This window comes from Streptopelia decaocto, assembly GCF_964273445.1.
Source record: "Streptopelia decaocto genome assembly, chromosome: 2".
In the NCBI taxonomy this organism is placed as follows: Eukaryota; Metazoa; Chordata; class Aves; order Columbiformes; family Columbidae; genus Streptopelia; species Streptopelia decaocto.
Window position 1 is genome coordinate 28,614,229 of NC_138655.1, and position 233,715 is coordinate 28,847,943.

At 40.3% G+C, this 233,715-nt stretch overlaps 3 protein-coding genes across 3 annotated transcripts; all 3 read right to left on the minus strand.

Moving 5' to 3' along the window:
- Nucleotides 1-16,858: 16,858 nt before the first annotated feature.
- Nucleotides 16,859-160,343, minus strand: LOC309437038 (carbonic anhydrase 3-like). Its single transcript, XM_082046896.1, has 8 exons — nt 160,276-160,343; nt 159,530-159,727; nt 152,724-152,842; nt 151,805-151,897; nt 150,819-150,884; nt 149,627-149,782; nt 144,657-145,826; nt 16,859-16,878 (listed from the first exon to the last, which is right to left on the minus strand). Exons 1-7 carry the CDS (start codon nt 160,319-160,321, stop codon nt 145,707-145,709), a joined length of 798 nt encoding a protein of 265 aa, XP_081903022.1. The 5' UTR covers nt 160,322-160,343; the 3' UTR covers nt 16,859-16,878; nt 144,657-145,706.
- On the minus strand, nt 72,304-89,601 carry LOC309437037 (carbonic anhydrase 2). The gene is made up of 7 exons (XM_082046895.1): nt 89,409-89,601; nt 88,666-88,863; nt 79,070-79,188; nt 77,506-77,598; nt 76,683-76,745; nt 75,522-75,677; nt 72,304-73,171 (listed from the first exon to the last, which is right to left on the minus strand). The coding sequence occupies exons 1-7, from the start codon at nt 89,440-89,442 to the stop codon at nt 73,052-73,054; spliced, it is 783 nt and encodes a 260-aa protein (XP_081903021.1). The 5' UTR covers nt 89,443-89,601; the 3' UTR covers nt 72,304-73,051.
- A 20,286-nt stretch (nt 160,344-180,629) lies between the features above and the next one.
- Nucleotides 180,630-192,236, minus strand: LOC309436795 (carbonic anhydrase 3-like; the record flags this gene model as incomplete). Its single annotated transcript, XM_082046278.1, has 7 exons — nt 180,630-180,749; nt 181,924-182,079; nt 184,519-184,584; nt 186,449-186,541; nt 188,251-188,369; nt 191,938-192,135; nt 192,200-192,236. 7 exons carry the CDS (start codon nt 192,234-192,236, stop codon nt 180,630-180,632), a joined length of 789 nt encoding a protein of 262 aa, XP_081902404.1.
- Between the last annotated feature and the right edge of the window lie 41,479 nt (nt 192,237-233,715).

The following is a 233,715-nucleotide window of genomic DNA, read 5'->3' on the forward strand; positions in this document are numbered from 1 at the left end:
TCCTTTTAAGTAGACTTCAGTTTTCATTCATAGCTGCAATTCCTTCAACTCTTGAAAAGAAGCATAAGAGAGAACTCAAACATGGATATCCTGCATCTGCATGTAGGAGAAACACTACTGCAGTGAGAAAATCCATATATTGTGATGTTTAAAGTCATATTCATTCTATACTTTTGGAAATGGCTACACATTTTAATTTATTTTTAACCCCTGGTGTAGCATCTTAGTGAACTTTCTTTGGAGCAGCGAAAGACCTGTAAATATATTCCCCTCTTTTTGCCTTGTTATGGGAGTGCCCTGTGGATAGAATAGAAAGTCAGTTTGAGCCAACAACACAGATGAGGCAAGCCAAAGCCTCGCCACTTGATAGCTGTTTAACCAGATATATCTTTTTTAGGCAGGAATTGGTCTTTATTCATGAGAAGCTATAAGCATGCCAGTCCTGTAATTTTCCTCAAAAAAACTGTTGGCAGAACAAAGGGCAGGAAAGAACTGTAAACAGGGGCGTGGGACTAAAGATCCAGTTATAGTAATATAGAGACCAGAAAGTAAAATTAGCTTTAATTATGGGGACATCTTGAGAAATAGATATTTTTTCTTGGATTTTTGTTCGGGTTTTCTTTGTTTGTTTGTTTGGGGTTTTTTTGGGGGGCAGGGGTTCTTTGGGTTTGTTTTGGTCCATTTTGGTTTCGTTGTTTGTTTTTTGTTGTTTGTTTAATCTAGAATGTCATGTATTTTAAATTCATGTTTATCACTGTCATTCAAAATGCAGATCTACCTACTTAAAAGGCAGTTTTATACTGAAACCTTTCTTTATACCTAAAGTTAGATAAAGCTGTGTGTCTAAGATGATACAAATGAGAGCTCCTCTCAGAGTTCCAAAAATTGCATTTTTTTACAATGCATGTTGTCAAAACGATGGTTCCCTTAATTATGTACCCCCAAGTATTTCTTTAGCCCTCATAGATTTTTGCTTAGTATAAAATTTGTTGGAGTTTTTTGCATAAGTGGTTCATAACATAACATAATGACATGTAATATAGGTTTCATCACTGCAATAGATTTTTATTAAGGGCCAAATTTGTATGTTAATCATTCTGGTGAAATAATGTTTAAATCAAATGATGTAATTGAAAAAAGGGTAGAAAATGACACACACAACTAACTGGCCAAATAAGGAAACTGACCCAGCTGAGGTGGGAAACTTAAGAAGCTCTTACCCAGACCAGTTCCCCAAAGAGTAAAATGACAATAGGCAGAGTTACCATTCTCATTGTGTTCACAGCAATTTTCCTTGTGTTTCATTGATCTAGTGCCTTTGTCTTTTAACTAGCTTCCCCAGGAAAAAAAAAGAAAAAAAAAAAAAAAGGCAAACAAAAAAAACAACCGAGCAACAACAACAACAACCAAAAAAACAACAGCAACAAAAAAACCCACCATATTCTGAGAGACTGAGCACAGAAATGTAAGGGGTGACTGAGTCTGCTATAAACCAGCACACATCAGGGGCTGGGCAGGATGACAAAACCAGAATTGTTGCATTTAGTGTTTTAAAGTAATAAATAGTTTAGCTAATGTCAGTATTTAGATCTGAAATACCTTGTAGTTTAACTTCCCCTCAGTGAGAAGCAGAGGCAACTTCAGACACACATCCAAGTCGCATATATGTATTTGTATTACATGCCTACAGAAATGTAAGAAGCTATGAATTTAATCTACATGAGAACTGACTGGAGTTCTTTATGGACATAAGATCATATCTAGCCATGTGTCAGCAGGTAAAATTAGATCAGTTGTATTCACTGTCTGGCAGCCACACACTTTTGGCAAATGTATGTATGTACACATTGTACATGCTTAACTTTGAAAGCCGAATATCAGTCATACATATTTGCTTCCAAGGAAAAGTGAGCTTTACCCAACATCAAATTATGTACATGTGAAAAAGATCCCTCAAATATTCAATGTTGTTTTAACTCTCATGCCTGGATTCAGTCCATCTAATTTTAGGTACTTAGTTAAGAGTTGAGTGCAGATTCCAGCTGGCGCAGGCTCCCTGGTCGGCACAGCTTGGACACCCTTATTCGTCTGCTGTGACATGACCTCTCTGAAGCTGATGGCAAAATTCCAGTATTCCTTCTCCATACCAAAGAGAATGGGGGATATTCTGGTAAAATCACTGGGAATTTTGCTCTTGACATAGGTGATGTTAGAATTTCACTTGGGGTCCCCAAGGAACAGTGGGTTATAGGATCTGGCTTTGTGGTTTGGCTCATTGGCATGTCTAGATAGGTCAGTCTCCTTCTGAGAGTTGCTAACACAGAAACACAGGATAAAGCACGTAGGAAGGAAGGTCAGCAGGTCTTCAGTGCAGCCTCCCACTCAGGCAGGACTAGATCTGAGCTCAAACCAGGCTGCTCAGGGCTGACCTGTTGGCGTTTGGAAACCTCCAAGGATGCAGCCAACGCAGCCTCCTTGAGCAACCTGGAACCCCACCCAACTGTCTCCAGTGGAAAAGGGTCTCCGTATCTCCAGTCTGAGCCTCTTTTCTTTCAACTTCTGCCCATAGTCTCATCTCCTCCCACCATGCACTGCTGTGAAGAGCCTGGCTTCAGCTTCTCAGTCACTTGTCCCTTCCCTGAAAGTGTCGGGGGCTGCTGTGAGCCCCCACCCAAGCCATCTCTTCTCCAGGTTGAATAAGCCCAGCTCCTGCAGCCTCTCATCACAGGGCAACTGTTTTGGCCCTTAACATCTTGGGGACCCTCTGCTCAACTGCTTCAGTTTATCAATGTCTTTCTTGTCTCTGGGTCCAAAACTGGCACAGTCTAATGAGAGCTGACTTCTAAGAAACTGAAATCTAGTCAAGGATGCTACAATGTAAGTGAAGGAATAAATTTTTGTCTGATCCATTATGTTGATAAATCCATGTTTGAAATCACCTCTTGAATTTCAAATTTATCTAATAAAAATATTTTAAATGTATCAGACTGACAGTCTAAATGGTATTATAACATGACAATCAACAACTGTATTTTTAAACAGTCAGTATTTTACTGCATGACTACTGCAAAACCACACAATAAATTCTATGGAGATGTCTTGGTATATTATCTCTGTGTAAATAGTAGACAGATTTACAATTAAAATGTCTATGCTTTGCATTTTGAAGTCATAAACCTGCTGCACTGGGAAATCTTGAAAGTTTTGCACTGTGGCCATAATTTAGTTTACTATCAGCACAAAAAACCTTTTCTGAAGATACTTTTATCTAAAGATCATAAAACATGTAATTTCTGAACTAGTGTGTACTACTGTGAAATATGCACGCTTTCATACATGTACAGTTTCAGCCTTACAACCTGCAACTGAGACAGGCAGAATTATTATTCCATTTCAACAAGGGCAAAGATTAAAGTCATTATTTCATTGATTTTATTTCCAGAATAAATGCAACTAGTTTTCAGATTAAATTAAGAGTCCATTTAAATAATGATAGAAATGGATTTTAAAGACTTTTTTCAATTATATAAACAGCACTGGGAACCAGCAAATCCTGTCCCATCCCATACCTGCAAAAGCCTTTTTGCTTCCCATCATCTTTGGGTTACTCTCCCATAGAGGAACTTCAGTTCACAGTTTATAGCATAACAACATAGTGGCAAACTAGTTAGGTTTGATGAAGCAGTGTGAACATTTTGTCATGGTCTGCCCACATACATTCAACATCGTTTGAAGATTTGTAAATTCTCTGTTGCTGGTAGTGCTTCTTGTCTATTCATTGCTTTACGTGTTTACCCTGTGAGGCAGAAAATTACACACAGGAAGAATAATCCTGGGAATTCCAGAGTTAGAATGCATTAATTTTTTTAACTTTTCATCTCTATTTCTCAGACTGACAAGCTGCTAAGTGACTAGCTACAGATGACATTTTTTCACCTGTCCATTTAAGTATATTGCTAAGTCTGATACATATAAATATATTGCTAAGTCTGTTATATATATTTGTCTGTGGTTTGGTTTTGCTTTGTTTTCTTTTCAGTGAAAGGAGACAATGGTGACATTAGAAGACTGGGAGACAAAAATTCTCTCTGCACACAATATGAAATAGACAAGGGTAGCTGCATCTTTTTGACTGTGTTGCTTAATCCTGAACTGCGAGAACATTACCTGGTAGTTCAGCATCTTTTCTCTTTGCTTTTGGAATTGTTGGGAGATCTCTTTCTGACTTTTGACTGCTGTTACTGATTTCAGGTGCAGCAAGAGCAGCACAGATATTGAACTGTGAAACAAAAATCCCAAATAGTCAGGACTGAGTCACACTGGTGGAAACAGAAAACTGCTTCTGTCCATCTTGTGAAGATGTTTTCTTAGTCTCCAGATGCATATGAACAGTAGCTACACTGATAGCCCTCATCATTTTCCATCTTTGTAAATTAGTGTCATCAGTAGTGTAACATAGGTGTCTGCGGCTCAAGTGTGAAACCCACAGATTTCCATAAACACAGCAAGCAGAAAACACAGCTTTTTGCAGCCTCTAGCACTAGTGGGTACAGGACAAAAATAGGTGAGAGGACTGGGAGGGACAAAGTAAAAATGTGGTCACAGGTGATCAGTTTTCTTCTGAAGATGTCACAGCACATCTATTCCACACCTCTTGCTATCTCTCATAAATCACAAAATCCTCTTAACTTCTTTTCACAAGCTTTTGACTTGAAGCATAGAACTCTAGAGTACCAGTTGTATTGGGATGAGGCAAGTGAGATCTTGGGCATGGTAAAAATGCCTAAAATATGAATCATTCACATGTTATGAAGACAGGCTTCACTTACTGTCCTCTAAAATGAATATGGGAAAAATTACTTCCTGGCTCCTTGATTTATTGTCTTGTTTAACATTGAACATGTGGAAAATGACTGTTCTAGCCCACAGTACATCACATCCCTGCCACTGTCTCCACAGACCCCAAATTGATCATATTTTGGATGGCATTGCTTTCGTCTGCATATTCTGTGTTGCTCACCTCCAGGACCAGAAGATTTGAAATGGGTGTGATTCATTCAAGAATGTGTCCATACAAAGATTTTACACCATTAGATTTTTACTTGCAAGACCTACAGGTTACTTGTAAAATAAATCTATGATTCAGCAGCCATGTGGATAACCAACATGAATCTACCTGTTGGTAAGATGAAGAGAAATTTACAGTCTCCTGAAGTACTCCCTCTTCTTTCCAGCATATACCCTGTCTTAGTTCTGATTTTCCTTCCTTTTCTATCCCTGAGTTTGGAAGGTTTTTAAGACTTATTTTCAAAATACAGGTGAGTGTGTCTCTTAAGGCACAGATAGATACATAAAAATTCAGTAAATGTGATCGAAGCCAGGAGCAATCACAGTGCAGAAAAATTGCCTTTTAAATTTAATGTTAGTTTTCCATGGGAAGTAGTATAATTTACAGTCAGTCATTATTCAGATGTATGCATAAGATATAAAAGAGGAAATGGTTGATTGTAGCAGCCCTAAACTTCCCTTCTTCAAGCGTGTGATTTTCTATCCCTACATCATATGATACAAGGTTGATCTTACAGCTCATCTTGCTGAAAACTTGTTTTGAAATCTTCCATCAAACCAAGGTGGAATGAGATGTAAACTCCTTCAGCAAATTAACAATTTGAATGCAGTACTTTTAAATCTCCAATACTGCCAACAATACATTTTCCTGTAGTGCTTAGTTTTCATCTGCATTGCTCCTTTAACAGAAGAGTTCAGCCTTCCTAACAGAACTTTTAAAAACAACAACACAAAAAAGAAAACAAACAAACAAAACAAAACAAAAGACCGCACACCTGAAAATGCCAATGATACTTCTTGGCTGCATCTACTCTTATTAAATTCAATAACTAGTGTATCCTAATCAGAGTCACTGTCACTAATTGTGACAGTACCTGGTAAACCAGAAATTTTTCTCATGGGACAGATATAACTATGCAAAAGTGCAAAACTATAAACATTTTAATAGATATGATGGAAGCATTCTTTTAGCAGAAGCATTAAGAAACATAAGTACCTATGAGTGCTGTAAAAAATCTCTGCCAAATTTTGAAAGTTCAAGGCCATGGGAAAATAATATGGCTCTGCTGTTAAATTCACTTCTCATTTGTTTTGTATATCTCCCACATCAGCAATCCTTCAGTCTGTCATCTCTGAAAAGCTGTGTTGTGCTTTATCTTAGCAAACACTATGTTTACCCTCATAATCATGCCTTCTTTTCCTCTCAACTCTATTGTTTTAGTCTCATCATTTGTTAATTTAATAAATTAATTTACTTGAGTTAAAAGTACCTGTTCCAGCCTCAGGCTGCTAGTGGTTTTCTTTGAATTAATACATTGTGTAAAGCATGAATGTCACCAGCCTTCCAAGTATCAGTTCATTTAACTTGGATTTGTTCCAAATTCAAAAGTATGCTGCTTATTTCTTCATTTCCTACAAAAAGAAAGACATGTCCTCAGTCACGAACTATACCAATTTCCTTTCTCCCTCTAGTAGGTCTGTTTATCTCTTAGAAGTTAAACCAACCTGAGGAACGATGTCATAGTTACCATTTCACAGCAGAAAGGTTTGTTGCGCTGGCACAGGTCCTTCCATCCCTGCTCTTTATGCTGGCTGTCTGAGAGCTGACATTGTCTGGTTTTTTAAATGTTACCACTAAGATGTTACAAAGGCAATGTGTTTTCTCAGACAGGTTTCTTTTTATTTTTTAATATTTTTTTCTTTTTTTTCTTTTTTTCTTTTTTTTTTTTTTTTTTCTGGAGTAGCACCAAAGAGAGAGGAATGTTTTTTACCCGAAAACTATTGCTTTCATACTTATTCATTTCAGCATCTTGCTCAAGCTCAACAGCTCCAGGGAGTTACTCTTCCTCTTCAAACCTGCCCTCTCCAGTTCCCCAGCTCCTCTTTAAAGTCACTTCACCATTTCTAATAAGTAGGTTTATATTCCCGGTTTTCTATGTCAAGAAAATGCACCCAAATGGCTAAAATGTACTTTCATGTCTTTCAAAAAACAGTACCCTCCCTGGTCTGTGACTGTCATATAAGCATACACATGCTCTTGAGTAAAGCAGCATCCCACTCCCTGAGTCACAAAACTTCCCTGAAATCTAATCATTCTTCCTGTATCATTTTGCCTTCTTACCCTGCATACAGTACTTATTTGCACAGACTAAGTGTAGTCAGATGTGTAGGTTTTCAAGGTCTGTTTTTACAAAGGATACAATGAATCATGGTCTACAGACCATGAACAATTCACACAGCAATCAGCACTTCTGTGTTCTGTCGGAAACTGTTGGATTGCCTTGTTCTAGGTGTTACTGCCTGGTTTTTAGCTTACTGTTGTGAAAAGATAACAAAACTCCTTGTAAAAAATGCTGTTGTAGGGTTGTTATTTGCCTGTAAGACTGAATGTTGTATTTGATACTAAAAAATTATCCCTCTGTTTGGATGTGCTCCGCACTATGGAAGCTGAGTATCCCTGGTTTATGCAAAACTGTCTTGGATGCATTACATATAGTCACCTCCAACAGCAAATACTGAAGAAGATTGTCAAACTCTGCATCCTATTAGAAAAGACCTTACAATTTATTTGAACCCAGAGTGTACCAAAACCTCTGAGTTTTCTTGAGGTTGCAGGTCAGCGGACAGGGTCCTTATGCTGTGGATGTGTGAACAGACTTAAGTGCAAGGCAAGTTAATGTCCAGAAACCTTTCCTGAGCTCCATCACTATCCTGACAGCAGTATTGATGTGGACACAGACTAAACAGCTTTACAAAGCCTTCTTGAGTAGACAGTTCCTTCCTTTGTGGCTTGTTATAAAGGAAGAACCACAGGAAACTTCTTCACCAGCAGCCTCCTACTTTGCTCCTTTGTGGACTGGCAAATTCAGATATTCAAATTCAAATCCCTCATAAATTTCAAATGAGCTTTCCAGATCTATTGCATTTTTATTTTTCCAGTCTGTTTTGTTTTCCAACTGGAGCATTTTACCAGTCTGCTTTTGGAATACTCAATGGTAAACCCACAGAAAAATGTAGAGTTAAAAGTGGAAATAGTCAACAATGTGTATTAACAGGCAGAACCTGGATAAATGCAGATTGATTCTCAAATAACTTATTAACCAGCATTTGATCCAGTCTGTGAAACATTTACTTTCCTTGACAAGGATTTATTGATGTGGATAGAAGTCAAGGCAGATCCAAAATACAGGTCTTGAACAAACTTGTTCTTCACCACAATTCTTTCTGAATACTTGCAAAAAAGAAAGGGGTTTATAATTCATTCTCCTTATTTATTTGAGCATGCCAGATTAGGGACATATTTTGTCAACCATGGTGTTTTACATCTCATATCATGGATATCCCTGATGAAGTCACTTGAATTTCTTGAATGTTAATACATCTACTCTACTGTGAATCTTCACAGCATGAATCCACAAAATTAATCTTTCATAGCTTTTTTTTTCTTAGTAGAACACAACTGTTGGAAAAATACAGGAAAATGGTTGCAATTGGCAAAAAAAACCCACAGCTTAATAATTATAATGAATATTCACAGCAGTTTGTTTGGATTACTTGGTCTACAGTAGATATTCCGTATGCTTCTCTTTTGTAAAGATCATAATACCTTAAAAGGGTGCAGATACTAGGTTAGATTTCATACGGTGTAAACAGGCATAACTCCATTACATACCTATATTAGAGTAACATGTATATTCATATGGGGTGGAGGCCAAGGGGCAAGTGAATATGTAATTATATATATGTAAATAACTTTTTCACACAGATTGTATGGAGCTAACAGAAGAGAATCACTTAATAAAACACAGAAAATAAATTTTAAACAAAATCTGAAGAAAAAGTAAGGTAATTGGTCTCCAATCATTGTACAAGTGATAGTTTTATTTTACTTCTCTCACCGAGTCTTTCCATTCTTATGTCCGTGTGTTCTTTTGTTAACAAACCCCAGAAGTTTCACAGCTGCTACAAACCAATGTTGCTACAACAACAAAAACCTAGCAAGTAACACAGAAGAATTCCCAAATGTTTTACTCACCCTCACACATATAATACATCACCAATTAAATGTAGCTGCTTACTGATAAGTAACCTGGCAACTTTTTATCAACATCCAACAATGTACAATGGTTTAGCATGGGATATGGAAGATTCTTTCATCAGGCAGAAATTCTACAGAAAGTTCAATTTCCCAAGGTAAAATTTCAGCACTGTGTTTTAAAAGCTTATTCTTATAAAATTCTCGAGTTTCAAGAACATCATAGTGTATTAAATAAGCAAATGCTCATACTTTGGTGCTTACTGAAGCAAGATGCCACTGTGCGATCACTCCCACCACATTCTGACAAGTCTTCCATCCAAGTACTGCTGAGCTGGTGGAATCTAACTTAAGAGCTGGTTTCGAGCTATACATGGAAGGGCAAATAATGAATTTAGTTTTCTGTTGTGGAAAGAAATATTCAGAAAAACAGAATTATTCTTCCTAGTCTTCCCTGGTTTAGTGCAGAACTTCCATTCTGTTATCAGTATAGAGTACTTCAGGATAGCTTCATACAAACTTAGTGTTGTTGAAAGCAAAACCCTGTAGTCTACAGGGGTCATTAACAGCAATGAGACAGGTATGGTAGACAGAAGTAATTGAAGCAATTAATATGAAAGGAAATAAATAATTCAGGGGAAGCGATGACAGAAGGCACCTAACTGGGCACTTTTATCTAAATCAGTGTGACTTAAGAATCAGCTTTCAAACTCTGGCAAATATAGAGCTTTCTCATTACCAGTCAGGCATTTCATGTTTCTCAGCTACCCAGTGAAAGCAAGAACATGCACTTATTTTTCACCCCCAAATATTTACTTGCAGTCTTATTTAAAATTGCTTACATCACTTGTACATGCAGGGGCAGGGTGAGGGGGATGGACATGCATGTGGGGGTGCATGTCCATACACTTCCGTGCTTAACCAAGGACGATTAACCTGTTGGTCAGTTGCTACCAAATATGTCAGAGGAGTAGACATGTCTTAAAAAAAGAATACTCTTGAAAGTTTCAGGAAAAGAGGTTGCTCATGTAGAGGAGAGCCCTCCCTGTAAGGAAAGAAAACTCTGCTGTTGCTTGAGAAGTTGCTTTTCATAGTGGGCTTCAAGGACAAATAATGATTCAGAGAAAACCCACAAGAACTTGCTGCGATTTAAACAGGCACACAGTGAGAGAATAGGGAAATTCAGATAGTATGGCTTTTCAATGAGAAGGAGACAACTCTGACTCACAATCACTTTGGCTGTTCACCTCATGTAATTGTAGTGGCCCAAAAGGTGGCCTCCAATTCAACTGCTCACATTTTCTCCGCAGTTAACAGAGTGGGAAGAGTCCTGAAACAACCTCTTTCTCTTTGGTCAGCCCCAGTTTAGGTGTCTAAGACTGATTAAATGAACTGCGTATGTCTTTTCACAAGTTAGGAAAGGAGGTTACACAATTTATTCAATTTAGATGCCCAGCTTTTAAAGAACAAAGTTTGGGAGAGACTGGATGAGTTCCACACTTGGTGCTTAGACAAGAAAATCCTTGATCAGTGTTTCACCCCATATGGCAAAATTCACTGACCTAGGCTAATAAATCTGAAAAAACTGGAAATGAACTGCAGTTGATTAAGTTCCTTAACACCTGGAAGAGATTCCTGAGGCCCATGGTGAGTTTCCCGTGAGCTGGAGAAGTGTGTATATTTTTTTCTGAAAGACAAGTTTTATTTCAGTTGGAAGCTACAGCTTGGGTTTAAGCTGCTAGCTCAAGGTGAGAAATATTACATGAAATCTACAGCTATATTGTGTGATAAGTCACTCAAAATGGGCCAACATGAGTGTTTGGGCAAACCACCAGTTATTACATTAATTATTTTAATAGAAATAGTAACGCAGGTAGAAACACTCTGAGTGCTGACAAACCTCACCTAAAGTAGCAAGGCGTGGATAGCCCAGAAAGCTGCATCCCGAGCACATGTCTGTAATATGTCAAGAAGGAGGGAAATAAGCAATGACCAAAAGGGCAAATCCAAAAGGAAGAAAACAACACAAAACAAAACAAAACAAAACAAAACAAAACAACAACCAAACCAAACCAAACCAAACAAAACAAAACAAAACCAAAACCACAACCAACCAAACAAAAAACCCACTAACGTTCTGTTTGAATTTACTTATCAAAATTTGCTTTGTAGAGCTAAGGCAGCAAAAGTAAACACACGCCTACATACCTAGCCAGAGTTCAGTCAGTAGCAACTCTGCGGCATTGTCTCCTATCAGAAGCATAACATGCTTTGTTTCTAATAATTTTTAATAACAGCCAAGTGGACAAATTCCAAATTGACAAGTACCTCACCACATGTTGCAACCATCACAGGTTGCCCCCTTGGGGCTTCAATAGAGATGTTGCATGTAGTTGTTAGACACTGTTAAAAGGCAAACACAAAATCATTTGAAGTACAAGATGGCTGCAAAGGAAATTAAGGTTGGTGTCTTACGTAATGCCTCACATTAGATATGATTCACACACAGTTGGCTTTATGTAGACTTATTCATCTCCAGTTAAGGGCTTGTTTTGCAAGTCATCAGTGTAAAATTCTGTGAAAAGAAAACCAGATTTTCAGTAACCTATTGTAATTTTTAGACAGACTTTTTTCTTATTGGTTCTTATTCTCCATCCCCAGTGGATTTAAAATACGCTTCTTTGTTGAATTCCTTCCTGTTTCTCTCTCTTAGACTTACATACGCGTGTTACTAAGGCAGTATTTGTGAACGCTGCTGGCCCTGGACAGCTTCCATTTCATTGAAGGCTTATGAAGACCCTAGGAAAACATATTAAAAAGTAATTTTCTTTTTATAACTCCTTTTCTTACTCACTTTCTTTTAAAAAACAGCTTTTCTTTAGGAAGCAGTATTAATCAAAACCAGCTATTTTACCTCTACTTACAGCAGCAGATTGATGAAAGGTGTGGAGTTGGCAAATATTGCATGACTCAGTCTGTTATCTCTATCACGCTCCTAAATAACAATAGATTGACCTTAAGGCACATTACAGGGCACAGTGAAAATCAGGCAGAACAATAGGAAGGAAAGAAGGAGAGGAGAAAACAGCAAATCCTTTGAAATGGGGAGCCCTTTTCCTGCCCCTCTTCCAGTTTAGCTGTGTTTGTCCAGAGGGACAGCTGAAGACCACGGCTCCCCTGTGGAGACACCTGCACTTCCTTCTCCCTGTGACACAAATATGAAAAGTTGGGGGTTTTTAGATAGTATTAGTGGATCTTTAAGTACACTTCTTAAAGTGGCCAAAGGACAGCATCACTTTGGAGTCAGAATGCAGATCAGATTAAACCTGTTTGTTATTACAGCCAAACTGAAGTTTTGATGACAACTCACTTTTTTTTGTCTGTTTGGTGCTGGTGGGAAGGGGCAAGACTGGTACTGCTGACCCCAGAGAAACAGGATGATCTCTACACAATTTCCATCCTCTAGCAAGGTCCTGTTAAAAATGGGGGATTTGCAGCTATTCTCCATACATCATTTGCCTTCTCAGTATTTGCCCAGGACAGTCTCTCTCTCCAAAAGAGCCTGTGACACCTGTCCAGGAGATGGAGCCAATCCCACTGCTCAAGTTCATAGTCTACAGGAGTTTCAAATTATGTTTTACCAGGAGACTGAGGAACCAAAATTTTCTCATTAAACACTGAGTGGTGAGACCTTTGAGCATATGGTCACATAACATGAGCACTGCGCAGTTCACCTCTTCCTGCCCACATCTTCAGAAGCCTGAGAGGAATAGAAAGCTGTGGTGAAGGGTTTGTAATAATATCTACTGTTTGTCTATGGCCTGAAGCTTACTTTTGTTTGTATCTTTTGCCTCTCTGTGGCCTGAAGCTCAAAGAAGATCTTCTGAGGTCCTCTGTCTCCAAAGTCCCTGCTGGGGCAGCTCTGCTCCATTCCAACCTGCCCAAATAACACCTGTTAGATTTGAAAATCAAATATATTTAATTTTAGCCTTAATAGTATTAATGTAAATTATTATATTTGCTATTTAAAATATCTAAGGAGATTATATGGCTGATATTGATTAATGGTGTCTCACAAGGCTTGGGGATCTTTGAACACAGAATCTTACTCAGATTTTGATGAAGGCTGCACCTTCTTACCATGTAAACAGCACTTCAAATTCACACTTCTTTCAAGGGAAGGAGCATTACATGGTTGTGTAGCTTTTTAAAGCTGGATAGATTAGATATGATTAGATATCATAATGGCATAATACTATCCACAAACTTGTTTATTCAGCAGGAATGACACCAAGCTCAGCTTCTACTTGATTAAAGCATGACCTAAAGCCTGAGAAGTCTTCATTCTTGAGGAAGATGCTGTTGCATTTCCTGCTTTTTTAGAGGTAATCCCCTCCATTTGACATAGGCCTTTTAAAATGGATGCACAGGAAGCTCTTGAAGCAAACTGTCAGTAGGAGTTAAGATAGACAAAATGCAAGAAAACATAGGTATATATGTAGTATGTAATAAATTTTGACTCGATCTTGTAAATAACAAGAATTTATTTAGAATCCGGCAATAAGCAAAGACAGCGCTGGGTGCGGCCTAGAGACCTCAGTCTCTCTCTCTCAGCCCGCGCACACCGCTAATTCAGTTCTCTGGGTTTTTAAAGTCCATCTCTGGTCCATAGTTTCCGGTGTAACTTTCCAACTCACGGTGTGCCTTTTCAATCATGTGAGGTTGACTGCTGTGTAGCCAGTTTCAGTCGCATTACTTTGGTTACTTATTAGGTAGATACATCCAGCAGAACAAAGACTTCTCAGAACTCAAACAAACATCTCCTGATTAGGTAATTACATCAAGCAGGACAAAGCAAGTAAACATACAAACAAACATCTCCTTGTCAGGTAAATACATCAAGCAGGACAAAGCAAGTAAGCATACAAAAAAACTCAAACAAACATCTCCAGGAGCTTTAATGAACAAACATTTCTCGGAACTGCTTGTTACATAGTATAAACACATAGAAAAAAAATGTAACTATCACAGGAACAACTGTTGAGTCAGCTGTATTTGTGCAATTAAAACAAAACAAAAGGCATTACTTTCCTAGTTATTGAAGGTAATTTATTAAAAAATAACTTTATTTCTAAAGAACAGCTAAATACAAAGTAGATGAAAGACTTAAGGCCTGTTTAATAAGCTCAAAAAGGTAGCAAGGCATTGCTTTTCATAAGGACTTGGCTGAGGTGTTCAAATGAAAAGAAGCATCGGTTCAGCTCTACAGACACTAAACTGTTTCTTCTTTTATAAATTTAAAGCACCAGTCTGACTAAAATATGACTCTGAGAGTAAGATAGTCTCATGATTTGCTCAACTTGTTCTTTTGTGTCTCCTTCTGTTAGCAGAGTGAGCAATAAGACTTCACTCAGCTTTCAATTCGATGCCAATGACAAGGAAAGGAGACAGAGCATGTTTGGGAGCATGAAAGCTGACTTGCAAACTTGTAGGGATGTGGAAAATTCCAAAAGCTACTATTACCATGTAGATTAACTGCTTTGAATAATCTTAAAATTCCTCTGTAAAATGTAAAACGGGGATCTACCCTTTCCTTAATATGAAACAACCGTTCATTAAGCAAGCCTGTAGAAAAGCATCCTTTAAGTACTATTCCAGCAGCTAACTTAATTTCATTTAGACCCCACCTAAGAATATAATGGTTTTTCCTTAAAGCTGGATGGATTAACATAGCCCTGTGTTTATGATAAAAACACAAGCATACACACACGTAGTCTATGCAGATAGCTCATGCAGTTGCAGCAAGGGACACAACTTAGCCACACGCTGGGTACCAACAGCCCATACTCACGTTGGAGACAGTGAACCACCTTTAAAACAGTACAGAACACTTAGCTTGTACTTAGCCTTGCAGCCCCCAGTCAGCCTTATCACTCATATCAGTTAACTTCGCTTCCTTAGACTGCTAAAATGTAAGGCATTTATATGGTAATATCTGAACTTAAGAGAGTTAAAAATGCTCATGCAATCCTTACATCCATGTAAATGAGTAAGATATTGGACGATGATCTATGTGAGTGTGCAAATCTTGCTTTCTTTAATAGTATCTACAGTTCTGTTGATGACAATAGCAGTTTTCATTTAACTAAGTGCTTTACTGGACTGAAATCAAATGTAATTGCTGCTTTCCTTTAATCCCTATGTGTCGCGGGGGTGTACATCTGCCACACTATTGTGATCTCAAGTAGTGTCACAAGCCAGTTACTCATGAAGTTTCCCAATATTTCTGTGAAAACTCATGATAAACTGATAAATCTTATGATTTTTTTTTTATAAAGGTACAATTAGATAACAGTAAACTTCGAAAAGATACAACAAATTTTACATGGAAACAAATTTCACTGTTAAGCATAGGGTAGTTCGCTTAAATTCATTTTGAAGGACTTCTTAGTGCAACTTTAACTAAAAATGATGAGGGGATAGACATAAGTGACTTTTTGCTGGAAATTATTGTTACAGTCAAGCTGAATTTAACAGATCTGTGACTTAAAGCTATTTTGAATTCTTGCTTTCATGAAATTTCCAGTTTTGCTCATCACATGTTTGATAAATATACAGAAGATAGCAGGTAAGAAAGTCTCTGCAGCTCAAGTGTTTAGCTTTCCAATGTAGGATGTGTCTATCATTCACTGAGATTTTTTCTCATCCATACAATGCACAGGTGCAACTTTAGCTGCAAAAGCTGCTTTACTGAATACAAAGGAGAAACTCAGACACATAAAAGTAGTGTATGTCTACATGACTGGTGTTTTTACCACCAGAACTGAAGCCTTGCAGAAATTTTTAATAACAGGCTAATTACCTTGTGGAAAATATTTCAGAGAGTAGATTTTCAGAACTGACATTCAGAAGTATTACCTTACTAAATCCAGGAAAAGCCAACTTTTTAACACTTTCCCAATTCCAAATCTAAAAAAAATGATATGATCTTATGAAACTTACTTCAGATGTATATTAAAATTAGTTCTTTCATGTAAAAAGAGCAATATATAAGTCAGACCAATACCTAAAAAGCAATACTTGTGCAAAGATCTTTTAGAAGGGACTGTCAAGTGCTCAAGATTTTCTTTGGAGACCTTAAATTAGACATCAAACGTGAATTGCACCTTTCTAAAAGTTTTGAATTCTTTCACGTAATTGATTTTGCAATGCTCAAATACAGTTTCAGAAACAATTACAAAAGCCCATTAACAGCGGTTACACAACAATATAGCTTCATTACGGCCTGTAAAGTATTCTTCCAAACACCCATTTGGATGCAAATCCTGTCTTTGTGTGTTTGAGCACAGTGGTGTGCAGGCAACTGGGGTCATTACAGCCTTGGTCACTTGGATCACTTGGTCACTTGGATGGATCAGTGAACTCTGTGAATATTGCATATACCAGCAGTGAGGTGTGGTAGTGAGGTGTGAGTTTTATGACAATAAATAAACAATTTATATTAGAGGAAATAAACATTTATTCAGGAAGTACCAATGTTTCTGTAAAAAGTATGGATCATATGGTTACAGAAGAAGGCTGTTATTACAAAAATTGAAATTCAGCCCAAGATCTCAGAAGAGTTGCTGTACCTTGTCTTCTTGGAAAAGATCTATCTTTTTACTTGGTCATCATTCAAAAACACCTACTTAACAGTCAAAGTGGAGTTCACAGGGCAAACAAAGCTTTACAGGGAAACACGGTATAGTCAGCAGTTTGGGGTCTTTAATGACATGCTGGATGATGCCTGAAGCTTGAACACTGTCAGTGGCAGCTACTGACATAATGGAGAAGACAGCTGAGGTGAGGGGACATATTAATACCCTTCAACTTTGGCTAGGTAAGCTAGCCAAAATGACTCCCTGAAGAACCACTGAAGAGCTAGGAGCTCTTCTAAATAGGATTTACATCAGGAACTTTATTTACATTCCCTGCATCACTTTCTGGAGGAATCTCTCCATTGCTTACAGAGAATGTTTAAAGAGACAAACTAGTTAACTTGTTTATCTGAATTCAGTATCCTTTCCACCTCCGCACCACCCTCTTGAAGCAGGCACCCCTGCACCTTTTTCCCTACTGTGCAAATTAAGTGCAGCACTCAAGTTGGTGTGCAAATTGCTAATATGATCCTTAGCTCAGTACACCTTTGCCCTACAAAATGAATACTACAGAGATTTACAGGGTGGAAAGCACTGTTTGTAAGTAGCTAGTCCTAATCATACAGATTTATAGAGTGACTCATTATCATAAGGAAGCCTCCTAAGTAAGTGTTTCCCCTCCTACATTTACAGTTAACTTATCAATGATTAGGTAAATAGAAGTAATATCTTGGTGTGGCACCATAGTTACCATTATCTGTATAGCTTCACCACAGTGCACTGTCATACTACTTGGACGCTGGTTCATGAGCGCAAAAATGATGCACAGGATTGGGAGGAGCTATAATGATTGCACGAACAATTTCCTGATAAAACAACATTGCATGACATGGAGAAGAAATCCATTTAGACATTAGACAAGTTAGGATTACGTGAAACAATAGCAGTGGTACAAACACCAGGTGTTGTCTCCTGCCAGTTTCTACCTGATCTTGTAAGACAGTGATAATTCTGAGTACAGCAGAAACTCTGAGATGCTTGATGTGATATGGCCATTCCTTCAAGATCTCCAAATTATTTCGTTAGCACATTATTCCCTAGTTGGCATATGAGTAGATAAAGAGCAGTAAAGGATCAAGAGAAAGAGTACTTGGCAGTCTGGGTGAGATGGAGGAAAAAGGTGGAACAGCTGGATAATTAGGAAGAGCTGTAGCTATACTAATAACCAAAATTTTGATGTAGTGAGCAGCAGAGAATAAAATGTCTCAGAAAGGGAGCCATCATAGCCATATTTATATTCACAACTATTGACATTATAAGAATTCATGAAAATATTAGGTAACATAGGTTGGTTTTGGTTTACTTTGATTTTTGGGCTGGATGCTAACATTTAAATGCAGCACTGGATAAGAATCATAGGAAGCAAAGTCAAATTAGATATTGTTGGTGCAGAGACACCAGAGGAAATAACTGGGGAACCAGTTATATAAATGGCTCATCAGGTAGCAACTTACAAGGAAACATGAATAAGTTTGGAGGCAAGGACAACAGGATTTTTGTCATACTCCCTGTTGAACTTGCTGAAAACAAAGACCATGTACATTAACTTTTGCAATTTAGAGAAACATCTACCTCTTCTGGGAAACTAATGAATCCTGCAGATTTTTGTGATTTCCTGGTGTGCATTATGTTTGATTTCACTTCCCCTCAGGAAGTGACTCCTCTACCTAGTTGATGGTATCGGCTCTCAGAGGGGCCTTTTGCTTCCTCTCCATGATGAAGGCTCAGAGGCCTTCATCTCTGCTCTGCTGCTGGGACTCACTGGCCACCATATTCCTCAATGACAACTGATGAACTGAATTAGCTGTGACATAGCTTTGGAGACCCTTAAAGACTTTTTTTTTAAGTTCCCAAATTAATCTACAGTAAAGTCAGAAGAATTTACTGGGCATTTTAGAAGTTGTTTGGCTATTTAGGCACCGCATGGTCAGACCAGATTATGCTGCCTTTCTCCATAGCTTGGAAAAGAAAGAAAATATGCTCAGAATCAGTACCTCCCTGCTAACATTTATTCCTCTTAGTGCATTCACTTCTTTGTGATGTTGTGAATTGCGGTCAATAACTGAACCTTTTAAGAAACTACAATGGTTAATAACAGATATGTGCAGACGCAGATGGTTATCCAGGAGTATGTCAACACAGATTCATGCTTGCATTTGGTTTCAGAAACATTACCTAGCTTCATGTGCCTAGTTAAACATTTCTGTTATGCTCAGCCTCTAAACAAGAACTATGGCATCATCTTAAATTGCTCTTCACTAGCTCCTTGCAGATCACCAGAACTAGAAGTGATTTGTTGAGAAGCACAAGCACCTGTTTCTCACTCACTGTGATCTTAAAAGAAGCACAAGATGGGGGCCTTTCTTTATCCAAAATCCACCAATGAAATTGTCTTAGCAGCAAGCTATTATTGCAAAACTGAGCACATCTTTTCTGATCCTGATCTTGGTTGCACTAATAATCAGCTGACATGACAACAGACGAGCAGGTAACCATGTCTGATGGTGTTGCTTGTGGCCAACTGCCATTTTCAAAGGATATATCTTTCTTCTTTACTTTTCTGCTGATAAGGTCAAATCCAAAGGCAGTTGCCAACCTTGGTGTAGGACTTTCTTTTGCCATGAGTTTTGTTTAGACAGACACCCATCAGGGAGTTAAGGGTAGTGCCTATAACAAGAATTCCCAATCTCATATTAGCTATCCCTTGTTAATGTTAACATGGGGTTTCATGCTGACCCTAGTTACTCTATAAATATGAATCAGCTCTCCATGCCTAAAGAGCAGGCAACATCGTTCCATAGAGACTTTCTAATTAAATACAAGGTTTCTGGAAAGCCAAGGTATCTCGGTCCATGGCAATTTCTTCTTATTCTTGACATAATTAGGCTGAGCACAACCTTTGCTGTGAACCCTGAAATTCAGCAAGACCAGGTACTCATTCTGTATGTGGAGGCTGTAGCCTCTTCTTTCCTGATAAACTTGGTGGGCTCTATCGCCATTTCATCCTTTTAAGTCACCCTCATTCTAGGTGTTCATTTCTATTTCAGGCTTGAAATAATTATATCTTGCATTTGTGAAGTACATCTAATTGAGGAGAGGACGGAATACTCAAAATAATATATTGTAGAATAGGGAGTTTCAGTCTACTGTCTGGAAATTTCTGAGTTCTGTGGACTATTCCTTAGGAAGTCTTTAAAAGCAAGAAAAGAAAATTCCCATATGCTATGGCAGGTATGCGAACACTTCTGCAACTAACATCTTTGTGTGGATCCATATCTCTATCAGAAATACGTAGGAGCTCACAAATCAAAAGACTTTGTAAAATATCATAATAGAAGCTACAAAATGTGATTACTACTAGGGTTCAATCAGTAGGTTTTCTGCTCCAGTGAATAAACTCAGAGCAAAAATCTGTTTGTTCTCCTTAAACAGCTTGTTGGATGATGTAGACCAGAGTTTGTAAACTATGGTATGTCTCAGAGTAGTTGATATCATGGCCCATACATGTTTAAGATCACAAAATATCACAAAATACTGTAATTTCTGATGACCTTTTTAATAATGTATATTCAGATGCAAAGGAATAATTACTTTTAGTGATTTTTGCAATATTGTTATGATCAGTTATCACCAAGACATTTCTTCCTGCATCATCCTTGAACTGTTTAATATTCAGCTGTTTCATACTGATCATTTAATATTCATGTAATGTTCAGCTGTTTAATATTCACTGTAAACCTTTATCAGATGTATATAATAGTAAAAATTTAAAGCAGGGTAGGAAGCACTGAATACCATACTGTTTTGGTAAATGAGTGGGAGAAGGAAAAAGAGAAACATAGCTAATATTCTTCCGTGACATCAATGACACCAAAACAGGTGCCAGCTGGATATAACTTCAAAGCAGAACAGTTCCTCTGAGCGTGGCATTGTATTTTTACATACTTATTTTGTACATCATCTAAGCAGCAATCAAACTGAGAAGAATTTTCTAAGCTACCATGTTTCTAATTGTTTTTGTGTTGAAAATCTGCTTTCAGGAATGATATCTGGATTTAGGGGCTTGAGGTATGTGAAGTCAAAGGGAACTTTTTTTTTAGTCTAGCTCATACCTTGACTAAAATAAACATTTCTTTCCGCAGAATACATCAGTTAGAAAAAAACAAAACAGCAACCCAAAGGCCTATTCTGTAGCAAACACAGTAAAAACTAGCCAAGAATCCAGTAGTTCAATAAATAAATGTAGGGAATTAGAGAAAAGGCAGAGGTCAAGATAAGAGAAACAATGTGTTGGTATGAGGAGAGGGTCCGGTGTCTCTCTGACACCCACGTGGAATCACTTCCCATAAAGCAGAAAGTTCTCAGCCATGGTTTCCCAACAAAGGTGGAAGAGCTTGTTTGGGTGGCTCATTGGCTACACGGTGCCACAGTGCTGTTGGAGCTGAGGAAGGAAGGTGGAACCTGCCAGGCCTGAGTGTGGGTCAAAGAGTCAGAGAAATAAAGCACGTGGGAAAGGAAGCAGGACCAAAGGAAGCAGGAACAGGCAGGGGGGCCCTGTTTACTCTTTCAAATGACTGAAAACACTCAGCACATGCCACTGAGAATATGATTCTATTTTATTTAAGGGAATATTTGTTTGGGTGAAGATTAAACTAAGAAATTTCAGATCTATGGGAACAGGGTCCTGTGATGCATTTTTATGCATTGGGCAGGACTGTTTCTCTGAAACAATACTGGAGGTCTGAAAAGATGACAGGAAGTACAGTTACATAAATATTGTATTTTTTAATGCAATTTACAATTCCATGGAGTCATGCACTTATAATCCCTCATTCAAAAAGATTCAATCAAGTAGCCATAAATATTTTGTTTTCTGATTTTAAGATTCTCCTGCCAATTCTTCAAAGCTGAAACAGTTTAAAGGGCCATTTGTGAGCTCCACTGAGCTACATGCAATATCACTCAGAAAGACATACCTCGGGCTTTATCACTGCTTTCCATACACAACTTCTCCTTATACAGGGAAGAAACCTTTGTCTGCAAGTGCAGTAGCTGCTAATGACATCTAATGAGGATCAAAGCAAAAATTAGTTCTTTCCCATGTAATTTTTTCCAATGCTGGAAGAAAAGACCGTCTTGTTTGTGGTTTTTATTAAGAACACATAAATACATATTTTTAGAATAGATACTTTCTGCCTTCTTCTGACCCATTGCAGTGCTCAGACAAAGAGTTCTGTGTTCAGACAAACTTTTACTGTCCATCTGGGCAGAAAGCTTCAGAGAATTTCACGTGTCTCTCATGTCTTAATGTCTGATTTTAGTCAGCAAATGAATAAATAAATTAACATCAAGATGGGAGACATTTTTTGTTTACTTAGTTTGGAGCATGTTGGCAAGTGAATGCTTGTTATGATTTATCTGATACAATTAATATTAACAGTGTTAAGCTACAAAAAGTATGTCCTTTAGGATAATTTCAGATTTTTTTAATGGTAATGTGCACCTTTTTTTTTTTTTTAATATTAGTGAAGGAAGGCAGGACTAAGCATAAGTCATAAAGGGAGGGGAAAAAAAAAGAGTGAGCCAAGTTTTCGAAAGCAATTCTTGATGGTAAATGCTCAGCTTGTGATCGCTGATTACTGAATTTCAGGACTGAAAATGCAGAATCCTCAAATCACTAGCTGCTCTATTTCTGGGTACTGTTTCCTGCTATATCTGTGTTACCAAAGACAAATTACACAGGACAAGATCCAGAGAGAAACCCTAAACCCCATCCCTAGCAGGCCGCTGCAGGGCGTCAGCAGAAAGCGTGTTATTTGCCTTTGCAGCAGTCAGCGAGGAGAGCTGACAGCAGGAGGAACGTGCAGACCAGGAGATTAATGCTGATGAGTTTATGTTCATTAAGAGCTGTGCAGGATCTTTCTGAACCCCTTGTCATCCCGTAGGCACATAATTCTGGCTAAATATCCTCTTCAAAACTCTCCACTGAGCACAGCCACCGAACTCCCACTGCTTTCAGCTGGATTTGGTGCATCTGATCCGGGCATCAGTTCCCTTTTTTTTCCTGAACACAAGAGGGTACATAATTTAGCTAAGTGACCTCAAAGAGTTACTCACTGGTAGCACAGTATAGGGAAAGGGGTGACTTGTGTCCTGCCTGCTTTGCTATAGGGCTTATATGTTTGAGTAAGGGGCTGGCACCCCTTCTTGGAGTGCTCCTCCATGAGGAGAAAGTCCTGCTGATTACCCCAAGCAGTGAGCTGTGCAGTAGCAGTTAAACTCTGCAATATTTGCTGTGGTTTTGTATAGAAAATACTTATATTGCTTTTTTTTCTAAATTTTTAATGAAACACCTACACAACTTTGGCTGGTAATGCCTGAAAGAAACATTCTGCTTGCAGAAACATTGGCATGTACATCATGTAATATTATTCTTTTTTTTTTCGTTGCTAAAAGCAATTACTAACAGAAATTTTGCATTTGAAGAGTTTGTCTGTGCATGCTGTTTATATCTGAAGTTGTAATACTCAGATTTTGACTGAGGTCCATAAAGATCATAATCCTGTTTTATTAACACAGATCCCTGGAGTTCAGACTCTAACTCTGTTGTTGCTTGTGCAAAAACCAATTAGATGAGATGAGACTCCAAAAACAAGTGGAGAACAAGCAGTAGGAGCTGCTAATCTGTTAGAATCCAAATATTGTACCTTGTTATACAGGATTATGAAGTTGTGGTGGTTTATGTTGTATGTACTACACTGTTGAATTTCTGGGACTGCAGGCCGAGTTTACCTTTGCATTGAACTTTGTCTTGATGTGTTCAGGGAACCCAAACTGTTGTTGTCCAGGCTGGCTTTAGGCTCATATATATGGCCGTAACTGCCTGGGACACCAGAGCATCAGGCCTTATCCAATGGTGTCCATCCTAAGGATGGTGCTCCTGTGCTAGGCTTGAGGGCCTAGCAAACCCATGGCTCTCTCAGCTTGCTTTGAAGGCTTTGCCTTGCTGAGCTGTACATACCTCACAGCAGCTATATCTGCTTTTATATTTAACTCCATGATTTTTTTTGGACTATGCATTGCAATTCTTAACACCTCACGAACAAGAGCTGCTGTAGGACTTGGTTTGAAGCATGTGTCAGAAGAACATACTGGTCAGGTTTGGATTCCTGCAGGAAAGTGATCTCAGTCAAGTAACATATTGCCAGAGACATCTGTCTTTCTGTTTATACCTCATCCGTGCCTGTTCCGGCCAGGGACCTGTTGGGCACACTGCTCTGTTCTGCTAGTCAGTGTATTTAGAGAGCCTTTAAGGTGACATTTTAATGCCTATAATGAGATTTTAGGTGCAGAAACAGCTTTGTTGCACAGAACACCTCCTCTTGGTTCCCTCCCATGGAAATTTTATGTTTTGTTCTTCACTGCTTTCTGTAATGTAGTCTGAAAAGAAATGACTCATTTGTACTGTTGAGTAATAAACTATTGAAGACAAAATACAAGCAAAAATGGATAGCACTTTTGATACTGTGAATGCAGAAAATGTGCAAATTAAAATATTGTAGTGTTGTATAAGAGCTCAGCAAATTAATCTCATCTGTTTGTTATTTAAAAGATTAATCCATTTAAAAGAGAAACTTTGAAACTTAGAATGAGAAACACCCATTTTTCAGAGTAACTTTTTTGCTCCAACAACAATACTAAACTGTGTGGTGTCTTCACTTCCCAGGATATTTTATTCTATGGTGTACATACCATTATTGGCAGGTATATGAGAGACAATTTCCTTCTTTCCTACCCATGTTTTTCTGTTTGGTGGTTCCTCTTCGAGGATGTCCTCTGGGTCCTTTATCCGCACTCTCCATTTGCACATGAATTGGTGCTAATCACATACACCAGTGACTGGCATTTTTTGGTTGCTGGAATACATTTTTTCCACTACAGAAGCGGCTGCTGCTGCTGGTACACTGTAAACTGCACAACCAGTGTGTGAACCTATAGCCCGGGGTGACCTTATAGTCTCAGACTATAGGAAACGAGTTCTTCAGGAATGTGATGCTATCTCTGAGCCTGAGGACTTTCACAAACATTGCCTAGTAAAAAGACAGTGATGCAAAATGGTGGGAGAGCAAATCTGCAGCTGAACTCAAAGTAATGACTTACAAACTATGAATATCCACTGAACCTGAGAGCAAAAATACAGTTCTCAGTCATCAGTTTTTCTGTAGCAATGTCAAGTAGGTTTTTGATAAATAAAAAATGCATGGCATAAAAGAATTGAGTCTTATGAAACAGTAAACAACCTTGAAAACTTTTCTTTTATCTGTCATTTCTAAAGTCCTGAGGCAGGCTGTTAAAGCTTCTAGAAATATTAATGTTGAATCTCTGTAAAGTGGGTGTAATTGCTATGCAAGGAAACAGAACATTGATTCAGGCAACACAAGGTCAAAAGCCTTTAAAAAAGGGATTATTTTCTTTCTTTCATTTAAGCAGACAAGGACATGATTTAATCAACACTCTGACATGGATGCCTTATCCAAACCAAAAAATTATTGTATTTCATGTTGAAACACAACAAAAGGAATGTGTCAGTTCTTAATTAAAATTTTACTTCCTTCTGTTGTTTTTTTTTTTTTTAATAATCCCATGTCTAGTACAGGAGAGCACAACCTGTGTGAGGTCTCTGCTACTCCAAGATTAAGCTGCTGCCTCTGGGACAAAGATAGGAATCATCAGGTGGCACATGTGGGAGGCTCAGACCACCCCTTTTCATGCAGGCACATTTACAGGTGCCAGACAAGAAACAGAAGAGTGGTTCAGCTGGCAAAAACAACTAAGCAGTCTCAAGACTTTCACTTTGGGCTGTCTGCAGGAGGGTCTGAGTCAAAAATCAAGCAAAGTCAATAGGGCTTTGCATATTCCTTCAGCAAGAATTCAAGCAAGTATTAAGGCATTTCCTTGAACTTTTCTTAGCAGATGCCCTGTTTTGGGGCAATATGGGGACGATCCTGGGTTTTCTCTGTGATGCAGGTGTGAGGAGCACTACAGACCAAAGCACTCTCTCTCTGGTACAGGCTGTCTGCAGTTCTCAGTGCTCTGTGAGGCTGGAAATGAGTCTATATGTTTTGGTAGCCTAAGTAGGTTAGGATGGCATGGTGTAAAATTAAAAAGAATTTCTGACTATTTGACTCAGCTACATTTGCTGTTTAGATAAAGTAAACAAAGGCCATGTGACAATGTGGAAATTATGACCCCAGTACTTTTTTGCCTCACCATTAGGACACTCTAGAATTTTTAAGGATGCATGATACCCTGCATGTTTCAGGTCACACTCCTGCATGCTGAAATAGCAGTAACCAAAGTGATAATTTGTTCCATCTCAAGACAGAGACAGCTGCTTCAAAGATGTTAACACAACAGTTTTTTTCCTTCTTGCAGCATCCCCCTGTTCATGTCTCCTTTGCTTTTATATTTCAACAGTCACACCACAGGTTGTCCATGGAGCTGAAATTAACTTCATTTTGTCCACTTCCTGATATCACAGTATGTGGAGTGTTAGAAAAGATAAGGAATGGGAAGGTTTCTGTACTGGCCTATAAATAAAATGTTTGTGTGTTAGGACAGGATAGGTTTTTGGCCATGGTACAATAAAATTATACAGACTAGCCCCAGCAGACTGTGTTATCATGGATGTGCAGTGCCACGGAAGTAGCTTAACTCCTCAGAAGGAACAGATGAGCAATAGTCTTGCAAAAAAATGTAAAGTTTGTGAAATAAGATGTTAAATATGCTCTATATCTCTGTAGCCCATTAGATGTAGCATATGCACATGTGCATACATGCACACATTCCATCCCACGGTTCAAAGCAGGTCACTCCTTCTAACAGAATTATTAAATCCTATATCTTAAAAAACTGTAATTTCAGTTTCTCCTGTTGTTTTCCAAAACACTGGCTTTCTTACTTAATTCTCCCACCGATATGAGCAAGACTTGCAAATTTAGAACCCTTTTTATATATTTTTCACTGACCTTGCACCCAAGTAAGGTGAAGCTTTTGTTATTTTGAACTGGATTCTCACGTAGAGCAATATAGAGGAGGAAGGACACATCTACATTTATACATTATACACAACATATGCTTTGTTACAACCCTCTTCTAATCCTTTACACCAGTCAGCAAATGAAAACTCCATAACATATGAGCAACTACAATAATGCAGATGAAGGCATTAATGATCTTCTGTATTTATTCAACATTCAAGAAGTCATGAACTCGAGCCTGCTGAGCAACATGGCTTTAGTTTCTACCTAAGGGATCTCATCAGGGCAGAAGGTAAATTAAAGAATATTGGCTTTTTCCCAGCCAAGAACCCCTTTTAGCAAATGGAGTATTTTTGTTTATGGTAAAAGGTACAAGGAACATCTGTCGTTGTTAAATTGGCTTTAATTAAATATAATTCAAATGCACGCTGAACTAACTGACCTGACCAAAAGAAGAAATAAGACACATAATAGACCACCCCCTGCTCAGTGTTATTGATCCAGCAGTGTGGACAATACATAGTTATCTAACGTAGCACCTCATGTGCTCAGACCTATGAATTCATTCACACAGGGTAATTAATTTGGTCATAGAAAAAGCTTGTAGAATTAATAAATGACTCCTTCTTTCTTTTTATTCAGTTAAATACTACCAGCACTACCCTTTGTGCACAGATAAGTGCTACTTGACTTGAAATGTAAAGAAATACCATCTCGCAGCTGCTTGTACCCAGGCAGTTTGCCATTAAGGGGAGCATGCCAAAGCAAAGCTTTCAGTGTACGGCAGCAGGAGCTTGTTGCAGTGCAAGTGAGGAATATGTAGAAGCCCAGTTGAATGTCAGTGTGTTCAGTGTTACCACCAGCATAAGGGTAGGACCTAGACATTTGCTTCACGGTGCACAAGATGTTGTGCAATGTAGAGTAAAAAATTCTAACAGTTCACTTCAGGGAATTTGTAATGGGCTTAAACTGCACAACAATTACATAACCACAGGCCTTGAATGGATTTTTTAAAAGCGTACCCTCCCCTCTAGTTACCAGGATTTAATTATTAAACCTGAGTTTCATTAACATGACAATTCCCATCATTTCTACTGTGCCTCTAAACTTGCTAACATTTGTTAACTACCAGAATGAAGCCTGATACTGTAATAAAGAGCTGGCAGCAAACATAACAGGGTAAAATACTATTTTTTTCATGTTGGTAAAATTCATTAAAAAAAAGGGCACATTTTTAAAGAGGGGAGACACAGATATCAGTAACAACAGACAGATTCCATTTATACAACCAAACGTTTACTATAAGCTGCAACCAATAACCTGTATCTGACTGCTCTTTTAACAGTGATGATTTAAATATTGACACTGAAGCACCAACAGTTCCCACAGAAATTACTTTTTAAAAAATATTTTTGTTTATAAATGCCAGAGTACCTGGCTAAGAGGATATCCTCTGTCCAAATAATAGATAGTCTCTAAATATTTGCCTGTCTCTAAAAGAAACACAGTATCTGTCAGCATAGAAGATTCATTTCCACTAAATACAATATGCTTTTGAAAATCTTTGTAATGGCAAATAGTTTCCCAAAACATCACAGTTGTCAATAATGCTGTACATATCATCATTTCTCTCAGTAATGAAATACTGAACTTACCCACTTAGTTCTTTTGTCTGTATATTTGTCAGCATAAGGAGGCTTTTGTTTTTAACATGTGGCTGAGTACTTTGTAGTCCATATGATGTTATGTACAGTATTATTTCTAATAATGATAATGCTTTCATCTGTCAGGCACGTGGCTTTATCAATGCCATTGCAAAACAGACAATGTCACTGCTATCCCTGGGAAAGTAATGGAACGACTTATCCTTGGTGCCATCTCAAGGCATATCAAGGATAAGAGGGTCATTAGGGGCAGTCAACATGGCTTCACCAAGGGGAAGTCATGCTTGACCAACCTCATTGACTTTTATGAAGATATAATGAGGTGGATAGATGATGGCAGGGCGGTGGATGTGGTCAACCTTGACTTCGGTAAAGCATTTGACACAGTCTTCCACAGCATTCTCATAGCTAAACTGAGGAAGTGTGGTCTGGACGATCGGGTAGTTAGGTGGACTACGAACTGGCTGAAGGAAAGAAGCCAGAGAGTCATGGTCAATGGGGCAGAGTCTGGTTGGAGGCCTGTATCTAGTGGAGTGTCTCGAGGGTTGGTGCTGGAGCCAGTACTGTTCAATATATTCATCAATGACTTGGATGAGGGACTAGAGTGTACTATCAGCAAGTTTGCTGATGACACCAAGCTGGGAGGAGTGGCTGACACACCAGAAGGCTGTGCTGCCATCCAGCGAGACCTGGACAGGCTAGAGAGCTGGGCTGGGAAAAATTTAATGAAATATAACAAGGGCAAATGTAGAGTATTGCATCTGGGCAGGAACAACCCCAGGTTCCAGTATAAGTTGGGGAATGATCCATTAGAGAGCAGTGTAAGGGAGAGGGACCTGGGGATCCTGGTGGACAGCAGGATGACCATGAGCCAGCACTGTGCCCTTGTGGCCAGGAAGGCCAATGGCATCCTGGGGTGTATTAGAAGGGGAGTGGTTAGTAGGTCGAGAGAGGTTCTCCTTCCCTTCTACTCTGCCCTGCTGAGACCACACCTGGAATATTGTGTCCAGTTCTGGGCCCCTCAGTTCCAGAAGAACAGGGAACTGCTGGAGAGAGTCCAGCGTAGGGCAACAAAGATGATTAAGGGAGTGGAGCCTCTCCCTTATGAGGAAAGGCTGAGGGAGCTGGGTCTCTTTAGTTTGGAGAAGAGGAGACTGAGGGGTGACCTTATTAATGTTTATAAATATACAAAGGGTGAGTGTCACGAGGATGGAGCCAGGCTCTTCTCGGTGACAAATAATGGTAGGACAAGGGGTAATGGGTTTAAACTGGAACATAAGAGGTTCCACTTAAACTTGAGAAGAAACTTCTTCTCAGTGAGGTTAACAGAGCACTGGAACAGGCTGCCCAAGGAGGTTGTGGAGTCTCCTACTCTGGAGACATTCAAAACCTGCCTGGACACATTCCTGTGTAGCCTCATCTGGGTGTTCCTGCTCTGGCAGGGGGATTGGACTAGACGATTTTTCGAGGTCCCTTCCAATCCCTAGCATTCTATGATGATCCTTCTTTCCCTGATACTTCATACAATGCTGTGTTTCTGGTAACCAAGGTAGTTTTAAGCTGTGGAACATTTGAAAAGCTTCGGAAATTGTAGCTTTCTTGCTTAAAGCATAACATTAAAAGTTCTGTCATGCACGAACTGTAATGCATTGTTACAGTCCTTAATATAATGTTGTGTCTCATGTTATGCACTAGAAATTAGACTTTACATTTCCCTTTCAGTTGCAAGTTTCACTGCTACCTGTGCACATGTTCTGAGTAACATTTCTATTTTTCCATGACTGTAGATTATTTCATGTCTGTAAGAGTAGCAAACTGTGCTGGTGTGTCAAATGAGCAAAACAGATAATGGTCCTAATCACATAACGACATTAAGTAAAAACATTACTATATATTTATTTGCATTCATTATTAAAAGAAAAATCAATTATCCTATTAATTTTATTATTCAGCTGATAAGAAAGCAAAGTCAGACAGATCAGGTACAAGTGAGAGGGGTATACACAAACATGCCAGCTTCTATTTGTTCTTGTAGCCAGAGCTGAGCTCCACAAACCATGGGGAGCACCCCGCCACCACTGATTCCCTGCACTGGCCAACAGCAGTGGCTGGGGGGGAGGAGGCCTGGCAAACTGAGAGATTTGAGCTCTTTTGCACTGTGAGCTCCAGATGCCCTTTGGAAATGATGGGCCCCTGCCTGAATTCACCATTTGACCACAAAGTACAGGTTGAATCAGTAGAGAGGAGATCTGTCCATTGGGGTCATGACCGTGCAAGAAGAGCCAGCTTCCTCCAGCCTTTCTTACAGGTCTTCAGTTCCTTGTGTACCATTTACCCTCTCATCCTCATTAGCCAGTTTGGTTCATACAGAGTGTAAGCTTTCTGAGGCAGACAACTCCCTGTCTGTATGAAGTGCCTACCATGATACAACCTTGGGTTGCTCATTACTTGGGTTGCTAGACACAGCAGCAGTAATAAGAGCAGCAACCTGTTACTGGACATGTATAACAGTATTAACTGAGAGAGAAGACATCCTGCAGCGTGTGCACTGAGAAAGACACAGCAGCAAGAAGGTCTTCAATTTTGTTGAAGGAAGGTGTGTGTACTCTGTTGATATTCTTCTCTGATATTCCAAACTGTACTCATTCGTCAGTATGCAGGTCTTCTGCTTGTAGAGAACAGCTGAATGAAAGGCATTTATTCTTTTAATCTTTTTGCTGCTAACGTGCAGAAATTAGGGTTCTCATGTACATATTTTGCGTGGCAGAAGAGATAAGAACCTGCAGATAAAGTTCAAAACGTCAGTGCAATGAGGTTTGACTTGTCCTCCATTTCAGTAAGGGACTTATCAAGAACAGGGAGGAGTAAAGAGTGCAGCTGGCTTTCCAGATAATGTTCTTAACCTTACAGGACCTTTCAAAATATATTGCAAACATGCCAAGGATTATTTCTTTCTTATATTTACTTCATTATTTATTGTGGCAGAGAGGGGACGGTACCAGAAACCTACATGCTCTTCTATTTAGAACTATTAACAAAAATGAGGAGGTTAAAAGGGTTCAGCTACGTCTGACCTCTGTATATCAGGAGTTCTTCCCATTGCAAACCAGTCACAATGGTGTCTCCATATCTTTCTGACTGCAGAGACTGCTCCATTTCCTGTGACAATAATCTGCTGCAATGGGGCAGAAAAAAACAAACCTCAAAGAGGTGCTTCCATCCTATCACTTATCTTTCTCCCTCGAGTTGACGTAATTTCTCTGGAGAGCATGGAGATTGCAGCTGGGTTCCTGAGAACAGTCGTGCTAGAAAGCAGGAGACTCCTTGCCCCCATTAACTTTTGTTATTACCCAGTTGGTCTGGCCCTCAGGGTACAGAGTCTCACAAATACCTTTTTGTGTGTGAGGAGCTCAGTTTTCTGCTGACACTATGCTGAAAAATGCTCCAAAGCAACACTGCAAAACACACATGTTTTAAGGCTTAATGGCAACACTGTCCTATCTAAAAGCCAAACCCAAATCAATGTCAGCATTGCCTTAGTCAGAAGTGGGTAAGAGTGCAACACTGAGTAGGTGTTGGAATAACTTCTTTTGTTTCGCAATTAAATAGTTGACTTGTCCTTTTGAAGTTACAGGAGACAGTTATTTTTCTAAAAATTGTATCAACATTTGTGGCTATATTTAGAACAAGAATCACTTCTTGAAAAGGTGAATCTTCACTTTGCATAGCAACTGTATTTTAAGTCAACTGACTATGTGCTTATCACTGGCATGTTTCCACATCATAATAGTACCTATTATGCCAGTGACCGAAAGACTAGGAATACATCAGGGAAGTTTATAACATGAAATTGCTCATACCTTAATAATTGTCTAGGGAGTTACAATGAAAAATAGAGGTTCCTGCACAAAGTTTGAGTTCCTCTCCAGAAACCAACATGCTCCTGGTGTGCCTTTTGCATATACAACCAAGTTATACAGACTTTAGAAAGAGAATCATAACTGTAAGCAAGACTGAAAAAAAAATATATCCATCACAGCCTTTTCCTTTTAGTGACTTCTGGATAATTTCTTTCCAGTCAAGTTGACATTTAATTTTTAAATAGCATTTTGTTCAAATTCACCAAGGTATGAAATAGTTGTCTTGCAAGGAATAGAGATAGCTTAGCACATACTGTCAATGGAGCAACAAGAGTTTCTGTTATAAAAATTTGTCTTTATATTATTTGGATGTTGACATCTCTTGTGCGATTTCAGACTTCTTACTTAACTAGATTCTCAGAAACTTATCATGTTGACTCACTACTGGAAAATGCTAACAGCTCTTACACCTTCACTCTGATATTGGGTTTACATGGCAATTGACTCCGCCTCTATATCAACTGTGTGGTTAATTAAATGTTAGTGTTTCAGCAGTAGTGAGGTTAAACTGGGAAAACTGTGTAAAGTTTTGAGCTCTCCAGTACAAGACAGAGATGGACAAACTGTACATACAGTTCAGCATGGATCCACTAAGATTAGGGGAGGGGCACAAATGCTTGCTAGGAAAAATTAAGAGACCTGGATTTGTTCAATATGGAAAAGAGAAGGCTAAGCGGAGATCTAGTTGTCTTCAGTGATTAATGGGGAGTTACAGAAAAGAGAGCCAGACTCTTCTCAGAGGTGCACAGGGAAAGGAGGGAAGGCAATGGTCTCAGGCTGCAGCAAGGGAAATTCTGGTTGAATATAAAGAAAAAAGTCCCTATGAGTGTTGTGACTCGCTGGAATAGATTGTTCAAAGAGGCTGTAGAACCTCCACTCTTGGAGATTTTCAAGTCATGATTGGACATAGCCCTGAACAACATGGTCTAGTGATGATTTAGTCCCACTTTGTGCAAGAGGTTGCCTGAGATCTGTGATTCTAATACCTACATGGGTGAAACACTCTCTTCTTACACTGTCAGCTTCCTAGAGATGCTTCATGAGACTTCCAGTATCTTTCAAATCTTGTTTATAATGAGAAGTCACTAAAGCAGTGTATGGAGGAATGTCCTTCTTTACCCCAGCCCAGCCCAAAACTCATTCAAAATAGTACCTACATAGCTCCAAGCTCCCTTCCATCAGATAGCAACTGAATGTCTCATGATCTACCTCTGTTAAACGGAGTCACTGGAAGTGTAACGCTATGTCAAGCAGAAATCTGATCCAGCTCAAGAACAAGAAAAGAAGCCAAACAGTGCTGGCTTTCTAAGTACTAGCTGTGCAAAATATGACTCATGTAGTGAATGCTTTTGCCATCAGTTTATGTAACACAATTTTTAAATTTTTTCCATGGCTCAGAAAACATCTCAGCCTTACCTTAAGCACACACGCTTACATATATGCATGTATGCATACATATGTTTATTCATACTTATGTGTGTGTATATAGATACATTCATATATCTGCCCATACATGAAGTACACACATAGAGAGATATAGTGTGAGAGTACATTCCTGTGGTGCTAAGCTTTACAGAATGTCTGGAAATGGTAGCCTGAATTCAGCCTGAATTCCCTTTATCTGCCATCCTGGAAAATCACCCTTTCTGAAATTCTATAGTCTGATAAATAAGGATCATAGTCTTCTGGCAGTAAAAATGAACCTTAGCAGGAATTGTCTAATCTGTTCTCATAACACAAGCCAAATGTGGGCACAGGTCTTGCAAATCACCATTTCTATTGGTGGTAGAATACATAGACCTCCAGCCTGAGTGTAGAGATTGCATATGAATAATGTCTTGCATGAGACTGAGTTTAATTACATTACTCTGCCTATGAAAAATGTGCAGTTTGGCCCTGTAGTGAACTTGCTTCCCATCACTGACTATGCTTTGGGCATTTTTGCATTGTGAACAGTATGAGTCTTAAGCCTCATTAATTTCATTATTAGCGTTGCTGGTTTTATGCACTTAAAACCCCCGAGTGGGTGCTAGAAGAGAGTTCTCAGGTAGTGTGTGCAACTTTCCCCCACTCTAAAGCTAGAAGCCTGTCTGATCCCCCAAGGAAGCATGATGTCTTTCTTTTGATGTGGTCTATGCAGCATGGTAGTCATTCAAGAGTGTTAAAAATGAAAATTATCTCTTTTAGAAATCCATTGGTCTCATCTTAGTTAACTGTCTACATTTTTTTTTCTTTTTCATGGGGTAAATCCTGGCATCTCTTCTGCCCTTTTCATGGGAATAGAGAATGTGATCTGCAGGAAAAACATTCCTATCAAGGTTTCTCAGGTAATGTCTGATTTGTTACATTTTTCTCTACATTTACGTTTTGAACCACTGGATTTTTTTTATTTTTACTTGTGTTTCTTAAGTTTGCTCACAGCACATTTTCTGTATATTCACAGCTTCTTGCCTCCATTTCAGAAAAAAAAAAAAAATCCCAATTATGACTACTGTTTCCTAGTGGCAGTATACAATGAAGTATAGAGTAACAGTCACAGCAAATACAGCAGTCAGATCTCCAGTGCACATTTAGATCACAGAATCGACTGGGTTGGAAAAGACCTCAGAGATCATCGAGTCCAACCCTTGGTCCAGCTCTAGTCCGTTTACTAGATCATGGCACTAAGTGCCATGGTACTTTCAAGCTAATGCTCTGAAATGTGAATGTGCTGTCATAACACTTGCTCCTCTTGGAACCGCATCCCAGCCAAGGAGCACAACTCTCTCCTCTAACTCCAGGCACACAGAAGTGCCACGTGGGACCCTGAGCCATCTTGGTTCACCCTGTACAGCTGCAATCACTGCTGAGAAAACCTTTCTACTCTGCTTTCTACCATCACTTTGCACATCAGAAAGCAGAGTCTGTATCCCCTTTAGCAGAGGAACTAGGACTACACTCAGCTGGCAGTCAATAGGGGAAAAAAACCCTCTCTTTTAGCTCAGTCCAAAACAGCCGACCCTTGGCAGTCTGTGTAAAATGTATTTCTATCCTGATTTATCAATAGCCACTGGGCTATTTCGCTGCTTGGTGAGATACCAGTGTGTAGGGTGAGGATGCTCTGTTTTAATATACTGGTATCTGAATCTGCTGTCAGGAACCATGGTGAACTCTACCCTAGTTCCACAAACCCTATGAACCTCCTGGGTTTCCTGCAAAAGGCTAAACAGAGATGAAGTGGAGGAACAGTAAGTGTGATCACCACGATATTTGGCAGAAACTTCAGTGAGGTTTGAGCTAAACTGATAGCGTTCCCAGAATAAGAACTCATCTGTAAGTTACAGTAGGTGCCTTCAGCACAGGACAGCTGCACCGAAGGAAACTAAAGACAGTATTTCCTTTCTTCTGGACATAAGAATCTGTGATTATTGCCTTCCTGTGCACTGGCAAAAAAAGGAAGATACTAAACACTTTGATGTTAGTGAAGTTCTACAGTTCTACAGGATCAGGAAGAAAATGAAAATATTCAACTGAAGCAACACACAGCATTTCCATCACCAACAATGAAACAGACAATGAATTTCCAGCTGGTGAGAAAGTGTGTGCTGTAAATTACCTAACATAGACAGCAGGCACTGTTTCATTTTCCCCTGAGAAAGTGTCTGAGACCAGAAAGAGCCCAGAAGGAACTGCAGGCCACTAGACTTGCCCCAGCATGGGATGGAAGTTTGGAAGTTTGGATGATCTTCCAGCTGTATCACTCCAATTGTAGGCAGTATTTGGTCAGCCTAGGAATTACCTAAAGCTAATCAGCTGAAGCCCTTAGGAAATAGTCTTCAGTGAAGCAGCTTGCCTTGAGTTCATCAGCAAAAGACAGATCTGGCTGCCAGCAAGATGTTATGGTGACTGGATCCTGTTTTCTGGATTCTGCTGTTGTACTTAGTACACCAAATGGTACAGTTCAGAGTAGCACTAGGAAAGAAACATAAAAGGCTTTTTTTTGTTGCTTACTAAATTCCAGTTATGAAATTAAGTTGAAATTTGTTTATAGGAATTACACCAAATTGAAAAAAAATCATTACTGGAAAGCGTTGTAGATTATTAGACAGAACAGACTGCAACAACAATCAAACAACTCACTTTCCCAGGAATTAACCTCTGTTGTGATTACACTAGCATGAGAAATTTTGTGCTATAGTGCTGACCAACAAAGAAAAGTTTCCATCATGCTGTAATACCGCTGTATTGTCAGATTGCTAAAGATGCCTATGAAATATTTTTTATAGTCATGAAACTGTTAATCACTTGATGATGAAATACTTGAAACATTAGTCTCAGCTGAATTTAAAACATCTCTGAGCCTCTTTTCAGACCTCAGTGTTCCTAGGGTTAAGTGAGCTATGCACTTTAATTACACTCTAATTTTAATATAGCCCAACCCATTAAAACACTGGCATTTCATTAATTCAGCCAGCAAGTCTTGACTCCTTGTGAATATACCATATCACATGTAGGACTTTAGTACAACAGTTAGGTCTCCATCTGCACAGCCATAAGTAAAGAGTATAGAAATCTCTTGGTAGAGATCACTAACCTGTTCTTCAGGTACTTGTATGTTACTGTTCCTGTGTTGTCCGTGACTCTTGCCACTCCACAGATAAATCAGCAAGAACATCTCAGTGATACAGAATTAGCCCCAGATACCAACTGGGACTGATGAAAACCAACTTTCATTTTAATGTGTTTTGAATTGAGATTTTATCTTGTAGTGCTCTAATGTTATCTGCTGATATTTTTAGTCTGATTTCCTAGAGAGCATCCATAATAATGACTAGTACAGGGTTAGATTTTTTTTTTCATTACAAATGGGATTGTTATCGCTATGAAACTTTAAGGCAACTCCCAGTGACTTGGATGAGCCTTCCAACACGTACCCAGAGGAAATGAAGCTTTTTTGTTGGGTGGTTCTTGTACTCATGTCTTTCATCTTAATCTTCAAAGGCCTTCATTAACTCCATCTAGATTTCATAAAGAACATCTCTCCTTCCTCTCTGTGAGGTTTATTTGTAAGAGTTCTACTCCTTAGAAGTTCCAAACCCACTAAACTTAAGCATTTAACATGTGAAAACATAAAACAAAATTTTCTCAGCTACTTCCTCACATCTCTTCAGCAGGAGTAGATAGAAGTGGCCACAAACCAGCCCACATTGAGGCCAAAATGTCAACTACATTTTTGCAATTGCTTACATACACACCCACAAGAATAAAAATGATGATACATACATACAGGAAATGTTTGTGGGGAGGTGGGGAACAGAAAGTGGCAGCAGAGAAGGGGAGGACTGGAGGAATAAGGCCACAACTGCTGTGCAAGATAATCATCAGTCTCACATGTGCTTCTGAGTGTTCCCTGTGGTCAATACAAAAACCCAACAATGAAGAATGATTCCAAAAAGTGGAAGATCCTTGGAGAAAATAAGCACGGTGAGCAGATGGGGAAAAGCTACAAACATCTTGTGGGAGAGAACTTGGACCCTAACCCAAAACCCAGACCGCACAGCCTCTCACAGTTGCAATATTTATTGAAAGGTGCTAGCATAGTGGATGAAGACTGTAACATAAGATTGCAGAACAAAATGACAGCTTTTTTTTGGTATGAAAAATACCTATTTTACAGCACATTTTTTTTTTTTATGGGAGTTTAAAGGTCATTTCTTCTGCATCTAAGCTCCTTCTGCCTTTTAAAGTAGCTAAAAATAGAGCCTAAGAATCCCCAGTTGATACCCATAGGTGTCAAATTCATACACTGAGTGCACAAACTGAGAAACCAGGTGGGTATTTGCATGTGCAGGTTTCATGTTATAAATATTTGTGTGGATCTCCTAACCCAGTGTGTGTACATACTGTACAATGCAAGACCCTTCAATTTGAGGCACACGCAATGAAAAATAAAGGTCAAAGTCAGTGTTTCAGAAATACTGAGGAAAATAATGCAATGCCAGATACTGGATACCTACACTTCATTTGTATTATGCATGAGTTCCTATCACAACATCTCTGCTATAAGAGCACTACATGCACAGCTAATATAATAAACCCCAATTATTTGTATAGTATACATTCTTTAGAGCTTTTCTGAAGTCGGGGTACTATGGAAGATGCTGTAAATTCTTATCTTTTTTTTTTTTTCTATCTTCTTAGAGCTTGTGTCTGCCTATACACTAATCATTTTTGTCTGGTAGGTGTGTTAGTACATCTCGTCTGTCACCAGATAAAATGCTAATGCCAGTGTATTATCTACTCAAAATGTGAAACCAAAGGAAGACTGGTGAAAAAGATCCTAAGTCTAGGAAAAAAAAAAATACACCAAAAACTTGTTCTCTAAAATGAGGCCTAATGATAAGAAAAAAACACAAGCTCACACAAATGGGTTAGTTCCCAGCAAAGACTCATGTTCCCTTCCCACAGTGCTGCAGGTATCCCATGACAAGGTGGAATTGTAAAGACACTTCAAATGTCCAAGTCATACTCACCTGCTGCCTTTGCTTCTTGAATTCTTCACTTCTTTGTCACCAGCTGCTTCTGCATTCTACAGGCTCTGGTTTAAAGTACAGAAGGTGAGAAAAGTTTCTTTTCCCAAGGGAATCAACAGTCACTTCAGGTACTACCCAGCCTAGTCTGACAGGGGTGAGCTGTGGAAGCAGAGGCCACAGAAGGACCCAATCCCAGTGGGGTTCTTGGCAAAGTCCACACTGCATCAGGTGTGGATGGAGGGTCCCTCCTTTCCCCTGCTCTGCAGGTGATTCTGTTCTTGCTTTTTGAGCAGTATTTCCAAGAGGTGTTGGACCACCACCAACTCTCCAGCTGAGATAATTTCAATGTGTCTTTATTTTTTTTTTAACCAAAATGTGAGTTTAGACTCATTGTTCTTTGCTCCGTATTTTCATCAATTCTTGCATATTTTTGAGCAGCCTTTCTGAACATTTGATTTGCTTGCTACCTGGTATGCTAGGCCTTGTGCTCCAGGTAGGGTAAGTTGTGTTTTTCCTTTGTTCAAGCATCTGGTAATGTCAAGTCTGAGAATGAGACAGCAGCTTTGCATTGTCCATTCTTTAACCCTCTAATCAGGACAGTTTAATTTTATTTCTAAACACAGAAAAAAGCAAAGTAACTTACATAGAAACTCCACTGGTTTTGTGTTAAATTTGATGTTTTCATGAGAAAAATTAGCAAGTCAGGCTTTGAACAAAGGATTTACCATTGCATGATGTTATACCCAGGAAGTTTTTTAGGCAATATCTGCATAATACTATGCTTCAAAAAATCAATATTTACACTTTATACAGTTCTAAAAGTATCCTGTTTACTTCTACAGTGCTAATATAATTTTGTCTGGGAAATTAACCTGATATCTAGCATTAAAGTTTAATAGATAAGCAAATCCAGATGTTCCCCCTATTTTGTCCTTTGCTGTTCTTCAAGTAGTTTAAAGGTTTCACATTGTGTAACTTAAAAAGCATCTCTTTATTTTTTTCTGACAAAGAAGATGAAGCATTTCATCTGAGAGCTAAATCTAAAAGCTGTAGTGAGTGTATTTAGGATAGAACAAAATGGAAGGAGTACAAGTAAAACCACTTGGGTGAAACCTTAGCCCCACTGAATCCTGTGGCAAGATCCCCATTGATTTCCTAGAGCCAAGACCTTGCATAGCAATCACAACACAAAGACAGCTGACACCACACAATTTTTAGAGGGGGACAAAAGATTAAAAACTCAATATTCAGGCTACAGTCAAGTTTAGATTCAGCTGAACTCTGAGCTGACATCCAGCACATGGTTTATTCAGCAGAGGAAAATGATAGATGTGACAGAATTTAAGTGTGGTGTGAAGAACAGTAAAAATATAGCCTCTTTTTAAACAAAAAAGCCAGTCTTTCTCTTTAATTTGATGTGTAAAAAACCTCTCTATAATCTTCACAGGCTATAAGAGTTCAAGGATGACCTTCTAGTCTGGTCAGTTGTAAAGTAATCTTCTGAAATACTTACCGTGCCATAAGGATACCAACAATGGGAATGGGAGGGAACTGAGGGGAAAGAATAGGGCAAAAACAGCCTAGGCAAAAAGCAGCAGGGAAGACCAGAGTTCATTTCAGACAATCCTAGTGAATCTTTTTGTATTTGCTTCCATAATGCTACAGTTCTTAATATCCCAGAAATAACAAAAAAAACCCAAACACCTGTCTTATATGCTTTCTAAGGTGCTACAACAGAATAAAGAAATAGTAAATTGTTTTGATACAAAGTGCCCTGGACATAATACGTAGCTTAAAGAATAAGGAAGGATGCAAATCCTTCAGAGCAGAAAGTGCTTTACAGTTCCAGCTGATATGAATAACAAAGGTCTATTGACTTCAGTATTGTGGTCTGTGATCTTGAATAAGTATCTCATTGTCTTCTGGAGGGGATCTGATGCATCTGGAGCAGCAGCGCCTCATTTTCTGCTCTGCAGAACACTGGCTTTTTGAGCATCTTGACAATGAAATAGGGAAAACTGCCTGGACAATGTAGGTAAACATTATAGAGAAAATTATTTTCTTAAATTAAAAACGACCTCCCAATGAAAAAGGTTTTGTGCAAAAATGATGTCGTGGTTAAGGTATTTTTTATTTATACACATAATTTCATGGCAAAATTACTAATACTTACACATTTCCAGGGGAATATTGAGATTTAAAATAATACTTTTAAAAACTATTCAATGGGAGAAGTGGATAGATTTTCTATAAATGTATCACCAAAAAAAAAAAAGAGGAAAAGTCAGTTGTGTAGAATAGAAATGATACTGAAGTTTCAAAATTAATTTCAGTTCCCTGTAAGTGAAACATTACATGCTGGTGAGGGCATGTTCATTAAGGCCTGATCCTCATGGAACTTAATAATACACCTATTAACTTTAAGGGCATAACCAATTCCACTGCAATCACAGTTAAAATTAAACCTGTGCCTTGCTGCTTGGCTGAATTGGGGCCTAGAGGAGCCGCCAGTCATCACCTGAGGAGGAGGGCAGCGGCTCAGCCTATGGCCAAGGTGCCCGAATGTCAGACAAGGTCTTTGGGCAGGGAGGAGGAGGAGGCCGGTTGGCTTCCAGCCCAAAGGGAAAAAGGAAAATAAATGTCCATAGCACTTCCGTGACAGTGAGGGCTGGGGACAGTGGGAATTAGGTGGATTCGTACATAGTGCAGGAGCAATAAAGAGCACAGAGGGTTCCTCGGAGTGTTGGAATTAACCTTCAGGTCTGATGTTCATGTAGTCTTCAAATCACACTGAGCTTGGTGTTTTGGGGGAAACAGTTGCCGAAAGAAAATATAAAATTTTTCAATGAGAAATAATATTTTTCTGACATTTTCTGTAAAATTGTCAGCATAATTTTAAAGCATTTTTTAAAATGCCTGCAAGTACCAGTGAAAAGGTGTTTTACCTGGGGAGTTACATGTCAGCTTTATGCTACAAACGCAGTTCCTATTCCTTCAGGATTTAAAGAAGATAAATGAATTTGGACCTATTAGCAACACCATTGCTGAATATTTATTTGTGTATGGAAAGATAATCACATGTATGAATGCTTGTGGTATTGGGCACTTAAAAAATCCTAACCATAAAAAACAGGAGAAAGGGTGTTTCAGATCTAATTCTACAAGGGTGACAAACATTTCATGGCATGTGTCAAAGGCTGACTTTTGATAGCTTTAAACAAAAACAATTTCCAGGAGTCAATCCTTTTATTCCTTTGTATTTTTCTTAAATGAAATGGGCTGCACTTCTCTTCCAACACACTAATTGTCATTAGCCTCAGAAATCACTTTGCAATTAATGAAAGTCTGAATTCTTCATGTTTGCTGAGCAAAACCCTAATACAAACAAATGCTTATTGCAAGCTCATTCCACGGTAATTAATAGTGCTAGTTTAATTTATTCTTTTTTAATATCTGACATACATCTGTAACAGGCAACTTTCTGTTCTCAAACTTGTCCACTGGAAACTCAACAGTCAGCATTGGTCTAAAGCAAATTAAAAGCAATCTGAAGTAACTATTTTACTGAAGCAGCCAAAAGCAAAAGTCATGGTCTTTCTTTAGATTTTGGGCAGATAGAAAGCTCACTAGGTTTCTCAGGCCATTTACATTTCTGAAGCTCAAAAGTTAAACCAGAAGGAGAGAAATATCTTCCTGCCAGAACACAGATCAGAGAGGTTGCCTGCAGCAGCAAAATATTCAGTAGGTGTTTTCATGAATGGTCATGAAGAGGGAGGAACAAATGTGCTACAGTTTCCCCTGGGTAACTCAATAATCCTCCAGGGAAGCGATGTTGCTGTAATCCTGCAGTGCATGAGTCAGCATTACAGTGCGTGGGAGAATTGTTCTCTTTTTTACAGCTCAGGATATAAATTGGACAATTTGCAAAAAAAAAAAAAAAAGTTTACAGATTTACAAGGGCAAACTTCTGAAGAATTTTCTTTAAACTTTCCATCACCATTGGCAGCCCTTTTGTGTTCAGTTAGAGGCTTAAATATATAAACATACCATAAATATGAACATGGCATTGCAACTTCTGATGTGCATCAGGTACGGGAAAGGGAAATACAATTTAATTCTTCTGCTCTGTACTGAGAGGGCAAAAAAGATTAATTTTAAGAGGTCACAGCCCCAAGCCTGACAGTGTTCAAGAAGAGACCGGACAACACTCTCAGACACATGATGTGAACTGTGGGGCTGTCATATGCAGGGACAGGAGTTGGACTCGATGATTCTTGTGGGTCCCTTCCAACTCAGGACATTCTATGATTCTATGACTTTAATTCCATCTATTTAGTTCCCAGAGCTTTCCTCAAATGTATGGTATAAACACCATCCCTGAGAGCACTCGCAATTCCTTGCCTTTTCCCTGCTGCTCTAGGCATGCACAGAGTCATGGATCACTGCGCCCAAGTGACCCAATAGTGTGTTTTACCCACAGGGAGCACCATCCTAAGTTTGCATGTGAAGAAAACAACATAAATAAGCTATCTGAATTATTCTCCATATATCAGCTAATCTGTGGCAGATCTGGACATTATCTTTGACTTCTGAATCCTAATTCTGTGGTCATTAACCAAGGCAGTTTCCATCCAACCTGTTTGGTGCACAGTATCTGCTAACTGTTCCCTGTGCCAGAGTAGCTATGGGAAATATCCTGGGAATTGTGACAGGGCTTCTTGCTATGTGTTGCGTCTCATTATTGCTATTGATGGCTCATTAAAATTCTAGTAGGATATGTATCCCAACCTCACATTGACATCCTCATCCATATTGCTACACTAAGGCATTCTGTCCATCACTATAATATGTATGCAGTTGGTAACTATTCTGATTAGCTATATGTGCATATGGGTTTAGTCACAACGTAAAGCTGCCTCTGTCTATATAGTAAGGGTTAATTCTATTAGTGTTACTTACCTAAAAAGAAAGGGCTTTGAGAAGAAAATCTTGAGTTTGTTCTTTTTTTTTTTTTTTCTGGAAAATTGCATTAAATGAAATCAGAATTAGCCTTGTGAACAGCCACGAGGATTCAGCCAAAAAGCTATTCCACTTTCTGTCGTTCACTTCTGGTTTATAATTTACAAGATGCCATCACGTAAACCACTCGAGACTTACAAATACAGTGTCCTCACATTACACAGATTGGCTTGTACTCTCTTCCCTTTTAAAAAAATTATTTCAATTTAATTTGCAAACCTTTCTTCTACAAAAAGCAGGCTTTTGTGTTTTTAAGAAATGCCCATCCATGTGCACATGTCTGATTGAGGATTCTATGAAGCAATAGCTTCAAGGATAAGCAAATAAAGGATTCATTATTGGTAGAGCCTAATAAATTTTGTTCAAGTGTTTTTTTTTCTAGTCCTAGAAAAATGTTTCCTGCATGTTGTGCTGTCTTTGCCTTTATCATGATTTGAAATATGCCAGAAGAATACAGCATACACAGGCTACATATTACATGAAAACCTATTATACCACTGTCAATGAGAATGACAACCTGCAAAGAAATTGATTCTGATAACGCTGTTTAATAGCAGCAATGGCAGTGGACTTCCTAGATGCTCAAAATTTGTGACTAAAATTTTTTTGAAAATTTGGCTTTGGAGAAAATGAAAAATTTCCTGTGGAATTAATGTTCTTAGTGGCAGTAGGAAGTTTTCTGTAGGAAATTCTAAAGATTTGATCTTCAAACCTTTCCCTTACCGTCCTCCTTTGTCACCTTTGGTTTTCAAAGCAGCAGTGAAAATTATATCTTGAAAATGTGCAAAAGGGAGATTTCTTCTGAAAGGTGAATTTAGTAAGTATTACTTCGTTTCAAAGTTTCCCCATGAGCTAAGAAGAACTGAAGACACAGAGCCTATCAAAACATCCCATGGGCACAAACTGGGATTTTAGATAAGGTGTAGTTCCTCTTTGGGCTACACAGTGGTTTGAGTGAGGCCAGTCATGAGTCAACTAGTCAGCATATCAACAGCGTATCAGCTGCTGAGAAAGTTCCGATCATTAAGTACTGACCTCGGGAGTTTCAGTGAAGATATTGTTGTTTACTAGAATTGCTCAGTGTTCTGTGCACTGGACATCATGTCTAATGACACTCAGGATTTGTAATAATTTTACTTGCATGGGTGAGCCTTCGCTTTTCTTTAGCAGTTGAGGAATCAGAGAGTTACATAAAGGTAAACCACTATTGCAATATAAATAGAAACATATAATGTGCTTCTGTAAATAATTTTGTCTATCAGATATTGCAAGTGGCTGCTGTCATGTAATATAGAGCTTTGACAACCACCGTAGCCCAGTCTTTTTCCCTGGATTCACTTCTCATTCCAGAACTGTGAACCTGTTCCAGAACTGTGAACCTGTTCTGAGTGTGAGGCTCAATGATTCTTCTATTTTGGGATCACATCTACCATCCATTCTTGTATTTCTACATTCCTGCTGCCCAATCATAGGGATTGTCATCTGGATATGGATACAAAGGTGTATCTGCCACAACCATTGAATTCATACTCATGGATTAGATTATTTGTTTCTCCTCTTTTTGTTTGTACATTAACTAGCACTGACACTCCACCAACCTTCAGACTCACTTTAGTTGTGTTTAGAAAATCTCGTCTGTCAGGATTTGAACTGAAAGAAAACTGCCAGATAAATGGAAAATCTCATTTCAGATTAAAGAATAAAAATATTGAAACCAAAGAAAGAAATAGCACTGAGAGTTATTTTTGTGTTTTATTAGCACCATCTTCACAGTCCACACTCTCATGTGGCTATTTAATTTGTTACTACAATAAATGTGACTATTTGAGTGTTCAAATAGATACGCTTAATGCAAGTTCTGACTATTTTATTTGGTATCAGTATACCATTATAAATAACTTGTATACAAATTATCATACTCTACTTAAGTTATCATTAGGCAGAGCTGTGGTCTCCCAGTGTCAGTACTGAAATGAAAAAGATGAAACTTATTCCTCCATATCTATCAGGAAAGCAAAATCTAAAGGCCTTTTTAGTTCTATTACAGTATTAGGTATTTTATGGTAAGGAGCTATAGGTCCGGATTCTCTTCTGGTTTAAAACAAGAGGCTGAAATTAATGAATTTGCTTTACTCTAGATTGGCCAATGTTACAGCCACAGTTCTTAAGGAAATGCACTGTAGGCCTTGCTATCATCTTATTTTTCATCCAGTTCTTAACAAGTGAGATATTACTTCATTTCCCAGGCTTGCATCTTACTATGATACTCTTTTTGCTTTACAACACCGCAGAAGACAACATAAGTTGAACCTACAAGTCTCTATTAGTATGTGCTGTGTGGCAGAAAAAAATTTTGCAAAACTACATAGAGGCTAATTTAAGGTTGCAATATTTACAGGCAGAAGATGGTCTGCCCAGCAGATGAACCATGTTGCCCCAGCCTGCCTGACCTTTTCCCATGTTTCATCTGTACTTTCCAGGGCTGCTCAGAGCCCTGTTCCTTGGGTTGGAGTGGGCAACTCACAGGGACATGTCTCCTCCACTCACTCCTTTTTACTTCTTTCTAGGACACCAGGAGGTATAAAACATTCACACAACCTGTTTTCTACCCTTCGGCTATTAGTGCAAAGACAAGCTGCCCCCTCCGACCTGTTTTCTGGGTGGACCAGGACATCTGATCCACCAGCCATGGCGGAAGAAGGACAAAGCAGCAAGGAAAGCAGGGTGTCCAAGCACCCAATCTGCTGAGTCTGGGCAGCTGAAGCTGCTCTGGGTCCCATGCTTTGGTTCTTCCCACTTGACAGCCCTTCCCTGCATGTCCTGGCAGGATTGATTTGCAGGGGTTTCGTAGGATGAGCGGGCTGGGGATGGCAGGAGGGGACTGTGTGAGGTGGTGGGAAAGAGCAGCAGGGACTGGAGCAGCCAGTGGTGAGGGTGCTGCAGGCTGGTGGAGGAACGACATGCGAAGAACAAACCCCTCATGAACAGAAGCTTGCATAGTCACTAAGCCTTGTGCTTTTTCCCTTAAATTATCTTTTCCTTTTTATCCTGGATCATGTTTATCAGAAGCTTTTTTCTTTAAATTAGTTTTTGTCTGAGAAATTAAAGACAGAGAGTCAGACAGTGTTTAACTCCATGTGTTATACTGAGCTACCACAGGGGATGTCCCATTTTTCACACAACAGCAACACATTCTTCACGTCTTCCTAAGCTTTATTTTAAATTTTGTTGTTTCCTTGCTGTGAAAAGATATTGCTATAACAAGACTATATTGCAGTGGGAAATGGAACAGGGTTATATGGAGGAGATTTTTATTCAATCACAGTGAGGTATACAGACACAGAAAACAAAATTCTGTCAAAAGATAAATCCCATTCATAAAGCCTACAGTACATTGTTAGACTTGCATCACACAGGAGCTATGAAAGACCTACAGAACCACATAACAATTTCTTACAAAATAGTGAGATAGTGAGAAATCTATTTTTGATTTCTATCTGAATAATGATTTTAAAATATATCACATTCATTGGTTACCTATAAGATGGCCTCATGAACCACAGAGCATGGCTGTTAATAACATCAGGATATATAACTATATAAACAGTAACGCTAGAATTTCTGTGTAGTACACTTTTAACTGCATAAGGTTCCTCCTATTTGTAGACAGCCAGTATTTATCGAGCAGAGAACAAAATGGCTAAGGAATCTTGAAAACACACTCAAAACATATAGAACATGTGTATTTCAATCAGTTCTTAATTATTTTGTTCTCTCTCTCTTTCTGTTTGTCTCCTAACAGAAAATACAGGTAATGCAGACAAGTTTCAGACTGCACTCTTTCATTCTTCCTTTTGATTGCATAGGTTTCCTAGATTCACAGAGACATTTCTAACCTTTTATTTTTACTCTTACAAAAAAAAATCTTTTACATAAAAATTGAATCTTATTTTATCATTCGAATTCTCAGATTTACTTTGTTTCTTCTGCTATGCTTTTATAATCCCACTGCAATTAAGAAAGATTGGAGACTGAAGAACACATAACAAATTCTATTATTAAAAATTCACGTGTTGAAGCTACAAGTTTGGTCCAATTGAATATTTATGTAATAAAGAAAGATGAAGAAGAATAAATATTATTTATGGTTTAAAAAGGATGTGAACCTTATTTTCTTTATCTTTAGTCACGTGACCTCAGATATACTTCTTACTGAGAATTTCAGCATCAGTACAGTTGTTCCAAGATTACAGACTGTCATATAGTAACTTGTCTTTTGCTGTTGTTTTTTTCTTTTTGCAATCATTTATTCTTAGCCATTAAATATTCTCCCATATATTGAAAACATTACTAGTGTCAGAATACTTCTTAATTACAAAACTGAATATTGCAGGATTTTCAGCTATTAATGCATTGTTATTTTAAATGTGTTTTAATTGTAACATTTTTAAACTTAATGCTTTTACTATTGACACCGTGTTTTTATTGCAATCGTTTGGAAATCTCAGTGTATATACGTTCATGATGACTAATTCTGTATCAGTGCAGATTCTGGAAGCAGAAATGGGTTCTTCTTGGAACCTCTGAGTTAGTGAATGTCTAAAATATATATATATATTTTTTTTTTTAAGGGGTTTTCATTTGAGAAGGTGACTAATGATCTCCTGTGGGACTATATATTGGAACAATTTCCTTAAACTTATGCAAAGCAAGAGGACACGAGTTGATGACTCTGGTATCATTTTTTTTTTTTTAATATATATAGATAAACAAGTTGCAAGTATCATTCCACCTTAATAAAAGTTTTGCAACTATAAAATATACCTTTTGATTTTCATAATACTTAATGCTGAGTAATTTCCAGCACAGTGGGGAGCTCCATTCTTAAGAGGGAAGAACAAATCTGTTTTACAAAGAAAAATTAAGAACATGCATACATGCTGTATACTTACAATAGTTTCTGGTTTTCCTTAGACTAAAAAGTTAAATAATTAAAATATTTATTTACTGGCTAATTAATCAAACAATGTAACAAGAACACAAGATGTATTTCAGAAGGTTAGATTTTGGAGTTTTCCTTTAGTTATAGGATACCAGGAAAAAAATGGAGTTGCAGTAGATCACAGACTAAAGATGAGTAAAAAAAGATCTCACACTGTAGCTAAGCAGGCAAGTCTTACCCTAGGTTGCATTCACAATAGCTGGCAATGATGTGGGAGGCAATTATTCCTTCCACTTGATCCCAGTAAGACAGGAAACATTTTTTTTCCCTTCTGTTGCTATAAAATGTTATTGTAAGTAAGATGATTATAAATTGTTCTTCAGGACCAATAGGGGTAAGAACAAGCTTAAATTAGCTTTAACTTCCCCAAAAGTTATCTCACTAAGTATAAGAGAAAGCTTCTCTTTGGCTGTTAAAGGATGGAAAATGTTCTCCTATGGAAATTGTGGAGCCTCCTTCACTGGAGGTTTTTAGGATGGGTTAGACAAACAGCTGTCAGAAATGATCTTAGTGTAGACCATTGACCAGTCTCAATCCAAAGGACCGGAGCAGCAGGTCTTCCGAGGTTTTGTATTTCTGCTCTTCTAAGGAATCTTTAATATCTGATTGAGTTTACCGCCAGCTGGATCTCTTCTTGTTACACTTCCCGTTGCATAAACTTCTTTCGTGCTGTACAAACTTCATGTTTATAATGCTGTGAGTGTTCAGGGATTCATTTAACTTCCTGTTATTAAAGTAACCTTCTCACTGCTGCATTTCTGGGGACAAATTTCCAGTGCCCCTCTCTAATTGCATTTACTTAGTAGCTAAGCTGTTTGTAAACATGCATCCTGCATGTTTGCCTGCAAAACATAAATCTGGAAGGAGTGACTAGTAATCTTCAAACTGATCTAAACACCTGGGAAATGGATATCTTGTAAATTTTGTGGTTACAACAGAAGACTGACTTTATCTCAGCTCAGACTTGCAAAGGTGTTTTTCAAAGTAATCAGCAACTTGGAGCCCTGATATGCAGTCCAAGTGCTGACTCCTGCCTCCCTCCTACTGCCAGAACCAGCAGCTTTCCGCTGCCAGATATCCCATCTCTGCCTTTGGCAGCAGGATCAAAAGCATTGTGCTATTTTCAGAGTTTCTCCTGTAATACAATCATGACATAGAGCATGAAACTGCTAGTTAAACTCCTCAAGGCATTTGGGGAAAGGTCCTTGGAATAGTCAGTGTTGCTATAGATTTGTTAGTGTGTCTCCTCCTCTGAGTGATGCCTGCAAGCCCTCTATGATCTGATCTATCAAGCTGCCTCGCAGCATGGTAGGGACAGCCCCACACATCCTCCTTATCTCATAACACGTGTCTTACGTCCGAGGTGGACATAATGGCAGCTCGGAGCAATCTATGGTAATTCCATGCAGAGATGACACCTGGGACACTCTCCCTTGCCATCTGCATGCAAACCCTGGCACGTCATTGCAATGAGAAAACTATGGTCACGAGAGGACTTAAGACTCAGTCTGAAAAGTACAAAATAAATTAACTAGGACTTCAACTTCTCTTTGCTTCTCTCATCATCAAAATGCAACATTTTGCTTTGTCTTATTTTAGAGTTCTCCAAATCCATAATCCCTTATATGCTCATTAGCAAAGTCTCTAAATTTCCCCTTTGAGTATGCTGGAAATACCTCATTTTTAACAATACCGAATTCTCAGGAACCAGTTGATGCACAGTGCCCTGAAGCTTGGTGGAAGACGTGCTCTCCATCTCTCTTGCCCAAGTGACAAGCATTTTCAGTGCCCATCTATCAGATAAGGCCCTGCACAAAATATAAAAGTTGGTGCTACAGTACCTCAGACGTCTAATGACCTTTGTTTGAGCCCTCTCAGAAGGAGGAACAAGGCCAAGAATAAACTTTCTAAGAGAGTACCTAATAGCAGGCTGGAGTCAAGTTCTCTTAACTTCCACTTTCTAAGGAATAATTAAATATTCATTAGACCACAGGCAGGAAAGAAAAAGGAGATTAACATTAAGTGGCTAAGGCTCTTGGGTAGAAGAAAGCCTTAGGTTTCTTGTGGAACAGAGTACTACTTTTCAAATATTTAAATTTAGAATTGGAGGAGAGAGCAGAAAGTGAGATTCTTCACTTCTCCCAGATGAGAATCACAAGAAAGAAGTGAGCTATAGTGACATGCTCACTCTTGTCTTTTTTCTAGGGCACAATGAATATTTAACAAGTTACAAGGATGGAGAAAGCTTCTACAAGAGAGACTGAGAACAACCTTCCCTTTCCCATCCCAGAGCAGCATCAGCTCCAGTGGTTTGGGACTGTAAAATATAGGTTCAAGTACCCTGTATCACAGGAATTAATCTATTCTAGTTGAACTTTTTTTTTGCATAAATGCTCAGATAAGTCCGCCTATGGAAAGGTCATGCTTTGTGAGAAGGACAAGTAGAGGGGCAGTCAAGGGAAGCTGGTTGGTTTGAAATCAATACGCGAGTAGTGGACTCCCCACAGGCTAGGAACGTGCTATAAATCTTATTAGCTTCTGTTGTCTGATGTGTTTCTGTTGCCTGATGTGTTTCTGTTGTTTCATGTGCCTTCTGCTTAGCTCGCTGGCTTTGCATTATTGCGTGCAATACATTTGAAACAACGTATACAATCAGCTACTTAGCTCAGGGCTAAGGTATCCTGATAGTCGGGCCCTTTAATAGTGAGTTAAAACTTCCTTGTGAGCCTAGCTTTGGATTTCACATTTTCAGTCTCCACTCCTGACAGTATTTCAGGAAGGCAAGCCGGAAGAAATGTTGCTATTTTATATTGTTGCTAAGATGTCAAGGTTTCTGGACATCTTCCAGAGGTGAGTGTTAGCTCAGTGGGTCAGTCGCCAAGAAAACTCTGCTTCTTGTACATACAGGTTTTACTATTGTGATTCATGGTGTCATTTCAATGGATGTAGCCATCACAAAAGATTATGACCAGACTTGCACTGCCCTTCAGGTAACATGAATCCAGGGAGCTGAAATCTTGAATGGGAACTGGTATTTAAAAACTAATCAAATAATATTTCGGCACCAATTAAATTCCCCGGTGAGCCCTCTCAGTAGATGTTATTTGCAACTGAATGGCTAAGCGATCTGAAGCCATTAAAGCTGTTGGTTTCAAGGTGATGTATAGAAGGTTTTCCTCAAGAGTCACAAAATTATGTGGCTACAAATGGGCCACAAGTCTGCATGGGAAAGGACTTTGCACATGAAAGGAACTTTTTCCTAGGCATGCTCTTGGAGCATTCAGACATGGAGCTAAGCATTTTCAGTGTTTATTCAGCTTTCAGAGGAAGAGGAGACAAACAGGTCCTTGTCCAAACAAAAAGAAAAAAAAAAAAAAAAGGAAGAAAATATTTGTTTAAAAAAGACTCATTTAGAAAATGATCTTCAACAAAGCATTTCAGCTCTTCAGAACTATCTGAAATTGAATGATTCAGTTCCATTTGAAAATATTGTATCAAAGAGAATAATATTATTTTTAATTGCTCCTCAGCTGTGCAGTTTGTGACTCTGCCCCAGAGCTGACGAAACAGTCGGCATCAGCAGCGTGAATCATCCGTGCTGTGTACAGACAGCCCAGTTTGGCAAACTGCAAACAGTCATCTCCTGGGACGCTGCTCCAGTTTGCACGTTCATCCCTACTGGAGGCCCTGACTAAAATAAGGAACACCACATCTGCAATGTGCATTTATTCTGCTATCTGGCAAAATAAGGGTACATTAATACAAAATATTCTTTGAGGAGTGGAAGGCAGGATGTTTGGGGAATGAGGATATCTGAAGAAGAATCTTTTAAACTTTCTGAAGGCTGGTGAAGAGCACGAGGCAGAAGTGTGGTCAGCAGAGGAATTTGAATGGAAACTTGTTGGACTCCTTGCAGGAAACACAAAAGGGTTTATATATTTGGAGTCAAAGGTTAAGTCAAGGGTAAACCCAGTATAGTGGAGTTTGTTCCTTACTTCCAGTTTGGGTAGTTTACTCACTTCTCACGTAGACTAAATAAGAAAGTTTATCCACGTTTCATTTTCTATTACTTAGTCGTTTGCAGTCACTAACCTTTCATTGTTTCTTTCTTAAGGAGACTTAATTTGTCCCAGGACTAGAAGCTAACATTCTAGGAATTTTGTAATTTGAAATATGCCATCTACTAAGTGAAGTAACTGTAGTGGAAAAAAATGTCATGTTTTCTAAGAGACTGTTGAGCAGCATGTGGCTAAATCTGGCAAAGAACTGAATGCTTGCATTTTCCATTGATGTCAGCTCTCAGGATACCATCTAACGAATGGGAAGCTGTCTGTAGAAGTATTGCAGACTAGCAGTGAGTCGGTAGATTTAAAACACATTAAGAAATTAATGACATAAGGGAACATGTAGCCTGAAAGGATTATGTTTTAAAAGTGTCTTGATACTCTGCTACGTATTCAGAGTCACTTGGCAAAGTGCATTGGGTGTTTTTGCAATGTTTGTAACCAAAAAGCTCTGCTACATCAATCCTACAACCCCAGATTATTTAAATTGTTCTGATAGGCAGGTAGTTTTGAGGTTATTTTTCTCTTTAAAAGTCTTAATAAATGGATAATCAGCATGAGCACATCTCTAGTAACTCTTCTGTGACTTAGATTACCTGATATAGAGAGGTGGAATGACATTAATTCTGTTGCTTACAAGGGTGTCTCATTGAATCAGTCTGTTCCCTTCTTGACAGGCTGCTTTCTATGTATTATCCCCTATAACTGAACACACACTGGACTTCAAACTGTCAGTTCTATCTGAAATTATGTGAAATCTCTGTTATCTGGAATCCGTTTACTCACTAAGTGAAAGTTGCCTTGAAATGCTCTGAATGTCTTCGATTCCCTCAAATGTGCTTTTGATTCCATAATTCAGTGATTATTGCATGTAATAACATAGAGGGAAATACACAAGATGAAAGTGTTAATGGTGGCTCACGAGGGACAGTTTCCAGCAGCACTTTGATCAAAAAAAATGAAGTCAGTTCCATTTAAGACCAGGAATAAATCGTGGAGCTCTTTTTAGCTATTCCAGGTTGTGACTCTCTGTGCAAAGTGATGTTGACTCTTAAGATATCTTTCTGCTTCACCCAGCAATAGAACTAGCCCAGGAACTAAAGAGCATCAGGATGCAGGGAACTCTCAGCTATGAAAAAATCTCTTAATTTATGGAACTTTTTAAAATAATAAACTGAAGCACCAGGCTTCTGGTTTCCCTTAATTTCTTCTCCAATGGAAAATTACCACAGAAAATGTATCCATTTTTCATTTCATTGTAGGTTGACAAAAATGTGCTGACTCACTGCTTTGCCCTGGTACTAATTTTCTTTCATCCTATAGAGTGCTGAGATCTTTCATTCCCCCAAGGAAGGATTCTGGATCAGCTTGGATGACGTGTTCTCATGGCAATATTCAAATATGAGATTATTATGTGATATGTCCTTACATGTTCTTAGAGCTCACTAACTCATATGATACTCTGCTTTCCTGTGGAAAAACCAGCCTATAATCTTCCTTTCCCTTGTTTTGTGGGAGACTCTGAGAAGTCAGTTGAGATATGTGCAAAGGGTGTGGGCCGTTTAGGTCAAATGCAAGGATGAGGTAGGACGTTTCGTAACTTGTGCATTGCTGTGTGGGTGTAAATTGCACTGGATGGCTAGATCCTCTGAGTTTCTGGTAGTCACTGTCCCAAACAAAATCCAGGTAATTCATGGCGGTGTCTAGAGAAAAGCAGCCACTGTCTTTCTGGTCTCTTCCCTCTGTCAAGGGTGGACATGTGCTGGCTAGGCCCCTGAAATCAGAAAATTTTCAGATTCACTGAAACCTTCTGGCTTTATGTCAGAACAGGAGGGAGAAAAGGCGCCCAGAGTTTGGCTGCACGTGTGAGTACATCTCTTGTTTCCCCATGAGGTGCATCCACCAAGGCCTTCCTGTTCCCAGACATGCACACATTTAACAAACCTCCAGCACCTTCACCTGCAAAACCAGAACATAACTCTGCCTCTTGTGTGTTACTAACAGGAATCCTCCATTTCATTCTTCCCTAAATTTCAAATGTTAGGGTTATTCTGCCCCACAAGAGCCAGATGGGGAGGTAATTGTCCTTACCCATTGCAGAGCAAATGTAACTGCTTTCTTTATCTCTTCGTACCGCAAAGGTGAAAGGAGAATGCCCAAGCCATAAAGCCTTTGCTTGTCCTTCTGATTTCCTCAAAAAGGGAAGCTAGCCTTGTAATCAAGTTCTACAAATTACATATTTTCACCTTTGCACCATTTCATTGCTTAAAAAAGTGGTAATTGTATCTGTGTTTTCGGGGGGAAAACATAATTCAAAGCAAAGAACATATATGTTGAAGACATATTTAGATTTAAGTGGTCTAATCTAAACATTTCTTTAAGAAATATTCCATTCTTTGACTGTGATTTCAGTCTTCTGGATGGTCTGTATAGGAGATAATACACAATGCAGCTGATTGTATAGATTATCACCAGACTCTTGAACTCCAGAGGATCTCTGTCACTGGACTGACAACTAAAGAGTTTCAACAAGAAAACTTTTTTCAGGAGAATGTTATACAGAGATCTCACGAGACCTTATCCAATAGAATATCCCTGTGTTGTCAATAAGCTTTGGCCCAAGAATTATTATCCAACATAACACGGGAAACCCTTTTCAGTGTTTTTGCACCATTAGCCCCCAGCAGTTGCATTGAAATAGGTCTCTTAATAAACACTCTTAACTGCTTCATGCAGTTTGGTGACACTAATCTAATGTATATTTATTTTATATCACCTGTATTCTATGACTTTTTCTTCTGCAGGGGAAAAAAAAATAAAAATCATAGTACATTTTAAAAATACTTTTTAATCTTATTTCTTAGGTTCACTTCTAAGTTGCACTGAATACAGAAATTATCAAAGTATTTCTTTGTTTGTAAAATGTCCATGGGGATATTCACAGTGAATGTAACATGAAGGCGACATCACAAGGTTGTTATTCTGGTGAAAGAATCAACCTGGGGTGCTAAGTACATATCAGGGGAAAAAAAATCTGTTTAGAAGTGATTGTAAAACTGTCTTTTACAATAGATTTTTTTTTTTTCAATTTCTACTGCAGAAGAAATAACATATCTCTGGTATTGCTTGTGGAAAAGTTGTTGCCATGAAACTATGCAGGCCAAGTAGAAAAAAAAAAAATCTCCGTGGCTTGACTTGAGTTACAGAGCTACACAAGGAAAAAGAACATACAAGGCACATTTCTGCCCTCTGTATCACCAGAGCTTGTATGTTGTCCTGTGGGGACAACCCACACAGGAAAGGGGCTTCTTAAAAATGTTGCTTACAGTTGCTTACAGCAGAAAAGTGGTAGATCCTTGACTGAAGTCATCCCCATTTCCCCTGGCTAAAGTAGCTACTATACATTGGCAGTAGCTGGCCTGGACAAAAACTCTCCTCAGTTGGGTCTGCACAGAGAGGCTAGAGAGCAAATGTACTCCAAGGTGGATATTCTTAGTGTGCACCTGGTGCCCTTCCTCATCCTATTGGGAAGTCCACCAGCCTCCTACGGGTTAGGCAGAGCCGACAGGTTGGTTTATTACTCGCTTTGAAGGTGAACTTTCTGGCCATTAGAAACATGTTTTTGGAAGAGTGTGACCGGCTGTGAGGTCAGATAAATTGGGAGAGTTCTTCTGGTTTAGACAGGATGCCTTGAGGCTGGGTTGGTCACACGGGGGTCAGGGGTGGGGGCGGGGAGCAATTAGGGGACATGTGAATTCACCTCCTCTGTCACTTCTCAGTGAACTACCTCCAGATTAGAGGCTTTCCTCAAGGAAACTGATAAACAAAGTGGATTTATTTTCTTAATCGAGTGTATTTGTTCTTTTTCTGAAAAATAAACCTTTGGTTTTGTCTTGGAAATCTTTATGAATTCCTTCTCCTAAACATATGTGCATCTCTCTGGGATACTGATCCCCTTCCCCCATATCAGACTGTGAACTTTCTCTGACCCAGCCCTTCCCATTCACAAAATGCCTCTTTGACCTAAGTTATAAAGCAGTTGACCTTTCCACCTCCACATGCCTCATTATATGCAATTTTTCCAAGATATCTACATGACACAGGCCACCTTTATGGGTGAATAAAAGAGCAGTTAGACTTAAACAGATAACAACAATGCCTATGTCTTAAAAGCCCTCAACAACTGAAATGTATTTCAGTGTGTATAATATACAACACTGCTTGGCATCTGTCTCTTGCAGTGACTTAGCATACAGACAACCAGGACAGCAGGCAGCCGTCCTCACCTCTGGCTCCGTGAAAACTTTGGGGTGAAGACACATGCAGGATAGTGACAAATATTCCTCCTAAACAAGCAAGCTTAAAAAAAGAGAGTAGACAAAGCATCCCACTCCCTCTATACTTGTGCACTGTAAAATTTGTCCCTTGTTACAATAAAGAAAGCCAAGAGACATAATTATGTTTTGTTTCCTTACAGACTCCCCAGATGGAGAACTACAGGCACAGTGCAATCCTGTCTTCTGAGCAGGAGCACATCTTGCAATTTTATATGGTGTCAAGCTTAATGGACCTCTAACACTCTCTGCAGCTTTTGGAAAGGGATTTTCTCCTTCATTGCCATAACCTTTAGATAAACATTTACTTCTTAAAAAAGCGACTCAAAGTGGCTGTGTTTTGTGAGTACAATACGCTTGCTTTGCACAGATGTAAATAATAGCAAAGATACAAGAGAAGGGAAAAAGCTACTCAAATAGCATTTATTTTGAGCAATATCAAATTTGCTGGTACCAGCTGCCATATAGCATGCAGGTTCCTTATGATACATCCCAGAGTCATCTTACAGAGAAGAAATTATGGCGTGAAATAGGGCAGCAAATAGCATTAGTTCTCCTTTCGCATCTGATGTTTGGTGCCACCATATGTTGATGCCACATGCTGAGACTTGTTTCCTTCATCTAATATTACCTTTTTTTCCCATTGCTGCTTTTGTAGAAAACAAGAGATCTTAGTGCAGTGGCTGCTTGCATTTGTTCTGCCAGGCTCTGTTGGCTGCAATGGCATCATTATACTTCTCCTTAAATAGTCAAGGTCAAACCAGCAACTAAGATCTCCTGTATCTGTTTCTCTGTGTGTGGCTAAATAAATGAAGATTTCAGTAAATATTTGATGTCTTCTGAGAGATGAGAAGTAGTTTTCTTTGTTCTTACAGAAGGTCCTAGGCAAGCACCGATTTTCAAGGAAACAGTCAGCCCATAAGATATCTTGAAAGGCAATTTTCTTGAATCCTAATGCTACAACACTGGAAGACCTTCATTTAATAACAATGTTTTAGTTCATGTTATTTGTAGTTCCTGATTCATTAAGGAATCTTAGCCTGACAGGAGAATCCCTCTTTGTCTGCAGAGTCTTCCCCTTCATCACCACCCACGTCATTTTCTACACACACTCCTGCATGGCTGAGCATCAGCTCCTATTAGCACTCGTATCATTAACGAGTTCGTGTGGCAGACCTTCCTACAACTAAAATCCCTGTGAAGACATGTCCATGGTTATGGCATGCCCTTTCTATCCTCAAGGGCCCCAAGAGGACCAATCAGTTATTTGGGATATCCCTTGCCTTGAGGGAATTCTTGGATAGCAGAGACCTGGCAAAATCATCTCTCTGACACCCAGCCACAGGTTTTTCTCTGAGTAGGAGCCTCTGTGGCCATGCCCGAGGAGGGATGGCTGCAGTCTTGCCATATGTTGAGGTCTCTGGTCATTATGTTTCCCCGAGGGATTTGTTGTTGGGTGACAAATCCTGGAGCTATTTGGGGCTGTCTGGATGTAGGTCTTGAATGAACCATGTGTCAAGGGAGCAAAATGGCTGTATACAGCCATCTGGGATTTTGGGGGCATAGGGCATTCCCCCATTCTCCCCCAGAATCCTTTGTCCAGTCTCATAGATCAGATCTCATAGGCCAGTGAGTTTTGACTATGTCAAAATATAGTCCTGGTTCAGGATTCAGACTAGAGGTTAGTTTAGTTTAGACTGTGTGATCACTTGTTGAAACAGTTTGCGCATATCAGCTTTTGTTCCGCCTGATAGTCAGTGACAAGAGGTGGCCCATACTGGGTGTGTGAGAAGCTCAGGTAGAATCAGACTCCAGAAGATAAATAACTCCTCTTTCACCCTTCTCCATCCCCCAAAGATAATGGATGTAGAGGATATGATCACTGTCAGATACCTCAGGGTGGATGACATAGCTGTCTTTAGATTGTAAATGTACTAAATTTCAAAACAGAACAAAAGATGTTAATTTGATTAAGTGTGAGGATGACCTTTGTAGAGAATGCCTAAAGCAACTTGTAGACTTTCTGAGATCACTAAAAATAATGATTAAACTCCAGACTGGGAGTATAGGGACTCCAAAAGCATAAGTCATTATATAATACATGTGATAAGACACATGACAAAATTTCAAAATATCTGAAACATACTTATACGAATGCCCAATACATTAGGAGTTTAAAAACAAATGAGTGACACTAGAAAACCCTGCAGCTATTTAATGCCCTTTCTTTTTGCTTGAACTGGAATCTGTAGTGCTGTTCCTTTCATTCAATGATTATTCCATTTCTAGTAGTAAACATTTTGTGTTGATTTACACAAGACTTACAATTAGATGTTGAGCTGCTAAAGACAGAATGGGTGCTTATATCTTCTCCTATATGCTAAGTCAAAGAAAAAAGTTGCACTGAATATCACAAAATCTAGATATCCAGTAAATGTCAGTTTTGATAAATGAATATAATGCTATGAGTGTTATTCTCTTGAAAATTGCCATAGCAGCTCTGTTAAATTCTGAACATGAGTACAAATCCCTGTCATTAAAGCAGCGCGGCTCTCGCTCACTCCTGTGGCTGTCAGAAGTTTTGTATTCCAATGAACCATGGAGTTCTTGTCTCAGTCCCCAGTCTGCTGTACCCCTTACTAGCTTCAGAAAATATTGCATGCCTGAACCTCCACCTGGCAAAACCAACATGAAATATTAGCATAATCACCATAATAATTAGCATAATCATCATTGCGTGATACTTTTGTTTATAACTGGACAAAACTGTTCCAAATGTTTTATATTCATTCATTTCACCCATAACCAGAATATCTACTTTGCTTGAAGTATCCATATAACATCTCTTTTTTCTTCCTCTAAAAAACAGGTGGAAGCATTTTGATCATTACAGAGCTGATTGCCTGGACAAATCATACATTTAAGCCCCATGTAATGCTTTATATTTTGGAGTTTTACTTGCAGAAAAATTGACACAGAAAAAAACTCTATAAATTAAGTTTCCTATACTACTGGGTAAAGTTGCTATACCTTGAGATACCGTTAATCAGGTCTCACTCAGCCTGATGGTTTTGGTTTCTAGAGGTACTGGTTCTAACCATCATTCTTACCGCTGCTGCAGCTGAGGGATAAATAAAGAGCAGTACAGGTAGATACAGGCTGTTTGACCTTGGTTGTTTTTTTGTTTTGTTTTGTAGCAAAAGTAAGTAAATCCTTGGCAACATGCCTGGGATTTTTAACAATTTCTGTAGTGATATATTTCTGAAAATTGCCACTCAATTTCAGGACTCAAAGACTGCATGAAATAAAGTTGTTTCACAGCCTCCCTGGTGTGTGGGTTGCAAAAAAACTGTCCCTGGAAAGAGAAGGCTGAATCACAAGCAATACCAGGCAGCCTGCAACAGAACCTTTAGAAACGAGAGACGTCTTGTACCATTTGCCAAACAGCAGGGAAAGTGTGAAGATGACTAAGATGATTCAAAGCCCTTTTAAAAGTCCTCGCATGCCTCATCATGTTCAGTTTTGCAGAGAGTAATTTACTCCCACCACAACTCTGTGCTGTATTCAAATGAAAACCTGGAAACTGGTGTTAAGTTAGTATAGTACTAGTGGAAGGTACTAGACCTAATCTTGGAAAGATTTTACTCTTCATGAAGTCTGAATGGGATTCTGGAGGGAAAGGGTATTGTAAGAAATTGACTTTGTGTTCACCTCAAGAAAGCAGGAGCTAAACCTCTCTCTATGTTCATGCAGGGCGAGGACATAAGTCTACTTGCTCTAATAAATTATTTATTTGAATCTCAGTTCCCGTTCCCCCTCAGGATTTGTCACCATAAATCTGAGTTATGTTCAGTATTAGTCTACAGTGATGAAGAAGAGACTGCGTAACAGTAAGATGTGAAAAAATGTTTTCTGTTTGTTTAGGCAACAAAAAATACTTTTTGCTTATCTTACTGTTTTTTCTGTTTTGATTGGTTTGAAGTTAGTAACTTTCAGCAGGGGCTACAAGACTCCACTGCTCATGACCAAACCCCAGTGCAGCAGTTACTCCAGTCCATGCATTTTCTAAAAGATAAGGATAAGAAGTACAGAAAAACATAGTTACTTTCAATGATAAATTACCTGTTTTGTTATCAGCTTAACACACCGGGCAATGTAATGCTATCTGGTTTTAGAACAGATTTCCTACTGGAGTCAATGGCAACCTCTTAAAAACTGATAGAGTGTTAAGGGCCTTTGTAGTTTTGTTCTTGATTTCTGGGACGAACACTATCGAGTACTGAGAAACTGTTGAAATTAGTTTCCTGAGTTTTTCAGGACACTGATAATATTTAATCTTTATGGCAAAAAAAGAATAATCTCAGTGTAGAAAATTTCCTGTCAGTTACCTTGAGAAAGTAATGCAGTTATTGCCATCTCTTTTTCTTTGGTTGGTTCAAGAGCTTTTATTGTATAACTGATATATTTAAGCATTTCTTTTGTGTCTCTCTAGTGTATCTTTCATTGTTTTCAGTGTGACGATGAAACTGTGGCCTAGCCCATAATAAACTCAGGAGTGGAGCATTAAGCTGAAAAAAATGTACATAAAATGCATAGCACCCCCTTTAAAGTCTGCAACTCTAAGCTTTCTTCAGCACATTTATATAGATGTACACTTAAAAATATTTTAGCATAAGAAAGTATTAGGATTGACACTGTCATAAAGTTCCAATTAGAACAACCTATTCAGCTGAATAGGTAAAATATGAATAACTGAGTTTTCACTGGGCGTTATGAATCTGTTGAAAAAAACTTGAGATTTACCAAAGAAAATTATAAGGAATATGACTTGTGGCAATTCATCTTCTGTGAAATGAAACAAAGAGCTCATAAACAGTGACAAAAGACTTGCTGGTGCATGGTTACAGCTGCTGGTGTTCATAGTGTGGAACATTTACCAAAGGCTGTGAGTGCTTCAGTTTTGGGGTCGATCTTTACATGCTATAAATAATCACAAAGTTGACCATCATCTTCTTCCACAGTGTCTGATTATGTGCCGTACAACAGATCAAGTATATCTTGTCCTTACACCATCTGAGTAACATTTTTCTTGTGGTTATTTTGCCATCAATTAACTTACCAGAGAGTTTCCCTATCCAGATCAACTAAGAAAATCTCTGGTGAATCTACCTCTGCTTGCCATCCCCTTGGGAAACATGTTTGAACTGGCTGAAGAGTATCTTTGTCTTTTTTTTTTTTCTTTTTTCTTTTTAACTAGGTGGTCTGGATGTGGAACTCACAGATGACCAGTGAGGGTAGGTGGAAAAAAGCACTGAAAAATATATTGATAGACGTCATTGACAGCACAGCTTCTACTAGAACACCAGCAGGAGTCGGAGCAGACACAGAGCCACTGTCATAAAATGGACTTTAAGGTGCATGCATTTCCTGAAACATGGTTTAAAGACCAAACTCACAGAGCACCACAAATGGCTCTCTGTCAATGAATTCTGTGGCCCTGATGTAGTTTACGGTCATGAGAAAAAGCCTAGATTTTGTGTGAAAAAACCCTTGCAGAATTTATGACTGGGGGAGGGCTAAATAAAGGACCATTGATTGAGACATGGGAACAGAGGTAGACAGCCTCTAATTTGGTCGTAGCATTTTTATTTACTGAAATTCCATTGCTACAAATCCCAGTTGTATACCAGTTTCTGCTGTTAAATCTGTTTTTATTAACATGGAAGATTAAATGATCTGAAGGCCCTGGAGTGATCTGCCCAGTGTTTCACATACACATGCAATATTTTCAGATTTGCTGAAAGAAAACTAATATGTATGTGTCTAGAATGTTCTCTTGCTTAGCTCCATCCTGCAGTGATTCATTACAGTTGCATTCCAATCCCTTGGAACAGAGGATTTATAATAGAAATACTGCACAGTGTGCCACTTTTCTCAGTTCTGCATATTCAGACTGGGCTTGCTGCTGCAGGTTTCTCTTACGTCCTAATATGCCTTGCAAGAGCTGAAGCTGTTGAGGATATTTTCAACCTTGTAAGTCTGCAGAGATCTTGAGTCATAGCTTTCCAAGGCTGGTGGCATATACAGCACTATGCAGGGGAAAAGCTCCGTGGTGCAAAGCTGACAGTTCCAGCAGGGGCTGAACGAGTGGTGATGCTTCTGTCTGGGTCTAACCCAGATTCCCATGAATGCTTCAAAGGGCCAAGAGCCCTCATTCTCACAGGCACATCTCTCTTGCTCCTGCAATCAGTAGCTCATTTCTGACTGCTGGGAAGCAAGAATAGTCTCATAGTTAATGTATGAGCCTTGGGTTTTATTTCTGATTGTACAGACTATGACTCTGGAGATCACTTGTATTTATGTGTTTGCTTTTATCTTTTCCATTGTAAAATGCAGGTAACAGCTATTCCAAATGTTTTGATTTCATCTATACTGCTGTCCAGAGCACTAAAGAAACTCTGCTGGACAGGAAAGCAAGGAGACACAGCAAAAGAGAGAGGAGAATCATAATCTGCTAACCATGACAAAGGAGTAAGCTGTCCCTTGGCTGCTCCGCTGCAGGCTGCCTCTATATTGCTTTTGCAGTTAGTATTTTCTTGTCACAAAGAGTGTGTCTGTTGTTTCACAGTGCCCTGGTTGTCCCAAGGTCTGTATTTTTGAGATGGGGGAACACGAGATGGGAATCTATACTGAGAGTGTGTGGTAGGTCGAGATCACTGTACTGGAGTTCTGAGGATGAGGAGACAGTGGAGATTGTATGAGACTTGAAGAAAGGGGCAGGGAGGAAAGTGTTGGTGGTACCTGCTGAATGAATTCTGGGTTTGAATTTCAGTGACAGAGGGATGAAGGACTGAAAAAAATATCTGTTTCTTAAACATGTCACTTCCTTACTGGCATCTTGACATGTAGTAATTTTTAAATATGCCTCAGCATTTTCTTCCTGCTAAATTAAAAGGAAGGTGCTGGAGGGTTTTCAGACTCCAGGAAGGACCGGTACTTTGATGGCATCACTGTAGGTTGCACATGTCAATACAGTTTTCCCTTCATGACATTTTGCAGTGCTGCCAACATTGACAAATTATTTTTAGTTGAAAAATAATACATCTAAGAACCACCTCTTAAAAGGATATTGTTATTTTTCCCCTATCTTAAGGGAAAATACTATTGAGATTAAAAACAGTGAAAATATCCTAATCTTCTCTTTATATTTGATCCATTTTCTTTCTTTGAATTTACTTGTATATCTTTAGCAATCTTTACTTGGGGTGTTCAGAACAATGTCGGTCCAAATCCTCTTATTCATTAGCAGACATCGCTGTGAATACACACTAATAACACTGGGGCTCCATCAGGCACTAGTATCTGTCTGTCTGTAATACACTGCCAAAATAACAGGTTTAGCCAGTTTTCCTTTTTCTCTCACTATTTCTAGCCTCTGCTTACACAGTAGCATAAGTTTTAACAAAATGCTAGATTTTCTTAGCTGGCAGAACAAGCAGAGAACAGATTTTGAAACTGGCTGGAAGTATAACTTTTTCAGATCCCCATAATTAGCTGGGTCACAAGATGTGCATACAGCATGTACCTATTTCTGTTAATACTCTGCTACCTTAAAGTTAGGCTCTAAAAGTTATTCCTGAATCATTCATTAAATGCAGATTAGACTTGCTGTCTTACCTAATCAAGCTTGCAGGCTGTGAATTTCCTAAGAGTCTGGTGTCATTAGCTCTTCAGTCCCTGGGAACGCAATGATGAGGAGTGATGGCTGCCGACAACAGAACTGCTTTTTACTTGGCTCCCTATCCCTCTTGGGCAATTAGCTTTGTTTGAGTCCTTGAAACATCTTTTAATAAAGATTTTTTCCAACCCTAGTGGGAATGTCTAGTTCCTGTAAGCAACCACAAGCAAATGTATGATGTCTGAAGTGCACAGTATTTTTTTGCTAGAGCAGACATATGACCCAGTTTTTCCATATTATTAGTAGTGAACACTTCAAAAGGTACAGTTCTGATCTAAGTGCAAAGGGTTGAAGACAAGGAAAAAGCAACTACTAGCCAAATACAAAATATTTTGTTTGGCTTGATGTGGATTTTTTGTTCTGGGTGATAATCAGTATATTGGTTTTCTATTTCATATCCTCTCTAAGACAAATGGTCTCAGAATGACAAAAATAAACACTTTTTCAAAAGTTTATATTACTGAAAGCACAATACATTGAAGGAAGAAAAGCTTTTCCTTCTCATTAATTGGGGTTGACATTTATAATGCAGCCAGACATATTGCAGTGGTTAGATATGAGGCCCAGAGTTTAATAAAACATTGTTCCTATATTTTATTACTATCATATAACTTTATTAAACACAGTACGGTGGTTGCATGACAGACCAGATCATTATTACACTGACATGGTTATTCCTCAAAATAAATATAAACACAATTTTCCACAAGCTTAGACTTTTTCCTGTTTGCTATTTTTCTTTCTGGAAGGCAAAGATATTTCACAGTCCCCTCTCTTCCTTTAACCTAGTTAGCTGCTCAATGCTTGCACAATCCTCTGAGAAATAAGAATGGATTTTCACGTGGGAATGATCTGACATTTCCTTTTACCTGGGGACTTTGCAAGGATTAGATAACTAGATGGAAATAGAACTTAACAGAAACTAAGAGCTGGATCCCACAAATCACTTAAGAGCATGGTCAGCTTTCTTCCCATGAACAGTCCCACCAGCCAGCTCACTCCCGTTTGGACAGAAGCCATCTCTGGGGTGACAAAGGGAGAAAGAGATTTCTGCAAAGCTACATTTACCTCACTACCTGCGAGTCTATGAGCTTGTAAGACACTTGGAAAGTCAAGGTCTTGGTATGGAGGCTGAGGCGATGCAGAGATCATATCTTATGCTTCATTTCATTGGCAACCTCTCTATTGATTCTATAGGGCACTCTGGCAGCCTTGAAAAGCAGGAGTTCATGGTTTTCTCAACCTTTAGCCACTACAGTGGCTGTAAACTCAAAACTGGCACCTGGAGTACAAGGCCTGAAAATAGCCCTCCACGCATGTGCCATGCTAATGAGAGTAGCACAGTCCTTGTTTCACATTCACGTCTTTGGGGAACCTCTGTGAAGCTGAAGGAGAAATGAAGAGCGTTTCCTCTAGCCATCTTCATGACAGGTGATTCCTCCATCTTATCCTCTTCCCAATATTCCTCAGGATTAATTCCTAAACTGAAATCCAAAGGAAAAGGACAGTTGACCTTTCAGGTATTCAGCCTCCTAACTCCACTTGTCATGGAAGGAAAATGGCCTTTCCTGCACAGGGAGTGTGGCAAGACAATTGAACTTCCATTAGTTGATGGGATTACTCATGTCGGTGACTAGTCACATTAGAGTTTTCATGATCAGGCCCTGATTTTTTATATTGCTTCTCCCACACCCTTGATGATGTGATGAGTTCTTCTCCAGAGGGAGAAACACAGAACAGAACATGGTATTTAAGAAGTCTCAGCAGGGGCATTTTATTCATCCTGGGATTACTGCATTTTTTTCCTGTTGGCTTTATCATTCATTGACTGCTTGTTTATGTCTCTAAAATAATTTAAAATACTTCCATTTCAAAATGCCATCTGGATATGATTTCCATTACTAGTGAAAAAGCATTTCAGAGAGTGTGATGCACTTCTGCAGAGAGTAGGAGGAAATTATGTTTACCATCCTCTTTTAAGATGATCTGCAAAATGCTGTCCACTCAAAAGTCTCCCAGGAACACATTCTGAGTGACAATGGTATTTTTTTCAAGCCTTGTTTTTATCTTCTTTTTTTTTTTTTTTTTTTTTCTCCAAAATGCTGCTCTTGTGTTCTTTAATACTTCTATCTTCCTTCTTGGGGCACGGTTATTAATGACTAGAACAACCGAAAGACATGTTCAGTGCGAATATCTAGAGGCCTTTTGATTCAAGGAATAGATTATTTAAGACTCTCATTTTAGAATAATGTAATTAGAGTATTTACAGTGACTTTTGGAAAAAATAAAATCAATAACATGATTAAGTGATACATCATCCAAATTATAATATCCTGCATCACCTGATACGAGTATCATCCTATTAAATAGTCTCATGTTCTTCTTCTTGTGTCAAGTTCAAGTCAGGTGGTTGAAGAGGAATTTAGGCAAAGTCTTCCCTGACCTTTGAGTAACTCCAAAAAAGTACCCTGTTGCTATGGAGTTTTGCAAAACCAAGATGATTGGTTATCTTTCCTCCTTTTTTTTGGAAAGGACACTCCAGTTCCACTGTCCTTCCTTGCTTAGGGGCACTGGAGCAGACATAGCTGTGGAGCAGAGTGGGAGAGAAGGTCTCATGAGTCCTTAACCTAGCCTGCTTGGTTCCTTTATGTATGGGGTGGCACTTGATCAGCAAAGATGATTCTTACTTGTTTTGGTTCTACTTCTTACACTGGTGAACCCTAGAGGTGGAGTCCTCCCAACATGCTGGACAGAGCTGAACCTTTGGACTTGACCTTTGGAGATCAGCATTCAGAAGGAGAACCTAGCTCTTCTTTCTGTGAAACCTGTCAGCCTTGGCATGTCTGTTGTACCTCTGAGAGACAGCCTTTGTGCAGCACTGCAGACAGAGAAAGCTTTCTGCCTGTGGTATCCCTGGTCCAAGGCACCCAAGTGCCACATAGACTTTTTCCCTGATTGATCTTGGGGCTCCCCAGACAGAAGCAGCCAACAAGGCTGGTGAATGGGCTGGAAGGAATGTCCTGTGAGGAACAGCTAAGCACTTTGGGCTTGTCTAGTATGGAGAAAAGGAGATTGACTGGCAAACTCACGGCTTTCTACAGCTTTCCGAGGGGGGGACATGGAGAGGGAGGTGCTGATCTATTCTCCATGGGATTCAGTGATAGAACACATGGGAATAGTTCAAAGCTGCACCAGGGAAGGCATTAGGAATTATTTATTTACTGAGAGGCTTGTTAAACTCTGGAAAAGGCTTCCTAGAGAGATGGTTGATGCCCCTAGCCTGTCAGTGTTTAAGAGGCATTTGGACAATGCCCTTAACAACATGCTTTAACTTGGTCAGGCAGTTGGAGTAGATTATCATTATAGGTCCCTTCCAATTGTAATAGTCTATTCTATTCTAGTACTTTGCAGCAAATTTTCCAGGTCCTTGAATACTAATGATGTTATGGGACTCCTTAAAACCCACCCCTCAAGAAAAATAGGTAGTTGATATCCAACTGTCTGCTCTAATCACATGTTCATTGCAAATTGTCTCAATGCATTTCTGCTATGTTTCAGGGTGTGAGTTCAAAAGAGCAGTGAGTACCTCTTGTCATATGTATATACAATGCCTCATACTACACAGGATCATAAAATCAGGGCTTATATATTGCCTTTTTCAAAATGTCCTGAGGATATCTTTGTCTTGTTTAATATGCTGCAGTGTATTCGCATCCTCACTATTCAAAACTGACTCTATTCTGGGATCAGGAGAAACACGGCTACACCATGTTACCACTGAGTCCTGCTGAGAATTTGGGTCCATCAGCTCAGGCAACACAGCTGCGTCCCTTTGAGCTCTGAACTAAAGCAAGCATCCTGAAGAGCTTGATGTTGGATGAACATGAGAGCTTGGGGAATCACTATACTGTAATCCTCACTGGGATGGGGACACACCTGAAATGGCTTTGGTTTGTGGCTTGGATAAAAGAATAGTGAAACTTGTGGTCTAAAATTAGTCAGGGATCCCTGAAATTTTTTGTCATTGTACCTCTCACTGTTTGGTATGGGGCCATGGTGGCTTCAAACACGCGCCCATTGCACTTGTTCCTTTACCTAGTTGTTGGCTGGGCAGTCTCACGGCTTGAGCAGACCACTGATGGCACGGAGGCAGCACAGCCCTTTACTGTCATAGTGAAAGAGGAAGGGGACAGCAGTGGAGTGTCCAGTTGCCAGATAGACTTAAAATATATCAAACACTCAGTGTAAGCAACTGTCACCAGGTGCTACGTGACTGTCTGAGATGCTGTGGTCTGGACGAGGAAGTGGCTGATGTTTCAATAAAGCCCCTACCTGCACTTTCATCACTGCTTGTTTCTACAATATTAGATTTGACACAGCTGTTGCTTGCAGGGCTTTTCTTTGAAGAGCTAGAAAATCCTAAAGCTGTTATTTAATGAGTGATACTCTTCTACAAACTATCTGGACTTCTATAAATATTGCTGACTCCATGCAGGGCATTATTATCTAATCTCCCAGGGAACATCTCTAATCATAGTCTACCCGCCCATGTCAATCTAGGACACATCCAACCCTTAGAAATAGCAGTGGAGAAATCATAAAATGTTCTAACACATGGAGTTGGCAGGCAAGTGCGAGACAAGATCACAAACTGTGCAAAATGAACAGTTTGCAAGTGAACGTGTTTCTCTCTTTCCCCCATCAAAGTGTTGGCTGAGCATCTTACAATGACTTCAGATTAACACGCTAGCCTTCTTTCTTTTCTTTTTTCCTTCTAAATAAATTTCCCTTTAATCAGAGCTGCCTACTTGACAGTAGTAACACAATTACCTGCAGTGGAGCATCTTCTGTTCCATGACCAAAGTGGTCTCTTTTTTTTTCATTATGAATTCACGAACAGTTTTCCAGCTGAAACAAGTCTGAGTGTGATGTTATAATGGGTGTTAAGCGTGCTGCAGAACACAGCACCTAATTATAACCTCTTCCTACTAGCAAATAGCGAAGGAGAATAGAGGTCAGGAAGAAGAACTGGATGGTTCTGTTCACATATATGGAACTCATCATTAAGGAAATCGATAATGAATGCCAGGGAAATTGTTTTCTTCATTTCTGGGTTGGCCTTAATATATATGTCTTCCTTGAAAAGGCTATCCACTGCACAACAGTCTAACTGCAGAGTGTTATTTTGTGATAAGCCCATGTACCATTTTATGCTGGAGAACGGGTTTTACGAGGATTTTTATTTGGGGGTGGTCCTCAAAAATTGTTCACTTTAAAAGAAAGAAAAGAACATGGAAAATGAAGATCAGTGTTCCCTGGTAGACCACACAGGTAAGACACACAGCAGGCTCTTCCTTTACACCATGTGTATGACGTGGGAACACCAGCTTGCGCTGTCTGGCTGAAAACTAAAGTACTTCATATTCTGCAAAGGCAAACATATGACACTGGCAACATTCCAGGTAAACAGGCTCCTGCAAACAAGATGATAAATATACAGCTGATGTTGGTTGTCTTTGCTGTTACTTCCTGTTTATGGAGCAACCTTGAAGTGCGATGGAGTATGAGATATGGAACTTTTTATTGCAGCGGTGGCTGGAACTTCACAGGGGTTTCCAGGTTTTTACCCTAGTCATTAAGCAGAAGTTCACATTCTCTATCGCACACCAACCTGGATACTATTTAAGCTGTACAGGTACTAACAAGATTACATTTCTCAAAAAGTCTTATTACCTACTAGTCCAGGTATCATAGCTGTCAAGATATGGGTTTAAAATTCAAAAATCTGGGGCTCTCATGGTTTATTTTTTAATTTTAGTACTGCCATAGCATGTAATCATTGTGCAAAGAATAGGGTTGCCACTTTTGAGAACAAGTTCTGGCATACGTGCACAATTCCAGGAAAGAGCTGAGTGTGACTGCTTAACAAGCACAAAAGGATGCTGTCTGCTGAAATAAGTGAGTCATGTAAGTGGGTCCATCCTTGGAGATACTGACATGCAACCTGCTCTAGGTGGCCCTGCTGGAGCAGAAGGGTTGGACCACATGATCTCCAGAGTCCTTCCAACCTCAGCAGCCATCCTGTGATTCTGTAAAGCATTCCCTCTCGGTTTGCTTCAACAGCTTTAAGCCACATTGTATTGGATCCATTATATAACTAATTTTAGAGGTGTAACCTCCCTTGGATTGTTTAGGGGACACTTATGTTAGCACTCAGGCCTGTGGGTCAGAGAAGTATTCAAACCACTCAACATGAAGAACTCGAATTAGTCAGCACAGCTGTAGGAAGAGACAAGTACCTTCACGGCTCCATTCAGTGACCCGTGGCAAAGGAACACTTTGTTTTTCTGTTCTGCTTTTGGGGGCTGGTGTTTTTGTTTTGGATGGGGGATGTGTTTTAAATGGGGCAGCTTTTCAGACAAAGTTTTCTGAAAATGTATGCACTCTGAGAAAGCCTCATTCCCATCTCTCACATTTCAAGATCCCAGCTTCCCAACTGGTATTTTATAAATTAGAGTGAGATTATAATGAGATTTTAAGATGGCTTTTCTCACAGCAGCCAGAAGCCTGAGAAGGAAGCCCCATGGCATTGTTCGGATCTTGTGGATTTAAAAGAGATTTATGTTTAGTGCATATGTGTTCATGAAAACACAAGGAATCAGCTAGTAAGGATCCAGCAACAGAAGTTATTTGAAGTTGTCTGCTCAGCAAGATTTATTTTAAAATACATCTTGCGCTTCAAGCATTCATATATGATATGATACTGTGAGGCTAAAACCCAAATGCTGGGGACACAGCCTTGAAAGCTTTGGTCTAGTTGGAGAAACTGATTGAATAGAGGTTCTGCATAAAGATGAGGCACCTTGCTTTGGGGCTGTCACATAAGGGCAATGTTCAAGAAACTGCTTTGGAAAAGCCCTTTCTTCAGTATGATTTAGTTCAAAATTCTTGTGAGCAGATCTTTTCTTAGGCAGTCAGCTTTGATGATAATTTGTAGTGATTGCTGAAAACTAACACTTCTTTCTGCTGTCTATCAGAGAGCTACTGAGAGAAAATTTCCTAACATATCCATATAGTTTGCATTCATCTTCAGTGTCATTGAAACCAATTCCCAATACACTATATGTTTAGTAATTATGTTTAATATGCAACAATGCAAACAGATTAGTGACTCCTTTCCTGAGGTAAAATAACAGCATGGAAGCAAAAATATAAGTATAGATTTATTAGAGAAGTTATCTAAAATACAATATTATTTTCCTGTTTAAATTAGAGCATATATTATTTCAATGAAAAGATATTTTGTATTATTCCTATGGTAATAACAACTTTTAGAGATAATACTTAACTTAGAACATTTTTAATTAAAAAAATCCAATACTACTATTAAGACATAGTCAAGGTTGTTGATAACATGGGTAAAAATGTAAAACGGTCTCAAAAATATTTACATGTCAGTTTCTTAAAATCTAAGAACTCTAATTCTCAATATTCATTTTGCTTTACTTTCTAAAAATACATTTTTTTCCTAAAGCATATCTAGATTCTGTATTCCTGTGCTTTTCACAAAGCTTCAAGTTATTGTTAGTTATGTGTGCTATTACACCAACAGATGAGGTTTCTTAAAATGGCTTATTTCACTATTCACATCCTCTCCCAAGTAGCCAACATGCTGTTTGACATGTTATACCCAAGTGTCAGTCACAGTAATAGTCACCAAAATGCACACAGCCACCCCTCAATACCTCCCCCAACCCCACACCTTAAGAACCCTTTCCTATTTGGCCAAGAGCCTTTCACATTTAATTAGCTGGCTTTTTAGATGCAAAGTGAAAGAAACAAAGAACAAATCTGGGAAACAAGATGTTGCCAGGGCACACGCGGCAAAGGTTTGATTTGTGCTTAGCAAAAGGGGCTCCTCACAAACACAGCAACTTCTAATGGCCTTGGCGCTGAGGTTACTGGAAGGAAGCTCTGACTTCTCTGTTCTTCAAGGGCTGACATGGCCGCCAGTTGTCAACCATATGGCACACGGGCTCATTCTCAGCACTGAAGCAAAGGCCACGGAGTTTGCACATCTGTGGAAAAAGGCACAAACATCCTTAAATGCCTGCTCTTCTTTCAGCAGGACTACCGGAGGTATACACCTTGGGCCTCAGCCACAGGTCCAGCTCAAAAGTTTCACCCACACTAATGAACGGTCTCAAGATGGTATCACCGTCCAGCCATGTGTCTCTGCACTTCATACACACCATCTCCTGACACAGGCTCTCCTGCCCACAAAATATCCCAGCAAGAAGAACTAAGAAAGCACAAAGACATAGGCACACACTTTCTGAACCCCGTGCACAAAGAGCTGTTTGTCCTTGATCTGGATCTGAATTGAAAACCCTTCAGAATCCTTTGCAAGTTGTACTGGTTTGGCTCTTTAGAAAGTAGCATTTTTTGTGTCCAGTTGATACATTAAAAAAAAAAAAAAAAAAAAGACCTTACTCTTGGTCAAATTAAAGCAGACAAATTCATTCAACATATCTTGATTTTCAAATGCTGTGAGTGGGAAAACTGTTACACATCAATAGTAGCACCCTGCAAGCTTCTAGAGCTTGTTCTTGAACCAAAAATCAGTGTTTGTACAGTCTGATGTAATAAAAGCTCTTATGTCTTAAGTGGGCATCTGCAAAACTAATAAAAAGACTGTGTCAAAATAATAAGTCACCCCAAATATGATCTCACAAAGACAGCTGGAACTGCTGACAGAAATATGTATGTGGGATACAAGATTTCATGAGTCAGGCTGCAGGCCAGGCATCCCCTCATTTGAGGAGGAAAGCCCCCAGCACTGACCAGCCCAGGAGAAGACTTCACCTTCAGGACTGACCAGAATAAAGTTCAGAGCTCAACCTCTGCCAGGAACTGCTGTGTCACTACAGCAAATGACAACAGGCTCACTACACCCTGTTGTAATATCCAGCTTTTATCTATCTTTGGAAAACCAGTTCAACTTAAACCCAGTGTCAGTATTCTGCTTTGTGTTTTCTTGTTTGATCAGGTCTGGAATGAAAAGGCAAGCTGCCACACACACTGTTTTGATCCCAAATCCATTTTTGAAACGTTGACGGTAATATGGAGGGTTGGGTATGGGAGAAACAAGTGGTGTCTTTTACCACTTGTAGGTGGTTAATGTAGGTGTAGTAGGAAAAACAACTCTATTTTGGTGAATGTGCTCCTGCCCTATAATAAAACCATATTTGCAAACCTTGGACTATCAATAGCAATACCAGCAGTTTAGAACAAGTACACATGTCAACTTCCATGCTCCCTTGCAGTTCATTAATGGTAATTACCACTTTATTATTTCCAATAGTTCTTCCTTGCCATTTTTTCTATCTTTTATTACGTTAAGTCCTATTACAGCTCAGTTGCACTTTTTTCACATCAGCTGAATAAAACCCCCAGAATTATGTGTATATTGTTAGCACATCTACCATTGATAAAAGGGATTTAAGAGTTTGAAGGGTAAACTAAAGCCCTTCAGGGTTAGTTTATATTTATAGGCTCTAGATTCTATTTTTATCTCCCAAGCGCACAGATGGGAACCCGAGGATAGAATCTTGCCTCTATGCAATTTCATTAATGGATGGTGCAGAAAGCTACGGCCAGGACTGATTTAATCTGCACAATCGCCTTTCTGCTAGGAAGGCTCTGTCCTCCTCAAGCTGCTCAGCAGAATAAAGCATTTTTACAGGCAGCAGACTTCTGGAATTTGCAAGTTTTCTCTCTTCCAAACAAGGCAGTTTTGTTAGGATTGTCACAACTCTGCGTGGGACTTCCCAGTCTGTTCTGGGCTGAATAGGACTTGTAAAATGAGCTCTGTGTCCTGGAAATGCTGGAAGATCGACAAACCAACTACAGGTCTACTGTGACCGTGGATGCAGAATAGATGTTCTTCAGATGCTTGGTAAAACACAGTATTTTCAGGGCAAGTACACCCAGATAAGTGATGTGTCCATGTACAGCAAACGTGCTGATGCTCACAATACATGTCAAGCAAACGCTGCATATGCAAATGGTCCTTTCAAGGGTGCTACGGATTTCCCACATTTTTACTATATGGCAGCTCTAACCATGTTATCTGGAAAGCCTGATTAAATTTTTAAACCCCCCCAAATTTTCCCTGGACTGTGTCCACAAATGCAGGACAGCCTTAGAATTTACAGCAAGTTCTACCTCCATGCATAGAAGTGGAGTCCTACCAGAAAACCATAACCACTTCAGATATATATTTCTGACATAATATGCAGGACATACTGCCCTGCACAGCTGTGCAGTAACAGAAACAGACATTCCATGGCTCAGCAGGAGGGCTGAACCACAGAAATCAATATGACCCTGGAACACATCTGCTGGCACCATCCATTGGAGACCTACCTGCTCGGGACTGACAGTGATGGGTTCCTTCAGAACATGCCAGACGACACATTCAAGCAATGGTGGGGTGGTCAGTGAGCCAGGGTATGTCCAGTAGTCTCTGCACGCAGGAAGCAGCCCAGTGGGGTCAAAGTTTGTGAAGGAAGCTTGCTTCCCCTACAATAAAGAGAGCAGGTGGGCTAACGTCAGGGGAGAGATCACATACACACGCTGGGCTTGCAGTAATAAAAACTTCTATGGGAAACTTCATGTTTGGAGCAAGGCAGAAATTTAGTTTGGCGTGTAGTGTTGAGTGTCTCCTACAGCACCCTCAGGTTAAAGACTTTCAGTAACATACATCTTACGTCTCAAGACTTTGAAGACACTGTTTATCATTTCAAATATTGAATTTATGCTCCTTGCTCCTAGAGATACAATTTGACCCCACTTGAAGGAACAATTTTTCAGATGCCATGTACACTGAAATAGAGAACCTGGGAGATCTGTTTGAGAGTCCATTGCAGTAAATGGCAACATCCATTTCACCTCAAAGGAAGCCTGATAAAAAATAAAACTACACTGTCCTCTCTTATTTTTCCTGCCCACATTTCTCATTGGGACAGTCCTTTACCCACTATGAAGGTAGCTAATTACTCAGGAAGTACTTTTCATTTCTCATTACTCAGCTCATTAAGACCACATACACACTTCACGATGTTTAAATTACAGAAAGGCTTTTTTTTTCCTAAGAGTTATATCTCCCAATCAAATTTATCTGGACTATGTCTAGAAATAGCCAAGAGGAGAAACAAAATTTATCCCACAGACACAGAAATGAGGGGAAGTGCATTCTGCATCTGTCACCACTGACCAGAAAGGGCACCTGGCAGAATAATTTAGATTCAGACACTGAGTCCTACCCTATAGGTTTAAATGCAGTTACAAGACAGAGAAACATAGTCACAGAAATTATCACCATTCCTAGTATTCCCTGCCCTGTACCGCAACTTCATTTCAATCTCTTCTGCATTTAAGATTACAGGAGCGTTAACACTGATGGCAGGATGATTTATTTTACTTCTGTACATGTAGTAGACTGAGAAGAAGTAAATAATCCACTTTCTGGAGAAGACAACAGCACAGTTGGGATTGGTGTAAATCAATAGAGACAGCAAATATTACCTTGGTTTGAATGGAGTTCAGAGCATCCACAACTTTCTGTATTTCAGGCTTGGCATTTCCTACCTGTAATACAAACCATATGAAAAGAAAATAACCATGCACTCTCATGATATGTTTAGCTTTCTGATACAGCTGTCAAGGAAACATTTTACAGCACATTTTCCCTGCACCATTTCATTACATAACAGGAATATTACAGCAAAAGCAACTGGAATTGTCTCTGTAAAATCATGCCAGTTGACAATCAGCACAAATGGGTCAGCCAAGGACACTGGACAGAATGAAGATATTTTCATTTTCGATATGTGGATTTATTTTTGGACTTGAGTTGTTCTTTTTTTCATGGAAGTCACCCTCCTAATAAAATACAGTGAGGCCAGGACAGAGTGCAGACTGCTGGGGCACAATCACCTTCTCCAACCATCTGTGACGACAATTCCACTAAGACAAAATGCTCTGGACATTTAACGATGACAGGAAAGGGAAAATAGGTGTTATTTAGGCTGGTCCTACTGCAGATTCATACACACATAACTTTGTCAGTTACGTGCATCACCTTTCATTGGCAAGGGCTATGGCAGCGCCATCATCACGATGAAGGCAAGTGCTGCTCCAGGGTCACCACAATGATGGATGGCAGCCATACTCCATTGCTGGTGTACAATTTTTATAGAAAGTCAAGAATTTGTAGCACCAGCTGGCTTGCTATAGGTTTATGCGGTATAACGTAATGCTGCCTTACTCTATATTTTAGGCCCTTAGGTCCTCCTGCAACACAATGAACATCCTGGACTCATCCAAATAATACAAAAGTTTAACTAACCTTCATGAAGATGCCCACCACAGCCAAACCATCAGGATGCTTCACAGCTTCAGCAAATTTACCATATTTTACATTCCAGTGAACAATATGGAGCTAGGAGCAAGAAAATAATAAGCACTATGAAGATGATATTCCATCCATAAGATCTTACAAATGAGGATGCAGGGAAGTAATTTATTAAACATTAAGAGCAGATGTTGTTTTACTGCTGAGATTTAAAAACTTTTGTGTACAGTTAAGAATTTGTTGAATCATTCATCTACTTTCAAGTCTTATTTATGCAAAGAGTTTTCTGTCATGCATTTTATTTTGCTTCTCACTCTTATTCCCAGATGAGTTTTAAATGCAAACTGTGGCTGTATCATTCTGCTTTTAGTCTGGTGAAGCTCCTGTTATCTTCACCCTGAGTTTTTCCTGCATGTAGACTGCAGGATTTTACTGCTATGAATCCTGGAGTTCTTATCAACACTGAAAGACACAATTGTCCAGTGTTAAGGAGAAGAGGCATTAACTACAGATCTGACCTGCATTCTAGAGAGTTTTAAAAAAACATTCCATCCTTTTCTGGAAACCCTTTTAAAAAAATATTAAATAAATCTCCAGGTCACATTAGCCAGGATGTTGCTTTAATTAGAAATAACTCAGAAATAAAAAATGAAGTTCATCTGGCTGTTTCCTTATATCTGCAAGTCAAGTCAAGCAAGCAATCATGGATCTATGAAGAGATGTCAGGCAATGGAAAGTTTCTCATAACACAAAGGCTACTTTATCTCATGATAAAGCACCAGAGCAAATGAATTTGTGGGGCCATTTCTTTTATCTGTCAATGCAAATGACAGATTTGTTCAGTCAACGTGCATTTATGAAAGGGTTAAAAAAAAGTCTGTCACAGCATCCAGAGGTAGATTTCCAAACCGGGGACAAAGAAATGGATGCAAGGCAATGAAGTCACTTAATTTCTGTAATGAGACTATAATACAGTCTTAAGTGGCCCAAGGGACATCTGGAGTCCTGAGAATATCACAGGTAGTGCCTGCAAGGTCTCACTTTGCTCTCTGCCCTCTTCACAGCTCCCCTTGCTTCTTTGCTACCAAAAGATTAAAGGGTCTGACCCCAAATTATCCTATTTTTTATCTAAATGTCTCTGATGTTAAAAATTGAAGCCAGGAAAGTGGATGTGCCTGTACAAAGGTGCTGTGATTCTATTTCTTCATCGTTCTCATGAGTCATCGAGAAAGCAGGGAAAAACACAGGGATAATAGATGTGGATTTTTCCACTTCTGTAGTTTCTTTGATATGAAGTAGCTGAAAACAAACAAACAAACAAAAACACCACAATACAAAAGTCCTCCAATTCTAACCTCTGCTGCTGCAGGGAATAGGTCCTGGGGTGGCACTGTACCAAAATGTTATGTGGTAACCCCCATAATGTCTTGCCCTATGAAGATGTGTAGAGACGTTGCTATCATAGTGGGTTTTTTTTGTTGTTGTTTTTGTTGTGCTTTGTTTTTAAATAAATATATATTCATTATACAGAAAAGACTGAAGGTAAAGCACAACCTACCTCTGCATCATACTTCACACCATCCACGGTGTGCTCAGACCCTTGGCCCTCGCAGGATCCCCAGTGAATGTGAAACTGCACCAGCCTGTAGACCCCATCCAGCGCTCCTCCTTGCAGCACTGCAAAGCAAAGAGCCTCCATTAGCATCTCCCATAACCTCTGCTGTGGAGTCTCACTTCAAACAAGAACATCCACCTCAAGTCTTCCAAATGAGTTACAGTTCATTGCTCTGCATGCGGCCATGCTGCTCCAGATCATCCTCAATGGTACATTGCTGCAATATGCCAAAATCAGTAATAAATGTGTAAAAAACATAAGTGACTTTAGAATGTCTCATCAGCAATTTAACAGGCATGCTAATATCACAGGTGATGAGGACAGAGCTAAGGATGTAACTTTTCTGTCACCAAATAAAAAAGGCCAACAGGCTTTGTAAGACCCCCAATACAGTTACTCCATCAAAGTGCACCTGAAGGACAAATCATCTTTCACTTACTAATGTACTCCGTCCCTTCATTTTAGACTCTTTATCCATTTAGGCCTTAATCCTGCAAATCCTGTGGTGGATTGGACTGAGTGAAATGCTTTTGGTTCCAAATTAAAGCAAAACACCTGTTAGCTGCAGCAAGTCCAAGTGCCCAGGCACAGGGCAAGGCACTGCAGAGATGTGAATTCACATCGCTTGTCCCTCCCATCCTTCACTCCTCAAGAATGAGTTTAAAAATAATGATGGTGAGAATGACAATACCCACAGAGGCAGATTTTTAAAAATATGGATTGGAAATGAGGTGTTTACTTATGCCCTCCACCGTCTGACATTACTGCTGCCATGGGACTCCTGTAAGCGGAGTGCCCAGCCGCACTTTCAATTATACCAGAGCAAGTTCCCCTGAGCTCCTTCACTCTGCTTATTAGTTTTAACCTTGCACTTAAACTGTGACCAACCACCATTACGATATGCAGGATCAAGCCCTATTACCGCAAAATGCTCACAGCACAATGTCTCCGCCAGTGCAGCATAAAGCACAGAACAATAACAAATAGTTCTAGTAAATAGAGCTATTTATCTTAGTTACTAGAGCAAGGTTTCACACTGGTCTGTGTGTTTTGTTTTTGTTTTTTGGTTTTCTGTTGCTAAACATCTTAAATTCAAAATTAATTCTTTAAGATGTTAATATTTAAAAATAAAAATACTTTAAAATGTAATTTGAAGTTATATCTTAGAGTTCAAAACACATAAATACATATATACAATAAAGTGACAGAAGAGTGTTGACATCAGATATAACATATATGGAAGTGTGCTCTGTGTATGTGCCACAAACAAAATGGTTCTGTGGAGTAAAGATGCTTTCCTCTCAGTCTGCAATTAGTCTAGACACTATCACAATACGTGCACATGTGAAAATATACGTCAAATGCAGACAGGAAGAGGTCACTGTCTGTTCAGGCTTGGAAAATTCTGTTTTTGTGCAAGCACGGACAACAACAGCCATGGATACTTGGCAATAAGGTGAGAAGGATTTGACTAAGAAAACCAGAATACATGACAATTAAATAAGATATATATGAAATACATTCATTTTCACTGGTGTGTCTTACACATGCAAAATTTGGGTTCAGTGGAAAAATTTAATTTGCCTGGGGCTCCTTCTTTGGTAAATATATTTAGAAGCCTCCCAACATGTATTTCTCTTTGAAAAATGTGAATATATGTTCCAGTGCAGTCTTTGTAATTTCCGATACTGTAGCCAGCACTGAACAGCCAAGAGACCAAGACTTGCCCTACCTACTGCCAAGCTATGTGACACAAAGAAGAATGGCTACTTAAAGTAATTAAATAGGAACATATCTTATTCTACTTTTATGTTTCTTATTCTACTTTTGTGTGCTAGTTGCCAAGAAGCATAATTGTTTCAAGCACAGGACTACGAATCAGAATAGTTTTTCTCAGAACGACGACTGTGAATGTGCATTAGTCCCTTTTGAAAATGAGTTTGCTATGTCTTTACAGATGCAAAATCATTTAATCCACACAATATTGTGATTAATTTAAAAATAATGTAATGGAGTTGCAGTGTTTCAGTTCCTCCGACTAATCGACTTGCTGCTCATCACAGGTACAAATGGACTGAGGCTCCACCATTCCCCAACCTCAGAAAGCATTAGCACGGCACAGGTTAGTCTGCCATTATTAATCAATGGAAAGCATGCTTAAAAGCAGAACCATGCAATCTTCTTTAATCCAGTTGCAGTGTTATTTCTCTACACAGTTTGCTACAGTCTCATAAAACTCAAAAGATACACAAAAAAAATCTCTTTGCAGTTTTCGCTTACTTTTCTCATTCTGCGGTTCTCAAATCCAGCACTAGCTTATTTTGACTCATAGCAGAGCATTCAAAGAAAGTAATAATTAGATTAGTGTAAATGAATACAAATTCAGCAGGCTTAATTACAGAACAGCCCTTCTTGTTCTAGCCTACATTAAGCAGTTATTTTTTTAATAGTTCTCAGCCCTTCCAAAGAAGTAAGATTTAAAATTAAACTTAAAAGGCAAAGTAGAAATGTTAGAGCTTCATTTTTTTTTTTCCTAGCACAAGCTTTTTAAACCATGAATAAACAGTAACAGCTTTTGCAAAGTAGAAGTTCATCAAGAATCAGAGCAACTTCCTACCGGGAACTTCCCCATCCTTGTCCCATGAGACACAAGCACAGATTCAGGCCACACTGATGACACACGTCCAGCCTTTCCATCCCCATTTTTTGAAGGATGGGAAAATTCTGATCTACATTTGAGCACCTCATCATTAGCTCACTTCCTTTTTGAAATCAGTATTCATGCACACCATCCTGGAAACAACTACATAGCTGTGCTCCCATTTGTGATATAACACAGCTTCAGATGCAAGGTGAAGACAGCACAAGCCAACCTGGAAACCACATTATTTTCTTACAGTTTCATCCTTCTCAACACAATCTACGTCAGTAACCTGGTCTCCATAGATGTGTAACAGCCCAAGATGACAACTTAAAAACAAAACTTTTTTTTCTATTTTACAGATACTTGAAAAGCTACAGTGAGATGAATTCGGAGCTACTTAGATTAGAAATAGTAACTATTTTCAAACTTCTACCCTTTACTGAAGAAGTTACACTAGTAACACCCAGTAATTACATTGCACCGTATATTAAATGATCTCATATCTTCTAAATTAGGTAAAAATAAATATTACCAGAGCTCATTTGGAAAGTCAAGCAATCACATGAACTGTGTGGGGTTTCTTGAATAAACAAGGTGAACTAGATTTGTCTCCATTACATTTTTTTAGGATACTTGGAACCACAGAGAAATGAAAGGCCAATCTGCTGCATCTGGGCCGGCTGTTTACTGAGGCCACACAACTTCACAGTTCTGTGTAAAGGCAAGTCACTGGGTAGTTACCTTTCCCACGTAGAACAGAACAGCTTCGTAAAAAATACTGTGGCCCACTTCATACCTTTTATCAGGGAGCAACAGAATCCACATGTGTAAACTTTCACAGCAAAACCATGGAATTACTGTTATTTAGTTAGGTCCTGTGGGATGTTCTCTCTCTATGGAGCACATGACTAATAAATGTCATCAAGGCAATAAACCTGTCAACGAAGTAATCAAAATGGCTGAACTACAAAGTAGTTTCATGAGGCAGAATGAAATCCTGTCATACAAATTAGCATAGTAAGAAAAAATACTACTCTATCGCTCTGAGAAAATGCAGAATGAGAAAATGTTCTTCAAATGGAAACCACTGACAGCAAAAGCTCCTTCCAGAAGCTGAAACAACGGGTCCACTACAGCACGATGGATGGCCTGACCTCAAAACTTCAGAAATTTAGTTCTAATTGAAGTACCACCAAACAAACACCTAGCAGCAGGACATTTCAAGCATCTACCTTTGAGGACAGCTGGCTTGCACACACATTGCTTTGGCAAAAAGCCATGATTTTTGTATTGGCCTACAGTAGATACGCACATGTATATGACGTTGTAGGTATGTGTGTAGATAAATATATAAACAGTATATACATAAATGTTAATGTTGTGTAAGCTTTTATGTACACACAGATATCTGAATGATAGCAAGCAGGCCTTGAGGAGACAAAGTAGACGAAGCATTACTTGAGGAAAAAAAAAGCCTTGAGCACCATGCACTATTAATGGCACGAAAAAGGCTCTTATGAGGATGCTCAGGGATTAGCCTTGTGTTCTTATGCAAGAATGGGCTTCCCAGTCTCACAGACTGAGGAGTTCAGTTAGGGTGAGCTGCCACTTCTGTGAAACGTAGAGCACAGAGCATCACATTTTATGAAATGTTTCCTTCTTTATGTTATCTCTATCAGACATTCCTCCTAGGACATTGTATCAAGACAAGCAGGAGAGCAAGGCAGCACACAAGCACTGAACTGTAGGGATCATACTTGTAGAAGACATCTGTAACTGGCTTCACCGGAAGGAAAAAAAACGTAATTGATATCTCATATGAAAAAAAATACCACAACCTACTCTGACCTTGCCAGAGGGTTAGCCTGATAAGGCAACAGGGATGTTCCACAGAGATAGGCCAGAATGAAACATCTGCCAAAATGCAGCAGGTCTGCAGACGTGTGCAGTGGCAGTGGGTCAGTGGTTCTGATTCACCCCAGTTGAACTATTTCATCCAGACTGGGTAACAGCCAGAGAGACTCTGACCTGCTTAAGGAGACGAAGCTATTTAGGTTATCGACTTTCCTCCTGCTCCCTGGGACCAGTGCAATTTATCTCTCATGTAGTCTCTTAAATGGAGATTGTCTGTGAGTTGGAAGGCTGATCAGGGACACAGGACAGCACCTTTAGTCCTCATGTTTCACCCTGCATGAGCTGACAACGACTTTTTAAGAGCTGAGTTGGAACATTAAGATTCTCTTAAAAGTAATTAACAGCTTAATTACTACAGTAATAACTGCTTACAGTACTGAAAATTGTGTATTGGACATGGTGCTCAGACTATGCTGAGATCTAATGAAGGATGAACAAACTCAAGGTGTGAGTATTGCCTCTAAGTACTCAGCAGTCGCTCAGACTGGAAAGAGTAGTCCTGGTGGCATCTGACACCCAGCTTCACTGCATCTTAAAAATAAGCTTTTCCAAGTGGCCCTAGCTAGTAACAGCTGACTTGTTTCTCCTGATTTGCACTAAAAGCACCTCTAGAGAAGGAATTTGGAAGAAGAGGAGGACCCTGCCATGGTTCTTAAAATGCACAATCCATGTCAAATTTCTGCTCGGAAGTTGCATGTTAAAAAAAATAAAAAGCTGATGTAAGTGAAGTGCACTTTTGGGCTCTGCAAAGAAAAGGTCTGAAACATGCAGGACTGACCTCCAGCCCCCTCATCTTCCTTCCCCGTTCCTGGAAGCACTAGAGCGACACTCCACTCACCTGCTCTCATAGGCTTTGCAGCTTCTGGTGATCCCGGTTCACTAGAGAAATGACTTGATGATCACACACCCTCTGTGACCTCTGACTTTCTAGTCAGCCGGCGCACAAAGGTACTTGTGACACGTGGACACGTGTCTGATTGCAGTCCCCATAAGCCATAAGCAATCAGTTCCCTGATTTACGATTCTGAAGAGGCAACACATTGCTTAGGCTATACTGCATTGTGGACCTTTGATCCTTGACTGTATACTGATAACATGTAATATTATTCTGGCATAGGTAATATTACACCTTCAGAGCTGGGAAACCTAAGAATAGCCCAGTAGCAGTGACTGGATTAAAAGTTGTGCCTTAAGGACAGCAGACCTGCGTTTCTTCCTCAGTTTACCTGCTGAAGCAGAACTGTAGGAAAATAGCAAGTGGCACAACTTTCAGAGTAACTCACTGCCAACCAAGCAATGCTACTGCAATGAATAACATATAAGAAAATAAATTGGTTTGTTTACAGCGAGTCATAATTCAAGACAATTGAAGCTTCCTCATTAATATGTATACACAATTATAGGAAAAATTGTGTAATATATTTGATTATAACTACTGAAAGTCTCCCAAGGGGTGCTAGTTACAAGGTCAACATAGTTACATTTCCTTGGGTCTCCTCATAATTTTAAAGTTCTACTATGACTGAATATCTGCAGAAGTGTCAGTATTAAAATCCAAGACCAAGTCCCAAGTAAACGTATCTCTAGCTCAGCAGCAGCAAAGAAAAATGAAATAACTAAGAGACTTGTCCACCAGCAGAAATTACCAGCACATTCAGTAATGCCTCTAGAGCCTTACCCCACAGCGGCAATCTACTTCTATCAGATTCCACAGCTAAAATGCTACATTTTAACATTCTCGTTATGGAATACTTTAATTGCTGATTGACTTCCTCCTTTTATAAGTTCATCATACTCATGATTAGAAAACACAAAATAAAACGCCTACCGCTGTGAGAATTTCCTATTTCAGTTTCAGGTTTCAGGTGAATTCTGAAAAGTTTTCTGCGAAACTTAACATAGAGAACACATTTTAAGTATGTTACAAATTCTTCTTTTGGGGTCTGGAGGCTTTTTTGAGCAAAGTCACTTCCTGTGGTTTTACAGCTCTGAGAAGTCCCTGCTTATTTCTGTCTTCCAAAGTGGGTGAAACGATACACATGGCCTTACAGCAGCCTATAAAGTGTTTAATATGATAAAATAAGTACCCTTAATGAGACATTCTTTTGCTATTAAGCTCTTAAAATAAGGTGCATTATTATAACTTAATGATTATCAGCACCATTTGCTTCACTCATATGTGCAAGGACAGATCCTGGCATACAAGACTGAATGAACTTGTAGTTTCATTCCTAGTGACACTTTTATAATATAAATGTTTTTATTTAAATTGTAAAAATTTTCAAGATTAATGTCTACAAATACTTGAACTTTCACCATTATTAAAAGACAGTGGACATGCGAACTAAGAAAGCAACTGAAAGAACTGAATTAGAAGAGAAACAAAGCAGCAACTGGAAGAGGAAGTTCACTATTCAGTTTCTACAAAGAAGTCAAGAAAATATACCAAAAACTGCAAGGACACAAGATAAAAGAAACCTTTTCTAAGAGAAAATATGGGAATTTCAGGAAGAACATTTTACATCAAAATTTTGATTATTCTGATATCTACTTGTTGTTACTTGTGACCAACAGTATTCACATAACTTATTTGTTGAATCAAAGAAATAAGTAGCAACTACTTTCAAAGAGTTTTATCCGAACATGAATTTTAGCTTTCTTACCTATTTTTACCATACTATCACTACCTGTATTTTTTTATTGCAAGAAATCATTTTGCATACCTTAAAAAGCAAGAATCAAACAGACATTAATACCTAGAATGGCTGTTCAATTTATTTCAGTGTCATTAGTTATGAGCCTGAAGATTCTTAATTAATGGATCTACTTCTTTGCTTGTGAATAATCTTAAAGACATGAGTAATAACACACAATGATCTTATTACTTCATGTTGCGCCTACTACCACAGATAATTCATTACTGCATGTGGGACAGCTCATAGGAACACGCACTGCAGCCTGTGGGAAGTATTTACAGGATTTTGTTCCATTGTCTTCTGTAAAACATATCAGCACATCACCTATCTCCTATAGTTTCTCCTTGTGAATGCTGCACAGTCTAACCAAGAATTTGGTGCACTCATTATAGTCAGGAGTGAATCAAGCAGAGTCAAGTCAAAGACATCTCTATTTTGTGTAAGGAAAGTAGGTTACCTAGTTAACTGCATACAAATGAAGCCATTCGTGTGCTGCCAGGTAGCTTCTATGCACTGTAGTTTTTAATAGGAAGCATGATACTGAAGGATCCACACTTACCTGGCTTCATAGATATCTGTTTAATGTTTTTTTTCTGAAGAATAATCAGTTTCTGATTATAGAGCTACTCGCATCTCCTACCCTCCCACTCTGAAGCTGTGTCACTGCCTGTCAGAGGATCCCTGTCACAGATGTTCCGGTTCTGCGCCGAGTTCTCAAAAATCATTCTTCCTACAGACATTTCTTTAAATTATTATTCCTGCCATTTTTCCCCCCCAAGTTACCAAATCCAGGCTACTTTTCAGTCTTTCCAAACTTACGCACACACAGAAGGAAAACATAATAGTTTTGTTATACTGTGAGGACTTGAACCTGTTTCCTTTGGGCTCAGTGAGAGACTCCTATGTATCTGGTGAAAACATAATCCCTTCTTTTGTACTCTGAATAATTTACCTTATTGCCTATGACACTTAATGCCTATGCGTTCAGCTCCTCAGTGCTCTAGAAAAACTAAGCAGTCAGAATACTTTTTTCCTTTTATAACAATAAAAATATTAATGTGGATGTTCAGTATCAATTATACCTATGTGCATTTACATGACTGTGAACACTTAGAGATGACCACTTAGTATTGTTCAGTATAAAGACTGTAATTAAAATGCAAAGTCAATTTCTTAGTACAACACTGAATGTCTGTCATACTGTTACATTACATTATCTGCAAAACCCCCACATTTTTAGTAGGAATGGATGATGATTTGTTTTCAGCACCATTCTCTAAATGACATTGCCAACAAAACGCTTAGGAAAAACAGGGCACTTGCTCAAGCAAGTTAAATCAGGCAGCGTCTGGAGAAGACAGTGACTTACAATGGGATTGGTTTTCCTGTCTAAATTAAAAATAGAGGCACAGTCATTGTTGTAAGGTGATGATTTCTGCAAATCCAGACAGATAAAAAACTACAGCTACAAATCTACAAAACCATTGTTGCAACTGTGGCTTGGATTCCATCTCTTCATTCCTTTCAGAAAGGATTAGTAAAAGGTTTGCAGAACTCAGTGCCTCATTTCACCATACAGTACGATGAACGCTGTGGAACAACTACCTGCTAGCAGACTTTGTAGGAATGTACCAGATGTATCATCTTTATCGAGAAAGCCCAGAGTCCAGAAATGTCAGAAAGAACACTTTTCTAAATTACAGAACAAAGAGGTATTTTCTGATCATTCCTCTGTTTCTGTACTAACCTGGGAGCATACTGGCTTCAGAAATAAGAAATAATATTTTGATAACCAAAGAAACTATTTCCAAACTATTTCTACTCCAAGTTGTTAACTGCAATCCCTTGTTATTCTAAGACCAATGTCTTCCTATCATGTATTTTGCCTCTTCTTTCAATAATTTGGTCCGTAGCTTAAGCTAATATATGCCTAAAAGTGTTCTTGTCAAATAACCTTTTTTTTTTTTCCCCACAGCTGAGCACTTATCCAAATGCTTCTGACTAAAACAAAAATAAAGCAATTTACTCAAGTTCAGAGCAGGGCAGCTCAAAACTGCCCAGATAGGCTTAGTTTTCTTTTCATGGGAGCTCAGTTTTCTTCTCATCTAAAGGAGCCATGGGGGATGCTGAACCCTAAGGGCTAAATCCTGACCTTACTGAAGCCAAAACACTGTGTTATTCTTTTGTCTTTAAAAACACCTATGCCCCCAGTAGAGACTTCAGTAATGGAGTTAGTAGCAGTTTCTCCCATCTCCATCCTTGCACCCGCAGACAAGGTCTCTCACCTGACTTGTCAGAAGAATCATCGAACTCCACGTTGAAGGAGTGCCCGTTGTTGACGATGGTTCTGGCCGTGCTGGCATCGTAGCTGAAGCTGAGAGGCTTCAGAGAGGAGTCGTACTTGGCGGACTTGCTGCTAATATCAATGGGGGACTGGCGCTCTCCATTGGCGATGGGGAAGTGTTCGTGCCAGTGAGCGGGTCCTGCAAGAGAGTGTAAAGCAGCTCGGTGGGAAATGACACGAAGCTTGGGGTATAGAAATGTTAACCCTGACTCTAGAAACCGGGATGTTTTAACACCAGTCTCAGCCCTCAATAAATGTACCATCTATGCGGGCTGCCGGGACTGGCAACACAGGCGGGGGAAATCCCACCTGGGGACCCAGGCAGGGACCCGGCAGTCTCTGAGCCTCGGAGGCTGGGGTTTTATCGGGGAGTCCTTCTAGAGGCCACCCCGTCTTGGTGGAGCAGCGCCCCGTCCTCCCCTCTTCCTTGCGCTGAAGTAAAGGAATGTCGGTAGGAACGCAGAAGATGCTCCAGGCAAGTCGTGCGGCGCGCCTGGCTCGCTGCGAGGGCGCAGGTGGCATCTCAAGGTTAAGAGAAAAAAAATAAAAAAAATAAAAGCGCCACCGAGCTCATTCCCGCTCCGGGCAAGGGCTCGGTGCGACGCGCAGCGGGCACGTCCCGGGCACCCGCCGGCACATGTTCCGCACGGCGCCGGCCGGAGCCCCGCACCCACCGGCACTCACCGTCCTGGCTGCCGTAACCCCAGTGGTGGGACATGGTGCGCGGCTCGCCGGTGTCCGCTGAGGCTGTCGCAGCGCGGTGGCCCCAGCGCGCTCTCAGGGGCTTTTATAGGCTCCCGCCAACTCCATGCCCTTCTCCGCGGCCGGAGAAAGGGGTGGAGAACGCGGGTGGGGGCGGAGGGAGACTCCGCTGGGGGCGGAGAGAGCGGCCGCTATAACCCGCGATCCGCCGCGGCCGCGGAGCTGCGGCTGGCCCGGCCGGCAGCGCCCCCGGGAGCCGGGCGGCGCGGTTGGGGCGGCCGTGCGCCCCTCCCTCCGTGCCCCCGCCTCCATTGCGCACCTGCGGGCGTCCGGCCGTTCCGCGGGGCGCTGTGACCTTGGGAGGCGCTGGCGGGCCGGGGGCAGCGCGGCGGGAGCCGGTGCGGCGCGGGCGGCGGCGGCTACACGCGTCCGTGCGCGGGTGTGGGTGTTCGCGTACGTGCGTGTGCAGGGCCCGGCCCGCGCTCCCCTGCTGCTCCCTGCCGGGGCTGCGGGGAACCGCGCGGCTGCCGTGGTAGCCGTTCCGCGGGGGGCGTTCGGGGGCTGCGCCTGCACCCTGCCGCGCCACCAGGGTGCTTGTGAGCCGGGTTTGGGAAGGGATTAACAAGGATTTGGGGGCGGGGATCAACGCAGCCGGGGGAAGCTCTGGTGACGCGTCGGAAGAGTAACGACTTCATTGCTTATTGGGATTTTTTTTTTCCCAATCACTTTCGGGAAAGGCAGGAGGTTCAGCTGTGCTTATATTCCTTCTTAACATCTAGACAATACTGTGAGAGCGGTTAAAGCACCACTCCCGAGGACGGACTTGCAAGAGTAAAATTGAGCAATACATATTTTAGATGTTTTACTGTTGCTCAACACTCCGGTGTTTGATCACAGCACAGGAAGGCTCGGACCTCGACAACCCCTGGCAGAGGCTGAACCCAGCCCAGGGTCCCCGCGCAGCACTGGGGCTGCAGAAACAACTCCTGTGTAACTGGATTTACAGTGATCCTTTTTAGATGCTTTTGTGTCCTCTTCTTCTGAGCAATTTCTAGTATAGCAGTGACACTCTATTAATTCACCCCAATTTTTTTTATGGAGTTGGTTTATTCAAACATGCTTTTAATTTTATTGTGTTGCAAATCAACCACAGGGGTCTCAATTCTGTTGTCTGCGAGATCATCGTACATCTAGAGTAACACCACCAGTACGACTCCCTCATTTACATTCAGCATTGTAAAATGTATGTTTTTTTTATTTAAGCCGGGGGGGGGATGTGTGCAAAGTCTATTAATACAATGTGGTTGCTGTTGCCCATGGCAAAAAGAACAAGCTGGGAAATTACCTACGAAAATTAAAGGCATTTTTCAGACCCTTTTGAATATAAGCACAAAGTATTTGAAGTTTATTACTGATTAATAGTGTGTTCTCTCACGTTTGCATGCCTCTACTAAAGATGGTTTAGCAACCACAAAATGGAAATGTGAAAGTAAACTGTACACCCAGAAGCTATTGGTAAGTGACTGTAGCATACATGATGTAGAACAGCAATGGGAAATGCTTGTGTCACAGAGGCACCCCCAAAGTCAATTTAGGCAGGCCACAAGCTCCAGAGTTTCTAACCGAAACTGTTCAGTAAAAAACCTACGAACTGCCTTTATCCAGAATTATTCAGCAGACAACATTGTAAAACACAGATTCAGATACCAGTTAGGAATTACTACACAACCAACTGAAATTCAAGGGGATCAGATCCCAAAGCTGTAGCGTGCTGGTTCAAAATGTCCATCTTCCCACTCTGTGTCAAAGTGGGGACTCTCAAAGGTACCCAGATCACTTACCAGTTTGACAAGCTGTCTCAGTCCCCAGGGAATGTTTCTTAGATGGTCAGTCTAAGGATATGACACTCAAACAACAAACCCCTTACTCCAAAGAAGACCAACTCAATGAGAGGATTTTCTGGCCAGCTCCATTTATACCCCAGTTGAATCCGAGCTCTAGTCATTTATGGTAGTGATCCAGAAACTTCTCTCAACCAAGGCATCTCACTGGTCAAAGGACCTGTCTGTCGACCAAGGGGTGTGTGCATGACCATAGTGGTCCTTCAGCCAAGAGGTTTCTCTTGCTCTCTGGGGGGGTACGTGTAGCATGTGCACCTGCCACAACACGATAGAAATTTATTAGCAATTACTTGTTTGCTGCTTATGGATACTTTTGTTCTATCACTTTTAAATCTGCCAGTTGTACAGATTTATCTGTATCCATATAGGTAAGAATCCTTTAAGAATAAATCAGAAAACATACCGTTATTTCTGTACATTTCAGAAGACTTCCTTCCATTTAATCATACTATGGAAAAATCAATTCAGCCTGATCCTGCTGCACTTTCATATGTCAAGTTTCCACTGATTTCAAAGAGGGTACCACATAAAGGACAAGTACAGAATTAACCATGACACAATGTTTAGCAGGGTAGGGTTTGTAAGAGATCTATTTAGGGTTCTTACCAGAGAAATGAAGTCAGTCAGCAGCACCATCGAGGGACTGGGATTTTAATTACATTAATCTTCATTTTTGTTGTATTTTTTTTCTATCAGTAGGTATGTGGTACATGCTAAGCACATACAGGCATACATCCACAAATAGAAGGTCCATTGTTCTCAAAATCAAATACCAATTTCCATTGATCATTCAGCAGTTAGTATTTGCAGGCTTGAGTGAATGCCAAGAAGCTGAGAGCCTGGCATTGATTTGGGCTCGCTGATTCCAGCCTCCTTCTTTTCTGTCTCCTGCCTGCATCAGACTCCTCTGATCTGTGATGGCTGTTTTATGGCAGAATGCAAAGCCTCAAGGAAAGCCATAAGATAGCCTTGAGAAGAAGTTAGATACTGGAAACAGTAGAGTCCAGATGATACTACACACTGGAGAGCTGCTTAGCAGTGACAAGCAAGGCATGTAAGCGACAGCAAAAGGACATAATACACGTCAGCACAGCACCTGCACTAGCTCAAGCATCTCATGTAAATCCACACTATGCTCCATAAATCTGCCCCTCTCTGCCCCAGTTCTGCTGAAATCCATGGAATGACGCATACCAGTGAGGCCTGCTTGCACGTACAGAATGTGTAGGAGCAGTTCCTAAAGCAAATGTTCACAAAGCCTGTGGTGACAGAAGCATTATAAATACATTTTAGGCAATACAAATAGAGGGAACAGCTTAGATAATTACTGTAGCCGTTTGATTACTCATGACTCTGACATTAACATTTTGAGTAGAAGAGATGCCAGTGTAATCTTGTCTCTCATTTCTGTCATTACTGGTGCCACATACTGTGTGGGTTTTTAGAAACTAATAAAAACAGGTAGCTTTCTTCATCTCTCTTCTATTTTTTTGTGTTAGATCACCCCTCGATAGGGTAAACAAAGAGGTGTTTCTAGATTTGATGGTACTTTTAAATCACATTAGTAAATACAAATAGAAGCAGCGTCAATAGTTTCAGTAAGTGCAAACCATTCACTCAGCTCCCTCACACGGTTTATGGTGCTCACTCCTGGGCAAAGCACAGTGCGAGGCCCGTACATCCTTTGTGCCCCGCTTGAATCCTGCCTTGAAAGCTTATGTCTCACAACACATTTGTTGACCCTGTGCACAGGAAAAAAAACATCCTGTTTGTGTACGTTTTATGAAACTTCCTGGAATATATTTTTGTGATAATCATTATTATTTTTGTGAAGCACCACAAATGTCAGTACAGATAGAACCGTATCAAAGGTTTTTCCTCCTTAGTAGTCAACTGCCAACCAGTAGGAGTGTTCTGGCTGCAGGATTTATGACAAGTCAAACATGCATCAACCTGCAAGACGATTTCAGCAGAACTGTATACAATGATCATGCTGTAAATCCACCTTTTAATTTTCATAGCAATTGTCAACTCTATTTGCAGTCATTTTTTGCATCTTTGTCCGTGTTTCTCTTCAATGCCGAGCAAGATCCAGAAGAACCCTGCATCATTCTGATTCATTCTAGCTGTTCTGTGAATATTAAACACCATTATGAAAGTAAAATAATTTTTGGTCCTTCAGTGAGGTCAGGTTAGAGCCCTTTCTTCTACTACAAAAATGATGCTTTACTACTAATTTCTAATGAGAGAATAATGCAAATATCAACAGTGCAAGCTTTATGACATATTAACGCAGTAACGCAGAAACTAATTGTAAGGGAGGATATAGGTAGAGACAATATAAATACCTAAGTCAAAGTGTCATTAGATTATTACCTCTGTACAGAATCCCAAAGCTGTGAACTTTTCAATTGACATCTGGACCAAAAAATTACATCTTGTTAGAATATACAGCATTTTTATTGTACTGGTACACTGACTAAGTATTGGTCCCAATGAAAATGAACAGACTGTCTTCTCCTCTGGTCAAATATAGTTCAACTAGAACATGGATGCTCATAGTTAAACTCACTAAATATTCCAGCTGTAGGAACTCTACGGTGAGCACAGTGTGAGTTAGAATTCTCAAAAGACAACAGAAAGTTCTCAAGGAGACTTTTGTATCTTTCCAACAACAAAGGAAAAGGTGGTAAATCAGTTTATGAAACTGAACCAAGAGGAGAGAAACAGAAACAAAAAGGAAGGAGTACCTAAGAATAAATGCTGAGAGAGCTGTCAGAAAAGGATCTAACCTCCCCTCTAAATACAGCTGAAAGAAATATTAGAAAATACATTTTGTGAGAAAGTTTAGTGTTTACTTTGTTATCAACTATTATCACACAAATGTTCATATACTTGAGTAATTTTATGTATGTAATTCCATTGTGCTCTCTGTTTAGTTTATTTGTGCCATCTGCCCTGCTAAATGTAAGTCAACTATATCACCTGCATTAAAAAAACAGACAAACAAACGAAAAAATCCCTTTCACCTTAATTGCTGGTAAAAATGTAAGATATAGGAAGAGATGAGATTTTAACTTCTGTGACAACTTATTTTTATTTCAAATTTAAAACAACACAATGTGAAGTATTCTATTTTTGTTATTAGAGACCATGGCATACTCTGCTTTTGTTTGCCAAATGTGTAAATTGAAGACATTGAACACAGTATTCAATCAGATAAACTAGTAATGGGCAGTCTAAGATTTAATTTATATAAGAGTCTATTCTAAGCTCTTAATTTGAACAAAGGAATATTGCTTCTCAGGGTAAGAGAGAATGGTGACATGCTCCTCTATTACTCTTAGAAAGAACTTTCTACCCCACTTAAAAATATTGTCATGAAAATGTTCATGGATTGGGAAGAATAGATCTGGGTGGGCAAAGGGACTGGACTGGTGTGTGCAGAGCAGTGACCAAAGAGAGGCTGCCCAGGAGCTCTGTGAGGAGTTGGGATGGAGAGCTTGCAGAAATGGCTTGTGCTTGCACAGAGATGGATGGTGGCTGAACACCAATGACTGCACTGTGCCAAACTGCCCAGTGTCATGTCATAGAATCATAGAATTGTTTTGGTTGGAAAAGACCTTTAAGATCGAGTCCAACCATTAACTCAACACTGCCAAGTCCACCTCTAAACCATGTCCCTAAGAACCTCATCTATGCGTCTTTTAAACACCTCCAGGGATGGTGACTCAACCACATCCCTGGGCAGCCCATTCCAATGCCTGACAACTCTTTCACAAGGTAATAAATACTCTATTGATTTTGTTTGTTTCTGTTGCCAAAGCTGCACACGCAAATGAGCAGAAAATTTCAGACCAAAACCTACTAATAACAACAGACCTTCACCTAGCTTTGTCCAAAAGCCATTCACGTGAATCTGTGATTTCTGCCATAGATGGGTGTAAACAAGAATGATGGATATGCACCCCAGACTTCAAACCAAAGCCTATAGCTGAGGCCTCTAGTTTCAGTGGAAAACTGCAAATTGAACTGGCAATCCTAGCAGCTCTGTCAATCTGTCACTGAATTGGATGTGGTTTCAAAGTAGTAATGAAACCTGCCAAGGCTGGCAAATACTTAATAAATCAATGAAATAGCCACACGATACATACCTCTTTTTTATTTCCTGGGAAAATAACTAAGCTTTGTTTTGAAAAAATGTTTGTTGGTTTGTTTAAATTTCTGTCTAGGAGCAACTTCCAGTAAAATACTGAGAAATCTATTTTGCTATATATTTCTATGTCAAACTGCCACTAAGTGACAGCTTTTGCATTCCTAATAAATTATCTGATGATAGGCTAAATTTTTTACTAAGGACCTTCAGGTTTTTTGAGTGTTAATATAGGTCTAGATTATATAGGAACTAAACCTCAAGCTTATGTCTCAGAACTAATCTTTCTGTCCCTATACTATTGCCTGCTCCCTCATTCTCTTCTGCCTGGGTAAAAAGTTAACATTAGTATCGTTCTTGTGTCAGCATTGTATTAGGTGCCATACTCAGGGATAAGGAAACAACCCAGTGACTTCAAAAAGAATGCTTTGGAACTTTTCCTGTTCTTATATTTATGTACTGATTTCTGGACTTTAAAGGCTACACAAACCATCAGGAAGTACCCACCTCATCATAGGCTGGTTTTGGTTATGTTTCCTCTCATCCACTTCATCTTCCTTTCATTCCAGAAATGTATGAGACATACACACACACAGACATAACTATTCAGATTGTTGCATGATTCCAGTGTTGGGCTTTTTTAAATTCTGTTTTAGGGAGGGGGGAGCTACACTGCATTCAGCGGTGATGAACAGTGACTTCGCTCATGAAAAATTAAAATAAACTTACCTGCTTCATTTTTAGTTCTCCTTTTTTTTTGGTAAGATACTTCAATATCTGGCAATGGAAAAATTGGTATTTGAAAATCTGGCAGTAAAATCTTGTTGATTTAAAAATAAATTTTATCCACTGAAATTGAAAAAGGAAAACTCATTATGGGTACAGCTTTGTATTTACTCAGCCAAGGTTTAGGCCTAAATTGGTGGTTTTGAATAGCTTAGTGCAATAGCTGCTATCCATCTCACAAAGGTCACATCAGTTCAACCTTTTGACTGGCATGTGGAATCAGAGCAAACTGTAAGACTAGGCTTATAGGTCTAGTTAAACTGTTTTCAGCATAGACTGGGAAAAAGTAAAGCAAAGGTGCTTTCACATCAGTTTTCTGAATTTTGACCCATGGGGCTGCTGATGGCTTCCTCACCCATTGACACAAAGTACCAGGATGACTAATTCAGGTATGATATCTCTCAAACAATTTAAGTTGGAAATAATACTTCATCTCCTACTCAGGTCAGAGCATGACCCTAGAATGTTCTCTGCAAGTTGGAGGCTGAGGTGATGTGAAAAGGAAAAGCATTTCAGAGCTGGCTGAACCAGCTTTCAGTCATTTTTCTAACATCCGTCAGGAAGTTGTTGAAAAATCCCGCCCCGTGAGTGGATAACATTACTGGTTAAACCAACCATGTTTAAGGCTTTTTGTTGGAAGATATGTTGTCTGTACTCCAGTTTATTCCTTTCTGTGAAAATCTTCTACCTGCTCTTCCATCCTAGAGACCAGTGATGCCTCCTCTGCTTGCTTTGGATGAAAAATCACTGTGCAGTTGCATTGCAAACAGCCAGGCTAAGTAAAGATATTAGTGTCACCCCACAACACTCCTTGCAAATGATTAAAACACTCTAGTGATAGCAGGTAGCTTTGCCACAGCTTTTCTGTGGAAAAGATGGGTTTAGGTAAAGTGAAGTTGGCTACCTGCTGCTATTGGAGGAAAATAGTAATTATCTTCAGAAACAAGCAGTGGGGTTACAACATTTTCAAATGACATAGGAAAATGTAGGAAAAAAAGCCCCAAACTGATTTTTCATGGCTTTTCATGTTTTTAGCATTTTAAGATGTTTACTTTGGGTATGTACCCGTTAAAAGTAATGAAAAGATTCATGTTAGAAGCTCATCATAGTTTCAGACACTCTACAAAATTAGGGAGTGTAAACTGCTTCTACAGAATTCCTTTTGTTTTTTATATCTGTACAAGCCACACTTTTTTATTTTTCAGAAGAAGTAGAAAATGGAGGAAAATTATGAATTACTACAAAATTCATCTCTGGCTTATAGCCAGAGTAAGACCCTGCTTGAAAGGTGAATGCATGGACTTGGTGTTCTACAAGAATGAATACGAAGCAGAAGTTTTAAATTTGAATTGATTTAATCAAAATCCAAAATCATAATGTTATCTGAATAATTCTAATTTATCATGTTTTGATTTATGATATATCTCACAAAATGGACCTTTCAGTTCAGAAACCAAAGTTCAGAAATGTAGCTACTGTTTTCATATTTCATCGTTTTTAATTACATTTCTCACATGCAGGTCTGAAAATTTCTATTCAGTAAACATTAGCATTACTCAGTCTTCTTAAGGATTCTGGTTGGATTAGTGTTCTCCCAGGACTGGTATACTACATGAAACTGGTTTGATAATGCAGCTCATGCTGAAAAGCCTTTCAAAATGTACAAGTTACTGTACATTGTGTACCAAATTGCCTGTTATTACAGATATGAACTTCATATAAATGATGAGCAGCTACCACCTATTTGATATCAAAACATTACATAAACTATGTTTGCCTTTAAATTCTAAGTATCTTTCTACATTGGATTGGCAGCAGGAAAAAACCTCCTTCCCACCCCTTGTTTTGACCTCATTGTTCTTCAGACAATCAAACTCAAAATAAATTGAGACTATAGGAATTAATTACATCTCATTGCTAGAGTTCAGAGGAGAAATAGTGCTGATCCCCTGAAAGAAACATCCAGATTTCCTGGAACTAGATTACTAGCACTGATAACAGCTGTACCTTCATCTCCTTGGTCTTGCTGCTTACAAAAGCTGATTTCCACATTTCATTCCATTATCAAGAGCATGACTTTCAGTAGTCATGATTTTGTCTGACAGCAGTTCCCTGGGAAACAGGCTTGGCTGACCAGTTAAACTATGTTTGTGTCTTTGTCAGAATGTGTAGCTGACATTTTTTTTTAAACAAGTTTAATTTTAATATGCAAATTTTTGGCTACAAAAATGGTGAAAAAAACTATGTAATAAGTTCACAACAGCGGAGACAGCACAGCGATGCACTGACCCAGGAAAATGTCCATGAGAGTGCTGTATAAGCCATTATAGCTCTTTCAGTGGCAGTGATGTGTTGCAATTGCCAGTGCTGGGGACAAATCCTGTAGAAAGGAATGAAGACAGAACGATGGTAATGTGAGGATAAAGCTGTGTACAGCCAGCCTAGCATACAGGGTACTGTAATAAAATTAATAAAAAGACAACAGCACTGTTTTGTGACTTCACAGATAACTTTGTATTGTGAATTAGGACTACTGAGTAACCTTCTGCAATGAGAAAGAACTTAAAATGGCTTGTTTTCTTAGAGGACATCACATGCTGTCTCTGCTGAATCCTTCCTTTCTGTGGTCAGAAACAAGCCTTATAGCAATCACAGCTACTGAAATTTCTGTACACAGAGGCGAAAATTATGAAACTGCCTTCCAGAATGCAAAGGAACGCTGAAGGGCAACTGACATAGCTGCTGCACTGAATAAAAATAGCTGGTGAGGTTGATTCTTCAAAGTCACACAGACTATTCTTTCTTTGAAGAAAGTGCTCAGATGAGACTTGTCATTTAGCACAGGGATGGTTTTACAATATGAAGTGGAAGAACTGAAGCTGATTTGCTGGCAGTAATAAGGTCAGTCAGTTTCTGTTTGAAGAGGGCAGAAGCACTCCTCAGACTGCGGTATCTTGGTCACACATACCTGCTGACAGACCACATTAAAGTCCATTCGTCAATGAATCCAGATCAAGTTGTATAAAATGAAAGATCTCTGTGATAGAGCACCAGTGTTACTGTATTCATATGCTGCCAACACTTATTTTAAGAAATCAAAAAGCAATTTTCAGGCAAACAATGGAACAATTTCCATAGCATTTATCACTACACAAAGGCAGGAAATGGAAGAAGTAAAACCTAGACTTTTACGTAGCTTCCATGAGCTTATTAAAACTTCTCATGCCGAAGATTCCTGGAAAGTCTCCCTTGTCCAAGAGCAGCTATTATAATAATTTTGAAACATCTCCATGATGAGATGCAAGGTAAAGGTCAGTCAAGCCTTTCAAGCACTTTGTTGTTATAAGGAACATCAGAAGAGGAGGTATATTAGACCATGTCCTGATTGTCCTGCTTAGGACACAAGGCACGATGATCTGTAATGTCCAAAATAGGCCCTCAGACTCAATTCAAACTCCAAAAGTTGTTTGTTGTTTTGTTTTGTTTGTTGTTTGTTGTTTTTTTTTAATACAGTTTTGTAGAGGTATTAATAGGAACTGTTCATGCTAGTGATTCACTTACTGACGGCCTACTCAGAGCAACATTTTATGCCTATACTTGCTCTGAGCAGATCACTAAGCAGAAGGTTCTGGAAAAGGGTGTACTTTCTGTATCCAGCAGTAGAATTGAATTTTAAGTCATCAATGAGTTCACTTATATTACAAACACTTTGAATGAGAATGCCATTAGAGACACATGGGCGATCTGCAAAAAGAAAGAGCCATTATTTCTGGCAAACTCTCACAATGAATATGTGGTCAACACAGCATCAAGTTCTCTACTAAATTAAAGCTGCACCAAGCTATTGTAGCTACCTCTCTGCCAGACGAGTATGAAACCTGGCTATTGAATGGAAGAAAACTTTTTTCACAACCAGCATGAGCTAGTTTATAAGGTGATATAACAAGCTGATCTATGATGAAGTTTTGCAGTAGACTGATTGCATTGTCATCAAGACATCATTGCTAATAGTTCCACCATGACAGGCAAAATGTGTAACACATTTTGACGCTTGAAGGACTAAGCAGCTTTTGCTAGGGAAAGTAAGAATGTCAAAAAATCTGTAGTTGGTAAGAAAGAGCTCTGAAAATCTGTGAGCTACAACTCAAAGCTTCATTTGACTGGTCATGAGACATGTACCAGATCCTTTGAAATGCTGATGGACAGTTCACATAAGGCAGCAGCTTCTCACTGTGGGCAGGGCCAGGCTGTGCTTGCTGCATGCACACTGGGTACCAGTGTGACTGGGCGGGTTCCTCAGCTTGTGCTAGCTCACATCTTCCCACAGCCAGATCTTATGCTGGCACAGACTCATTGCCAGTCAGATGGGCCACCCCTCTAGCCTCGAAGCTGTGCTTGCATTGTTTGCAGGTTACAAGGAACTTACGTGCCAAAGTATGACCATCTCTACCCTGAAAGACATATTTGAATAGGTGTAGTTAACATCAACTCATATGAATTATTTGCTTCACACAGAGAAATGGAGAGTAGAATGAGGCAAAAGCCCCTCTGAGCAGAAGCAACTTGCATTTGGACTGGAAGACACTAGACAAAGTACTGATCCATAGTGTCAGCAGAAACAACAGCTGCAAACAGACGGGCTCTGAACACCATTGCAAATTGTGCAATGCAGGGTGTTTATTGCATATAGACCTGCGCAGTCATTTGTACACCCACTGACCTTGTTAACTCACCCTTTCTGTTTCATTATTATTCTTTACAAGTGATGTACAACAGCAGTCTGATGTTTTGCCACAACAAGGGCTCTGGGGAAAAGGTTACCCAGGATCCACTGGGTAGTTAAACTACTCCACACCCAAGAAGCTACTACTAAACTGAAAGACACTCTGGACAGTAACTATATGGTGTTTCACTAACAAATTAGTATTTTGTCAAATTGTATAATTTGCCCATTTACAATAATATTCCAGTGACAGCATCAGACCTACACAAATAGTGAACTGTCTTAATCACTGCTTGCAGAAGAATAGGCAGTTGTGCTTACCAAAGAATTGCAATAATGCTAAGTTCAGAAACCATGGATTTTTTAATATGTCTACTATATAATGAAAATATGCTCTCTATACTGTATTAAGGGCAAAAATGTACAGTGACATTTCAAAGCCTAAACTGTCCTACATACAAGGTGTCTTAAAACTACCACTTAAAATAATTTTATCAGAATAAACCTAAATTTAAATGATGCTTAAATCAACATTCTCCAAACTTTCTCCTTGAATATATTTTTTTGCATTATCTTTATAATTTTTTTTGCTGATAAACTCCTTTAGCTGATAACCAAACTGAATTTTCTCTGAAAGAATCAGTCATCTCCTTTCCAAGAGATCAACAACCAACATCACCCTTAAATCCCTCCCACCTCTGTGTTTGAATCTACGTTACACAAGAATGATGTAGTAGGTGTGGATAGCTCAGAATTAGGTATATGGGGTAACTGCATCTTGGTCTTCGTTAACATTTTAGTCACTGAAAAGTAGATTTGATTCAATGACTTGAGTGTAAGCATTTCAGATAAACTTGTGTCCTCTTAAACAGCAGAGTTAGACCTTGCCAGCCTTAGGTTTGGTCAGAACTGAGACAAGACTCAGGAAAGGAACTTATATCATCAAAGTCAATTTGTTGTACCTGTTCTACAGCCTACATATTAATATTTCCATGCCAGCAACAAACCTGTATAAATGCTATGTTGTATTTATCCATCATTACATACCAGGAAGAGTTTATATAATGGCAGCAGCACATGACTGCAATAACCTAATTAAAAAAGAATTAATTTTCCTTAAGAAGACAGATAAGAGATGACAAGGGATCCTGTAGTGTTAATAAAACACTAAATAAACTTGACTAAATAGGATTTGGCTCTGAAACAAACTAAATATTTCATTTGAATACAAGGCATATAATAGCTTGTGGATATGGTACTAATCTGAGACAACTTCTATTTTATGTTAATATTTATACAGGGGATGAGCAAGGGTTAAACTAAGTGTCCTTAATATAAAAGTCAGAATGATTAAAGTAATAGCATAGACACACAATATAACATTTATCACCTTTCTTCCTAACTGGCTCCTACTTTAATTTCCAGGATTTATGAACTACCAGCTTTCTCATAATACATGCTGTTATTAGTATTTCACATTTGCTAGGAGTATTGTCCTTCAGTCCAAGTTGCTTCTACTTATAAATTACAGTCACTTAAGTAAACATTTTTTCCCCAAAAAACATCTACACTCCTGAAGCATCTCAGTCTCTGTCTTGGTCCTCGTTTTGATTCAGTCTTTCTGAACTCTTGATGAATTTTGTCCTCATTCTGTAATCTAGAAGGGCCAGTTTTAGAGCAGACATTTTTCTTTCTCTAAATCCTCCACTACATTGTTCTCTCTTTCCCTTAAGAATACCTCTCTTTCATTTTCCACTTCAACTCTCCTTCTGTGGCTAATTCAGCCAAAACATCCAGCCTTTTTGTCTTTGTTTTTCTGCAAACATTCAGCAGTTCATCTTGCTCTGTTCTTCACTATGTTTTGAGGAGTTTCTGTTTGTATCACTTCATGCCTTATTTTTCAAGCATTTTAGTTTGGCTTTTGATCTTCCTGGATGTTTCCCAGGGAGGTCAGTCAGAACTAAATGTGCATTTGTACCTTATTTCTCCCTTACATTTTTCACAGTGCATATGCAGCTTTTGAATCTTTTGGGAGGACATCTAAACTTTTTAAAGACTTGTCTACATTGCAAGCACTTGTCCTGCAACATCTATACTCCATTCCCACAACTAAGATTTCAAAACCTTTATGTCTTTTGATAGTAACCTGAGTTAGCAGACTTACCTTCTAGGATCATAAGATCTGAAGGAGCAAAATATTCTTAGGACAGTATATCTGAATTAGAAAACTAAAACCTGCTTTCCCCGCCCCCCCCTATAATTTCTCAGGTTAAATGTAACAGACAGAGGAGTAGCCGGAATCAGGCAGACTGTTCACATTTCTGTGCCTTCCAGGCCTTGTACAAACTGGCTATTAATTTCCCCCAACACTTCTGTGTTTTCTGAAAATTGTATAGCCAAACCATACTGGTAGTTAATCTTCATTTTTCCTCAGAGACTTTCATCATTGATATTAATCCTTGCCCTCTCAAATCAAGAACTCCTAGCCTGAAACTCATTGACAATGGAAGTATACCAGATTTCATCAGCCCTACTACAGCTTTTCAATAAGGTCTTATCCAGTGCATGGAGCACAAAACTCTCCCATTATCTCACTGTCATTCTCTGGAAAGTCTGATTTACAAGAAGAGGGTTTTTCTGAACATCAGACTACAATCATATGAGATCAGAGTTTGTCTAATCAGAACAATATGCTTAGTAAGTTCTTTCCAACATTCTGCTCCAAATGGACATCTAACAATTTTAGGAGGAGAGGACTGAAATTAGAGATGATCTGGGAAAGGAAGTGGTAAACTCACTTCTGTGAAAGAAGGAGGTTGTCTGTTACTTCTGTACAAGCTTCTGTTACTTTCTGTACAAAAAGTAATAAACACTTTGTAGGTGAAGGCAACCATTTGCTAAAAGTAGTGAGAGCCACTGGGGGCTGAAAAACTCAAACTGTGACATGCACGTCAGTTTCATATGTCACAGTTTTCAGACCTACAGTTATCAGGCATCACAGTCTTGGGTTGCATGGAAAATGTCCAGGAAGACAGGATGAGTAGAAGTAGAAGCAAGATAATGTTGATAAAGTGGTTCCAAACTCATCAGTCTCTATGGTTGAAATGCTCCTTGTGACCCACTCTCATGGAATCTGGGTACTACAGTCTGCAGGTTTCAGTCCTTGTTCTTTTTTGCAGGCCCGAGCACTGTGGCTTTTCAGCCCTAAGACAGCTCCAGACCATACAGACACCATTGCACATTGCAAAGTGTGGGATTTAGCCACCCCTGGGGTTGCTGGGTAACCAGAAATTCCAGGCATCTGGGGAAGGGAGGTATGAACTGTGAAACAATGAGCTTGTGCTCCAGCCCCTGCTGCGCTATACAAGGTGTACCAGACATTTTGTGGAGAAAAAAACACCAAACAACAAAACAAAACAAAAAAACCCACACACAGGAACTCTGCAGACAGAAAACAAATTGTTGCTATTATGTAACTGCTATTAGGCAGGCTGCCCACAAGCCTTTGTTGAACCTCAGTTTCATGAACTTAGGGTTAATTGTTTCATTTTTGAAATTATTAGTACGTCCTGATTTGCTTGTATTATTTCACTGGCTATTCTTGCTATCTTTATTTGCTTAATATCTTTTTTCTTGTATTGCTTTAAGCTTACAAAAAATTAATAATGATACTTAAGAGTTTCATGAAAATTTAAGGAAATATCATTGCCTTGGAATATAAATGTAGAGGTACCTCCATTACACAAAGTCTGTGAGAGAATTCAACACAAATTGATGCTAACATTAAAAAAAAAGTGAAGGTACAAAAAGCAATAAAGTCTTTTTTCCATAAGAATGCAGAGACATACATAGTCACAGTTAGAGCAGTTCTGGTTTTTAGGCTTCCTAAATAACTTGAAAACTGAGCAACATACAGATAAAATAACTATCGGATGTCCATTGCCAATATAAACACAGATGTATTTGCATTCAATCACTCACAGACTTCACCTGTGGTGACACGTCTTCCATTTCATGTCTCTGTTTCTTGACCATTAAAAGGTGTTGAATAGTATAAGCTATCCTGGGTGCACTCTCAAAACATGTTGGTGTACAGACCCCATCAAATCAGATACCCCAAAAGTAACAGAATGTAGATTCTATACTTAAGGGAAGGAGAAACAGGGATAATAAGCTCATGGAGGCACAAAGGCACAGATTTAAGGGAGACAGAGAAGAAATTGTGTAGGTTAGAAAATCATCTACAAGAAATCATGCTATATGAGAATAGGAATTAAATGCAACATTGGAAAAAGTGTACATACATAAGTTTTATGGCATTCATTGCTCCTGATGACAGAAAAAAGCAGTGACTTGGCCAGCCCGGGTGCAGCCTGTCTGGCTCTGGATTTCCTCCTGCCTGCCCTGAGAGACCTCACAAATGAGAGAATGGCTGAACATTCTCCTTGGCTGAGCAAAGGTCCCATGAGGACAGTTCTGTAATCACCTGCCACTGGTGCTGGACTCTGCCAGGGAGCAACTGGAGGGAAACTCTTCCTGCAGCTTTATTAGGAGGACTCCTCAACTGAGATCAAGTTTAATTCAATCTGTTTTATGCAAAGGAGATGTTGACTGAGAATTATTCCTGAAGTTACATAAAATATGACCTATCTATTAGTAATCTTTCCTCCACTATTTGGGGATTAATCTTGATTCTTTTTTCCCTCCTTAGATGAAAGGAGTTACATAAATGCGACAGATACAACCATCTCTTCTTTGCACCCTGAGACACTGTAGAACGTGCCATACCAGACCACCCCCTCAGGAAGCCTGGCCCTGCTGGACCTACAGCATGAGTTTTAGAACCCCTGCAAGTCTGTGTCTTTTTGGCCCTTTGACCTGTAGCAGAAAAGACTTAGCTCTTCTGCTGATTAAGGTTTTGTGTGTTAACCCCTGCCATCTAACAACAGTGAGTCTTTCTCCTGCCTCTGACAGGGTTTATAAGGTTTGATTCTGATTTCATCATGGAAATGTAATTACTTGGATACAGTGTGCATAGCACAGGGCATACAGATAAGGAGAGAGCATCTGAAGGGCTACAGGGGAATGCACAATACAGCAGACCCAAGAAGACCCAAAAACAATGGAGCTCAAAACCACGGCATATTCAGAAGGCACAAGCTCAGCTGCATTTGCCTGTATGCTGCCTGCGTTATTACTGTCATTCAGATGTGCATATAAACGTGGTTTATGTTCTGTCTCTATGCAGTGGGTCTGTACGGAGCTGTATCAGCGATGACACCTCCATAGTGATGAAAATTTTCTCTGAAAGGTGAAGGCAAAGGACTACATTTGTGCAATGAAATCCAACTTGCATGTGGAGGGGGTAGGAAAAATATCAATATCAAAATCCTGCAGACATGTCCTGCAATTCCCTCCGTAGTGACTTCAAATCCCCATTAATCTGCTCCCTGCTCTCAGCTCACAACCAAATTACATAGAATAGTCTGGTTTGGAGGGCACCTTCAAAGGTCATCTAGTCCAACCCCCCTGCAATGAACAGGGACATCTTCAACTAGATCAGGTTGCTCAGAGCCCCGTCCAGCCTGGCCTTAAATGTCTCCAGGAATGGGGCATCTACCACCTCTCTGGGCAACCTGTGCCAGTGTTGCACCACTCTCATTGCAAAAAATTTCTTCCTCATGTCTAGCCTGAATCTCCCCTCTTTTAGTTTAAAAGTGTTACCCTTTGTCCTGCCACAACAGGCCCTACTAAAAAGTCTGTCACCTTCTTTCTTATAGACCCCTTTCAAGTACTGAAAGGCCTTCTTTCCTCCAGGCTGAGGTTTCAGCCTGATCATTTCGGTGGCCCCTCTGGACCCTCTCCACCAGGCCCACATCTCCCCGTGCCACACGTTTCTCATGCCGTACACTCAGCCGTGCGTGGTGGATGCTCAGCCACAGCCCGCTCTGCTCCCTGCTTCTCCAGGCAGGGCTGGTGGGAGACAGCACAGCCCGAGGCTCAGCCGGGGCCCGGGTTTGCACCTGTTCCCTGCCACAGGTGTGATAAAACAGCACAGTTTGTCATCAGGTAACATATAATGGGAACTGGTGAAAGTGTGGGATACAGAGCATGTTTGCTCCTAAATCTGCCAATCCTTGCATTCACTTTTCCGTGTAAATGAAAATATCCCATTACAACAGGTAACTGGTGCTGTGCACAGACTGTCAGGAGCGCCAAGCTGACTAACCACGGGGGTTACTGGAACTCCTAAGTCCGGGCTGCCCCAACGGCCCGACTCAGCCGGAGGACGACGAGACAGGCAGCGAGGCGAGCCCGGCCGAGCCCAGCCGGGCCGGGCCGCGGGGGTGGAGCCGCCCGCGGCCATTGGGTCGGTGCGCGGCCGTTGGGCGCTGCTGCCACCTGCCGAGCGCTGCGCGGCGCTGTCCCGGGCGCCACTTCGTTCCTGGCCCCGCTCAGTTCAGGTGTCCCAGCATCGACATGGGAACGGGACGTGACAGGAAACGACCTTCAGGCTCATCTCCTTCTGTGGGACACGCCGGCTGCCCGGCTCTCAGTCTTGGGTGACTCTGCTTTGGGCTGAATCTGGGGCAAGTTCTCCCTCTCACAGATGCCTACAGGAGAAATAGCTGGGCCCATATGTCTGAAACTCAAAATGTCATCACATAAAGTACTGGAAACAAATTGTTGTGTACAACTTTATGAGGAAAAGGACTTTCTCAAAGATGTCCTCCCACCTGTGTGGGCCAGGTCACCATTTCCAGCGAGAGAGAGATGATGCTTCACTGAAAAAATACTGGGCTCTTTCACCTGATGGATGTACCTGCACTGAGCAGAATAAGACCTCTTCATAATCACTCCACCAGGTAGATCCTGGAGACTCTCATTTGGAAAGAGATCACAGGTGGAGGTGAAAAGAGGAATTGCATGTATAAATCCTGCCCTTCCACACTGTGCTGTGGTAGATGCTCCTGGCAGTGCTGGAAGGTCACAAACAGTCCCGGGAAATGCACTTTTAACCTCCAACATGGTGTACAAGGCTCAGGTCAAGACACAGTTTCACCACAAGGAGCAGAGCCAGAGGGTTCTGTATCAAATGGTAGAGGTTCTGGTGGAGAATCCCTTCCAAAGCCATATATAAAAATACACACAGGACAGAGTATTTGCTTCTATTATGCATGTTTATAAAAGGATACCAGTTTATAAGACTAAATTACCATGCCTCATTTATCAAAATTCAAAAAACCCAACAACACATAAGAAGAGGAGAAATTACTTTCCAGTTCTTTCAGGCCATTTATTAATCACTGACCAAGACAAATGACATTTACAAAACAGATGAAATCTTGTGAATAAAAGTGTCCCAGAAACTCTCAGAACAGTCATTTTGTGTAAGATGCAGGAGTTGCCATGAGATATATGACATTCATCCTCATGACAGTTCATTGGGAGGATTTCTTCTTTTACTTACCTCTGTAAGGCAAAGGCTTTGTTCTTTATCTGGACATTAACTTTGGAAAAATGCATAGTCTTTGACATGCTTCAGCAAAGACTTTCTTCTGAAAAAGTGAAAAAAGTTGTTTAAAATGTGACATTTTGCACTAGGAGTGTGACATCAGTGGGCTGGAAATCTGCTGACTGTGACCAAAAATGTTTCTCCATGCATGTTCGCATACTGAATGCTGCTGCAAAACTCATCTTTTTGTTTAACCACCTTTACAACACCCCTTCTTTTATCTACCCTCTTCAGTTTCATCAACTATCAGCAACTACTTACACATTCAAGACCCATTACACCTGTCTCCTGAGCTGCTTCTCATCTATCATTCACCATTTAGCACAAGCTAAATGTCTGACCCGATAGACCAATTCCGGCCACATCTATCTAAAAATTCATGGTTTGTGGCAGAATAACCATTGGTCCCAGGGATAAGGAAAAAAGACAATGTGAGATTATTCTTGTTGAGGTCCTAGAGAACATGAATCTGTTAGAGAACATTCTTGAAAAACAGATGCCTGAATGACCCAATTAGAGCTCACCTCTCAGAAAACAAAGGTAGAGTTGGCAGAACCGCTTCAGCCATATGCTCTTTCTTTCCACTCAAAACCAAGACATGAGGAAAAAGAAGAAAAAAGCATTACTCCCACATAACAAGGGTTAAGGCAGAGCTACCATCACATCCCTTCAGTACTGAGCAGGGACAGAAGATTTATTCTAAAACAGTGCAGCACAAACAGACATTATTATTGACTACACCATTAAAGCAAAATGGTGGTTTGATGAAGCCTTTGAGCAGCTACAAACAGAGCAGACAGTTTATCTCTTTGATATGAGAAAGTTTAAAATTCCTGAGCTGGTGGGGTGGAAGCCACAGGTAGCATTTTGCATCTCTTTCATAGGACTCATGCTACATTTTTCTGAGGTCTCATTTTCAGTGCAGGGATGGACTGACGGACCAGCTGGTGTGAGGACATTGTTCCAGGAGTACCTGGTGCACAGCCCTGAAAATCTGCCCCAGTGTCCCAGGACTCTAAAAAGGCATGACATTGTTTTAATCCCTTAAGCAAAGCCCTGAGCACTTAAAAACTATCAGGAAGTCTAATACTAAAAAACATCCGGGGCCTGGTGTTAGACAGGAATTACTTTGAGGGCAAGGACCACATATTTATTTCATGTGTATCCAGTCCCTTAGTACCTACTATATCTCTTTTATGCCTCATGATTGAAGGTGTTGCCACCATACATGTAGATGAGTATATGAATGATGGAAGACTGTCTCTGAGATAAACCCAATACTGCCAAAATGCAATGAGCAATTGCTCATTCATTGTTTTCCTGACAACAATAAAATGAACAGTTCTAAATTGCCTTTGGTTAATACCATTCTTGAGGTCCTGTATACCTGCACACACCATTTTGATTAGGATAACTAGCCTTTCCAGGTCAGACTTGGCAGATTACTTGCAATGTGGGTTTCACATTTAACCAAATAGCAGATACTTTGGTTCTGAGTAGAACAATTACAGATCAAATATTCCCCAGGCAATTCTGGAGAAGAAAATTATTCCTATACCACCTGTTTCAAATATATTGATTGTTTTCAAAAATTTCAGTTCTTGACTTGTCATTAATCATTGACTAATTAGAAAGGCTTTAGTTAGTCAAAACATACCTTGGCACCTGTTGATCTCCTAAAGTTACTTTGCTCTTCTTCCAGCCCAGTCATCCTCATCCGTTCAAATGCCCTCTTGCGTGGCTCAGAACTGGAACCTGAACTTGGCTTACCCACCTCTCAGGAAAGAGGCCTCATCAGCAGTTTAGACAGTCAGGAAACAGGTTTCTCTTAATTTCTCCTTTTGGAATTCTTGCCCTTGGATACATTTAGTTAAACATTAATTGTTCCCAGACAAAAAAATGGGGAGCAGGTGACTTCTGCTGGGTAAAAGTGAGAAAGTCTCTGCTCTGATGAGTATATAATTGCATACGCAAACAAGAGCAGTTCTTTATAGGGAACAGAAACAATTCTGGGGCACCCCAGGTGCAACAATTCAGCTTTCCACCAGTTTCTCTCTCACTGGAAATGTTTTCCCTATTGAAAGAACTGGAAGATACAGATGCAGCATTAATAGTGTGCTCCCCACGCTTTTTGTGCAGGGGTAAGTATATTCTGAGCTTGGCACACAAGTCACAGTAGATGACATCTTTTTAGACACTGTCTAACCATATGTAGAAGGCCCTGCTTCATAGATAGCAGCAGAAACAGGAGCTAACTGGTGGATATGGGAAAACACATCCATGATCTCCAGCTGATTCAAATTTTCCACAGAGCACTTTTTCACACTGAAAAGTGCATGGAAAGACTGCTTTGGAGCACTTTTACTTCAAATTTATCAGATTGGTTTGGCCCCCCAAGAACTGAAACAGAACTTCAAAACAAGTCAAAGTGCTTCAGCTTGACATTTTTGGTTTTTTTTCTACTTTTTTTCATTCTGAAATATTTTGTTTGATTTTTTTTTTTTTTTTAGATTCAACAGGAAAATAGGGCCAAGAGTAAAGCAGCAAAGGTTTGCAAGTTCATTTTAAATAAACATCTGTAAGACTGGAAACTTCATCCAAACTGACTGAGACTGCAAAGCAGAACTAGAAGTTACATCAGAGCAACCTCTTTTATGAGCTTTCCAGTGCTCTTTCTAGGTCATAGAGCCATCTTTCAGCTTTGCCAGCTGTGGGCATGTGTTCGTGGAGCTGATGAACCAGCCAGCAAAGCCTCCTGCCAGGGGTGGGATGCCTCCTGCACCTCCAGAACAAGGTGGAGGACAGGCGGCGCAGGCCTCAGCACTGCCCTCACACCTGCGGTGTCACCTGAAGGCACTTTTTTTTTGGTCACCTCCACTTACACTTTCAGCAGGAGCAGGTTGTCCTCAGCTGTGGTCAACATATTTGGCCCAATGCGGATGGCCAGATTGCTGGAGCTCGTTGCGCTGGTGGAACAGGTTTGCCTGATGTGAGAGAGCAGAGAGAGCAACCACTTGAGGAGATTGGCTGCAGGCAACTTGTTGCCACTCTGAAGGAACAAGAACATAATGTTAATAAAGTAGGCATTGTGTACATGTCACCCAGGATTGCCTAAGGCACCTAGAAGACAACAACTGTGTTGCACAGATTTCCAGGTGCTCTCAGCCAACATTCAGTGCTCCTGCATGCCAGGAAGGAGGCACAATGTTCCTTCCCAGCACCTGATCTCAGCCAAGCCACAGGAAGGCTCCTCAGCCACATGTGCTCTACATCAGCAGGACTACCTTTAATAGGATACTGTTGTCTCTCTCACCTTCTGACACAAGTTGCTTCATGGAACAATCTCCAATACCTTCAGAAAGAGCTCTAACTAGATAACTGTTTCTCTGTGCTGTATTCTCCCAAAATCCAACCACAAAGCAGCAATGGACAGCTGGCAAAAAACATAGCTTTTGCAAGGAGACAGACACTTTGCAGGCAAGTCCCTTGACTCCACCAGTTCCTCTGGAGCAGGCAGACGACTTGCCATGCTTCCTTTTTCTGTTCTGCCACCTTCTCCTGCTTGCTTGGCTTCTACAGAGCATGCATCCACCTCTCATATGGGTCAGCTGAAAGGAGCTAGAAGGGGATGTATCAGAGAAAGTCCTGCAATGCCAAGTGCTCCAGGTGAGGCTTTGAACACTCCCACCAGCACCACAAGGAGCAGCCTTGGGATTCTGGCTCATGAGGAGGTGGGTGGGTTTTGGCTACTTACTCTTGCAGGTACCCACCAGCACTGACAGAGCAAGGAGCTGCTAGGCTCCAGGGCAAACACATTCCTGTTCACCAATAACTGGACCTTGCTCTCCTCTACCTTCTGGCCACCCCTAAATCTCTGTGTCCCTCCCTGAGGACGCTGCAGAGGAGGAAAAGGACATGAAATTTCCAAGGGCATGCCAGAAACCAGAGGTAAAAGGAGAGGAACAGAAAAGAAGACAGAGAAATACCCTATGCAGAATTCAAAGTTAAACAACCAGAGTTGGGCTACACTGTGGCTTTAGCTTGGGGTCCCAGTGAGGTTGAACCCCACTACAGAAGTGGTCCCTGAAAAGCCAACAAGGAGCTCTTCCAGCTGCAGGTCAGAGGCATTCACCTTCAAGATGACTGGCAGCAGACATGCAGGCTGGCTTTCCAGGTGGACATCCCCTTCACCGTTGAGGGCCACCCTCAGTTCCCAACCAGCTCCTTCACTGTCTCCAAGCCTGTGTATCTCCTTGGTGGATGGATGGTCCTTGCTCCTGCAGGGGACATGAGATGACAGTTGTTTCATTGAAGACAGGTCTGGGACAGGTGAAGCATCCTCAGAGACAGGAGCAAGTGAGAACAGTTCTGCTTTCATTGGCTGCATGTAGATGATGTGGGGAAGAGCTGGCTTTGGCCATGACACCCACTTGCACTTGTCTGTGTGCTGTGTTAGCTGAAACTGAGGTAATTTTCCATGCAGTTAGAATATTTTCTTCTTAGTAGCTAGCACTGCCTTTTGTCTACAGGGGACAGGAGGAGATCATAATGCTGCACCACTCAGCCTTGCTGTGGGACACGGCACCAAGACTCACCAGAAAGGGGCAACAGAGGGCCAAATGAGGATGAGGGAGTTGCTATCCTCATGGCTGCCTTATTTCTCCTCCTCTGTATCCCTGGCTGACTCCTTCCTGCTGCTCACCACCCACAGCTTGCCCGGGGTTAGGCAGAGCTGCGGTTTCAAGGTGGTGCCTGGTCTGCAGAGAGAAGCAGCGATGGCCTCCTTGGGAGCCCCTGGGGAGTCCTGCCTGGCTGTGCTGGTTTGAGTGAAGAGGGGTTAATTTTCTTCATGCAGTTAGAAATCTTTCTTTTTCATAGCCAACACGCTCGTTATTTGGACTTAGTTTGAGAAGAAGATAACACCCCAGCACAGAGCTAAGGTTTTTAATTGCTCTGGTCTGAGAGTCAAAGACACTCTGAGCACTCTGCCTACAGGTGTGAGGCATTAAGGAAGGGGGGCATGGATGGGGCAGAGCTCGACTGACATCCAGCCTGAGCAATAAGAGTATTCCATCCCATTAGCATCATGCTTCAGATATAAGGAGAACTGAGTCTTCCACTCACTCTCTCTGGGGTGCTTTCTCTTGCACATGTTTTTATTTTTTCTTGGCGCTTTTTTTGTCAGAACCAAGGGAGATTTGGTTGGGATGTTTAGTCCAGACTTTTGCTGTTTTCAGATGCCTCTGGGCTTTTCTGCCTTTTTCCTCTCTTTTCTCTCTCTGGGATCAGCTTTGGAACCAAGTGTGGCTTGTTGGGACTAGCTGCTCAGTTGTGGACAGAGGTCATGAGGAATTGCCTTGAGTGTCTTTCATTTCTATTTTATATATATATATTTACTAGCAGTGCATTAGTGTTTTGTTATTTTATTAAACTGTGTTTATTGCAGTCCAAGTTTCTCTCTTCCCTTTTGATTCTCTCCCCTGTTGGGGGGAGGGCAGGGTGAGTGAGCAGCTATCATAGTTGTATTGCTAGCTCAGGTTAAACCACAATACTGGCAAAGGCCCCCAGGCTCTGGTGACAGCAACTGTCCATGGGCACTGTCCCTTGGGCACATGCTGGCAGCTAAGAGCCTTGTCACTCACCTCTATTAGATGTTTGCCATTGGAGCAGACATTTGTGCATCCAGCACCAAGGTCAGACTGCTCCCAGGGTGTTCCTGTCCTTGTCTCAGGGCCATGGCTTAGGAAGAAGAAGCTGCAGCCTGGGCCTCTTTAACTTGGTGATGAGCAGTAACTCCCTGATGAGGAGAAGGTGCCTGTCCCTAATCACGCAGTCCCAGGTCACCTGCTTGCCCTCACTGAGCACCAGCTTGGAGCTGACGTTGGGTAATGCTGAGGTGGGCACATGCTGCTCTATGGGGCCAGAGCCTCCCTGCAGAGCAGACAGCGGCAGGCATGAGAAACATGGCTGCTGTGGGCCCTGGCTGAGCCAGTGCATCCCTGAGCCACAGGGGAGCCCACGTGGAGCCGCAGCAGCGGTTCACCTGGCCCATCCTGCTTAGGCCAGGAGGACCATCCCATGGAACACAATTGTGTGGCTCAGGACAATACCCAGTTGGCCCAAGCAAGGCTGGGAGGTGGGTTCCGAGTAACAGGCAGTGCTGCTTGGTCAGAACCTGCCTTTTCCCAGCGCTGCCCCTGCCACCTTGGTGCCATCCCTGCAGGCACTGGGGTGATGGCTGGGGCCAGTGCCACGTCAACAGAGCATCCTTTCTTACCCCAATGGTTGCACTGAGGATCCAGCATTCCACAGGAATGGTCTTTTCTGTCATCAATTTAGTGATGGAACTGTGGCCTGGGTTTCAAATCAGCAGGAAAGTGGTGTTGCCATATGCCTAGCAAGGAGATCCATCCCTAAGCCACTCTGTTTTGTTAATGAGTATGTGTGGTTTCCCTGAATTTTTTGTGCCTGTATCTGTGCCGTCCATGGTCAGTCCCACTGTCTTGCTGCAGGTCTCCCTGTGCTGCTGCCACAAGCATCAGAATTGTGCTTTGTCTCTAGCCAAAGCAGTGGCCCAAAAGGAAAAGCTGTCTCTTGTTATGAGACAGGGAGAGAGAGGATGAACCTTGGTGATAGAGTCCAGAGATGGAGTTTCTCCAGAACACCACATGTATCTTTTATTTCTTAACTCTGCTGTTTTAACACCAACTTTGTACTCCTTCATATAATGTCCATGTAGAAGGTAGTGGTAGGCAGTGTCATGAGTAGAGAGGAGCTTGCATTTGCTGTCTGCAACAGAAAGAGCAGCTGGTCCTATAGTGAGCATGAGTTTGCAGAACCCCAGTGTCTAAAACAGGGTGTGTGGGGAGACTAAGAAGCAGAGCAGGCCCAAATACTGCTGCCCAGGGGGCTGCAGATATGTCCTACCTGCTTCCCACCCTTCCTGGAATGCTGTACATGGTGGCAGAGAGAGCAAAGCAGTCCTCTGCCTGCTCAAGCCAACCTTGTTGTCTTATTCAGCTCAGAATTTATGAAGCACAATAAGAAGTTAATGTTGCACCATATACTTTGCCCTGAAACTATCCTGGAAATAAATTACTATAAAATTTGCTGGGAGGACACACTACCTGCTATGCTATTTGATTAAATATTATTGTGTAGATTCACATGCTTCTGTGATTTCAGTGTTTGATACCAATGTCTGTGTAAACAGAAGAGGGCAGGGGAAGAGCAGAGACATGTCACTGGTCAGAAATCAGGGTTGTACCAGTCAGCATGTCACGGTAGTGACTGTTGCTGATTTTTAGGACCTGACACTCTGGGCCACTGTTTGCAGGGCTCTGTCCTGGTGAAATGCCTCTCCCAAGGAAGATTGCCATGGTTGCCCCAGGAGAGCAACTTAGATGTCAATCCCTGCTCTGACTGCAGATGTGGCACAAGCTTCTGGCTGAAGCAGAGGGTGCATCTCAGTGAACTGTGGGAGGCAGCATCAAGAAGGCAACATGTGGGCTCCTCTAAAAGGAGAAAAGAAACCATCCACAATCTTTGCAGAGATGCTGTCCTCCATGATGCTTTGTCCTATGTCTGTGACATTTCCCACATGGCATGGCAGGATTTAGAAGCCTGTGTCTGTCTGTCCTATAGGTTAGTAGGAATTATGCTATTTCTCCTTTCCTTTAAGGTTCTGGGAGCATGAAAGAGCTCTAGCTGAATGCAGTTCTCTCAAGTCTTTCTGGGCAATGAGACCTGTGGTGCAAAAGTTGGAGCCCCCTACTGCATAATGCAGCCATAAGACCCAGCGACTGGGTCAGTGTGAGACAAGGCACCTGCAGCTGGTCTCCAGCTTTGTCCTGGTCACTTGTGTCTGCCACATTTTGCAGCGTGAGCTGCTCTCGTTGGGTAATACCAGGAAAGAGGCTGACACTGGCATCCTGGGTTTGTCTCTGCTCAGGACTAGATCAAGTGTTTCCTTTTTCAAAACTTTGCTGTGTCCTGGATTTCAAACAAGTACATATCATAATGTACAGTCAGTGCTTACTGACTCCCTCCAGGTCTTCATGAGGAAAAACTGTTAGTACCAGATAGAGATGGCTAATTAAAAGGGATTGTGGTCATCAGTTAAAAGTGCAGTCTAGGTCAGTGTCTAGAGCTCTGCTCCTGAGAGGCTGAACAAGTATGCCTGTGTAGACTCAAGTCATCAGGCTGCAGGTCTGAGGTTATGTACTACACCACAGAATCATAGACTGGTTTAGATTGGAAGGGATCTTAAAGATCATCTAGTCCCAACCCCCTTGCCATGGGCAAAGTCACCTTCCACCAGACCAGGTTGTTCAAAGCCCCATGCAACCTGGCCCTGAACACTTTCAGGAATGGGGCATCCACAGCTCTGGGCAGCCTATTCCAGTGCCTCGCCACCCTCACAGTACATAATTTCTTCCTTACATCAAATCTAAGTCTACCCTCTTTCAGTTTACAATCATTACCCCTTGTCCTATCACTACATGCCCTTGTAAAAAGTCCCTCTCCATCTTTCTTGTAGGTCCAATGGTTTAATACAGCATGAAGACAAGAAGATTGCTCTCCAAGTGGTTTTGGTAATGAGGATACAATAATCTGTGTTTTTCTAGGCATATGGAGTGCATTTTTTCAGGTGGCTGCTGAGCGTTTCATTTGGTTTGATATGGAGTGCCACAAAGCATAGAACAGAGTACAGGCACATGGTTATCTCTGCACTGGAAACCTCACTGCACTCACAGGCAGTGTGCTGGAGGTGTGCTACAGCAGAAAGGGATTCACCTCCAGAGAAGGACTGAGCTTGTGCCAGAAGATGTGCTTGATACCTGTGGGATAAACCCACCTGTGTACACATACGCAGGCATGTCGCAAGAAGAGCCAGAGGCCACGAATGCATTTGCAAAGAGCAAGTTTTATTTTAGTTACCTCTCTACTGGAGGATCTCTGAAGCCACACCTGAGCTCCCAGGCAGAGATGACACAAGCGGGGATGCAGGTGCTGGTCAGTTCAGCCCTATTGGAAGATCACTGGGCCTGCTGAGCTCGCCTGTATTTCAAGGCTTCAGGCAGGCGCAGCCTCTCGCTCTTTCTCACAACAAAGCAGGAATCTCAGACATAGTGATAAGGTGCCTAGAGTTTCTCACAGGCCTGTGTTATCTAACACAGAGGTTCTACTCATCAAGCACACAAGGTCAGTAAAACAATTAGTGTGATGTATGCGCTTTTTCTACAGACAGGTGCAAGTCACTTGAGCGTATTTACATTTAACTAACCTCCTCGCCAAATCTCCATACACCACCCCTTCTCAAATGTTCCTATTGTGTTGCTGCCTATTGAGCAAAACTAGATGTATAATTTTGACTAGACACCAAACTTCCATCAAATAAAAAGGGGGAGTAGGAATCCAGAAACTCAGTTGCTGTTGAATGAGGGTAACTCTCCTCACTTCCAAATTCCCAGTGTTTGAGGCGTGGCACCTGAGGTGTGCTTGCAAACTACACTGGATATATTGTGTGTCTACTGTAGATACACATACATGGAAGAATTCACAAAACAAAGCTTTATGCTAGGGACAATGTCCTTTAAGACAACGCAGAGCACTTAAGACAAAGTTTCATTATAGGTTAATCCCAAGGGACAGTGTCTGTCTCCACAGCCATTGTAGGGGATACTCAAATTGTTGACATTTTGTCAAATTCAACTTCTGGCAATTATTTCTCTTATTCAGGTAATTCTTGTCCACTGAAATTTGAATGACATAAGTGCTCAAAAATTAAATACTCTGTCTGGTGCACTGGGAATATGAACTTCCACTTCTTTCAGTTAGAAGATCACAGAATCGACTGGGTTGGAAGAGACCTCAGAGATCATCAAGTCCAACCCTTGGTCCAACTCCAGCCCATTTACTATATCATGGCACTAAGGGCCATGTCCAATCTCAGTTTAAAAACCTCCAGGGATGGTAAGTCCACCACCTCCCTGGGTAGGCCATTCCAATGCCTGACCACTCTCTCTGTAAAGAATTTCTTTCTAATATCCAGCTAAAATTTCCCCTTTAGATGCTTTAGATGCTTTTGTACAATCATATATAAACCTCCTAGTGTCTTGTGATAATTAATGGGTACTGTACAACGAAGCCAGGGTCAGCATTTTTGCCACTGTGTAAAAATCTTGGCTCACATTAGTATGCTACAGAAATATGCCTGCTTATTTTTTAGCAAAAATGGATAACAATGATATCACTTGAGTGCAAATGTGATGTGAACCGTAGTCTTTAGGATAAAGTTAACATAAGCTAATGCACAGCTGTGTTTAAATATCAGTATTCACCTATGTCCAGGTTTCAACTGGGATAGAATTTTCTTCCTAGCAGCTGGAATAGTGTTGTATTTTGGTATATTGTTGTATATTGATAACACACTGATACTTTAGTTGTTGCTAATTAGTTAAGGGCTTTTCAGCTTCTCATACTGGCCTGCCAACGAGAAGGCTGAGAGTGTACAAAAGGTTGGGAGGGGACATAGCTGGGACAACTAACCCCAACTGACCACAGTGATATTCCACACCATATGATGTCATGCTCAGTATAAAAGATAGGGGAAGAAGAAGGAAGGAGGGATGTTTGGAGTGATGTCATTTGTCTCCCAAAGTCACCGTTACGTGTGATGGAGCCCAGCTTTCCTGAAGATGGCTGAACACCTGCCTGCCAATGGGAAGTGCTGAATGAATCCCTTGTTTTGCTTTGCTTGTGTGTGGCTTTTGCTTTACCTATTAAACTGCCTTTAACTTAACCCATGAGTTTACTCTCTTTACCCCTCCCATTTTCTCCCCAATCCCACTGGAAGGCAGTGAGTGAGCAGCTGCACGGTGCTAACTTGCCGGCTGGAGTTGAACCACAACAACCCAGTTTATTTGAATGTAGAGCTGATTGGAAGGCATTTCTCCATTTCTTATTTGTGGTACAGAAGATAACTGATATTTGGAAACTTGTCTTTCCATGCAGGTGTGATCTCATCAGCTTCTGGCTGCAAAACCCACGTCTGTTTAGAGCCCTGTTTCTGACTCAGCTAGCTACGTTGCACAGCATCAGCTACAGATTCATCCATGGCTCAGACAAAAGCAGAGTCATTACTGAGTCACTGCTGTCTCAAGGACAAAAATGTCGATATTCTGCCATCTTGCCCACCTTAGCAGATTCATTTTAGCATGAAATTAATTTGGAACATGATAGATAAGTGCTGACTCATTTGTCCTATTTTCTTCAACATTTTTTTGATCTCATCTGGAACTCAGGTAGTGCTCTTTTTTCAGTATTATCCTCAGTAAGTTTGAAAGAGGAACGGATCATTTCTCTGGTCAGAACCGTGCATAGTGTTCAGAAGAACACTTGTCCTGATACAGAGAGGAAAATGACCATTTTGCTGGATATTAATAAATGTATCTGGCACTTTCACATTTATTTGAGGTTTCATTATTTCAGAGACAGTTATCCATCATTTGTATACTCATCTACATGCATGGTGGCAACACCTCAGTCATGAGGCATAAAACACATATAGTGGGTACTAAGGTAAGGTACACTATAGACATGAAATAAATATATGGTCCTTGCCCTCAAGGACTCACTGTCTAATACCAGGTCCCAGATGATTTGTAATACCAGACTTTCTGGTAAGATTGTAAGCAGTCAAGACTTTGCTTTAGAGGTTAACCCAATGTCATCTGTGTTTTAGGGCTGGGGACACTGGGGCAGATTTTCAGGGCTGTGCACCAGGTACTTCTGGAACAATGTCCTCACACCAGCTGGTCTGTCAGTGCCACATGCAAACCCAGTCTGCAGACGGGTTGTTGCCGTTTCACCTCTGTGCGTGTGGTCCTAGTGGCAATGGCAGATACACACACCCATGAATACAGAGATACGTGACAGCAAGTGAGTAAAGCAGGCATGGATTGCACTGAAAATGCTTTCCAGGTGGGTGGTCCCCAACATATACTGGTGCATGAGGTTGTTCCTCCCAGGTGCAGGACTTTGCACTTCTTGTTGAACTTCATGACGTTCATGATGTTCCTGTTGGCCCACTTCTCCAGCCTGTCAAGGTCCCTCTGGATGGCATCATGAGCCTTGGGTGTTTCAGACGCTCCTACCAGTTTTGTGCCATCAGTAACCTTGCTGAAAGTGTACTCTGTCCCATTGTCCAGATCATTAATGAAGATGATAAACAGGACAGAACACAGTATTGACCCCCAAGATACATCACTGGCCTCCAACTAGGCTTCATGCCACTAATCACCACCCTCTGGGCCTGGCCATTCAGCCAGATTTCAGTCCACTTCAGTGTCTGCTCATCTAGCCCATACATTAACATCTTTTCTCTGAGGATCTTATGGGAGACGGTGTCAAAGGCCTCACTGAAGTCCAAGTAGACAATATCCACTGTGCTTCCCTCATCTACCAAGCCACTCTTGTCATCATAGAGCTTTATCAGCTTGGTCAAGCATGACTTCCCCTTGATGAAGCTATGCTGACTGCTCTTGATAGTTTTCCTGATGTGCCTAGAAATGGTTTCCAGAATTAGTTGCACCAAAAGCAATTAAAAGCTGATGAGATCACACCAGCATGCAAAGACAAGTTTCCAGATACCAAATAACTTCAGTACAATGAAGTAGAAATGGAGAAATGTCTTCCAGGCAGCTCTGCATTCAAATGAGCTGGGTGAATACTGATATTAATATTTAAACAAAGCTGTGCAAAAGCTTGTATTAACTTTACCCTAAAGACTATGGTTCACATCACATTTGCACTTGATTGATACAATTTTCATCCATTTTTCGTAAAAAAATAAGCAGCCATGTTTCTATGGCATACTAATGTGAGCCAGGATTTTTATGCAGTGGCAAAATGCTGACCTTAGCTTATTTGTACAGTACCCATTAATCATAGAATCATAGGGCAAATGTCATACCCATCTATAAGAAGGACCCAGAAGAGGACCCATGAGTCTTACTTCAGTCCCTGGGAAAGTAATGGAATGAGTCCTCCTAGAAACTATCACAAACCAAATGGGGCAGGTGATTGGGAAAAGCCAACACGGTTTTACCAAAGGTGTGACAAACCTGATCACCTTCTACAACAAAATAACATCTTCTGTCAACATGGGGAGAGCAGTAGATGTTGTTTACTTGGACGTTAGCAAAGTATTCAACTCTGTTTCCCACCTACTTCTCCTGGACAAACTGGCAAGATACAGGTTGGATGGGTGGTTAGTGAGATGGGTAGGAAACTGGCTCACAGGCTGCACTCAGAGTGATGATCAATGTTTCTTCACTCAGGCTGGAAGCCTGTCACAGGAACGGTGCCCCAGGGATCAATACTGAACCCCATGCTGTTCAACATCCGCATAAATGATCTCGACAATGGAATTGAAAGTACCCTCAGGTTTGCTGATGACAGGAAACTGGGTGGTGAAGTAGACACATCAGAAAGGAGAGCTCTTACAGAGACACATGGACAGGCTGGAGTGGGCTGACAAGAACAGTATGAAGTTTGACAAAGACAAGCGCAAAGTCTTGCACCTGGGATAACATAACCAAAGAGCCCAATACAGGCTATGATCCTGTCCCTGAAACATGGTATGTGATCATATCAAGTTAAAAGCATCCTTTGTCCTGCCTTTTCTAACCTTTTTGTCTCAGGTAATGACAAAGGAAATGTTATTTGGAAATTTCATGTGAGCCAGGCCACCTTTTGTTGTCTACTGCCCTCATATTCCCTAGCATCCACAATTATTGCATAAGTGATTTTATAAGGCACAATCCTGCTTAGTCCTTCCACTTTCTGTGGCAGTACATTCTAGAAGTCATGAATATTCATAGAATTTTACACAGACCAACAACAAATACAAACAAATAATTGCATAGCAAGATTAGCAGTGTTTCTGACAGCAAAATAATAATAAATTTCACTTTGGACCATCTGTTACTTTGCAAAATCAAGATCTGTTTCTGTTGAATTGTTCCTTCCAGCCACAATGTGATCAGTCATATGATCTGTAAAGAAACTCGACAAAAATAAAGTTAATGCAGCTTATAGGTTTAGGGGTGGACCCACAATAAAACAACAAAGACAAGATTTCTTTGTGGGCTTTCCATACATGTGTTTGGCCATGGTAGAAGGATGTTAGGTATGGACATGGAAATCTGTAACTGGCCTTACTAGAGACTGTTAAAATTTCCACCAGTCACCAGTTCTGCAGACTGAAGTGACAGCCCACAGTTTAAACTAAACAGCATGATTCTTCAGTGTATAAAAGTTGTCTTTGCACTGCTCCTTTACATATGAAAAAGGAGCTACAGAGTTTAAAAAATATTAAGTCCAATTAAAATCTAGAAATGAATAAGCATTTGTCTCATCACAATCCTGTTGTAACGAATAACACCTATGGGGCACTTTGTCTCCCAAAGTTATTACAAAAATTAGATAGTAAAGATAAAGTAACTAGAAATGTCAAAGGAGCTACCAAATGCAATTCTACATGTGTCCCCTTGTTCAAGCTGGCCCTAGCTGCACTGGGATCATAATTAACCAAAGCAGGAAAAAAGGATCATAATATACTTTGTCATTGCAATGAACACATGACATTGTGTCCTGTGATAATGGGGTAAATTTTGCCACTGATCACATGCAAGAAAATGATAGAAAGAACTAGCGAGAAATTAATTTTACTGTTGATAACAACTGCAAACAATAATACAAATCATTTGTGTGGTTATTTATTTCACGATTGTGGTTAGCCCTCATGAGTGCTTAATTAATTTGTCTTCAGACAGAAGAAATAAAGGTTTACTTTTGACTTTGTGACCTATTTTTAAGAGTAATGCTTTGCTTGGCTGTAGAACACCAAAATCCCTTATTACAGACTTGACTTTTTTGTTATATTATGCTGTGTAGTTTTATAGCTTCATGATGATTGTTTCACAGATCATTAACATTGCATACAGATTCCAAAAGTTCAGACTGATGTGCTCAAGATGCAAAACGGGAAATTGCATGTGTCTCACTGGAACACTGGTGGTACAACACATTTGTCATCATATCCCTGGAGGTGCCCAATTTCTGACATATGAGGGCGGAAAAAGTAAAAATATCATATCTATTCACTGACATCCAAATCTTCTGGTCTATAGGATGTTTTCATTTATTCTGACTTGTTTTTGTTGTTGTTTCTGGTTTTGTTTTGGGGTGGGTTTTTTTTGTTGTTTGTTTTGTTTTCTGGACAAAAAAGAATGATTCACACCTAGCTGAGAGGTGCTGCTCCTGCCTCAGCATAGGGACAGAGGGGTGAGGCTGAAGTTACCTCCTTCTACAAAGCTTTCAGCTGTAGCCCGTGAGGAAGATACTGGACCCACAGTTTGGTCCCAAGAGCTGTCAGTGATGAACCACCTTGTTAGTTGTCCCTGAAATTAAAAAAAAAAAATAAAAAATAATAAATTATTCTGGCTCCCAAAGCCAAAATGTTGAGTTCCTGGACTAAAATTATTGATCTTAGCTGTGTTCTGGGTATAAAGCTCGAGAGAAAACCATGACATCCAAAAACATGAAAAGCTTCCTCAGACACACAAAATCCAAGGCTAGAAGGAGTGTCTCAAAATTATATGTGCATGTACACCAAGTAAAAGTCACCCACACACATACAAATGCTGCTGATAGAATTTTTCAAGCAATTTGAATTATACAAATATAAATGTTGATAAATTTATTCATGCTTAAAAACAAGAATCACAGAATCTTTTAGTTTGAAAGAGATTTCTCCAGATTACCTAGTCCAAACCCCCTGCTCAAAAGGACCAGCTAGAGCAGGTTGTCCAGGAGCACGTCCACTCAGGTTTTGAAAGTCTTCAAGGAGACTCCTCAAGCTTTCTGAGCAAGCTGTTCGTGGTTGACACTACCCTCACAGTAAAAATAGTTTCATTGTGTTCAGAAGGAATTTCTTGTGTTTTAATGTGTCCATTGCCCTTTGTCCTGTCAGTGGGCACCAGTGAGAAGAGCCTGGCTCCCTCTTCTTCACTCCCTTCTATCAGGTGGATGAGATTCCCCCGAGCTTTCTCTTCTCCAGGCTGAGTCGTCTCAGCTCTCTCAGCTTCTCCACATATGGAGGATGCTCCAGCAAGGCACAGAGAGCTCCCTCTTCAACAAGAGCTGTAGGCTTCGTTTCTTTCTGATTAACTCTACTGATTAACCCTAACCCCAATATCAAAACTAGACCCTGAGCTGCCTGAGCTTTATGAGGTAAACCAACATAAGTCCAGGTGAAAAAAAGAACAAGTTAACAGCTCTGACCACAGCCTGTTTCTTCCATTGGTAGCTTCTTGCAGCACCTCTCCAATGATATCTCTGTGCTTTGTCTCTCTCCCAACCACAGCTATAGTTGCTGGAAGTTCTCCAACCAAAGCCCAGGTGCAAAAGTTTATGAGGGAGAGCCTGTTTTGCAGCTAAGAACAATGTCTTAGCAGAAAATACGCAAAAAGGCTTTTCCCTATGAATTTTTTCAGCATTGCCAGGATAGACGTTCTTGGTAAGGGTGAAGGTAAAGGCTGGAAGAGAGACGAAGCCCAGAGCTGCCATTGGAGTGGGCCTGCAAAGGGGCTGCCAGTGGAACGGGCAAGCTGCAAAGTATTTTTCCCTTGAGAACTTTTTCCCCTGGGCTGTGTCTCAGTGTCCTTGCTAAGGCTCAGACAAGGCTGAAGTCTAGGGTTAGGGTAAGGGTTAGAGTTAGGGTTTAGGCTTAGGGCTGGGAAAGAAAGAGAAAGAGAAGGCATGGAGCTGACTTTGGAGTGGGGCTGTAAAGGGCGGACAATGGAAGGGGGATGACAGACTACGAAAATATTTCCTCCTAGGATACTTTTTCAGGAGGGCCATCTTTAGCAGTCTGGGTTAAAGCTCAGCTATGGCAAAGGTCTAGGGTTAGGAAACATGCTACATCTGGAGTTGCAGCCTCTGCCTTCCCTTGGCAGCCCCTTTGCAGCCTCCCTCTCATGGCAGCTCTGCCCTTCATCCTTCTTGCAATCCTAAACTCACCCCGAGCCATGCTCCTCCTGACAGACTCCTCCTCCGAGCCCGGTTTTTGTGCCTGCAGGCACTCATCATCCCAGACACAGAGGTGACAATTCACAGCAGCTGGCTCTGTGCCCTGGGCTCTGCTGTGAGCTCTCCTGAGGTTTCCAGCATCTTTTCTTTGCTCAGAGCCACAGTGTCACTTCAGTGGCTGAGAGGGAGACACAGTTAGACAAGCTAGCCGTCACTAGAGGGCAGGACAGTCCATGGGAATTCAGGGCCAAAGAGTGAGGACAGGAGTGGGCAGTCACTGCTGTTCCGTATCTCCAAGACATTAGTGACATCCAGATGGGCTTTCTTCCTATGCTACACACAGACATGTTGATTCTTTTACAGATCTGATCATGTTTTTGAAGAGAGGCCCTTTCCAGAAGGAGGAGATGTCTGTTGTGGATAATGCCACAGGAAGTCAAGCAAAAAATGAGCATTGACAGGAAAGTGATGGAAGGAGATGCTGAATGCCCCGAACTTGTTCTTCAGGGTCAGAAACCAGGCAGACAAGTGTGGACTGAGAAGTAAGAGTGTCATTTTAGTGGCAAAAGCGATAAACACTTCATCCTTTACAGAGAAGTTCCTATGCATTTGTGTCATTTAAGAGAGGATTTCTTTCTTGGTGTGGACTAAAATCCCGTGATGAAAGGGCAAGCAAGGTCTGCAGCTCTGCAAAAGTTGCTGACAAGCCAAATGGATGTTTGGCCTTTGCACGTTGGAGCTCTCCTGTTAGTAACTGTCCACTTCAGAAGCATTGAGCTGAGATCCTGCTTCATCAGAGCTTTATGAAGTCTATTTTGGGGCAGGGGACGGTGCAAAGTGGGGATAAAACCAACCCAAGTGATCTGCTCTTAAGAGCAAAGGTAGAAATTTGGCAAGCAGTAGCTTACTACTCCAAGGAGGCCCTTGACACCTGTTAATATCTATATTCTCATTTTAGCTGCCTGTAGCTTTGCCTCTGGTCACTCCAGAAAGTGTGGCAGAGTCCATCATGTGCCTTGAGCAAGGGAAGACCTTGTCAGCGGAAAGAAGTCAAAAAGAGCTGACTTTGATTAAAATAAGAGTTGATTCAAGTTTATCACAGCTTTACCTATCTAACAATACTGTTGAATTGAAAGGTTCGCAGGCTCTTCCCATGAAACCAAAATCACAGAAACTGAAAGAGAAAACAGGCCTGTGAAGAGAGGAGTGAAAGAAAAACAGGGAAGAAGAGAAGAAAGAGAGAAAAGGATCTTTCAGGGATCAGCAATTAAAATCAAAAGGTCAACAACATCATGTTTATTCCTCCCTTTCTGGTTCTATCAGTGCTTTCTGACTTTCATCACTCTAGACGCTGATCTGTCTTTACTGGCTGGATTTGCCAGCTGACCTGTGACTCCTGGGCTACAAGGAGCATGATGCGACCCTGGCAGCTTTTTGGCAGAGGCAAGGAGGGGTATCCATGCTCTGCTGCTCTGGCCGGCAGATTTCAGTCCCTTTGGATGACACCTTGTGCGCAAGGGCAGCGCTGAGGCCTGTGCTGCCTTGTCCTCTGCCCTGTGCTGGGGGGCAGAGCATGCAAGAGCCACCCCGTCCCTCGCAGGAGGCTTTGCCAGCTGGTTCATCAGCTCCACAAGCAGATGTGAGATGGCTCTGTGACCACACTGCAGCTCCACAAAGTCCAGGTTAATAATATCCTACTAATGATAGTATGATTCCTTCACTCACCAGCATTTTTCACATAAAAAAGAGATAAAATGCAAATAAAATCTATAATAAGAATACTGATGAAGAAAGATTTTCCATCAGATAAGGGGAATACCTACAGTCTCTTTATCAGGGCCTACCAACTAGTCTATGAAGAATTTTCCATGTGCTAAACTGTTTTCTCACTAATTTTATTTTTAGAAAAGTAACATAATGATTAATTTGAGGCTCTTTGTATACTTTTCTTAAAGCCAGACAAAAAAAAGAAAAGAAATCTGGTATTTGTTTTATCACTACTGTAGCACTTTGTCTGACAGCTTGACATGAGAACAGACATGAGAGTGTAGCTCATTTGTCTGTTTATGAGATATTCATCTTAAAGGATCACAAAACAATTTTGTTCTCCAAATTATAAAACACAGTCTGATTGGCTATCATAAATCCTCTAAAACCAGTTTGGAAATGCTGTTCTTGTAGCAGAGCAGTATTTTTTTTTTCTGGAATCTACATCTAAATGTTTTTATGAGCTAGCTCTAGATTTTTTTTCTAGGTTATTTAATACATCTTTGAAAACTCTCAAGCCTCAAATTCTATCTCCTGACAGAGTGATCAAGAAAAAGCAATGCAGCTTGAGTGGCATTTGAGCAAGCTGCTGCCCTGGAAAGCTAAAAGGTGCTTTATAAGTGTATCTCGCCATCTCATAGCTGGGTGTTTAGGTAGAGTTTGGAAGCAGGGAGGGGACAGTGACCCGTGGGGTTGCCAGGAGTACTCTCAGTGCTCTGAGAGTATTATATTGTGACCCCTGTCACAGGCTGGATCACATTAAGGGCTGAAAGAGGGTGCATGCTCTGACATTCAATCAGAGCATTAAGGCATATGTTAGATATGAGAAATGCCTTTCTCAATTTGGTGAGATAACTCACACAGTGATAATTAATGCTTTTTGACTCAGGATCAAAACATTAAAAAACTTGTGAGCCCAGTGACAAAAGTAGAGTTTTCCTTATCCCTTCGCTGATATATACCAGAAGTAAAACACCAGGTATAGATATTGGGCCACTGGAAGGGCCGTAAAAATGCTGCAGTGTTGAGGAATTTGTTAAACAGCAACTTTGACATTTCAACAAATGAATAAAGTTCACTGGTTGAATTTTGCTGCTTTATGTGAAATCTCCTGAGTTTTGCATGTTACAAATGTCAGGGACATTAGGTTGGTTTCCCAGAATGCTGGAGTGAAACAATAAGCTGTCAGATTCTCTCTTCATCCTTTGTTTGCATAAGATCTTTTTCGCAGTTGATCTCTGCTAGAGTTACTTGTTTCTTTAGGTTCAGCTGGAATTACTCCTGTGGGGGTCTTTCTGTAGTTCTGTAGAATGATAACAAACTGTTTGGGGTTTTTCATTTTTTTGACAGATTTGCTGAGAGGATACTACCCCCTGCACTATTTGTTTGTTTGTTTGTTTTTTTCCTGGTGCCCCAGCACGCTCTTGACGTCCCAGTGTGTCTCCTCCTCCCAGCTCCTTGTCCCCCTGTGCCAGACACCACTGCCTGCTTTGAGACATGGTCTTGACCACCTTCTCCTCACCACCATACTCCTTGCCTCTGCGGGAATGGGTCTGGGTAGGTGTGTGCCTGTGAGAGGAGCTGGAGAGGCTGGCAGTGCATAAAGTGGAAAATATTTAGACAAATTAATGAGCAGTTGCTAAAAGTGAGTCACCAAAGTATGCATGCTGTCACAGACAGGGATCTGTGTTCTGCCAGGGAATTGGCTATTTGGAGTACAAATCTCTAAGCTTTTGCAATTACATCCCTTAGATAGCCTCATGTTGTCCTGCAGTGGTCTGCTCATCTCCTCCAGCACCTGTTTGGGAGTCCCATGCCTTCCTGCAGGAGAGACCACTCGGGGCTTGGCAGGATTCTGCTGCACAAAGTGAACCCACCAACAGATATGTGGGAGCACTGGGGCTGCACTGAGCACTGTGGAAATCTGGGATGGGGGACATGTGCTTTGGGAGAGCACTGGAGCTGGGGCTGTGCGTGTTCCCTTCTGTTGTACAGGAGCATCCTTTGGCAAGTTGCACAGGAAGAGTTTGGGGGCTGCCAGGACAGCATAGGGCACGCTTTGGGTATCTGGTTACTGTAGTGCTGTGCATTTAATATTACCTGAAGACCCTAATGGTGAAGTAGCTGTGCGACTATGGTGGGTCCTTGGATTCCCTGACAGAGGGCATGTGAGCAGAAATTAGCTTTGAAGATATTAAGGCCTACCCATGAGAAAGATGGGAGTAAAGGAGTATTCGGAGGTGTTAAGGATGTACCCGTGAGAGAGAAGGGAGTAAAAGAGTAACATTGATGCTAGCAAAAATAGCCAATGAGATGTTACTGCTGTAACTTGTAACCGATGGTGAAGAGACACATGAATTGGTAAAACTGTGTAAAAATGCACTTGTGGCAATAGATGGCACTACTGCTTTCATCCTGGAAGAAGTCAGTCTATGTCATTTGTCTGTCTCAACCATGACAAGTGACACCACTTTGCATTTCGTCATTGATGAGGCCTTCTGGGAATTGATCTCTCTTCAGAGCTAAGGGACAATAACCCTCTCTGCAGGTGGCTGCAAGTTTAAGTCGTTTATTTGTACTACACTCTGTAGATATTTGAATCTCACTTTAGATGCTCTGACCCACAAAATCACAGAATGACAGAATGTTAGGGATTGGAAGGGACCTCAAAAGATCATCTAGTCCAATCCCCCTGCTGGAGCAGGAACACCTTGTTGAGGTTACACAGGAAGGCGTCCAAGCAGGTTTTGAATGTCTCCAGAGTAGGAGACTCCACAACCCCCCTGGGCAGCCTGTTCCAGTGTTCTGTCACCCTCACTGATAAGAAGTTTCTTCTCAAATTTAAGTGGAACCTCTTGTGTTCCAATTTGAACCCATTACCCCTTGTCCTATCATTGGTTGTCACTGAGAACGGCTCCATCCTTGTGACACTCACCCTTTATATATCTGTAAACATTAATGAGGTCACCCCTCAGTCTCCTCCAAGCTAAAGAGACCCAGCTCCCTCAGCCTTTTCTCATAAGGGAGGTGCTCCACTCCCTTAATCATCTTTGTTGCCCTGTGCTGGACTCTCTCCAGCAGTTCCCTGTCCTTCTTGAACTGAGGGGCCCAGAACTGGACACAATATTCCAGGTGTGGTCTCACCAGGGCAGAGTAGAGGGGAAGGAGAACCTCTCTCGATCTACTAACCACCCCCCTTCTAATACACCCCAGGATGCCATTGGCCTTCCTGGCCACAAGGGCACAGTGCTGGCTCATGGTCATCCTACTGTCCACCAGGAGCCCCAGGTCCCTTTCCCCTATGCTGCTCTCTAATAGGTCATTCCCCAACTTATATTGGAACCTGGGGTTGTTCCTGCCCAGATGCAGGCCTCTACACTTTCCCTTGTTATATTTCATTACATTTTTCCCCGCCCAGCTCTCCAGCCTGTCCAGGTCTTGTTGGATGGTGGCACAGCCTTTTGGCGTGTCAGCCACTCCTCCCAGCTTGGTGTCATCAGCAAACTTGCTGATAGTGCACTCTATTCCCTTGTCCAAATCATTGATGAATATATTGAATAATACAGGCCCCAGTACTGACCCCTGAGGCACTCCACTAGATACAGGCCTCCAACTAGACTCCACCCCATTGACCACGACTCTCTGGCTTCTTCCCTTCAGCCAGTTCACAGTCCACCTCACTACCCGATCATCCAGACCGCACTCCATCAGTTTAGCTGTAAGGATTCTGTGGGAGACTGTGTCAAATGCCTTACTGAAGTCAAGGTAGACCACGTCCACCGCTCTGCCATCATCCATCCATCTTGTTATGTCCTCATAAAAGTCAATGAGGTTGGTCAAGCACGACTTCCCCGTGGTGAAGCCATGTTGACTGCCCCTAATGACCCTCTTATCCCTGATATGCCTTGAGATGGCACCAAGGATAAGTCGTTCCATCAGTTTCCCAGGGATGGAGGTGAGGCTGACTGGTCTATAGTTACTCGGGTCCTCCTTCTTGCCCTTTTTGAAGACTGGAGTGATATTTGCTTTCCTTCAGTCCTCAGGCACCTCTCCTGTTTCCCAAGACTTGGCAAAGATGATGGAGAGTAGTCCAGCAATGACCTCAGCCAGCTCCCTCAGCAACCACGGGTGCATCCCATCCGGACCCATGGATTTATGGATGTCCAGATTGCCTAACTGCTCCCTAACCCAGTCCTCATCAACCAAGGCAAACTCCTCCATTGTCCTGGCTTCCTCTGGGGCCTCAGCAGTATGGGGCTCCTCAGCACAGCCTCCGGCTGAGTAGACAGAGACAAAGAAGGCATTCAGTAAATCTGTCTTCTCTGTATCTTCTGTCACCAGGGCACCCACCTCGTTCATCAGTGGGCCTACATTGCCTCTGGTGTTTTATCTGCCATGTATTGGAAAAAGCTCTTCCTGTTGTCCTTGACCCCTCTCGCCAGGTTGAATTCTAAGGAGGCCTTAGCTTTCCTAGTTGCCTCCCTACACCCTCTTACAACAGCCTTATATTCTCCCCAAATGGCCAGCCCCTCTTTCCATGATCTATAAACTCTCCCTTCCTTGACTTCCTATGTGTCAGGATGCTCTGATCTTGTGCCCGGTAGAAACAGTCCCTGAACACTAACCAACTACCTTGGTCCCCTTTACCTTCAAGCAGCCTTGCCCATGGGATTTCCCCCAGCAATTTCCTGAAAAGGCCAAAGTTTGCTGAAATCCAGAGTTGCAATTCTGCTTGCTATCCTGCTCCTGCCACATGACATCCTGACCCTGTTCATTTAAACTCTGAATCTGAGCATTATAAAGTCTAGGATGCAGATGATATTTTGTACTGGTTTTAATTTTTTCATAGCAGCTGGTATGGGGCTAAGCTTTGAATTTGTGACCAAAGCAGTGTTGGTAACACAGGGATGTTTTAGTTACTGCTGAGCAGTTCTTGCACAGCGTCAAGGCCTTTTCTGCTTCTCACCCCACCAGTGAGCAGGCTGGGGATGCACAGGAAGTTGGGAAGGGACACAGCTGGGACAGGTGACCCCCAACTGCCCAAAGGGACATCCCACACCATATAGCATCATGCTTAACAATAAAACTGAGGGGGAAAGGAGAAAAAGATAACATAAGTCTCCTGGGTGGAGATAAGGACAGGGAGATATCAATCACCAGTTACTGTCACAGGCAAAACAGACCCGACTCAGGGAAATTAATTTAATTTATTGCCAATTAAATGAGAGTAGGATAATGAGAAATAAACCCAAATATGAGAATACCTTACCCCCATCCCTTCCTTCTTCCCAGGCTCAATTTCACTCGTGATTACCTCCTCTCCCCAGGCTGCACAGGGGGATGGAGAATGGGTGTTGCGGTCTGTTCATCACATGTTGTCTCTGCAGCTCCTTCTTCCTCATACTCTTGCCCTGCTCCAGCATGGGCTCCCTCCCCCAGGACACTGTCCTCCATGAACTTCTCCAACGTGAGTCCTTCCCACAGGCTGCAGTTCTTCATGAACTGCTCCAATGTCAGTCCCTCACAAGGTCACAGGTCCTGTCAGCAAACCTGTTCCAACATGAGCTTCTCTCTCCATGGAGCCACAGGTCCTGCCAGGATCCTGCTCCAGTGCAGGCTTCCCACAGTGTCACAGCTTCCTTTGGGCATCCACCTGCTCCAGTGTGGGGTCCTCTATGGGCTGCAGGTGGATCTCTGCTCCACTGTGGACCTCCATGATCCCTGTTGATCGTTCAAGAAAATTCAGTCCTGCAACTCACATGTTTTAATTATTTGAGTTTGAATCTCCCTTCCTCCCTCCATCTCTTCCTCCATGTCAGGATACAGGACCTATAAATTAGAAAGGAAGGCTGTTGCCTAATAGTTTCCTGTAAATACAATGATTCTAAAAGATAATAGAGCCCTATCTTAAAAAAAAAATAAAAAAAATCAAGAATTTCAATGAGAATGTGCATGTGCTTTAATATGCATATTTGTGTTTATATATGTGTGTATTAACATTTTTGATCATGACCCATGTGACCCACATAAAGTGAGAGGATAAATGTGGCCATTCCAATGTGGTAATTCTGCTGGCAATAACATGATCCCTCATTGCTATGTTGATAAGTGTCTGGGAAGAAAATTTATGTCTGGGGTTTGTTATGCCATGCACTATATAAATCACTGCACATGTCAGAACCAGGAAAAAAAAAAGGCTGAATTATAGTTAAACATTTATTTGATTTCATTCTTTTCCATCTGGTGAACACATAAATGCTTTTCTGCACAGATTTTTTTTAATTAATGAAAGAAATATATAATTAGCACCATGCATTTGTTATTCCTACTGTCACCCCTAGCCTTGTCCTCTAGAGCACTCATCTTTGTATTCTACTGATGAACCTTTGCATTCCCTGTTTCTGTAGTAACACTGACCATATGCAAGTCCCTATACATCTTTAAGAACACATATCTAGCTTCTCTACATTATTTTCAGAAGGCTTATAAATTACTTAATAGCAGAGGAAATATATAAATAGTCCATAAAGAGAATTAACCTTCTTTTAGATACTGAATATTACAGAAACTGCCTAATCTCATGTCCTCCATTTTTGCCTAGCAATTTTTGATCTGAAAATTCACCTTCTCCCAGAAGCACAGATTGGCTTTCTCATGTTTTTCAGATTGCACCTATCAGCATTTTCTAAAAGAAGAGAACACTCATGAGAGGTGCCGTGGGCCGTACAGGGTATGAGGTGGACTGATCTAGAGCTAAACACAGTCTAGTCAGGAGGTGATTGTGTGCAACTCACAACAGTGGAAGCCCAAGTACTGAGGAGCCCTGAGGCACTTATGGATGTTTCTCCGCTGTTTTACTTAATCTACAGCCTCTGCTCCTGGATGAGTCTCTCCGGGGTGCTCTACTAGGAAAGCAAAGAATGCAAACTGAGCACAACATTTCCTCAAAGACACACTTTATAAAATCCTTAATATACACTCAATAAAACCCAATAAATGTTTACAGATGTCAAGCAAAAAAAAAAAAAAAAAAAAGATTAGGTAGTGTGTCAGTGATCCCCAACTTTTCTATAAAAAATGTTGTGCTTAATTTGTAATTACTTCCTTCAAAACAAAAGTACACAGAGCTCATGATCAGTGCAGACTATCTCTTTCCTTAGGTGATTATTGCTGTGCCCTCATGTGTACTCACTTGAATGGTGTGTTTGCTGAAGCTCAAAGCTTCAGTCAGGAATGAAAATCTGAGATGAGCTATCTGCACAAATCTGCTCTGGCACAGTCTGATTGGAGTAATCCAGGAATGGAAGTTTGACCTGAACTTGTTTTTTTCAACTCCAGACTCACTCACTGTGAAATTCCCTCGGATTGGTGACTCTCCTCTCCCAGGGCAAAGCTTAAGTTTGACAGATCCTGACCTTCAGTTGTAGTCTGAAGGGAATATAGAGTCACGCTGGAATAGCTCAAAGGAAGAAAATACAAAATGAGGGATGCAAAGAACCAGCATTACCCTTCAAGGCTGGGAGTGCAAGCAAGGCTACCACTCCATAATGCTTAGCACCAACCTGTCAAAACAGGCTTAAGACCATGATGCTTACTGAGACTAGTAGAAAAATAACCTTTTCTAAACTTAAGAAATGACCACAAATCCTACTCTATTTATATAGTTTGCCAGTATGAATATTTTCTGTCAGAGGGAGTGTATTTCCTAATCTTCAGTGCAACATCTGTTAGCAGACGTGTAGAATTTATATGCAAAAATAAAAGTAACATTTTTCAGAATAGTACAGCTATTGCTGTGTCCTCCCTACCTTTTTGAATGCAGGAGGACTGAAATAAAACAGAACTGAGACAGGTCTAGCATAGCTTGTAATGAGAAAGTGAATCCACTTTCCCTATTTGCTATGGAAAACCACGCAATGTAGCGCACCCCTGAGAAACCTAAGAAAAGAGCAAAAAACTAGAATTTCTACAGGTGAAACTATCCACTGTTTGTGTAGTTGTTACACACAAACTGTTTTAGACAAGAGATCACAGGGTGGATGTGCTTGAAACTCGTGGTACATTCAGAACTCACCACTGGAGAGTGGAGGAGGAGAACACTCCTAGAAACCATGAAGTTGCTGTTCTGACGAAAGGCCTTTCCTTGAACCATGCTCAGGAGACAGGGTTATAGTCCACCAAGCAATCAGGTGCTAATAGCTAGATTTTATTCATCTTCACGGTGCAAACAATTATAAATGCACATCTTGCCTAGGCACATAGGATATAAAATCCATTAACAAAGAGCTTGCAGTAGCTTGAGACAAATACAATTGCAATTCTAGTGGATAAGGACAGATAATTTGCTATCAGATCAAAGGTAAATTTTCTTCTCATGTATCTGTTGTTTGTACCTAAATACCAAACAAAGCTTAGTCAAATATACATGCCCAAGTACAAAATTTAAATAAAAAGAATTCTCCAGAGCAAATAGACAGGCTTTCATATCTGAACCAACAGTTATCCCCACATCCAGTATTTCAACAGAGTGCAATGAAGACACACACCCTAGGCTCAGAATTTTGCCATGTTTCTTGCTAGAGTCCAGAAGAAGCCACACAGTAAGCATTTTTTTCAGCAAACCTAATACAAAGTGCAGAACAAAACCTTCTCCAAACACAGGTTTTGCCACTGTTCTTTATAGGGATTGCTGGGCCACTGTGCACGTATGAGACCTTGCAGCTGTCCAGCCAGAGGGCGTTCAGACTTAAAACATTTGCCAGCTGAGGTTAATATGCTTATAACTAAGTCCTGGGAGATTCTTTGTCCTCCAAGAACTGAAGCTGCTAAGTTCCTAAAGGAAAGTGTGAAGTATTCAGAGGGCTTGAGAGAGTGTTAAAAAAAGGAAGCTCAACTCCCTTAATAGGACAGGTAGCCTACCAGCTGGGAATTTCACAGGGCCATGAGGAAACCCATGTCCCAGTTCTCAGAGATGCTGCGTTGATTACGCTCAGTGACTGCTTACCATGTCATTCCTTGGAGCAAGCGTTGGCATGGCTCTCCATGCCTCCTCCTAGGAGATGTTCCTGTGTTCCAACTTCCAGATGAAAAGAAAAACTTGCCAAAGGTCATGAAGAGTTAGTGGCTTGATCTTGGGCTCCACTCTTAGGCTGAAATATTTTGCAATGCAAAACTAATATTGGTGTTAGTCTGAGGGCTGTGTTACATTCTGTAAACTCATCCTGGCCTGGCCAGACAGAGCAAGACACTGGGAGACACTGAAGCATCTGAGGTGAAACCCGTCGATACCTCTTCTTAGGTCTACCAGAATAAACAAAGGACTATATGTCAGTAATGTGGCTTCTCTGTAGAACAAATATACACTTAATCTTCTCGTGAATCACCTTTTTCACACAAAGATCATCAGTGATCCCCAGCAGAACAGCTGCTCAGACACATTCGGCTCCGTCCTCAGAAACCTCCCACACTAATGCCATGAGTAAAAAGCTATAAAAGAGCTGGTCTGCCAGATTGGAGGGTCAAATAGCAGCCTGTAAGTGCTTGTAATAGGTGAGACTGCGACTACCGGTATTCATTCCTCTATCTTGATGGTCTTATGCAGAAGCAATAGTTAGGAGAAAAATTTTTATGCGAAAGCAAAAAATAGGTGACCTTCACAAGAAATGAATCATTTCCGTCACACTTTCTCATTCGTATTGCTGGAGTACGTGCCTCAGCCAAAAATTTGCCTTGATTTTATTATTTTTTATTATGAAAAAAAAAATATTGGAAAGTGTCAGCTCCTGAAACACTGATCTAGAAAGATATGCCTATTATCAGAGCCTTTTCTAAAGAATCCCATTATTTTTATTTCCTTATAAGAGAACCAGGCAGGAGGGAAATGAGAGTGATTTAAAAATCTCAGTAGCAAAGAACAGGAACATACCAGTTCCAAACAAGAATCATTAACTAAAACAAGCTCACTCTCTATTTTATGCCATTGAGTAAATGCATTATTTCATGCTTTGTATTCAGCTCTACAGAAGTTGTATTATTACAATTTGAATCCATAAATTTTAGCAAAACAGTAGCCCACAGAAATAGTGTCCTTATCACCTTATAAGAGTTAGAAACATTTTTGCAACCATGAGATTTCATGTGGACTGGCTCGTATTTCTCAGTTCTTTTTAATTGATATTTTGATCTTTAAGACCTAGGACCTTGTTTTGTTTACCAAAACAAAATGTCGTCATGCGTATCCTTATGCGCATGTATCTGGCAGTCAGCCACTCCTAAACATGTTTGAGTTCATTGGCCAAATTTGATAAAGGAAGCAGTTGTCTGAGTTTTTGTTTCCTGCAGGTAGCATAGAGCAGTCAAGAGTAGGCAGGAGACCCACGCGTGCTCCCTCTGGGGAAGGGCCACCAGCTTTCCTGGAGTTCAGGGAACCCACCTGGGGATTGCAGGTCCCGGAGCAGCTGTGCAGCATACAAAGCTTCAGTGGTTTTGCTGCTCTCAGCCATTTGTTTCAAAGACAGGCCAGAGCAATCATTTCCCCTGATAAATCTCACAGGTCACAGAGGCTTCTGAAATTTGTGTGTTGCTGGATTTTACTCTGGTTCACTGCAAAATGAATTATTCAAGAACAGCTCAATGGTGTTATCTTTTACCTGAGATGCACAAAATGTAATCAATAACAAAGCAGTAAGGAAAGATCCAAGAGTTAGTTGGTCCCCATGGGGTAGCATTGACAGAGTATTTGTCTGTCTGTCTCTCTGGTTTTGCCTTTATCATTAAATAGGCAAAATAAAGACATGACACTTTTAACTGTATATACAGGTACCTAGAATAATTTTTCCTAGGTTAGCTCTGCAAGCATCTCTTCAGATACTCTTCCTGTAGCTTATTATACATTACTTTTGAACTGAGACCTAATTTACCCACTGTTAATGAAGACTGCCAGGAATACCACCATGCATGCCAACATACTGCAGCAGCTATCATTAGCTGAGTGACCAACTAATCAATTTAAGTAGAAAATAGACAGGTCAAGAGTTCACAGTCACTTTGCAGCCCTTGTGTCATTAAATCCATCAAGGATTTAAAGCAGTGAGTTATCTAATCAGGCAACTTCCAGAAGAAACACGATAGCAAAGGTCAGAGCATTTCAAGCAGGACAGGACCGACTGCTGAAAGGTTTATGAACCTTCAACTAAGTAGCTGACTTATCTCCCAATGTTTCAGGTCCAGACACATCACAGTCATTAAAGAAAGTAGCCTCTTCTCAACTAACAGTATTTCTATGTCCTTCTCAGCATCTGAATGGCAAGGAGGGCAGCAATAATTTAGAGGTGATGTTTGCAAAACTTGCTAAGTGAACTTGTGATTTTGAATATCCCTCCCATATGTGAGGGAGTGGAACAGGAAAGAAAGGAAGAGTAAGGATCCCTGCCTGGAACAGAAGGTGATGCCTAAGGACATGATCCTGTAGTCTAACCCCAAGTGGTAACAGCCTAAGAAATGTGGTTTGAATGTGTGGTAAGGTTTAGTTTGAAAGAGTAATAAAATCTATTTGAATGACAGGTTGGGACTGCTAGAAGAGAAGCTAAAATTGAAAAACAAGACTAACAACAAAAACTAAGACGGGCATTTCTGAAATGAAATGGAGCAAAGAGGGAAACACATTTCAGCAGTAGCATTGGTGTTTAGATCTGAAAACATTAGAAGTGTCAATATTCCTTTTCTGATGTTGTTTTTAAAATTACAACATAGGCTAGATTTGATAAAGGTTACATATGGAGTTTTACTTTCCATAAACTGTGTTTGCATAATTACTATAAAGATTTTGATGATATAACATAAAACATGACTTAAGAAGTCTTTTTGTTGTGGCTTACAGATTTATGTGAAAGTATTGCAAATACATGTGACACAAAAAATGAGCTGACTTGTTGCTGATGTGGTATCTTGTCTCTGAAGAACATTTGGAGATCCTCACCTCCTTCCTGCACATGCAAGATAACACAGAGGCTGCAAGTGTCAGGCATGTTAAGTGCTTGAAATAGCTTTTGCATTTATCTGCAACACAAAGTCAAGTCATACATACGTTGGACTGCCATATACACCGTTTCTGTGACTTTGGAAAGGAAATTGTTTACCCAGAGTGGAGAGTTGCTCATGTGCTCTACTTCTGTGAATAATCTTGCCTGACATCAACTTATAAAGAAGCACATTCAGAACTATGAAATATTTCAAGGGTTGTGTTGTGTTTTATTTTCAGGGAATACTCTTCAGCTGGCTGATCGCTCCAAGCCTTATGCTGATCTCCATGGCATTTCTCTCTGTATCTGTTCAGATGTAACAAGATAATGTTGTGCTGCCTCATCTGATCTGTTTATCTCTAAAGGTCAGATAATGTTCTAATGGGGTATAACAGTGGCAAAACCACAGGCATTACTTTAAGTATTAATGGGGCATAGCACCTTCCCACATCACAGTCTCTAAATGTCATTAGCCCCGCTGAGGATAAGGGGGCTTCTCACTTCAATGAGATGGCGAGGATATGGACTTGTGAGTTTTATTTAAACATCTTGGCCCAGAAAAAATATGAAGGAATGTAAAATTGCTTATATATATATATATAAAAATATATATATATATATATATAAAGCTACAACTTTTTGTTTAGGATACCCAGCGTGTATATGAGCACAAAAGAAGCATGTCACATTGTGTCAGACTGTAAATTGCCATTGCCAAGGTATCAGGTTATAGCAAAAAACTCTGATGTGTGCCAACTATGGAAAATATGACCGACATGTATGGAAACCTCGGCAACAGCCAAATACCTTCTGGAATATCTGCCAGAGCAAAAAGAGCTCGAGTCTGGTTCTGCAGGGCCAGTCTGCAGAAGTGGTGTTAGCTTTCCAGCAGAACTACCTGTGAAATGTCTGATGGGTATTTCCTTGCTTTTCACTCCTTTCTGTGGCACAGTGAGAGCTGCTCTTAATATTCTAGACCTAACAAGATCTACGGATGTCGTTATTATGGATGCTGTTACGTTAATATAGATGATCATTGATGAGATTATTCTCAGCTCAATTAGGCAAGTTAAAAGTCACATGCTCAGCACTATATTGTCATAAGCCAGACATACCCTGGTGAGTAAAATACCGTTACTGGCAGAAAAAATCTGTTAACATAAGAATAAAATAAGCACAGCACCAGTGCTGGTCCATATTCACCTGCAAAATTAATCAGTTCAATACAGTACAGAACTTCCATAGTACATCCATTATATACACACAAGGCATGACAACATTTAATGTCTGGATCTCCAAGACTATTACGATTTTGTTAAAGTGATTCACTTGCACTGAAATTCAAATCTTCATTCAGGAACAGGAACCTAAATCTGTATCTCTTTTTAAATATTCAGGCACAGTCTAACTGGGAAAAAAAAAATCAAGAATTTCAAGAATGAAAATGTTGCTGTCTGATTATGAAAATGTCGGATGTATCTATTGTGAGCTTTCTTCAGACTGATATTTTTTCTCTCCTGAGTTATGTTTGATCTCGGCCCTGGAAATCTAGAGTCGATGTTCAACCTTGCACCCTGATAACAGGAATATTCAAATACCTGAAGTTAATTCTAATAAAAAACCAGAAATGTTGTGGTAAGAAAGTCCAATAAGATCTAGAGAACCAGAGCTGCTGGCAGAAGACAGTATCAATGTGACAGCAGGAGAAAAATCTTAACCTGGCAGCACAGATACAGATGAGGAAACACTTGCCTCTTATGAATCAAAGTCAATCAAGATAAATACAGGATAATGCACAGCAGTGAATAATAGCTTAGCTAAGTTTTTAGAAGTTAAGTGTTCTGCTTCCTCTTCAAAAACAGTTAAGTATTACATTGGCAAGAGATATTCCACAGGATATTCTCCTTTTTATTTGCCTGGAAAGAGAAACCATGTCCAAGATGGTGAGGAACACACACTACCTGTGATATCCACCCCTGAACAATGTTATCCATGTATCTTTATGAAATTTTGTCCTTATTCAATTTCATGTGTCACCTTTGTTGGAAATTCCAGAAAGCTTCAAGACTCCAAAAGAGGTACTACTGAGAACATACCTATTTGAAACACTCATGTAGTGTCAGGAACACACACACACAGACTCTTGGCCTCTCAGTAAAGATTCCTGTCATGCATTCCACACCATCAGACCATTTCAAGGGCTCCCACCAGAAACTACCATGATCTGCCATTTACTGCGTATGGATACAGGTAATATACCTTTGGTTTGTATACTGTATGTAAGTATTTATTCTCCAAATCGAAATCAAAGATTATAAAAGAAAACACTGTAATTTTGAAACTATTATAACAACAAGAAAAGTTTTTGAAAAAGTATGCAGTTCTTATTCCCATCTATCTCCCACACTCTCATTCAGATTAAAAGTCTGGTCAGACAGACTTGTCCTGAGTAAATGAAAGGGCATTCAGGCTAGGTGTGAGAAAAGAAAATCTTTCTCCCTTGATCCTGATGGAAGCTTTCACAAAAAATTTACCAATTTCCTCAGGAATACACGAAAGACCATAATTCAGAAATACCATTCTCCGGTAATAAAAATATTATGAGGAATTAATAAGCATAAATCAACAATGTCATGGAACAGGGTAGATGTATACCCCTCAAAAAATACAGCCACCAAACACACATAGTGTACCGTGAATTAGTATTAGAAAAGACAGTTAATATATAAGATCCTCAAATTTTTATTATTTCTGGAGAATTGCATACAATCATCAGACAATTTTGGACATTAAAAAGAAAAAGGTAAGTTAAAGGTCTGTTACTATCAGTTCTGGGCTGATATAAGAATTTTTAAGAATTAGATTTCTTTTTTTTCTGTTGGACAGTTTTAAGGACTTTTCTGAGTGTTTTTTGTAGAGCTCCTCCCAAGCACGAAGGGATGCTTAAATTCATGCTTGCTTGAAAATGTAAATGAACACTTGCTGATCAGAGACAAGAACTGACACTTTGATTCTGAGTCTTGGCTAATACGTCGGGAGAAAGAAGTCTGTGAAGGACTTGGAAAGTCAAAGCAAGTTGTGTGTGTTTAATGTGACAGAGAAAACATCCGTGATTCAAAGAAATGGTGAAGTCTGTGTCAGGTTTCTGGTTCATTAGAAGTACAATACCTCTGTGAAATAACCATGAACACAACCAGAGAGAATATAAGATTGCATCAGACATTAATACCTTCTAAATGCTGACAGCCCCCATATTTCCTCCCTTGCTGCCTTGAAAACTCTCCCTAATCTCCTCATACTTTCAGCTTACAGCTCAATTAACAGTGTCCCCAAAGTGCCAGCCCCATACTTTGGCTTTTAGTTTTCCTTCTGCTTGCACATTTCCCCTTTTTTCCAACAACTGCTGAACCAATTTTCTCACTCTATCATCGTTACTTCAGACAGTTCCTTAAACATTGGAAAGGGGTCTGTAAAACAACCACTAAAAATCCACATTCACAGACTTTCTCCTATCTGCAACCAAGTCAACACAGTCCTGAACCTAATTTAGTCTACCTTTTACTAATTATAAATGCAGATATTCTGAAACCAACTACCTTAAAAAGTCCAATGACACTTTCTTTGGAGTGGTTGCTTTGACTTTAAAAGTTAATAAACATGGGTCTAGAGGATAAGGCTGACCTCAGCTTTGTTTCCAAAACCCACACAGCTCCTTTGCAAAGTGTGACTGGGAAACCACCATATCGCTAGGATACTCCTGAGATTACATGTTGCAACTTTGCAACATCGTAAATTGCAAGAAAGATAAAGCCTGCCCTAAGATATGCAACTTAGTTTAATAAAACACATTATAAAATAACTTCTATTGTAATTCACAGCAAATTGCACATTTTAGAAAAATAATTTTTGCTTCAAAATCCCTTTTTCTAATGAAGCAACATATAAACAGATATGCACTGCAAAATTGACTGGAGAATGAGTAGAAAGCAAAAATATGTTTATGGTATTGTTTTCTGATATTTTCACACATCAGGAAATTGCCATTTTCACCTCAAGTCAGGAAGCACCTGGTATTCCATCGGAGCCCTGTCCTGCATGGTCAGTGATGTTCTATGACTTGCATTCGTGTTCAGAGTAACATCAGTTACCAGATACAGAACACCTCCTGATTTGTTCTGGATATTTACTTAGACATTTATGAGATAAAGAAATCTTTATGGATTAAGCCTTCCTCTTAAGTATAAAGCACAATCCAGCAGCATATTCTAACCCCTACAGCTAACACTGTGTTGGGCACTGGGGGTCAAACACAAAGCCATGCTTTGAATTGTCCTGGAATGACCCATCTGGGAAGAAATTACATCTAATCAAGTATTTAAAGAAAAAAAAAAAGTTTTCAAACATAGGTAGGGACCTGCATAGGCTTTGCTGGTGTAAATCACTCATCTGAGTAAGTGGAAGCATGTAGATGTAAGACAATCTGTGTCAAAGTCAGCAATCTGTGGGTGCAAGGTAAACTGCTGTTAACTCATCTGAATAATTTCACAATGTGGCTACAAATGAAAAACACAAACATGAACAGCACAATGTAATCCATTTGGGAAATTATTTGGGAAATACTAACAATGACTGCATTAAGTTTCCCAGGCAAAACACCACCTATTTGAAGGAAGAAAGCAAAGTGAGGACACAGTCCAGAAGCTTTCACAGTGGGCAAGCTGGAGACAGGGAGCACAACCCGTCTCATCCCCAAGCTCAGTGACACCCTACTGCCCTGGAACACAGCACTGGGAGTCCAGCCACCTCCAGAGCAGCAGCTGCTTTGTACTTCCAGAGCTCAGTGTGAATTACCATTCAGATTAATGGGTTTAGATACAGAATGAACTTTTCCACTGTGCAATCAACTTGCGAAGCAGTTGATTCATATGACATTACGAGAAAAGCCAGTTTCAGAACAGGATGATCTTACTAAAAGAATAGATGTGGATGTCTCAATGATGTCACCTATTTAAGATGCTATTTCCTTGCTTGCAGTCACATGAAGTATTCTCAGTACTCTTGTAGTTCAAATAAACATCTGAAAAAGATACCTTCCATCATCATTTTCCAGGAAGGTGTATTACAGAGGACACTGATAAGTCTTTCTTAAAATTCTGTTATTTTACATGTTTCTAAAATCAGAAAAAAAAAATACAGAACAAAAATTCTTAAGTAAATATATTTTTTATTATTGGGCTTTTTAATGCAGAAATACTGTTATTTCAAACATAGGCTTATGAACCTGGTTCATTGTTCTTTGTGCCAAAACAAGGGACAAGAACACCCTGGTCAACTGCATTTTGATCAGAAGAGTCAAACTGTGTTTTCAGATATTTATACACAAATCTTATTGACAGCAGTATCAACTACATTTGCACATGAAGTGAGAATCGGTCTAAAAAAAAACCACTAAAAGGATTAAGAACCCTTGCTGTCTGAACACCCTTTTTACACAGAAAAGTCACTTGCACACATGGAGAAAACATAAATTCAAGATACAAAGACCAAATTCTCAAAACCCATGTCACTTTGATTGCTACAACATTAAAATGCACATTAGTCTTTTAATATGGACAACCAGTTGTGACACAATCAGAAACAGCTCTTCCCTCATTCCAAAGTTTTAACTATGTATAAATCAGTGAATGAAGTTTTCAGAATAAACCTGTTTCACCACAGTCTTCAGAATAGACCTCTGCTTCACTTGTCCATTGTTTTAAGAAGTTTAATTTAGTTTTTTATCAATGGTAATGAAAAAATTGTCTATCCTTCATTATTTTATGTATCAAATACCAAAAGAGAGCTCTCATTCAGTTCCAAGAATTGGAAACTGCATTAACTGGTGCAGCTCAGAGCAGGATATGGATAATGCTGAAAACAACTACTGAAAAATACGGTCTTATGGTGAAAACAATTACCTCTCTTAACACAATTACCTCTTTAGCACAGAAAAACGCAACCATCAAGGGACGCGTGGGCAATAGCACATGGTTTTGTAGTTGTTAGTACCATCTTCTTTCTTCCTTTGTACTATTAACAAAAGCTAATGTTAAAGCAGTTGTGAAGAGCCAAACAGATTCTCTACTTCATTTTTAATGACAGGATTTGCCTAAGTAAATGTCATCCTCTGAAAGTGAAATTCACATTTCACGACTCAAAGTTTCAGCCTCTGGACCTATAGCTGGAGTTCTGTCTAAATGCAACAGAGGACACAAAACAAAACCACCTCTTGGTTGCAGAGGTCACCATGCTCAGGGACACACAACCTGAGCCAGGCCCTAGAGGAATGATGCGCTCACCATCCTGAAATACCGAGGCTGAGTCGGGCGCCAGTTATCAACCAGGGGGAGATCAGGTTCATTCTCGGCATTCTTGGATAGGCTGCGGAGCTTTGCCATCTGCGGGAGAGCAAAATTGAAATGTCACGATGGAAATCCTTTGGGATCAAATCCATAGCCCAACAGCTAAACAAAGGAGGCTTGCCCAGCCCCAGAAGTCAAGGAGAAAGCCTCCTTCAAAGTTGTGAAGATGTCCTTCAGCCCATCACCACAAGAACTGTACTCATGCTCTTTTCCTAGCAATAATATTCCTAGAAATAGTCAAGACAGAAAAAATGGGTCCTATCTGAACAGGATTGAAAAATGTGTTGTCATTTATGACCTGTCTACAGAACTGTTTGCAGCCACAGAAACTGTGGGAAGTCCTCAGAAAATGTGAATAGAACAGTCAAGCCCTAATAAACCTCTCCTACTCTAACCCTGCCTTACTGTCTAATTAAGAAGCTTCTAGAAAGGCAAGGTGTTAAAGCTAAAATATAAACTAACCGTTCATTTCCATGGTGGGTCTGTAGCAGAGGATATGTTCTGCCGCAGTGACGCAAAAACGTCCATTATTAATAATAGGAATGTAAATTTCGATAATGACTTGATCAAGATTTCAAATTACTTGTAAACAGGGTCTTCAGCTTGACTCTCCTTGGCCATTTTTTTTAACTCGGGTGTTTTTTTTGAGGGATGCCATAAGATTTCTACCCATACTCTTCGAAACTATGTAATGCTCTTTCTCTACCACTTTTTGATTTTCAAAGGATGTAACACATACACCCAGTTACAGATACATTATGTTTATTTGTTGTCACTGCCACGCACAGGACTGGACAGAAAGCATATCAGCTATGATTCAGACACCTACACTTCCCTGTTTGAATGGCTGACTGTGAAAAGGATGCAGACATTTCCCCATGCGCACACATGCAAACGTAGCCCCGTTCATTGCAAGCATCAACTTTGTTCACAAAGAGCTTCAATACATGGATGAGTCTGCCTTTTACAGTATAGAGTTCAAGGCCAATAGAAGCAGAACTTCTGTCTGGGCTGTCAAAGCCGGGTTCACTGTGACTGTAATAATTCCAGTTAACAGACTGAGCCAGCTCAGGATCTCAACATTGCTCTTCACTGCACAGCTCAGGAAAGCCAGCTGTCTCAGCTTGCCTGAACAATGATGAGGTCACATTTATAACCAGTACAACATGCATCAGGGCAATTATTCATCTGAAATTAAATTTCAGATTTCAGATGAAGAATAATTTGTACAGGAACAGTAGGAGATTAAAATAGTTCATCAGTTTGTTAATACTGATAAAGTACTATTGGAGAAGACTGCTGGTTTTTGTGGAAGATCTGCCCTACTCGGTAAAAACCAAAAAGCATATTTTCAGGCCACAGCTACATAAAGGTGAAAAAATTAGTCTGCACTTGGACAGAATTATTCCATAGTTAAATTCCAATCCTTTCATTGATAGTAATCTGAGCAGCTGGGCTGCCCACTCTACATCTCACTGGATTTCTGGTGAATTGATTTTTCCCACAGAGGACTGATTCGCAGGGACTGCACTTATCCTTGCAGCTAATATACTATTACCATCTGGCTGCAAAAGCATCCAAGCGATCCACTGTGAATGCACGCGCATTTAAAATAATTACTACTAATGAGGCTGCCATGGTAGTACACTTTCTAGGATTAGAAATAATTGGTAACACAATCCTCTTTTATGACTACGTTATTTAGACTGCAGGCGCTCTGGAGTGAGGAAAGTCTATTGTATTTGTACACAGTAGCTCACATATACTGCCAATTCTGCCTGAAAAGCTGTTCTCTCGGGGTAAGAGCTGATGTCCCATCCATATGTAGTAATTTTCTTTTTACCTTAAACGCTCCACTTTTTCTACAGTAGGGCCAGTCAGAGAATGGTCAGTACATTTCCCAAAACTCACTAACTTCATAAAAGCTGAAAAAAGGGCCTTGACCCAAATACAGAAGTAATCAAAAAATCTTTTCATGAAGCTGGATCAATGATGTGATTAATCATTCCTTTAAAAACACATTTTAAATGAGACATCCTCAGCAATGACTTCAATTTCCCCACCAAAATCTGTAGTTGATCTTCTATAATATGAACATTGAAGCAGATTTATTTTGTGGAAACCACTCAGAGCATATTTTTATCTTCCACACAAGTACCAGCTTCAAAATATCCCATGTATTTTAATTTTCAGATGGGCAAGGAAACAGGAGGCAGATCAATTCAATAAGCTGAGAAAATTTAAACTGTACGTTATATGAATATATTACCATATTTCATCTCTTGCCAGCTAAGGTTCCCATCATACTTGAGTTCTATTATTTAAAAGATGAAGAGCCACATAAATACAAAGTACTAGAAAATAGATTTTTTTTTTTTTTTGTGATACACACACATCAGTCAAAGCAACAAAACACCTTATCACCTCAAGAGCCTAAAATGAGAAGTGTCTACGTATAATATCTACATAATATGTCAGTCACTTGATTAATGAGAAAACTGGCTTGTGTGGTACAAGTAGAATCATAGGCTGAAATGTGATGAAAGAGGGCATTCACATTACTGTAAATGGGACTGATGGGGAATAAGGATGAACAAGAAACACTTCTTTGTGGTAAGAGACCAGAAAATGCTTTCAAATTAACAAGAAATAATAGTTATCTGACGCTGCTCATGTTTGTGAAAATTCAGCTGGTAAACCTTCCAGAAACATGGGTATCAAGCACCTGACACAACCCTTCTGTAATTTTCTTGGTTACATGGTGCCATCTAGAACATGGGGCAGACAGAATCACCAATCTCATTAAATTTGTATTCTGGTAAAAGATGTTTTTGAAAGAAGCATGCTATAAGAGACAAATTTGCACAGTAGAATGTTCAAAAAGTTGGAAATGCTCTGCTGCATTAGGTGAGAACAGTGGCCTCCTGCTTCAGTCAGTGTGCAATGTCACTAAGGTACCTGACTGTGTTTCACTGCAGATGGTCACTTTTTCACAGCAGCTTTGTCTCATAATTTGCCCAGTGATTACCCTCAAACATTCATCACACTAAGTAATGAATACTTTACATGATGAAGCTTGAGACAATACAAATGGTTGAAAAAATCCTGCATAATCAAAGTTGTTAATCCAAAGCTAACAGAAGCTTTAGCTAAATGTGTCAGAATTCTGATTTAAATGGCTGCACGAAAGTATAAGTTAATGACTTGAGCTTTCCTACATTTGTTCTTGGTATAATGCAGTGTTTCGAGCTCTGTGTAAAATAAAAGGTGTGAGCCACATCCAGCTCCATCCTTTCCTACTAGCAAGAGTGAACAACGTGGGAACACAGGGACTGGGAAACAAAACTTTTCTTTAGCTGATGTTGCAAGAGGCCTCTTGCCCCGGTGAGCACTAACTGCCTACGGGAGTTAGTAACTACTGATTGCTCTCAGTCACACTCCAAACTGCTATAAACCTTTACCATCTACACTGTGTTGTGATGTCTGTGGATTCAAACCTCCACAATGTCTGATGTGGGCTAGGAGATAATGAGCTGTTCCAAGTAGAGCAAGTCATTATCTCTGCTCAATTAGTTAATGTAGGAGTCACAGAGAAACAGATAAAGAGATGTGTCTAACAGGTTGATTGCACATATTAGGCTGTAGTCCTTTGAAGATTTTTACAGGTTCCCTGCGGAATCCAAAGCAGTTTCTAAAGCATTCAGTTCTTCACTACCCTTTTAATCATACATTTTCTCACAGAATCCAACCAGTATTTTCCTTGTCAAAAGAGCGTGATCAGATTATGGCATGTAACTAAAAAGAAGTGGGTAAAATATTATCTATTTGAAGTTTACCTGGTCTGAGCTGACTATGATAGGCTCTCTAAGAATAATCCAGGTGATGCACTCTTCGCAAGGTGGAGTAGTGAAAGACCCATGGTATGTCCAGTAGTCATGAGATTTAGGGAAAAGAATTGAAGGATCAAAGTTTGGAAAAGGTGCTTCTTTCCCCTTAAAACAAAACAAAACAAAACAAAACAAAACAAAACATAACATAACAAAACCAAACAGAAAAATCTTCAACAGCTCTAGCCAAGATTAGGTAAAGAGGGAGCTCTGGTATTTTAAGAAACTCAGATACTTCAGAGGTACAAACTAAGGAAACTGCACACTTCTACACAATACATAATGATGTAAAGGTAAGTGGACTAAAAGACCCTCACAGATGGGCCCAGAGAAGCACAACACAACATACAACTCCATGATGCTACTTTTTGTACCTAAGCTAACCCATGTTAAGTGGCATCCAGTACCAATGTGCTTCACTCACTCCTGTGCAGAAATACTCTTCCTTCTGATCTTCTTTCTTATGGAAATTCTGCCTGTCTACTGAGTATTGGATTAGGTCACCATGTAATGAAGTGAGAGAGGTAGTCTACTTTTATAATATCTGCGCTGATAACAAGACAGCCTATGAAATGTGAGATTCTCATCACATACTGTTACCTGAGACACTGATGCCTAGTCACTGGTATTTCCAGAGATTCATTAGGCAGCCTGTTTCAAGACCAAATTGACCAATTTCCAAAGGTGCCTTTCTTTTGCCACTGACCACTCAGGGAATAAGACTCCATACCTAGATTTTAGGTGAATGAAGTCTGGTGAGACAACTCTCAGTTTTTACAAAATTACAAGGCCCACTAAAGCCAAAGAAGGCTCATATGTAAAAAGAAGAAAGGATGTTTTTTTTGTTAAGGAAAAGCTACTTGTGGTTTTATCCACAAGTATATTCTGGCAATGTTGCTGAGCAGAATTTGAAAACTCATGCCTCTTGGGGATTTTTTTTGTTTGTTTTTGTTTGGTTGTTGTTGTTGTTTTGTGCGTGTGTTTTTTTGGTGGTTGTTGTTTTGTTGGTTTGTTTGTTTGTTTAGGTTTTTGTTTTTAGTTTTGGGGTTTTATTTGTTTGTTTGTTTTTGTTGTTGGTTGGTTGGTTTTTCCCTGAGAATTTTCAGCTATCTTCCTGTAATGAAAAGACCAGCTTAATTACCTTTGTTTTGATAGCATTTATTTCTTCAAGAATTCTCTTCATCTCTGGTTTGGGAGTTTTCCCTACCTGTAAAGAAGAAAGCATGAGCTAAGCAAAGAGTTCTGCTTGACTAGTTTTCTTCTTTCTCCTATTATTATATGTGCATCTAAGCATATAGCAACTACACAATTAAAATACATTAGCCCAACCAATCACCCCTACCAGCTGAGTGAGCTCTGTCTTCTGTCTGTACTCTCTGTCTGTATCCCAACAGACATTGTGATCCAAATAAGGAAATTACAGAAACTCAGCATCATGGGGAATTTCACAGTACAGCTATTCATGTTGACATGGACTTTTAGCCTAACAAAGACAAACAACTATTCAGATGCAGGTACAGAATTTAGGAAGTTTCATTCTAGTTTAAAATCCAGATTTCATGGTCTGATTACTGTTTGCAACTGTTGATCTCAACACAGACATCTATCTTTCTATCCCTAGTCAATATTAATAAAATAAGACAGAGCAAAGGCAAATATTTCAAGCTAAGACTGCATGCCCCCAAAAGGATTTTTAGAAAAGATGAGTTACAAGTATTGTCCATGAGTTAATTTTGTCTGGGAGAAAGTTCATGAGAAGCCTATGGGTGGCACCTGTCCTTGAAATGAGTCCGTGATTAGCACAGAAGACAGCTGGCTGCTGTTGGTCAGAGGGCCACTCCTGACATCGTGTCCCCAAAGCGGGGGCAAATACATCTGGATTTACAGTTTCCACCAACCACACGGTGACACAATAGCTACTGGGACAAGTGTGTGTAATATTGGATACCACTTGAAATAACATGACTCATGCTCTATAACTTGAAAAGCATGCATTACTGGAAGTCAAGACCTTCAATGTGGTACCATCCCTAGAAAATATATTCAGAGGGTTTTGCTTTTTAAACTCTGTAAGAATAGAAAACTCGGTAGCAGCAGTACAAAGAAGGGTTGCCTGCTTCTACTTACTTGCAGAAATATGGCCAAAACAGCTATTCCATCAGTTCTTCTCACAGCGTCAAGGTAATTACTATATTTGGGATTCCAGTGTAACAAATGTAGCTGGAAAGAAAGAAAAAAATCCATTATTGTAGAGCAAGCCATCAGAGGCTGAATTTAGAGTTCTTCATATACATAAGAGAGTTTGGGGCAACAAATAATTAGGATTAGGCCTTCCAAAAAAAAAAAGACAGCAATTCATAGATGAGTTTTATCAGCCATATATTACCATTTAGACTACTATTTGCTTTATAACAAATTATAAACATCTTAATACAGAAATTGCAAAGAGGAACAGAAATCTCATTTTAAAGCTGAAGAACACATAAAAAAGATGCTTGAGTAAGCAGGTAGAGTATGAAGTTCAAAGTAATCTGTGATATGTGATCCATTTGCATTTGGCTTTCAAATTACAGCAATTCTAGCAAAGAATCCGTATGATGATAAGGTATGTACATTATTAATTTACAGTTTTCATCTTCTCTTACAATCCTGAAATGGTAGAATATCAAGGTAACACATTCTTCCTCCTTTCTGTTGCCACAATTTTATACTTCTGCTACAATACTATACTTTCAGAATACTGTTTTAATAAGTTTGCGGTGCTTCTCAGCAATTCAGTCTTGCCATTTTATGTTTTAAATCACGTGGGTGTGAGAACATGGAAGCTTTTGTTTCACATAGTAATTTTCTTCTGCTGTGACAATTGGTTCAGCCTGATTCACATTTACAAAAATTGATGGGAGTAAGAAGAAAATGTCACAAACAAATGAAGTTAATAGAAAGAACTCCTTGAAGACCAGTCAAATGACAAATTTTGTTCCACCTGAACGATAATTACAAAGGTTATTTTACGCCCTATTCTAAAGTAAAAAGTGGTGAGTCTTACCTCTCCTGCGTATCTCATTCCATTCACAACATGCTCAGAGCCATGGTCATCAGATGAACCCCAATGAAAGTGCAGCTGACGCAGCCTGTAGACTCCTGCAAGTGGCCCACCTCTCAGCACTGCAAGTGATAATCTGCATCAGCATTAGACTCGGGTATCTTCCGATTTTTTACAAAGAAATATACATATTTTTAAAGTATTTACATAAATATTTACTATACAGATGTTCTACATCCTAAGTACTGAGTACCTCTTGGAAACCTGCACTGATTTTAGCAGCACTTCAGGCAGCCATCTTCAGCTATATGCACTTACAGGCAGAAGAAAATTATTTCTTTCTAGGCTTCCATTATAGACAATAGAGATAATTGTTTCAATTCAGCTGTATAAATGTGCATGTGGTAACTTCTGGGATATTCCAAAGACACCTGAAGGTGTGACATAAGATCTGTAGAACCATATTTTTCTAAAGCAGTGACCGGAGACAAGGCAAAATAGATTAGGTTATCAAAAATGGCATGAGATGCCAATGTTTGGGTAGCTGAAATAAGACCCTAAATAGAAGAGCAATTCTGCTTGTTTAAGGCAGATGCTCAACAGATGGTGACCTGAATTGCTCTTTGGACTCCATTGATTAAGTGTAACTCCATCTCTTGACCAGATTGGGAGTTTAAAGACATAACACACCTACGTTGAAAAGCCCACATAAGACACCTAAATTTAGGTGTCAGTCTCCCCCTGAATTCATTCTAACATCTGCCTATATCAAAGCACACAAAAATAGCCATGATTAAGATCAATTACTGAAGTGCCAGATGATAAACGTTCCCACAATTCCCACAAAATGCTACAAATTGTGTCTCTTACTGCAAGCTACAACTTATTTGTTTAAAAAATCTCTGAAATTACTGGTGCTGCTTCTGCTATAATGTCTGCTCTCTCCGGCTGAGGAAGAGGAGAAAGAAAACAGCAAATGAGCAAGAAAAACAATCACTGAGAATACAAACTAATTTCCTAAAGAAAAGTTCAACCTGTGATGACCAATACCCTGTACTCTAAATAATCTTAACATTTTTACATTATACACCAAATGAAGGTGGTGTATTTGAAAGGATCCCACAATAAAAAGGAAAGAACTTCTTCACATTCACCAAATATTCATTAGTAATCAATTCTCATTCACTTTATTTGGAGACAGAAGCTACAGCATTCTTATAAACAATTAGGCAGCTTCCAAGAACAGGTCTTTATATGCTCAAGAAAAATATCCTTAAATCTGAAAACAAAAAGGAATGAAATCCATGATCTACCCAAGAAATAAAGTACTAAGAGTATGCTTTACTGAACTTTAAGAGCAAGCTCTTATTCTCAAGAAATTCCCTTTACTTGTTCCTGCAGACATTCAGTACTGCGGCCGACAGACACAGTAACAGTAGTAGCTGACAAAGCCATCAATTCTCCATTAAAATAGATCTGCAAGACCAAATAATCCAGTTTAAGGTAAAAACATGTCATTATTTCCACTGATGGGCCATCAGCAGACATTTTCAATTGGGCATTAGGTGAAGCTCTGTATCACCTCATGCCAGCACAATCCTGCTCCACTCATCTATAAATAGAGAGTAGCTTTTACTGAGCACACTTTAAGCAAACAGATTGATGCAGAGACTATAGAGCAACATCTCCTATAGAGCAACATCTCCTGAAGGACAAAATGGTGTTTTCTTTCATAGAAATACCTGAAACATCAACATAAGTAAAAGAAATTTCCCTATGCTTTAAAAAAGGTAAATGAAACAGTTGCAAGAATGAAGTTGTCCAATATCTAAAACATGAAAAATCCCAAACTATGTCTGCATAGCTCAAAGTTAGTAAAAGAAATCTTTAATTTTTTTAAAACATGTGGCTTGGAGGCGGAATTCTAAAGTTATCTTTATCCTCTTGGTTTTTTGTTTTCAGAAAATACTAACACAAATAAATACACATCCATATACCAGTTTGAAAAAGAATATGAGGTATCTTTAAATTACTTTTCAGTGTTTTTAGTGGTACTAAAATATAGCTTTATTTTCATGTGTTTACAGGGAGCTTTTATACTGGAATTATTCTAATAATTATTACACTGGAAATGGTCACCTTAAATATCTGACACTCTCAGTTTTAAGGCTCTCCTACCACAAAACGCTTACAAAAGAACACTGAATACATATGCAGAAGAATGACTTTTTTTTTGTATTTGAACTTTGTACTCTTACAGGGACACATGGGGAAAACAGAAGTGTCTGACAGAATTCTGTCAGCGTGCCACCTACCCTTACCTGTCCTGCAAGACACCTTTTCCAGTGTCATGTCCACTGACCAGAGCCTGTTCACCAGCAAGCTCCCGCATCATCTTAGTGACCTACAGCAGGGCTGAAATCCCCATCTCCAGGGGCAGAAAACTGACAGCCCACGGCAGAACTGCAGCCTCAGCAGGCCCTTGACTGGTCATGAATATTCCTCTCTAACAATCGCATAGAGGTTCAGTTAACAGAAACTCAGCTCCTGAATCCTCTGTGCCCCAGCTCCCCAGGGCTCGTATAAACACGGAATCACAAAATCACAGAATGTTTGGGATTGGAAGGGACCTCAAAAGATCATCTAGTCCAATCCCCCTGCTGGAGCAGGAACACCCAGATGAGGCTACACAGGAATGTGTCCAGGCGGGTTTTGAATGTCTCCAGAGAAGGAGACTCCACAACCCCCTGGGCAGCCTGTTGCAGTGTTCTGTCACCCTCACCGTGAAGAAGTTTCTTCTCAAATTCAAGTGGAACCTCCTGTGTTCCAGTTTGCACCCATTGCCCCTTGTCCTATCATTGGTTGTCACTGAAAAGAGCCTGGCTCCATCCTTGTGACACTCACCCTTTATATATCTGTAAACATTAATGAGGTCACCCCTCAGCCTCCTCTCCTCCAAGCTAAAGAGACCCAGCTCCCTCAGCCTTTCCTCATAGGGGAGATGCTCCACTCCATCATCTTTGTTGCCCTGCGCTGGACCCTCTCCAGCAGTTCCCTGTCCTTCTGGAACTGAGGGGCCCAGAACTGGACACAATATTCCAGATGTGGTCTCACCAGGGCAGAGTAGAGGGGGAAGAGAACCTCTTTCGACCTACTAAGCACCCCCCCTTCTAATACACCCCAGGATGCCATTGGCCTTCCTGGCCACAAGGGCACAGTGCTGGCTCATGGTCATCCTGCTGTCCACCAGGACCCCCAGGCCCCTTTCCCCTACACTTTCTCCTGCACTGCTCTACAACTGGTCATTCTCCAACTTATACTGGAACCTGGGGTTGTTCCTGCCCAGATGCAAGACTATACTCCATACCCTCATGCAGACACTACAAATGGCACATGTGTAAAACACTGCAGAAGAATTTAACTTTGCTGCATTTTGTGCTGTGCAAAGTATCACAAAGTGATGCTCTAGGAAATGCTGCCCACAAGTACCAGTCATGCTAAAAGAGACCAATAAGCCAACAAGCTTTCACTGCTTACAGTAACAGCCTCTTTAATTTTTTTTTTCATCATCCACTTCCAAAGGCACACATTCCTTTGACAAGAAATTCAAAGATTCTGCAAATAGCATCAAGGTAACCTTGTAAGAAAGTGTACCTGCACTGAGATACTCCAAGCCCTTAAATGTCATCCATCAAAAAGTCTGTAAAAAGAGAAGTAGCAACCTGTTTGACTGACAAATTTCTATAGAAAGTGTCAAGGAGATTACAAAAACAGACAAAGTGAGAAGACGAAGGAAGGCACCCCTTTGGCATTGCCTTACTGTGTCTCTCCCCAGCTGCTGTGTCTGGGTCCCAGTACAAGACTTATTTATCTTTACTGCTTACCAAATGATGTAATGTTTTGACCTAACTATCTATCCACAGGTATTATAAAGAAAACCAAAGAGTTATAAATGGTAAGGAAGTTACAAGCTATGGATCTCATACACCATCATGCAGCGGCCCCACCAGTTAGGCTGTCTCAGGACACTTCCCTGGCACAAATATTTTTGGAATTTTAAAAGCAAATGGACACTCCAAGTAGAAATAAGATTGCAGCCCTGATTCAAAACAAAATCAGAGTTGCTATTGGATCTAAAAGAGTATCCGAGTAGCCATTCAGGCATTGCAGAGGTAGGCTGCCAAAGTACTCAAGTTCTGGTATGGGCTTTATTGTGGCCATCACAAGGTGACACACCTACCGAGGAGGTTTTGATTTCAGTTCCCAGCTCTTCCCTGGGTTTTGAGACTCCAGCCTCCTCCTGCAATGATTTCGCAGTGCCTAAGGTCCTTCTTCTACACAGCTATGGTGAGACAGGCAACAGAGTCCACAACAACCCATTAGTGCGTACAGACAGGCAGCAGAGGCCTGACACAGCTCCTAAAGTAAGTATCTGTCATCAAAGCCTTCGGTTGTATTGCAGATTCTTAAAGCCCACCAGATTTTATAAACAGCTGGAGATGAATTCTCCAGTTCTTTCCACTGGACTAACTCCAAAGATAACACCAATAAGGCCTTTTTAAAGATAATATGTCAATTACATTGGATAGCACTTTTCCTGGAAGCTTCTTTCTAATCGTTTGAATTTATTTGTCCCAATGGTGAATATTCAAAATATTCTTGGCAGATAAGACACAATGGAAGTGAAACTCAGAGATATCCAAATTCATTTTATCACTCACCTTTGCAATTTATTCAACAATGTATTTAATCTATCAATAATGAAAATCTACATGTGGCTACAGATGTGGGTACGACCACTCTAGCTGAAAAAGTTGGGAAAATAAAGGAAGCCCTTAGTTTTCTGATTAACTCAGAAATAGTTCAGACAGAAAGACCAAGTGATAGATAGATAGACAGATAGATAGTCTTTGTTCCAAAGGAACAAAAGCTTCATTCTGATATGATTGCTATTATATATGTATTATGCAACAGGTGGTTCCTTGACACAAAAAATAAGTCACTGTGCATATCCTAATAAACTTAAAACATGCTCAAGTCAGTAGGAGTATACACAGTGGAATTCGTCCTGCAATTAATATTATGTTCGAGAAGGAACAACACCCACAGACTCTGCAGGCAATGGTATAACAAAGGAGACATTAACAATAAACACTGAACGTTTCTTGCCTTCAAAGAGTTGAGAAATACACCTACTTTTTTTCCAGTGAGTCACTTTATATTTCTGAGATCAGAACACAACCGTTACTGAGTAGTTCATCTGAAAAAAAATTCACAACATTCCAAAGCATTCTGCTCTTTGTGGCCACACTGCTGCATCTGTGCTGCAGAATGCTGTGCCTGAATACTCATTCCTGTGCAAAATCTGAGTAAATATAACAATAATTATTTTGACATTTATGATGAAGATGCAACCATTGATAAATTTGATGCTGTTCAACAAATAACACAGATGGTAAAAAATGGTAAGTGATGGTCATGGAGGTCTTCTCATATGCCACAGCTACATCTCTTTACTGATGTATCGTGTTATGTGACATTAATAATATTTTTATTCAAATAACACTAAAGATTCCCACTTTGCTAGAAAAGTAATCAGACTCTTGACTGCATAGTCATTTGTGAGTTTTGATGGTGCACTAGCTAGTCCAGCCTACATATATTTTGATCCTCATCTCTCATGAAACTCAAGTCATTCATTAAAAATCCATTACACTAAATCCATGCCCATAGGTATTTAAGATCAATCAACAGATTAGTAAAATTCCCCCTAGTAATTAAAGCTGTCAATCCTAATTATATTGTAATAGAAATTAGAATTTTTAATCCAGTTAAGAAATAAGTCTGTACACCATAGAAGACAGAATTTTCAATATTTTCTGAAACTGACTTTTCATTTTCCTTTTCTTACCATCCCATGTACTATAAACAATTCTGTTGACCTTGATACAAGAATAAAGAGTGAGGTATACATTTGTTTTTTTTCCTTTTTATCTCAGTACTAATGCAACTTCGTACTTCTATTAGTAACATTTTTTCCTTTGAAATATAGCCAGCAGTATTAACATGAAATGTCAGTGGTTCTGCCAACAGAAACTAAATACTTCTAGCACCTGTTAAACAGAACAGACATATGTCTTCAAAATATATAACTCACTATCTCTTAAAAGCTATGCAATATATATGCAGCACATTGCATGTTGTCATAACTACGAATGGATAAAATATTTTGGACATTAAAGCTGAAACACTGGAATTTCTCAGTCCTATAATCCTCATTAAGAGAAAATTTCATGAATGCTCAGGGGAGTTTTAACTGATTAAATACCATGACTTTGTGGCAACATCTGGTTCATTGCTTCATTTATCAGAAATTATAGGGGTACAGTTTTCAAATATGGTACCTTCAGCCATATACACAGTAAAAAGAGATGGGGATCTCAAATAGCCTTGAATGGAGAAACTCAGTTCTCAGAGGCAAAGCCTGGACTCCACACTCTTGGAAAGCAACACAACTGCAACGGCCTTTGTAAGTGCAGAAATTTGCCTTATACCTGAGTACATCCTGCAGCAAGCTTCTTTGCAGCTCTCTCTACCCCCTAGGATTTAACCTATGGAATTTTAGAAGTAGTCACAGGCCTTTCCCACCAGTTGTGCAGGGCACTGGAGCCACAGAAACCTGTACATCACACGCAGGCAGTACATGGAGGCCTCCTGACAGCCATGAGCATTCATAGCAGGGTCTATCTTCCAACTTGAGAAACAGCCACTCATATCTAATGACAGCTTGAGATGGAAACAAAACTAACCTGATCTATCGAAAGAATCGTCAAATACAACTCTGCAGGTTTTCCCATTATTGAGGATGGTTTTAGCTGCACCAGGATCATAACTAGCAAACCACGGTAGTAGGGAGCGATCATAATGCACTTCTTTGTTATTTATTTCAATAGGTGACTGATGGCGTCCTTTGGCAATTGGGTAATTCTTGTGCCACTGATCTGGTCCTAAAAAGAATACAGAGAAATATCTTGAAAACCTTTTCCAGTTAGGTATGAATCATACTTGTATTACAATAAGTGCAAGCTTGGCTTTGCTTAGCTATAGAACGTCAATAAAATTTACTAATAAGTAGGCTACTAGTCACCTGGTTGTTAGTCGTGACCTGTCAAAAGTTTCATTGTATAAAAAGTAATTAGATCATTGTACTGGAATATTAGGTACTGAAAGTAATTTGACTGAACCAAAACTCTCATAGCAGCCTCAGGAAGACTGACAACACAGCAGAGAAGGAAACGGGAGGTGTATGTTCCAAATCCAGCAGTGACTGGAAATATGGTGGGATACACCTAAAGATTCAATTGTGCCACCATGTACCTACGTGGCCAGAGAAAATGCCACCGACGTCTGAACAGGACAAAAATTTGAAATGTAGATTTAATTATTGTAATGGTTTTAACAAGACCTTCACTTGACACAGGGGCACACACGGGCACTGCTTCTCCTGCACCAGGGCTAACCTAGCGCTGGGTTTTAAACCTGTGCTGCCACTCACCGTTGTCGCTGTCGTAGCCCCACGGGTAGTAGTTGGGGTTGATCATGGTGCCGCCGCCGCGCCCGGCGCTGAGCCTCAGCCTCTCCCGGCGGCTCTGGCAGGACGGTGGCCTCGTCTCACGGCGGCTTTTTATAGACTCCCGCCAACTCCATGCCCTTCCCCGCCGCCGGCGGGCCGGCTGCGACAGCGGGGTCCCGGCCGGCGGGGGCGGGGAGAGCTGCGGGGATTGCCGTGCTGCCGGCAGTGCCCGCCCGCCGCCCCGCCGTGGGGCGCTCGGGGGATTCTCCTCAGAGCCGCCCGCAGGGGACGGGAGTTGCGGGAGTCCTGCTGTGTGTGGGGTGCGCAGGGGGCGATCCCGGCGTGGAGCAGCAGATGGGACCCGGCCTGGTTCCCCAGCTGTCCTGGCCACCTGGGGCTGTGGGGAAAGGAGCCCAGCGGGGGCTGCGCTGGGAAGGGCTGCTGAGGGGAAGAGGCTGGTGAGGTGAAGGGGCTGGTGAAGGGACAGGGGCGGCTGCCGCCCGCCCCGGCATTAGGACAGGCTGCCCGGGGCAGTGGTGGATTCACTATCCCTGAAGGTGTTTAAAATACGTATAGATGAGGTTCTTAGGAACATGGTTTAGTGCCAGAGTTAGGTTACGTTTGGACTCGATGATCCTGAAGGTCTCTTCCAACTGAAATGATTCTATGAAATGGGAGTACAGAAAAGCAGGGATATCCAGAACTAGGTACAGGCAATGTGGGAATGTTTTTCAAATTCAAATAAGATACGTATTACACACACAGACAGATAGGCATAAAACAGGAAGCGTTTTCAGAAATGGGATTTACGGGTTACAGGCAGCTTTTTGCGGCTGTTTCTTGAAAGCTTGTTTGCTGTAAGACCCCGTCAGATTGGGAGAAGACCATATTTGCCATGTCTTTCCCACTGGCTGTGCAGCACAGCCCTGCTCTGGAGGTCAGCTGGGGCTGAGGGCTGCGCCCAGCAGCTCCTTTGTGCAAGTGGCTGTCACAGGTTCACACCCTTCCCCATCAAATTCCCACATACAGGCTCGGGTTCCAGCACTGCTCCGTGCTGCGCTGTCTCCCACTGCCTCCCTTAACAGCTTCCCTGCAAAAATCCAGCAGCACTAGTTGCCCCAGCCTTTAACAGCATGCTGCTTCCTAGAGCAAGGATTCTTGGAAGCTGGAAATCATTAAACTAGCTGAAGATTCAGTTCCTGCCAGCTCCGGATAAAGTCTTTATTATCAGATTAAGCATAGGATCTGTTTGTTTTGCTTCAACGCTAATTCTCCTTTCATTTAGCAGGGTGTTATGCATCAAATTGCACTTAAAATTGTAAGCATACTTGTGAGCGTGCGTGCATTCCTTATGGGACTCGCATGTGACACATAGAAATGAAATTACTCCTAAAAATATTTGTTATTCTGACACATAGGGAATTATCAAGTGAGTTAGGGAAGACAGACATTAGCACCAGTGGTGTAAAATGGATGAGGGGCTGACTAGGCAGAAGACAAGACATTGGACTGAAAGATGAATTGTTGTGATTTAAATTTTGGTAGACTTTCTGAATAAGGAGAAGTGAGATTATTTTATTTGATAGTAATGAAATGGGGACACAAGTACAAGTTGGTTAAAGAAGAATGCAGATGGCACAGGTCGTAAGTCGGGGTTGTCATGCAGGAAAGTCCAATAATCCTGAAAATTGTGTAAACTACGATGGGTAAAATGTGGTGGGAGGAAGTGCAATCCACTGGTCCTTAATCATGGTCTTGACTAATATGATTTTTCTGATCTGAAATAGAAGTGAAAGAGGGTTTCATTGGTCATAAAATGCAAATAAACATTACCAGGCAGGAACCGCTCACCAAAAAACAGGCACAAACGAGGGGCATGTCACTGGAGCAGGAGAGGTCCTGGAGTGACCTCATCTGAAACAGGTTTTTCATCCCCCTAAAGCTGAATTAGGATGAATTGGAACAGGTGCAGGGGAGACCAGGGAACCAAAGAGCCTCTTTTAACAAGGGGAGACTATAAAAGCTTAGTGGGCTTTGCATAGCGAACAAATGGAAAGAGGGGAAGAGACAGTTGTCTGCAATATACACATCAGCAGAGAGGGAAACACTGAGAAATTAGAAGAGTTGTTGAAGCTAAAGAGCAATGTCAGCCAAGGAACAATTACATACACATTTGCCATGAACATCTGAGGCAAGATAACAGATGAAGTTTTGGAACCACCCAAGGTTCCAGTAACTTTGCAATATTAAAAGTGGAGAAGTTAACAGTGTACACAGGACCTATGTATTTATGTCATACAGAACACATACTCTTTCCCAGTTCTTCCTCAGTTTCGACTTCCCACCATCTTCTCACTGCCATGATCCACAGGGAAATCTCCAGATCCTGAGCATCTCCCAGTGACTCAGTACACTTGCCAGTTTTCTGGATAGACTTATACTGCAAATGTGACCCTGGCCTACCTGTAGTAGCCCAGGGCTGTGCACCTTTATTTCCAGTCCAACATTTGCTCAGGTGGAACACAACTCTCTTCACCTTTTCAAATTCCTCGTTTTATTTTTATAAAACCAGCTTTATTTTGCTCCTGAAAAATAAACTTAGTGTTAAGTCAGGGAGACCATGAGAAAATTACACTGGGAAGAGGCGAGGAAAATAAATAAGAAATGGAGTTCTGATGCTTCCTCTATTCATGCATTGGAGTTGATCTCTTGGCGTCATCTGCAACATATAAAGCTTCTTCACTCTCCCAATTTTTCCCATATGTGCCCTGCACCCACCAAAAGAACTTCCTTGCCCAGCCAGAGGGAGAAAGATGGCAAGAAGACAAAGCCCTCAGAAATGTAATGTAATGTAATGTAATGTAATGTAATGTAATGTAATGTAATCTAATCTAATCTAATCTAATCTAATCTAATCTAATCTATTCTAATCTAATCTTTTAAATTCACTCTGCTTTAAACAGGAGCTGTTCTAGATGACCTTCTTCACAGTGATTCTTTTAAAGATTTTATGAATATATCATAGAATCATTAAAACTCTCTCAAATGAAATTTGAAGATTTATCACCATTTCACATCCATGCTAGGACAGGAATCATGCTAGTGAATTATCAGGCACAAGGGAAATAATTTATATAAACCTGGTAGGACATAAACCAGTTTTGTGCATAAAAGAATCACTTTTTGTGCCAAATCCTGGAAGACTCCCATGTGGGGGAGAGGCATCAGTACCAACAGGATCTGCAATGGAGTATGGAAACGAGCAAACATCATAGGTGAGCAAAGACAGGGATTAGGGTATTTTGAAAAAAAAAAGTGAATGATATGAACTAAGCTGTAGCTCAGCATGGACAAATTTACCATTGCAAATTAACTAGCAAGATTGTTTTCAGTATCACTGCTCATTCATTTAAAACTAGTCTCCTTTAACACTCCTCCCACTATCCATAATTGTACTCAGAGGAACAATTAATAATGTTCACTGATAGTTACTTACCCACATTTGAAAAGGATTTTTTTATGTTAAGAATAACAGTAAAGAAAGAAAAAGGGGAAAAAAACCCAGACCCACCCACAACAGATGTTTGTTTTCATTGTTTTAAAGCCATTATTAATTTCTAAGGAACAAGATATAGCCTCACCCAGTTTTATGAATAAATAGACAAATGTAATATAAAGCACTGTATCTTTTACACCTACTTAAATGGACAAACTTGAGCTTGTACATTACTGCCTGGGTAGGAAGACTCCGTAGATACAGCTTTCTCTGTCCTGAGCTCTAAGACACGTGCAGCATTTTTCCAGAGTCACTGTTCTGAACTCCTTGGCATCTCAACAACCTAAAAGAGACTGTGGAAGGAAGAAGCAATCTAAGAAAAAGGTTTGACTTCCAACAGTTTAACTTAAACTTCAAATCAAATAAGTAAGTTACTCCTAAGGAAGGAAAACAAACAAACAAAACCCACAACCCCCCAGAAAAACCACAGATGTCCTTCGTGCATCTGCTTTCACTGAGTTTCTTTCCTGTGGGACCTGAGGGTCACCAAGAGTACCAGATTAGACAGGAGACTTCCTCCTGTCTTCTTTCTCTCTGATCCTCTTTCCTTTTCCAGACAGTGTTCTTACCCCTTCCCTCTGGATTTCCCTCCTTTCCCCCGTGTCCGTGAACACCACTCCTGTTGAAATAGTAACTCGCTTCCTTCTCAGAAAAGCCTCATGTAGAATCCTTTAAAAACACTGGCCTTACCAGCTGGAGATCTCCTTTTCACGGTATCACAGTATCACAGTATGTTTGGGATTGGAAGGGACCTCAAAAGATCATCTAGTCCAATCCCCCTGCTGGAGCAGGAACGCCTAGGTGAGGTCACACAGGAACATGTCCAGGCGGGTCTTGAATGTCTCCAGAGAAGGAGACTCCACAACCTCCCTGGGCAGCCTGTTCCAGTGCTCTGTCACCCTCACTGAGAAGAAATTTTTCCTCAAATTTAAGTGGAACCTTTTGTGTTCCAGCTTGATCCCATTACCCCTCGTCGTATCATTGTTTGCCACCGAGAAGAGCCTGGCTCCATCCTCGTGACACTCACCCTTTATATATTTATAAACATTAATAAGGTCACCCCTCAGTCTCCTCTTCTCCAAACTAAAGAGACCCAGCTCCCTCAGCCTTTCTTCATAAGGGAGATGCTCCACTCCCTTAATCATCTTTGTTGCCCTACGCTGGACTCTCTCCAGCAGTTCCCTGTCCTTCTTGAACTGAGGGGTCCAGAACTGGACACAGTACTCCAGATGTGGTCTCACCAGGGTGGAGTAGAGGGGAAGGAGGACCTCTCTCGATCTACTAACCACCCACCTTCTAATACACCCCAGGATGCCATTGGCCTTCCTGGCCACAAGGGCACAGTGCTGGCTCATGGTCATCCTGTTGTCCACCAGGACCCCCAGGTCCCTTTCCCCTATGCTGCTCTCTAATAGGTCATTCCCCAACTTATATTGGAACCTGGGGTTGTTCCTGCCCAGATGCAGGACTCTACACTTTCCCTTGTTAAATTTCATTAGGTTATTCCCTGCCCAACTCTCCAGCCTGTCCAGGTCCCGCTCGATGGCAGCACAGCCTTCTGGCGTGTCAGCCACTCCTCCCAGCTTGGTGTCATCAGCAAACTTGCTGATAGTACACTCTATTCCCTTGTCTAAATCATTAATGAATATATTGAATAATACTTTTCCAGTAAAAGAAAGCCTTTAAAAGTCTTTGCTGGCCTTTTCGTTACCAAACATGGCCTAAGTTCTGAACTGAAATATTTCTGCAGTATAGCTAGTGAGAGGCAAGGTCCTGCGACAGAAGGTGTAGCATGAATCCACATTCCTTACAGGTCATGAAGAAGCATCTTCTGTATCACTAAACTAAAAACTCTGAGGCACACGGTGGGAGGGTAAATCTGCAATCGTGAGGATCCATCAGCCAAAGCCTTGATGCTGCTGATGGGGACAATGACAGAAAAATGACTTCCAGAAATAGATAAAAGATTGTGTTTGCTCATGTTTCATAACCCACTTCCAGAGAGTGGAGGAGGTCACTATTTCTAGCAATCCTGACATAGTGATTCCTCCCAAATGACTTTATTTAAGCTTTGCTCAAGGGGCCAGGAATTAGTGCAAGATCCTTGACTGGTTAGCAAACTATCACCTCTTTATATTGATTCCATCCCTCATGATTATTTACTTCTCCTTACAGATTGCATAAGACAAAAGATTATTAGTGCAAGAGTATGTAGTCTCATTTTGAACTAGTACAAGCATGATTCCAGTTCAAAGAGGCAAAGGCACATAGTTGGCCAAGAGATTTAGGTTGGGCAGTTATATTTACTTCTCATACATATGCTTGGACTTTACAATTCAACTAATAATGCCAATCACATTAAACTAGGGCTTTTTCAGGAGGCATGAAGAAATTACTTGAAACTTATTCTGAATTTAGGTTCAGGGCATGCACAAAAGTGTTTTAATAAAATGCTATGTACATTCAAAGTACCAACCTAAGAATTACTATATTTCTCAATAGCATAATTATGTCTTCATACCTGGATCTAGACATATATATTTCCAAAACTCATTAAATCAAAATGTATTCATTTTGCTTTCATTATAAGTATAAAGCTACATTTGTTCTTCCAAGTTGTTCACATATTTCCCAGAAATCTCAGCAACCAAGATGTTTTCATGTCTAATTATAGAAATTTGCCATATTGACATTTTGCTGAGAACATGAGAAAGAATCTATGAACCTATGGCACTAGCCAGCCACACAGAGAGGCAAATTATAGAACCAGTGAAAAGACTTAATGTATAACCATATAAATGAATGTAATTGCCAGCCTCCTTCTTTCATAACAAAAGTGGTACTTTTGTAATTACACTTTTGAGGTCTAGGAAGAATCGGCTTCTTCTGCATTAAGTTATTAGAGGATACTCATCCAAAGAGTCTTGTTCCTTGCATGTTTTCTTTGCAGAACTAAGTGAAGAAAGAAATATAAAGTGTGATTGAGAAAGTGCACTATTAAGACAGAAAAAATCCTTCTTCCATTTCGAGGCAGACCAATAGCAGTAACAATTAAGATCAGTCTTAATCTTTCATTACATGCTGCCACTTATATAGCACGCCCCAACCCCAGTTTTAGCTTATTCATATAAACACTGGAACATGTTGCATCTTTAATTCAAGCTTTTTTTTTCCAGACTGTAACTATTTCCTTTTCTCTTTGCCTCTTCCTCCTCATCCCTACATTGTTTGTACAGGGGAGAACAAGACAACGGAAGAGCATTACTCTTCAGAGCTGAGCCTTTGCCAAAAGGCTATGCTTGCTAAGGCCATGCTTAATTCTCTAGGGTTATATCTATATTTATAATACTGAATTGCTTCTGCAAGAGACTGAGAATGCTAACTCACACATTTACATCTGTTTCACCCCAAAATAAACTTTTAATACAGTATTTACAAAATGGAATACTAGAGCAGAAGAAACACATTAAGAGATCTGTGGGAAAGTTATCCAACCCATCTGTGGTTCCCAATTGTAAGCACTGAGACTACAGCAGGTGTTTCCCACCATCTTCAAAGATCGCATCCAGAGCCTTCCAATGTGAAGTTTGGTGGTGAGTATACGTAACAGCTTAAGCAGAGACAACGTGAGACCTGAAAGTCCTCTGGATTTTTTGTGGATCACCGGAAGAGAGCAAAGAAGTCACACTTCAGGAGAACAACTATCAGCTGCTTCTAGAGAAAGCTGGCAAAGTTAGCTATAATTTTACATGAAGAAAGGAAGATGCACAAATACTTCAGTTGTTTGACTGTTATTTAATACAATCCCCCCCAAAAAACCTCAAAACCAAGCTGGTGACACCCAGAAAAGTAATTGGCTTAAGAAATATTAAGTAGAAAATATTTTTCCCATTTGTCGTTTCATTATTATGACTCAGCATAGAGATGTATTGGTGATAAAATGTAGATAGAAATGAGAATTTCAAATTTTATCTTCAAAAATAAACAAAAATATTGCTACTGGCAATGATATGATCTTTGAATGAAACACTGCTTTTTAAAAGGTTATAGTCAGAAAGTGTCGTATTAGTCTCATTTCTATACATGAAAGGTGTCTGAGGAGGATAAAATTCCAGTATTTTTGGCTACTAGGAAAGCCCTCTTACTGAACTGCAGGTGAGCTACACTGCTACAGGTATTTGTAGAGTAGGCATGTTATTCAGTATGTGTGGAAAACACATATATGCCATAAAAATATGGGAGAGATGTCTTGCTGACAAAAGGGAGGCATTTCATGCCACTTTATACATATAAACTAACCTAGAAAGATCTGACCTCAGAACTGCAGCACATTTTAAAAATGCGTTGGGATCAGCATCACAAAGCCCAGTTGGCTGGGTGTTATGACATCATCTTGATGACATTTCTCTGTCTGTCTGCTGTAAGTAATGTGATAACTGTGGAGCGGCTGGCACCACAGCACCCTGGCAGCAAAAACTCCTCTGTGCTTCTCGGCAGATCGAATAAGCAGCCAGCTGGTCGCACCAGTCAATACTGCGCTGCCCAGCTATAAACTGAATGTTTTCCCTAGTCATCTTCCCAATTAGGCATATTTACTGATAAATCACTGGGTGATTTATTGGCTAAGCAGGGAAAAAGAAGAGGGAAATAAAGGGAAGAAGAGAGAGGTGAAGCCTCTATTGTGTGGCACAGAATAGCCCAAGTGAGGGACATATGGAGCCCTTGCTGTAAGGAGAACGGGAGCTGAGTATGGGAAATGGATAACAGAGACTGACATAAATTCCTGGGGCAAGCAGAAAAGAGAAAGGGGACTGAATAGGAAGGGGCAGTGAAGAAAAAGATGGAAAAGGATTTGCATGATAGAAGATCATGCAAAAATTATTTGCATGATAGAAGATAGGCTGGTTTCCAGGAGTCCATAGAACAGAAAGGAGAAAAGAAAGCCAGCTTGCAACGTTTGTGAGTGGAGAAGCAAGAAAAAACAATGGAAAGACAGTAAGTACATCCTGTAAAAGCACTAATGCATGGGTACAATCCTCCAGGATACAGAGTCCTCGTTCTTGAAATTTAGTACATCTGTGATCAAAAAGAAAGAGGAAAGTTGAAGAGTTTATGTTAATTTAAATGAAATTAAGGTAGCTGGTACTATGAACAAGATTTGGCAGAGTATGCATTTTTGTCCTGGACTGAAATTTCATTTATTTACTGGCAAAGCTTCAATGGCTTGAACAGTGACACAAAATACAACCTCAGCAAGTTCAAGGATGAAATCCCAGGCTGATATCCAGGGGAACCCAGACAGGCTGGAGAAGTGGGCTGACGGGAACCTCGTGAAGTTCCACAGAGGCAGTGCAAAGCCTTGCACTTGGAGAGGAACAACCTCCCAGCACCAGGACTTGCTGGGGGCCAGCTGGCTGCTGTGCACAGGAGGACTCGGAGATCCTGGTGGACAGCAAACGGGACACGAGGCAGTGGTGTGCCCTTGCTGTGACACACACTGAGCTGCAGCAGCAAGAGTGTAGCTGGCAGGTTGATGGGAATGATAATTTCTATGTCTTCAGTACTTGTGCAACTGCTTCCGGAGTCCAATTTTGAGCCTGCTAGTACAAGAAAGACATTGAACAGGTGTTGTGAGTGCCAGCAGGACAGTCAGAGGGCTGGAGCACACGACAGGCAAGGAGAAACTGGGAGCACTGGATTTGTTCAGCCAGGAGCACAGGCTAAGACATGCCTGGTTTAATTCTGCTTCACATCAATGCCTGCCTGCAGAATCACATAATCACAGAATGGTTTGTGTTGAAATGGACATCTGGATATCATCTAGTCCAACCCACCTGCTAAAGCAGGTTCACCCACAGCAGATTGCACAGGAAAGTGTCCAGGCGGGTTTTGAATGTCTCAGAGAAGGAGACTCCACAACCTCTCAGGGCAGCCTGTTCCAGGGCTCTGGCACCCTCAAAGTAAAGAAGTTTTTCCCCACGTTCAGATGGAACTTCCTGTGCTTCAGTCTGTGCCCGTTGCTCCTCATCTGGTCATTGGGCACCACTGAAAGGAGTCTGGTCACATCCTCTTGACACCCACCCTTGAGAACATTGATGAGATCCCCTCCCAGCCTTCTCTTCTGCAGGCTGAACAGACCCAGCTCTCTCAGTCTCTCCTCATAAGAAAGGTGCTCATCATCTTTGTAGCCCACCACTGGACTCCTTCCAGTAATTCCTTGTCAGATTGCACCATTCCTTGTCCAATTGCACCATTTCACAGAACAGTTTTAGAATGATTGTTTTGTGCCTAGTACAAATAGTAATATAACATCCATTCTATTTTAATTAGGAATTTGTGGAAAATAATACAACAAAAAAGAAGCTGCAGAAAGCACCATATTGTTTTGCAGCTGATTGTGCATAGCACGCCTGGCAGTGTGCGAAAGACATTCACACAGTGCTTCTCATTGAGCATGCCATAGTTGGTGTGACATGTCACAGCCAAGAAGCCGGCTTGTCATATGCCTTCCACTTCACTGAAATTCATGCCAGGCTATGGAAAACATGGGAGGCATGAATGGAAACCTATCAACAGCCACATCTTTATGTGCCAAAATAAAAAGAACAACATACTGAATTAAATTATGTTGTTGTTATGACACAATTCCTATTTTTTTACACAGTTTCTGTTGTCAAAGAGCAGAATCTGATACTTACAGACTAGGAGTAGATAGGTCTATAAAATATCTTTCTGCCCAGATTTATTCTATTTTTATTGGTACTTATCTACAAGATCCCAGAGCTGCTATGGCATACTCTTCTTCACCACTTACATTATTTAAAAGCCCACAGGAACAAAAATCTCCTCTGAAACAAGAAAAAAATGCAAATTTTGTCAGTAATTTTGTCACGTTCTTAGGTAAAGGTTTTTATATGTGGATGAACTAGGGAAAAAACCCCAAGTAAACACATCTAGGTGAATGTTAAAAATGTGTTGGCACTCTTGGCTGGAATGCTGGCTAAAACACTTGCCATATTTCAGCATATGTTCCTGTCTACCCACTTTGCAATGCAGTGCAGCTACAACACATAATTGTGAGCTCATTTGGATACTTTCGGAATGCCATCCAGCCACTTTTGTCAACTGCATTGTTTTGCCTTCTACTTTTCAATTCCTTACAAAGCCCTGGAAAATATTTTCTTCTGCACGCGCTCACACTCATACACACACACATGTTGCCCATGTTTAGTTGCCAGAACCAACAGGTTGGTTTCATTGAATATACAGCAGGCTGGGTTGAACAAACAAAGCATGCTCGAGAAATATATTACTAGATGGACAGAGGACCCCATTAGGTTTGGCATAACAGCTTATATCACTACAGTAGTGGAGATGCTAATGCAAGATAAGCCAGAAACACGTGTTTCCATAGAAAGATCTCATCTTCAAAAGTCTACCCATGAGATGGGTCAGCCAGACTGGTGCATAGCACAAGGAGCTCATAAAGTGCTCCAACAAGTCTGGTTCATCTGCTTGCTTGTTCAAAAAAATCCAACAAGTCTGTATTTGCTGCTCCAGTACAGTTTGCAACCTGCAGTGACCTGTGCAAAGGGAAACACGGATTTTCAGACCAGGCATAAGTAAGCAAGAAAACATCACCAAGAGAAAGACTGATGGTGGAAGGGCCCCCAAACTTCCCTCCAAAATTTAAAGAAAAAAAAAAGACTAAACTCTAAAACAGAGCCTGCTGCTAGAGACTGTAATTGCACAAGTTAAGCAGTGAGATAGATAACCATTGAGGTAGACTGGTGAAATATACTAATGGTCTTACCAAGTACACACACACAGAAAAGCACAAAGAGGAACCTTGTCCACAACAAGACCTGATTCTGGATACATAACGCTGAGCCATAGATAATTTTGGAAATGTGAGAGGGGTTTTGGGCTGTGGCCAGTGTAATTATGTTTATGGAAACTGACTTAGCTTCTGTTATGGCAAAGGCTGAGCCATTTCCCTCCCCAAGTACAACCTGGAGCATATTCCAAGTGGAATAACTGTAAATAACAAAGTTATTTGTATGCTCTAACTAAGTGTCCATATAGTGATGGAAAAAATAGAATCAAATAATAAATTCCAGCAAACACTAACAGGATAGACGGATTGTACAGAGAGTCCCAGTGCTAGGAGTAGATGGGAAAGGTTTCTGCAGGTAATACTGCCCTGTGCCCTGTCCATCTGGGCTCTTAGGCAAAATTCTACATCCTAGTTTAAGATTATGTGAATGTTCCACATATTAGCTCCACCAGTTTCAGCTGGGGAAGCTTGACATTTTTTATGCAACTGACAGACCAGCCAGTAAAATCAGAAGCTGAGACAAGGAGATGTTCAACAGCTTGTCTTCTTCTGACTAGTTATAACCATGCATTGCTACGATGCTTATTTACCCGTCACAAACTTTTCTCTGTGCATGCATAAATGGACTTAATTTACTCCTTTTCCTGTCACACAAGGTATTATTGAATCACCTTGCTGACAGGGAAGTATGTGCACTTAAAGTGATAATGTCTATCCAGGTAACAAGTTTCAGAAGATATCTTCTATTCAACAGCTCAGTCACAGTGAATATTGCCAAGTGAAGAGGTTACTCACTTGAACAAGCACATCATGAACTGGACCTTACAGTTCTATAATATGAAGATACAAATGCAAGTATTAAGAAATGAATTCACTGTTTAACTTGAAGCTTTATGTGGAGTGTTGCCTAAATGTTTCTGTGAGGCTGTTCCAGGCAAATCTGAATCACGGGACTCCATTTCCTGATTAAAGACAACTCTAGTGTAGTGTTGATTTTTGTTCTGACATTTAGAAAATTACAGAGCAAGAGGATGTCAGAAACATTTAAAAATGGCTAGCCCTTCAGTCAGACCCTGAGACAATTGAACACCCTCCTTCCAGCACGAATAATGAGGACAGCCAAGCTCAGCAAAGTAGCATGAGCAGCAGATTTTGTCAGGTTTCCAAAAATGACTATTGGCTAGCAATGCTTTCATTAAATTTAACTAACATAATTTTAATTATTTTATACTATTATATGTTAACCATCAAAAGTTCAAATTAACTAGAATATAAACCAACAGAAAACAAAATTCAGTGTAACTCAGATCATGTCCATGGGTAAAAGGTCACAATCAGGGTCCAACAAGAAGGTGCTCTTATAAAGAAATGCCAGGCAAGATTCTGTGCATTAGACCTTCAATCCACATCACCTCTAAGAGGAGGAGGAGATGCTTGTGTCCACAGCAAATATTTTGACTTTTGTTTTTTAAGGCTACGGGAAGCACCTATAGAAACTCTGATTGTCAGTGTTCAAAATATTTTATGGGACTTCTTACAGGAGCCTTGAAATATTCTGTCACAGAAAACGGTATAACAATGTAATTATTTGCACTGTTAATTAATAACGTCCCATATTCTCATTAACCAGCCATAGCGGAATTACTTCTTTAAAAACAGAAGACATGTTCCATATCTTCAGCTTTATTCAGATTACACTGACTCTGCACCTTTTTCAGAACTTTTCAGTGGTGGAAGTTATAGCAAAGTGCTCTAAGACATTAGGCATGGAAAGTATTGTTTCTACACGCGCATCACCTTTCCCAACAGACACAATGAAATCAGTATTTCATTTATAGGTCTTACACACTACCTGGCAACAAATCAACTTTCATCTGTTTATTCAGGGGTCAGTAGCATTTGTTTAGCTATAAATTTGGGTATGCTGCAGACACTGATGCCATCTGTTGCTCAGTGGTATCTGACAAGAAAAATTATTCCTTGATTATACTCTTTCTCCAATAGAGATTTATTACACAGACAATGCAGAACACTGTGGGAGCTCTTAAATTAGCACTTAATGGCTGGCAGCCTGCAGCGTTAAGAAAAAAAAAAATCACTATTCTGTGAAAGAAGCCAACTTTAATGGAAATGTCTTTGTTTTTTAATTCAGCAGAGAAATTATCATAACCATGAAGGATGATTGAGACATCACATACAGAAAGAAAAGGGATATGTAGACTGAAACAGATAATCGGACAGGTTATCACTAGTAGGCAGAACAACTTGTCCTGCAGTTCTGATCTCATGATTATTGAAACCAGCAACCAATTTGGTGCGTATCAGTGAGAGATTTCCATCTGTAGCTCCTCTTACCTTGTGATAGGATTCTTTGGGACTTCAGGAATGCCATTACAGATCCTAGCTGGACTTTTCTCAGCCTATAGAAGGAAAAGCACTACTATACAGAGGCTTTGCATGCATAAACATGCTTTTTATGTAGAAATCGATACAAGTCTATTACTGTCAACATTTATTTAAACACAAGATCTTATAGCTCAAGAACAAACTGCATTTGTTTCAATGCTTCTTTAGTTACTCCTGCTGGACTAGAGGGATCTGCACTGGCTGTCAGCTCAGGCCTGCTGTGAGTTGCAAGTGGTGGCAGAAATGTGAATGTCGAGGAATGGGCTCCACCGTGTGGACTATGGAAAATGAACATCACAAATCCAGCAAGAACATCCTTCACTTCATTTTTCAGTTAAAATGCTTGCATTGTCTATGGGGTAAAGGTAGGATGGATAGTGAGAATGTCAGTTGAAAAAAAAAAAAAATACTGGAAGGAATTGGAATAATTAAAAATCTTAATCCAGTAAAGGTTTGACATCAGCACCATACAGGTCTGAGGGAACTGGCCCGTGGTCTCACTGGTCCTGCTCAGCAGGGAAGCTGGTCTAACTTCAGGAAGGAGTTTTGAGTTCTTCAACAATTCTCTGACAGATGTACAAGATACTAATAACAGTAAATAGTGCCAGTGTGCTACTCAAATTCAGCAAAAGCATATTTTTCCCTAACACTTACCACATTCTCTGCATACCAGTGGCATGGCAGAATTGGAAAAGTGGGAGTTAATGTAGATCTCTGGCCTGGAGAATTAATGGCACAGTGAGACTTACTTCAAGAATTGCCGTGGAGACACAGTGTAAGCGCTCCTGCTTGTGCTAAGTCCAGCTATGGTTCAGTAGTGCCACCACTTCTCCTGCAGACCTGATGGCATCACCACTCCTGACCTTCCTGTGGGATTTTTCCTACAAAGGCAGGATGCTGTCTCCAAGCAGATCTTTGTTAAACAGAGTTCTTAACAGGAATGTTGCCATTCATTATGCCAATCTTTTCAGTTTTCTGAAGCAGAGACAATTCCTTCAAGTTTGCTCTACTGTCCTACTTAATTTATCAACTCACTTAATGATCATTTTCATTCTCATATATGTTCCTATCAATCCTTCTTCATTTACACCCATGTTATTCACAGTCATTCTTCTTGAAAGTGAAGTCTTCATTTAGACCGTGGACTTAGGTTATCCTTGCTTCATCTTGATTGCGTAGAACCTGCATTTCTTTCTTCTTCATCTTCCTTTTTGATGGCTTATTTTCCATCTACTATGTATTTTTTTCAAAAGTAAAATTCAACATGACTGCTGACAAAGTTCACTTTACTTGTCTGATGTCTGACATCAAAGATATACTTTCCTTGGCTAATGATTTGCCTTTTCATTTCTTACTGCCACTTACTCACAATAGCCTTTTTGGTCATTATTCACCAGTAAGTGCAGTGTTCCTTTTGTGTGGTTTGCAATGTAAGTTCCAGAGGTTTTAGAAGCTTTTCCTTTAAAGAACACCAAGTGGTTTCCTCATTTAAGTGCATAGACTTGTTATTTACACAAGTACTGAATATTTGCCTTTTTGAAATTAAAAGCTTTGAAAATACAATTTTACTTGTTCTTCTTTTAATTTTAATGGGAGCACCTTCCAATAATCAATGCAAAAGTAATTTCAAGAACAAGCACACTTGTCCACTGAAATCCAAACTACAGTTGCATAGCACGCCATCTCCTGTTGGATTCATGGTTCACTGATAAAGAGATCTGGCATTTATTACACACAGGATTAAGTAGATTCTACACATTCTTGCAAGTATTTTGCTGTCTGTTTCAAATATAGGAAGTTCAAATTTTCTATAATACTCTGTTGGTGTTTATTTTCCTAGTAATATCACAAAGTCTCCATCTATATTCAAATCTGTTTCTGTGTTTCAATAACATAAACCTTTAGAGTCTTTCTGTCTCTCCCTCACAGATAACCCTGGATTGGTCCATTTCATTTTGTTGCACATTTTTGTAGATCAACATGTACAGTGGCTCTAGATTGAAGATACTTTAAAAAGTATGTTCTTAAAGAAAAGGTAAGTCCAATTTGATGCTTAATTCATTGTTACCTGTACATTAGCTGTACTCTTTTGGAGGGGGGCGGAAATGTTAAAATACATTCTATCAAATTCTTGGGTTTGGAAATAAAATGATTTCTGAATGCATGCTTTGTGCTGCAATATTGACAAAGATACATTGATGTGAAAGGCAGATAGATGAGGCAGAACACATGTTATATATCTGCTTCCTCTGCAGAAGCATGGGAAAAAAATGCCTCAGGAAGAAGTAGGTATTGTTTTATTTTGCTAAACAGACAATATGAACATAGGTTAACTCTGATTACTCAGCAGAAGAACACCAGCAAGCATATCCAGGATAGTCTTTCTTTGAGGTACAGTAAAAATAATATATATACTTTTCATTTTGTAGTAGAAATGCATAACCATGTGCACTGGTCTTCACTGGGATAGAGTTAATGTTTTTCACAGTAGCTCGTATGGCACTGTGTTTTGGATTTGTGCTGGAAACAGTGTTGGTAATACAGGGACGTTGGCTGGGCATTGTTTGGTTGGTGGTGATCAACTGTTTTCATTTGCATCACTTGTCTTTCTTGGGTTTCATTGCTGTTATTTTCCTTTTCATTACAATAATGATGTCAATCATTAAACTGTTCTTATCTCAACCCATGAGTTTTCTCACTTTTACCCTTTCAATTCTCCTCCCCATCCTGCTGGGGGACGATGAGTGAATGGCTGCGTGGTGCTTAGTTGCCGGCTGGGTTTAAAGCACGACACCACAGCTGGTTGTACACCTGAGGTCATACCAGGAATTCTCAGTTCAGTTATGAATTTACACCCGACTGAAAGATGGCCACATCTGGTGGGAAACTTGTTTCAGTTAATAAAAAAAGCTTTGAACCATAGGAATAAGCTTTCATTTTCACATAATCCTCGTGAAGTGTGGGAAGTTGGGAGGGTTTCTGTCTGTGAAAACCTAACAGGTAGTAATCCATTTCAATCATTTGCCTGCCCTGATGAAATTAATATATGCATTATATATATTAATCAAGGATTTAGTGTACCACACTGATTAGGGTAATTTTTACTTTTTGGGTTTTTTTTAATTCATGAGTGCCCAGAGGCTTTTTTCTCTATTTCAGATGGATGAGACAGCAGAATTAGAGTCCACATAATATATTCTTAGTTTGTTACCAAGGTAATCCATACTGAGCTACACTATTCAACAAAGGGAGAAATATAATGGAACAAAACTATGTATGCTTTATTCTTCAAGAGAAAAACCAAAGTTTAAAGCACATTTGCAATGAGGTTGATGCTTTTGTGTAATAGTAGTTTGTAGACAGAATGGAATCAGAGCAAACGCCATGATGGAATAATACAACTTTCAGACTATATTTTCCCTTGGGCTGACATATAAAGCACGTTTGGTGTTGGAACCCAAACTATGTCAGTAGTTGATAAACTTCTGCCTATTCTGTCTTTCAAAAGGAGCAGAGGAAACATGCAAATAAAGCAAAGCACACTCTGATTTTGTGGGCAATTAAGATACTATTTCACTTTAACAAGTTTAATTTCTGTGCTTAAAAAGTATATTGTATTACAATCACGTGTATCAAAGAAAACAGTAGCAAATTTTTCTGATAAGTTCTTGTTACTTCATTCATCACTCAGCATTAGAAATAAAACCAGAAATCAATTTTTTATGTAACCCAATTTATTGGTTCTCTGAGGACACAAACCCTGTTATTTCAATTGCAGGCAACTAATCCCGTTTCATTGTCCCGATAACAAGAGATTAAAATATCACAGTCAATGGCTTTTAGGTAGAAAGACTCAAACTCTTATCTCAGTTATTTGTGTTGAAATTTTCTCAACACCAAGATAAACTGCATATGGATATGAGAGGAACTTTTACATGTAAGACATAGTACAGTAGAAAAAAATGCTGCTTATGAGCTTTCTGTAGAAACGTTTTTCTGTGTCGAGAAGATGTGCAGATTCAGAAGTTTAAAGACCATCTAAGAGACTCTCAAAATCAATACTGTTGCAAGTGCTGCACTTGTAATATCAAAAGCTGATCTGCTGATAAGATTAAGCCAATGCCAAAACATTTGTAAACAGGATTCAATCAAAACTTTAGTTTCTGCTGACAATAACTTGGTTTTTAAAATGGAACTGCTTTATACTAAGCAAAATGCTCTTCTAAGAAACTGAAACAATAATTCTCAATGGGAATTTAGCAATTCTTTGAATATTTCTAAATTAATACAAATGATCAAACTCTGCCTTCAGTTTAATTCCTGAATTGTCACTGAATTGTGCTGGTAATAACAGCAGAATTTGTCCAGTGTTGCCAATTCATCACTTCCCTGTTGGATCACCATTTTTCTAGTAAAGGTGAAGAGTGAAATAGTGAAGGAGAACTGGAAAATGCCTGTTCTAGCTATTTGTAATCCTGCTTTTTTCAAACGTCAAAATATCCCTTATAAATGTTGCTGTAAATGTGCTTGTAGCAACATCTCCAGAAGAATGCTCTCCACCACCTACTGATCACTTAGAGGAATACAGAGAATCCAGAAGCTTCATTTGCAGGAGGCTTTGAGCAACACCTGTGACTATCCAGTCTCCTGTATGTACAATACTGAACAATCACCCTGATGGGGAATATAACATAGCAGATCTTCACTCACATACTCTGCATGTGGGTTCAGACTAGATGGTACTCGATGAAGGACATGGGAAGATCATAGAATAGTTTGGGTTGGAAGGGACCTTCAAAGCTCATCTAGTCTAACAGTCTTGCAAAGCAGAGACATCTTCAACTAGATCAGGTTGCTCAGAGCCCCATCCAGCCTGGCCTTGAACATTTCCAGGGATGGGGCATCCACCACGTCTATGGGCAACCTGTGCCAGTGTTTCACCACCCTCAGTGTAAAAAATTTCTTCCTCACATCTAGCCTGAATTTCCCCTCCTTTAGTTTAAAACCATTAACCCTTCTCCTATTGCAACAGGCCAACTGAAAGGTCTGTCCTCATCTTTCTTAGAGGCCCCTTTTAAGTACTGAAAGGCCACAATAAGGTCTCCTCAGAACTTTATCCTCTCCAGGCTGAACAACCCCAACTCTCTCAGCCCGGCCTCATAGCAGAGGTGTTCCAGCCCTCTGATCACCTTGGTGGTCTCCTCTGGCCCCCCTCCAACAGGTCCATGTCTTTCCTGTACTGAGGGTTCCAGAGCTGGACACAGGACTCCAGGTGGGGTCTCACGAGACTGGAGCAGAGGGGCAGAATCACCTCCCTCAGCCTCTTGGCCACACTCCTTTTGATGCAGCCGAAGATATAATTGGCCTTCTGGGCTGCAAATACACATTGCCAACTCATGTCAAATCTGTAGTCCACCAATGATGATGACTGAGGTATTTGTATCTGCCAGGGATTCCTTACTTGAGTCATATGTATGAGCTGATGTGTCTCACCAGAAAGTAACAGAGCTGAACAGACTCCACTTAGAGTCTCTAATTACACAGAGTCATGATAAACACTCAGGTGACTTAACCTGGCTTTTTCGGTATTGGGGAAGACAAATAATACATGAGTCATGTACAAAGACCATATGCAACAAAGTCCCTAATGGATGAAATCATTAAAACGCAGTCTAAGGTGTCAAAAGTAAAAAAAAAAAAAAAAGAGGCAGAGCATCAAAACTAAAAATTCATCATCCTAGGAGGTAACATAGAGCAGCAGAAGAAAGGTACTTCCCCCTCAGCAGTCATAAAGCTGATACACGAAGTACAAGGCAATATGAAAGCAGCAGCACTCTATGGGTGGATGGCTGAAGTAACAGCAGCAGTGAGAGAAGAAAAGATCGATGGGCAGCAGCAGGACATAGCAAAGACAGCAAATGCTGAAATAACAGTAAGGGATCTTTTCTCACATACAGAAGCTGAGTATGCCTGATAGTATCCCCAGAATACTAATCTAACCTGGGGTAACAAATTCTGAACAAGAAAGGGAAGTAAAAATCTGGCATGTTAAGGAGGAACCTATTCTTTGGGTGTTTGCACTGGAGGTGGGATATCTGAGGAAGATCACTATTAGAGATGCTGCAGGGGTGGGTGTTTACCTCCTGTTCGGGTACTCTTGACCCACTGTTATTTCTGCTTTCCTGAACTACTGCTTCATTTCTCTGCCCTTACTACATTTCTTTTGAAATTAATTTTAAATATTGAAACTGAGCCTATTTTTCTTCCAAGACCACATGGCAGAGAAGTGACACTATCACAAATGCTGAGGCATTTGTGGTCAAAATTCACTTATATTTCACGTTCCCTTATTAAGGTTAGTATTTGCATACAGTATTTTTTCTGCTTTCAAAATCAGATTCAGTTTTACCACTCAGAATTTCAAGCTGAGAAACACAGATCTGGTTCCAGAGGAAAAGCAGTAGACAGCAAAAACTAACTACATTTTGGGATGCAGGGACTTTCTCACTCGGGTTCAGCAGAGCGAGACTTGAGACTTCACTTGAACGAGGCTTTCACTACTCTGCCCTTCACAGGCTGAGGTGGGCGCCAGTTATCAACCAGTGGGTTCACAGGTTCGTTCTCACCGTTCTTGGAAAGGCTACGGAGCTTTGCCATCTGCAAGGAAGAAAAATTCAAGCATCCATGTGAATTCACCTGGAAGCAGTGTGGACCTCGATGCCCAGAGCAAACTCTCAGACAGCAAAGGAATTTTCTGATATAATGACAATCATACTGGTAGAGACTATTGGTACTGATCACTGCAGCCCAACAGCTGGCACTGCTTCTGTGGATCTTTACACTCTTCGTGCAAAGAACAGTGCATCGCCTGACCCTTGCCTGGGCTTCTTTTGGATTTTTCCCCGATCCACACTCACTATGCAAAAAAAGAGTAGGGGCCTCCTGTGCCCCTGCTGGAGCGGGGCTGCAGTCAAATCCCTTGTGAAAATACGGCTATCTGTAAAGGTATTCTGATAGAAAAAGCTGCTCTGCAGAAGTTTGTACTTTGTTCTGTAAGGCAGAGAAATGTTTGCCAACTGGATGATTCAGTTCAGTCATTAATTCAGCACTTAGTTGTTGTTCTCCAAATTAATTTAAATCCAGTATTGCTTTGTTAATTGTTAGTCTTTCATCAGAATGCAAAATACATCTGTTCTGAAAACAGCCAAATCAGTACAAGAGCTATACCCTGACTTTTACTGTTGAGGCAGAAAATAGTATAAATAACCAAAAGTTTTAACACAAGAACATCACCGTACCCAGACTGGCGCTCTATTCTTTTCCCTGTGTAAAGGCACATTTGTTATATGTTATATGAATACAAATAGTACATTAATTTGTATTAACATTCAGGTTTGCAGGTTCTAGCTAGTTTGATCCTTCTCAGTGGCAACTTTTAGGAAGTCAGGATCTGGACCAGCAATTTCTTAAACTGGGAAACCAGCTGAGTGTTAGCCTCACTTGCCCCTTAATGCTGAAGCACAGAGAATGAGCTGAGGCTGCTCTGATGGCTGAATTTTGTGGCTCAGGGCCCTTCTGCCTACACAGGTTTTCAGAATCCCAAGAACTCTCTTGCTGAAGCTGTTCCAGGAGGTGTCTAGGAAGACAGCCTGGTTCTCAGGTTCAGTTTTACAGCCGACTTCAACTGTCCATGCTGGAGGCAATTTCTCACAGTCCTCAGCTAAAGTTTCCTTACCAAAAAATGCAAGGAAACACAGGGCTTGCAAATCATCACACTGAGATAGACACTGCTGAGAACTGTTAAAGCAGTAGCAGGACTGGCTGGAGTTACCTGGTCTGAGCTGACTTCAATAGGCTCCCTCAGAAGAATCCAGGTGATGCACTCCTCACAGGGGGGTGTTGTGAAGGAACCATGGTATGTCCAGTAGTCCCGAGATTTGGGGAAAAGAATTGAAGGGTCAAAGTGCTGAAAAGGAGCTTCTTTCCCCTTAGAGAAACAAAAAATAATTCTCTGCACTAACTCTGAGGATAAGCATCTTATAAGACATCAGAATCTATATTATAAAGGAAGTAATTAAATATGAAGATTAATCCAAGAGATCAATCTCCTTCCTGTCAAGCATTCACCCTGCAATTAATAATGACATTTTTATTCTACTAATAAATCGACATTTTTATTCCATTTATAAATTAAAAGAAACCACAAACTGAATTATATGGGACCAAAGCGAATTCATTGTTACATTTTTCTTTTCTGGATTTATAAAAAATTTGGTTTGAGTAATTTGGGATAAAAGTCATAGACTGCAACGCTGCAGGTACTGGTACCATTTTGGTCCAGTAGAAGAGTGGCCAGGCGTTTACCTCAGATTCATTACAGTCTTCTCCTCTATCTGAAGGAATTTTAATCTGCATCTCTCCTGAAACTGTGCTCCTATTCCTTTGTCATGGTCACAGTCTCAATCTTTTTGTTGGCAGTATTACACTTAATGTGAAAAAATAAAGTATTTCCTGGAAAAGTAGTGGATCCTTAGTATCTTCAACTAAAGGTGATTGTTACCAGACAAGGGAGTACAGCAGGCATTAGACAACATTTCCTGAAAAGATTTTCTTTTCTAGCAAATAGGATACTCAGGAGAGTATCTCCACATGAGTTTGATGAGATTTTCTTGTCCTCTCAGGGCAACAAGAACTAAATAAGAAAGTTCAGTTCTCTAGTAGTATTTAACACGCAGTTCTGGAAAGCAAAATCTATTATTCCTAATTCTTTCTATCTTGGAGAATCTTCTCTAGATTGGAACAGAGTATTACCCTACAAAGTGCAGTGGGAGGAGCTGAAATCTTTTCCACACATCCTTGCACAAAATATAGGTAGAAAGAATAATGTCAAGACTCCAAACATATTTTCCTGACAAAATTATTCTGTAAGTTTGAGTTTGCAAATAACTTCACAAACAAAACTGTGCTTTTTCAGTAAATACAATACAGTGTCCGAGAAAGTCCTCTGCCTGTGATGTATCACAGCAATTGAGACTGCATGTGTGACAAGTATACTGGTGATACCTCCCATTAATCCTTCCTGAAAAACAAGTAATCTTGGTAAACTGTATGTGATGATAGGAAAGAAAAGGAGAGATAAAATACAGGATATGGTTGTTTGCATATGCACCTCTCTTTCTCTGCTTTTCTTCAACTGCTGCTTTTCCCAGAGCCACTACAGAGAATATCTTTATGTAGGAAATCAGATTTCTATTTTTTTTGCTGTTAAAAGTCATAAAATCCCCAGCTAGGCCATCTCAGATACAGAATGTAACCGAGTAGGTATCACCGCCATCCTGACATCGTTACATGTCATTGTTTCATAGGGTGATTGATCAACTTTTTATTAACTGTGGCAAAGCTCTTCTGCGTGTAAATGGCCAAAAAATTGCCTTCAGTTCCCTCAGTGGAAGGAACTGAATTGTATCTGAAGACAAAGAAAAGGTTTAAAAAATAAAAGTAGTATGACTGAGTGAGGAGAGAAGAGACTTCAGGCTCAGACCCACACATCAATGGCAGGACATACACACATAAGTTAATCGCTGAATTTGGAAGAAAATTCTCAGAAAATTTGTCAAATTCACTTCTGGTGACCTAGTGATATGTTAAATGTCAAATAAAAAAAGTCACTTTTCTTCCAGCATCATTAGAATCATAAAGCTTTTAATGTAGTAGAATTGCTAAACTATACCTAGGGATTAGGTTTATGTCAAATAACAATAGATGCAGCATCACAATTTTCTGCAAAGAACCCTCTTCTGTAGTTTTATCTATGCAATAGGTATGGACTTCGGTCCTTAGACCATTGACCAAACTGAAAACCAGTTTAGAATAGTTTTGCAATGCTATTTGTTCTAGTTCTAGTATCATAGGAAGACAGAACCCAGGACTGGTGCAGAAACTGTCCCATGTAATCCCTTTTATAAATGAATTCAGTTCCATCTTGAAACTAATGAGGTTTTTAGTCTCCCTTACACTGACTGGGAGCTTACTCCATCATTCCTATTAGTTCCTTCTCATTTCAGGCTAACTAAATTTCTGACTCAATTATATGGATTTGGTTTGGCCACTCTTGTCCTCTAAACCAAAAAGTTTTTCATTTCTTTTTGGTATTTGCACACAAGCATATATTTGCAGAGCAGTATCGATAGGACTCAATTGTGCATGCCAGGATTGACACAAAATCCTCTACAACAAGAATACTTGCAGAAATGAGGGATTATATGTTTATTTTAGTAAAATAAAGTGTCCTGCTCCACAGTCCAATATATCACCTCTGGTTCTACTCTTAGGTATCAGAATGATGCCAAAAAGAGTTAATCTGAACTTCTGATTTCTGCTTTTGCTGCTTTTCAACTACATTGTATCATAAAAGCTGTTTAGATACCTTAGTCTTAATGTTATCAATTTCTTCAAGAATTCTCTTCATCTCTGGTTTGGGAGTTTTTCCGACCTGTAATGCAAAGTACAAGTCCTGTATTTTTTCATCATATTCCACGTCATTTGAAAGAAATTCAGTACATCCCACCTGTCAAGTTGGACAGCGGTTCTCTCAGATCATCTGGTACAGACTGACACAAAATTACATGTGTTAAAAGAACATTTGGAATAGCAGAGTCAAGTAACTGACTTTGCAAATTAAAAATGCATAGAAAGGCTCTATAAGGCATTCACACTGTCTGAGGAACAAACTGTACACTCAGACAGTGTCATCTACATCCTTCAGGGCCCGGCCCTTGGCTCCCTGTTTAAAAGCAAACCCACAGACACTGTGAGACTTATGAGCACTCAGCAAAGTGTTGATATCCTGAAGAGCTGGAGCTCCTGCACACACTTCAAACTTTCTGCAGCACATACACAGTCAGGTCAGACTTGATGAAAGACATTACGAGATTCATGTCATGACCTCCTCAAGCTGTGGGGTCACTTCACACTTGAGTTTCCGATGTTCTCCACCTCCAAAAGTTTTGACATGTCTCTGCATCCCAGAACAGTAAAGACAGTATGCATACGACATGCTATTATTGCCATGTCTTATTCCACAATAGATTACATTCATTTCTTCTGGTGTTAATTTCATCTCTGGTTTAGTAATATTCAAAAACTCAGTTATGAAATCATGACAAACCCAGAGCAAAACAACAGCTCCTATGCTAAGCAAGAAGGAAACAGCAAAAGGCCAGAGAAAATATAGTGATACTACCTACACTTCTAGACCTTTTAGCTGACCTTAGCATGGTTAATAGGAAGATGTTATGCTTTGTAAATTGCGTTTTACAAGATAAAGCCTTAGCCTAAAATAGACCAAAAGAAATTACAAAGGAAGGATAACTGAAGGACAGAGTCATAGGGGAGAATCTGGACAGGCGCTGACCTTCAGTTTAAACTAACCACAAGAAAAAGGTCAGGCTGGCTCACAGTGTAACGGAATTAGAATGACATTGTATCTAGCCTGTCCAGGGACGCTGTGGCAAAATTAATTACATCCACTTGCTATTGCTTGTACAAATGCAGCTTACTAGTGATAACACAATAAAAGGAGAGCTATTCTCTGATGTTTTGTTTGACCTGAAATGCCAACCTGCAAGTGAAATGACAGCCACACAGCTGAAGCTTGCGTAATTTATGACTATTATGTTGTCTGCCTGTTAGTGTTTCTCAGTCCCCTAGACCACAGGCAGATTTAATGCTAGGATTGCTTTTTTTTCTATTAAGTTTATAAAAAAATCAGTGGGAAAATATCAGTACAGTATTATTTTGTTATGAAGCTGCTGTATTTTAAAGTTAAAATGTTCAGTGAAATTCTTTCACCATCAATTCTTTCTTTTCAAGGCAGGTTTGTTGGAACTTCTTTTGACTCCCAGCTTATGTGGGGATCAGCAAGAGACCAAGGAAAGGAATCAGCCAACACAACCTCCTGGCAGGCGGACACAACACCTGCAAGCTGACGAAGGGCAGGAGGAAACACTCTCCCTACACAGACTGTCCTCCCCACTCAGCACACAACACAGCAGAGCTGGGTAGCCACCAGGGACAAGGTCAGCAAGTGTCCCAGGTGTGAAGTTGTGTCCCTTGTTCAATACCACCCGTGACACATGCCACTGGTGTCACGAATGGTGCTATAAGTAGGCTCTGAACAGGTTAGCGCATGGAATCTGGAGGGCACCGGGCCATATGCGACTTCGATCTGTACATTGCTTCAAATGTTTTCCTGTAAAATTACACAGTGGAGGGAAAAACAGTGGGAGCTTTTGCGCTAGAAAAAGAGAAAGACAGGAAGCACAGAAAATAATAAAAACTGAATACCTGCCACTTACTTTCAGAAAAATGCCCACAACGGCCACACCATCAGGTTGTTTCAAAGCTCCAGCAAAATTACCATGTTTTGGATTCCAGTGCACCATATGTAACTAAAAATCAATGAAACCTCAGTTATAAAGGCAACAAATTGCCAACAGCACAGTCTTACAAGCTTTTAAGTTACGAATAGTTTCCACTACACAATAAGTAAAGGAATGGACATGAAAAAAAAAACTTTATATAAGTATTTCCTATTGTGATTCCCATGCTTCCATGCACTCACACTTTCTATAAAGCACCATTTTGCATTTAAATGAAGCCTAAAAGAACTACAATTGAGTTTTCCACACCATACATTTAAAAATTAATCAGACAATGCAACTATAAACAGTTTAACCCAAGCACAGGACGTGCACACCTACTGACATGGACTTCAGCTCAAGTAGATTTTTAGATCTTAGGGTTATGCAGATATCAGCTCAAGGATTTAGACTGGGTTGTATGCAGTGCATACATTATTTTTATATATCTCTTACTACTCTTGGCATATTGTACTGGAAAGGAGTGGAAACAGTAACTTGGCATCTCTTTCTCATTTCTACTTTCACCAATGCTGTATTTTCAGGATATATTTCAAGTTTTCACATCTTCCAGAAAATCTGTGGCTCCTACACACAGCTACAAATGCTGTAACCAGCAGTGTGGAATCTCAAAATAAGAAGCATCTGTAACACAGCACCATAAAAAAAAAAAAAGAGGCTGGTACATATTTTGAATGCAAATTTTTAACATTCTTTTTAATTTTAATCACATTAATGTTAATTTAAAATAACAAAAAAAAATAATTTGCTCTGAATATAAATTAATGTATTGCTGCCTGTTTCTTTTCTCTTGAGCTTAAGGATATCATTGCTAAGGATACAGATGGCAGCCATATATCTTTGGTTACATTCTAGCAAAATTTCATACATTCCAGATTTTCTTGTCCTGACAAGAACTGAGTACTGCAAACAAAATCAGAGTAAAAAGTCTGTGCTTGAACTAACCAACAAATAACTTGAGGAAGCAGAATTTGTCTGTTAATCGGCCACAGACAGCAGCGCACTAACACAGTCTGGCTGTGGCTGAGGAATAGGAAAAAAGAAAAAAACAAAACCGTCACCCACAGTCATCTCTGCAATGTTTGTGCACACTGATTCTGTGAAATACCTGCCTGAATTTTCTCCCTGATAGGTGGGCAAAGCCCTGTAAGCAAGAAAAGCCTATTGCAGGCTTTGTGTGGGCAGTTTTCCAGTTCCCAAAAATAAACGCAGATTTTAAAGCACAGATGTTCAGAAACTGGAAGATACTTTTTACCCCTCTGAGTCAGTTTTAAGGTGGATGTAATTTTGAATGTCATTTTATCAAATGTGCTTTTAGCAGGTTTTTCTATTCATTAGTAATGCTTTCTGAAACTAACTTAGTAATTCAAGCTGCACCAGAAATGGCTAAAAGTCAAAAAGCATCAGAAGAAAACAGATCTTCCTATTTGGAAATAACAGATTGCTTTGTCTCAAATGTTTTTAAAACATTCCAAAATACCAGCAAAATTCTTGCTTTAAGTAGTGAATTAAACGTTAGTATGTACTTGCAAAGATACATTTGTTGGCAGATGCAACTTATCCCCCTGCACACTCATGAATATCCGCAAGTTTCATAGGCAGATTTTAGAGAAAAATCCGTAGCTAAATACTTGCAGAAGGGAGAATGGTTAATCTGTTCAAATGTGCAGTCAGATTCCAGTTAGTAACTGAATACGACTATTAACAGTAAGTCCTACCTCAGCTGCATACTTCACCCCATCTATGACGTGCTCAGAGCCGTGGTCATCAGAGGAACCCCAATGCAAGTGCAGCTGCCGCAGCCTGTAGGTGCCCGTGAGCGGCCCCCCTCTCAGCACTGCAGGTGACAACCTGTGTCAGCACCACCTCAAAAAACACTGACACACACCCTTACCGAACGAGGACCCACACTTCCAAAGCGTGGAGCACCTCTTGTAAACCCAGCTGATTGCAGCAGGGGTCACAGCACTCACCGGTTTACAAGACTGGGGCCAAATTCTGTTATCACTCAGGAAGAGCCCTGTTTGATGTGAAAACTGTGGAACCTGCTGGGAGTCAAGCATAGAATCCAACCCCTGCTGCCCAACAAGCCCCTTTTCTCCCAGCAAGTGGACACACTATAGTTCCCGATGTGGAGAGAGAAGGAAGGTATTCACAGCTAATCTTGACAAGAAATGGTCTGTTGTCAAATGGTTGGGGATAGGACCGTGACATTAACCAAAAGGTGCTTTGAAGCAATCTCTAGTCCATGCCTGACAAACCTTTTACAGTTCAGACAAATAAGCAATGGCAATAGCATAGTTTGCTGCTTCGTAAAAAAAACCAAAACCAAAACCAAAAACAAAACACCACTATTTCTTGAAAGTCAGGGAAGAGAAGAAAGTTTAGCTCAAATAAAATACAAAAGTGTTCTTTAGCAAGCAAAAGCTATAGTCCACATTTCACATTGTCACCAATGAAACAAATTCAGATGCTATTATTTCTTTTGTTCTTAGCCAAACAATCACAGTATCACACAGTATCACAGTATGTTTGGGACTGGAAGGGACGTCAAAAGATCATCTAGTCCAATCCCCCTGCTGGAGCAGGAATGCCTAGGTGAGGTCACACAGGAACATGTCCAGGCGGGTTTTGAATGTCTCCAGAGAAGGAGACTCCACAACCTCCCTGGGCAGCCTGTTCCAGTGCTCTGTCACCCTCACTGAGAAGAAGTTTTTTCTCAAATTTAAGTGGAACCTTTTGTGTTCCAGCTTGATCCCATTACCCCTTGTCCTATCATTATTTGCCACCGAGAAGAGCCTGGCTCCATCCTCGTGACACTCACCCTTTATATATTTATAAACATTAATAAGGTCACCCCTCAGTCTCCTCTTCTCCAAACTAAAGAGACCCAGCTCCCTCAGCCTTTCTTCATAAGGGAGATGCTCCACTCCCTTAATCATCTTTGTTGCCCTACGCTGGACCCTCTCCAGCAGAACAATGCTGACCATGTGTTGGCCTGACAGTCTGCATCAACTCTGACTTTCCAAACATCACACCTGCTCTTTCAGTTTGGGGATTCTTTCGAGCAGGGACCGCTTAGAGGATAAGATCTCAAATATATTTTTCATTCATTACCTAAGGCAGGAATGAGACGTGTTTCCTTATACAGAAAGCTGATAATGTAATTCACAACTGCAGTGCCGGAATGCCTTGTTTAAATAGCATTCAAGTTTGAACTTCTACCAATAACTTTGAAGTTCAAAGTCAACATTTAAATAATATTTAAATCCTCTTGTGTCCAATGGTCTCAAATTAATTCTTGAAATCAGATGTGCTGGAATACCTACACAGAGTGAGATGTTTAACTTTGCTACTAGTTAGTAGGTGTCTCAGACATCGGGGGCAGAAACAAAGCACTCTGAGTTTTAGACATGCAATTCCTCTTGGTTTTTTTAAGTTTGTTGATAAATAAATAAATTATAACTATTTCAATACAGTATTGACTAAGTCTTCCATAGAAGCCTTCAATGGAAAATATGTCACATTATTAATTGTTGTTGTTGTTTCACTGTTGAATGTAGGAAAAATAAAGTGTAGACTCTAAGGCCCAAATCCTTACAAGTGTCAATGGGTGGCAGGAACTTTCAGGAGCTGTATTTATGTGATCTACATTTACAAGCTAAATCAATATCAGAGTTGGAAACTCATTTAGCAGTCATTTCTTACAGGTGGCCCTTTCCAGAGCTCAAATACTGTGAAGCACTCGGAAACAGCACTTCATAACTATATACAGATCTCTCCAGCATAAAAAGAAATCATTTTAACATTCAAAATTTTCCATGTGATTAGATTAAAAAAAAAAAAAAAAAAGCTACCTTAAAGCTAGATTTCTTTTTTCAAATTAGAATCCAATTTGTGACTATTACTTATCCTCAGCTGCTGCCACTGCAGAAGCCAACAAATGAGGTAAAGTTTGTGAAATGCTCTCTCAGGTGTTTTTTAAAACTGTCAGATATTGTATTTGATTCCAATCACACACATTCCCGTGAAAGGCTGGAGTCCAGCAGCCTGCAGAAAGTCAGTAACAGCATCAGGGAGGGAACATGCACACTGGGTGTGCGGAGGAGCAACAGAGATGATGGGGAGGGAAGACGTGGGTGGGAACGGAAGGAAGATAATTTAGAGGAAGGGCTGCACCAAGGGCTGAGCTCTGCTTGGCCAAATCAGTGTCTCTCTCCAACACAGCTCCCTAGGCAGAGATGTTCTTGAGCAGCCTGCCTCAATATTTCAGCCTTAAGGAAGCTGCAAAGAAGACAGAGCAGAACTGCCATGTAAAAAAGCTTACAAGCAATCTACTTCCCATGCTTTCAGTCATGGCACTGATTTTATGCAGTGTTTGTGGAAGGGCATCCTGCATTATAACAGAAGTGCTATTTATGATTTGTCTGAGGTCACTGTGTAGAAACTCTGGTAATAAATACTATAGCACCATACAAATACATAACAAAGAGATGGACCCTGTCCTGAATAGCTTAGATTCCATCTGTGAGATGTGGAACAGTAACAGGTAGCTGTAATGGTAAATAAAGGAGTCCAAGGAAACAATGAGCTCATCATGATAAATAAGAGAGTGATCTTTCAATGTACTGCAGATATATTTCATTAATTATATAGCTAAGAACAAAATCCCAATAAAAATGCCATCAAAGCAGATGCAGAAAAATACAATGGAAAGTAACTCTGTTTTCCATTAATTAGATTGCTTTCCTTCTTGGTAAAGGACTGATCAATACTGCATGCTCTTGAGATGTCTTCACATTATACTGTATTGTGAATTTATTATTCATTTTGACTGTTCCTGCCTGCATCCAGAGCTACATACTGACGGAGCTCTGGAATGAAGTTTTGAACAATTTAACCTAGACATGCAAGACTGCTCTCTAATTAAATAACAAAGCCATTTCATAGCTTTGCAGAATCTATGGAATGCTATTTTCATAAATGTTACTTTCATTGTTTTTCCAGGCTATGGAAGTTCTTAAGACTTCCCATACAAAAAGAAGAAATTAGGATCACTGCCATGGGAAAGACATAAGTTTTGTGTTTGCGAAGTGGCTCAGAGCAGACACTAAACCCCTCTTGGTGACACTTCCTCCCCTTACACAAAACCTGGTGATGTGGTGTCTGCATTGAAAGAGGGGACTTGGGGAAGAGAAGTCTGTATTTTAGGGATGCTCTGTCCCTGTTCCACCTATGGTAGATCTACATATGACTGAATCCACCTGACTGAATGAGCCTTTTTCACATACCCAAATGACTTTTCCCTGACAGACTCCCTAGGCCAGGCACCACCATGTTTTGCTTCCCAGTGTTTTGCACACCCCAGTTCCCAACAACCCCCAAAAGCTGAACCAGAACCCGACCTGATCGATCAAAAGTGTCGTCGAACACAACCCGGCAGGTGCGCCCGTTGTTCAGGATGGTTTTCGCTGCCCCGGGATCATAACTGGCGTGCCAAGGGGCGAGAGATGAGTCGTGCTGCACGTCTTTGCTGTTGATCTCGATGGGCGACTGCTTGTCTCCCTTGGCCAGGGGGTAGTTTTCATGCCACCGCTCGGGTCCTGGGGGGAAAAGCAAGGACATGTCACCTCGGCTCAGTCTCGGCTGCCCCACGCCCCCACTCACCGTTGTCGCTGTCGTAGCCCCACACAGACTGGGCCATGGTGGAAGTGCCGCCCGCTGCCCGTCCCTTGCCCTCCCTCCTTCCCGCCCGCCCCAGGGGGCTTTTTATAGACCGCTGCGGCTCCGCGTCCTCCCCTGAGGGGTGGGCAGGGGGAGGGCGGTGGCGGGAGGCTGCGAGGCGGGCAGGGTGGGGGGCGCAGGGGCGGGTACGGCAGTTTTGTCGACCACCCGTAGGAGGGATAGGGGTGCCGGGGGACCCACCGGCAACTCTCACCGCCCTCCGGCGGGGTTCGCCTCGCCTCAGCCCGCCCTGCCGCGGGAGCGGGGGCTGCACCGCCCTGAGGAGAGCGAGGGAGCGCTGGTGCTGAACCGGCGGCAGGAATGGCGGGAGCGCCCGCCGCCCTCACGGGGCCGGGTGGAGGGGCCGCTGCGAGGAGGGGGAACCTGCTGCACAGGCCAGGGGGGAATGCAACACCCAGCCCGGCCCAGCCTGCGGGCTCTCCCCTATTTGCAGTGCTGAGGCTGTAAAGGCTGCCCAAATTATTTGCGGTGAGCTCCTGAGGTGGGCAGGCTGCAGAGCTTCCCAGCTCTCACAAATACTCCTGTTGAACAGCTCCAAAATACACTGTATCTGCCTGACAGGTTATCTCACAGCCTGCAAAACCATCCAGTTACACAAACCTGGCCCCTGCCAGCCCCAAATGAGGCCGTTCCTGCCTGTTTGGTCAAATTCAGGTTTGACGTTGTCCAGTTGATTCTCCTTTGTGCAGGGAGCTTTACACTAAGTGCGTTTCTCATATTAGGCAACTTAGCGGTCAGTATTTAGGTCAGGAAAACATCTGCTTTTTGGATGATGAATTAGTGATCGGTGTGGTTGTGGTAGTTGGCTTTGTCCCTACATCTGTGTTGAATACTCAAAGCTTTTCTTTCAAGTGCCTGCTTCACTGCTGTCTCCCTTGGCTTTGTCATTCCGTGTTATCACTGCTGCAAGTGTATCTATGTCGAGCTAAATACTACCTCAAAATACATACCTCAAGCTAAATAATATCCCAAGCTAAGTATTTGGGAGTCATCCAAGAAGCATAGTGAACCATCATGATTTCCAACATAGCAGTGAACTTGCTCAAATACTCCTTGTACCCACTGGAAAGTAACACAGAAATAAATCTGCAGCTTTCAGAGGTGGTAAACCCTTTGTATTGGTGAGGTACAGGGAAAAGGTTGAGAAGCTGCAATATACAGAGCCTAAGATTACTTTCATCATATTTCATGTTCCAAAAACACCCGGAAGATAAAAGTTCCCCTTCTAGCTTATTTATATAGCTAGGCTAATAAATAACTAAATATGGATTTCATTTAGGGTAACTACAATGATTTATTTAAATTTGTTTAGTGATTCTGCTTGCTCTAAAGTTAACCATAAGGAGACATTCCCCCTTTGAGAGAAAGGTGGGGCAAGATCTCTCACTTAGGAATCTGCATCTGAGAAGACTTAAGTTGAGATGTATATAGTATCTTTACACAGAGAAGATATGTCAGATTGAAACTCACTAAACCTTAGAAATGTATACGATATCATGAGACATTCCCCTGATCACCTTTAAAGACAAAGAAAATGTGCTCATTATCAAAATGTCCTTCAATAAATGCAGTTACTCATATCTTTCTTACGCAGAATTCAGTTAACAAAATACTAGGAGGTGATTTAGGTACAATGGTACGGAAAATGACATCTTTTCACTTTCAAAAGAGAACCTCAAACCAACAGAAAACAGTGTCTTTTACTCTGTCATCAATCAAATGGATAATGTCACATTTGTTGCAAGGACAGGCATGTAAAATTGACACCTGCTGCCATTTTAATTCAGTAGACTTAGACATTAATCCTTTTGAAACGGTTTCTACCTCATCTTCCTAGAGAGAAACATTTGTGAGCTCATGAAATTCTAATTGGAGTGGCTAATTTTCTGTCTGTATAAACAGACAGTTTTAAAGGGCTTGTTTATTGAAGGCTCAGAGAGACTTTTAATCAACTTCACCTATAAAAGTAATGTTTATTGGAGCCATTTATAGAGGTAAAGAACATGATTTGTATTGCACAGAAAAAGGTGTTCTTTCCCTGGTGTTTCAATTCATTGTTCTATGTGAGAACTTACACAACATTCTCTGTTAAGGAGCCCCAAGCCTACAGCAAGTCTCCATGTTTTAATTCTCCAGTGAGCTGAACTCCCTGGAGTTTTAGTTCTCCTGCTTCACCCAGAGGAGCAGCTCTTTGTCAGCATCTGAATGTAGCGCTGCTGGGCACTGACTTACGCAAAAGCGACAAATACTGGGATCAGTGGTGTAGGTACTTGGAGTCAGACCCAGGCACTGAGTCATATCGCAGCATCTCCCTGACTTCGTGGTGCTGGTGTTGTTATCCTGTTGCTTTCATCATCAAAGGCAGCGCAAAAAGAAAATGTAGTAGCTTTATCTGCCTGAAGAGGTAATCACAAGAAAATTATTTTTGCATCCCTTAGGACCTACCTTTGCATTTATCATTTACTTCTGATATTGGCTCAGAAATTCATTATCATCGAACCTGCATAACATTGATTTCTCTAGGAAGTAAATACTTCTGTTATGAAAAACCCATTATAACTAAGAAAAGGTCACTGTTTTAAACATTCAGGAAGAGTGGCGTTACCTAGTGCATTCACATCTGCATTGCAGTGATATGTTTCTATTTTCTAAATCTCTGACATGTTTAGAAAGCCAACAGCTATCTGAAATATCAAAGGTGAGAGCATAACAAGATCAACCTATATCATTCATGAAAAACTTCAGGATTTCTGCAGTACCTTCACTCGGGGTGCTGCACCATGCCACTAGTTAAAGCATCTTTGCAATATCTTCTGAAAATAAATCATATTATATCCATTGTTCAAGTGGAGAATTGAAGTACAACATTTTTAAGGACGGCATTCATAGAAGTTGTCCTATATCTCTTACACACTTTAAAAAATCCTGACTGAAATTGTTTACCTCGGGGTTGGCAAGAAGAGTGCAAAATGGCAGGGGATCCAGCACAGCCCTCCTTACTTTATGCTTTAATCAGGTCACACTCAGGAATATACCTGCATTCAGTGATACTCAGCTGGTAGCACTGACATAGCAAGTTGGCATCTCTTTCATCAGAAAGAGAAGGTTTGAGAAGCCAGGGAAGGAAAGGTAAGAGGAAAATCGGGGAGCTGAATTAAACTGACCCAAGTGAATGGCAGATTTCAGTCACATCATTAATGGCTAGATCTAAACAGTATTAGTAAAATCATTAGCTGTGTTTTTAGTTGTAGAAGGAAAGTTGTGCATTTGTTCTTAGTGTTCTGATTTTGTCGTTAAAGGCAGAAGTGATCTGAGCATCAACTGGAGATCGCTAGCTGAAGTGCAGGCTGAATCAATACTAAATCTAGCTTCTCTCAGATTGTCATTTTAGAATGGTCCGAGAATACAGCACATATAATGCAAGGACTTAATTGAAAAGCAAGTGACATAGCATGGAAAGTGATTTCATTAAGAACGCAGCTGATGTTTAACTTTGAAAGATGCCCCCAGAAGCAACCTGTCACTGCTGTATCTGTAAATATGCAACATAAAAAAAAGTAGCAGAATCTGGTCCCAGTGGATATAAACCAGAAGTCTTCATGCTAAATTGCTTCTCTGTTCATGCTAATGAAACCACGCATGCAAAGCAGAGAAGCACATACATCATATACTCCTGTAACTGAAGAGAAGTGCAGTGGGGTGAACTGAGACTGAAAATGAGAGATTTTAGCCAACACGGTAATTGCAGACATGCTCTTGTTTGAAGCTGGTATGCAATTGCAGGACCACAGCTGGACACCTGGTGACGAGTTTACTTCAAAAGCTTGACAGAATAAATAAAACATGTTGGTTCTGTTGGGTACCTAACCAATAAGGATATTGTACATTTATCACCTAGATGAGAGATCAAATCAAAGAGACTAGTGCTAATTAATGGGCTATATCTGTGGGACACTGTTAGACCTGTAATTCACATGCAGTGTTTGTGTCTGCCGAACAAACAAAAGGCATAATCATGCTGATCTCACCAAAATACCTCACCTGAAATCAAAGATACTTTATTTGAGTAAGGAAAGCAGGAATAAGCAGAGCCTGGAAAATGGCTGAAAACCGTGGCTTTACCCAGAGCACACCAAGCATGTACAGAAGAATAATGCATAGAAAACTGACTTACAGCAGCTTGGGAGTCTGCCAGCCACATCTGGCTTGGCCAATACCTTGACATAAACAGAACAACCAAAATGCTGCTCTGCCTCAGCATGCTGATTTCCAGCAGCCTCCACGGCCAGTGGGACAGCTAGGAATGGCTGACTGTAAGGGGACACACAGAAGTAAATATGCCAGCAGGACGTAATTCAAGAATTCCCCTGCTTGAAGCTGAGCTTTCCAGGTTCCACCGTCCTCAGGGCTATTTCCCAGGGGTGATTTCATGCAGAGGGCTTTACCAGAGCACAGGATGTGCCCACAATGAGCACACTGTTAAATAAGCAAAAGCATTTACTCAGTGCCTGTGGCCAATCTAAATATAAAATATATTCCACTATATTTAATAGCTTGTGGAAGAAAACAATACACAATATGGAAGGGGCAACTATGTTTTTTGACATATTTCACATTGCATGCCAGGCAGTGCAAGAAAGGCATGTCACTCAGTGCTTTTGATTGAGGGATGCCATGGTGGCATGACATAGCCAAAAAGCCAAATTGTCATATGCTTTCCACTTCACTGAGATGCCATGCTATGGAAAACATTGTAGGCATGAATGGAAACCCCCATTGACGGCCAGGTCTGTGTTGGAAGATCTGCCAAAGGAAAAACAGAAGCATATTGGGTCAATTGTGTTGGTTTTATACATGATGAGATCTTAGCTACATTTACTTTATTTGATGAAAAGTAGAAAGTAGCATATCTCAACAAACGTTAGGCAGAATTTTAATGCATCTTTCAATTTCAGAAGACATATAACTATTCAGCAATCTGCAGTTCAGACTCTAGGTTCTTGCTTGCAAAATCCCATCTTTCTCCTGTTGTGGCTGAGAACCTACATTACCATTTGCAGAACTTAATATTTAGTTCAGGAGATACAATACACATGGAAACAATAAGCCAGACTTCAGATTTAGTGAAAGGCACTAAAAGGTAAACTAGTTTTCCTTGTGTCAATCTATTATTAAAATGAGCATAGACTTTAAAGAATATTGATCGGGAAAAACAAACAAGCAAAACCCAAACAAAAAAAACCTCCTAAAGTTATTAAATATCACATACAGATGTCATACAACAAAAATATACTGCATGTTTAAGGTAAGCCTCTGAAGAATAAACTGATAAACTCTGCTGGAAGATGACTGTTCTCTTTTCCCCATAGGGATTTGCTTGTACGACATTCACACTGAAATCCAAATCTGACCGGGCTGTCTACTTTTATACACACTGGCACACTCTGACTTGAAATAATCCAGGTATGAGAATCTGACCTATACTGTTTGCTTTTATAAGCTCTGGACGTGTCTGTTTGGAAATTCCAGCAGTTTGGCAACTCTTTTGTATCAAGGTAGAGTTTTATGTCTGACCTTCATTTTGTGTGCTACTCTGGCAGTAACATCTACCTGGGAACAGTCCTAACCAGGCCACAGGAATGCCAAGATGAGGCTGGACGCATTCATAAGAGCTTTACATCTTGATGATATATGTCACATAGTTAATGATGCAGCAAATCAGAAATACTTCACACATATTTTCCAGTGAGACACGTCCTCCTAAAAGATAATTTTATAGGAGAATCATTGGATGCATTTCCAGCCCTTGAAACATGCCCTCTTCAGGCAGTGGAGTTTTCAGATCTTAATCTTCTTCCAGGAATCCCTTGAGATGCTTGTCTCCCAAAGCCCTGAGACAGTCACTCCTTGTGCATCCTTACCATTTGTGCACTTTGAAAGGTCAGAGAGTAGCATCCCATTTCTGTCAACACCTGTGCTTCTCTTCACTTTAATTGAGTTGAGATTTCACTCTGAGACCACAAAACATCTCTGAAAGCATCATCTGTAGGGCATAAGAAAATAACTTGACATGTAGCAGTATAAACATTCATGTGTATAGCAAGTGTAAGGAGTATGTAATTAAAAAGGAGTAAGTATAAGGAATCCTGTGCTTGTCAAATATAATACACACATTTCAGCAACACATATTGAAGAACAGGTATCACCAGAAGACAAAGGGTAAAAAATGCATAATAAAAAGCCTTCAGTAACTGAAAAGCAATATTGGTTGGAAATGTTAATGTTTTTCTTAGAAGAACAGTTTAAGAAATTAACAATACATCAGAAGCGTGGGGTTTTTTAACAAGCCCCACAGAAGGAGACTAAAACAATGATACATAGTAATTCTAAAATGTAATCTTTAAAAATCTGCCTGAGGATACAGTAATAGAGCAGTACATTACAGTCTTATGGACAAAATCCTCAGATTCCATCCTTCGCTTTGCAAATCCCATTTCTATTAATTTATATCGGTGTACGTCTATGGTCTCCTCTGCAATATTTGACTTTTTTTAGCACGATTGTTTACAAGCTTGGGTTGTGGATTCTGCAACACATCTACTCTTTAAAGCTGGCAGTACAACTGTGAGATGCTGTTGGTCTGACGTTTCAGCATGACTCCGTACAGTGGTCTGCCCAGCACAAAAGATTTTACTCGTTTCTCTCTCTCCATTCCCACCTTTCTGTGTCTTTCTGTTCCTTGATCTCTTTCTTCCAATTTCTTTAACTTTCTCTGTAGTGTTACTTTCTGTTCTCTACAAATGTGTTGGTTGCCTAATGCATCTTTATATGGTGTATTTTGGAAAAAAAATACTCTTTTTTCTCCTGAATTGATACCAAGACTCCATGATTGATTTTGAGGATCAATACTAGACTTATGTCATGTGATCCAATCAAACTCTGCCATTCAAATCTCATTGTCATTTTAGTGATCCTACTTACACACCCACAGTGGTGCGGAGGTATGGAAATATATTTGAAATATGGAGCCAAAGTACTCAGACCCTTTCAGAACTAAACTCTTGATGTTTGACCTTAAGGATGCTGCAGTGCTACCTATAACAACAGTAAAAAGTATCGAAGTAATATCTTCTGGACATTTTAATTGAGTTTTGTTGTTGTTGTTGTTGTTGTTGTTTTTTTTAATTAGTAAACCCTTCATGTAATTGTGGAGCTGTCCTTCTAGACAAGGACAGAATGTTTTCTGGCACGAACACTAGTAAGGGCCTTAATATGGTAAGAATAAAGCAAATACGGAAACTATACTTCATGCTTGCAATGAAGACAGTGACTACTATTGTATTCTGCTGCCCTTCACACTTTTTTTGGAAGCAGTAACAGCATCATACCAAGGAGTGACACTGCAAGATGCTCTCTGGTATTTGCTGCTTCTACCACTACAATAATGGTCGTGGCTTCTAATCAACACATTGCTGAATACTGAAACTCTTTTTGTTTCCCTGGCTTGGGACCCCTGACCCAGAGCATACGAGCACTGTCCACTGGTAGCCACACATGGGCAACCTGGAACTACAAACTTTGGTCCTCCCAACAGCAGTGATTTTAGATCCTTCTCAGATTGTCACAAGCATAGATCCTAATCACTGTCATTGGAGGAAAACACAATTTTGACTGCAGAGAGCACCTGGGAACACAATTCTCTTTGTTTCTTCACATTTGCTGTGTGCCGGGTTGCTGTCTTTCACTTCTGTAGCAATTACAAGAAACTCCTTTTTGCATAGTCAAGCAATCATTCTAGACTATGGAAATGCTTTTGATCTGCTGAGTTAAGATCAACGAAACTTCCCTGTTCAGATGCACACTGAGGTGCATCCCCTGAGGACACAAATGATGCACCAGTTCACTACTGCACAACTTGGATGCAAAATGTAACCTATAGTAGATCTTTCCAATTTGCTAGTTTTAAGAAATATGCTGGTCTGAAATGGAGAAATGAGTATAAAATATATGATACTGAAGAATCATAGATCAGGAAATACCTATAAGAAGTCTCAAGCCAGTCAATACTAGCAGTTTGTATAACCAAACAGTATCTGCCAGCTTCTCAAACGTCCCATGTGGACACAGCAAAGATTTTCCAGCTATTCGTAGAGCAAATTCCTCCGGGATAGCACAACTTTAGTGAAAGGCGCATGATAAGAAATGAAAAAACATTAAATCTAGTCCAGTCTCTAACAATGATGTCCTCTGAGGATCTGTGGATGTCACTCCCCGGCCAGTGTTCATATTGCTGTAGTTGTGCAGAGAATACAGCACCCTGCTCCATATCTCACAAGACTGTTTTAAAGATGAATAATATGATTCCTGCAAACTCCTTTACTGAAGGGAGGAAATCTGATCTCCTATGCCTGCACCGCACAGCATCGCCAAGCTATTTTGTTGTTTCCTTGTAGAGTTGTGGTCTGCAGGAAGCATGCTGAGTGTGAGGAACAGCAGGTTGAACACCCTCGGCAACCTGAAATTTATGTTTGTTTTTCTCAGTTTTCATCCCTAAACATTAGTATTTGTAAAGCAAGTCTCATTGTTCAGTCATCTTCTGTGTGCTTCTGGCTGGGCATTTTCCCAGATTCAACGACGTGCTTTTTACAAAGGTTCTCCACAGAAATTATAGCAAAGTATTATAAGGCATTAGACATGGAAAATATTTTTCGAACCTTGCATCACTATACCTTTCTTGACAGAGGGAATGAACCCAGTGTTTCAATTATAGGTCTTACACACACAGCTGGGCAATAGGCCAGCAGTTCTCATCTGTGTATTCCAGGACCAGTAGCATTTGTTTAGCTATAAATTCAGAGATGCTGTAGGTTATGATCTTCTGTTGCAACTGGAAGAATATGTGTCATGATTCAGCCCTTTCTCAAAACAATTTAATTAATCACTTTCCAATTAAACTCCAGAGATTAAAAGCTAACAAAATGTAATCAAATTAGATATTTCAGGTGGGAGATAAAGAAAGGAGCATATGCATGTGCTATTGCATTCATTGTTTGTCATTCAGTCCAGCAGCAATGTCTTGCATCTCACTACTATACACAAGGAAAGGTAGAGGTTATGTGAGAGGAACATTGCAGTCATGCAACATCTGTGTTTTCCCTCTCTCACCTGGGAAGTTTAGTATTAGTTTGAATAAAGCAGGAATAAAGCACAAAAACATCTTTAATTCCTCAGAATAGTAGGACTGGGTGACATTTTTGCCTCTAGCTTTTGTCTTTTTATCATTTGAATATACCAAATGGTGAAGGTAAAGCCAGTTCATGTTAACATGTGGTTATATCTTCATTTTCTGGTAACAAATTTTCACCTGCGGAGAACACACATACTTGTGTAACCAAAATAATGTTTGCAAGTGTACACAAGTAACTTCTTACTTCTGAATCCTGAGTAATGAAAAATATAAAATTTTGAATAAACATTATTGGCACAAAAAGTTATGTTGTAAGTCAAATTCTCTGAATTAATAATGTCAGTTGCTAAACAGAAAATTAAAAACAAGGTAAGAAGAGATATTTTGAGTTAAACCAACCTTAACATCCACTTATGTCACTGACATAGTTTTCATTGTTTGGTTTATTTTTAATTATTCAAATAAATTTAATGTGAAAAGACAATGTTGCCTGACAAAATGAATGTGTCAAAACAAAATGTTTTGTTTTCTAGTACTTCCCCCATTTCTTTCAACAATCTCTATCACTGGTTTCTTAAAAACATGTCTGTTGTGGTTGAGACAAACAAATGACATAGACCAAATTATTCCAGGATGAAAGTAGTAGATGCCATTTGTTGCCACAGGTGCATTTTTATACAGTTTTACCAATTCATGTGTCTCTTCACTATCGGTTACAAGTTACAGCAGTAACATCTCATTGGCTATTTTTGCTAGCATCAATGTTACTCTTTTACTCCCTTCTCTCTGGATACTCCTTTACTCTCATCTTTCTCATGGGTAGGCCTTAATATCTTCAAGGCTAATTTCTGTTCCCGTGCCCTCCATCAGGAACCCATCGACCCACCGTAGTCCCACACAATTCCACCTTTTTGTTTCTGTGCTAAAAATATTGCCTTCATTGTCCGCTGCAGGGCCCTTTGCAGCAGAGAAATCACACATGACAACATTAGGAACACAACCACAACAATCACCAAAGCAAACAGTCCTGTTTTCACTACTGATAACAACCACCCTGAAAGCCCCCAACCACTAAGCAATTTATTTAACAAATCCCATCAAAATCTTCACACTCATGTAACCAATAGTGAAGAGACACATGAATTGGTAAAACTGTATAAAAATGCACTTGTGGCAATAAATGGCATCTACTACTTTCATCCTGGAAGAACTTGGTCTATGTCATTTGTCCGTCTCAACCACGACACATGTCTCACAAGGGCTGAAGAAAATCCTCATTGTGCAGTGCCACCCTTCTTTTTAAAAGGTTTATGTTCTGAACAAGTTTCTCAATTTGAAGATAATCAGAGAACCTAAGGCAGAATAGAGTAATAGCAGGGAGTTTTATACTGTCGGTAGAAAATTTGATTTCCAGATAAGCCTGCAGAATATTAACAAGAGTTTTTTCAATAAAAGAGCTAGTTATGATATGTTGTAACACTAATATTTTATTCTGAATTCCAGCAAACTCAGGTCCCCAATGTGAAAGGGCAATACACCAAACCTGATTTTACCTTCTTACAAAGAAACAGAAGATCACCCTTGTCTTGCATTAAAAAAAGCCTCTTTTTTTCAACAGGTGGTTACCCTGTACCTTGGGCTGGTAATTGCAGTGTTGGGGGATATTGTGAACACAACTGCTGTTGGGAGGAGTGGGAAGGGCAGTATTTTAGCTTTATAACTAAGTTCTGTTTTACTAATCTGTTTCGTTGTAGTACTCCAGATTGCCCCGTGCTCAAAAAAGAAAAAAGTTTAAATAATTTCATCATCTGAGTATCCAATGCATTGTTCTTAAGTGTTTATTTCTACTTCTCTGAGTTTAACGAAGGTCTGTGTTTAACTGTAATATGTCTTTGAGTATAAAAAAAAAAAAAATTGTAATGTTGTAAAAAAAATTGTATTTAGTATGGTAAAATAACATACAATCTACCCAAACCACAGAAGCAAATACAAATAATTCAATTTAAATAACTAGATGTATAGTTCGTGAAGTCAAGTAACCCTTACCCAAAACAATCGTTAAAGCTGAGGGCTTAAGCCATCTCATGTGGACTAGCAGTGCTCTAATCCCAAAAGGTTTTTTTTTTTTTAAAAAAAGGTATCTTAAGTGTCCTTGTTTCCTTATGTACAGGACAACACCTTCATTAAGCCCTGCTGAATTTATCAGCTTTGACAGTGGTCTTTTGCTTTTGGTAATAGTAATGTCTTTCCTTTTTTGGGTGGTAGCCTACTGACTAACATCTAATAACACTGGCTACTAATCATCCTGAAATACCAGCAAGTGGACATTCTGGATGTGCAGAGTATAATAATTTGCTATCCACACAACATACTCTCATTCTGCATGTTTGAGCTCTCTCCTGTATTGGGTGTACAGCAGGTTGACTGTGGATGTGCGGATCAGTAGCGCAGTACGCATGTGGTAGGTTTGACATCACAGAATCATAGAATACCAGGTTGGAAGGGACCACAAGTGTAATCTGGTCCAACCTTTCTTAGCAAATGCACAGTCTAGAAAAGAAGACCCAGCACTTGTCCAGCTGAATCTTAAAAGTGTCCAAGGTTGGGAATCCACCACTTCCCTGGGGAGATTATTCCAATGGCTGTTTGTTCTCATGATGAAAAATTTCCCTCATGTGTCCAATCGCAATCTTCTCAAGAGTAACTTGTACCCATTATCCCTCGTCTTTTTCATGTGTCTCCTTGGAAAAAGGGAGTCTCCATCTTCTTAGAGTCATAGAATCATTTCAGTTGGAAGAGACCCTCAGAATCATCAAGTCCAACCATAACCTAACTCTAGCACTAAACCATGTCCCTAAGAATCTCGTCTAAACACCTTTTAAACACCTCCAGGGATGGTGACTCCACCACTACCCTGGGCAGCCTGTTCCAATGCCTGACAACCCTTTCTGTGAAGAAATTTTTCCTAATATCCAATCTAAACTTCCCCTGGTGCAACTTGATGCTATTTCCTCTTGTCCTATTACTTCCTACTTGGGAGAAGCACCAGCACCCTCCATGCTGCAACCTCCTTTCAGGTAGCTGTAATTCTATGATTCTATGATTCTTAGCATTGGCTCAGAAAGACTAAAATTTGCTGTTATTAGATGGTCAGATATTCAGTGAGTTATTTGCTTCTATGGCTTAATAACTAAAGCTTTCATTTATTTAATATAATGAGAAAAAAATAGTAATTCAACAGACCACTGATACACTGGCACAGTGACAGGTTTGTGGTATGAAGGACAAAATACTTGATGATAGTCTCAGACCTTCCTCTGCCTTCAAAACTAAAGAAAAGGACTGGTGCTGGCCAGCCAAACCATCTAGTACACAAAGCCAACCTAGCAGAGAATTTAAGCACGTGCAGAATTTTAGGTTTATAACCAATTCTTTGGATGTCAATTGAAGTGGTCACAATTTAAATATGCTTTTACACTTTATAGATGCAGTTCAGGTGAGTAATATTTTTGTCACCGACAGTGGAGTTTTATTTTAAGTAACAGCAGTCTGTTTTTGAAGTGACATAAAATTTCAGTTTTAAAGAAACGATGAATTTGTTTCAAAAATTAATAAACTTGATCTTGTTATGGAATTACCAGGTGTTCTTTGGGTGTGCTAGGGTGGACTTGAGAGAATCAAACCTGCACTTCCCTATTTAGTCCATGCATGTCTCAGCAAAGCATTTTCTGTTCTCCCACATCTCTAACAGATGGAAAAAACTGCCTGTCCTTTGTAAGACAGCATTTATGACACTCCTGAAAAGCCTTTGCATTGCTAGTGGTCCTGTTTCTTCTCTGGTGCTTCCGTCTGTCACCCACATGTCAACAGCAAAGTCCAAGCCACATTTGGTGGTCGTCTATGAGAGGAGGGATCTCCCATGCCCCTTGGCTTCTTCTCCATCAGGGTTTGCACTGTTGCATATATGTGTACTTTGAAAACTCTGGGGACAGAGAATAAGATTCATGCAGAGCAGACACAGTCATCCTCATGGCGTTATTATGTTAATACCACGAGTACTTGTAAACGGTAAATAAAGCAGCAGTGAAACCACTTCTGAGAAAAGCAAGCTTCCTTTTAAGAGGTAAGTGATTCTGTTGTCTTCAGGAATCCATCTGCTTTCTTCAGAATTTACAGCACAGATTAGAGATTAAAGAAGCATCACCCATAGACATGTACATAAAATTCACATAAATCGGTGACAATTAATTGTGATGTGCTTATTATATTCCAATATAACAAATGAACAGTCCTTCAGCAATCACAGCATCATTAAAAGAAAAGTCTCTGTTTCAGGGAGTTTACAAGATTGTCCTGAAATAATGGCAGACAATATTGCGTTTACAAGATTTGTTTCTCTGTCTACACTTACTACCTGATACTTGATCTCACTATGGTATTGCACTTTGGAATGGAAAAAACGCAACAGTTTTGTTAGGCTTTTAGGAAGCATTAGCTAATTATAGCTTTTATAATCCCCTTCATTTAGAACCAGTCTCCTGTTTGCAATAGCTGAGATCATCCCCATCTTGCAACATCCCACAGGGTCACTTGCTGGATACTCTGTTTTTCCTGCAAATATGCATCTCTGAACTCTCAATTCTAATAGTTTATCTTAACATGTGATAGATTCTGGGCTGATTGCTGTTTTACTTCATTCACATGATAGATTTCACCACAGACAAAAATTCAGAGAATGGTGATTATCTATGTATGCCTTAAATCAAGTGTAATGAGTTATAAAAATCATTGCACAACAAAGTCCAAAATTCCCTAGGCAATGCCCACATCCTTGACTCATTCTTCTTATCTTTAACTCTGGAGATATTCTCTCTACAACACATTCTTTGATTCCTATATCTGATCATAGAAAATAAACAGAAAATAAACCAGATTTGCTGAAACTCAGTATATTTCTTATCTAGTGTTCCAATATTTTTCATAGTGACAGGGAAATGTTTTACAATGTGCCAGACAAAACTTCACTCACAGAACCATAAAAACACTTAGATTGGAAGGGATTTTAGGTAATCATCTAGTCCAACCTCCTGCACAAATAGCAACCCCAAAATATCTCACGTTTCAGAACATACATTAAAGTGACACATATTAGTTTCAGTTAGCACATGACCTACTTGCAAAATTTATTCTTAAAATGGTTGCTGAAATTTCATTTCACTTACTGATGCAAATTTTGGAAAGAAGTAGAAGAACTAATGGTCTTGGTAGTGTCTGGATGAAATAAATAGACTGACAGATTCGTTGGCCATGTAAAAAAAAAAGCCAACATATCATTAATGTACAGGAACCATCCAGGTACACCATATGCTGATGTTCAATAAGGGAATAGTGAAAAAATAAGGGAAAATAATGTATCTAAGTCCAAAATCTTGCATTAGATAAGGTTAACCTTCCTACAAGGACAGCAGGTTTTAGTGTAAATGCAACAACAGCATCACATGGACAACTAAGAAAACACCCAGAGCACTACTTCTGTAAGAAAAACAGTGAACAGAAATCCCATGGTTGCTGCATTGGGCAGAGAGCAACACAAAGATGAAAAAAAGAAGGTCCAGCTTCCACTTAACATCAGCATCATCATCTAAGTACAGAATTATTAAGGACAGAAAAATTTTATTGCCAACATCAAGCAGCACTAAGTTAGCCTTGGTCTGTGTGTCTAAATTAGAGGTACTCATGGTGTGTAAGTGAGGGAGCCACAGGCATGAACTCTTACCCCACCAAGTTCTCCTACACATATGTTTACTTTCTGTCTTCCATGTCTTCAGTTCCAGTCTGGCCTCATTTTATTCTGCACCTCCCAGATTTTTTCTGCATCCCTAGTGCTTCTGTAGGTCCATTTCCTGTTGGCATCTTACAGCCTCTCCCCAGATTCTTCTCAATTTCTTGTTCCATTTCCAAAACACAGAATCCAAAATATCTTTATTTAGAACTGTTTTCTTGTCACTTCAGAAAGCTGCCAAAGAGTGCTGATATTGAGATAATCTGAGTGGTTTTACTCTTCCACTGAAGAAACACAAGGGTACAGTTATTTTGAACAAGAGTAGGCATTTTTTAAGACACTGCTATGGGGAAGTGTGAAAATAGGGAAAACTGTAAAGAAACACATAGAATGTGAATTCCTCAAGAAAGTAATAATTCCTTTTTTTTTTTTTTTTTTTTTTTTCAGGGCTGAAGTGAAATAGTTGGGAGATTCTTTCATGATCTCCCACATCCCTGCTCTGTCAGCAATGGGATGGGCAATGGCCAAGGAGATGGCACGGGACAGGGAGATATTTTAAGGATTTCTTCTTGACTTCTCTGGAGAGGAAAGAGCAAGAATGTGTGGCTGTGCCATCATGCACTTGTCTCTCTTCAGCAACACTCTTGCTTTCTGTCTGTTGTCGCACGGACATCAACTCCCTGGCTCCATTCCTGCACCTCTGTCTGTTTACATTGTTTCAGGTTTTCAAGGCCTTCTCTGCACAGAAAAGGGCTGGGAAACTTTTCTTTTTTTAACCTGTGAGGAGACCTGCAGTCTGGTTCGTTGACCTGGGACTCACGCAATTCTCTCTGATCCTTTGCCAGTACATCAGAGTTTATTATTTTGTCGCCTCTGTGAGAGGAGTAGGATAACTAGGTAGTACGGAGTGTGATTTGGTGTTGACAGGGAGAATGGAACATGCAGTTCATCTAAACTCCAGTAGAAACTAGAGAAAATGGGGCAAGCAGATCTTCTTCAGGCACATCAGGCTTTTATCACAAATTCGAGAAAGCTGCTGTTCATTTGAAAATAGAAAAGATACCATGATTTATCTATTAAAACAACTAATTCCTCTTAGTCCTGTTTGGCATCAGTTACATCCCAGTGGAATGTCCAGTAGTGAAGATGGTTATGGAGTAAATATGTATAGTTTCTTGCAAAAACCTTGCTCGATTTCAAATCTTGATCATTCATCACAGTCCTGTACTTCTGGTTTACATGCTGCGATGGCCCAGTTAGGATATCTGCTAGTTTAATTTTTGCAAGAACCCTACACAAGTATAAGGTGGATATTTTTTTATGCAAATACAGAAATGATGTGTCTGTAGGTGGCAGAGCTGCTCTAATGGCTCTGGAGTACTCACAAATTCTGTAGCATTGCTGAAACTATTTCTGTTTCTTAACAAATATGACTTACAGATCACAATTGTTAAGTTGCAGAAGGTTTCAAACACACCCTGGTGAAAAAACACACACTGTACCAGCCAGGCTACCTACATGCCAGCAAGCAGCTGGTACTTCTACAACTTTCTCTGTGCTTGTGGAGTTTAATGTGGAGCATAAAAAGAGGGAGCACCACTAGCATAGTAATATCTTTAGAATGGAAATCCGTCAAACTGCATCTATGGTATGTAAGTATGCTTATTTGTGTAGCTATATATCTGCATTTTACATTTGTAACAGAACTTGCGTGTGTGACTTGTGCAGGTGTTTTTTCAGCAGTTCAGTAGCTCAAAAAGAGAAATACTTTTGCAGAACTGTTGACACTGGAATTATTATTTTTTTACTTCCCTTTGTTATTAAGAACTCTTCTTGGAAAACTGTGGCAGAATCCCTGCATCCCTAACTGGCTCACAGAAATTACTCTTCATGAGTGTCACTGATGTGGACAGTAGAATTGAAAGGTATGGAAAATTAAAGTCACAATAGCCAGCCAGAAATACAGTCAAATAAGCCTTGAACTGAGTTTTAAACAGTATTTGATCAAAAAAGGTTCAACAATAATGAAAATAAAAACAACCTTTTCAGTAGCTATATACCATTTGTTTATCTACTGCTGTTTTGATGTAAGAGTTGGTGCTTTTTTATCCAACCTTTTCAAAGAAAACGTGCATTTTAATGCTTTGTCACTGACAAAAGAAAAAAACCCACAACTTTCTCAAATTTCTGCTGTTCCTGTTTTTCATGGCTTAGTCTTTCAGGAGACTGGAAACAAACAAAAAATATTCTCAGCCACCCAATGCAGCTTACTATCAAACACAAATTAAATATTCCTGTATTTGAATTGTTCCATTTCACCTGTGTTTTGGGTCAAAGCTATACTGGCCAAGTCTTTTACTGCTGTTTCTTCACTGTGCTCCATCAGGCAGCAGAGGGCACAGCTCCCTGTGGAAACTCCCGAGCAGCTGACGGGCAACTGTGCCTCTTGCTGCTTAAAATGATTTCTGTCTATCAGAGCCAGGTTTTCATTAAAACAATGCAGTTTCCACAGCCAGTAATACCTCTGAAAGAGAGCATTTATCTTTCTTTGTTTATCCACCAGTCAGTTCTGTGCAAGATCATGAGATTTATTTATGCCTAAGGAAACTTCCAGAATATAGATATTATCACAGATCACTGAAGCGGTTATTTATATACTGTTTTGTACAGAACTTTGAAAATTAAATAAATTTGAGCAGAGAATACTGGTTACTTTGGACAAGTATCTGTACCATACATATGGCTCAAATTTGCTCACAAGTGATAGCGGTAACACTTGACAAAGCTATTAATATATTCAAACTGATCAGCAGCTCCAACTGAAGGGTCCAAATCCTGAAAATGTATCATGCAGGTAACAATCTTCAGCAGTCTCATGGCACAGAAATGTGTTTTCAACTTCTGGCCCCAAGTTCTGGGGTCTGTAAATTCTTTTCAAGGTGAAAGACAATTGAGAAGATCAAGCCTGCTTTCAGAAGGCTTTGATTTCTCTGTCTTTGCCAGGAGATGTCTAAGCATCTGGCAATCAAAGGGCTGAAAACCCCTAATGTAGGGCAAGTAAAACATATCATCACAGCAGTCTATATTTCCCTTTCATATTTTGTATCTATAACCAGATTAAGTCTGTTGCAGCTATATGTGCTTCTTCCATACTAAGGTACAGAATTAAAAGGAAAAAAAACTTCCATAGAACTACTCCACCATTCCTGATATAGATTGCTTAATGTTGTATCAGTATAATTGCAAATAACAAATTTTGTATTTATTACCATACCATGTCCACCATGTGAGTTTGGTATTTGGCCATCGTCCCCTCTCGTAAAAACCTATTCTGGTATTTAAATGTATTAGGTAAAATTCAATACGTTCCCTGAGTATGAGCTGCATAATGACATTTATAATGTTTTGTTAGTGTTTGCTAGAAAATGTGGACTACAAAGGCTCACAAAACACCTTGTAACAAGAAAAGTTTCTCATAATAAGGACAAGGAGTTATGGGGCCGATAGTTTTACATTTTATAGGTCTGTCTGGAAATAAAAATAGAGAAGTATTATCTTTCATCACTTGAAATCAAACGCTCAGCTAAAAGCCTGAAGCTGTAGCCCGCAGCAGAAGAAAGTCCCCAGCTAGGCTGGCACTTCTCCCCTCCCAAGGAGGGGCCGGGTTGATCCCACCACAGTGACACACTGAGCTGCATCTCTGCCCTCAGCAGAGCCCGATGCTGGGAGCAGATGCGAGGTGACGTGAGACAACAGCTCTTTCACAAACACTGGGGTCCTGTTATCTCTCACCTTCATGCCACAGGCCAATGTTTGCTACAGCTTATTTCATTTGGAAGGCGATGCTTATCTCTTGCACCCTGTGTAATATTTTGTCCATGTATGGCCTGAGCTTCCTCAGATCAAGCGATGCCTGGTGGCCTTGGTGCGCCCTCCTCCTAGTTCACCCCGAAACTTTCATAACTTTGCAACTATCCTCCCACTGTTTTATTTACAATAGCTAGAAGTGAAGATTATCTAATACATCTTATTTAATTTTGACCAGAGCATTACAAATAACACTATCTTGATTCTTTGTAAACATTAACTCAAAAGAATCACTACAAGAGCTAACGAAATATTTTTGAAGCTTTTTTGTAGGATTTTTTTCATAAATTCACTATCAAGATATGTAGTGTTTGACAGTTAAAAAATGAAAAATTTCCTGTGAACATTCATTTAATTTAATATTTTTCAGAAATGTTTTATGGTTTTTTTTCTGGTCAGTGTCCTTAAAATAAGACTATTTTGTATTCATTCCTAAACTACGCTCATTTTTAATTTCATACTTGCAAATAAGGTGAATAGACATCCTGCTATGCATAAAATTAAACACATCTCTAGTGGTGTGCAGGTTCAGAGCTTTAGACATTAAAACTTTATCAACACTTGTCTGGAAAGCTAGGGATCCACTTCTATTTATATTGTGAAGGTTTTGCCAAGGATATCACATTTCTCTAATCTCAGTTTCTTGGAAAGGTGCTAACATTTCCCTGCAGTGTGGATAGCCTAAAATGTGGAGGTAATAGTCAGGGACTGATGGAATACAGGCTTGTGTTTTAAGAAGCTCATTACCATCCATGATCCTCAGCCTTCTCATGCCCTCTGCTGCTGGACATTTATTTTGTGGTTGCTGTCGCAGAAACTTATTCCTGTAGTTCTAATGCACGAGTATAATGTGACAATGTCTGGGCTACAAGTACTCTGGAGGAATGCATGAGAGCCACAAAGATAATTGTAAAATGCTTTAAAACATTTTAACTTACATTTATAGATAGTTTACTTCAGTCCCTATAGAAATTTGTAAAAAGCTTTTATTTTTGGGAAAAAAAAAGGTGCTTTTTGAGTTCAGAAGCCTTTCTGTCTAGCATGAAGTTGTTGCAAAAAAACGTGAAATGGTTTTGGCAGGTGGAAGAGGGACCTAAAAGAAGTTTCCCAAATGGCAAGTGCTATGCAACTAGCAGTAATTTCTTTGTCATATGGCCACATTGTAACTTCAGGAATTAAAAAAAGGGGTAAATCTAGTCAAAGAAATACTGGATTCTTTTTCTTTGAATCCTGGTTCATGAGCTCTTCATGAACTCGAGAACTTCTTCATAATATTATCCTTATTCTCTACATTCATGCACAAAAAAAGAAAAATTGGTTTTAATAGGTTTTAATTTGAAGACGTAAGAATCAACAGCTTACACTTTAATTAAGAAAGACTAGTAATTAAATATTTTAGCAACAGTGATAGGTTCATAGTTAAAAGCTGAAGTGCACTTAGAGATGAATAAAAGGGTGTAACAAGAGGAAACATAAGCCAGTTGTGTTGGGTTTCAAGAAGCAAACCAGTTGTTGTGTCAGTCACATGTAGTCTGCTGCATTTAAATCTGAGGTCTAGAATTACTTTAGAGCCTGGCTGATGAGACAGTAAAAAGGTCACAATTCTGAAATCGTGGCTCCTCTTCCAAGAGATCATTTTACTGAATCCCTGCCATGCTCACCTCGCGCAGTAAGAATATTTTTCATAGTCAGAAAATTGACATTGATTATCTGATCAAGCAAAAGATATTATGGCAGTTTTTCCACATTAGATTCTCATTGCATCTGCCTAACAAGACAAGATTTATATTTCCTTTGGCTATTATTCCCAAAACTTCCTTCCTTTCATTCTTAGAAAATTCAAAATTATCTTGTCCCACTCTTCTGTATGCTCTGCCACTGAATTATTTTGTATTATCTACATATCATGCTGGAACACACCATCTGTTTTGCTCAAACCACAAACACAATTTCAGATCTCTCTCAACTAGTCCTATCTAACTGGTCACTTGTTTTTTTCAGTGGTCTAGCTGATAGTTCTTGGCCGCTGACAGGAGGTATTTGCTATTATCTATATAACTAACTTATAGTGACTAACACTGTTTAAAGATGACTGATAGCAGACAGGGAACTGAGGGGTCTCTGGCTCTTTCATCCGGCTGTGTGAACAACTGCAGTCGATTTGGTGCTGTGGCTCTCAGAGGAGTGAAGGAACTTATCCTACCTTATTCCAAAGGAACGATGATAATTGACATCAGATCTGGTCAAAAGTCAGGATTTCGCTTCTGCAAGAAACACGTTCAGTTTCAAAACTGTTCTTTAAATAATTTCTAAATATTACTGAAGGCTGCTAAATACCCCCACAAATACATTAAAAAGAGTTCTGATTCTCAAAGTGAAAAACTGTTGAGCCATGAACACCTGTGCCCCAATGAACCAGGCTTATCTGTCCCTCCAGAACACCGAACTGTCCCAGGGGACAGGTGGGAAGCTGGGCCGCTTCCATGTCACTTGTAACCTTCTAACTTGGACCCAAACTCTAAATCTTCTCCTGCAGGAGGAGAGAGGCTGCAAGTCCTGAGTGCCCAGGCCAAAGGTGGCTTTTTCAGGGCTCTTGGGCTGCCTGCCGTACAGCTTAGTTCTCCAGAGCAGTTGGCTGCATCTTTTTAGTGTCTGGTGCCCAGTTTGGTTTCTGAAGCCTCAAAACATAGTCACCAACACCAGCCTGAGTCTGTTTCAGCACTAAACATAGCAGTAATTTGTCACAGCCATTCCAGACGGTAGCAGCCAAGACAGGGGCAGGCCTCCCAGTTCCCTTTACCCCAACAGGGCACTGAAGGCCCAATGCAAGCCTGGTTACTGAGGTCTTCAAACTCCTTGTTGCACAGCTACAGGTTACTAACTGGCCAGGTCCAGCACACTTAATATTTCCAGCTGATCTGTTAGTTTTGCTATCTTCGTTTCCCACATACTTTACACAGCAAGGTTGCCCAACGACCATAAATTGTGCACCCTTCAAGCAGAAATTTCATGATGTAGTGAAACACTGATATCATCTTAATAATCTGACTAGGAGACTTGTCAGGGACTAAGCAAGTGAAGCTGTCTGTCTTTCAGCAAAAGTTTGTGATGATAATTTTCCTTTGAACACATTCCATGCTGATAAAACATAATTTTTGAACAACAAAAAATTAACAGAAAGTTGCAGTCCACCTACAACTGAGACGCACCTAAAAGCTATCATCTTTCTTGACATCAATGCCACAAGTTTTACGGGTTATAACATTACTTGCACAATGGTATCTGAAATTCCTGACGTCAGCTGCAGACATCTGCAAAGGCAGATACCAGTAGTTTCCTATTACTGAGAATAGTCTAAGAAAAACAGGAAAATGTCAACAGGTTCCATTTTTTGCAATGCAGGATGACAAGGCAATGCTTACATAATCTGTGATAAACCTTATTTTATACAAAAATAATTACTCTGTGCACTCAGTTCAAATGGTTACAAATTTAGATAATACCACAACTATTTAACCATGCTGCAGTACTTATCAAGCATATGGTCCTAAAAATACAATCCTGCTTTTAAGCACGTATAAGACAGAGTTTAAGCCAGGCAAATCCCATATATATCAGAAGAAGTTAGTTTTAAAACAGAGTCAGGGCATAGTATCTTATTGCTGAAGAAACAGGTGATTGTGTGTAAATATTCTTGAACTACAAGATAAGACCTACTTCAGGAGAAAACTTTGGGAGCTGGATTTCTATCATGCACTTAATCAGGTATCAGTCCCCTGGAAGATTGCCTTGGAGATTCCCAGCAGTACAAAAATGGCTTGAGATCATTCCCAAAACAGCTGAAGCCAGTAGGACTTAGTAAGCCTTGGACCTCCTCTTGCTAGTCTTATTTGTTATTTATTGTTATTTGTCTGCCACCACTAAAAGCTACTGAGATTGATTATTTTTTAGTGACTGTCAGAATTTATGTTCTAAAATCCACACATAGATGTCTTAAATCATTGCCATGGATTTTCAAAGAGGCTGAGCATCCATTGCTTTCTATGTAGTCTGCACTTTTATACCATAATTATCCTCTGGATTGTGAAGATTTAGTATAGAGGTCAGTGGACAACATTTGAACAATTAGATTGATGTGTGTTTTAATTTGGCATCTATCTCATATCGGTCTTAATATATGTTCTGAATCAAAAAGTAAACAGATTGCAAACCACACTGTTTCCTTATTACAATCCTTTCTCTTGCCATATATTCTCATGCCATTCTGAAGTCATATGAAATAAACAAAAGTTGGTTAGAAAATATTAGTATCTTTACAGTTTAAGCAGGCATATAAAACCCCAGGTGTAAGTTAGAAATTCAGCAGAAAATCAAAGCAGAGATCTTAACAGCTTTCATCAGCACCAGTAACTTCTTTTAAAGAAGACAGTGCCTTGCAAGGATTAAAAAATGGCAAGTTTGAACTGGAGTTATCAAGGCAACAATGGTAAAAGCTATCTTTAATAGAAAGTCAGATTTATTTATGATACATTGAATATTTCTTTCTTTTCCTTATAAAGATTCTTCAGACTTACATGGATTATGAACATATCAAGTATCTGTATTATGTATTCAATTTGTTCCAAGGGAAAGAGTCATGAATTCTGTATTGGTACAGAATTTGAAGTAGAATATTTTATTTATTCATTTATTTATTTTGCCTAGGACCTGAGCACTGGCACAAGTTATACCCTATTGACAATGGAGATCATCAGTCTCACATTGATATTAAAAGCAAGGAAGTAAAAAAGGATGCATTTCTGGGGCTCCTCCAGATCACTTGGAAACCTTCCACATGCAAAGAGATTGTGAATGTTGGACATTCATTCCATGTGAATTTTGAAGATAAGGGCAATCAATCAGGTTAGTAAAAAAGAGACTTGGAGAGGGGGATGTGACGTGTTTTCTTTTTTTCATTCTCTTTTGCTTTAATTTGCATAGAAAACAAGACCAGTTGCCTTTCAGGAGTATTTCTGTAGATGAGGGTATGCTTGTTAATTTCATTATACTGGTTGGCAACACCTTTTAAGTGTCACAGAAGATACAAATTATGTTCTTTAAAATTAGGACTTGTTGTCAAGTGTTCTTATGTTAAAGGCAAAAGGACTGGTAATTCCCAGTAGGAAACCTCCAGGATAATCACTGTTTTGGAAAAGGGAAGATAGGAGTAGAGTTTCTAAGCACAGCTACTCAATTTTGCCTTTTTTTTAAAAAAAAAAAAAAAATCAACACGTGGTACGAGATTTATACATATGTAAAATTTACTCACAGTATAATTCCATAAGAAATGACTCTGGGCTAGTTTTTTTTCCTCAGAGAGTCTTATTACCTTGATAGCAAAGGAGATTTCTTTGTGCTGATATATAATATTGCAAGTGCTGCAAGAACTCCAGGCACATGTTTCTAAGCATCATGCACAATTACAGGTGCCTATCACCACAGTGAGAATCCGTACACATTTATGTGCTTGTAAGCAAGGAAGTAATGGTAATTACCAATAATCAGTATCAATAACATCCAAGTACACCAGTGGTACCTCATAATATAAATTCAGAAAATGTCAAGTACAACTGTTACTTCTGTGAAGAGACATTTAAGATACTGTCATAAATAATACAAATTTTAGGGAGAAGTTAATTCTGTGAAGTAGGACTGTTTCTTCTACAGTTATTAAAGTCCAATTACTGTTTCTGGCAAAATGCTCTTTTTCTGCATTACTTTTCCTTTTGTTTTCTCTCTGGAGTAGAAGGTGTATTCACATATATTTTACCTGAATTTTGGAACCATATTTAGGAGTCATGCAGATTTACTACAACCAATGCACTCATATACATATCTAGACTTAAACCCTTCAGTAACTTTGGCTTAGCTGCACAAACTGTTCAGGGTTTGTTTGTTTTTTTTCCTCCAAATGTTTAAAAATAATCTAATTTCAAAACATGTTAACATTGAGAAAACAGCTTAGTTATAAAATCTTTGAAATTTATAACTTGACAGTCAGGAAGACTTTATTGGTTAATGTTTTTACCTTTTTCATGCATTTGCAGTGCTGAGAGGTGGTCCTCTCACTGGAACATAGAGATTGCAGCAGTTTCATTTCCTCTGGGGCCAAACAGATGAGCAAGGCTCAGAGCACACAGTGGATGGAAGGAAATTCGCCTCAAAGGTAGAGTCAATGAAAGAAAAGTCAAAGTCAAGTTTTCAAAGTCTGGTCCTATACACCATCCCTAGAAAAAATAAAAGCGTATGTAGATAGTCTTGACAATTACTTTATTTTGCAAAAAGTAATGCCAGCTCTGTATGTGCAAAGTTGACTTTGCAAGAGCAAATTGGGCTTTGTGGTCTAAATTTAGATGATCTAAACCCATATTTAAATAATGAAATTGGGTTGAAAGGCGCAGGTTTAAAAGTAAGTAACATCTGCTAGATGTTCAAAAGATTAGCTGTACAAGTACATTCAGCTTAATAGTAAATCAGCTGCTTTTTAGAGAGTCAGATCACCCAATGCCACACTGTAATTGTAGCTGGAGCTCTTCAAAATTACAAGTATGCTGATCACTGTAAGGTGGGTTTTTTTGCTGTTGGTGTTTTTTTGGGGGTTTTTGTTTGTTTGTTTTTGTTTCTTTCCCTGGCTCTTCAAGAACAATAAATAAGAAGGAAACCCAAAAGAAATTAGTGAAGAGAAAGAGGTAAAAACTTATCTATGAAGGGCCTCAGCAGCTGTCAAGTAGATTAAATGTCTTCAGAAAAATGAAGCAAGGTCTGTCTTACAAAAATTAAAAACTACCTCTGAAGTAATAGATTTTATTTGTCTTCCAGTGTCATAGTGTCCAGCTAATAGTCATCAACATGCCAACAAACAATTAATGTTTAATGCATGCAATGTTATCTTTGGCAGCCTTTTAGATTTTAGGAACATTACAACATGACAATCTAATGAGATGGATTATACATTTTTAATTTAGGCATTAGGAGCACACAGCCAGAGGTATGTTCCTAATAGGAAATTTTCCGCTGTTCAGAATGCTAAAGCTATCTCATTTGATACAGCCAAGATTAGAAAGGGGTGTCACTTTAGAATTGCTTTCTGCTGTAAAGAGATAGTGCACTTCAGTTGTGTTTAAGCAGCACGCTGTTAGTTTGCTTCAAATCAATAGTTTAAATACGTTGAAACAGTAAAGATGTAAAGTTGAGAAGACACGAATTTGGCTTTAAAAATACCAGAAATATTTTAAAAATATTATTTAAATCAGAATTTCAAAATTATGTGCATTATATGGTCATTTCCATGTTCTGTCTCTATGTTTCAGAATCTCCTTGTATTTTAAGTTTTGATATTTTCTATGACCATATTGCTGAAACATTATACAAATAATCCTGGACTAGACTATTGCCATAGAGGTACGTAGTTGCTAAGGAACATATTCATAGGTGAGAAGGCATTTAAATAAATCATTATGATTTCCAAGTTCAGTAAGATTTTGGAAATCTGTATTTCCCACAAAAATAGCTCAAGATATAATTAGTTACTTACTGGGATGAACAAAAGTCCCTCAAAACTCTAGTTAAGCGAATACTGTCAAAACTGAAAAGTTGTTGAAATGTCAGTGTTGAATATAGACCATTCACAGCCATGATATTCACGGCCATACCACCAATCTTTTGCAGCAAATGGGCCTATTGTGAATAAATATTGCACCATGTGTAGCAAAATGGCTACACTCCTCATTATACTATTTCATGTATTACATTTTTAAAGGAAATAAAAGCATGTACAGAGACTGTTAGCAGTAGAGTTAGAAAAATGTACGTCCCTTGTAAATTGTGATTTTCCACATCTCTGTGTACTTACCCCAAAATTGCTTTTGGGAATATGTGCAGTTCTGCCTGCCCTAGGAAAGAGCCTGGGTGTGAGCCCTGACACCATAAATCCACAGGCATTCACAAGCACCTTATCAGTTTCACACCAAGTTCTTTGTAATAGAACCAGCAAAAGTGATGCTGTAGATTGCGTTTTAGCTTCATCTGGTTCACTGAAATGCGGACAAGTATTCGAATGCAGCTGAGGGCTTCTGACAAGCTGGATGGCTTGGCCATCGTCACTGTTTCCCTGAAGGTCAGTTACTGATGTGCTGAAAACATGTTTCTTGCTTCCCTTTCTTTATGCAAACTGCAGTCAGCGATGAGGGCTCGGAGAAACATGTCTTTATGTTAAATTGGTGGTGGTGACTGTCTATTATCCCATGTTAGCCAATATTATCAACTTTGCACCTTAAAAGCTGCCTATAAGAAAGATGGGGACCATCTTTTAGCAGGGCATGTTGCAATAGGACAAAGGGTAATAGTGTTAAACTAAAAAGAGGGGAGATTCAGGCTAGAGACAAGGAAGACTTTTTTTACAATGAGGGTGGTGAAACACTGGCACAGGTTGCCCAGAGAGGTGGTAGATGCCCCATTCCTGGAGACATTAAAGGCCAGGTGGACAGGGCTCTGAGCAACCTGATCTGGGTGAAGATGTTCCTGCTCATTGCAGAGGGGTTGGACCAGATGAACTTTGAAGGTCCCTTCTAACCCAAACTAGTCTATGATTCTATTCTACATGGAAGTTTTACCCAAATCCCCATTTCATCCACAGAGCCTTCAAAAGCTGTGTTTTAAAGTCACGAGTGCTGCTGAGCTTGTGGTGTTTCATCCACCTTTCCAACAGGCAATGCTCACACTGTTTGTGTTTGCTTTCCACTCCATTTGCAATGATGTGAACTTTCACAGAAAGGCAGTTTGAGTCATGTGTGCACATATGATCGAAGCAATCATATATTCCTGAACCACAGATCATTTTTGCACTACTTTTAGCATTACTCTGAAAAGCAGAAGAAAAACTTCATGTTATTTCTTCAGAGGTTCTAGAGTGTTTAGGAGTTGTACCAATTGCTTTATTATTGCATAATTTCCTAATAATGTCTGTAGGACAAGCTAAATACCCCTCTACTGGCCTTACTAAGATAAGTATTCTCTCTGTTCTAAACCCTTATGAAACTGTCTTATGCCATTAAATTATTATCACCTGTCCTACAAAAGTGTTTGAATTAATGTATTTCCAGATAAGGCTAGTTAAGTACTTTGAATCTTTGAAAATAAAAAGCATGCATGTAGTAGAAATAACTTGAATATTATCAAGATCCTTAATATTTGTTCAAAACCAACCAACCAAAATCCCTCAAAAAATTCTCAAAGAGATTATAATGGGCACAAATTTGAGAAATGGGAACAAATCTGTTAGGTAGAACAATAAGTTCCTATAAGGACCTGTCTCATTCAGAGTTTCTTTAAAAAACTCTCTAACTAGTGTCCTGATCTATATCTTGCGATTTCTCAGATTTAGAGTGGGCCTGAGCTGCAGAGCTGTGGGTTCAATCTGCTAGAGACCTTTACATGTGTGCACAAAGGGAGACAAGAAGTGGGCAGCTGGTTCTGCTGCTTTGTTTCAAGTTCATCTCTAACATAAATTACTTCACCTGGCTTCTCTTTGTGTAACTCCTCCGGAAAATTACTTTAATAAAATACAAATGAAAATGTCAAGTACAAACAACTATGAAAATCAAATGGATCTGGTTATGACAACGAAGAAAATGAAGAAGCAATTCATGGTCTAAGAGAGTAAGGCAAAGGAAATGTCCTTCACTTGATCAAGGAAAGTCAAGATCATTTTGTAGTATCTCTAGACTTTGACTACTAAGGAAGGAGAGATCTCTTATCTTTATAGCAAAGAAAGGGAACAGAATATGAATAGGATTTTATTTTAGGACACAAAACATTAATTCTATTGGCATCTAATGGTACTTGCTGGCAATATAAAAGAGATGGAAAGAAAAATTACCCAGTGCAGTAGCTTGAATGGGTGATTTCTCAATGCCAAAGACTTGAGGAAATGCCACAGAAAAACATAAATATTTAAAGTTTTATTTAAGAATACAAATTCTGCCTTTTACCAGAATGAATTGTTTTCTCATTTGTTGCTCAATATTTTATCCACTCATAAAAATATTGCTGTGTACTGTGCATCAATAGCCAGAGCCCACAGTAAATCACCTTCAGTCCTAAACAGACAAATGCCAGCTACCATGGATGCATCTCATCTAGAGAACATCTGTTAAGCTTCTCTACAATAACTCTGCTAAAATAAAGTTCCTTTGTGTAGCTCCACAGCTGTGAAAAAGTAGTTACACTTAGCACTTAGCATCTGATCAGCAGAATGGGCTTCAGGGTAGGCTCCAGCAACCCCTTCCATCTTGATCTCTGCTGGTTGCATTAACTAGGACTCCTTCATTGGAGTCATAAGACAAAATTGGGTTGGTTAATGTTCCACAGTAATTTTTTCTTTAGAATATCCTTCCTAATTCAACTTTTCCCTCATGTTGAGGGAAGAAGTGTACTGTTATAATCACATAGCTGTCACCGCATAGATGTCAACTGATAAGTGTGCTTTGATAATGTCCTGTAGGTGAGATAGCTTGAGGAGGCCTATTTAATAGCTCCTGATACAGCTTAGGGATTGTTATTGTAGGGTCTGTAGATCTTTTGGAAAAGGAAAGACCTTGTACAAGAAGCTCACTTCTTTCATAGGACTTTTTGGGAATCCTCTGCAACTCTAATCCCATCTAGAACAGGGGCTGCGATGCAGGGCTGCAGTGCTGGGGAAGCCCAGCAGCACAGCATGGGAAACGGGGTGCTTGGAAGCAGCAACAACATGGGGCAGTGGAAGAAACCACTTGGAACTGAAGTCAGTCACAGCAGACCATTTCAAAAATGTCCAGATGTAATACTACATCTTGAAATTTTTTAAATTATTTTTCAAGCAAAATTGCTTGACAAAATCAATGCATTTGATAGTTTTTTTTTAATGTCTCAATGGGAAGGGAAGGGAAGGGAAGGGAAGGGAAGGGAAGGGAAGGGAAGGGAAGGGAAGGGAAGGGAAGGGAAGGGAAGGGAAGGGAGGGAAAGGAAAGGGAGGGAAAGGAAAGGAAAGGGAAGGAAAGGGAGGGAAAGGAAAGGAAAGGAAAGGAAAGGAAAGGAAAGGAAAGGAAAGGAAAGGAAAGGAAAGGAAAGGAAAGGAAAGGAAAGGAAAGGAAAGGAAAGGAAAGGAAAGGAAAGGAAAGGAAAGGAAAGGAAAGGAAAGGAAAGGAAAGGAAAGGAAAGGAAAGGAAAGGAAAAAAAGAAAAAAGAAAAGAAAGAAAAGAAAAGAAAAGAAAGGAAAGAAAAGAAAAGAAAGAAAAGAAAAGAAAAGAAAAAAGAAAAGAAAAGAAAAGAAAAGAAAAGAAAAGAAAAGAAAAGAAAAGAAAAGAAAAGAAAAGAAAAGAAAAGAAAAGAAAAGAAAAGAAAAGAAAAGAAAAGAAAAGAAAAGAAAAGAAAAGAAAAGAAAAGAAAAGAAAAGAAAAGAAAAGAAAAGAAAAGAAAAGAAAAGAAAAGAAAAGAAAAGAAAGAAAGAAAGAAAGAGAAAAGCTGAAAAATATCCCACCAGGATTAATGGTATACTGCTGCCTACATTATGGTAATACATTGTAGCTTCCTTGCATGTCTTTTTCATGTTTTCCTGCAGCAGGACAGAACTCAAAATACATGTATTTTTTTTTCACTGCTGAAGCCATTAAGTCTTTTGCAACTCTCTGAGATAATGAGGAGATCACACCATAAAAACTTTAAAATCAACAAACTAATTGTGCCACAAAGTTCACCATAGTGTAGCTAGAGCCAAGCCAGCTTAAATACTATAATATATGTGTAGGAAAAACACACCTATGGGATTGTGTTCACACCAGTACAGTGTACCGTGACTAATTTCTTTAAGCGCTATCAGTTGCAGCACTAAGTCAGCCAGGGGTGTAAGGTTCCTCTCAAAAGGGTGCTAAAGGACCCTGGGTGACAAGGAAGCACCTGCTCCTGGGGGACCAGTGTATTTTGTCCCTAGGGCTTCCTGGTGGCCTCTGGCAGCCAAGCAAAGAGGGGTGCTGGCCTGCTGGGGTCTGTGAGGCTTGGGTTGATGCAGGTTTGAGCTGTGACATTTTGGGAGCAGTGACAGCAGCAGCACTTTCTGTTCCTGCAGCCTGAAATGGGCTCTTCCCTCATCATCAAACTATCGCCACCTGATGATCCCCTTTTAGATATCCATTACGTTCACTTCCTATTTTGTCTGTGGAGAGCCACAGCTCGCATTTGGATAAAACCGTGAAATCAAGAAGCTGGAATATCCTATCCCTGATATTCACTGTGCTGAGCAATGCGTAGCCTCTGCCTAATTTCTCATAAATACACACACACACACAATCCAGTGCAGAAATCTAACAGTGAGCTGGAGAAAGCCCCAGGTTTCCTTCTTCCCTTCCCACCCCAGTGGGGTGAGTCGGCTTCATTCCTCACTCACCCTTACTCACACCTGTGAGCTTAAATCCATCCCACCCAAGCAAGAGAGACCCAAGGATGGCCAGGGGGCAAACACACGTGTCGCATGCCCTGCGGCTTTTGGCGCATGTCATTCAGCGGGATGGTGGCTGCCGGAGCGAGGCCTCAGTAACCAAGGGGGCAGCGTGTGGCTGCCAAAATGCTGCTGTGGAGCACGGCTGGAGACAGGCTTGCAGCTGGGCTGTGCAGCTGCAGCCCTGCATTCAGCCCCAGCTGAGTCCCGGGCTCAACCCGCACAGATGAGCGCTAACTTTGTCAGCACCAGATAAGACAGTTCCTTAAGCAGTATTTTTGACCTTTTGGGCACAAAATAATCAGGTCTGCACAGAAATCCTGATGGCCACGAGGATGTGGTTTATTGAGACACCACAAATTTGGTTTGTGGTGGTGGTTTGGCCTGCTCTTATTCTCACTGAAATCTTTAGCAAACTGCCTGTTGGCTTAAGTTGAACAGGATAAAGCACTGAATGAGGCTGAAGGACTGGAAAAAAAGAGTGCCTGGCATGAAAAAAATCTAATGCAATAAAACCTCATTTCTACCTGGGACATTCAGTTACCAGAGCAATGTAATAACATGAATCAACAGAAAAGACCAAGTCATGTTCTGCCCATGGCTTTATAACAGGTACCTCTGGACATTCCCTCTCCTGCCCTGCTGCAAACCCATCCATCAGCTGGAGGGTTGTTAATCAGGAGAGGGTTTAGGGCCAGGGCAATCTGGTCATCTGGACCGCCCCTTGAAACCAAACTGCTTCCTCATGATAAGGAGACACTAACCCTTGGCACACCAACGGCATGCTGTCAGGAAATGTTTAGATTTAACCTTGAAAAAATGTGTTAGGACAGATTTGGTAGTAGTGGCGAAAAAAAAGCTGTCAGCAACTGATATGGTAGGACCACCCCTGTCTTATCAGGAGGTTCCCCACGAGGAAGAACAAGGAAGCGGACATTTACAGCCACTTCTGTGCAAGAATTGGGTTTCCCCAGCATCCTCTGGGAGACGCCACATCTGCATGTCCCCCTTCTTCCCTCACCAAACTATGTGCTCTGACACTGATTTGCACTGTTGTGAAGTGTGGTCTAATATCCTTTCACAGAACCTTATTTCTTAATTATCTTCATGGAACCATGCAGACCATTTCTGCGATGGCAACATACTTCAGAGGCATGGTCCAACGGAGTCATTGTGTCTCCTGTCTGTGAAAATGCACATATGCGAGAGGAATGCCTGAAACAGTCACACTCCTACTCTTCAGAGTGCTTTCAGCCCTTTTACAAGTCTGTAGGATTAACATCTAGCAGGATTTTACTATGATGTTGCATTTTACTTTTCCATTATATATCCCGCAGCAAAGTTTGCAACATGGATTCTTTTGTTATTGGGTCAAGGGAGAGAAAGCCTCCAGGGAAAGCCTCCAGACAGCTTTAGATAATTATTTCAAAGGAAAGCTCTGCCAAGACCTACAGAATTGTTTCCTATTTCACTCATTGTATGCTGCCTCTGGCCTCCTAGCTTTCTCTGGTATGAACATTGCTGACCTGTCCTGTGATCCTTTAGCCCTTCTTCCAAGTATTGGTTGTATGCATATTTATTTCTTCAGGTTACATTTTAACTCATTTGAGTGTATCTGATTGATGAGAGGTAGGTGGAGAACAAATATTTGGCTCAAGCAGTTGCAAGACCAGACTCTTATCAAGCTCTAGACCTGTTTCTGAAATCTCATTTCCGTGATACTACAGCAAGTTGAGCCAGTTGTGACAGGATCATAGACTGAATTCAAATAAATTATTCAACAGAACAATATTGTAAGTATAAATAAGTATATATTAAAACTTAATTGTGTTCAAGGCTGTGACACACACAGCATTCGTATTTATGTTCTTCTGTAGATCTGCAAACATACAGTGATATAGTTAATCCAATTGGATGGTTAGACTAATAAGATTCAGCAGCTACTCCTGAGCCCTTGTTCCCAAAAGTTATGCTTTGAAATCTCTAAATGTCACAACAGAAGTGACCCAGCTAGTCACAAGGCTGGAGCTTCTATTAACTAGGAGATTTCTTAGGTAGTCAGTACTTCAAGGAAATGAAAAGCATCTTGTGAAATAGCTAAACAAGGACTTAAGTAGCAGTTTGAAAATACTGATGTGATGTGATTACTGCAAAGCCACAAAGAAAAGTGGTGCAGAGTTAGGAAAAGAATGGAGTTTCTGTGCAGGGCTCCCATGGTAGGGCTCCCCTAGACTAGACCTACCATTAAAATACAGCTTTCCAAAACCACCTTCCATTGCTCTCCCTGAGACAGATACATGACTACAGTCATCTTCTACACATCTAGTTTTCCAGACTGCAAACCAAAAGGCCCCTCTTTCCTCACAGAGGAAGAAGAGGGGCTCAGTTTCTAATGGCTCCTATCCTTCTTAATCTCACCTGCCTGCTCCTGGCTTTGACCACAGGACCAGTTGGTTCTAGTTTGACCATATACCTAACAAAGATGGTAGCTGTTTCCATAGTTACATCAGCATTCACTTATGTGCTGGCATCTGTGGCACAAAAGTCACAAAAATCTTGAATATCTGCTGAAAGACAACAGATAAGGAACACAACAAGCATTAATGCACCTGTTTTGTAAATAAGGAGAGACACAAGAAAGGCTTACCATAGGATTCAGAAGATGCATTTGGCACCTATAACGAAACTTGGCACGAGTGCCAGTGGCTAAATTCAGTTGAGAACTCCAGAAAGGGGACACCAACTTGCCTCTCTTATTTATGAGACATCTAAATAATGCAGGAATGCCACGTGCAGTGGTGTCCACACAGCAGCCAGCTTATGGAGACTTAAGTGTCCAGACTGAGTGGTGACAAGGTGCTCCAGTGGGATTCTGAAAGGAGAGAGGTGCTGGTGGAGCCTGGGTCATGCTGCTGCACATGGCACTCCTAGCACACACCAGAAGTGTCAGCTGTGCCCATACTTGGAACTGGAGAGGGTCAGGACCTGGCCATGGTCAAGTGGAAGCTCCCCAGCAAATGTCAGCTAAAGCTCTCTGTAAGAGGGCCCAGACCAGGTGAAGTGATGGTTCCCAATAGACCACATGGAAGAAGGTGTGAAGAAAATTTCAGCAGTCTAGCAGGAAAGTTCAGCTCTACAGACTCAGGACATGTTATGGCCCTTGTTCCAGGACTAGAAAGTGGGCCCTGTCTTGTTTTATTTACCATGATAGGCAATGCTATTAAGTTCACTGCAAAGCACAGCAGATATGCTTGATTTCCCTCTGGAAAGGCAGAGTGTGTTGGTTGGTAACACACTGATTGAAGAAGCAGGTGGTTTTTCCCTGGTCAGCCTGAGGGATCCCTGTTGTCTCTGCAAGTGCTCTGATGAGCAGCATTTGAACCAGCTACACTGGTTTTAATATTAACTCCTCACTGCTGTAACTGGGTAGTACTTATGTTGCGGGTGTGATATTATACCTCCCTGTAAACTCAGAAAAAAGAGCGATATCAACAATAATACGCAACTAACATATTTCTTTTCAACTACCTAGCCATTCATTTGGTTAGTGTTTTTGTGTCTTGGCTGGGTAGCTTTTCCCTGCCAAACAAGAAAGGTAACTCTTAGCACCACTAAGAAGCATTAGCTAATGTTTGTACAGTGCCTACCAACGCGAGTGCTAAGTATTAGAAGTGAAGCACATCTTAGCACTCAAAGACCTGCATGCTGAATAGTTGACCCAGTGCCCAGACTGGGACGACTACTGACTCTGAAGAGGCTGATTACAGCATTAAGTCATACTAGAAAAACGTCCCGTACAGACATGTAAGTAACAGTGTGTAAAACACAACTAAACAACAATACACACCTTTTAGAAAACAAAATGGAGCTTACACCATTTCAATACAAAGCAGTTCAGTCAGTCACATTTTCCTCTTGCATGAATAAGTAGATGGAGGATGAAAGAGAGAATTCTTTAGTTTAATTTTTTTTTTTTTTAATCTCAACCCATTTTGGTAGGAGCTTAGTGCAAGACACTACAAACACCACTGAACACGTGATGCAACCCGCCCATGCCAGTCACTAAGGAAAAGTGAAGCACGATCATGAGAGTTTTATGCAATATCACACCTGAGCAGTGTGCATACCCGAGTGCTGTTCAGCTCCGATACCCTGGGTGTTCCCACTCTGCTATCAGATGTCCCCGCTGCAGGGCTAGATTACTAGATTCCCTCCTGATTGCCGTAACCCAGAGGTGGGGACAGTGTAGGTTGTATATACCCACCGTACACTGACACAGAGGGTGAAATCCAGATCAATAAAAATGACAGTTATCCAATCAATTAAAAAAAAAAAAAAAAGGTATTTTCCTGTCCATAACTGCAGCTCTGTCCTGGTTTTGTTAAAAACAAGTTTCTCTTTTAGTGAATTTTGCCTGTCAGCTAAAGCCTTCATATTAACTGCATTTTCCTGGAGAACCAGACACATGTTTTGGTAAACCTAGCAATGGAATGCAAACTTATTGATAAGCATGGATGGACATCTCGCGAGAGGGGCGACGAGAAACAAGTGACCAAGAAACTGACCAACTGTGTATAACATTCCATTCACGTGAATACTTCATATAAAAGTGGGAGATCATGAGGATCTCGTCCCTTTTTGCCCTTTTGTCTTTGCCTTTGCTTTTTCCCTTTTTCCTTATGGCCGACATTAGGAGAGGACCTTGCTAGTCGTCCCTGCGAACTGAGGCCTAGTGAGAGACTGAATCCAGCTCTGATTGGCTGCAGAGTCCAATCCAGGACTTTGGGTGCCAGCTCTGCAGTTGCTGGGACTTTCAAGATTGGTTTTGTATATTTTGTATTATTTTCTCTATTCTTATTAGTAGCATTAGTAAAACATCTTTAATTTTTTCCAACTCTCTTCTCTCTGACCTTCTTTCCCTCCCGATCGCCTGTGCTGAGTGGAAGGGGGAAGAGGGAGGGGCAAAAAAGGGGGAAGTGGGGAGGGGGAAGAGGAGGTTAACAATACATCTGCCAGGGTTTTATTGTCACCCCGCAATCTTAACCCTCGACAAGCTCCTATCTTTCTCTAATCACAAAGATCGTTTTCCAGTTGACACAGATTAACAGCGTGCTTGTGTGAACCAGGAAGCCTGCCTTGAGTCCTAGCAGTGATATTTAAATATCTCATACATGAGAGAGACAGGTAGGCAAACACTTTCTGAAACCTCCCACACAGAGTGAGATGAGAGTGGTGCCATGGCTGAAGTGAGCACCGCCATTCATCTGACTCAGTCAGGAGACTGAAGCTGAAACTCATTTCAAATAACTGCTCAGATTTTCTTTATGAATCTCAACCTTTGCAAAAAACCTGCTCAGCGGTGATCACCTAAGCTCAGTTGTACTTACTGCTTGTGTGAATTTGTCATTGCACAGGGCTCGCTCGCAGGGTTTCAGGTGCGGGCACAGCCTGACCTGCTGCCTGTGCTCTGCCCAGCGGCTTTCCCTGTGCTCGGGGAGGTCCAGCTGAGCCAGAACAGGCTGGACCTACAAAGCCGGTTTGGTAACACTGATGTGGCTGTGCACAGTCCAGGCTCCCCATACACAAATGGTTTTCTTCTAACTTCCAGCTAGAACACAGAAAAACTTACCTTGCTCCTATAGTGGTTGCTTCTGGCATGTGGCTTTTAGGCATGTGTGAAACTCCGTGATGGTAATTGCTTAAGGAAAACGGGAGCACTTAAATGCACAGATTCAGCTAAATACGGTCTTTCAAATCTGAACATCTTTAGCTATGTACCTGAAAGTAATATTTTTTTCATAATCTTTTCACTTTTAAGAAAGGGAGTAAATCACAAGCAAGAGCACATCCTTAATAGGTGAATTATATTACATACTCTTCCACAGGCTGAGGCTTCAGGACACTGTGAGTGTTATTCGGGATGCTGTGTCAGTGTGAAGGTGACACCCAGACCATTGCCTTATTTACAGGGACATCTATTGGCAAAAACAATATGCTAAAGGCTCCCTTTCTATTAGAAAATTTTTTTTGACATTCATTCTCCTCTCTTTGGCATTTTTCTTCATTTTCTTCCCGTCTCAACATTTAGTTTTTCAGTCAGTTCAACGTTTTAGATTACTGAATGTAGTTTAGTCTGTTATCACCTTTTCAAACCAAATATCCCTTACACTTACATAACTTGTATATAGTGTATTGTGTATCTACTGATAAACATATATACAAAGACAATATATATGGATAGCTTAGTATAGTTCCTAAATATTTTAGGAACAGCATGTAGGAACAACAATTACATTAACACCATCGGACTGTGAGTACAGAAAAGAATATTTCAAGGATTTGCTCAGGATACCTGCTGAAAATACTACACACCATGTTACAGCTACTCAAATAATGTTAATTAATAAATAGTGTTTTGATGTTATTTTGATATATTTAGTTATTGCTATCAGTCAGTTCAAAACTAATTCAGTCAAACAGGTTGGCTGCAGCAGACACTTGTGAAGAGCTTTGTTCTGGGCTTTGCTTCTGGCTTTGTCCTTCTTATGAAGGTCCCCTGAAGCAGTCTTGAAGATGAACTAACTATTTTGAGAGATTAAAGGTTTCTTTTGGGCATTGGGTCAAGGGGCTGAAAGTTCTTTGGCTAGTCTCTGCAGACATTTTTAACAGACTTCAAAATTAATATATGTTGAATAGCATGGTACCATGACTCTTATATTATTTAGTTTGATATTGTTCTTATTTATAACCGTATTTGCAATGAAAAAGGTAACAAATACTATTTAGATAAACTTCGCAATTTCTGGATTGCCACTGCCATCTGCAGACCTGGGGACACAGCATTCTTTCAGCTATTCATACACAGGGACCTACGCTTTCTACACAACCATGAGAATTTAAAAACAATTTTGGAATGTAAGTTTGGATGCTGAGATCCTTCATGATTTCCAGATAAAATGCTTGTTCATTAAATCACAAACTAGATAAGAAACTGGAGGTTAAACAGAGATAAGGGAAAACAAAAATCAAGAACAGACTCTCTGAAACATACCAAGGGTGACCGGGTTATTTTTTTTCTCAAAAATGCCAAAGTGCTGTGTTTTTTTAAATGCATTTTATTGAGAGTACATTTCTGTCTTGTGTTCATGCAACTGTAGGAAAGAGAAGAACTGCAAGGAAACTTTTGACACTTGAACAACTGATGCTTTATTCAAAATATTTCAAATCAGAGACAGAAAAAAATTAAATCAATCTTCATTAAAAATATATTTAATTTACCTGCTGAATGCAACCTGTAGGATTTACATCTGAAAACCAAAACTGTCAGGAGCATCTACAAATTATTCCAATTTGTGTACCCAGGTATATGGGTGAAATACGATAAAACAGAAGTGACACAGGAATTGACTGTGCAGCACACCAGTTCTGTTAAGCGGAGGTAGAAAATCTTTGTTTTCACCTGACAATCCAGTACTCTCCTGTCAGGGACATTCCCTGTCCTCAAATTCTGGCATGAATGACAGAGAGGTTGACAAAAATAGGAACCAAAGCATTAAGTTGGAAACATTTTTGTTTAAGCACTTCAGCATTATGTCCTGTCTCACAAAGGCAGCAGACAGACACAAAAGGCCACCTGTCCACAGAGTAAATACTTCACTAATAAAAGGTATGAAAATAACAGTATCTAAGAGACTAAGTCACAGACCAAATCTCTATTAGGCTAGATCTGTGCAAACAAGCAATAGCAAGACTTAAGATTAAAAACAAGCAGGCTATCTATATGTGCAGAACACTGGTGGAAGTACGACACTACTGTATTTTTGTAGGATGTTTTATAAGTTAAGGTTTTTATCCTCAGTCCTAACGACCTGCCAGGGAAGAAGAATCATAGAAAAATCGTAGAAAAATGAGCACAGCAATGACAATTCAAAACAAAAATGGAACAAGCTCTTTACTCCACAGCTAAAACTACAAAGCAAGATCAGACTGTAGGGGAACAAAAAAATAGAACAGGTCAGAAGTTAGATCTGGTCTATCTAATGGAATCACAGAATCATTTCAACTGGAAGAGACCCCCAGGATCATTGAGTCCAACCATAACCTAACTCTAGCACTAAACCCTGTCCTTAAGAACCTCGTCTAAATGACTTGTAAACACCCCCAGGGATGGTGACTCCACCACTTCCCTGGGCAGCCTGTTCCAATGCCTGCCAAAGTGATAAAGGAGATTGTCACAATGCTTTTCTATACTAGTTAGTAGATAATAAAAGAAAAGCCATCTCTAGAGCAACATTCCTGTGGCATTTATACCTTTATGCCAAAGCTGCAACCTAAAGGTGCTCTGTGCCTCTCAGTTATTTGCAACTTTTGATATCTGAAAGCTAGGAAAGACTGATCTCTAGCAATCTGCTCCTTGCCTGCCTAAAGCTATAAGAATCTAACCCCCAAATTTCCTTTTCATTGAGTTTATAATATTACATATTTCTTTCTATTACTTGATTCATGTGCCATATTCCACCTTTTTTCAGTAAAGTTATTTTGAAATGGATTGTTTGGAAAACCTGGTTTTTGTTTTTGTTTTTTTTTTCCTGGAATTCATTCCTCAATTTCTTTTAGGTCCCAGTTCATGTCTGGAAAGCCAGCAAAGTCCTGTTTGCTGAAGCAATAGAGAGACAAATCTAGACAGAGAGAGCAGAGGTATGTAGCAACTGGCTGTACTGCAACAAACAGATCCATCTGCCTGATCTTCAGCCCACTCTACTCCTGAAGGAAAGACAGCTACTTCCCAAGCTTTTCTTTGACATAAAGAAAATTCCCAGCTGATGTTAAACTCTGCCTTTGCAACATGAAAGACATAATGAGCATGGCTGGCAAAGGCTATAAACATGGCAGAGCATGCCGCTTCCCTCCTGTCCCCAAACCAACAGGGCTGACCCCTACTGCAGTTTATTTAATTCTGAGAATAAATTTATGGGTGACCCACCATCCAGCCATATACAGTTCTTGACAGCTACTATTTTCAGCAAATAACCTATATGTTTTTTGGTCACCGAGCATTTCATTCTTCTTAGTACAAAGGCTCCAAGTGTGTCAGAGGGTAAACAGTTGATCAAAGAGACCTGCAGCTTAGGGGGTGATGACACATTTTAGTCTTGTTTGCTCCAGAGTCATCTTAGTGCAGCACAGAGCCCAGAGCCCTCATGTGAGATTTAACTCCCTGGGAGTACATCATGTCATCTGGTTGAGATTCAGTGCAGCCTGGGCATAGAGTAAGTTAGTGACTGAGGATGCAACCAAGTGCTCAGTGCTGAGACCAGGTCCATGCTCTCACCTTAGAGTTGCAACAGATGGATAAACTGGGAAGCTGTTCCCAAGGGATTCCAGGCAAGTGAGCATTTCTAGTCTTTTTCATAGAATCATGGAATGTCCTGAGTTGGAAGAGAACCACAAGGATCACCAAGTCCAACTCCTGTCCCTGCATATGACAACCCCACAGTTCACACCATGTGTCTGAGGGCGTTGTCCTGGGGACCCGTGCTCCACAAACCTTTTCCTAATGTCCAACCTAAACCTCCCCTGGCACATCTTCCTGCCATTCCCTCAGGTTCTGTCGTTGACCACCAAGGAGAATGGTTCAGTGCCTGCCCCTCCTCCTCTTCTTGTGAGGAAGCTGTAGACCAGGATGAGGTTTCCCCTCAGTCTCCTCTTCTTCAGGCTGAAAAAAAAAGTGACTTTAGCTGCTCCTCATGAGGCTTCCTCTCCAAACCCTTCATCAGCTTTGAAGTCCTCTTCTGGACACTCTCCAGTAGCTTTATATCTTTTTTATCCTGTGGTGCCCAGAACTGCACACAGTGCTCCAGGTGAGGCCGCACCAGTGCAGAGCAGAGCGGGACAATCACCTCCCTGCCTGGCTGGCCGTGCTGTGCTGGATGCACCCAGGACACAGTTGCCCTCTTGGCTGCCAGGGCACACTGTGGGCTCATGTTCAACTTGCCGTTGACCAGAAACCCCAGATCCCTCTCCGTGGAGCTGCTTTAAGATGCCACCACTAGCTTTCAGCACCGTACAGTACCATGCTAGGTCAACCTAACATG

Excerpts from the sequence above, each read along its gene's own strand:
- LOC309437038 (XM_082046896.1), bottom strand. The coding sequence starts at position 160,321 with ATGATCAACCCCAACTACTACCCGTGGGGCTACGACAGCGACAACG. Across the intron at positions 151,898-152,723 it reads GAATGAGATACGCAGGAGAG|CTACATTTGTTACACTGGAA; the intron begins GTAAGACTCACC and ends CTTTCTTTCCAG. Across the intron at positions 145,827-149,626 it reads TCATAGTCAGCTCAGACCAG|ATGGCAAAGCTCCGCAGCCT; the intron begins GTAAACTTCAAA and ends GCTCTCCCGCAG.
- LOC309437037 (XM_082046895.1), bottom strand. The coding sequence starts at position 89,442 with ATGTCCCACCACTGGGGTTACGGCAGCCAGGACG. Across the intron at positions 88,864-89,408 it reads GGGTTACGGCAGCCAGGACG|GACCCGCTCACTGGCACGAA; the intron begins GTGAGTGCCGGT and ends ACTCTCTTGCAG. Across the intron at positions 76,746-77,505 it reads TGGTGGGCATCTTCATGAAG|GTAGGAAATGCCAAGCCTGA; the intron begins GTTAGTTAAACT and ends TTTGTATTACAG.